This window comes from Acartia tonsa, chromosome 2, assembly GCF_053477335.1.
Source record: "Acartia tonsa isolate MP-2025a chromosome 2, ASM5347733v1, whole genome shotgun sequence".
Taxonomy (NCBI): Eukaryota; Metazoa; Arthropoda; class Copepoda; order Calanoida; family Acartiidae; genus Acartia; species Acartia tonsa.
The window spans coordinates 54,237,669-54,526,026 of record NC_137261.1 but is presented as its reverse complement, the minus strand read 5'-3'; the positions used below and the strand labels follow the sequence as shown (position 1 = coordinate 54,526,026).

Below are 288,358 nucleotides of genomic sequence, written 5' to 3'. Positions count from 1 at the left end.
GTTGTTCCGGTCCAAGGTGGATTATCTGGGTCACACCCTCAGCCGAGAGGGGATAGCCATGCAAGAGGACTATATTGACCGCATCTTGGACTGGCCAGCCCCTAGCACCCCCAAGGATTTGCTGGCGTTGCTGGGCTTCTTTGGATACTACCGCCTGTTCATCCCAGAGTATGCAGACCTCACCTACGAGATGAATCGGCAGAAGACGGCCAAGGCCCTAACCTGGACGCCTGAGATGGAAGCCCAGCTGCTGCAACTCAAGGACAAGTTCCGACAGGCCCCCATCCGAGCGCCGCCCAGGTTTGATTTACCAGCAGTGTTCCAGCTCACCACCGATTTCAGCAGCCGCGCCATCTCTGCCATACTGAGTCAATGCCAGGAGGGCAAGGAGAGGCTGATTGCCGCCGTGGGGCGCAAGACAACCGACCCTGAGACGCGCTACCCGTCCTGGAAGGGAGAGATGGCCGCCATTATCTATGGGATCCGAAAATTCCACGGCATCTTGTCCTACCGCAGCTTCCAGATCAACACTGATTCCTCTGCCCTGCTACAGATGAAATCACTGAACACATCCACAGGGATGGTGGCCCGCTGGCAGGAGGAGCTAGCGGCCTTAGACTTTACCGTCTGCCACCGGCCTGGCACCCAGAATACCAACGCCGACGCTCTCAGCCGCCGGGAAGATGCCAACATGCCAACGGCTAGCGCCGAAGAATTAGCAGAGCAGGCTGAGTATATCCACAACCTGGCCCAGCTAGGGGAGCCCGCAGCTAGCCGGCCTCCTGCCGCCCGACTGGATTCAGCTAGAGTATTGGAAGCCCAGACACAGGACCCCCTCCTGCTCCGTGTCCGCCAATGGGTGGCTGATGGCAAGGCCCCAACCAAGGCTGAGCTGCGTGGCAAGGAACGAGACGAGCAGCAGTACGCCAGCCGCTTCTCAGCCCTGGGGCTTGACGAGCATGGCTGCCTCACCACCACTGACCAGACTCTGACAGGAGAGAGGACAAGATACCTGCTGCCTTCGGCCCTCCAGCAGGATGCGTTCTTTCTAGCCCATGGGACCCCCATGGCTGGGCACTTTGGGATGGACGCAACTATCGCCCGCGTGGCCATGCACTTCTGGTGGCCCAACCTGGCCCGTGACGTCCGCCTGATGGTACAAACCTGCCCTGAGTGTGTCCAGAAGGTTACCAAGGAGAGGTTGAAGCAGGGGATCCACGTGCCCTCCCGCCAGGGGTATCCACAGCAAGTCCTATTCATCGACCTGGTGGGGCCACTGCCAGAGACCCCAGCTGGGAACCGCTACATCCTCACCTGCCAAGATGGATTTAGCCGGTTTGTCAGCCTCTACGCCATCCCCAACAAGCGCACCCTCACGGTGGCTGAAGCCCTGTTGCACCGCCACCTGGCCACGTTCGGATGCCCCCTGAAGATCCATTCCGACAATGGAATGGAATTTACCGGCCAGGTATTCCAGGAACTGGCCTCCCGGCTCGAGATTGGCCTGACACATCCACCACCCTACAATCCGCAGTCCAACCGAGTGGAGAGGTTTCATAGGACGCTCAACACAGGCATGCGCCTGTTCCTAGACAGAGACGATAACAACTGGGAGCCCCACCTGCCTGCCATCGCCTTTGCCTACAACACCAAGGCCTGTAGATCCACTGGTGTGACCCCGTTCCTGGCCTTCTTTGGGAGAGAGGCCAAACTTCCGGTGGACATGGTGCTACGGCTGCCAGAGACCGAATATGCTTCAGTTCCAGCCAACGTCCAAGCTCTGTTGCAGCGCTACTATGCAGTTTATGATGCCATCCAGCAGAAGGAGGAGGGAGCCATCAGGAGGAGCGCGGCAGCTTACGAAGGCACGGCCAAGTATGAGGTTGGAGACTTGGTCTGGTACCTGGCCCCTCGCCTGGTGCCAGGAAAGGCAGCCAAGATTACCAAGAGATGGACTGGCCCCTGGAAAGTAGTGAGGAAAGCTACAGAAGTCCATTATGTCATCAAACCTGCCTCTCCAGTAGCCAGGATCTCAGAAGTTACCGCGCATGTAGGCCGACTGCGCAAATACACTGGAGATGTGACTGCCCACCAGATCCCAGAAGACATCCAAGTTGACGTGGACGGCGACGAGGATGCCACCGAGCTGCCAGTTGGAGCGGCGGCGCCCGCAGCTAGCAACCCAGGAGAGTTCCCAGTGCACCAGCCAGCCGCAGCCGCCCCACAGCCTAGCGGCCAAGATCGTGACCCAGTGGAGGAAAACCTGCAGGAGCAACCCAACGAACCACCGCCGCCGCCGCCCGCCCCAGAGCCACTCAGAGATGCCATCTGGAACCCTGACGCAGACATGGAGAACCTGCCAGCCAGCAGCGGACCTGTAGGAGAAGAGCCAGCCACTGCGATGGAAGAAGCCGCCCCAGAAGAAGAAGAAGAAGCCATGTGCCCCCTGCTGATGACAGCCATCCCCATCCGGGTAGGAGCTAGGAGGCCAAGCAACCTGAATCAAGCAGGCGCCCCCATGGAATTCTATGCGCCCTTTGCCATCACCATTCCACCCTTAGGAACCACCAGAATCTGCCTAGGCCTCCGTGTCCAGCTACCAGCCGAGACAGAACTGATCCTGCAGACGAGGCAAAACTTCCAGCGGCGAGGCCTGGCCGTGGCCAACCCACGCCTAGAAGCCAACCAGGAGCTGACAATGCTGATCACCAACCACAGTCAGACCGAGCAACGAGTGTCCCGAGGAGCCTGTGTAGCCCGAGCTGTCCTCCATCGAGCTGTGCCCCAGGAACTGCCTGTCCGGCGCATGAGCCGGCTGTCGTATCCCCAGGTTCAAGGCCTGGTGGCTCAGGAGCCACGCAACCCTTGAAGGGGAGGTTGTGGTAATACGACACCCATACGGACAGGCCGAATACAGAGTTGCTTCGCTGTGACTTATGATAACAAACCCCCCGCACTAATCCTATTATATCACTATCCATCTCATGACCGCTGTTAACCCCGCACCCGGCGGTCAAACTAAGCCTGCCTAAATGTGGGGAGGGGACTTGAACATGCAACTATCACGAGTCCATCATGCACTTATATAATCGGGAGGCGCTGCCTCCCCTTTTACCACCGCTGCCCCCACAGCCTGTCTACCGTCGGGCGCTAAGCCCTAGCGCCCCACACCCCCTTCAAACCTAACTATTGTCATATTTTTGTTGTATATATATAGTAAACATAACTTGTAAATATTATTCAGTTTAAATATATAATTCTGTATGATTGAATCCTGCTTGTTTGTTTGGTAGAATACTTAAAGGCTAGGGCCCGTTGAATCCGAACTCGTTACCCCGTGGGCCGAGTACGCTCGGCTTACCAGAATATTACTAACTTCTCAATTATTGAGAAAAAAAAATAGGGTTAGCCCTTCCACGAAAAAAGAGTAACCCTAACTTAGGAAATTCATAGGCAACCTTCAAAGCAAATATGGAATTAAAATTTTTGGGTGTTTCCAGCTATGGTTCAAAGCCATTTTAAACATTTAATACACAAAAATGTAGATTTTCACCCACAAAACAAATGTCGGGGGGGGGGGGGTTTGGTTAGATTTTAGTGTATGGGGTATTGCCGAAATATTTATCATACCTTCTATGATTGCAAATTATATTCAGTTCCCTGAGTTTTTCATTTTGTGTATTACAATAGAATAGTTTGATGAACTGTACTGTGACATTAAGGTATTTCCTTAACCATAGGAATTACAAGAAAAGGGTCATTGATTTGTCTAATGACGATTGTTTTCTATTCTTTATAGAGTTACTAGGAGCTGCACCCCTGGCATCTAGGGGCTCTATAATATATAGGATATGGAAGGGTAGAAAAATAGCTTAAAACCATACTCAGCTTATTTACACAAATAAAATAGTCTAAATCCTTCCCGTGATCCAAAAGAAGCTTCACTGTAACGGAGAACCATAATGGTTACAGACAAAATAAGATTACCACTTTAGACAATAGGATACACTGTTGTTTGTCCTCAATCTTCATTATAATTTATAACTTTAATTATAAATTGAATATCAGGAAAAAATAATAATAATTACGGTAATATTAATAATATCCAAATAATTAAAGCTTCAATAGTCTTTTGCAATAATGATTCACAAAATTCCCACTTCTGTAGATTGTAATTATTGGTTGAAACGTTTGGATACTCATCTTGATGAATCAACCAACAAAAATTCATTAGAAGTTACTAAAGTTGTTGAGCCAACGAATGAGAAAACATTATTAATAACTTTAGAAACAAGTGTAATAAACAGCCCATTGTCTCCTTCCTTCCTGAGACAATTGTCTGAAGGGCGAATGTACATAGGCTTCAAAGAAGAGTTTTAAGTCTAGGTTGACCAACTCCAAGGTTAAAGAGCCTAAGAAAAAGGTCTTTGCTATGCATTTTTTGATTGAATAAATTTTAAGTGATCAATTACTAGATTATATAAAAGACGAAAAAAGCAGGTACACAAAATGAATAATTTTATTTCTTGTATTCATTCGAATCCGGTGGATAGGAACCGGTTCTCATCCATGCGAAAAAACTATGTCTAGCATCGTATTATATCCAGCTTTCTACGAATATAAAAATGTACAATCATAAGATTAAAACCAGTTTTTTTAGCCGATGCCTTCGGCATTACGGGGCTAAAAAAACTAGTTTTAATCTCATAATTGTATATTCTATATCCGCGGAAAGCCATTTATAATACGATTAAAGAAATAACTATTCTAATATGGCGTCAGAACAAAAAATGCAAAATTGTGTTGAATTTTAGAGGTTGAACGTATAGCCTAATATAATATAAACCTTTTATTTACCAGCGTCAATTATTTATATTTTTAGTTATTATTGGAAATTTTTATCCTTGTCATGATGTTGTATGCATTTTATTGAATTTGTGCATATTTAGAAACTATGCTCAAGTTTTAAAATGTGTTCAGATCTTACAAACCTTTGATGTCTCAACAGGGAAAAAGGGGAAGATACAATGTTTGAATAGTTATTTATCGCATCGTATTAGAGACAGCCTTCCTCGGATATAAAGATTATAAATTATAAGATTAAAGCCAGTTTTGTTTGCCCAGAGACGCTGAAGGCCCGGGCTAATAAAACTGGCATTAATTTTATGATTTTTTATTTTAATATCAATGAAAAATTGTCTGTATTAGGATGATATACATGATTTTCAGTATTGCTGAGAACTGGTTTTAATCCAGCGGTTATCAATCGGTTTCGAAGCCATACTGGAAAGACTTTTAATATCTCCTTATAATAAAGTAACAGGATGTCTTTGTGTATGTGTGTTTGTTTGTACTGAAGGATCTCGCTAACCGCTGAACCGATCGGGTTCTCCTTAACAAGGTAGCTTTTCATAGGTTCCGGGAAGGTTTAAAACGATTTTCTTAGGGGGGTGGGACACCCCCAAACCCCCCAAAAATGTAAAACACCCCCCCTCCCCAAAATTTTTTTTTTTATATTTTTTTAAAACTAAAATTTAATCTAAAATAAGAAATTGACTCCCCCCTCCACAAGTGTTTTAGAGGCCTCTAGGGGCGTAGCCGCTAGTATAAAATAAAGCAGGGACCTTAAGTATAAGGAACGATGTATTCATGTATGTATATCCCCAATTATGATAAACAAAAGAACTTCTTCTGTAGATTAGATAATTAAATTCCTTCACTTTGTCTGACAAGTTAATGTATATTGTAACAGAATAGAAGCTCTTCTAGTGCCTATAAAAATTATGTAATACTGGCCAACCGTTGGTCAATTAAGATGTAAACTGGCCTTCCATTGGTGAATTAGTCTGTGTATTGGCCTATCATTGGTCATTTGTATTGTATGACGTCATTTTCTTTTCTAGACACTATAAAGTGCTTTGACGGAAAGGCTTGATAATACCTAAGCAAATTTCTTTTAAAAAAGGAGCACAAGAGCTGCCTTTTTCCTGTAAATCATGGGCTGGAAGAGGTTTTTTTAAAAACAGGATCAAGGTATAAAAATTTGTTGATTTGCCTATACATTTATCTTTGTTTTGCTCCTTTCCTCAACACATATGCACACATGGATTAACATTAGATCCAATAACAAAAGATTAAATCAGAAAATAGCATCATACAATACAAATGACCATTGATAAGCCAGTATAATTTTACCACTGGTCAATATAAACGTACACTGGCCTATAATTGGTCATTTGTATTGTATAACGTCATATTTTATTAGGTACTGCTCAATGGCATCCAAGCTTTTTTATTGGGGGGGGGGGGCCGGGGGGGGGGAGGGGTGGTAAATAAATGAAAGTTCTGATTTGTACTTCTTCTCTTTGACGTCCCTGGCACTGCTTCAAAAAGATCTAGATAATCGACATTTGGAAGCCAGTGAAAGGCACCTTAAGGGTATGGCCCCCGCAGTTGGTTAGGCACAGAAAAACGAACTATTTCCTCCCTCCCGGTTTTCCATTTAATTAAAATTTGAAGGGGGGAGAGGTTAATTGATCAATAGGCATTTTAAGAGAAAGCAACGGAATTACTATGTTTACAATCAAAATTTTGCTGTAAAATAATCCAGAAGAATTTTGCAATTTCCATTAATGATAATTGTTTTTGATTCAGAAAATATTTTAAAAATGTAATCTAATTCTCTACAATTTGTAATTAAACCATTTGTATTAAGACCATGAAACATATATCTTCTTATCTGTATAATATTTATTTACATTACCTACATAATCTTCAAACTTGGAATCCTATAATAGTAGAGGGACATAGTGTCAAAAAAAATCAGCTATGTGACGTCATATAAATGAGTGATTATTTATCCCTTTTTTAGGGGTTTTCTTTCCCACTTCTCCTCTTATTTACCTCATTTTAATGACGTCACATGGCTAATCACTTTGTCTTTCTACTTATAATACAGAAGTCATCTTAATATTGTAATCTTATAAAAAGAGCAGACGAGAAAATAATTTATATTGGTCAATGTAATTGATAGTTAAATTGATATATCAGTCCCATGATCTGTTTCCAATTATTAGGTGTTTATTTAAACTATTTGAATTTTACTGTATTAATTAGTATGGGTAGGTCAGGTTAGATTAAGTTACATTGGAGACTGGGTAGCCCCGTAAGGTTATGGCCCCCGCCGAGGTTAGGCATGTGAAAAAATACACTTCCCCCTGTTCTAATCTTCAAACTATTTCAAAAATGAGAGGGTGTTCAGTGTTCAACGTGCACTTTGTGTGAAACACTGACTTATTTGCAGAGATTAAGGTATTTGTCTATACAACTATACTTTTATAGTTCCATGAAAAGAATTTAGACTTATGTAACTTATACGCAGAAATATGAGCTAAAAATAAATATGTTAAAGTTTAAAAAGATTATATAATATCTATAAAAAAAAATTTATATAAATTTAAATAGTGAAGCTTTTCTACATTTACATGGCATGTTAGAATAGTCCTTCATATTTGAAACTTTGAATGATGATTTTTATTTATATTAACAATTATAAAAGAATGACTCGCTTACAACAATGTATTAACCGTCTTAGGAATCAATATTGAAAATCAAGTTAAAAGGATATTTATCCGTTACGGACAAACGGACAGTTTTATCTTAACGTTTTCTTATTCGTTGGCTCAACAACTCTGGTTGGTTGAATTATTACGATGATTGTTCAAACGATTCAACGACTAATTTTAATCTACTGATGAGGTAATATTGTGTATCATCATTGGGGATGTACATCTAATTATCGGCTATTGTCTTATCCTTTTAAATCTCTGGTTGAAACAAGAATGGTGAATTTAGAATTGTGAACTAGATTAAACAATGTCCACAAGTTAAGGTATGGCTTACCTAAACTAATAAATCATCTTTTCTTATATCTCGTAGATACATATCAATTCATTTCAAAATCTAAATTGGTGCACTATTTCATACCAATATATTGTTGTTAAAAGGGTTAAAAAACAACATGTTTTAAATATACGTATAGACTTTCTGGTAACGATTATAGAGTTGATTCGCTTTCTAACTCGTACCTAACTTATATATAAATCATCATGCAAAGTTTGAAATCGATAGAACAATTCTAACATGTCTAAATTAATGAAAAGAGATAACTGTGTAGGACGGACTGACCGACCCTAATAAAAGTAAATCTTTGCTTTTAAAAATTACATAGGATATGCCTACATAAAAAGGATGCTAAACACAAAAATCATAAATGCTGCTTTCAAATTGCTTACTTGTGATATTAACCCCATCTATTTTGTTAGCAAAACCTTTTTTTATTTAGTTTTTTTCGTCGTATTTGTTCCTACCTTAGAAATTAACCTTCCATGCATATAATGCCATAATTTAAAACCCTAATCCTCATCTCCCTTAATTCCTGAGAACGAACTCCCATTAAGATCCATTTCATAAACCTGGAGAGAAATGATAAGAAACCATAAAACTCCAACAAATTCAAACAAAAAAAAAGATAAAGAAAATGCATCTCATAGTGTTTTTAAAACACAAAACTTTTCACAACTAAAAGAACAAAAAAATGTTAATGAAAAATGATTATGATAGAGATGGAGTGTGTTATTTTATATCTTAACTCATAATAGTCTGGCCCCGGCCCCTTCCGGATCTTAGTTTGTTGAAGGGGTCGGGAAGGGGGATATAAAGCGATGAACACCCCTTCCTCTTATGTTATTTCATCTCTTATTAGAGCATGTGGTTATTTTTTTTTTGACATGTCACCTGTTTGATAGAGAATTTTCAACTAGAAGCCAGTCAAAGTCATACAATTTACCCTGTTATATAATTACCTTTTTTTTGGCAGGGCTCGGCAGCCACGCGTCAGCCGCCTGTAATCCTTAGAGAAATTAACTATAAAAAAAATCATCTGGAATACTTAATATGAATTAAATATAACAATTCCTTTTTATTACGTTTTTCAAAGCATACACACTGATTTAAATTTGAGGTTAGTCCCAGACGGTCGGCTGCCGAGCCGTGGTTGTTGTTACTTTTTTACAGTTAAAATTGTAAGTTTTTTAAAATAACGTTTGACTTCCAGACGAGTAACTGAACAATCAAGTATCCCAAAAATTAGCCATGTGACGTCATAAAAATGGGAGAGATAAGAGGAGAAGTGGGAAAGAAAACCCTGAAAAAAGAGATGAATAATCACTCATTTTTATGACGTCACATGGCTGATTTTTGAGACACTTTGTCCAGTTACCCAGACGATAAAAGCTTAATGTAGATAGTGACTGCACTTAGAATTTACAATAAGTAATGAATATTTTCAGAACTCATGTAATTGTATAAAGAAGTAATTTTTCTAGAAACACGCAAAAAAGAATAAAGATTTTTCCATAGATGGTAAACTTATAGACATTAAAATTAATTTGTTGTCTCCTCAAAAAGAAATTAAAGAAATAATTAAAGGATTAAATTGTCGACACCTCTGTTAAAATTGAAATTGGATAGGCTGATGTTCTACTTTTTTCATCTCATATTGCTTCACATCCCCAAAGTGAATCGCTGCGCACGCCACTGGTTAAAAGTTTATTCCACTAGTAAGTTTTGCAGTCCATTCACCATTCGAAATCGCCATTTATTCGCGATAATTGGCGACCATTCGCAATTTTTTCGGCTGGGCCAGTAATAGAAGATGTAATGATTCCACAATTACATCCTTTTTAAGGCAAGTAATTTTTTTAATTACCTCTTGGGGCAAAGCCGCTAGTAGCTTATAAAATTTCAGCTGAAGAAAAGAAAGCTTATATATTGCGCTTGCAGAATAAATAAATTAAAAAAAAGAAAAATGTTAGAGAATAATTATTGAGAAGCTACGTGACTCTAAAAATAAGTGATTACTTTTATTTCCATTTATGTTCATTAACTTGGATTAATGGAGCGATGTATATCTTTATAAATATAATTCTATATCTATTTTCTATTTCCCCCAGAAATGGGTTATGCTTCTTTAGAAAGCCATAAAGATCAGGGTTCTAAAGGGATAAGACAATGGGCAATAAATTGATGTACTTCCCCAACGATGATACACAATATTTACTTTTCTGTAGATTACACTTAGTGGTTGAGACGTTTTGGCACTCAACTTCATGATTCAACCAAGTCAACGAATTAGAAAATGTTATAATAAAACTTTGGGGACTAGTGTAATAATCAGCCCATTGTCCCCTCCCACCCTGTATAAAGATCCTAATATTTGCCAAATATAATGATTTAGATAATAACATCCGCCAGGAAAAGGAATATTTATATGGACATTGTAAACAAATATTATCTTTTTAAAAGCGAATTGTCCTATCGATTTCAAATTTTGCATGGTGATTCCTTTAGTAGTTAGGTACGATTTAAAAGCGTAGCAACTCTATAATCGTTACCAGAAAGTCCGTTCGTCCATTTAAAACATGTTGATTTTGACTTTTTTCACAACAAAATTTAATGTGTTACAAATATCCGATTGATATGATTTTTGAAATACTGATTCCTATGACAATCTAGTACAATAATATGAGCGAAGCATCTCTATAAATTTACTTACTATTTTATTTATAATTATTTTTTTATTTTCTAAATATTTAGTTTTGAAACTCTACAAATGTTAATGTTCGTTTTTATAGATGTTGTCATCCTTGTTATTTCAAGAACCTAGTCAAAGCTCTTCATAATGTCTATAAAAAAGGGGAGAAATTTGAAAACTTTCGGCCAAAATATTCCGAATGACGTCATATTAGAATAATGGATAATAATATAATTTATCCCCTTTTTTAATTATTTAAATCTTAACCCGGTCTGAACTTAGCTGCTCTTAATTTGTGCGAATATTAGGCCATAATGAAATATCTTAGAATATTAGCTAATTATTCTTGATTATCCAACTATACCCCTTTCTTTAGTTCTGTATATAAATATATCAAATGCTTTGATGTAAAATCAATTTGCAAAAAAAACGGAAAATATGATTAAGTATGATATATCTGTGTTGCTTGATAATATCTAAGTAAATATTTAAAGCAAAAATTTTGTAAAATGTTATCCTTATAATTAAAATTAACAGGATTTCTGTCTAATTGTTTGTACTGAAAGATCTCCCTAACCGTTGAAATCATATGGTTCGCCTTTACAGTGTAGCTTCGCATAGTTCCTAGAAGGGTTTATAGCTATTTTGGAGAATTTACAGCCACTCTCCCAAGAGAAATCACCAAAAAATGAGTTAAAATTCCCGCTAAGCAACGCCAATGTATGACTTACTAGGGGCGTAGCCGCAAGTTGAGTTTAAACAATTCTATGTTGGGTAACTTAAGTAATTCTATAATATAAAGTAAGGTTAATTTTGTCTGAAGCTTAAGATCTTGGAAATTACCTCCGAATGGATTGTACTTTTCAGAGAAGCTTTATAAATATCTTAGGGGGGTTTTAGGCCATTTTCTTAACATACCCGTGCTTCCCCAGATCCTAGGGACCCAGTTAATAATCAAGAAATTGCAATGGAAAAAATAACTGCCTTTGAATTAGAAAACTACCAAAGACTATTTTGTCAACAAGGAGCTTCAAAACATCTAACAAAAAACTGTGTAGATAAACTTTGTAGACACTTATTGATTAAAATTTTACCGACAGGCAATGATAATATAGTAGCTTTGTTTTTTAAAGCATATTGAGGTACATTTTAAAGGGTTTTAAGGATAAATGTCATAGTTTAATGCCATTATTAAATAAAAGTAGTAATTTTCTGTCTGTAGTTTAAGATTTCGATAGCTACTGAACCGATTGAGTTCTTCTTTTCAGGAAAACTTCACCTAGGTCCTGGCATGGTTTTTAACTATTTTCTTCTAGATTTAAACCATTGGATGATTTTAGGCTTTTTTTCTACCTTTTCCTACCCCTTCAAATACAGAACCCTAGATGATAGGAGTACAATCGCTAATCCTTATACTAAAGTAACAGGATGTTTGTTTGTGTATCTGTGTGTACCGCAGGATCTCGCTAACCGCTGAACCGATCGGGTTCTCCTTAACAGGGTAGCTTCTCATAGGTCCCAGGAGGGTTTATATCTTATTTCTTGGGGGGTGAGACACCTCCAACCCCCCAAAAAATGAAAAATACCCCCGAAAAAATTTTTTACAATTTTTTTAACTAAAATTAAAAATGATGGGGGGGGGGGGAGTGCAACCCCCTCCAAAAAAAATTACATCCCCCAAAATTTTTTTTTGTTACTTTTTCTTTTAAAATCTAAAATAAGAAATTGGGTTATCAAATTCGACTCCCCCCTCCTCAAGTGCCCCTAGAGGCCTCTAGGGGCGTATCCGCTAGTACATATTAACGTACTACGTCATTAGTAAAAAAAAGAAAGTGTAAAAAGTTTTAGAATGATTTTGTAAAACTTAAAGCATACGTTCTATGAGATTATCCGGTTTTTGTTTTATAGAAAGGAATTATGATAAATTGATAGTGGAAGCCAGGGCTGAGGAGCACAACAGTACAGAGAGGGAGAGGTAATTGGGATGTTTATTACACTTGTTCCCAAAGTTTTGTAAATAATTGTTCGTTTAACAACTTTGGGGACTTTTATTGATTTTTTATTGGTTGTTCCATAAGGATTAAGAAAACGTTATTGTCAAATTTTGGGTACTAGATAAACTAGATAAACAGCCCATTGTCCCATCTCTCTCTCTCTCTCTGGGACAATGATCTGTTTACTATACTAGTCCCCAAAGTTTTATAATAACCTTTTCCTATTTATTGACTTAATAAGTTTGATGACCTATATTGAAATTTGATTGGTTGGTCCATTAAGTTGAGTGTCAACACGTTTCAACCACTAATTGTAATCTACAGAAGGTTTAATTTTGTGTATTGTCATTGGTTGATGTACATCAATTTAATTGTCTTATCCCTTTAGATCCGTGAGAAAAGTATGATTGGACGACAAAGCTTTAGCATGAATATTAATCATCCTATTTTTTTGTTTTAATTGAACTTACATATCTCCTATGTCAATAAATATTTTCCCAGATTTTTTTTCTCTGATATTTGTATCCTTGCTCCACACCTCTGGTTTGGGTGGGGACTTTTTCCACAATTTATTCTTTCCCAACTCTCACATGAAAGTTTCTCAGAGAAATAAGAATTAGTTATCATTATCAAAAATAGTACTCTATAAATATGAAAAAGATATTTTTTCATGAGTTTAATGTCTATACTCCATTGAACTTAATTTGTTTTTTAGTGATTCTCTTGGGAGGGTGGTGGTAACCCCCCCCCCCCCCAAATAGTTATAAACCTTCCCAGGACCTATGAGAAGCTACCCTGTCAAGAAGAACCCGATCGGTTCAGCGGTTAGCGAGATCCTTCGGCCAAACAAACAGACAGACATCCTGTTACTTTAATATAATGATTAAACCACCATTACCACCATTTACCTATCCCCACACCCCAGAAAAAGTTTATAAATTGAAGATCATTTACTGGTATTCAAGAGAATAAAGTGGATTGCATCCTACCAAAGACGTCATGCTTTTTATATTTTGAGCAGTTCAATCAAATTAGGAAAAGTTGAATTAACCGCGACGTTGGCTTGACACATAGAGCATCCGCTTATCGTCGGGGAGATGATGGGATCGAGTCTTGGCTCACCACAACGTAAAAACTAAAGGAATTAAAAATATTTCCTACTGGTGCTAACTCAGATGCGCGAAATTAATAGTTTGAGTAGGTGCAGCATATTACCATGCACAGTTAGGACTTCTAGACTAAGTTCGTGCCATCAAAGAGTTGGTTGTCTATTGAGTGTTACCTCACTTAATACCCTGCGCGATTAAGCACGTCACACTGCAATTCACAACAGAGTATGTTCATGGTGGCGTGGAGAGGACTTGTTCCCGAAGCGTCACCGAGCCCCAAAGATTACATCATCAAGTAGTAATTAAAATAGAGAAAAAAGTAAAAATTTAGCATTACAATTCGTATAGCAATAAATATACAACTACATTATCCTATTATACCTTTTTCGTCTGCTAGCAAATTATTTTCTGCTTTTTTGAAGCGACTTGGCCTGTGTTAATATTTTGCTGATATTCAAAGACCCAAGTCGGTACAGGGACTCTAACCCCTTAAACATACAGTTATACAACTCCTTCTTTTGCTTTAATCTTTTTACATATTACTAACAGAAATGTATTGGCTCAAAATCATACACAACACATTACTACTTTTAATACTAGCAGCTTCGCCTCTACCCGTGGCTGGAAGGGTTCCCACCCCACCTTAAAATGAGTTGTATCAACACTAAGTCTACCATCAACCTAACCATAACATTTTACACGTCAAATCTGAAGTTTGAACAAATAAATATTAATTTAAATTCTATTCAGGAGTTTTTATAAAAAATGTATGCAAGGATTGTTCAATGCAAAGAAGAAATAATAGATATAAAAATATTTAGAGATTGAATTATTGAATTTAATCCTGATGTCCTTTTATCTTTCTCCTTATCACTTCAAATTTAAAATCATAATTATACGAAGATTAATAGTTTTCTACTTTAATGAGAAGAATAATAGGTTATTCAATTTAAAAAAATATACTTAAACAAATTATAAATGACTTGCGCGTACGCCCCTAGGCCTGTAGTGGCACTTAAGGGGGGGGGGGAGACCATTACCCCCATTTTGAATTTAAAAGTAAAGAAAAAGTTGAGGAGGTTTTTTTTCAACTTCTCATGAGAGGGTGGATATAACCTCTTTTAAAAAATAGTTACAAATCATCCCTGAACCTATAAGAAGCTTCACTGCCATATCGATTCAGCGGTTACCGAGAACCTAGCCTCTAGGGGCTTTGCTCCAAGAGGTATAATTCAATCTTTTATTACCTAGAGATCCCCCACTCCACCACTATTTTAAATAATTTTTAAAAATGGCGGGGGAATTTTTTGTTTTTTGGTTATTTGTGTCCCACCCCCCAAAAAATAACCTAAAACCACCACAGGAGCAGTAGGTATATTCCCTTAAGAGTAGAATCCGATCGGTTCAGTGGTTACCGAGATCTTAAGGGACAGACGGACAGACAGACGGACGGTCAGACATCATTCTACTTTGTATTATAGATACCTAATAAAAAAGGATTTTAAACATGTGTTAACCATTTTTAAATTTTATTATAAAAACTGGCTTTATAATGTGGAACATTAAGAATAATTCCTTATCCTAACTAATCTATTTATATCTATTGTGGAAAAGGAATCTATTGATTGTGAAATAGAATATTTATCAACGTTTTTTTGCATTGTATTTTCTCTCACAACAATGCAATCTGCAAAATTTAATGTTTTTGCATTTGTTACTATTTACTATTCTTTAGTTAAATTTGACTCTAGAAATAAAAGTCACAAATTACTTTACAATTTGTTTACACAATTTCTTTGTCATAGTAAAAATCAAATATTCAGATTTTTCCTCATCTATTTTTAGAGGAAAATTGAAACGAAACAAAAATTATTGTAATGCTGAACCTATAGATCGAAAGAGATATTGCATACTGAGTAAAATTAAAAAAAAAAATGGTATCATTTTATATCATAACTAGCGGCTACGCCTCCTAGAAGCCTCTTTTAATTTATATTGAAAAAGGAAAAAATAAATTTATATTTTTTTGGGTGGGGTGATATTTTTTAGGGGCGATTTTTCTTTGAAGGGTGGTGTTACCCTCCCCCAAAATAGTTATAAACCTTCCCGGAACCTATGAGAAGCTACCCTGCAAAGGAAAACCCGATCGATTTAGCAGTTAGCGAGATCTTTCGCTACAAACAAACAAACAATGAGAAGCTACCCTGCAAAGGAGAACCCAATCGGTTCAGCGGTTATTGATATACTTCGGTACAAACATACACATTGACAGACAAACAGACAAATATCCTGTTACTTTATTATAAGGATTTACACTGGAAATATGAACTAGTAGAATCGCCCCTAGCTTCTAAAGCCATGTATTTTTTGGTGTTGTGTCTTTAGGTGTGTACAATAAATTATATAGAAACTCTTTTACTATTCGAATAAAGAAAAAAATCGCTCAAAAAGTCATAAAACTTATCCAACTCTTTTTTAGGGATTTTATAATTTTTTCTCATCTCCCTCATTTTTATGACACCAATGTTGATTTTTTGAGCGACTTTCTTCACGTACAGGTTAATATTCTTATTGGATGATTTTTTTAAATGGATCAAATTATAAATATAAAATTGAGATAAAATACCAAAAAGTATAAATATAAAACTCAGTATATTTGCATGAATATGCCTATTTTGCATATATCTGCTAAATATGTCATAAGCAAATGTTTGAAATGGTGTTCCATAATTTCCCACTAAAACATTTTAAACATTTAATACCATATTAGCAAAAATTACATATAAAATAAGGAAGACAACATCCATAAAAGCAAAGCTATGAAATGGTAGGACAAACGAACATTAACACTTGTAAAGTGTTAGAACTGGAAAGGCAAACTGTTTAAATATACTGTTTAATGACATACTTACACTTTTATGACTTAAATAATAATATAGAGATGGTTCGCTTACAACATTATACCTTGATGTAACAGGAATCAGTATTCAAAAATCATATGAATAGGATAACCATGCAAAAAATGTACGGACAGACCAATCCTAATTATAGAAAGGCTTCGCTTTTATAAATGGAGAGAAAGAAAAAGGAGGGGATGTTTTATCATTTGATTGGCGTTCAGGAGAAATTACTTCTGTGTAAAAATTCATAATATATACTGAACAATGTTTTTTTTATTAAGGTAACTATCTTCCATAACTATCAAAGACAATATTTCACAGTTTAATTGGGATGAATATTTTCATTTTACTTTACAGTATTCTATGGTGTTTTTTTTTGTACCCGCGGGATGGCGTAACACGTTGTCGAGAAGATGACAGGTTTTTATCTCGGCTCGCACGCGTCATAACTACAACTACATACGTTAAAAATGGTTCCTACTGTTGCTATCAGAGTTGCACGACATAAATAGTTAGAGTAGGACGAATACCTTGGCCAAAAACAGGCGCAACTCATTACCATCCACAATCAGGACTTCTAGGACAAAAGTCGTACAATCAAAGGTTTGGTTGTCTGTAGGGCGAATGTACGCTTTACAACGCAATTATAAGACGTGTAGTATGTACAAGGTGCGTGGAAAGGTCTAGAACCCGAAGCGACACCATGCTCCCTGGAGGTTATCCTATGTTTTTTTTTAAATTCTTGCATAAGTGATGGAACACTGTTTGAAAAATCACCTGTAAATGATTTATACTTTCATTTCCAATACAAAATTTATATATAAACTACACAAATATTCATATTTCAGTCTGATACCATTTTTTTAGTTGGCCGTAATCTTATTTTAGAGATATTTGAATTAAAACTAAATAGGTAGATGCCTTGGCTTTTTAAAATAAAAACTCAAAATAAAATATGATTATGCAGTTACCATAGCCCAGCAATAGTCTTTCTTTTTTTTGGGGGGGGGGGGGGGGGTGGTGGAGATTTGAAACAATCCACCGGGATGTGTTATACTAAAGTACTCTGTTTTACTTATTTGAAATTTCCTAAAATTATACACTTCTTCTTTTTTAGACTTACTCAGCGTTTTAAAAGTGATAACGGTCTTAGATATTTCGGTAATATCCTCTTAGAAATTTTTTCTTCAATTTTGAAAACTTGAGTAACCCCCCCCCCCTTCCCCCCAACAACGAACAACTCTGGTCGCAGTGCTCGGCTCCCTAGCCTGCCTAGCCGCAGCGCTCGGCTCCCTTGTCTGTCTAGCCGTAGCGCTCGGCCCCCTTGCCTACCTAGCCGCAGTGCTCCGTTCTCTAGCCTATAACCTAACTGTTGCGTTATTTGTGATTAGTCAAATGTTGTTAACTCCAATAGATTTACCCCTTTAATGATTAAAGAGACAAAATAATATATAGTTATAATACGTTTAAATTTAAATATCTTGCTAAAACATTATAAAAGTAATCGACATTCAATAAGTAATTATTAGTGTCTTATTTTGTAACTTAATTATATATATAAAACCGGTTATAAAAATGTAAACAAAAGTCCAAAGGTTATAAAAGCTTATTTCTGTACGCTTCGTATCCAGTTATTGTTTGTCTGTGAATACGAGCGAGGTGTATTATTTTTACGTACAAAACTAAAATCTCTTTTAGTTATTTTTATAATATAAAACCTTTTTTTTTACAATGGGGAACTTCCACCCATTGTTGTCGATCATCCAACTTACCTAATGGGGATTTTATGCAACCCATTAGTAGGTAGGGAAAGGGCAATTGTTTAATATATATGTTAGGTGTCTAAATTAGTAATTAGTAATTAGGAAGAATTTCTGTTGTGTTGCAAACACAAACATAATCTTCAAAACGCCACAAGTGCATTAAAATACCTACCAGGTTACAAGGAGGGTGATAATATTCAACTCAACCATGTAGAGATCCATCATATTACGGAGTATGAACACAAGGAAGTTGATAATGCATATAATGTTACTGATGGTAGCACCAAACTTGCTGATTCTTCCATTGAAATTCAAGAGCAAGACAGAAACCCAGCCTTGTATATGTTTCAGATGCTTAAGATAGCTGGAAGGCCGTGTCTGACCATGTATGATAGCGGGAGTAGTGGAGAAGCCGTGCAAGGTGATTTTGCATTAGCTGCGGGTTTTACATGTGTAGACAACCGAAACCAAAGAATCAACGTTGCTGGAGGAGGAACAATTGACACTGGGTATGGTATATTCAGATGTGTATTAGGTCCTTTGGAGGATGGAAGATACGTCCGTAAAGTAATGGTTGGTCTAAAGAACATTACCAGAGAGATCCCTGAGTATGATTTAAGTGCAATAAACAATGAAGTACTTGGTATAAGTACAATAGGTAGAGAAGCTTCCACAAGTAATTGGTGGAATGCAAACTAAATTATTGATTGGAATAGATAGCACTGAACTAATACCAGAGAAGATTTGCCAGCTTCCCAATGGTTTAGCAGTGTTCAAGGCAAAGCTTTGAGACATATACGGATCTAGGATCATATATGCTGGTCCTCATGAAACTTTTAAGAAGATAGATTCACAGTATAATAGTTTAGAGTTAAATTCTATGACAATACTGTTCAAAGAATTATGCAATAGTTATCAAAACAGTATAACCTCATCCATGATTGGAGGATATTACTGTAAGGATGAACAAGAAGTTTCTGCAAGCCCACTAATTAAATTTAGGAGCCATGATTCATTCAATTTAGTGAATTTAAATGCAAATGCTATTGAAGAAATACCTTCTGAATCCAGTAAACCGGTGAGTCAATCAATCCACCACACTGATCAGTTTGATGATAGTAATGCACTTTGCAAGGATACAGTGATCTGTAGTTGTTGTGGTGATCCGATGGATGCTAGTAGCAAACCTGAATTAAACTTGACTGTAGAAACAAACAATCAACCTGCAGCAGCAGCTGAACAAGTTGAAATTATCATGTCAAACAATATAGCTATTCATAAGGTACGGAGAACAAGACAACAAACTCAACAATTGAAAGATGATGAAGATCTCTTAGTCTATACATATCGTTGCCCAAAGTGTCAGAACTGTCAACCCTGTTTAGCAGCAGATAAAACACAAATGCTAAGCATAAAAGAAATGGAAGAAGATCATGTAATTACCTCTTCCATAACCTGGGACAAATGTAACAAAAAGATATATTGCAAATATCCATGGATACATGACCCCTATACTACACTGCCAAAACTATGGGGAAATAGTTCAAACAAATCCCAAGCATATGCAATTTTGCGCCAACAAATGCGTAAACCTAAACTTTGGAAGGACGGAGCATTAAGTTTCCATGCTGAGCTCATAAAAAAGGGTTATGTCTGCAAGCTGTCAGAGCTTAAACCTGAACAGCAAAATATCATAAAAAATTCAAAGATCTTGCACTATTTCCCTTGGAGGGTTGTTGCTAAGCCCGACAGTGTAAGTACCCCTTACAGGATTGTCACTGATCCATCTGTTACACACATGAACTCACTTCTAGCAAAAGGATCCAATACTTTAAGCAGTCTGTATGTTATGCTCGTGAAATTCAGATTGAACAAGGTAGCTTACAGCTACGATTTGGCTAAAATGTATAACACATTAAAGCTACATGATACTATGCTACCCTTTTCTTTAAATCTGATGGCTGAAAACCTTGAAGAAAATAGCATTGTTGAAGACTGGGTTTTCCTCACACTAATTTATGGCCTTATAGCTGCAGGTAATCTAGCAATGTTTGCAGTTAGATTGTTAGCTGAGCAGTTCAAAGTACAAGAACCACGTGCCCATGCTGCATTTACTCAAGAACTGTACATGGACGATGGTTTTGGCAGTGACTCTTCAATTGAAGAAGTGAAGGAAACTGTGGAATCTGTATCCAGAGTGCTCCCTGAAGGAGGATTTTCCATCAATTACAATTTCTGGAACCAGTCCCAGTAGCGAAGCATCCAGTGATGGTATCTCTACTGGAGTAGGTGGTTATGTGTGGCATCCCAAGGAAAACTTGCTGAAGATTGGAATGGGTGAGATGAACTTCAACAAAAAGTACAGAGGTTACAGGAAGCCTAATGACAGACCTGTAATTGAAGAAGATGATTTAGATCAAATCATACCAAAAATAATAACAAGAAGATTAGCATTGTCTAAAATAGCTGAAACATGGGATATTTGTGGTATATGGGAATTTGCTAAGGTTAAATTCAAGTTAGACCTTAAGGATCTAACAGTATATGATTGGGATGATAACATCGGTCATAACTTGGCAAAAGTCTGGAGGAATAATTTTCATTTGATGGCGAAGATCCAGAAGATTTTAATTCCCCGAACTGTAGTACCAATTGATGCCATAGATCCCGACAAGTTAGAATTGTTGATAGCCTGTGATGCGTCAGTGAACATGACAGCAGCAGTATGTTATGTACGTTTTAGACTAAAACAAGGAGGCTATTCCTGCTCAATGTTGACGGCAAAAAGTAGAAGTGTCTCGTCAACCGTACCAAGAAACGAGTTGACAAGTAATGTTCTAGCAGCCGAGATGTTGTTCACTTTAGACAAGGCTTTTGGAGACAAGATAGAATCCTACTATGTTTTTACAGACAGTGTTATTGCGCTGACCTGGATATCAAATACTCAAAAGCTACTAAAACCTTTCTGTTTTAACCGTGTCAGACAAATCCATCGTTTGTCTGATGTTACAAGATGGCGATTTGTGCCTGGTACTTTAAATCCTGCTGACCATGCTACAAAGGGTGAAGTCAAAGAAGAACTTTTAAATCCTTGTTCAGTGTGGTTCAAAGGTTATAAATGGATGGAAGAAGATTTGAAAGATCCTATCAAATCTTATGATGAAGTATACAACAGAATTTCTGATGAAGACTTGGATATAATTAACAAAGAAACTGTGGTTGAAAATATACCTATCGATGTCAATGTGATTCAGAAAGAAATCACAAATAAACCTGAAAATCTTGTCAATTTTGTGCATTTAGGTTTCAAAAGAGCCTTTTACAGATTATCTTTGGTAGTTAAGTTTATCAGTAAGCTTAAACACAAAGTACACCAAAAGAAAAAGGATTCAGGATTACAATTTTCAAAATGTTACTATTGTCTCCTGAGGAAGACAACTTTTGACACTCAACCTTTTCTTAAAATGGAAGAAAGGTTCCCTAAACATCACCAAATCAATGCAATTGATAAATTTTCAGCACAAACTATTTCCAGCTCAGATAGATGGATAACCTGGAATTATCTTCATAGATCCTTTTCAGCCAAGGCCAAGTTGAATCTCCCCAATAAGAAACTGAAAGGATTTGTTGAAAAAGACGGAATTTTTTATAGTGGAGGACGACTCTCTACACTTGATCATATCAAAAGTGTTGAAGATTTAGAGAAGCAAATCAAACCTTTCTATGAAGATATCCAGTACCTCAATCCTGTAGCATTGGTCACCAATCCTGTCGTCTATTCGTTGATGGTCCATATTCATACTGCAATGCATCATTGCGGGGTGGAGAGATTGGTAAACAGTACTTTCAAGTTGTTGTATGTTGAAAGATGTCAAACACTTGCACGTAAGATTCGACAGGACTGTATAATGTGTAAGTTGAAACTGTTAAACACATATGAAACTCAAATTGCTGGTCAAAGTGAATACAGCTATACAATTGCTTTCCATTTTATGCATGTCAAATAGATATCATCAGTAAGTTTCAAGCTCATGACATATATGTCAGAACAACCAAAGAGTGTCATGTTCTAATTCTTGTTTGTTGTCTTACTCAAGCAGTCGCATTATATGTAATTGAGACTTATGACACAGCTAGTGTTGTAGCAGCTCTAGTGAGACATTCTGCTCGATATGCATGGCCAAAATTCTTGTTGCCTGATGAAGGAAGTCAACTGCTTAAGCTGAAAGATTTGAAATTTGATTTAAGAGACTTGCAGTCACGTCTGTGGACTGAACAACAAGTTATTCTAGACCCATGTAGCCCTAAGTCTCACTGGGAACATGGGCGAGTTGAATCACGTATTTCATGTGTACGAGATACATTGAAATCTATGCTTGAATTTAAGAATTCAATTCTAGGCTGGGAAACCATAATGGCAAGCATTAGTTCAACCCTAAATAGTATACCAATTACAAGGGGTATTGATGAGAGAGGAGTATCAAATCATGAGTTTGATTTGATTACACCTTTCTCCTGTATTCTTGGCCACAACTCTAACAGAACATTGGATGGTGTTGTTCTGCTGGAAAATATACCCAGTCGCCATTTAGAGAAAGTTAAAGTTACTTTACAAGCTTATTATGAACAACTGATGAACACAATTCACAGACTTATACCTACACCTAACAAGTGGACTGCCAATGATACTGTTAGTATCGGTGATATAGTATTGTTCCTTGCTGATGATGGGATGAAATACAAGTCCTGGAAGTATGGAAAAGTTGTTGATAATGCTGTGAATGGACGCAAGACTAAACTAAAAATCAGCTACAGGAATGCAAGCGAAAAAGCAGCGCGTGAAACCTATCGAAACCCACAAAATTGTGTACCAATTTGGCGAGAGGAAGACATAGACTTCAACACTACTGCACATTTCAGAGCATTTTGTGCTCAGCAAAAATATGAAAAGCCGGAATAAGTTTCGGATAGCCCTAAATAACTGGTTTTTAATATACTATCAGTTATTAAAGATTGAATAGTTTAGGGGATACTACCCTAAACCATCGCTCTGTTAAAATATACTACTCTTATACTTAATTTGTCTTTTGTCATAAGGGATACTACCTTTTGACACTGTATTGAATCTGAAGTTTAGGGGATACTACCCTAAAACCAACTCTCTGTTACGAGTATACTACTCTTATACTTGATTTGTCTGTTGTCATAGGGGATAATACCTTTTGACTCTGTATTGATTCTGTAGTTTAGGGGATACTACCCTAAACCTACACCCTGTTATTGGATACTACTCGTACACTTAATTTTGTCTTTTGACTTAAGGGATACTACCTTTTGACAATGAATTTAGTATGTAAGGGATATTAGCTTATCTTTGTGTGCGGTTTGCAAGGGATACTACCTTGATACATTGTGTTGGGGTATTCTCAGAGCTATTACACATTGGTTTATTCTTGTGTATTATTTAGGGGATACTACCCTAATGTCTAAATCGTACTTTATGTTTTCTGTAGTTGTATCTGAGGATACAACCTATAATTTTTTATGAATAGCTCATTTAGTTTTTTAATTAGGGGATACTACTCTAATTACAAATCTAATACTTGATTTTGTTCTTTGCTTAGGGGATACTACCCTTAGTGTTATCTTATATATTTTATCTGTAGGGGATACAACCCTACAATTACTCTATATTCTTGTTATTCTGTAGGGGATACTACCCTACAGTTACTCTATATTCTCGTTTTTCTGTAGGGGATACTACCCTATAGTTTACTTTATATCATAGTTTATTTAAATTCTAGGGGAAAGCTACCCTATTATTTACTTGTCAAACAGCTCCATGCATGGGATAAAACTTTACAGCACTCCTGATTAGGGAAAATCACCCTTTTAATCTTATGTTGAGACATTCAATACTTATTTTTACTTTGATAGGGGATACTACCCTATGTTTAATATATCGGGATTTGGATGCATGATGTTTATACAATGGGGAGACTACCCAATGTATATTAACATATATTTTTTTTTAGTATCTGGACGAGAGTGTTGGGCAGCTGTGAACGAGACAGATTTTGGATTTACCAACGAGACTTTGAAGAATTACCATGCTTGCATTCACCAACATGATGATGCAAAGGATATGTGTTGTATACAAGCTCACTATGCTAATGCTGTCGGAAATGATATGTACAGTTTCGATTACGACAGTGATTTTCCATCAAGGAATCTAATCCGTGGTGTCCCACTGATAAGTCAAGTGTCAAAGATCCTTTCAAATTTGTTTTGGTACAAGTATCTAAAGCCATCTATTGACAAGATCTTGGGAAGTCGCCAAGCTATTTTAAGTCAAGAAAAGGATTTATCAGTGACTAGCATTTACCTGGATACATCAACTAGCGCTGATGCAGAGAGGTTAGAAAGATTCTATTGCAGGTATAAGAATTCCCAATGTGAGTCATTCCGATCTTTGATGATGCCATGCTACATTTTTAAAGTTAAAGGTGAAGGGCCTTATGCTAAAAATGGTATGATACCTGCCAAAGTGTTGCTGGGAGATGGTGTTGATAGCCTGGTGGAGATTATAATACCTCTGAAAGTTGTAAATGATGATGTTAAAGTGATCGCGAATTTAATTTTTCAAAATGCATTTTCGTTTCCCTTTTTTTATATTTTAAGTAATTTTCAAAGAATTATGCCTTAAAAGTTCAGTTAAGTTAGAAAAAAATCAGTTTAAAATGCGGAGAGTGTTTCCACATGAAAATAATGTTAAAATCTGAGCATCAATTAAACTAAGAGAAAATAAGTTATTTCTTCGCTTGCAGATAAAAACAAAAAAATTGATACTTAGAATATATTTTTGTAATATATCTCTTTTAATATTTATCTTTGAACTTTCTCTAAAATGTAATGAAAAAGTTTGGTTTATTTTAAAAAATCATTAACCAAATACCGCTTTGTTTATGCAGGTATAGTGACAAAAGAAAAATTGATTAAATCTCTAGAATCAATAACATTTAAGAATTCATTTGTTTAAAAACCAAAGATCTATTATATTTGCTATACATTTACAGCATAAAATATAGCAGTCTTTCTATAGTATTTACATAAAAAAAAGCATTTTATAATTGTAAAATAATCTCGTAATGTGTCGAATTTAAATAAATACACACACACACACACACACACACACACACATACCTTACCTATCTTGCCACACACACGCACACACACACTATCGTAGTGTAGCACTAACACACACACGCACACACACACTATCGTAGTGTAGCACTAACACACACACGCACACACACACTATCGTAGTGTAGCACTAACACACACACGCACACACACACTATCGTAGTATAACACACACACACACACACTTAACGCCCCACCCACGAACCCACTTACTACCTAAATAACCAAGGAACTAGAGGCATAAGACAATGGCCGATAAATTAATGGATATTCACAATGAAAATATACACAAATTTACCCATTTTGTAAACAATATTTGGTGGTTTAAACATTTGGACACTCAAAGTAATAAACCAACCAATTAAAATTCTATGAAAGTCCCTAAAGTTAATTAGCCAACTAACAAAATGTCATTAACTTTGGGAACTAATGTAATAAAAAGCCAAATATCCATTTCCTCCCTGCATACAATTACGTACAGAAGGGTTAGTTTTAAATGAAAAGATTTAACAATATCCTAATTTATAAAGTTGTATGCTTTTTTTATCTGTAGAGAAGGGACCGCTGAAACGATATGGTTCACTTTTACAGTGAAGCTTTTTATAGTTTTTGGGAAAGGTTTTAGGCTATTTTATTTTTATCAAAAAAGTCGTTTGTTGGTTTTAAGCTATTTTTCTGCCCTTTTATATCCCTTTGAATATTAGAAAAATATAAATTTAGATTTGGTTTCTTTTTATACATTAAATAATACTAGCGGCTACGCCCCTAGAGGCCTCTAGTGGCACTTTGAATGTTTTTTTTTATTTAAAATATCTAATTACAGAAATAATTGGTTTATGTTTCGTTGGAGTCTCTTTTTCGAGAGGGGTAATTTTTTTCTAGGGGCGATTTCTCCTGATAGGGTGATGGTACCCTCCCCCAAAATAGTTATAAACCTTCCCGGGACTTATGAGAAGCTACCCTGTTAAGGAGAATTCGATCGGTTCAGCGGTTAGCGAGATCCTTAGGTACACACAGACAGACAGACACACAGACAGACAAACATCCTGTTACTTTAGTATAAGGATTTATTTAAAAACTAACCCCCCAGGTAAAAATCTGAATGTGTGAGAAAGAAAAACAGAGAGAGAGGGAGAGAGAGAGAGAGAGAGAGAGAGAGAAGAGAGAGAGAGAGAGAGAGAGAGAGAGAGAGAGCAAGAGAGAGAGAGAGAGAGAGGTTATACTCAACAAATGCCTATCTTAGAAAACGCTTATAATAAAAACTTTGGTTCATGGAAAGAATACAAAGGATACAAATACAACAAAACCTGCAAACTTGTTTCCTTTCCATGACCTAAAACTTATAAATTATTTTGTGTTTTAAAGCTTATTTTGAATATCTACTATAAGTAGCCCTCTTTCTGTTTAAGTTAATAAATTATATTTAAGTAATACACACATCCTAAATATAAATTGTTAGAATAATGTAGCAGGATGTCTGTATGTTTGTCTGTTCTAAAGGATCTTGCTAACAGCCGAACCAGTATGGTTCTCCTTTACAGGGTAGCTCGTCATAAGTTCTTGAAATGTTTATAACTATTTTGGAGGAGAATACCACCACCCTCCAAAACGATTTATACATTATACATTAAAAATTTTAATTTTTAAAATTTTAATTTTTTATGGAAGTTTGAAGCTTTTTTAGCAAGTAGTAAATATTGAGATAGGATGAGGATTCTATGTTACAATCGACAACTATAAATCAGCTGACCTTATATCCATATTTGGTAATATCTTTTCGATTATCGATAAAAATCGTTTAATCTCCCCGTAAAAAGAAATTATAAACCTTTTTGGTTAGTTTGATATGTATGTAACAAAAGAATTTATTCTACTCTAAATTTGCAAGTAAACCTTAACAAAAAGATTGTTATTTGTCGATTTTGATAGGTTTTAAGATATGTATAATAAAACACAAAATACATCAATGTTTTCAAGGGAATAAATTCGTTTTTTTAAAGTTTGATTTATTTTTAAATGGGAAGTAATTAAGACTTAATTCTCAAAATAGTACTCTTAAAAAACATTAATCAGTGACATATATCAACTTTTTCCCAGCTTCGTGAACACTTTAAGAATCCTGTATACAAGTTGGACACTAGTTGCAGAATTAACCATCAGTTAGGAGAGGTTATGTCAGCTCTGCCCTTCTATTTGGTTGGCCAAGCTTCCAATTCTAATATAATGGAGGTCTGGGAAATTTTCAATACTTTATCTAGCGCAAGTATCAAGAAGCCATACACCATTAATCTTCATGAAATGTTTCGTTACTCAGGCATTTGGGTGAAGTATGCTTGGTCAGTTCCGCTAATGAATTGGGTGTTCACCGGTGGTCTAGTCTGCCAGGAGAAAATTCTATCTACCTCAGCTTTCTATCATCTTAGCTTTGATAAGCTTCCAAACGTGTACAGCTTGTACACCCGTGATTTGCTTATTAGCACCAGGGATTGTATCAAGTCATTTTATGTTTTGCTTTTACCTCAAAATTTTCCGGATGTAGACGCAACAAAGGAAGTAGCCAAGCTCAGCATGGAGGATGTTTGCAAATTCATTCCCTCTGCATATGAACAAGCATATGGAGTTATGAACAAGAACCCTCTGTATAAAATATTCAGCACTACTGATCACTACACCAGAATAGAAGCTATAGATGCGGGTATAGGTATTCTGAAAACATTTGATAGAATTTTCTATGCGTATGATCTGTCCCTGTGTTCTCTCATCTGGGACAAGGTTGCTTATGATAAGAAGATGGAGAAGGGAGAAGTTAAGGAGATGTTTGCTGACATTATAGACGAAGATTCAGATGGGGAGAGAGTGGATGTTCCCAATGTAGAAGAAGCTGACTATTACAGTTTTAAACAACTACTCGCATCCTACCCAGTGTTAAAGAACAACAGAGTTCTGGAGCGGTGGATTCTGGCAGAGCCAGAGAAGGCCTGGAGCCTACTGAAGAGATCGATGAAAGAACCTGGTCACCCAGACAAGTTTGCGTTCAGTCGAAGAAAGAGGGCAAAGCTTTTCCAGACAGTGTTAGAGGGAGTGATGGAGATCCCAAATATGACGATTAAACGTCCTAAAAGATCCATTAAAAAATAAAGACACCAATCTTATTCGGGGAATGTTGCGTTATTTGTGATTAGTCAAATGTTGTTAACTCCAATAGATTTACCCCTTTAACGATTAAAGAGACAAAATAATATATAGTTATAATACGTTTAAATTTAAATATCTTGCTAAAACATTATAAAAGTAATCGACATTCAATAAGTAATTATTAGTGTCTTATTTTGTAACTTAATTATATATATAAAACCGGTTATAAAAATGTAAACAAAAGTACGAAGGTTATAAAAGCTTATTTCTGTACTCTTTGTATCCAGTTATTGTTTGTCTGTGAATACGAGCGAGGTGTATTATTTTTACGTACAAAACTAAAATCTCTTTTAGTTATTTTTATAATATAAAACCTTTTTTTTACAATGGGGAACTTCCACCCATTGTTGTCGATCATCCAACTTACTTAATGGGGATTTTATGCAACCCATTAGTAGGTAGGGAAAGGGCAATTGTTTAATATTTATGTTAGGTGTCTAAATTAGTAATTATAATACACCACGTTTAATAGTGTAAGCGTCAGAGTTAACGGGAAAGTTATTGTGTAAAGTTGCTGAAATGGAGAGAATTAAAAGTAAGGTTTCTTTTTATAATTAAATTGTTTATATTGTTTAAAATAATGTTGATATTAATGTATTATAGATTTATGAACCATGAAGTTTAGCCATGATGTTACATAAAACTGTTCTTTTCCAATTCAAAGTATAAATAAATGTAATGTTAAATGACATCCGGGTTTATATTCTCGCCTCGCTTATTTCTCCATCGTAAAAAAAGACAACACTAACCTAACCTGAAATAGTTGTTTGTTGTCTAAGAGAAGAACATAGATACTTCTTTTGATATAAAGACATCCTTATAATAAAGTAACAGGATGTCTGTTTGTCTGTGTGTACCAAAGGATCTCGCTAACCGCTAAACCGATCGGGTTCTCCTCAACAGGGTAGCTTCTCATAGGTCCTGGGAGGTTTATAACTATTTTTGGGGAGGGTACCACCTCCCTCCCAAGAGAAATCACCCATAGAAAAAATTACCCCCCACCCAAAAAAAATATTTTTTTACTTAAAATAAAAATGTTTTGTCTTCTTTAAAAAAAAATATTTAAAATAATAGATTGGTTTATACAATTCGACTCTCCCCTCCTCAAGTACCCCTAGAGGCCTCTTGGGTCGTAGCCAATAGTACATACATAAAGTAAAACAAAAATGAAATACTGTAAACATACAATGCGGAATGTTGTAGATAATCCATATTACAAATAGGTAGATATATTTCATAATTATTTACATATTTGTCAACCTAACTAAGTCATTTAATCCTACACAAATCTGCAACAGTCACACAATGGGCGTTCTTACATTATGGCATACAGAAAAGTTACAATGATTAGGTGAAGTATGAGTTTCCCGACGCATATCGGACATATGAGTTAGAAGATATTAATAATAGTTTGATTTACAATAGTTTGATAACAATGATTTACACGATTTTTTAGTATGGCTGAGAAACGGTTCTAAGCCAGCGGATATCAATCGGTTTCGAAGCCATACTGTATACAAATTTTTCCAAATAGAAAAAGAATTTTATGGTTATTATTTAAGAATTTTAAAAAATGTTTGAAAAAGAATTTATAGTTTCCGATCTACATTAAAACACGGTATAAATGCATAAAATAAGGATTTAACTAATTTTTATATTTTATGTTGGACAAAATAGCGAACATGATCAACAAAAAACATTATTTGAAACAATGTCTAAACACCAGGTGAATAAAGATATGTGTTTATTTATCTTGTGCCATATTGTTCTGATTTGCTTCTCACAAAAAAAACCAAAAAAAACAATGACCAGTTATTTTATACAAGTTGACAGTACAATGGAAATATTAGAGGTATTTGTTTCTTGGCAGAAACTTTGCAGGAAGAAAGGGGACACTGGGCTGTTTATTACACTAGTCGCCAAAGTTTACATTCGTTAGCTTATTCGTTAGCTTAACAACTTTAGGGACTTCTACTTGATTTTGATTGGTTGGTTCATTAAGTTAAGTGTCCAAACGGTTCAACCACGTATTGTAAACTACAGATGTGGGAATTTTGTGTATTATCATCGGGGATGTACGTAGGTTTATAGGCCATTGTCTCATCCCTGGATACCTTGACTAGTGAGAAATCATAAAAGTTTGTGGTGTAAGAATAAGGCAATTTACATGACATGGGAAACATTTGTAAAAAGCTGGTAAACAAGGATAACAACATCCATAAAAGAGAAGCTCTCAAACAGTAAAACAATAAATACATTAAAACTTGTAGAGTGTCAGAACTGATTACTATGAATATGAAAGTTTAAAAGTCGAACCAAATTGTAAGTAAATTTGTTGCAAAACTGCTTAAATACAGGATCATGTTTAAGAACAACCTTACTTTTTTAGAACTTGATTTAAGAAATGCTTTTCTAATAACATTGTATTTTGTTTTGTTGTCGTAGGATTCAGTATTCCAAATATAAGAGCAATCGGATAATTATACCAAATAAAAATTGGTTGTTAAGAAAGTTAAAAATCAACAATTTTAAAATGGATGTACGGACATTTTGGTAACGATTATAGAGTTGCTACGGTTTCTAAATCGTACTTAACTACTACAGGAATGCAAAATTTTACTTTTTTAGAAAACATGAAAATCTGGTGTAAGATACAAGTGATAATAAGTCCAATTGTATAACTGCAAGATGTCTGTCTGTGTCAGTTTGCTAACCACTGAATATCAAGTTCAACTTTTTGTGGATTATATCTATATATTCTTTAAATACAACTTACTTGATTAAATGACTAAACAAACCCTTTAAAAAAACGTCATGACTGTGTACTGTAGTAATGCTGAAAATTAATCTTCTTTTTTTGAAATTTGAAGCAGATATTACTTGAAGGGGGGTTAAGCCCAAACCACTTTCAAGGGTAGAGATTATACCTTTTAGATAGATAATAAGACTAATATTTGTTTGGAATCAGTAAAAAGATAACAGTTTTACTTTTATCAAAACAGTTGTAGTTTAATACAATTTATACCTGCGACTGTGGCTCAACACATAGAGCATCAGCTCGTTGTCGGGGAGGTGATGTTTTTAAATAGTTCTAACTGCTGTTAGGTGTCAGGTGTGCGACATAAATAGTTAGCTTAGTGGAAATACCTTGGTTAATAAACAGGGCCAACTCATTACCATACACAGTTAGGATTCTCAGACAAAGGTGGTGCAATCAAAGGGTTGGTTGGTTGTGGATGTTACTTATCCTAATTTCTTTGGGTGTATCCTATGCCATTACAAGTGGATGATGTTCTGGTATATCTAGATGATCATTTAAACGAGGATGACTACATCCATAAGTAGCGAAGCACAAAACCTATTATAAAATAGACAAACGGACAAAGTGAGTTAAAGAGCAGATTATCTGTTATCATAACAAAGAAAAGAAAGAGAGATAATATGCAAAAACTTAAAATCACATAACCTTAAAAGATATCTCTTTGAAAGTTGTGTATAGAAAAGCAGCTAAAAAGCTGCTTAAAACTAGTCAGACTACCATAGATTTTTATACCTAATTTTGGTGCATTATGAAGGGAATATTTGTAAGAAGTTTCACTCGTGTATCTTTTGTAGGAGTCAAGAAAATTTGTTGTAAAAAGTAAAAGCAGCTAAAAAGCTGCTTAAAAGCAGTCCAATTGCTATGGTTGTTTTATATTTAATTATGCTCCATATTGATTAGAATGTTGACAAGAAGTTTCAGCCTTCAATCTTTTACAGGAGCCGAGAAAATCAGTTATGAAAAACAAAAGCAGTCCGTACGCTAAGAATGTTGTATATTTAATTATGCTCCATATTGATGGGAATGTTGAAAAGAAGTTTCTTTATCTTTCCATCTTTTATAGAATTCATTAATTACGGACAAACGGACTGGCGGAAATTTGGAATTATAGAGTAGCTTCGCTACTAAAAATCGAAGAATCGAGGTAAATATAAAACAGTTTATACTTGACCAAATCATAAATCAGAAGCAAACGTCATCGCTAAGCTAAATTCTAGATTCAGACTGTTAATGATTTTTATATCTTTTCCTAAATCCTATACCTGTCAAAATAAAAAAAATGTAAGGTTTTATAAAAAAAAATCTTTAGAAAATAAAAGTTAAAGTTAATGTTTTTTTCCTGGATTACAAGGGCAGAAATTGGTGTAACCAACGAGCAAGAAATCACAGCAATGAATTAACAAGTGTTGATGTATAACCCACCTGGTTCCAGTGATGGGAACCTTTATCGTCAGCTAGCAAATTGCTTTCTGCTCTTTTGTAGCGACTTGGCTGGCTTAATATTTACGATTCCATTTAAAAAATCTAATTGAAATTCGGCAAAGTGTCCACAAGTAATATTTGAAGTGTTTAAAATGGTAAGATAAAAATTTTATTTAAGAAGATTTTTTATCCAAATATCTTTCCTTCCTCTTTCCAAGGTTATAAAAATAATGGATGTTGTATCTTTTATTTGTTTACGTCATTGCTCTATATTAGAAACATTTTATCATGAATACTATGTTATTATAGTGTTTTTATAACATACTTTCCCACCATTAATCTAAAGGGATAAGACAACGGCAAATAAATGAATGTACTTCCCCAATGATAGTATACAAAATAATTCCTATTGTAGATTACAATTGATGGCTAAAACGTTTGGACACTTAACTTAATGATCAAAACCAATTAAAATTCAATAAAAGTTTCCAAAGTTCATAAGCCAAAGAATAAGAAAATGTAACATTGGGGACTAGTGTAACAAACAGTCCAATGTCCCCTCCCTCCCAGATATTCCAATCAATCTTAACATGTACATCTCTATAAAGATTCAATTCCCTTGATATTCAGGTATCTCTGTATATTATCCAACTAGATCCTTATACTCAAGTAACAGGATGTCTGTTTGTTTGTCTGTGTGTATGTGTGTCCGCGGAACCGATCGAGTTCTAATTCACAGGGTTGCTTCTCATAGGTCCCGGGAAGGTTTAAAACTATTTTCTTAGGGGTGGGACACCCCCAACTAGATCCTTATACTAAAGTCATATTCTTTCAATTTTAAGAAAAACATTTTTTTTTGGTAGAATAGTTATTCATCGCATTGTATTACAGATAGCTTTTTGCAAATCTTAAAATGAAAAAATACAAGCTTAAAATCAATTTTTTTTTAACATAACTGGTATTAATTTCATGATTTCTATTTCACTATTCATTGAAAATTAGATTTAATACGATGATATAAATGAATTTTCATTAGGGCTGAGAACTGGTTCTATTCGGTTCCAACGAAATATTAATTAGTTTGTAAGCCATACTGGTAAGATTGAAATATTTGAAAGATTTTTCTTTTTTATTTGAGGAAAACCTTTATTTAGAAAGGAGAAGGGAGAAAAACCATTTTTCTTAAATTGAAAGCTTACTTTTCTATTTGAAATTCAAGCTAATTTTTGTATTAGGGCATCATTTTTCATACAAACTTTCTCAAGAAAAATCAATCAATCAAATGAAAAGATAAAGAAAGTATTTCCATCTTGAAACTTTTTTTCTGGATGAAATAATGTCTTTCTTGAAAACAATTACCGGGGCTCGGCGGCAGCCGCACTTCAGCCGTGCATAAGATGGATTGTCTGTTTAGTACCAAGTTCAGACATCCGGCTGAATTTTATAGTTGTAACATGACTATTTCAATTAGACTTACGCGCGGCTGCCGAGCCCTGAATTTTATAAGTGAATTCAGGTGTACACGACATCAAAGTACCAACTCCGCAAAGGTGTTTATTTTTCCTAGTACTAGCGGCTCCACCTCTAGAGGCCTTAAGGGGTAAGGGGGAAGTAGACCGCCCCTCCCCCCCCTCCCCCCGACTTTTATTTTTAGTTTTAATAGAAAACACAAAAAATTGGGTAGTGGTAGTTCTTCTTGGTGCAATTTCTTATCTGAGGGTTGAAGTTATCCATACACAAAAAACATAAACCTTCCCAGGACCTATGAGTAGCTATCCTGTCAAAAGAGGAGTTTTTTTCAGTCCACCAAAACTGCTTTTATGTGCCCTGTACTATGTAAATTGTTTTCATAACAAATATCTTTGATACCTGTTTTTTCAATAATATTTTATTTTGTTTGTTCTGACAGGTTATTCGATCGTACTCTATACAATATTTATGTAATTGTCTTCTTATTCGCAAAACTGTACATTTTTTACTACTGGCGACGGCTCCAGTAGTTTCTATTGGAGCATCCTTAATTGTACAACCAATATCTAAAAACCTAACTAATAAGGTATTGTTTAATTTGAATTAAACCTTATTTCTTACTGGTTGTTGAACGTCTTTCGCAAGAGTTTTGAAATAAATCTAGTGCCTTAAAAATCTATGAGAAGCATTATCTGAACCCTATCAGCGTTAGAGGGCCCAACATTTATGTGTATGTCCCCTGTTTGATAAAAAATCAAAGTCATAATTTGCTTCCTTCACCCTTTTATTTAATAACCCTTGGTTTTATGCAGGAATAAGGTATAACCTACAAGTGAAATAAATCTTAAATAATATTTGGGTAGCAAATGGAGAGGTCGTAAATTTTACTATATGACGTTAAAAGAACAAAGTTTTATGGAAATTTTATAGTAAAAATCTCAAAAATTTCTGCGGCAGAAGCTGTACTAAAAAGAGCAATTACCTTGAATAGCTGTCTTTATCCCGGCATCTCGACATCTCGGGACCAAAAAAACTGGTTTTAATGTTATTTATTTTATGTTCGCAAAAAGCTGTTATGCTTCAAAATATAATGGTATATTTTTTATGTTTTAGTATGTCATTATCAAATAATTAAAATGTTATTCATGTTTTAAAGTCTAATTAAATTAACAAAAAAAAAATTGATCTAAAAGCGTTTACCAACAACTTTGAGTATTAACAATTTTTTAAAACAAAATAGGAATTTCGAGTTTGTACAGTTCTAATTGATTTCGTGATTCCTTATTTTTGTGTTGAAATTGATAATTATTATTTTTAAAAGCGAAACTTCTCTATAATTCCGGTCGGTACGTCCGTCTGTAACGGTAAGCTCTTTTGCTTAATTTAAACAGGTTAGAATTGTCACATCGATTTCAAACTTTGCATGGTGATTACTAAAACAGTTAGATACGACTAAAAAAGCGCAGCAACTCTATAATCGTTACCAGAAAGTATGTACGTCCAATTAAAACATGCTGAATATTTAGTTTTTGACAACAAATTTTTGTATGTTAAAATTATCCGATTCGTCTGATTTTTAAAATTCTAATTCCTATTACAGCAAGGTACAATGTTATTAGCGAAGTATCTTTATAATCAAGTCCTAAAATGTAAGTACATCCTTAATCAGTACCATGTATTTAAGCAGTTTTATAAAAAAAATTACGTACAATTTTCTTTAGAATTAAGAATTAATACTTTGCTTTTCAGTTTTGACACTCTACAAGTGCTAATGTTCGTTTGTCCTTTCATTTCAGAGCTTCGCTTTTATGAATGTTTTCATCCTTGTCTATTCATGATAGAGTTAATTAAATATTGTATTATGTAAGTAATTTTTATTAACATTCTAATTCATCACATAAAATTTGTACACTTTTTGTCTTCCGGTCCAACAAGCATTTCTTGAATTTTGGTAACTGGACAAAGTGCCTCAAAAATCAGCCATGGGACGTCATAAAAAACCCATAAAATTATTCCTCTCTTTTTTAGGGGTTTCTTTCTACTTTTCCTCTCATATCTTTCATTTTTATGACGTTACATGGCTGATTTTTTAGTCACTTTGTCCAGTTACTGGATATTGTAGCGAGAAACTAGTTACTATAACCACTTGGCTACAACCAATAAACTTCTAAAAATAACATAATTTGCAGCTTTAACCCTTACAGATCGGGGGGGGGGGGGGTCATATTGACCCCCCGCCTCTAGTTTTTTCAATGTCATTTTTTTTGTAGGTAAGATAGAGAGTTGTGACTTCATGACTTTTTAAGTTTAGTAATTATACGTCGGCAAGAGTTGATCTTATAAGGATAGCTGGTCTGTGTCGGTCGTGGTGTCCGGTCAAAGTCGGTTGGGTAGCAACAAAATTTAAAAAAAATTCTAAATAAATCTTAATTTCTACATTATGACTTTTGTGTATAAGGTAGAAACCTAAAATTTTTTTGGTGAATACTTAGATATCAATGACCTTATGAGAAAAGTGGTGTTATGACCGTTTGACCGCTCCCTGACCGACTTTATGACCGATTTTTGTCCGGCTTTTACTACAGACATATATCATGAATATCGTGGCTTCTATTCACTGCATGATAGACTCGAAATAAAGTATTACCAAACTTTTCCAATAAACTGTAAACAAATATGATAAATATACAAGCAAAATAACAAGTTAATGTTGAGATTCAATTCCTTCTCGTTCCTTCTTAAGCATAAAATGAATTTGAAAATTTTTAACATAAACTTTAATATCCTTATCAGGATGTTGATTTTATATGTCGTCTTTGTGACAGGTGAAGATGTTATGAATATATTTCTTAAATTATGTATATAAAAAAATATTGTACGGTAATATCAAATTAAATTAAAAATAATTTATTATTTTTTGTTTTTTTTGTACCAGAATCATCCCTGCAATGAAAGAAGAAAAAATTTTGTTTTGTTTTACATAGCAGACTAAATGTATTATGATAACATACAACGTCTCTTTGTTAGTTCATATTTATAACATATAATATTGATTTTTATAAATGAATTAATGAAAAAATATTTGTTTGAAATTTGACTAAATGTCATATTGTATAATTTACTTAATTCTTAACAGTTGGGCCCCTTGCCGCATCTTTATCGGTCGGGGGTGAGGTGGTGGTGTTCGACGCCCCCTCCCCTATTATCTGAGCCACTATTAGAGCTAGAGGTCTTAAAATTTCTGTGTATGTCCCCTGTTTGATAATAAATTTCCGACTATAAGTGAGTCAAAGTAAATTTTCGCTTTCTTCATCCTTTTATTTAACAACCTTTGTTTTTAGGTCCTTTTTTACTTAAATATTACTAACGGCTGCCTTTATTTTATTTTTTATTAATATTTTATTTTCTAATGAGAGCTACAATTGAATTTTCATCAGAGCATATTTAAATAAATTTGTATCTACAAATAACTTTCTTCTTTAATTATAGTTAAGTAGTTAAGTGCTGCTACTCTATAATTACAATCTTCTTTAAAAGGACTGTTAATGTTTATGATAATTCATATTAGATTTCAGCAATGTGAAGCTGCTTTGTTTAGGAGTGAGGGGGTGTTTGAGCTAATACTATTCAGAATCAAATCTTTAGTGGTGAAGTTACTCTATAATTCACTTTTTCTGTGTGTTAGTTAGTCCGTAACACTAAGGGGAAAATGTAATTTTCTTAGGTCTTATTGGAGACAGCTGAAATATTCAGTGAAGATTCTTTTGACATTTATTCTTTACAATGCCTTTTTGTCTGTCTGTTGGTCATGCTTCAAAAGACATATTACATATTCTCTCCTCTAATTTGTATTTGTTAAGAAAACTTAACATCTGCTCTCACTTTGTGCATTTGACCATTACAAGATTTTTTGTGCTTTGCTACTAATGGTTGTTGTCATAAATGTTTTATTTTGACAATGATCAAAGTATAACCCAATAAATTTTAGCATGTTAGTTTGTTTTGAAATTTTTGCAAGGGGGTACTTTCATGAATAAAAATATATCACAAATTCAGTTTGTCAAAAATATTAATAAGAAGAATGTTCATAAAAAAATAATACTAAAATTTTTGTTCTGATCCCACAATATAAGTTTCAAGTTAGTGTGAAACTGCATTTTGATACTCCGTGCATCATTTTACCCACAAACCTGTCGCATAACTCTTTTTTTAATTTGAATCCCAAAAAAGCTTGGGTGTCTTTGATTTTTATCCTTATATAACAGTAACATGATGTCTATTTATCTATTTGTCTCAAAGGATCTCGCTAACTGCTAGACAGATATGGTTTTTCTTTACATTAAAGCTTTTTATACATTTGTCCTGGCCATGTTTATAACTATTTTGGGAAAGGGTACCTCCACAATATAAAAATTGCTCCTAATAAAAAATAACCCTCTAAAATTTTTGAAAAACTATGATCTTAAGTGTAGTTGCGACTCTCCACCCCCCCCTCCCTCCCCTTCCTATCCCCAAGTGTCCCTAGAGGATTTAAGGGTACGTAGCCGCTAGTCCTTATATGGAAATAACGGGATGTATGTATATCTGTCTCTAGCAAAGGAACTCGTTATCCGCTGAACAGATGTGGTCCTTGTTTTTTTTTTGTAAAACTTAAATTAAAAAATAGAGGCGATTAAATTCTAGTGCCCATAATGATTGCTGGGGGCGTAGCGTTTTTAGCATGGCAAGCATCGTTTTAGAATTAAAAAGAAAATAAATGTTTCAGTTAATAACAACCCAACAAATAATGTCTATAGCAATTTGATCAGCTGATTGGTTTTAATACTAGATGTTTTTTTAAGTAGCGCAGCTACTCTAAATCTAGGAAATAAATCTAATTTTGCTTAGAATTTACTTTTAGGTGTTTGAAACGTTGTAAATTGAAGATTTTATTTTGATAATTAACATTTTACAACAATACCCTCTATAAACTGTGAGGAAGTTTGATAAAATTACGTTTATTTTGCAAGCTTTTTTAAAAATACTTCATTATTTTTATAATTCTGACAAAATAGAATTTCTGTTTAAGTAAATAACATGGCCACAAAAAGGTTTAAGCAGTTATTGAAATATTTTATTACCATTCTTGCTAATTAAATAGTCGTTAACTATGTTTAATTTGCATTTTTTTTAAAGACAAGAAAAATATTCTACTTAAATGCTACTTTTATGAAGTTATCTTAAACCTTTTCCAAAAGTTTGTTTTATAAAAATATTTTATTTTCCATTGATTTTATTGATTATATAGGTTAAAAATATCAAAAGTATTTTTTAAAGGCTATAGATTAATTTTGATTAATTCCGATTTTAGATTTTTTAAATTTTTTTCAAATCTGAAAGAATATGCCTGTCTTTTTAAAGAATAGATTATAAAAAAAAACTAAATTAAACATATTCAGGCTATCAAAAAGTTAAAAATATTTTTTTTTTACTATTAAATCGCTAATTTTTAAAATCATTAGATTTTAAGCTTATTTTGCATGGAAACACACTTTTTCAGTCATTTCTTCTCAACAATGGATCTTAAATGATTATTACTGAAAACTTTTATGAAAATGTTATTAACCAAAACTCCAAATAAAGGAAATAATTGCCGTTTGCGAAAATATGTGCAAAAAGTTGCCAATATCTCGTTAGAAGGGACTTAATGGATTTTAATTTTTACTGCTTACGACTTAGTGGACTATAAACTATTAGAAAAGTATCACTTCAAGGTGGAATTTTAAGGGTCAACTTTTTTTCTTTTAAAATTCGCAGTGTATATTACAGCTAGAGACCTATATTTTTTTTTGGTAAATCCTTGAGCAACAATAAACAGATAAAAATAATAATTGGCGCCGCCAACCGCCGTTTTACCGCCGTAACCGCCGAAAATGGCGGTTTCCGTTATTTGCCGTTTTTCGGCGATGATCAGAAAAAGTAATTTTTTTGTTATGAAAAATAAAAGTTCGTCCTAAAATTTGGCCATCCTAGCAGCAAAATTGGCCGCTCTACAGCTGTTTTAAAATTTAGCGGCTGGCCGCTTATAAGCGGCTAAGGAGCGGCCTGACTGCTATGACTAGAAAAAGTAATTTTCTCTAAAAATACACATGAACCACCAGAAAAAAAATTTTACGTCTTTATCTGTAACAGAAGCCGAGATAGAGGGGGGGGTCAATATGACCCCCCCCCCCCCCCCCCGATCTATTAAGGTGGGAATAGGGGCCCGATCTGTAAGGGTTAAACTGATGTCCTTTACAAGTATGTTATACAAAATTGGTATTTTATATTTATTATCCTTGAAAATTTTATAAACTTTTTCAACATGAACAGATATTTCAAAGGTTTTAAAATTATTCAACCTTTTTTTTCATTGTATAACTTCAAGTAGCATAATATATTAGCATGCAATCAATCTGTCATTTTTTTGGGGGGGAGGGGTGGGGGGTAAAATTATATACAGAGCTTTGTTTAATATACAGTTCTTACATAAAAGTTTTTCCGTGGAATATTGAAAAAGTTATATAGCTTCTTAGCGCAGTAGTTTAAAAATCAATAAACCCAACATTTTCTGACCATAAAGGAGCCGATAATTGAAAATATAATTGAAATATCCAAAACCTATTCTTATTGATCTAGCCTTCTCTGTTTACTAGGGTATCCACAGATTTGGTCAATGCTAAAATTGAAAAAAAAACCTAAGAAGAAAAGTAAATGAAATTATTTTCGCCTTTTTTTCTGCTTCAAACCTAAAGTAACAATAATAATAAGCTTACAAAAAGTTTATTGGACATCGTAAATGCCGTTCATACCTTTTATTTTTCTACAGTTATCGTTGTATGTAAGGGTGCAACCACCCCCCCCCCCCCCCCGTCCCCCCGTTTTTGTACGCCCCCCGGTATAGAGTTAACTAAACCAAGTGATAGTGGACAAGATAGTGCCACGTGATCCGGTAGTACGCCACCATGCATCAAGTTGGAAGGATGACGCAAATTTCAAATCCCAGATTTCGCAATTTGAAAAAAAACAGCTAATTTAATAATCTTGCAATCATCGCTTTTATCTTAAATCAATAAAAAAAGTAAATCAAATAACGAAAACTGAGATCTGAAAGCTGCGTCACCCCTCCAATATGACGCATGACCGCTGCTATCGCGAGACGTGGCACTATTTTGTCCACTATCAAACCAAGTACATTATTTACAGAGACAAACAAACATAACCAGCCTTATACGCAAAAATTGGTTATGGGAAAAAATAATTTTTTTTTTTAAATAAAAAAAGAGTAAAATCTGTAATAACCTAATAAGAGAAAAAAATGTGATTATAATAAGATATTAATGTGACTCTGTCTAGTGTATTGTAAAATAAGAATAGGATCAAACATTCAAAAAAGAGCATTTCTGTATATCCATTAAAATCTCTTTTACGGCTGGACCAATTATATTACAATTGTCAATGTTAAATTGAAATAATAAAACTTATCAACAATCTAATAATATAATAATGGATGTATTATTACTTGGCTCTTACACCAGATTTTCATATTCTCTAATAAATTTAATCTTAGCAGCGGGCTAAATTAAAGATTCCCTTTTTTTATCCCGTTCACATGCGCATCTACTTTACAAATATATTTAACGGGTAGTCTATCGGTAATGCTCTGAAGTATATGGACATATCTTCCCCTCGCTTGTTTATTTCTTAAAGTTTTTGAAAAGCGAAGCTTTTCTATAATTAGGTTCGATCAGTCCGTCCGTCAGTCAGTCAGTCCGTTCGTCCGGAATGGATAGCATTTTCCGTTGATTAAGGCATGTTAGAATTGTCCTAAAGATTTCAAACTTTGCATGGTGATTCCTTTAGTAGTTAGGTACGATTTAGAAAGCGTAGTAAATCTATAATCATTACCAGAATGTCCGTACGTCCAATTTAAACATGTTGATTTTTTACTTTTTTCAACAAATTTTTATGTGATCTAATTATCCGATTGATGTGATTTTTGGTATACTGATTCCTGGAACAACAAAGTATTAAGTTATATCCTGTATTAAGCAGTTTTTCAACAAATTTACTTACAATTTTGCTTCGACTCTTATACATTTCTATTCTGATTATTCAGTTCTGACAGTATACAAGTGTTCATGTCCGTTTGTCTTACCGTTTCAGTGCTTTGCTTTTATGGATGTTGTCACCCTTGTTCTTTTATATTTAAGAGTTTTAATATTTTTAGATGTAGTTATAGTACATGTTCTTAATGTTTTAACAAACTGTGGTTACAAATCTCCTTTAAATCTAGTTGAACTAAAAATCTTTTCAGGACACAAGTCCCTGTCATTGGTCTAATATACGCCGGAAGAAAAATTGATCCCTTTATTCTATTAAGGTTCATTTGTGGGAATTAATGATATGGTTTCTATATCTTTAATATGTACATACCATTTTATATAAATGTATACAGTAGGGGAACCATGAATTTGTAATGTTAGAAGTAAAAAACCAGACCACCTATTATGGAATTTAGATAAATTTACAAAGTGTCTCAAATTTAGCCATGTGATGTCATAAAAATAAGGGATAATCCATCTCTTTTTAAAGGTTTTTTTTCCCAATATCTCCTCTCATCTCCATCATTTTTATGACGTCACATGGTTGATTTTTAAGACACTTTGTAAAAACAAAACAATACTTTAAACTTGTATTTCTTTGTAAATTGTTCATTAAGATAAAGGCTTGGCATTAAGAAGTATTTCCACTATAAAGCCACTGAAGATGTATTTTTGGGTCTAATTTTGAACCTAGTAAAAGTGTCTGACTCTGATTATGACGTAAAAAAATTAGCCAATGAGAGGCCAGTATACACTGCAATTGACCAATGGTAAAATTTATAGTGGCCTCTCATGGGCTAATTTTTTTACATCATAATCAGAGTCAGTCACTTTTTAGAGGTTTTTCTTGAAAGCCTTTTTTTTATATTGTCTGGAATCTGAAAATCATAGTGAAGATATCGGTGGATCAATAATATATACATAAATGTTCATGTATATTCAATTCATATATACCAATATATACATGTGTGGAGGTAAAAAAAAAATGAGTTATATAACATTTCCAGTTAGGTAAATAAACTACTTATAGTTAGATAACAATTAGAATATTTCAAAATATAGAGTTAAGTTGTCATTTAATTAAGTAGTACTATGAAGTGGTAAACATTTTTTCTCGTATTCATTCGTAACCGATTAATGTCCGGTGGATTACAACCAATTCTCATCCATCATACTATATATTACTTTTCTAATGATATAACAAGGATGACAACATCCATAAAAGCGAAGCTCTGAAACAGTAGGACAAACGGACATTAACACTTGTATAATGTCAGAACTAAATAATCAGAATGCGAATGTATAAGAGTCAAAGCAAAATTGTAAGTAAATTTGTTGAAAAACTGCTTGATGCAGGATAATGATTATGGACATACTTACATTTTTAGGACTTAATTATAGAGTTGCTTCGCTTATAATATTGTACTTTGTTGTCCCAGGAATCAGTATACAAAAAATCAGACCAATCGGATAATTAGGTCACATACAAATTTGTTGTATAATAGAGTTGCTACGCTTTCTAACCCGTACCTAACTATTACAGGAATCACCATGCAAATTTTGAAATTAATAGGACAATTCTAACATGCCTAAATTAACGAAAAAAGCTATTTAAAAAAGTAAAAAATCAACATGTTTAAAATGGACGTATGGACATTTTGGTAATGATTATAGAGTTGCTGCGCTTTCTAAATCGTACCTAAATACTAAAGGAATCACCATGCAAAATTTGAAATCAATAGGACAATTCTAACATGTCAAGATTAACAAAAAAAGCTATCCCTGACAGACGGACGGACGGATTTACAGATGGACTGACCCTAATTATAGAAAAGCTTCGCTTTTAAAAATATAAATCATAAGATTAAAACCAGACTTTTTAGCCCGTGCCTTCGGCACCTCGGGCCAAACAAAACTGGTTTTAGTCTTATAATTGTACATTTTATATTCGCGGAAAGCTGTTTATAATAAGATGCGAGAAATAACTATGAACGGTCAGCTGATGTTTGTTAATTTTATGATTGATGCAAAAATATATGCATAGATAAATACTCCAGACAACTACCTGGCGAAAGTGGTGGGGACCCTTTTCGTCTGCTTGCAAATTTCCTTCTGTTCTTTTGTTCTTGGCTGTGTTTATATTTCCAACGTGAGAGTCAGCACAGAGTGGTAAGAGTTACATATAGGTCATGTCCCCTCTATTCTTTCACATAAACTACATAATACTAATCGAATGCAAATTATCAGAAAAATATTTCAACCCTTTTATGCCCATAATCTTAATTTATCAAGAAATACATCAAACCACTTCCAGTTCATTTACCTCACTAATGTTAGTAAATAATTTCAGGTATAAAAATACAATTATACAATAGGTAGTTTTTTTTATGGATTTGTATTAGATTATCATTCATTAATATTACACTTTTTTTGTGAATGCTTCCCTATAGTTCACTGCGTCTGTTCGTCATAAGAGAAATCTAATCTTACGGCTGCTATTTAGGCTAGAATGCTGATTTTTTGTGAAGATAATCCTCATTAAAGAGCACCCAGTATGCAATTTTCGGGTATAGTCCCTTTCGTGGCAACGCCTCTTAAGGGGTGTTTCGTCGTATTTTCACAGTAGCTTTTCCCCTATTTCTAGCTACTTTGGGGGTCTCTAACCCTGCGGGGCCAATTGTCTAACACTGCTGGGCAATCACCTAACCCAACTTAACATAACCTAACCTAAAGCAACCTATCAAAAGCTACTGTGAAAATACGACAAAACGGCTTTGTCACGAAAGGGACTATACCCAAACTTTCTTCAAATATTATAATTATTATTGATAAATCTCATTCATTTAGTTTGTCTATTCATGAATTTTTTTGGGCTTCAATTCTTGTTGTTATCCTAGTTTATTTGTCATATTTCATTAAATGGATCATGAAATTTCGGGAAAATAAAAGGAATCGCCACGAAAGGGAATATTCCCGAAATTTCTCTTGTTAATACGGTTTTAATAAAATATGTAACAGGAAACTTTAATTCAGTAAAGCTTTCAACAGAAAAGATGAAACGCTTTGCTTTAATAAGTCAGATGTATTATTTAAGCAACATCATTGCTTTAAAAGTTACCTTTAATATGATTGACAAAAAAAAAGTATTTTGAGGAATTGCAATAGAAACTTTTTATGTCCCCTTATTGACAATGTGTATTTTTTATCTTCAACAAAAACATGAGATTTTACTTAGGGCTGATTCTAAAGACGTCTAATCACAAGAGTGTAACATTACAGTTTATGCTTTAAGTAATGTTTTTTTTGTGGTTAGAATTAATAAAAATCTTTTAAGAACCTTTCTTTTTACCTGTGTGCATTTCAAGTATACAAATACACGGTGCACAGCTTAAAAATGGGGTGGCCACCAAAACCTAAGAAGCTCAATATTAAACAAGATTTTTACAGGATGTCAGTATGTTTGTGAGTCTGCATGTTGCTTTAGATCTCGTAAACCGCGGGAGCAACAAATGATGCTTCTTATAAGTCTAGGTAAGGTTTATATATATACTGGGAGGGTTAAGTTAATTGCAAATATCTTTGTCTGAGAAGTCCAAACTGTGCATGGTAATGAGTTGCGCCTGTTTATGTGCCAAGGTATTCCCCTTACTCAAACTTTGCATGTACCCCACCTGACATAGCAGCAGTATAAATCATTGTTAGCGTCTTTAGTTATTACGATGTGTCAGGCCGAGATTCGAACCTATCACTTCCCCGACTATGGGAGGGTACCTCCATCATCTAAAATAAATCGCCACTGGAAAAATATATCTTCATATTTTTTTTACTTTTATTTATTACACGTAAAATGGGGGGTAACCTTGACGGGGGGTCCCCTTCCCCTAAAGTTCTCCTAAAGCTTTTAGGGGCGTAGCAACTAGTATAAGGCAAAGAGAAAGATTTTTTCAATATTAATTAAATTAATTTATAACATGTTTAGTTAATGAATGAACTAAAAAACATAAAAGTTACAATCAAAATCAAAAAGAATATAAAAATTTAGATAGTATTTTTACAATTTTACAGATTACTATTTTGTGGGATATACTGTATAAATATGAACTAGAAATATGCATTTATAATGCACACTTCTTCATATATTTTATATAAGAAATTAATAATACTTTGTCTTGGTTAATTAGCTTTTATTTAGGCTACTTTTGGAGAAAAAAAGTTTTAAATTGGCCATTTTTAAAGTTTATTAAAATAAAGTAACAGGATGTCTATGTGTTTGTATGTTTGTACCAAAGGATCTTGCTAACCGCTGAACCGATCGGTTTCTTCTTAACAGGGTAGGTCCCGGGAAGGTTAACGACAATTTTTGGGGAGGGTACCACCACCCTTCCAATAGAAATCACAAACAAATCCAAAAAATTGCGTACAGACTTGAACAACAGAGACTATTTCTCAAATATGATGTTAGAAATAAAAAAAAAACATTCAAAGTTAAAAAAAAGATTAAATATAACGAATTAGACAAGTTTCTGCTTTACAAATTAAGTCCTTTTTATCACTAGTAGAAAGCCAAAACTGAGTAGCATAACCAGTTCAAGCAAAACTTTTTACTCTATTTTATAATGTAGTAAAGCTTCTTTTGTATGTAGCGAAGGATCTCGCTAACCGCTTGACCGCAATAGTTCTCCTTTAAAGTGAAGCCTCTTATAGGTCCAGATATATAAATATATATAAATCTGGGTATGGTCCTGCCCTATTAAATCCCTTCGAAAATAGAGCCACTACATGCTAGGGGCGCAGCGCTTGTTATTTTAAGAAAGACATACATCAACGTATAATAGATTGTTTAATTTAATAGAAACAATACTTTCAAGTATAAACTCTACATACAGCCCACAACTATTAGAATTGAAATTTTAAACACTTTATGTCCACAAATTGTGGTTATTAATACTTTAATGGCCCTTGAAAGTATTATAGAGGGGAAGGAGGGAGTTATAAACTTTAAGAATCTATGGGTAATATCAGCTTTTTATTTTACAGGACATATTTTCTAATAGAAGATTGAGGTTACTTAAAGAATCCCAGGTAAGGAGGGCACAGTGAGTCTTATAATAACGTTTTCTTATTCGTTTGCCTAACAACATCGGAAACTTTTTTTGAATTTTGATTGGTTCGTTTATTTAGTTGGTTGTCTAATTTTTAACCAGAAGGGTTTAATTTTATGTATCATTATAGGGGGTGTACATCAATTTATCGGTAATTTGCTTAACCCTTTAGATCCTAACATAAGCCTCATCCATACTAAGAGCATGTAATAGTCACCCAGAGCCCTATTAAGCCAAGCCACTATGTGCCCTACAAAGCCAAAGCCAACATCAGCTGGAAGCGCAGCCGCAATAAAAATTTTCTTTAAGAATCTGTCCTTGTATCTGGACAATTTAAAGTCATAATGTCTAGCTTTAGTAAGTGCACTTGTATTACAATCAAATATATTATACATTAAGCATATATGTATGTGTGTATATTTTGTATTTAAGTACATATTAAAGGGAGTGTGAACGTAATAATTTCTTATCTGATTATCAAATCTTAACATTTTCTAAGCACATTTCACTCCACTGATCAACCAAAAACGTCCTATTAACAAAAATATCCAGGAATAATGCCTTGATTTTATGGTATTTTGGGAGGGAAAAAGGAAAAAACAGGGAAAATCTGAACGTTTATGTTTCTTATAATGTTTGTAGGGATATTTAACTTGTCATATATAGTTGAAACAATTTACTTACTGTTAGGGATTTATTTTATGATATAAAATTGCCAATTAGTTTTTTTATAACGTAGTAATTAGGTAATAAAGACCTATTTTAAATTCGTATTATTGACAAAAAAATACCTCACTGTCTACAAAGGGTTGAATCTCATAGGTTATTTAAAATAATAATATCCTTTTTTATTGTGTTGGACAATAAATAACCCACTGTGGAGAATTAGTTTACACTTTTATCAGACTGTTTATAAAGAAATATTGCGCCTTTATTATTTACAAAGAAGTTGTATCAACTTTTTTTTTATAGCTAGCCGGTCCTTTTAGTAAGTAGTAGATGTAAAATTTTTCATAGAATTCAGATATGCAATCGGTTTTTTTGTAGACCTCTTATTTTTTAAGTAATTTAAGTTTAAAAAAAAAAAAATTAAGTCGATTTTAAGGTACTAAAATGCAACAAAAAAAAGAAAGAAAATGGCCATTATGAACAAAAATAGTAAGATCTTTAATTTGACACCTTACTTTTTCAATTCTGTCAGGTAATTATTGAAAAAATCGATTATTTTAAACCCACGAGAATAAAAACTTTGAACTCAATTTTATCATTTCACAAGTAAAAAAATATGGGTTCATATATACTAGGGTGGGTTCATATCGGAATTAGACAAAGCGGGGATATGCAACAGATAAAATTAACCTTAAAAACATTTCTGATCGAAAAAGAATTTTAAAAAATTGAGTTTTAGAACACGACCACTTAAAAATATAATTCATTACTTATTAGTATGCAAAGACGACATTCAAAAAAATTTTTGAATCAGAACTATGGCTTCATGGTGCTCCCTGGAAAGGCCTTGGGGAGCTGAATCAGGAACTTTTGTCCGTTTCAAAATATCTCGTTCCTAGCCTTAGAAATCACTAAAAAACCAAAAAATTTTAAGGTTTATTGAGAATTGTCCAATTTGTAGAGGTTTTTTAGATTTTCTCAGGCTAGGAACGAGATTTTTTGAAACGGACAAAAGTTCCTGACTCAGCTCCTCAAGGCATTTCCAGGGAGCACCATGAAGCCATAGTTCTGATTCAATAAATTTTTGATTCCCATTTACAAATAGCTATACAATTGAATGTCTGGTCGTCAGCGGTTTTAAGACTTAGGATAAATTTTAAATCATCCAGAGGTGTATTATATCTATATAAATTGAGTGCAGATCCCCGCTTTGGCCTCAGAAAAAAAATGTCCAAAATCGACCCACCCTAATATATACCTTCAGAATCAGAAAAATATTACGAATCCATTGTAAGCAAAATTGAAAAAAAAAGTTTACAATATAGTATATAAACTACAATAAAAGGAATTATATGAAAATAGCATATTATATTGTACAGGCAACGTCTTAACTCTTCAATTGAGTATAAAAATGGGAAGGGGGTATAGAGGGGGTAAAGAGGGGGTAAAAAAGGGAAGACGATAGTGTTGCCAGAACAAAAAATACAATTGGCCATTTTTTTAATTTTTAATTTTTTTACTTTTTTTCAATTTTGCTTACAATGGATTCGTAATATTTTTCTGATTCTAAAGGTATATATGAACCCATGTTTTTATGTCTGTTTGAGAAAATATTTAGGTCTAAAGTTTTTATTAAACCGAGGTTAAAAAAATAGATTTTTTCAATAATTACTCAACAGAATTTTAAAAGTAAGGTGTCAAATTAAAGATCTTACTATTTTTGTTCTTACTGGCCATTTTCTTCTTTTATTTTGTTGCGTTTTAGTACCTTAAAACCGACTTAATTATTTTTTTTAAAAACTTAAATTACTTAAAAAATAAGAGGTCTACAAAAAAACCGATTGCATATCTGAATTCTATGAAAAATTTTACATCTACTACTTACTAAAAGAACCGGCTAGCTATAAAAAAAAAAGTTGATACACCTTCTTTGTAATTAAAGGTGGGCGAGAGATGGGCCATCTAAAGTTAATTGGATACTAATAAAAACCTGTTTCTAGATTTGTTATTGTATTTGGTTTTCCATAAAAAAATATTGCTTATTTTATCAATTTCTAAGTAACTATACATCGGTTTAAAGCAATAATTATGTTAAAAGTCAGCTTAACCGTTAGGAAAAATCTATAACTATGTGAAAAAGTTTAATTTTAGCTATAATGGGAGAAAAAAGCAATTTAATGCACATTTTATATAATACGGAAAATTTCTTCCTTTCCGTTTACCTTATAAAAATCGTCGGAAAAAGCCGTTTTTTAAGCAAATAAAAGCGCGTTTTGCTCTATCTGTGAGATATTATGAATGAGATAATGTTAAGATTTGATATTAAGATGAGTAAAATTTACGTTCACAGTCCCTTTAATATTATATTCTAGTTATAGATGCATTGTAGTACAATTTATAGGTATAGGCAACAAGAACATATTAAACTGTTTTTAACCTATTTTTTATCATATATCAAAAATATACTATGACACCAGTAGAATCAGACTGCAGAGCCCAAATTTGAATTAAGTCCCCAATAAACTTTTTTTGGGGGGATTTAAAAATCAATTTTATATGTTGCTGTGATCATTTTGACGGAAGCAAAAGCATTTTTTAGTTTCGGGTTAAATTGTTTCTTACAGAACAATTTGATGTGATTAAGATTATATCAATACAATAATAAAAACTCTACTCTGTTCGATGCAAATAATTTTTTTCTAAAACAATAATTTAGATAGAAGAAATTTAAACTTAAAATAAAACATATTATTCTGAAGTCTGAACCAATTAGAAGTCTTGTTTCATTTCAGTTTTTTACAATTCAAAAAAGAGTGTTTTCACAAAGTGACTTATTTCCAATGTAGTTAAATAATTTTTATTTAATTAAAATGAAAAGAATGAAAACCATACACATAAAAGATACATCCTTTAAAAAATATTTTTAAAAATAAGTTTGAATAATCTTATATTTTATCATATTTGTATATGTGACAAAAAAAAATTTGCTGTATTGCGTAAACGTTTGTTGTCATCATCTTACACTATTTAACCCTTTACAGCCAATTTTTTTGTGTTTTAAATAAGTGATGGAAAATAAGCACGATAATGTTAATTCATTGATATATTGTAAAGAATTAAGTTTTTAATGAATTAATTTAGATGAAATCAAAAGGCCTAATTTTACTCTATACCAGAATACTATATATATGAAAAGCTACGAATTTTACCCAAATAAAAAAAGACCTTTTGCTCTGATCCAAAAGGACCACAGCAACAGTAAAAATTAATATTTAAATCCCCTCAAAAAAGTTTATTGGGGACTTAATTCAAATTTAGGCTCTGCAGTTTAATTCTACTGGTGTCATAGTATATTTTTGATATATGTTTTAAAAATAGGTTAAAAACAGTTTAATGTTAGTGCCTAGTTACATTAGTAATTTTATTTTTACGCCTTAAAATTAAACAATATTTCTAAAAGCGAAGCTTTTCTATAAATAAGGTCGGTCCGTACGTTCGTCCGTACGTCTGGAACGGATAGCTTTTTTCGTTAATTTAGGCATATTAGAATTATCCTATCGATTCCAAACTTTGCATTGTGATTTCTGTAGTACTTAGGTACGATTAAGAAAGCGTAGCAACTTTATAATCGTTACCAGAATGACCGTACGTTCATTTGAATAATGTAGATTTTTAACTTTTTAAAAAACAAATTTTTCTTTTGTTTTATTGGCCGTTTATACATCTAACTAAATGTATTTGACGCTTAGATTTCATAACGAGATATTTTCAAACTGATTGACTGGATGAACCAACTGACCAATACGTGATATCTATGTTAACAACCTAAATTAAAGAAAATTTTTCCTCTGTGATAATATTCACGTATATTCTATATCCATTATTAGCGACTGCGCCCCAAGTATTTAGGTTCATGTATTTGAAGGAGTAAATGTGGGGCGGATATACCCAAAACATAAATATAAAAATACTAAAAAAACAACTCAGGATCTAAAAAAAATAATACTTTATGGAATAAGATTTTAATGTTTTCTGGATAGCCCGAAAATGCGGGATAAAACCAAACTATAGGCTAGCAACGCAACTGCAAATAATGTTACCTCATTGGCATTGAGCTGGGCTGCTCATTCAAGACACAATATTCATATTAAGTCATACACATACACTACAAGATACAAATGGTGAAAGAAACGCGAATAAATGTTTAAAGTATAGATGTGTAACCGGCCAGACAACTACCTGGATCCAGTCTTTCGTCTGCTAACAAATTGCTTTCTGCTCTTTTGTAGCGATGCTATTAGCTGATATTCAAAGATCCAAATGAAAGTCGGCACAGGGTCCACGAGGTGGGGGGGGCATATAGTTATTTAACCCCTTCCTCTCTATTGCTTTACTTTTATGTAAGGCTATATTAGTTTGTAGGTTTGAAAAAAAGGTGGCTCCAAACAGATCCGTCTCCTACTGGCGTTAAATGAGATTAGGTATATAGTCCAATTGTTAGTATAGTACATCAAAAACTTAAACATTTGTAAATCAGAAGTTAAAAGTAAAAATTTTAAATGCTGGTCCTAAAAAGAAATAATATTATGAATTCATAAAATAAATGATCTTTACTTAGATTTTGAAGTAATTATTTAAGAAAAAGTTAGATAAAAAAAATGTTATTTTTCAGTTAAGATCTCGCAACTTTCCTATCCTTTTATTACTATTCTAAAAACGTAAATTATTTTTAAGTGTGGCTTCGAAACTGATAAATAATCGCTGGATTAGAAACAGTTCTGGATCTAAGCCATACTTAAAAATCACGTATCGTATCGTATTTTGTATTATGTCCAGTAAATAAAAATGTACATTCATAAGATTAAAACAAGTTTTATTAGCCCGTGCCTTCGGCCACTCGGGGCTGAAAAAAACTAGTTTTAATCTTATAATTATCCATTTTTATATCCGCGGAAAGCTGTTTAAGGCAAAATTGACTATTACATATCACTCTATTCCTGTACATTAAACTGGGTCATATAGATATTAAATGCATAAGAATTGCAGGTATAGTCATACACTTATACTCTTAAAATCAGAAATATATACATATATAATCATATTTAAATTATTGTTGTTTTTTTAAGTAGCGGAGATACTCTATAATTCCAAATGTCCGTCCGTATTTAATGAATTAGGGGTACGTAATTTTCTCAGCTCCTATGAAAGATAAAAGGCTGAAACTTTTTGTCAACATTCCCATCAATATGAAGCATAATTAAGTGTAAAACATCCATAGCAGTCGGACTGCTTTTAAGCAGCTTTTTAGCAGGTTTTACTTTTTACCACAAATTTTCTCAGCTCCTACAAAAGATACACGGTTTAAATTTTGCTACTAGTATTTAGGAAGGGCAGTAGAGATCAGAAAAAAACTAAAACCACTAGACCAGTAATTTCCGAAAAAAAAATACTTTAAAAATAAAATAGTTTTCTCAAAATCCTTAAAATTTCTGAAAATGCAATGTATCATAAATGTAAATATATAACACATATGATTACTTTAAATGTGAATCAGGAAAATTAAATTTAAACTATTATATTATTACATATTTAAATAAATTGTATTTTTGGAAAGTCTGCATTTAGAGTTTGAAGAGGTTTTGTTGCGTAATTATTTTTTGTTTGGATCAAAACCAAAGCTAAAACGGGCAATTAAGTTATGCTAGGTTTAAAACCATTAGTATCAATAGATTAAAAGATATTTTGCAGCAATTACCAGATAAGGGTATATGATAGTTGCATCGTATTATAGACAGCTGTTTCGCTGATATTAAAATGAAAATTTATAAGATTAGGGGTATTAATTTTATGACCATGCACTTAATATGACAGAAAATTATCTGTAATAATGTGCCATATATGATGTTTCAGGTATGGCTAAGAACCGGTTCTAATCCAGAAGATATTAATCAGTTTCAGAACCACACTGGAAAATATTTTAATAATTTAAACAAACCTCCAAAACTATCGTTGTGGACATTAAGAAACTGAAGCTATGCTATTCTAAAATGTAAAAATCTAAAAGTATGAAATTGAAATGTATAAGAGGCAAAATTAAATTGAAATTTAAAGATTATGTAAATGAGTTATTAAGTAAACAGAAGTGTTCTAATATAGGTTTAGAAGTACATATGAATGGAATATTATTACTTGGATGTTACACCAGATTTTCATGTTTTCTAATGTAGTGAAATTCGAAGCATGCTAAAATTACATACCCAACATCCTACCATCTTACTGGATAAACGAAATGAACAATAAATAAGTTCCATATTAGCAATTGACGACAGTTTTTCTCATGACATACTATCCACTTATAGCCTACATCCATTAGTATAAGTAATTTTGAAAACAAATAAGTTAAAGTTAAACGAAAGAAATTATAATTTTGCTGACGGTTGATATAAATTTTAGACTTCAAATAGCTTAAAAATATAATAATAAAAAGCATTGGTTAATTTCTTTGTTTCAATGAATACTCTGCATCTTCTGCCATTGGTTGTGACTACTATTGCATGTCTTTCATCTTTAAGTACTTAAAAAAATATTTATAAATCAAGGATAATTAACTTGTCTCTAAGATTCATAATTTTTTAAAAATATTCAATACGAGGGACAATTTAGCTTAAACTGCAGATGATCCAAATTTTAAAAAAATATTTAGTTTGAATGACAAAAGCTGGTTGGTGAATAGAGGAAGAGAAAATATTTTGCATTTTTGTTCAGATTTTTCTTTCTACTAAATGAGATATAAAATGAACTCTTGTGTGTTTTACAAGCTAATACAACACTGATCTTTACTTGATATAGTTAGATACAGACATAGACATGTATTCTTAGTTTTACAAGATAATACAACACTATGATCTTTACTTGATATAGTTAGATACAGACATAGACATGTATTCTTAGTTTTACAAGATAATACAAAATTATGATCTTTACTTGATATAGTTAGATACAGACATAGACATGTATTCTTAGTTTTACAAGATAATACAACATTATGATCTTTACTTGATATAGTTAGATAGAGACATAGACATGTATTCTTAGTTTTACAAGATAATACAATAATATGATCTTTACTTGATATAGTTAGATACAGACATAGATATGTATTCTTAGTTTTACAAGATAATACACCATTATGATCTTTACTTGATATAGTTAAATACAGACATGGACATGTATTCTTAGTTTTACAAGATAATACAACATTATGATCTTTACTTGATATAGTTAGATAGAGACATAGACATGTATTCTTAGTTTTACAAGATAATACAATAATATGATCTTTACTTGATATAGTTAGATACAGACATAGACATGTATTCTTAGTTTTACAAGATAATACAACACTATGATCTTTACTTGATATAGTTAGATACAGACATAGACATGTATTCTTAGTTTTACAAGATAATACAAAATTATGATCTTTACTTGATATAGTTAGATACAGACATAGACATGTATTCTTAGTTTTACAAGATAATACAACACTATGATCTTTACTTAACCCATTAGTGCCGAACCGGGTTTTAAAACCCGGTGCCAGAAAATGGAAAAAAAACCGGTTTCCGGCTTCATAATTGCATCATTCTCAGTATGAATCCCCCCTCTACTACCCTGGCTTTCATTTCCCCCTGGAGCAGGCAGTTTAGCTTACTTCCGTTTGCTGGTATAGATCAACAAAGTTTGAAAATCATGACAATTCAAAATACCCCATCTAACTTTTTTGTTTTTATAGTAAAGTCGCTGATTTTTTTCATGAAATCTAATGTTTATTGACAAGTACATCTATATGTGAATTCGTTTTATTCAAATTATTATTTTTTATATGATTTTTTTATCGTTTTTTTACGCCCTATTATGACCCGGTTCGGCTTGGCCATACATACCCGAAAATTTTAAAACCCGGCTCGGTTTCGGTTTTTATTACCCGGTTTTAACTTTTCAACCAATAAAAATAACAATTAACGTCATTAGTAAGGGTTTGAGCCACCATAATAACCCTAGTAATCTCTATAGGTGTCACCCAATAGTTTTATGATCGTTTTCTGATATGTAACACCCAAATTTTATATGTTCTTTTTTTGTAGTGTGTGTCTTTTAAAACTTCGAGCAACGGGTTTTTTTACCCGAAAACGGCGGCACCTATAGCCGAAACACTAAATTTGAAATAAATCGCTTCGTATTATACTTGTAGCTCTTTAGATTACATGAGGTTGTGTAGTTTTCAATTACGGATCGTATCAAAGTTCTAAAAAGTGTTCATCTCACTTTTGGCGTTCAAAAATTACATTTTTCGATTTTTGGTCAAAATAACCGGGTTTATACAGGTCAACCGGGTTTTAAAACTGGGGGAAAGCACCAAAAACGGGTGTTAATGCCTGGTTGGTATTTATGGCCAAGCCGAACCGGGTTTTTTTGCAACTTTCCTGTGCACGCCACTAGAGCAAAACAAAAAAATACGAATTCCGTTTTGACCATTATAAAGCTTCCCTGAAACTTACAGCTCGATCGGCCCATAAAAGTGGCGCTCGGCACTAATGGGTTAATATAGTTAGATACAGACATAGACCTGTATTCTTAGTTTTACAAGCTAATACAACATTATGATCTTTACTTGATATAGTTAGATAGAGACATAGACATGTATTCTTAGTTTTACAAGATAATACAATAATATGATCTTTACTTGATATAGTTAGATACAGACATAGACATGTATTCTTAGTTTTACAAGATAATACAACACTATGATCTTTACTTGATATAGTTAGATACAGACATAGACATGTATTCTTAGTTTTACAAGATAATACAAAATTATGATCTTTACTTGATATAGTTAGATACAGACATAGACATGTATTCTTAGTTTTACAAGCTAATACAACATTATGATCTTTACTTGATATAGTTAGATAGAGACAAAGACCTGTATTCTTAGTTTTACAAGCTAATACAACATTATGATCTTTACTTGATATAGTTAGATAGAGACATAGACATGTATTCTTAGTTTTACAAGATAATACAACACTGATGTTTACTTTATATAGTTAGATACAGACATAGACATGTATTCTTAGTTTTACAAGCTAATACAGCACTGATCTTTACTTGATATAGTTAGATACAGACAAAGACATGTATTCTTAGTTTTACAAGATAATACAATAATATGATCTTTACTTGATATAGTTAGATACAGACATAGACATGTATTCTTAGTTTTACAGGCTAATACAACACTATGATCTTTACTTGATATAGTTAGATACAGACATTGACATGTATTCTTAGTTTTACAAGCTAATACAGCACTGATCTTTACTTGATATAGTTAGATACAGACAAAGACATGTATTCTTAGTTTTACAAGATAATACAATAATATGATCTTTACTTGATATAGTTAGATACAGACATAGATATGTATTCTTAGTTTTACAAGATAATACAACATTATGATCTTTACTTGATATAGTTAGATACAGACATGGACATGTATTCTTAGTTTTACAAGATAATACAACATTATGATCTTTACTTGATATAGTTAGATAGAGACATAGACATGTATTCTTAGTTTTACAAGATAATACAATAATATGATCTTTACTTGATATAGTTAGATACAGACATAGATATGTATTCTTAGTTTTACAAGATAATACAACATTATGATCTTTACTTGATATAGTTAGATACAGACATGGACATGTATTCTTAGTTTTACAAGATAATACAACATTATGATCTTTACTTGATATAGTTAGATAGAGACATAGACATGTATTCTTAGTTTTACAAGATAATACAACACTATGATCTTTACTTGATATAGTTAGATACAGACATAGACATGTATTCTTAGTTTTACAAGATAATACAAAATTATGATCTTTACTTGATATAGTTAGATACAGACATAGACATGTATTCTTAGTTTTACAAGATAATACAACACTATGATCTTTACTTAATATAGTTAGATACAGACATAGACATGTATTCTTAGTTTTACAAGCTAATACAACATTATGATCTTTACTTGATATAGTTAGATAGAGACATAGACATGTATTCTTAGTTTTACAAGATAATACAACACTGATGTTTACTTTATATAGTTAGATACAGACATAGACATGTATTCTTAGTTTTACAAGCTAATACAGCACTGATCTTTACTTGATATAGTTAGATACAGACAAAGACATGTATTCTTAGTTTTACAAGATAATACAATAATATGATCTTTACTTGATATAGTTAGATACAGACATAGACATGTATTCTTAGTTTTACAGGCTAATACAACACTGATCTTTACTTGATATAGTTAGATACAGACATAGACATGTATTCTTAGTTTTACAAGATAATACAACATTATGATCTTTACTTGATATAGTTAGATACAGACATAGACATGTATTCTTAGTTTTACAAGATAATACAACATTATGATCTTTACTTGATATAGTTAGATAGAGACATAGACATGTATTCTTAGTTTTACAAGATAATACAATAATATGATCTTTACTTGATATAGTTAGATACAGACATAGACATGTATTCTTAGTTTTACAAGATAATACAACACTATGATCTTTACTTGATATAGTTAGATACAGACATAGACATGTATTCTTAGTTTTACAAGATAATACAAAATTATGATCTTTACTTGATATAGTTAGATACAGACATAGACATGTATTCTTAGTTTTACAAGCTAATACAACATTATGATCTTTACTTGATATAGTTAGATAGAGACAAAGACCTGTATTCTTAGTTTTACAAGCTAATACAACATTATGATCTTTACTTGATATAGTTAGATAGAGACATAGACATGTATTCTTAGTTTTACAAGATAATACAACACTGATGTTTACTTTATATAGTTAGATACAGACATAGACATGTATTCTTAGTTTTACAAGCTAATACAGCACTGATCTTTACTTGATATAGTTAGATACAGACAAAGACATGTATTCTTAGTTTTACAAGATAATACAATAATATGATCTTTACTTGATATAGTTAGATACAGACATAGACATGTATTCTTAGTTTTACAGGCTAATACAACACTATGATCTTTACTTGATATAGTTAGATACAGACATTGACATGTATTCTTAGTTTTACAAGCTAATACAGCACTGATCTTTACTTGATATAGTTAGATACAGACAAAGACATGTATTCTTAGTTTTACAAGATAATACAATAATATGATCTTTACTTGATATAGTTAGATACAGACATAGATATGTATTCTTAGTTTTACAAGATAATACAACATTATGATCTTTACTTGATATAGTTAGATACAGACATAGACATGTATTCTTAGTTTTACAAGCTAATACAATACAACATTATGATCTTTACTTGATATAGTTAGATACAGACATAGATATGTATTCTTAGTTTTACAAGATAATACAATAATATGATCTTTACTTGATATAGTTAGATACAGACATAGATATGTATTCTTAGTTTTACAAGATAATACAACATTATGATCTTTACTTGATATAGTTAGATACAGACATGGACATGTATTCTTAGTTTTACAAGATAATACAACATTATGATCTTTACTTGATATAGTTAGATAGAGACATAGACATGTATTCTTAGTTTTACAAGATAATACAATAATATGATCTTTACTTGATATAGTTAGATACAGACATAGACATGTATTCTTAGTTTTACAAGATAATACAACACTATGATCTTTACTTGATATAGTTAGTTACAGACATAGACATGTATTCTTAGTTTTACAAGATAATACAAAATTATGATCTTTACTTGATATAGTTAGATACAGACATAGACATGTATTCTTAGTTTTACAAGATAATACAACACTATGATCTTTACTTAATATAGTTAGATACAGACATAGACATGTATTCTTAGTTTTACAAGCTAATACAACATTATGATCTTTACTTGATATAGTTAGATAGAGACATAGACATGTATTCTTAGTTTTACAAGATAATACAATAATATGATCTTTACTTGATATAGTTAGATAGAGACATAGACATGTATTCTTAGTTTTACAAGATAATATAACTCTGATCTTTACTTGATATAGTTAGATAGAGACATAGACATGTATTCTTAGTTTTACAAGATAATATAACTCTGATCTTTACTTGATATAGTTAGATACAGACATAGACATGTATTCTTAGTTTTACAAGATAATACAACACTATGTTATTTACTTGATATAGTTAGATACAGACAAAGACCTGTATTCTTAGTTTTACAAGATAATACAATAATATGATCTTTACTTGATATAGTTAGATACAGACATAGATATGTATTCTTAGTTTTACAAGATAATACAACATTATGATCTTTACTTGATATAGTTAGATACAGACATGGACATGTATTCTTAGTTTTACAAGATAATACAACATTATGATCTTTACTTGATATAGTTAGATAGAGACATAGACATGTATTCTTAGTTTTACAAGATAATACAATAATATGATCTTTACTTGATATAGTTAGATACAGACATAGACATGTATTCTTAGTTTTACAAGATAATACAACACTATGATCTTTACTTGATATAGTTAGATACAGACATAGACATGTATTCTTAGTTTTACAAGATAATACAAAATTATGATCTTTACTTGATATAGTTAGATACAGACATAGACATGTATTCTTAGTTTTACAAGATAATACAACACTATGATCTTTACTTGATATAGTTAGATACAGACATAGACATGTATTCTTAGTTTTACAAGCTAATACAACATTATGATCTTTACTTGATATAGTTAGATAGAGACATAGACATGTATTCTTAGTTTTACAAGATAATACAATAATATGATCTTTACTTGATATAGTTAGATAGAGACATAGACATGTATTCTTAGTTTTACAAGATAATATAACTCTGATCTTTACTTGATATAGTTAGATAGAGACATAGACATGTATTCTTAGTTTTACAAGATAATATAACTCTGATCTTTACTTGATATAGTTAGATACAGACATAGACATGTATTCTTAGTTTTACAAGATAATACAACATTATGATCTTTACTTGATATAGTTAGATACAGACATTGACATGTATTCTTAGTTTTACAAGCTAATACAACACTATGATCTTTACTTGATATAGTTAGATACAGACAAAGACCTGTATTCTTAGTTTTACAAGCTAATACAACATTATGATCTTTACTTGATATAGTTAGATAGAGACATAGACATGTATTCTTAGTTTTACAAGCTAATACAACATTATGATCTTTACTTGATATAGTTAGATACAGACATAGACATGTATTCTTAGTTTTACAGGCTAATACAACACTGATCTTTACTTGATATAGTTAGATACAGACATAGACATGTATTCTTAGTTTTACAAGATAATACAACATTATGATCTTTACTTGATATAGTTAGATACAGACATAGACATGTATTCTTAGTTTTACAAGATATTACAACATTATGATCTTTACTTGATATAGTTAGATACAGTCATAGACATGTATTCTTAGTTTTACAAGATAATACAACATTATGATCTTTACTTGATATAGTTAGATACAGACATAGACATGTATTCTTAGTTTTACAAGATAATACAATAATATGATCTTTACTTGATATAGTTAGATACAGACATAGACATGTATTCTTAGTTTTACAAGATAATACAATAATATGATCTTTACTTGATATAGTTAGATACAGACATAGACATGTATTCTTAGTTTTACAAGATAATACAACACTATGATCTTTACTTAATATAGTTAGATACAGACATAGACATGTATTCTTAGTTTTACAAGATAATACAACACTATGATCTTTACTTGATATAGTTAGATACAGACATAGACATGTATTCTTAGTTTTACAAGATAATACAGCACTATGTTATTTACTTGATATAGTTAGATACAGACATAGACATGTATTCTTAGTTTTACAAGATAATACAACATTATGATCTTTACTTGATATAGTTAGATACAGACATAGACATGTATTCTTAGTTTTACAAGATAATACAACATTATGATCTTTACTTTATATAGTTAGATACAGACATAGACATGTATTCTTAGTTTTACAAGCTAATACAATACAACATTATGATCTTTACTTGATATAGTTAGATACAGACATAGATATGTATTCTTAGTTTTACAAGATAATACAAAATTATGATCTTTACTTGATATAGTTAGATAAAGACATAGACATGTATTCTTAGTTTTACAAGATAATACAACACTATGATCTTTACTTGATATAGTTAGATACAGACATAGATATGTATTCTTAGTTTTACAAGATAATACAAAATTATGATCTTTACTTGATATAGTTAGATACAGACATAGACATTTATTCTTAGTTTTACAAGATAATACAACATTATGATCTTTACTTGATATAGTTAGATACAGACATAGACATGTATTCTTAGTTTTACAAGATAATACAACATTATGATCTTTACTTGATATAGTTAGATACAGACATAGATATGTATTCTTAGTTTTACAAGATAATACAAAATTATGATCTTTACTTGATATCTATAATACAAAGTAGCTTGATGTCTGTCCGTCTGTCTGTCCGTCTGTCTGTCTGTCCCTTAAGATCTCGGTAACCACTGAACCGATCGGATTCTACTCTTCAGGGAATATACCTACTGGTCCTGTGGTGGTTTTAGGCTATTTTCTTGGGGGGTGGGACACCCCCAACCCCCCAAAAAATAAAAAAAATCCAACCCCCAAAATTTTTTTTTTTACATTTTTTGTAAAATCTCAGTAACTGCTGATCAAATTGGGCTCTACCCTTCTGGGAATATACCTACTGGTCCTCTGGTGGTTTTAAGCTATTTTTTTGGGGGGTGGGACACCCCAACCCCCCAAAAAATAAAAAAATCCCCATTTCCAAAATTTTATTTTTTTATTTTTTTAAAACAAAAACCAGTAATTGGGGTGGGGGAACCCCACTGCAACATGGGGCGGGGCGAAGCCCCCATAAATCCCCCCCCCCCAAAAAAAAAATCAAAATATTTTTTTTTTAATTTTAATTTTTGTGTATGCGAACAACCTAGGTCTAATTTTTACGAATTGAAATTTTTGTGTATACAGCAAACAACCTGGGTTTAATTTGTACAAATTAAAATTTTTATGCATAAAGCGCACAACCTGGGTTTAATTTTACCACAGAGTAATTAAACAAAGAATAATTTTTTGAATATTTCTATTAAGGAGGGTTGACTTCCCAAAACTATATAGGGCGAAGCCCCTAGAGGCTAGGGGCGAAGCCGCTAGTAGTTAGATAAAGACATAGACATGTATTCTTAGTTTTACAAGATAATACAACATTATGATCTTTACTTGATATAGTTAGATACAGACATAGACATTTATTCTTAGTTTTACAAGATAATACAAAATTATGATCTTTACTTGATATAGTTAGATACAGACATAGACATGTATTCTTAGTTTTACAAGATAATACAACATTATGATCTTTACTTGATATAGTTAGATACAGACATAGACATTTATTCTTAGTTTTACAAGATAATACAGCACTGATCTTTTCTTTACTTGATATAGTTAGATACAGACATAGATATGTATTCTTAGTTTTACAAGATAATACAATAATATGATCTTTACTTGATATAGTTAGATACAGACATAGACATGTATTCTTAGTTTTACAAGATAATACAACACTGATGTTTACTTTATATAGTTAGATACAGACATAGACATGTATTCTTAGTTTTACAAGCTAATACAGCACTGATCTTTACTTGATATAGTTAGATACAGACATAGACATGTATTCTTAGTTTTACAAGATAATACAATAATATGATCTTTACTTGATATAGTTAGATACAGACATAGACATGTATTCTTAGTTTTACAAGATAATACAATAATATGATCTTTACTTGATATAGTTAGATACAGACATGGACATGTATTCTTAGTTTTACAAGATAATACAACACTGATCTTTACTTGATATAGTTAGATACAGACATAGACATGTATTCTTAGTTTTACAAGATAATACAACACTATGATCTTTACTTAATATAGTTAGATACAGACATAGACATGTATTCTTAGTTTTACAAGCTAATACAACATTATGATCTTTACTTGATATAGTTAGATAGAGACATAGACATGTATTCTTAGTTTTACAAGATAATACAATAATATGATCTTTACTTGATATAGTTAGATAGAGACATAGACATGTATTCTTAGTTTTACAAGATAATATAACTCTGATCTTTACTTGATATAGTTAGATAGAGACATAGACATGTATTCTTAGTTTTACAAGATAATATAACTCTGATCTTTACTTGATATAGTTAGATACAGACATAGACATGTATTCTTAGTTTTACAAGATAATACAGCACTATGTTATTTACTTGATATAGTTAGATACAGACATAGACATGTATTCTTAGTTTTACAAGATAATACAACATTATGATCTTTACTTGATATAGTTAGATACAGACATAGACATGTATTCTTAGTTTTACAAGATAATACAACATTATGATCTTTACTTTATATAGTTAGATACAGACATAGACATGTATTCTTAGTTTTACAAGCTAATACAATACAACATTATGATCTTTACTTGATATAGTTAGATACAGACATAGATATGTATTCTTAGTTTTACAAGATAATACAAAATTATGATCTTTACTTGATATAGTTAGATAAAGACATAGACATGTATTCTTAGTTTTACAAGATAATACAACACTATGATCTTTACTTGATATAGTTAGATACAGACATAGATATGTATTCTTAGTTTTACAAGATAATACAAAATTATGATCTTTACTTGATATAGTTAGATACAGACATAGACATTTATTCTTAGTTTTACAAGATAATACAACATTATGATCTTTACTTGATATAGTTAGATACAGACATAGACATGTATTCTTAGTTTTACAAGATAATACAACATTATGATCTTTACTTGATATAGTTAGATACAGACATAGATATGTATTCTTAGTTTTACAAGATAATACAAAATTATGATCTTTACTTGATATCTATAATACAAAGTAGCTTGATGTCTGTCCGTCTGTCCGTCTGTCCGTCTGTCTGTCCGTCTGTCTGTCTGTCCCTTAAGATCTCGGTAACCACTGAACCGATCGGATTCTACTCTTCAGGGAATATACCTACTGGTCCTGTGGTGGTTTTAGGCTATTTTCTTGGGGGGTGGGACACCCCCAACCCCCCAAAAAATAAAAAAAATCCAACCCCCAAAATTTTTTTTTTTACATTTTTTGTAAAATCTCAGTAACTGCTGATCAAATTGGGCTCTACCCTTCTGGGAATATACCTACTGGTCCTCTGGTGGTTTTAAGCTATTTTTTTGGGGGGTGGGACACCCCAACCCCCCAAAAAATAAAAAAATCCCCATTTCCAAAATTTTATTTTTTTATTTTTTTAAAACAAAAACCAGTAATTGGGGTGGGGGAACCCCACTGCAACATGGGGCGGGGCGAAGCCCCCATAAATCCCCCCCCCCCAAAAAAAAAATCAAAATATTTTTTTTTTAATTTTAATTTTTGTGTATGCGAACAACCTAGGTCTAATTTTTACGAATTGAAATTTTTGTGTATACAGCAAACAACCTGGGTTTAATTTGTACAAATTAAAATTTTTATGCATAAAGCGCACAACCTGGGTTTAATTTTACCACAGAGTAATTAAACAAAGAATAATTTTTTGAATATTTCTATTAAGGAGGGTTGACTTCCCAAAACTATATAGGGCGAAGCCCCTAGAGGCTAGGGGCGAAGCCGCTAGTAGTTAGATAAAGACATAGACATGTATTCTTAGTTTTACAAGATAATACAACATTATGATCTTTACTTGATATAGTTAGATACAGACATAGACATTTATTCTTAGTTTTACAAGATAATACAAAATTATGATCTTTACTTGATATAGTTAGATACAGACATAGACATGTATTCTTAGTTTTACAAGATAATACAACATTATGATCTTTACTTGATATAGTTAGATACAGACATAGACATTTATTCTTAGTTTTACAAGATAATACAGCACTGATCTTTTCTTTACTTGATATAGTTAGATACAGACATAGATATGTATTCTTAGTTTTACAAGATAATACAATAATATGATCTTTACTTGATATAGTTAGATACAGACATAGACATGTATTCTTAGTTTTACAAGATAATACAACACTGATGTTTACTTTATATAGTTAGATACAGACATAGACATGTATTCTTAGTTTTACAAGCTAATACAGCACTGATCTTTACTTGATATAGTTAGATACAGACATAGACATGTATTCTTAGTTTTACAAGATAATACAATAATATGATCTTTACTTGATATAGTTAGATACAGACATAGACATGTATTCTTAGTTTTACAAGATAATACAATAATATGATCTTTACTTGATATAGTTAGATACAGACATGGACATGTATTCTTAGTTTTACAAGATAATACAACACTGATCTTTACTTGATATAGTTAGATACAGACATAGACATGTATTCTTAGTTTTACAAGATAATACAACACTATGATCTTTACTTAATATAGTTAGATACAGACATAGACATGTATTCTTAGTTTTACAAGCTAATACAACATTATGATCTTTACTTGATATAGTTAGATAGAGACATAGACATGTATTCTTAGTTTTACAAGATAATACAATAATATGATCTTTACTTGATATAGTTAGATAGAGACATAGACATGTATTCTTAGTTTTACAAGATAATATAACTCTGATCTTTACTTGATATAGTTAGATAGAGACATAGACATGTATTCTTAGTTTTACAAGATAATATAACTCTGATCTTTACTTGATATAGTTAGATACAGACATAGACATGTATTCTTAGTTTTACAAGATAATACAACATTATGATCTTTACTTGATATAGTTAGATACAGACATTGACATGTATTCTTAGTTTTACAAGATAATACAACACTATGATCTTTACTTGATATAGTTAGATACAGACATAGACATGTATTCTTAGTTTTACAAGATAATACAACATTATGATCTTTACTTGATTAGTTAGATACAGACAAAGACCTGTATTCTTAGTTTTACAAGATAATACAACACTATGATCTTTACTTGATATAGTTAGATACAGACATAGACATGTATTCTTAGTTTTACAAGATAATACAACACTATGATCTTTACTTGATATAGTTAGATACAGACATAGACATGTATTCTTAGTTTTACAAGATAATACAACACTATGATCTTTACTTGATATAGTTAGATACAGACATAAACATGTATTCTTAGTTTTACAAGATAATACAACACTATGATCTTTACTTGATATAGTTAGATACAGACATAGACATGTATTCTTAGTTTTACAAGATAATACAACACTATGATCTTTACTTGATATAGTTAGATACAGACATAGACATGTATTCTTAGTTTTACAAGATAATACAACATTATGATCTTTACTTGATATAGTTAGATACAGACATAGACATGTATTCTTAGTTTTACAAGATAATACAACATTATGATCTTTACTTGATATAGTTAGATACAGACATAGACATGTATTCTTAGTTTTACAAGATAATACAACACTGATCTATACTTGATATAGTTAGATACAGACATAGACATGTATTCTTAGTTTTACAAGATAATACAACATTATGATCTTTACTTGATATAGTTAGATACAGACATATACATGTATTCTTAGTTTTACAAGATAATACAAAATTATCATCTTTACTTGATAAAGTTAGATACAGACATAGACATGTATTCTTAGTTTAACAAGATAATACAACATTATGATCTTTACTTGATATAGTTAGATACAGACATAGACATGTATTCTTAGTTTTACAAGCTAATACAGCACTGATCTTTACTTGATATAGTTAGATACAGACATAGACATGTATTCTTAGTTTTACAAGATAATACAACATTATGATCTTTACTTGATATAGTTAGATACAGACATAGACATTTATTTTTAGTTTTAATTTAAATTAAGTTTATAAAAAAAATGTTTTTTTTTAGAAAACTTAATTCTCTTTCTAAATAAGGTTTAAATTTTGTCTGCCAAAATACTATAATAGTATTAACAAGAATATCAAAATCTATAGCAGTTAATGAAGGAAAGATTTATTTATTATATAAACAATGTCATATAGTTCCATAAGAAAGGCAGTCCAATAGCCCTTAAAGTTAAAAAAAAGTAAAGAAATCAAACATTTCATGTTAAAAACGTTGCCTATTTAAAAGTAGATTTTCTTTTTAAAAAAAGAGTAGGTCAAAAACTCATACTCGATTTATTCTTTAATAGAATCATTGTACTGATTTATCTCTGATAACGAAGGTAGGGATGTTATTCTCTTGGGCTATTCACATATGTATAGGTAAATGGCTAACTGATTTACAAGGCAAGTTGAAAAAAATATAGATATAGTCCCTTTTGTGACAACTTTTCTTAAAGGGCGTTTCGTCGAATTTTCATAGTTGCCTTTCTGCTATTTCTAGCCCCTGCGGGGGGCTCTAACCCTAAGGTACAATCACCAAATATAACCTAAATGATTCCATTTATGTCATCGTGAAAATATGACGAAACGCCCCTTAAGAGGCGTTTTCACAAAAGGGACTATGCACATACATACAGTTAGTATAAAAGTAAATACGATTACAAGGTAATTAATCAAAAAAAGCAAAAAATGTACTACTTTTACAATACACGACAATTATAAAAGTATATTTCATTTCCAGTATAGCTTCAAAACCAATTAATATCTGCTGGATTGGAGTTGTTACTGAGTAACACTGAAAAATGTTCTCAAATTTTCAAAATTAAAAAAAAATATCTAAGAATATAATACCCTAAAGTAGTAAGTTTTATGTCTGTAGCGAAGAATCTCACTAACCGCTGAACCGATATGGTTCTCCTCTTCAGTGAAGCTTTTGATAGGTCCCGGGATGGTTATACTATTTTATTTTTTTATAATAAAAAGTCTTTAGTATGGTTTGAGGCTATTTTCTGCACTCCCATATCCTTTCAAAAATAGAGATCCTAGATGCTAGGGGCGCAGCTGCTAGTAGTTATACAAAGAAAGTACAAAAAAACTAATGATTCAGTCAGAACTAAGATACACCAAACATATTTTTGTTTTAAATACTAGAATCAAAATCCTTTGCAAGCCTACAGCTTAAAACATTTTTTGTAATGTCATAACTATTTTGATATAACTATAGCTTGCTATCTGACTACACGGTAAGAAAACAAAAGTTGCACTTAAGTTGGTGGGGGGATGAATTTGACTCCCACTCCCATTTTTATTTCAGTTTCAAAAAGAAAAAGAACATAAATTAGGAAAACAAAAAAAATGGTACCCTCCTTCAAAACAGCTATAAACCTTCTCAGAACATATGGGAAGCTACATTGTAAAGAGAACCGTATCGGTTCAGTGATGAGCGAGATCCTTAGGTAGACATAGACAGAGATCCTGTTATAGTTAAGTAAGAATACTGTATGCTAACTTTTCAAAATCACTTATTTAAAGCGATCTTTATTATTTTTTAATGTCTTTAAACTATCAACAATAAAAAATTTAACTTTAATCTTTAATTTTTAAAAAAAGCCCAAACTTTTTAAAAGCAAAATAAAAAAAATGTCTAGAACATATTTACCTAACATTTATATTGTTTCCATTGTTAGTTTATATGATAAGATGGTGAAAAAACGGGAATAGTCCCTTTCGTGGCAACGCCCCTTAACCCTTAACGGTCGGGGGGGGGGGGGGGGGGCGTTGAACGCCCCCCCATCCGGTTTTTTCTATCTCATTTTCTGTGTGTGAAAGATAAAGAGCCCAAACTGGTTGACTTTTTAAGTATGGGTATGACACATAACTGAGAATTAGAATTTTTTGAATATCTCCATCCTGGCGGGCACAGGATGCCAGCAAACCTGGCAGGGTCATCCAGGTATAAAGCGAAAATATTTTTTTTGACTAAAACAAAGCATTTTATCATACCAAAATACTAAAAAATCCTCTAGTAGTACATCCTTATATGAAATACAGGTGTTCAAGTCACTTTCAGGTTCCAGGTATGATCCTGCAGGTTCTGATCCTCCAGGTCTCCAGAAATCTTTAAAAGGCTCCTGTGGCCGCAATTTTTGACTTAGAGACTTCATATTTTAAACTTAAGCTTTTCTTACATGTATACATAACGTATTAAAATTTCATGAAGATTCGCCGCCGTTTTCCCGACGACCGCCGACTGCGGCGGCTGGCAGCTGCCAAGTACAGCTGCGGCCGCTGAAATTTATATTTTGATATTTCTAATGTAAAGTTTACATAAAAATAAACATTTTCTGGAAAAAAAATTTTCTTCTAGCTTCAAAAATAAGAAAATTACAGCCGTTTGAAATTTTTAAGTAAAAAAAGACCTAAAAACAAAGGTTGTTAAATAAAAGGGTGAAGGAAGCGAAAATTGACTTAGACTTATAAGAAGTCGGAAATTCATTATCAAACAAGGAACTTGCACAAAAAAATTTAGCCCTCTAGCTCTAATAGGAACTGAGATAATAAGGGGGGGCGTTGAACGCCCCCCCCCCCCCCCCCGACTGATTAAGGTGCGGCAAGGGGCCCGACTGTAAAGGGTTAAGGGGCGGTTTATCGAATTTTTAAAATGGCTTTTTATATGTTATTTTAGATTAGGTTAGATTATATTGGGTTAGGTGATTGCCTTCCAGGGTTAGGCAATTGGCACCGCAGGGTTAGAGCCCCCCGCAGGGGCTATAAATAGGAGAAAAACTGCTGTGAAAAATACGAAGATTCGCTCTTTAAGGTGCGTTGCCACGAAAGGGACTATAACCGAAAAACTCCTTGATTTTTTAGAGTGTAGTCCCTGTGTCCACCATTATTTTCTGCCTCATATATCTTGATGAAAAAAACCTGAACCAACTATGAAAACTATTTCAGGCTAATTCTTTCCCCCTGCAATATCCATCAAAAACACAAAGGTGTTCCATGACGTCCGCTATAAAGGCTAAACCTGCAAATAAAGCTTAAAGTGTGTCAAAAGTGAGATAGGTGACGTCATAAAAAATGAGGAAGATGAGAGGAGTAGAAAAAAACCCTAAAAAAAGAGAGATGGATAGTCCCTCATTTTTATTTTTGACACACTTTGGGCTTTGTCAAATACATCAACGAAACGCTGTCATGAAGGGCTTTATAGTGCCGCTACAAATAACGTCGTACTGGCCTACCAGAGGTCAATTAAGATGTTTACTAGCCTGCCGTTGATAATTTAGTCTGTGTATTGGCCTAGCATTGGTCATATGAAATGTATGATGTATCTTTGTATATGCACTATAAAGAGTATACCAGACAGCTAAAAAATTTGGTGATTTGGTAATTGATCGGCTTAGATATCAGCCTAAAGCTACTGCAGATGCTGAAAATAAATAGTGCACACTAAGGACTGTCAGACAAAGGTCATGCACGCCTTTTGCAAGATTTAGTTTATAGATACACAAGAATAAAATCTACTAATGTATTCTAATGTTTATAGGTTATTACATAGACATATGGAAATATACCAAGATAGCACAAAGCTGATATTCAGCTGTACTCATTTATATATTTGAAGTTGTGAATACTTTTGACAAACAGATCCAACATAATTTGCAAACGTCATTGCACAGAAAAATAACATATACCATGTAGTTTTAAAAATATATGTTTTACCTTTATATCTGGCTGACAGAAAAATGGTTGATAGTAAAGTCAAAGTAATAGCTAAAAATAATCCCCTGCTGCCTTTAAAGTATTATGCTTTTTAGAGAAGGGCAATGGTAGTATAATCTTACACCAGATTTTCATGTTCTATTATAAAGTGAACTCTGTACGGGGCCAAAATAACGATCTCCCCCATCCCCCTCTTTTACCCCATTTTCTTTGCCCCTACTGAATAACCGGTCCTACCGATAAATGGGGGGGAAAATTGCAACCTAAATTGACGACAATTTTTCTCCTGTTATATCATTCACGTTTATTCTACATCCATTAGAAGGGCAAAAATATAGTCATAAATATCCATGTGACAAAATTCTATGCACATGCGTAATCATAAAAACAAAAGGGTATTTTTGCTTATTTTTCATAAAGTTGTGTTTTAGCATTTAGTCCATTGCGCTTATTAGGTCAAACTGTTCTTAATTTTGACCAATTCATATAAACACATTTGGTAAAAAATAAAAACGCTCAAACACATAACTTTACGGAAGATACGCGGAAAAAATTACCCTCTTTTTGAAAGCAAAGTTTTTCGTATAATTATTATGAAGCTTTTTTTATAATTACTATTTATGTCGCGCACCAGACATAGCAGTAGTAGGACCCATTTTTAACGTCTTTAGTTATGACGCGACGTGGGCCCGAGATTTAAACCTATCACCTCCCCGGCGACGAGCGGATGCGTTACGTGTTGAGCCACGATCGCAGGTTTTATTATTACTTAGTTTCTTTTAAACTTTTGAAAACAATAATTGTAAAGCCTTAAATGAAAATAAATTGTTTGCTCTATAATAGAAAAGCTAGAAAAAGTCGCATATTTGAACTGCCTTATTTAGTTGAAAGGGTTGTCTCTATTTAAAACAAATTACATTGCCCATTAAATGTAATTTCATTCTGGACAAACTTGGGCCCAAAAATAAAATGTTTACATTTTTCTCTCTCTTTGTAATACAGAGTACTGTAAAATGCAGGGATCTAAAGGGATAAGACAATGACCGTTACATTTATGTACATCCCCAATGATGTTACACAAAATTACCCCTTCTATAGAATAAGATTAATGGTTGAAACGTTTGAACACTAAAATTAGTGAATTAACCAATCGAAATTCACTAAAGCCCCAAAAGTTGTTAGAACAGCTATCCGTGGATATCAAATGAAAATTTATAAGATTAAGACCAGTTTTGTTAGCCCCGAGGGGCCGAAGGCCTGAACAAACATATTATGTATCAATTTAATGATTTTCATATTAATATTCTTAAAAAATTGTCTTTCATACAAAGCCATACAGAAATAGATGTTAAATAATCATATAATCTTTGTAAAAAATAAATAATTAATAAGGTTTACCTTGTTATCACAACAATACCCTTTCTCTAGCTATAAACATATAAGCTATACGTGCCATGACTGAACCCATCCTCGTTTTAATTATACTTGTTGGGTAGAATTTTCCTCAATGTCAAGTATAGTTTAAAATTTCAAAGGGTAGATCATAGAGGATAGTAAAATCTCTTTTCTTTTCAAATTTGCTGTGAGAACTTTATATTGCTGTGTTGTTTACTGTTATTAATCTTCTATAGAGTAGAGCTACACTAGAGTGGTGTTCACTGTTATCAATCTTCTATAAAGTAGAGTTACACTAGAGTGGTGTTCACTGTTATTAATCTTCTATAAAGTAGAGTTACACTAGAGTGGTGTTCACTGTTATTAATCTTCTATAAAGTAGAGTTACACTAGAGTGGTGTTCGCTGTTAATAATCTTCTATAAAGTAGAGTTAGACTAGAGTGGTGTTCACTGTTATTAATCTTCTATAAAGTAGAGTTTTACTAGAATGGTGTTCACTGTTATTAATCTTCTATAAAGTAGAGTTACACTAGAGTGGTGTTCACTGTTATTAATCTTCTATAAAGCAGAGTTACACTAGAGTGGTGTTCACTGTTATTAATCTTCTATAAAGTAACACTAGAGTAGTGTTCACTGTTATTAATCTTCTATAAAGCAGAGTTACACTAGAGTGGTGTTCACTGTTATTAATCTTCTATAAAGTAGAGATACATTAGAGTGGTGTTCACTGTTATTAATCTTCTAAAAAGTAGAGTTGTACTAGAGTGGTGTTCACTGTTATTAATCTCCTATAAAGTAGAGTTACACGAGAGTGTTGTTCACTGTTATTAATGTTCTATAAAGTAGAGTTACACTAGAGTGGTGTTCACTGTTATTAATTTTCTATAAAGTAGAGTTACACTAGAGTGGTGTTCACTGTTATTAATCTTCTATAAAGCAGAGTTACACTAGAGTAGTGTTCACTGTTATCAATCTTCTATAAAGCAGAGTTACACTAGAGTAGTGTTCACTGTTATTAATCTTCTATAAAGCAGAGTTACACTAGAGTGGTGTTCATTGTTATTAATCTTTTATAAAGTAGAGTTACACTAGAGTAGTGTTCACTGTTATTATTCTTCTATAAAGCAGAGTTACACTAGAGTGGTGTTCACTGTTATTAATCTCCTATAAAGTAGAGTTTCACTTGAGTGGTGTTCTCTGTTATTAATCTTCTATAAAGTAGAGTTATACTAGAGTGGTAACCATGCTATTTCAATTAACACAATGAAAGTCTCTTAATGTTTATTATTCCCTCTTAATTTTCAATTAACATACCAACCACTTTTAACCATGTTTTAATTGGACAATGACATACTAATCTTACTTAATAAAGAGTTCTCTCCAGGGCTCGGCAGCCGCGCGTCAGCCACGACGATGCCTCAAATTTAGACCTAGATGCTTTGAATACTCCTTTTTTTAAAGATGGATTGCCATATTTTTGTAGGTTTTTTACTACCAGCTCATTTCTAATAAAATTGGAAAAGGTTAATTTCCCTGAGGCTTAGAGTCGGCTGAAAGGCGGCTGCTGAGCCCTGATTCTTATTTATATCAAGAAGATATTAATCCCAGCTCTTCTATTTATTCTATATAAATTATACATGACAAATCTATTATGGTGACAAGCGGCAGCAAAATGTGAAAACAAATGAGTTTACAAATTGGTAAATTTTGCTAATGGATTTACCCCATTACAAAATGATTTGTTGCCTTGTATATGGACGTCAAGAATCATTGTGTGATTTGTACTGTTTCTCTTTTTTAGAATTGCTTCAAGGAAGAAAGGGTTGAATAACTGTATATCCTATTCGTAACCGTCTAGTGCAACCTTCCTATTGGCTCATTGAAAATCAACCAATGGTATCGCTTATATTAATACAGCCAAGTAGCAGGAAATAATTTATAAGCAGACGAAAGAATTCTTTGAAAAATGAAGGGAGGTAGTTGTCTGTATATAAAGCTATATTTTACTAAAAACCTATTACATCTTTTTTAACTACTAGCGGCTACGCCCCCTAGATACCTCTAGGGGCACTTAAGGTGGAAGGGGGAAAAGTCGACCTCATCCCATTTTAAATTTGAGTTTTAAAAAAGTACAAAAAAATATATTTTTGGGGGAGGGAGGGTGAATACACCCTCCCCTAAAATATATAAAAAAAACCTTCCCAGGACCTATTAGAAGCTTCACTGTAAAGGAGAACAATATCGGTTCAGCGGTTAGCGAGGTCCTTCGGGACAGACAAAAAAAACGCTTACTACGTTATATAATAGGATAATTAACAAAACAAAACTACTAGTAAAATCTTGTAGTCCTCGTAATATACAAAGGTGCTCTGTCCTATTAACTAATCATGTTTGCTTGGTAGGGAAAAGGTTTAAACATCATAGAATATAAATAGTTAACCCTATTCGGGGTGGCGTCCAAATATTTACTATTCAGAGGGGGGGGGGCATGATATATCGGAAACTTTAAGAGATATTAAGACACATTAAATGCAAATATGTTCAATTTTTAAATTCAATTAGATTAAAATTAATTGAATCGCCATGGCACGGTTATTTACTGTTAAAACGATATAAAACCTGAATAAGGAAAAAGGTGCCTAACTTTATGTATGTTAGCTTAAATTTTCTCAATTAACCAGTAACATACATTTCTGTTGCAATTTCAGAAACAGAAAGTTTTAATGAGTTTCATTTAAAAATGAAGATTTTTTGACCATATAAAGTTTTTTCTTGTGCCAGGTATACCTATCAACGGTCAAGAAAAGGTTCCAATACGCTTATTATCAGTGTTACCTTGTGTAATATAATGCGATTTTTTATTTTTTTTTAGGCAGCTTTAAAAATAAACATGGAATTACCTGGAATTTGGATAGATCATTTGGCCGCAAGGATTGATGAATCCAAACAAATTTTGGATATAGTCCCATTCGTGGCGATTCGTCGTATTTTCAAATTGGCTTTTGATAGGTTATTTTAGGGTTAGTGTTTATTGGGTTAGGTCATTGCCCCGCGGCAACTGGCCCCGCATGGTTAGAGCCTCCCGCAGAGGCTAGAAATAGGAGAAAAGCTGCTGTGAAAATACAAAAAAAAACGTCCCTTAAAAGACGTGCCACGATAAGGACTAAACCCATAATTTCAAGAAAAAGTAAAAAAAATACTTAATACACAATTGGAATGAAAGCTAAAAAAGTTAAGGGGGAGAGGGGCGTTAAACGCTGCCATCATTGGAAAAGGGTTAAGAATATAATAGAAAATTAACACAATATATTTAATAATTTAGTAATTTTATTAAATTGAAAAGGCTTTTTATATTTTATTATAAGCCCTAAAAGAGTACAGGGCAAACAATATAATTTATTTTGTAAAACTTACAAAAAAAGCTCTTTGTTAAATTTAAAACTTTTCCACAAAAAAAGAATTTGTAAGTCACCCTTTTTTACTAAATATAAAATACATTGGTTATCTTATATTTCTTTGCGTATTTCATTTCATTTTTATAACATACTGTATTGATAATTTTTCCAGAAGCATATCCATAATTGTGGTGCGTCGCTACTTATGGATGTTATCATCCTTGTTTTACCATAAAATTTGCTTTAAATTATATAACATTTTGTTTTTTATTAATCAGTAAATTAAAAGGTATATGCTAAAGTAAAAAATCCTAAAATTAATATTCTAGAAGATCTTTTTCTTTTTAACCATCACATTATTGTATGAAATTGTAAACATTGAAGATAAACATTTTCTTGCAGGATTTACATATTTTGCATTCAATAAATCTGTGGTTCGTCTGGAAGAAGGGGGGGGGGGGGCAAGACTAGGGGCGTAACCAAGAAAGGATTAATATAACTCTGGATATAAATATGGTGGACCGCCAGTCGCCACCCTAAATTTTAGTTTATAAGATATGTAAAAGGAGATATTTTAGGAGTGATTTATCCTAAAAAGTTGAGTTATACTTTCTCAAAATAAATAATAGTTATTTCTCGCATCGTATTATGAGCAGCTTTCCGCAGATACAAAGTTTACAATTATTAGATTAAAACCAGTTTTTTAGCCCCGAGATACCGAAGGCACGGGCTAAAAAAAACTGGTTTTAATCTTTAGATTGTACATTTTTATATTCGTAGAAAACTGGATAAAATACGATAATGTTTTCGTATGGATGAGAACCGGTTCTAATCTACCGCATTTTAATCAGTTTCTAATGAATACGAGAGATACCTTTTTTGGACCTATTAACCATGTAAAATAAAGTCATCGGTCATGTCAGTGATATCTTATGTCTATTACTTTAACATAAAATGGTAGAACAAAAAAAATATTTCTTATTTAGAAGGACTTGATGTACTCTTAAGCCTCACTGACTAACAGATACAACAATATAGGTCTAAAGGGATAAGGCAATGACTAGTAAATTGATGTACATCCCCAATGATGACACACAAAATTATCCATTCTGTAGATTACCATTTGTGGTTGTGAAGCTTAGACAGTCAACATTATGAATCAACCAATCATAATTTTATAAAAGCCATCAAAGTTGTTACACCAACGAATAACGTTGAATAATAGATGGATTTTTGTGGTTATCAAACACTACGTTTAAGTTATACTGTCACAAATTAACACAAATATGAATTCTTATAATAAAATAAGAGGATCTTTGTCTGTTTGTTTGTCTGTTAGTACCGAAGGATCTCGCTGAATCGATATGGTTCTTTTTTACATTTTAGGTCCTGAAAAGGTGTATAACTATTTTAGGGGAGGGTACCAACACCATCCCAAGAGAAATCGCCAAAAATATAATGATATAAAGAGCCGCCTAGCGAATATTTTTTGGAAAACAGCGGAACTTGGCATAGATTCAGAAGAAAACATTTTCTACTAGGGGCGTAGCCGATGGTAGATAATCAATTGCTTGTTTTTAATGTGATTAAATAAATTACAAATACTACTTAAAATGCCATTGAATGATATGTTTGTTTTTAAAATTGTTGTCTCTGTATCATATGTAGTAGTATTCATCAGTCAATAAATAAAATATTTTTAAAAATCAGAATCTGAAATATTTATGGGCTGCTTGATTTGCATTCTTTAAAACAAATATTTGGTTGATCAACTTTTCGGACTTTTTTGGATCGTTGAGTTGTGTGTTCAAACGTTTTATCGTTAATTGTAATCTACAGAAGGGGTAGACAAACAGACAGACAAACAAACAAACCAAACAAACCAAACAAACTAAACAAACCAAACAAACCAAACAAACCAAACAAACCAAACAAACCAAACAAACCAAACAAACCAAACAAACCAAACAAACCAAACAAACCAAACAAACCAAACAAACCAAACAAACCAAACAAACCAAACAAACCAAACAAACCAAACAAACCAAACAAACCAAACAAACCAAACAAACCAAACAAACCAAACAAACCAAACAAACCAAACAAACCAAACAAACCAAACAAACCAAACAAACCAAACAAACCAAACAAACCAAACAAACCAAACAAACCAAACAAACCAAACAAACCAAACAAACCAAACAAACCAAACAAACCAAACAAACCAAACAAACCAAACAAACCAAACAAACCAAACAAACCAAACAAACCAAACAAACCAAACAAACCAAACAAACCAAACAAACCAAACAAACCAAACAAACCAAACAAACCAAACAAACCAAACAAACCAAACAAACCAAACAAACCAAACAAACCAAACAAACCAAACAAACCAAACAAACCAAACAAACCAAACAAACCAAACAAACCAAACAAACCAAACAAACCAAACAAACCAAACAAACCAAACAAACCAAACAAACCAAACAAACCAAACAAACCAAACAAACCAAACAAACCAAACAAACCAAACAAACCAAACAAACCAAACAAACCAAACAAACCAAACAAACCAAACAAACCAAACAAACCAAACAAACCAAACAAACCAAACAAACCAAACAAACCAAACAAACCAAACAAACCAAACAAACCAAACAAACCAAACAAACCAAACAAACCAAACAAACCAAACAAACCAAACAAACCAAACAAACCAAACAAACCATACAAACCAAACAAACCAAACAAACCAAACAAACAAAGAGACAGACAGTCACACAGACAGTCACACAGACAGTCACACAGACAGTCACACAGACAGTCACACAGACAGTCACACAGACAGTCACACAGACAGTCACACAGACAGTCACACAGACAGTCACACAGACAGTCACACAGACAGTCACACAGACAGTCACACAGACAGTCACACAGACAGTCACACAGACAGTCACACAGACAGTCACACAGACAGACAGACAGACAAACAAACAATCAAACAGACAGACATCCTAATACTTTATTATAAGAATTTTCTACTAGAATACCTATCACTGACAAATTCATGTTAGACATAGGAGGGGTTAATATCAAAGGCAACCTGAAAAATGAATAAGAATTTTAATATTTACAATTCTATAGGATTGATATATTTGGGGTTTAATTGAACGACAGGGAATATTCGAAATTTTAGTTGAATAATTTGTTATTAAAAGCGAAGCTTTTCTTTTATTAGGTTCGGTCCGTCAGACCGTCACGGTTAGCTCTTTTCGTTAATTTAGACATGTTAGAATTATCCTATCGATTTCATTCCTATACTATTTAGAAAGCGTAGCAGCTGTATAGTTATTACAAAAAATTCCATATGTCCATTTTAAATATGTTGATTTTTTACTTTTTGCCATCAAATTTTTGAATGTTATTTATGTAATTATGATTACTATTAAAATAAGGCACAATTTTATAAGCGAAGCATCTCTATAATAAAGTCCTAAATTAAAGTATGTCCTAAAACAGTATTATGTATTTAGGCAGCTTTGCAACAAATTTACTTACAATTTTATTTAAACTTATGCAATAATAATCTGCTTATTTAGTTATGACACTCTATAAGTGTTAATATTTGTTTGTCCTTTAATTTTAGAGCTTCGCTTTTATGGATGTTGTCATCCTTTTTAATAGTATGTCCTTGTATGGAGTTATTAAAAGCAAAATTAGTGGTTGAAACATTTGAAGATTCAACTTAAGGAACCAACCAATTATAATTCGCTAAAGCCCCCAAAGTTGTTAAACCAACGAATAAAAACTATAAAACTTTTGGAACAATTGTTTTCATTAATCTATAATACAAAGTAGCTTGATGTCTATCCGTCCGTCCGTCCGTCTGAAGCTTAAGATCTTGGTAACCACTGAACCGATTGGATTCTACTCTTCAGGGTATATACCTATCGGTCCTATGGTATTTTCTTGGGGGGTGGGACACCCCAAACCCCCCCCCCAAAAAAATAAAAAATTCCTCCCCCCAAAAAAAATTTTCACATTTTTTTCTAATTTTAATGTTTTTTAAGTTTTTATATAATTTTTTATATGTTTTAAATTTTTTTATATCTTTTTATATTTTTCTATACTTTTTTATATATTAAATTTTTTTTCTTCTTTTTAAATTTCTTTTCTTCTTTTAACTTTGTTTTTTTCAAATTCAAAAAGATTGTGAAACCTCCCTTCTCCTGTAGGGGCGAAGCACCAAAAAGGCTAATGGCAAAGAAATTTTTAAAAACATTAAATAAGAGAAAAAATTCGAAGGGTTTAAAAATTATAAATTGATATAAATAAATAAAAACAAGTTATAAAGAGTTATAAATGTTATAAAGAGTTATGAAAAGTTAAAAAAATACAGAAAATATATAAAAAAATGTAAATATTTTTTTTAAATTCTCCCCTGAACCTTTAGGGAAAAAGCCCCTAGAGGCTAGGGGCGAAGCCGCTAGTAAAAATGTAAAATGAAATCAGATGTTGTTTTCATTTGACCCGTTTCTATTATTGCATTTATGACGATAGAAAAACAGCACTAAAGTCAAATTGTTCTTTTTGATATATTTTAATATTGTTTGCTTTTATTGCTTATTAATACTAAATATATATTACATATTTTGCAAACAAAACTATGATTTTACTATATTCAAATCTAATTAAAAAGTTGAATCAATTGTATTTAAATAAAACTTTGATTGCCTTATGCTCCAAGGATCGTTGGACGCTATAGAAAATTATAAGTATTTTTGAAGGGTGTTTAAGCAGTGATTTTGATACAGGATTAACTAACTAGCGGTTGCGCCCCTAGCGTCTAGGGGCTCTATATTCGAAAGATATATGGAAAAAATAACCTAAAACCATACACAGATTTTTTAACAAAAATGGAATAGCCTAAAACCATCTCTCGTAACCTTCACTGTAAAAGTGAACCATATCGGTTCAGCGGCTAGTAAGATCCTTCTCTACAGACAAAAAATTCTTACTTCTTGTTATAAATGGAAAAATAAGTCTCCTTTTTCGCTTAAATTATCTTTAATTTTTCTTATTAATAAACAAAATTATCATTTATAGTAGTGAAGCTACTTTATAATTAACTTGTCTGTCCATCAGTCCGTTTGCAACGCTGTGGGGAAAACTCAGCTGCTATTTCTGGTAGATAGCTGTTTTTTTTTTGATGATTCCCGGTACCAATCATCCAGAATGTAATTTATATGGTTCTATTATATTATACTTATGCTTATAAGAGTTGCGTGATTTTAATTTATTACATATACTCTCTTTTTTTATTTTATGTAACAACTGAAAATCTGCGCTAGGAATCACTTTTTCCGGTTGTCCGTATATGTTTTTTTTGTGCTTCACAATATAAGAATTTTGTCCTTTTATAAAATGCAAAGTAGAATGATATCTCTCCGTCCGTCTGAAGCTTAAGATCTCAGTAACCACTGAAGCCACTAGTTTCATAAAATGCGGCTGGCTGTGTACTTCCAAAAGTTAATTTTGGTTTGTATTGTGTGAAGATGGCGAAGCAAAGTGCCAAGGTTACAACTGTTCCCGAGATCTTAATATACTACATTAACACAACAGTATTAAAGGTTAAACTATGCATAAAATGAGCTGTGTTTATAATATTTTGGAACTAGTATCTGCCCTGCCCAATACCCAGGATTAGAAACTTTATAACAATTGTTAGGGTTCTTTCTGGTTACAGCTTAAATGTACATTTCATCCCCCTATGATAATAGTTATTTCTCACATCGTATTATAAACAGCTTTCCGCGGATATAAAATGTTCAATTATAAGCCCGTGCCTTCGGCTTCTCGGGACTAAAAAAAACTGTGTTTAATCTTTTGATCGTACACCTTATATTCGTAAAACAACTGGATATAATACAATGCTAGACATATTTTTTCGTATAGATGACAACCGGTTCCAATCCACCGGATATTCATCGGTTTCGCATGAATACGAGAAAGTTGCTTGGCATGTAATATTTCTCTATATTCATGATTTTTTTGGTGGTGGGGGGGGGGTGAAATGGGATATGACATTTTTAATATGTAGCAGGATGTCTCTCAGTTTGTAATTCCACAAAGATCTTGTAAACAACTGAATTAATCCAGGGAGTAAGGGAGGGGACAATGGATCGAATATTCAATCTTTAGGAGTCTCAGACTTTGGAGACTGGCCTAAAGGGAATGTGCAAGAATTTAGCAGTTTCTGACTGAGTTTGGGGACTTGCGCAAGAAATGCCGCTACTCGCTATGTTAGTTTTGAATATATATAGTTTTGCAGACAGAGAGTAGTTCAAATATAAATACACGGCCCCCCTCCCATACTATATTTCACTCCCTTCATCCCCACCTCCTTTTTAAAAGTAGACGAGAAAGGGAAATGGAGAAGGGAGGTGGGGGAAATAAACAGGATAAAAAGGGGCAGGAAGGCGTGCGGGTCATATACTTGCCCATCCAGCTACACGCCTGCCTGCCCCCAAATCTCTTTTCTCTTTCCCTGTCATCTGAAGAGATCCAGGGAGATATTTCTAGTAATTAATCAAAGAATGGTTATGTCAGTCTGTAATACTGGTAATCTTATTTTCAAATGATTGCTTTTTTTCTTGGAACTTTTTTCTTAGTTTATGGTTTTCTAGATTTAATCAACAATCACTTTACAATTTTCAATTTCGGGATTATTCTGGTTTTCATGGCCTTTCTTCAAAAACTCTCAAATTGAATTAATTGCCCATTGTCCCCTCCATTACTCCCTGGAATTAATCATTTTATAATTTCCAGGAGATTTTAGTATTTGTCCAAAGCCAGGTTTTATGCTATTTCGAGTGAAGAGTGAGTGGAGGCCATGATATGTTATTTTAACACTATGCTACAATTCTATCTTCAGAAGCGCAGCAATAACAAGTTTAGAAAAGTTTAGTTTAGTGTTAAAAAGTAGGCTTAGTTTTTGCCAAAAAATTATATTCTTACAATAAAGTAACATGATCTGTATTTATCTGTGTGTGTACTTAAGGCTATTGTAAACCACTGAACCAATATGGTTCTCCTTTACAGGGTAGCTTCTCGGGTCCTTTGAAGGTTTATAACTATTTTGGGGCAGGATATCATTAACCCCCCCCCCTAGATAAATTTGCACATTCAAATGCTCCCAGAGGCCTTTAGTTGCGTAGCTGCTACCTTTAACAACTGTGGAAGGACTACAAATTGAACTAAATTCTGCTAAGACTGTGCTATTGTATTAATGCAATTCGATTGTTCCGTTCTGTTTCACATCACTTATTTATTGATGAATGGCTTGATAGTTTAGATTTACACCATCATATATTTTAAATTATGTAATACAAATGACGTATGTATCATTTATACTATAATCCGTTAAAATATTAGCAAAAGTCTCTTAAAGAACTTGACTGCTTTTAAAAAGCGAAGCTTTTCTATACTTAGGGTCCGTCCGTCTGGAACGGATAGCTTCTTTCGTCAATTTAGGCATGTTAGAGTTGTATTATCGATTTCAAACTTTTCATGGTGATTCCTGTAGTAATAAGGTACGATTTAGAGAGCGTAGCCACTCTATAATCGTTACAAGAATGTCCTTACGTCCTTTTTAAACATGTTGTTTTTTAACAGTTTTAATTATTTTTGGATTACTAATTCCTAGGACAATAATGTACAATGTTATAAGCGAAGCATCTCTATAATCAATTCCCAAAAATGTAAGAATGTCCTGAATTATTATCCTGTATTAACCCTTTACAGTCGGGCCCCTTGCCGCACCTTAATCGGTCGGGGGGGGGGGCGTTCAACGCCCCCCCTAATTATCTCAGTTCCTATTAGAGCTAGAGGGCTAAATTTTTTTGTGCAAGTCCCCTGTTTGATAATGAATTTCCGACCTTTTATAAGTCTAAGTCAATTTTCGCTTCCTTCTCCCTTTTATTTAACAACCTTTGTTTTTAGGTCTTTTTTTATTTAAAAATTTCAAACGGCTGTAATTTTCTTATTTTTTAAGCTGGAAGAAAAATGTTTTCCCAGAAAATGTTTATTTTTATGTAAATTTTACATTAGAAATATCAAAATATAAATTTCAGCGGCCGCAGCTGTACTTGGCAGCTGCCAGCCGCCGCAGCCGGCGGTCGGCGGGAAAACGGCGGCGGATCTTCATGAAATTTTAATACGATATGTAGACATATAAGAAAAGCTTAAGTTTAAAATTTGAAGTCTCTAAGTCAAAAATTGCGGCCACAGGAGCCTTTTAAAGATTTCTGGAGACCTGGAGGATCAGGACCTGCAGGATCATACCTGGAACCTGAAAGTGACTTGAACACCTGTATTTCATATAAGGATGTACTACTAGAGGATTTTTTAGCATTTTAGTATGATAAAATGCTTTGTTTTAGTCAAAAAAATATTTTTGCTCTTTACCTGGATGACCCTGCCAGGTTTGCTGGCATCCTGTGCCCGCCAGGATGGAGATATTCAAAAAATTTCAACTTTCAGTTATGTGTCATACCCATACTTAAAAAGTCAAGCAGTTTGGGCTCTTTATCTTTCACACACAGAAAATGAGATAGAAAAAACCGGATAGGGGGGCGTTCAACGCCCCCCCCCCCCGACCGTTATAATAATAATAATAATAATAAGAACTTTTATTCAATAACTCTTTCAACCCTGTTATGAGATAATCACATAGACATTTTAATTATTACATTATGACATGGCGATTAAATAAATCAATATATTCATATTTATCTAATAATTATACAGTTTTAATTATTACGGGTGAACATTGCAGATTAATTTGGATAAACTAGGTGATTTCTCTTTGGCGGCCCAGGTGAGGCAGAGCCGCTGCTGGCTGGACTGTGGTTGGTGTTGGTACCACTTTAGCCTGCCGGTACCGCCAATTGGCGGATTAAATAAGTTATCCGCTGCGTGGTTCCACTGCTTTAAATCTGCTGCAAGCTCGCCTTCTCCGCTGCTTCTGCTACGCCTCCGCATCCCTGACTCTCCATAACAACCTTTACAACAATGTTAATACGTGGCCGATCAACGAATTGATCGGCTAGCGGTTAGTCGGGCAGAGGATAATCAAGGCTTTAGTGGGCGTCTCAGCTATAATTGTGATCAATGGACATATTGTGTGACTACAAGATAAGAATAAAGAAGAATGAAGTAAAGGAAAAGAACAAAGGAAAATGAGATAATCGGTTTTAAGTTAAAGTTAAGATTTTTTATTTAAATTTTAAGATTCAAGTGAATAATTTAACATTAGTTTCTATATTAAGGGTAAACCCAACAGTTTTTCGAGGAGCTTTCCTCTGCCGGATTAAATAAATTAGACTTTGTTAAGTTAATTTGAAAAAAATTAAGGAATTAAAATATCTAAGAAAAAAAAATTTGTACAAAGAAATCGAAAAAGATATGAGTTTAATTTAAGATTAATTTTGATTAAATAAACAAGTGTCGAAAAAAAGAATTAAAAATTAAGAGAATATTTGCTTTGATTTGATTTTGACGGCAGAGGTCAGCCCCTAGTAAGGAACTTATTTTGACGTAACATCTAATTCCAGGGATGTAGGTACGTGGATTGGACTCTAAGGACACAATGTAATCCCGACAGGAGGCTATGGCTGCAGGGAATCTCGCACTTAGTCCAAACTGATAACAAAAAATACAATCAAAAATTATCATTTAAGGTTTACAGTTAAAAGTATCAAAGAAAAATTTCAAGGAAAAATTTCAAGGAAAAATTTCAAGGAAAAATTTCGTTATATGTCCCCGATTCCCTGTAAAAAGATTTATGTTCCGGACAAGACTTGAGGGCTAGGACAAAAAAAGGCAAAAACTTCCAAGGATGAAGAAACTGATAAAAAACTGATGCCTTGTCAACTATGTGTCAAGGGTTGATGAAAAGCTGTCATGTTTTTAAGATTTGAGATTTAAAATTACTAGGAATACCGTTCCCGCCTCACAAATGAAAAAGAATGAAAAAAGGGATAAGGATAAGAATAATCGAAAAAAAATTGACTTGTTAAACTGCTTTTAGGTGGTGATTATGAATATGAGTATGATGTCATGTGTGTCTTTCTGTAAAATCAATAATATACAAGGTGTTAATATTAATAATAAACATAACTATTGGTCGAACTAGATGGTATTTAAAATATGAAGGAATGCTTTCCTTTTAAACTCTAGGTATGTAGGAATGGTTTTTAAATTTTCTGGTAAAGAATTCCAAATTCTTGGAAAATAATGAAGTGGGGAGTTAAATATAAAATTCCTATTAGTTTGATCTATTGTGAAATCATACCTAAATCTAGTTTCGTAACCATGTATCGAGTTACGGGTGTTCCATGTGTTGTCAAATACTTTTGGTTGGAGATTATTTTTATATTTATACATAAATAAAAGGACATCATAGTCCATTTGCTTTTTAATTGGTAAAATTTCCAACTGTTTGAATAGAATCCTTGATGGAGTCCGGCGTGGTTTTTTTAATATTATGCGACAACATTCTTTTTGAAGTTTTAATATAGGCTCAAGTAAAATGTTTGGAACAGCCGTAAATACTATTAAGCAGTAACCTATTATTGATTTTACATAGGACGAATAAAGCAGTTTAAGATGTCTTGAATCTAATAGATTTTTCATTTGTTTTAGCGAAAACACTATCCTAAGCAACCGTTTATGCATCATGTTAAAATGAATCTTAAAGGACAACTTTTCATCTACCTGGACACCCAGGTGTCTTGCTGCACGTTCACTAGGCTCCTCCCTACTTAATGATATATGATCTAGCTTGCTGATTTTTTCTGGAAGGTTTTCTCCTTCATGATTGGTGTTAATATATACTGGGAACTGAGCAATAAGATTCCTTTCCTCTTCTGTAAAGTTTTGCTTTGGTGATTGAAATAAAACTACCTTGGTTTTTTTGCTGTTGATAATTAAACGATTGCTATTATACCAATCTGTGATCTGGGGAAGAGTAGTTTCAATCTTATTAAACAGTTCCTGTATATTATTTGCAGTTATCAACACAAAAGTGTCATCTGCAAATAAGCTCAGAAGTGCATCCCTAGTGGCAGAGTCTAGATCATTTACCATAAGGAGGAAGAGTAATACGCCAAGTGTCGAGCCCTGGAGAACACCTATAACAATATAAAGAATATCAGAAAATTCTCCCCCAAAAGCCACCTGTTGAGCCCTACCCTCAAAGTAACTCTCAAACCATCGCAAGACCACTCCACGGCAGCCATAATGCTCGAGTTTTTTCAATAAAATTGTACGATCAACTAAGTCAAAACATTTTTTTATATCTATTAATATCCCGGCGCACACTTCCTTTTCAGAAAGTGCGGCCGTGATACGATTGACAAGATCAAGAACATTATGTGCCGTGGAGATATTAGGTCTGAAACCAAACTGCCGTGGGGAAAAAAAAGATCTTTCATCCAGGAAGGTATATAGTGTCCTATACATAATCTTTTCTAAGGGTTTGCTGAACGTATTGATAATTGAAACCCCCCTCCATGCCTCTAAGCTACTTACTGGCCCTGATTTGTAAACAACGACATTTTTGCTTATTTTCATTTCTGAGGGAAAAATTCCCTTTGAAAAACTAAGATTATATATATGGGTAAGCGGCTTACAGATGTTGGCGGCGCATTGGACCAAAAGTTTGCATGATATATCATTCACATCCTTTGCAGTCTTAGGTATGCAACTCGTTATCGCATTAAATACCTGGAGTTCATCCAGGGGAGGAACGAATACACTATCATTTATTGGGGGGGGTAGGTAATCATGAAAATCTTTGGAAGTGTTGGGTATTTCAGGGGTGAGATTCTCACCTAATTTTGCAAAATGCTGGTTAAAGGAATTTGCAATGTCTTTTTTGTTTTGGATTTTTTTCCCATCAATTTCCAAATATTCTATCTCATTTTGAAATCTAGATTTACCCATCACTTCCCTCAAAACTTGCCATATCTGTCGACCATTTTTACCCGCTTTTTCAAGTTCAGATTGATAGTGTAAACGTTTTTTTTCCCTGCATGCTCTCTGGTAATTATTGCGGTAGCGGCTATAGTTATCCCAATTTTCTTCTGTTGGTCTATTTAAGGCTTTTCTATACAACTTATCTCGGAAACGATTACACAGCAGAAGATGTTGATTCATCCACGGCGACTGTGGCATAGTGCGACGGTTATTGCGTATTTTTTCCTTTGGACAACAGCTGTTGTACAAAGAAATAAACACAGAAAAGAATTTCGCATAGGCTAAATCAACATCCTCCGTGTTAAGAACTTCTTCCCAATCTTGTAATGATAGTTCATGGTTTAAATTGTCAATGTTTGCTTCCTCAAGGAATCTTTTTTCAAAATATTGTGGTCTTTTTGCAGGTTTAGGAATGATATGAGAAAATGAACTACTAAGTACAAGATGGTCAGATAGATCTGTTACAACTACATTAGAATCTACAAAGTTGTCTAGAAAATCCCTACAGAAGATCGAATCAATAAGGGAAAATGAAAAATTTTGGATTCTGGTTGCTCTTAATGTTAGAGATAAATAGCCGCTACTTATCATAATATTGAGAAAACGAGAGGCAGGACCTAAGACGTCATAGGATGTGAACATATTAAGATTAAAGTCGCCCATAAAGAATGTTGGAAGATTACAATCATCAATAACGTCCAGGAAGTCAGCAAGAACATTAAAAAAAGTTTCAAGATCCTCTGGGTTTTTGTGTGGGGGCCTATAAACATTTACAATTAGGGCTTTAAAGTTGCCAAATGAAATCTTAACACACATAGTCTCAAATATGTGTGGTATAAAAAAATTCTTGAATAAGACTTTAGTTTGATATTTGTTATCTACATATAACCCAACCCCTCCCCCCCTCCCTTCCGGTCGTGGGGCAGAGATAAAGTTATAATTATTTAATTTTAGACTATCTGTGTTTGACTCCTCCGACAACCATATCTCCTGCAGGGATATAATCGACGGGCCCATCCCCTCTAACGAAGCCTTGTCAATTAAGTTCCTTAGCTGTTGAATTTTACTATTTAAACTCTGAATATTTATAGAAAATATTTTAAATAATTGATTACTTGAAGACTTGAATTTATTAAAAAGAGAATCTATATCAATATAGTCACACTTTATGTTAAAGTCACTAGAGTACTCTCTAAATGTATCATCATAGAGAATACTACAGAGATCATAGTTGATATTCCCATTAAGCCCCTTAATATCATCTACCTGACTAGAACCCGTTGCTTATGGATGCGTCTGGAGGCCAAGGACACGGGGGAGCAGCTTCAGCTTTGGTTCCGACTATGCAGGCAGCATCTCTTGGCATGTGTTCCACTAAAAAAAACATAAATAATAATCGTGATATGTCTCTACGAGTCTTTTCAACAAATGTACTTACAATTTTTTTCGACTTTTATACATTAATGTTTTAATTATTAAGTTCTGACACTCTACAAGTGTTATTGTTCGTCTGTTCTACCGTTTTAGAGCTTCGCTTTTTTAGATGCTGTCATCCCTGTTTGATTTGATTTTAATAAAAATCTTTATTTGGCTTATTTTTACGTCAACTGTTCATATATTTCCTTATTAAGCTCAAATCCTCTAATTTAACATCGCTCTAATTAAAATTTATTTTCAAGTTTTACTTCTGTAAGTAAATTATGATCCTACATAACATTGCATTGCATATATATTTATTAGATGAAAAAAAATATTTATACATAATAATTAGTAATTATATATTTTCATGGATTGAGAGATTTGTTCTTTAAAACAAATTTTTTAAGTTAAAAAATATATATATATAATTTGGCATAAATTTTCACATTTAGAAAGAAGTGAAAGAGGGGTGGGGTTGTTTAAATTTCTTATTTCTTAACCCTGAGAGGCCTCATGGGAAAGTTGAAGTAACACCGCTTTAAGTATTAGTTACAAGAGACATTTAAAATAAAGTGTATACATTTTTTTAGGATAATTTTAAAAAAAGCTTTCCTGGACCTATAATAAGCTTCCCTGTAAAGGAGATCCATATCGGTTTAATCGTTATAAACAGAGACATCCTGTTACTTAAACATATCTTAAATATATCGGATTGTTTTGTGAAGCTTTTTATAGTGCCTTTAAAAAATGACGCCCTACTGGCCATGGACGTCCAAGAGGGGGGGGGGGGTAAAGGGGTGATCCCCCCCCCCCCAAATGAATTTGGCACCCCCCTAAATTTTGGATTTTCAATTTTTACCCCCCCCCCCCCCCAAATAAAAAAATGCCTCTATGAAATAAAGATTATCCCCCCAAAAATTTTTATTTTCAAAATTTTACCCCCCCCCCCCCAAATAAAAAAGCTTGGACGCCCCTGCTACTGGCCTAACATTGGTCATTTGTATTATATTAACTAAAAGATTTTTTTTATCAAGATACTTCTCTCAAACCCGAATATAATACAAATGTACATTAAGAAACTATTATTAATATTCATTAGCGAATGTTCATTACACAATGATTTATAATATGTGTGATTAGTCAGAGAGAGAGAAGGGAAAATGGGTTGTTTATTACACTAGTCCCCAAAGTTGTATAATAATGTTTTATACTCGTTGGCTGAACAAATTGGGAACGTTTCAATCACTAATTTTAATCTACAGAAGGGGTTATTTTTGTGTTTCATCATTGGGGATGCACATCAATTTATCGGTCATTGTACTATACCTTTAGATCCCTGGTGATTAGTTCTTAATCAGAGACAAATATTGAGAGGAAAAAACAGGGATCCTAAAGAAGACAATGGACGATAAATGTATTACCATATCCAATTGTGAAAAAAAATTACAGATATATCGATTAAAATTGATAGATGAAAAACTTTGGACACCAATCCATGAAAAAACTTCTATTGAATTGGAAACCCATTATCCCCTCCCTTCCTGCTTTTAAGATTAACTCTTAACAGTCGGGCCCCTTGCCGCACCTTAATCGGTCGGTGGGGGGGGGGGGGGAATTCAACGCCCCCCTCCCTATTATCTCAGTTTCTATTAGAGCTAAAGGGCTAATTTTTTTTGTGCAAGTCCCCTGTTTGATAATGAATTTCCGACCTAAAGTAAGTCAAAGTCAATTTTCGCTCCCTTCACCCTTTTATTTAACAACCTTTGTTTTTAGGTCCTTTTTTACTTAAAAATTTCAAACGGATGTAATTTTCTTATTTTTGAAGCTAGAAGAAAATTACTTTTGCAGAAAATGTTTATCTTTATGTAAATTTTATATTAGAAATATCAAAATATAAATTTCAGCGGCCGCAGCTGTAATTGGCAGCTGCCAGTCGCCGAAGTCGTTAAGGGTTAAGTAAATTATTTTTTTTTACCCCATCTCAGTGCAAAACTATTCATACATAAGTGAACATATTTCCTTCTGAAAATCTATATTAATAATAGAATTACTTAAAGTAGTGTATAACAAAAAATATAGTTGTAGAAATGACAATGTACATAATGTTTTGATACATCCTTCGGCTGCAGTACAATTATAAGAAAACATATTAGTAGCAAAACTACTCTATAATTGCCTCTGTCTGACCATCCGTCCGAAAGACCAAAACGTTCCGATAAATTGAATTTTTCAGCTGCTATTACAGCTAGAACTCATTTTTTTCTTGCTTACGTTCTTATCATCATTTGTTTTTTTTGGTACTAGCGGCTTCGCCCCTAGCCTCTAGGGGCTTTGCCCAAAGAGGTGATAAAAAAAAATTAGGCGAAATTCGTAAAAGGACCAAGGAAATCTTTTGCATTAAAAAAAAGGACCAAGGAAATCTTCTGCAAAAAGAAAAAAATGGGGGGGATTTTTTATTTTTTGGGGGGTTGGGGGTCTCCCACCCCCCAATAAAATAGCCTAAAACCACCACAGGACCAGTAGGTATATTCCCTGAAGAGTAGAATCAGATCGGTTAAGTGGTTACCGAGATCTTAAGCTTCAGACGGACGGACAGACAGACAGACATCAAGCTACTTTGTATTAGGGATATACCATCTATAGCAGTCCGGATGCTATAAGGCAGATTTTCATACAGTTTTTATGAGAGTATTTAAAACTCTCTAGTTAACTCTATTACATGGAAAGCTCATTGTTAGTAATTGATGTTTAATACTATAATAAATGCTCCAAGTAATAATAATTATCACAACAGGAAATCCTGTGATATCTTTTGAAATCAGACACAGGCTGTATTTTTTTTGTAAAATTAAATATATAAGATTAATCCGATATTTTTTTCAAACAACTAAATTAGGTTTAAGCCTTCATATCAAGAATCAAGGTTTTCTTTGGAGTACAGTAAAACAGGAAATTAAAATAGATTTGAATTGACAAAATATTTTAAGCAAAACCAACAGATCTATAGTATAGATGGATATATGAATAATTACCCCCCCCCCCCCCTCTTTTTTAATGACATTTTTCGTCTACTACTTAATTGTTTTCTGCTACTTGTCTGTGTCAATGTGTTATCTTTGGTTGATTTTCAAAGACCCTATTAACATTCGGCACAACCACCTTGTCATTGGTAAAACATGATATTATATGGGAAGAATTGCCCTCCATTGTTTTCGCTCCCCCAAAGCTTTACACCCCTATGGTGAATCACTGTGCACGCCCCTAAATTGATTCTCAGACAAATTACATTGTAACTAATTTAAGTCAAAGCGTCGGGATTCAAGAGGGGTGACAAATTATTTAATTTCTATGATTTGTTGTACAACTTTGTCTCTACAGGGATAGGGACAGAGAGAATAAATATTTATCAATGTTTAATTTTATGATTTGTTTTTGTGTTAATAATTTGCCAGTCGTAACAACTAGTTCTATGTTCTTTTTGGTGTTATAAGAAAGCTAGACATCTGATAAATAATGAACCAGGACTTACCTGGATTCGGGATGGTGCCTTTAAACGTTTATAAAATTATTTTTCCTTCTAAGAGTTGAATCACAAAAATTGATAAGGTTATATTTTTGGATGAGGGTAGTTACAACCCCCCCCCCCCCCCTCCCCCTCTACTGTCCTATTTTTATAAGTAACATGGAGTGATCAACACAGTCTATTTAAACATGTTATTTTTATTTTTTTTTTTGAAAAGTCCAATATACGGTTGGTTATAAATAAAAAGACATGATATTTGGGTGAGTAAAAAATCTATACCTAATGTTGAACTGAAGTATTGATAAGTATTTTTACCCCAGTTGGGGTGGAGGAGGGGGGGGGGGGGTGGAGTGTGATATTACCTAAGAAGAAAAAGGGGGAAATGGTGAGGTTTTTAAATTTGGGCTTTTAAGTTATGACTAATATTATAAAAAAAATTTAAACACACAAAGGCATCTTTTAGATAATCTGCATTACATTGGTTCCGTGATAGTTTTAGGCTATTTTATTTTCAGATGTAAGTCTTGGGATGTTTTTGATATTTGAAGTATTTTTTTTTGTCTTTATTTCTTGCTTATTTGATCCTCTCTGTGTATATGTCTGTATACTAATGACTCAACACTTAAGTTTGAATTTTCAATTAATCAAAACTTTATATACTACACACATCACACACACAATTTCACACACATATACACTCACACACACACACACACACGAACAAACACACCAAACACACACACACACTAGTAAGATGAATAAATGAAATTAATATGCGTTTTAGCGACAAATTACTGCTCTTTTTTACAAGATTATTTAAATTGTTCTTATCGTAGTTAATTTTTTTTATATGTGGAAAGATTATGTAGTTCATATTTGTATCTGTTTAAAAAGCCAAGATTTGTTAACTATAAGAATTTTAATTCAAAAAGTTTTAATGCTATTTCGTATCCACAAACGTTCTTTCAAAATTAGATTTATTTAAGTCTGTGAAACAAAAACAAGGCTCCAATGTCCTTTAATTAACGATTTATCAGCCCGATGTAAGGCTAGATTTGGTATTAATTCTACTGTGATAATACTTTTCTCAACTTTTTTAGAAATGGTCTAAAGTTGGTTGATTTATTCTTGACTGATAATTATAAATCAATAAATGTTGTGTTGGGTTTAATGTATTACATCTAAAACTTGGCAATTTCTTCGAACAGATAAAAAAACAGTACAAAAACCGCAGAATAAAGTTAAAGGTAACCTTTTTTGTTGTGTAACAGTAGCGTTGAACAGTTGAAACCTCTCACCCCGTTTAGTTAAAATAGAGGGGGTGTGAGATTTAGAGAGTTGTCATACAGACTATAAGGGGGGTTCCAGGATGGTTAATATTACCCTCCAATCATTCATAAAAGTAAAAAATGCCTCCTTTGACTGACCAATGACGCGCAAAGCGCGGATTTATTCCACACACCCCCTTTAATACAGGGAGAGGTTGATTTTTTTGCTTGACACCCCCATCGATGTAACAGTAGTGAAGGGGTTATCCACCCCTTCTGCACGCCACTGGTCTTGAATCACACAATTGCTTTCATAGAAAAACATGGCACCGCAGTTATATGTATTTATGCAACATAATTTAAAAAGGCATCTTTATCTAATTCGTAAATGCTGCTATCAGCCGTAGAAAGCTGTCCTTATAAGCTGCTTATACGCCCTAATTTAGCTGAAGGTTGTCCAAATTATGGCGAGCCATTGTAGTAGCGGCTAGTAGCAAAAACGGCGGCAAAATGCGGTTGCTGAGCTTTGTAAAAAATAAAATACTTCCACATTGTTTGATGTTGTATTATGCAACTCTGAGTGTTGTCATCCTTGTTAAAAATTAAAATCTTGTTTCTTTTGATTTTCAAGTTTTACACGTTTCTATACTTCAACAAATCAAACACAAACAAGAATAAACACATCCATTGAAATAATTTAGTAAATATAAAAAAGTATTTCTCATAGCATTATTTTGATTGTTCTATTACAAAAAAAACTTTGGTTAACTTAAAATGGTTAGCAACAAAATTACAGATACAGAAGCAGAAACGTCCAAGCTTTTTTATTTTAAGGGGGTAAAATAAGGTGTTTCAAATGTTTAAGCGAGGTCATCTAATGTATTTTTCAAAATTTTAAGAGGGTAAAATGAGGGGTTTTAATGTTTGAGGGATGTAAACACTTCTTTACCCCCACCCTTGGACGTAGAATTAAGGTATAAAATCTCTTTAATAAAAAACAAGGATGACAACATCCGTAAAAGTGAAGCTTTGAAACAGTAGGACAAACGAACATCAACACTTGTAGAGTGTCAGAACGGAATAATCAGAATATAAATGTATAAAAGTAAAAAAAAATTGAAAGTAAATTAGTTGAAAACTGTGTAAATACAGAATTTTGTTTAAGGACATACGTACATTTTTAGGACTTGATTATAGAGATGCTTCGCTTATAGCATTATACTTTGTTATCCTAGGAATCAGTATTCCAAAAGTCAGATCAATCAGATAATTTAAATATAAATAAACGAAAATATCTAACCATTCTAGACAAACGGACGTACGGACCGACCCTACTTATAGAAAAGCTTCGCTTTTTAAAATTTGAGCTGCAAACAAGGGAACAAGGTGTATGTATAGAGTAGCTGGGGATGAAAAGGGAACAATAATTTAGGGAGGGGTATATATAAAAATTTCATGGAGAAATTGCTACAAAGAGAGTTGTAAGGTGAGTTCAGTTTTACCCTCGTTGATTGTGGACGAAACGGGAATTCAGCTACCAATCTACCAAAAGAAACCAACAAAGAAATTGGGAGGAAATAGGGGGAATTTTACCCGCCCCTTTCCGTGTATTTGTTGCCTGTTTGTATACCTCATTTCCCCATTTACGCCCAACCTCCGTTAACGGAACAAAAGAGGTAATTCCCCCCCCCCCCCCCAACCCGCTTCCCAGAGAACCAACATTGACGGAGGTTTAGTCAAAGCCAAGCACCAAGTTCAGGCAGAGCATATTTGTGTTAGCTGCGCTCTTTGCGTGATTGTGCGTCGAGTTACTATTGTGTACTGACGCATTCGTTGCGGCTATACAATTTATATTTAACCCCTAAAGGTTGTGTTATAACGTGATTTTTAAATAGTTATTATTTTAAGACAAAATCGAAGATTTGTCCTTTACATCTTGTAAAGTTTTTTATCTAAGGTAAAAAGTTTTAAATTAAACATTTATAAATTCGAATATTTATGACTAAAGTTTGTCTAGGATTTGCGTTTGTTATTAATCATTTATGCACTGATTTTTGAAAATAAGAATTATTAAGAAAAATAATTAAAAAAATTCATAATAAACATTAAACATAATTATTTTTTTAAATGTTAGTTAGAATCCATATGACCTATTAGATGTTATGTATTAGAAGGGGTAGGAAAGAAAAAAAAAGTAGCCTAAAACCATTCCAACATTTAATTTTGGAATGAAAACCCTGGACCAATGTGAAGCTTCTCTTAAATAGATAACTAAATCAAAACTGTAGCTATTGAAATTTTAAGCTACAGACAAAAACACCTTACTACTTTTTATTAAGAATTAAATGCTGATATAAGAACAATTTTGCACGATAATAACATCTTCAATTTTTCCATATTAAAGCATCAAAACTTAGGTTTTAGTATACATCTAAATTTTAACGCTATTTTAATCAGTACATGGTAAAATGATATAGTGATGTGTTAATAGCTTCATTAATATCTAAATAAATTCAAACGGCATATATTGAAAGGATGAAACTTTTCAACATATTCAAAACTATTGTTATTTTTCCAGTAACTAGCAAAGGCAGAATTTCACATATATTTTTGTTTATAGGGAAGTAAGAAATAATTCATCTTTAATTGTTCTATCCTTCTACGTATAAATCTTTAAATGTAGATGTATAACCAGACAACTAATTGGATCCCCATGTTAGGGACCTTTTTCGTCTGCTTAAAATTTACTTTCAGTTCTTTTGTAGTGTCTTTGCTGTGTAATTATTTCCTACGCTATTGCTGATTTTCAAACACCCAATTAAAAGTCTGCACATGTTCCTCAGGGCGGGGACATACAGTTATTTAACCCCCCTCCCACTTTATTGTTTTAGTCTAATCTTCAGCTGGAAGGTCAAATACTTACTTATATATATACCTTTGTTAAAAATGATGATATTTGTGTACATTACTTACTATTTCAAGGAACTAAGTTCAGCAGATTAAATTAATTTCATTCAAGTAAAGTTTCAGGAAAGAGAATGTTCTAAAAAAATATATAAAGACAAAGAATTTTTTGAAAAAAAATGGAAAATGGTGGTTTTTTTCTATCATCTTAAAATACATATCCTTAACAATGTTATACAGCATGACCCTCGAAAAAGTATTTTTAAGCATCTGCAGCCCTTATTTCTCAATGAATTAAAAAAAATGCATATGTCCTTGTTCTCCATAGTATTCCACATAAGTAGATATAAAAATATTTTTTTTACCTCCATTAACATCGGAGATTTTTAGAGCTAAAGTTTTGAAAAAGTGACTGAGAAAAAGAATTTTTTTTGTTTCTCTTATTTTTTGGATGGTTATATTATGTTTTTCTGGCAACTGAATAATGAGACACAAAGAAAAACAAGTTAACTAATTATTTCTTTTTTATTCCACCAAAAAATATAAATTTTTAATGGCAAAAAATACTACTGAATGAATTGATAATTTGCAAATTTTAGATTATTTATTATTATTATTTATTAACCCTTATTTGAGAAAAGGATTAATTATGACAGTTGCTCCGCCTACTTTTCTGACATCTCAATAATTTAATAGGGGGTTAATTAAGCTTTTTAGACAAAAAAATCATTATGTTTTAATTTTATTTTCTTCATAACTTTTTTGTTATTAAAGTTAGGATTGTGAAACAAAAACAATTTTCCTGCTATATTCATAAAGATTTATTTGGTTTTTTAATCTTAAAAAATTTTGCCTAATAAGTAAGTTTTTCAAAATATTATTAAACTAAAAAGACTCAAAAAATATGTGTAAAAAAATGCTTTTTACTCAAAAACTAAATTTTTTATTTAATTTTTGTATAAAGTTTCTGCTAGTAACAAAAATAAAAGGATTTCTACCTTAATTTTGCTAAAAAAGTCGTTTCATGTTAATAGTTACTTTTTCCTCAGTCACTTTTTCAAAACTTTAGCTCTAAAAATCTCCGGTGTTAATGGAGGTAAAAAAAATATTTTTATATCTACTTATGTGGAATACTATGGAGAACAAGGACATATGCATTTTTTTTATAATTCATTGAGAAATAAGGGCTGCAGATGCTTAAAAATACTTTTTCGAGGGTCATGCTGTAGTTTCCAAACAAAAGGCATTATGATATTAGCACGTTACCATGTTTAAAAATCATTATTATTGCAAAGAAGATTAATTGTAGATTAAATCCTTCCTTATTCTTAAATATCATTTAAAAGCGAAACAAAGAAACTCTATAATCGTTACCAAAAAGTCAGTACGTCCATTTTAAACATGTTGATTTTAAATTTTTATAACATCAAACTTTTATGTGATAAAATTATACGATTGGTCTGATTTTTGGAATATTGATTCCTAGGACAACAAAGTACATTGTTATAAGCGAATCATCATTTATAATCAAGTCCTAAAAATGTAAGTATGTCCTTAAACAATATCCTGTATTTAAGCAGTTTTTCATCAGATTTACTTACAATTTTGATTAGTTCGACTTTTATACATTTATATTCTGATTATTCAGTTCTGACACTATACAAATGTGAATGTTCGTTTGTCCTAACGTTTCAGAGCTTCGTTTTTATGGATGTTGTCATCCTTGTTTTGAATATTTTATTAGAAAGCATATCTATGCCTATAATAAAGTTAATCAGTTGAAATTGACAGAACTGTGTAAGATATATAATTAGCCATTCCTTTCATCTCAGATGACAGAGCACTCACTCTCTTCAATTCAAAGTAATATAAAGTTGATAGTATGACAATTTCATTAATTCAATGCAAATTTATAATGTATATTGATAAAAGTTTTTCTAATAAGTAATTACATTTCTAGTTATAAATTAATCTTATTAAGCAAAACCATCAAGAAACTAATTAATATCTTCATCAATTAGCAGCTTGACTTTAATATGACATTTGACAATGAGTTTAGTATTTTTTATCAACTTATTTTAGATTGTCACATAACACCATTTGATAGCCCAAAAATAACTTTATTGATGGTTTTATTTGCGTTCTTTTATTAAATCTTTCTAAAATTTACATCAAAACTATCATTTATGTATTGCCAAAGGCTTGAAATAAAACCAGTTAATTACCCAACAACAAACTTATTTTGCATTAATTTAAAATACAATTTATTTAAAATAATGATATTTAAAATGAAAAAGCTAGCTTGACTTTACCGCAGTCTTATGTAACAAATGAAATTATTATTATTTAATCATTCATCAGTTAAAAATCTGTAATGTAGTTATATATATCTATAGAATATGCAAATGAATTAAACCTACTTTACTTTTATTTCTTATTTACCTATATATGAAGAAAAAATAAGTAAGTTTTTTTTGTCTAAAGCTAAATGTCTCAGTAACTGATCGGCCAAATTAATTGTACTTTTTTAGGGAAGCTTATTATATATGTCTGGGGTTAGTTTTAGGCTATTTGCTTAAATTTATTCGCCCTTCTAGTGGCTAGGGGCGAACAACCAGTTTATAATAAAGTATTGTATAAAGTTAGTAAATATACATTTTATAAAATTTCTAGGACATAAGATTTGATGTAAGAGGAGAGAAAATAGACAGGGAGAAAGTCATAAGTAATTTTTAAAAAGGGCAAAATTTTATCATAAGCATATCAACAAAACATCTTTTGGATTACTCTTCGTGAAAAAAACCTTCATTTTAAAAGTTCCTGTGCATCTCTAACCCTTACTTAACCTAACCTATCCTTAAACATTTTTTGATTAAAAAATTGCTTATGTAGTAAACTTGCAGTTAGAGGATTAATGTAAAAGAATAGAGGGTGCACGAGCTATATGTAAAAATCAAATCAAAATATTTATTTCAGTCAACATATTAAAGCACAATGATATGATCAGAATATTTACAAAGGTATATTGTTTACATAGTTTTTTTTTTTTTTAATACACAAGAAATATCAAATATGTAACACTACCCACTTGGTGGGGTCTTTAAATATCAGCCAATAGCATTGGAAATAAAAACACAGCCAAGTCGCTATGAAAAAGCAGAAAGAAATTTGCTAGCAGACAAAATGGTTCCCAACACTTTGGCCATGGCGTTGTCTGGATTATACGTATACTCTTATTGTTAGAGGGAGGAAATTGCTGTTTTGTTTTCTTAAAAATATTCACTGACCTGTTTTGACCATATATAATTTTAGTACACCACCTCTTTTCCTGAAAACAACTAATCTGAAAAGTAAACATTGAGAATTTGTGAATTGATGGAAACAAAATACTTGAGAAATATTTACACCATGAAATATATGCCAAACCTGATTATTTTATATTTTTATACACATTAATTATCTTACAATTAACATACAACCCTTTAATCATCCTCATATAAAAGTAAAGGGATCTGTGTGTGTATGTGTGTCTGTCTGTATCGAAGGATCTCTGTAACCGCTGAACCGAAATTGTTCTTCTTAACAATGTAGCTTCTTAAAGATCCTAGGAAGGTTTAAGACTATTTTGGGAATGGTTACCACCACCCTCCCAAGGCTTTGCTGAAAACGTCGGTGCAATTCCATAATAAATATCTTATTGGCAAAGTCCCTAGAGGCTAGGGGCGAAGCCGCTAGTATTATATAAAGTAGCAAGTTTTTTTTTGTCTGTAGCGAAGGATCTTGCTAATTACTGACACGATATGGTTCTCCTTGAAGCTTCCTATAGGTCCTAAGGTGGTTTTAGGCTATTTTATTTTATAGATAAAGTCTGGGTATGGTGTTAAGCTATTTTTCAGCCCTTATTTATCCTTTAGAATAGAGCATCTAGATGTTAGGGGCGCAGCCACTTGTAATATAAATAACAATATCCATAATACATAACTCTTGATTATTTTACACAAACAGTTTACTAGAAATTATTTACAAAGATTACATCGATTAAATTGTATTAACATTGATTTTGAAGACATACTGCTTAAAATCCATTAAACTTTAATTTAACATGGCATATTGTTTCAAGCGTCATTCTATATTATTTTCAACTAATAAAAGCAATGTGCGTATTAAAATATGAATTTTAAACACAATATTATTTAATCAAAATGGTATAGAGAGTACTTATAATATTCAATAAAGGCTTTTTGATCTGTATCCTAAGATTGAGTTTTTAATTTTATGGAAAATTTTTTAGGTTCCTGGGTGGTTTAAGGCTATTTAATTGTAATATTTAGGTTTGTTTCTAGACTATTCTCCTATTTTCCTTACTCCTTCGAATACATAGCTCCTAGACGCTAGGAGCCCATCTACGAGTGGTATATATTATATTTATATATCATACATTTATTGTTTTCAAATTTGTAGGGGGTTCGAAAGGGGTGGAGTAAGGATTTTTTTTGGGCAGACTTTAGACCCGTGAATAGTCTAAAACCGGCCCTAAATTGAACGAATACTATTCTTCCTTCCCAACCATTTTCAAGATCTAATACATAGAGATAGACCTCCTATTGCTATGTACTGTTTAATTACAAATTGCTTTTCTGAGAACAACAAGCAAAAATTACTAAAATGAAACCAGTGTTGCGAAAAAAATTGTTAAGATAAGGTCCACTGTGGTTTTGCAAAAAAGTTGCATATTTTTTTTTGCAACTTACACCTTCCTCATTATTAATGATCCAAGATTTTTCATTTACAAAACATTTATTATCTTTTATTAACTTTATTTTTTATATAAATTGTAGTATAACATTTTACCAATATACAATGCATGTAAATAATATATTAGAAACTTTATAGATGCTTCTATTGAAATTACTTAAACAATAAATATAACTTTTTGGGGACTATATTTGATTGCTTAAAATTACTGATCGGTTAAGTATATCGTCCAATTTTATGAAAAAATGTTGATATTTAAGGCTTTTTCTGCACTACTTCAATAAGCTATGCAGCGTAAACGTCGTTTACAGTGATTTATTAATGATAGCTCTTATCCATTTTATTATTTTAATACCCTATTCCTGGAGGTTAGGTTAGATATAGACCCCCTCCCCTTAAGTTTGTGAAAGGTATAGTTACATGGTATTTTTAAATCTTAGTTTTTAAATATAATTTATGACTACATTTAACCTCGAAATTTTTACCTATTTTGGCTTTTTTTGTTGGCCTATTAAAACGATCATAACTTATATTTTTATGATTAATGTAAAGTTTAAAATTAGAAATAAAATAAATGTTACCAAATATAACTTGAATATAATTATATACATATTAGTATATGTTATTTTTGCATTATTTATAACTTTAATGTACAAAAAGTTATACATTTTTATGGAATAAAAATAGTATAATTCTTATAAATACTAACTATTAACTAACAATTAACCCCTTGCATAATTGTTCTAATAGACTAGTTTACGTACAAAGTGAGTTAAAGAGAAGCTGCTCATTTGATGGAATTCTATGCCCACCATCCCCTTTAATATTACAGACTGGAATCCTATTTAATAAAGAAGTAGGATTTTTTTATCTGTAGCAGAGGATCTCGCTAACGAATAAACCGATATGGCTCTCCTTTAAAGTGAAGCTTCTTATAGGTCTATAGAAGGTTTTTATCTATTTTGAGAAAGCGTATCTTATTATCTAAATAAAAATTGGGCTGGATGAACTTTTCCCCTTCTATTAAGGTGCCCCTAGAGGCTTCTTGGTGCGTAGCCGCTAGTATGTTAAAATATAGTAATTGTTGAATCTTTACAAAAAATTTATCTGTAACTAATACATATATACATACAGACATACAGACATACATATGGTCGTGCAGATCTAGTGAATTATAGATTAGCTTTTACAGTTAGGGAGTTGAATCCATTTTTATAGAAGCAGAAATATAATCTTTGATTATGGTTTGGACCCTCTAAAACTGTAATCTACCCTTCCACTTTCCCCTCTCTTGGTGAAGATATCTTCAACGCCGATACGATTTTTGAAATATAAGATTCCACTTTTGTCTCTCTTGTTGAAGATATCTTCACCAAGAGAGGCAAAAGTGGAATCTTAAATTTCAAAAATCGTATAGGCGTTGAAGATATCTTCACCAAGAGAGGGGAAAGTGGAATCTTACATTTCAAAAATCGTATCGGCGTTGAAGATATCTTCACCAAGAGAAGGGAAAGTAGAATCTTACATTTCAAAAATCGTAGCGGCGTTGAAGATATCTTCACCAAGAGAGGGGAAAGTGGAAGGGTAGATTACAGTTTTAGAGGGTCCAAACCATAATCATAGATTATATTTCTGCTTCTATAAAAATGGATTCAACTCCCTAACTGTTTTACACTGTACAATTTTAATAAATATAATAGAATGTTTTTGAATATATACACTAGAAAATGTAGAAATAGAAATAAATGCGCCAACAAGCAAAACTAAACGACGTGTTTGCTACATTCCTATCCAGTGAAACAGGATTGTATGTCATATTATTGGCGTAAATCTAAATTTTTAACAATACATTGGAAACAATTTTCTCGGTTTTATTCGAATCCGGTGGATAGGAACCGGTTCTCATCCATACGAAAAAAAACTATGTCTAGCATCGTAATATATCCAGCTTTCTACGAATATAAAAATGTACAATCATAAGATTAAAACCAGTTTTTTAGCCTGTGTTTTCAGCACCTCGGAACTATCCGCGGAAAGCTGTTTATAATACGATGCGGTGGATTAGAACCGATTCTCATCCATATAAAATCATGCATAGCATCGAAATACAGACAATTTTACACGAATAATAAAATAAAAATCATATATTTAATACCAGTTTTGTTAGACCAGGCATTGGCCCCTCAGAGATGCGATGCAATAAATATCTTATATATTTTACATACAGTATATAGTTTTTAAACACATTTAAAAAGGAAGTAAATCATTTATGTATTCAACTTTTACAAGTAATTTGAAATGAAATATTATAATCAGTGAGAGTATAGGAAAGGGAATATTAAAGAGGTGCTACGCAACTTTTAAAAAATTGGCAATAAATTGATGGTTAACAACAGTTATTTGTGCTATGCAAACAATATGAAAAATAGTGCTAACTCAATACAGCAAAAGTAAAAAATTGTATTCGTAAATTTTAAAATAGTTTAATAACTGATGTCAAAAAGATGATAACGCCGAAAAAATCCCACATTAAAAAAAATAACATTGAAAATGGAGTGTCGACTTATCCCCCCCCCCCCCTTCGTGTATTAATTAATAGCAGAAGTTAAAGAGAAAACAAAAATTGTAGTCACTCAAAAATCAGCCACGTGACGTCAGAAAAATGAGGGATTATCCATCTATTTTTGAGGGTTTTTCTTTCCCAATTCTCCTCTTATTTTTATGACATCAAGTGTCTGTTTTTTAAGTGATTTTCTCCCATTACCAAGAATTAACAATTTATTAAATTACTGATATCGATCCTCTTTTAAAAGTTTAGATTAACGAAATATTTCTACTTTACACAATCAGTTATAATAAAACGCCGTAAGAAAAATACACTTTAAAAATTTAAATTTTATACTTTTTGGCATGCACAGCTATGAAAATGGTGCATAAACTAAATGACTTTTCAAATAGAATTTGAATAAAGCATAACAACAAACCACCTCTGGTAGGGAGGAGGAGGTGAAGCTAAACATGAAGTCATCTTTAATAATAATGTTTACTTCAATCACTATTTATGTTTCAAATTTGATTCCAAGAACTTATAACAAGTAATATTTAAACAAAAGTTTAACTCATTTCTTAAAAGAATAATTTAACAAGGAAGACAACATCCATAAAATCGAACTTTAACACTTGTAGAGTGTTATAACTGAATAAGAAGAATTTTCATGCAGTAATTGAAACAAAATTGTAAATAAATTTGTTGAAAAATCGCATATGTTGATGTACCTTGTTGTAATAGGAATCAGTATTAAAAAAATTTAAATTAATCGGATAATTTTAACCTACAAAAATTTGTTGTCAAAAAAGTAAAAAATAACATGTTTTAAATGGACGTACGGACTTTTTGGTAACGTTTGTAAAGTTGCTGCGTTTTTTAAGTCGTAATTTAAATTATCAAAAAGAGCTAACCGTTACGGACGTATAGACGTACGTACCGACCCTAATTATAGAAAAGCTTAGCTTTTCAAATCAGCATAAAATATGCACCAAATATTTTTGATTTACCATCTTAATTAATAATATGATATATTTTTTGTCATCAACGTTAGCTTGTTACTCTTCACTCGTTCGTCCGATTATCATATCTACGCTTGCAGTAGAAATTCGCTGTCAATCGTCAGAAAATTTACTGTTTATGTCGAAAATGGTACATAATACATATTTTTTGTCCTGTTCTACTACTTAAATTCTTAGAAAACTAGTAACATTTAAACAAATAAGAATGACAATATCCAAATCCACTGTAGCAATTTTAAACAATCAGATGGACAAACGAACATTTCCATTATAACTAAAACTATGTAGAAACTGCGTCTATTGACTCAATATTAAAAAAATAGAGAAAGCAAAAAGACATCCCAAGACTTAAATCTAAAAAATAGCTTAAAACCAACACACAACCTATGTAAAGATTCTTGAGAATGAGGAAATCAATCGGCTCAATAATTTTGAAATATTAAACTACAGACAAAAAAAAACTTATTACTTTATACTAGCCTCTAGGGTCTTTGCACCAAGATGTAATTTAAAAAAAACTCTGGTGCTGCAACTACTACATTTTAAATTAACTACCTAAAAAAATAGGTACTGCTACCTAAAAAACATTTAAGGGGATTTTTTTTTTTTTTTTTTTTGGGGGGGGGGGATTGGGAGTGTCTCACCCCCCAAGAAAATAGCTTAAAACCACCACAGGACCAGTAGATATAATCCCTGAAGAGTAGAATCCGATCGGTTGAGTGGTTACCGAGACCTTAATCTTCAGAAGGATAGACAGACGGACAGACAGACGGACGGACAGACGGACGGACAGACGGACGGACAGACGGACGGACGGACAGACAGACGGACGGACAGACATCAAGCTACTTTGTGTTATAGATATCAGAATAACAGCATATTAAATTTTCAACAATAGCTATAGGAGTCTTATCAAAATTAACTTCTAATTATTTTCCATATTTAATTATAAATTTGCTTTGCTTTCTTGATTGTACCTAATCTTAAATGGAATCATCATGCCAAGTTTGAAATCGATATGACATTTCTAAATAAGCGAAAAGAACTATTCGTTACAGAGGTGAGGACGGACAGACAGACCGACATTAATTATTTAAAAGCATTTAATAATCAAGCATGAATATGTATTTATATGCATAACTAACAAATTCATTCTGGATTCTAAATCAATTATTTATCAGTATTAATTGAAAATATAAACATTGGAAAACAAGGATAACAACTTCCATAAAAAAACAGTATTTGAAGAACGCTTTATTTGGCGTACAAAGTACTTATAACCTAATCTTCGGCACCTCGGGGCTAAAAAAACTTGTTTTAATCTTATAATTATTCTATATCAGCGGAAAGCCGTTTATAATACGATGAAAGAAATAACTATTATTAACTTGCAGTAAACATTAAATTTCAAAGCCATGATTGTATTAAAGTTTCACTCTTTATGAATATTGTACTAACCGTATGTTATCATGCAATCCTCACAGACTGAAAATGATAAAGTTATAGAAAAAAATACTTGCATACATATATGAATATTATAGGATGTTGTCCGAATCATCTTTTAACCACTGACGAATATAGTCTCCCTTACAATGTAACTTTTTAGGGGTCTTTGGGAGATTTATAATTATTTTGGGGAGGGTACTACCAACCTTCCAAGAGAAATAAAACCTAAAAAATAAGTCATTTTATGATTAAGTATGATTCAAAATTGGGTGGTGTTAGAATCGCCTTATTGTTTTTAAAGCCTTTAAAAGCATAGCCTAAGTCTGTTTAGGACGAATGCATAGAATTATTAAATAATGAAAAATTCTTATAACTGTGTGTAAGGCAAATTTATTATATGTACTTTTATTTAATAAATAGATTAATTTTCTGTTAATACATATTTATAAGCTTTTATAAAAGAAATCGTATTAACAATTCATTTTTAATATTTAATTTAAGAATATTCCTTTTTTTTCTTCATTTGCACATTGTAAAAGTTTAGTTTAAGAATTTTGTTTTTAATTTTGATCAATTTAAGAAGATACAAAATTTTAAAGCATTGCATTTTATGTTCTTGATTTTTAAAAGATTTATTTTGACTTTTAAGTACCCTTACCGAAAATAAATTTGGAGTAACGTTTCATTTCAAAGAAATATTAGATTATGGCACATTAAATAATTTAATACATCTTTTGAAATTTGAACATAGTTGAAAAAGTTGTCCCCATAATTCCCTTTCTAATATTGCAGCTACTCTTCAACTATGATTGGAGTAAGTAAGCCCTAGTAAAAGGTAATAAAATTCATATTACATAATATATATGTGTATCTTAAATTTCATTGTATAATTATTTCAAAGATTTTTTTTGTTCTGTTCCTTAACATGTAAAAGGTATAAGGTATAACCAAATAGCGAAATAAATTTAAAAAAAAATTGGGTGCAGAGTAAAAGATCGTTAATTTTACTACATTTGTATTGCCCCAATAGCTGAAAAACACGTATAGGTTTCATGTTTTTAGAAAATTAATAGCGTTGTTGGTATAAGCTGGTAAAAGTTATAATCCTTTATAAAAGTTATATCCTAAAATTGTAATTACTTATATTGCTTCGCTACTGACAGACAATATTGTACTTGTTATAATTTCTTTATGGGGGAATTAATTTTGAATATTTTAATTTAAAACTATTCTTTCAACACGTATGTAGTACACATATGTATTATTTAGCTTTAGGGTAGGATACAATATGTATGGTATTCAGTTGAGAATATTAAACAGAATTTTATTCAATTTGGATTTACTTTACGTTATATATAACTAGTTGCTTCGCCCCTTGCCTTTAAGGGGGGAGGGGGTATGGTAAAGGTTAAGAAAATAGACTAATACCAGCCTAAGATTTTCAAAAGCTTATCTGAAAACAAAAACAAATTTGGAACAGTCTTTTCTGAGATCTTAAGCTTCATACAAATCAGCCCCCCCCCCCCCCTCCAACCTAACATTAAGAATCTCCATATTCAAAGTGAAAGTGATCGGTAGAAAATGGGCAAAAATCTTAACAATCCTTGCATCTAATAAAAATGTTGCCTAAAACCATTAAAGGACCTATGTGAAGTCAATGGTGATTACTAGTTAAATTACTACACCAGATTATATGATATTTATGCTTGATTCTAGCTAAAATGTCTAAAATATTGTACTATGCAATTTCTTGTAATCATTCAGAATTTTACCTAACTGTTAAAGGAATCATCTGGGCCAGTTTTAAATGGATAGGACAATAATCATGTCTAAATAACAGATACGAATAAAACTTAATTTTTAAAAGTATTTTTTTATCACATTTAACCAAAAATACACAATAACAAGTTGTTAAAATGCCTAACTGTTAATTTAATGTATTTATGTAATCCATTTCTTTACATATTCATATAATTTAGAACTTACACAAATTTCATTTCGGGGTTGGGGGGGGGGGGATGGAGGGGAATATGTGAAAAGAGGCTCATATGCCTTAATTTAGAAATAGAATTCAAATTTATTGTGAAATATACATAAAAGTCTGTGCTAAATTTCCCCCCGCAAACTCTGCTTTTAAATTGCTAAATTGTATATGTAATTTAAATGAGATTTGAATGGGTTGGAATGATTATATTTGTACTCTAAATATGGCAAGAATAACAATATATAGGATTAATCGATGTATTGACACAATAGAAAGGGTGTCCCATAGTGTAGTGGTTAGCGCACTACGCTGTGGTTGGTAGAAACTGAGTTCAAGTCCCCACATAGACTGCACTTTGTTGACAAATGCTGTCGCATTTAGTCAGATTATGATCACGCAACCTTCCCTAAGATGCCCTAGGGTTGTGAGGGGGGAGATTTGTAGGAAGTTAGGATTTTACAAATCAAGCAGCTCTAACCATGCTTTCCCTAATGCATGCTCCTCGTATGAGAGTGCAATTAATTAGGGTTGCTTAATATGGAACACCTGCCAACACTCTAGGCCAGGGTGATGTAATAATTGAGTAGCTTCCACGAGAATTGCAGGTCAGCTTGTAATGTAACATAGAATACAATCAGCTGTGCGCATAGCTTACCAATCTAAGATTGGCCAAAGGATTCTCACTTCCAGTCTCTGTGTGCATCTGAGTCCTAACTTCAGAGAATCATGGCTACAACAACAACACAATAAAAATATGTCAGGGGTTAATTAAGACTGAATTAAACCTTTAATTGCAGTAATTAACAAAAACTACAAGTACTTGTGTTTAAGGCTTTTTCTAATAGGGTAATCAATTTATAGTATAGATGTATAACCAGACAACTACCTGAATCCCCCTGTTACGGACCTTTTTCTTCTACTAGCAAATTGCTTTCTACTCTTTGTAGCGACATAGCTGTGTTGATATTTCCGATGCTATTCATTGATTTTCAAAGACCCAATTGAAAGTCGGCACAGGGTTCTTAGAAAGGGGAAATACAGTTGTTTAACCCCTTCCCCCTCTAGTGTTTTACTCTAATACTATGGTACCTATATATATGATAAGAAAATTTAATTTTATAAAATTAAAATTACATAAAAAAATAGCAAGGTTGAAAACATCAGTAATTGCGAAGCTCTAAATTCACACGGTATGACAAATGAACATAAACATTAGTAGAGTGTCAAAATATACTAACCAGAATATTGATTTTTGAGTCTCAACAAAATTGTAAATATATGTAATGAAAAACTTAATTACCTATATTATACTGTTTAAGGACATACTTACACTTTTAAGACTTGATTATGGAGATGCTTCCCATAGAATAGTGTACCTTGTTATTCTAGGAATTAACATTCCAAAAATCAGATTAACAGGATAAAGATATTATACAAAAAATAATTTTGTCTAAAAAGTTAAATACTAGAATTTTTTCAATTTCTGGCAACGATCATAGATTTCCTATGCTTTTCGAAATCTGACCTAACTTCACAGGTTGGAATAATCATGCAAAGTTTGAAGTTGATAGGACAATTCAAACATGCTTAAACCATTACAGACGAACAAACCTTAATTATAGATAAAACATTGCTTTTAAAAATATTTCAACTGAAGCCCAGGAGTTCTCGGTCCGTTTCCTATTATCTTGAATCAAAGTTTGGTGTTCAATCACTTTCACAGAAGGTATTTTTCTACAAATATAGATTATGAAATAAATCTATCCATTTTTAGCCATAAGAACCGTAGTTTTATTGTAACATCATAATTTCTTTTCTCGTAATCATTCGAATCCGGTGGATTAGAACCGGTTCTCATCTATACGGAAAAACTATGTTTAGCATCGTATTATACCCAGTTTTCTATGAATATAAAAATGTACAATCATAAGATTAAAACCAGTTTGTTTTCAGCTCTAGAGGCTACTAAACTAGTTTTAATCTTGTAATCATACATTTTTCTATTCACAGAATAATACGATTCGATAAATAACTATTCTAATAAACCTCTTTCTTGTTTAATTTTTGCTCTGAAGCATTTTGTGGAAGGGATAGGACACCATAAAGTTTGGTGTGGCTGTCAACTTGACTTTACAGTTGGCATTTTATTCTAACTTTGGATTCACAATCTAGAAGGGATTCAGGGATAGGCTAATTGCAAGTTTAAATTATCTAACCACCATTTTTGTTATTTTCATATTAAAAAATCTACCAAAATAATTACTTATATCTAAGCTAAATATGGTCTAAATTATAAAGAAAATATATCTTAAGAGAGATAAAATATTTGTTAACAACTGCTATTAAACGTTTTGTTACAGTCAAAGTAACATTTATATTAAAAAAATTTCTAAATGATTATAAATAATACCTCTTGAAATAGATAGGACAACGTTGCTTTTTGTCATTTGCTACCTGACCCTTCAGTTTCAGGTTGCCAAGCAATACTTTTGTAATATGACTATCATTAGAATACAAATTCATTTTATTTCCATTTCAACTATCAGGTTAATTTTTTTTATTCTACCGTGAAAACTTAAGGAATCTTGTGTTTCATAAAATACAAAAACTAAACTTTCATTTAATCTATAAAACCAAGTAGAACGATGTCTGTCTGTTTATTTGTACAGAAGGATCTCGCTAACCGCTGAACCGATTGGGTTCTCCTTTACAGGGTAACTTATCATAGGTCCCGGGAAGGTTTAAAACTATTTTATTGGGGGGTGGGACAACCCTACCTTTCCTCCCCCCCCCAAAAAAAAAATGAAAAAAACTCCCTCCGCAAATTTTGTTTTCTTTTTAAAAATAAAAATAAATAGTGGGGTCGACTACCTCCCCCCCCCCCCAATAGTATTATAATTGTTATAAAGAAGTTTTGTTGTCCCCCTTCCCCCATTCTCATTTTGTCATGGTTTGTTTGATTACAAGAAACTATTAACTTTCTTTAGGGAATCTATTACTGCTTTGCATGTGAGTATGTGTTTATAATACTTTTGATTAATTTGTATTCAACTGCCATAATTTTTATCTATTGACCATGACCGTCAAGAAATTGTTTAGTACACATTCAAGGAGTTTGTAACTAAAGTTCAGAAAATAAAGACAATTCTTATTTTAGAAAAAATAAAGTCAGCCGGTTAAAATATTCTTTATATGTCTGATAAAATTATAAAAGTTTACAATTAGTGATTATAATCATTGAAATAAGATTGATAGAAGTAATACTAAATGAGAGGGGATAAAAAATAGCTAAAATTCATACAAAATTCAAACCAGGTAATAAGATAGCCTAAAACCATCACAGGACCTAAGTGAAGCTTACTTAAAATAGAGAACCCAATCGGTTAATATGTCATTGAAATCTGAAGCTTCAGACACAAAAAAACCTTACTTTATAAAATAGTAAGCTTTAACTGGCAAATTTTTAATTCTCTTTACAATTTTATTTTGTTTTTAGGTAAGGTTACAGGCTAAAATTTTAGTACTGTTATATGTTATGTTTTTGGCAGGTATATTCACAAATTCATCTACATAGATTTCCAACCTTCAGGTAAAATATTTCTATGGAGGACAGGGTGAAGATGATTTACAGCTAAGGATATAAATAAATACAAGAGACACAGACAAACTTTATAATCCTACAAAAGGAATTTTTTTATTTCATTTTAACTACTTTACCCCCAACTTCATAATTACAGTGGGATGCTTTCAAGGTAACCGAACGCTAAAATCAAATTTTTCCTTTACCGAGTCACCAGGGGAGCTTCAGTAGACCAATCTTGGATGTTAAGGTGTCTTCAGAATGCTATTGGCATAGCAAAGAGGAAACTCACCAGAAAGGGCGAAAGTGACATCGGTACAAGAAAATAGTTCACTTGGAAGTATCCCACTGTATATAGCTTTATCTACATTTGGGTTGGTATGTTAACCCTTAACGGTCGGGGGGGGGGGCGTTGAACGCCCCCCCCATCCGGTTTTTTCTATCTCATTTTCTGTGTGTGAAAGATAAAGAGCCCAAACTGCTTGACTTTTTAAGTATGGGTATGACACACAACTGAGAGTTGGAATTTTTTGAATATCTCCATCCTGGCGGGCACAGGATGCCAGCAAACCTGGCAGGGTCATCCAGGTAAAGAGCAAAAATATTTTTTTGACTAAAACAAAGCATTTCATCATACCAAAATACTAAAAAATCCTCTAGTAGTACATCCTTATATGAAATACAGGTGTTCAAGTCACTTTCAGGTTCCAGGTATGATCCTGCAGGTCTTGATCCTCCAGGTCTCCAGAAATCTTTAAAAGGCTCCTGTGGCCGCAATTTTTGACTTAGAGACTTCAAATTTTAAACTTAAGCTTTTCTTACATGTCTACATAACGTATTAAAATTTCATGAAGATCCGCCGCCGTTTTCCCGCCAACCGCCGACTGCGGCGGCTGGCAGCTGCCAAGTACAGCTGCGGCCGCTGAAATTTATATTTTAATATTTCTAATGTAAAATTTACATAAAAATAAACATTTTCTGGAAAAAAATTTTTCTTCTAGCTTCAAAAATAAGAAAATTACAGCCGTTTGAAATTTTTAAATAAAAAAAGACCTAAAAACAAAGGTTGTTAAATAAAAGGGTGAAGGAAGCGAAAATTGACTTAGACTTATAAAAGGTCGGAAATTCATTATCAAACAGGGGACTTGCACAAAAAAATTTAGCCCTCTAGCTCTAATAGGAACTGAGATAATTAGGGGGGGGCGTTGAACGCCCCCCCCCCCCGACCGATTAAGGTGAGGCAAGGGGCCCGACTGTAAAGGGTTAAATTTTTTTTGATAAAATATCCTTACTTTTACCTTCCCTAAACTATACTTTTGGTTGCCCCGGCCCCTTAGCATTCTAATTTTGTGAGGGGAAAAAGTCGCTCAAAAAATCAGCATGTGGCCTCATAAAAATGAGTTATTATCTATCTCTTTTTTAGGGGTTTGTTTTCCCACTCCTCCTCCTCTCATCTTACTCATTTTTGTGACGTCACTTGTCTGATTTTTGAGTGACTTTCTCCCCCTACGAATCAGGTTTTGTGAGTATTCTAAAACTAATTTTTCTTTTTACCTCCCATAAATACGAAAGTTATACTATTTTTAAAAGCGAAGCTTTTCTATAATTAGGGTCGGTCCGTCCGTCCGTCCGTCCGTCCGTAACGGATAGCTTTTTTCGTTAATTTAGGCATGTTAGAATTGTCCTATTGATTTCAAACTTTGCATGGTGATTCCTGTAGTAGTTAGGAACGATTTAGAAAGCGTAGCAACTCTATAATCATTACCAGAATGTCCGTAAGTCCATTTTCAACATGTTGATTTTTTTACTTTTTTAACAACAAATTTTTATGTGATCTAATAATCCGATTGGTCTGATTTTTGGTATACTGATTCCTGGGACAACAAAGTACAATATTATAAGCAAAGCAACTCTATAATCAAGTCCCAAAAATGTAAGTATGTCCATAAACATTATTCTGTATCAAGAAGTTTTTCAACAAATTTATTTACAATTTTGCTTCAACTCTTATACTTTTATATTATGATTATTCAGTTCTGACACTATACAAGTGTTAATGTCCGTTTGTCTTACCGTTTCAGTGCTTCGCTTTTATGGATGTTGTCATCCTTGTTGTTGTATGATCTATCCTTTCTTTACACATTATATGCTTTTTCTGCGGTTGAGGGTATGACAACATAGAGATCCGGTTAGCGCAATCCTTCGCTATACAGACATACAAACCCAATTAAAGGATACACTATTACTTTTTTAAATAAGGATTAATATTCCACAATTTTTTTGCTTTATTTGGATATTATAATTATTCATTTATTTTACTCATTACGTAATTTTCTGCAAACAATTTTAAATAGACATATATTATGTAAAACAATTAGATGGATTGAAAAGTGTTACGCAAAAAGCGCACGCTGCTTTAGACCAAATACGTTAAAACGTTGTGAATCATTTATGATAGATAAGATAAGAATTAACATTTCTTGTGTAAGCTCTTTTCATTAATTTAAATATGTTAAAATTGACTATTTCAAACTTTGCATGATGATTCAACAATTAGGTAAGATTTCGGAAGTTTAGTAACTCTTAAATCATTACCAGAAAGTCCGCACGTCCATTTAAAACATGCAGATGTTTTACTTTTTTGACGAAATTTTTTTGTATGATATAATCATCATATTCACCTGATTTTTGGAATACTGATTCCTATTACCACAAGGTACAATTTTATAAGCGAAGCATTGCTAGAACCAAGTCCTTAGAATTTTTCAAAGTTTTGCAACAAATTTACTTACAATTTTGTTTGGGCTTATGCGTTACTATTCTGATTATTCTGTTCTGACACTCTACACGTTTTAATGTTCGTTTGTCCTACCGTTTCAGAGCTTCGCTTTTATGGATGTTGTCATTCTTGTTTTGTAAGTATTAATGTGATTGCTATTTTCTGGTAATATTTTTTTTTCATTTGAATACCCAACTATGTTTGAAAACTAAACCAGCAAACCTGAAATGCAGACTAATATTAAAGTTTTGGAATTGTACTATGCTTTTTCAAAATTACTTTTGTATTTATTTTGTTTGAAAACTTTACTGTACTTTTTGTATTACATAAACGTAAAAGTATATTTTATTTCATATGATATTCATTTAAGATAAAATGTTTCTTGTTGTCTTAAGAATCATTATTTAAAAAAAAACAGAAATTCAGATGAATAGAATAATTATATCATACAAAAAATTGGCCAATTTTTTTTAAACGTGATTTAAATGAACGTATGGACTTTCTGGTATCGTTTATAGAGCTGCCACGCTTTCTTAATCGCACTTATTGTTATATGAAACATTAAGAAAATATTGAAAACGATAGGAAAATTAACATGTCTAAATTAACGAAAAGATCTAATCTATACGGATGGAGGGACAGACCGACCCTAATTATTTGCTTTGTTATTAAAAAGTTTGAGTAGCTGTATGAAAAAAAAAATTGTATCTTTTGACTTTGTTAACAAAGATTCTTGGCTTATGATTAAGAATATTTCAAAATACAATTTTACGATAATTTTTACGTTATATTACATGTTTTGCATTATCTTAATGAATTGCATTTTTTCTTAAAATCATTCAAATAATTTTTATCGACCACGACACACATTTATCTTTTCCTACTCGCCAAAACACACACATTCAGACATAGGATTATTCCCAGATTTTTTTAATACAATGCCATCACTGTAGGATTTCAAAAGAGTACAGATATATATTCAATTGTGGTGTTAAGTCATGACAGAACCAAGGAACTGGGCATATATTTGTATGAATGGTTACTGCGACAAACCCCTATCTCACCCATATATCTAATCTCGAATAGGGACGGATATTCACCTTTTAAACAAGGAAGACAACATCCATAAAAGCGAAGCACTGGAACGGTAGGACAAACGGACATTAACACTTGTATCAGAATTGAATAATTAGAAAATAAATGTATAAGTGTCGAAGCAAAATTGTAAGTAAATTGTTGAAAAACTGTTTGTTACAGAATAATGTTTAAGGACACACTTACATTTTTAGGACTTGATTAAAGAGTTGCTTTGCTTATAGCATTATATTTTGTTGTCCCCAGAATCAATATACAAAAAAATAAAAATAAAAAGTAAAACAATCGATATGCTTAAAATGGACGCACGGACATTCTGGTAATGATTATAAAGTTGCTACGCTTTCTAAATCGCACCTAACTACTAAAAGAATCACCATGCAAAGTTTGAAATCGATAAAAACAATTCTAACATGCCTAAACTAACAAAAAAAGCTATCCGTCACAGACGTACGGACTGACGGACGTACGAACGGACCGACCCTAATTATAGAAAAGCTTCGCTTTTGAAAATACATATCAAATAAGGTTTTTTAGGTTATAATTTTCAAAATCAGGAAAAATCAGAGATCCAAAGGGTAAGACAATGGCCTATAAATAGATGTACATCCCCAATGATAAGACACCAAATTATCACTTATGTAATTACATTTTGTGGTTGAAACGTTTTGTCATGAACTAACCAATCTGAATTTATGGAAGTCCCCAAAGTTGTTGAGCCAACGAATAAGAAATTGTTATTAAAAGACTTTGGGAGCTAGTGTACTAAACAGCCCAGTGTCCCCTCCCTACCTAAAAAAGTATGTTTGAAGATTCAAACACTTGTGCTTGTTAAGTCAAAAAAATTTTGTTATTTGGTAACATTTTTAAAAATTTGTTTGATTAAAACTCTTTTTAGTACCTATAAACAATGACGTCATACAATAAATTATAAAAGTGATCAATAATAAGACAATATACAGACTAAATCACCAATGGAAGGCCAGTATACATTTTAATTTACCAATATTGTAAGAACTATAAAAAAAACTTCGATTCTTGTCCTTTAAATTCTTCATTTATTATCCTATCTTTGTATTTATGTGAAAGGAATAAGAAAAATTGGCTTAAGACAGATTCGACTACCATGTCTAAAACTAAAACATCAGGCCGTTATTTTTCTGTAACTTGAACAAGTAAAAGAATATTGTTTGGCTTATCTATAATACAAAGTAGCTTGATGTCTGTCCGTCCGTCCGTCTGTCTGTCCGTCTGAAGCTTATGTTCTCGGTAACCACTGAACCGATCGGATTCTACTCTTCAGGGTATATACCTATTGGTCCTGCGGTGGTTTTAAGCTATTTTCTTGGGGGGTGGGACACACCCAACCCCCCCAAAAACAAAAAAATCCCCCCCCCATTTTTTTTTTTTTTTTTTTTTTTTTTTTTGCAGAAGATTTCGAATCCTTGGTCCTTTGTTCAAAAATATTTTTTATTCCAGCATTTATTTTGAATGCAAGAATAGCAACATTCTCTCACTAAAAACAATAAATATTAATTTTTTACGAATTTCGCCTTAATTTTTTTTATCACCTCTTGGGGCAAAGCCCCTAGAGGCTAGGGGCGAAGCCGCTAGTTGATTATAAGTCAGTCTTTGTCATATTTTAGACATAGAAAATTAACGTACTACCAATCACTTTGATACATAAGGTAAAATGCATGTGAAAGTAAAACTATGAAAATAGGTTAATAATTGTATAATATAAAGTAGTATTTTTTTTTGTCTGAAGCCTAAGATTTCAATCATAACTGAACTAATTAAGTTCATTTTTAAAAGCGAAGCTTTTCTATAATTAGGGTCGGTCAGTACGTCCGTCACACACGGATAGCTTTTTTAGTTAATTTAGGAATGTTAGAATTGTCCTATCGATTTCAAACTTTGCATGGTGATTCCTCTAGTAGTTCGGTACAAATTAGAAAGCGTAGCAACTCTATAATCATTACATCATTTTTGACATGTTGATTCCTGGGACAACAAAGTATAATGTTATAAGCGAAGCAACTCTGTAATCAAGTCATGTAATGTATCAAGTAATGTAATTAGTAATGTATCAAGCAGTTTTTCAACAAATTTACTCTCAATTTTGCTTCGACTCTTATACATTTATATTCTGATTATTCAGTTGTGACACTATATAAGTGTTAATGTCAGGTTGTCCAACCATTTCAGTGCTTCGCTTTTATTGATGTTGTCATCCTTGTTTAGGGTAGCCTTCATAATTTCCCGGGTTGAGTTTATGCTATACTATTTTGAGATATAATGCTTTGGATGTTTTTAGGCTATTTTCTCCTTCCTTCTTACCCATTTAAATACAGAGACCTTAGATTCTAAGGGTGCAAACGCTAGTAACAAAATAAAGAATTACTTAATATTTTTGAAGCTTATTTGAAAATATCTTTTCTTTCCAAAAAAGAATAAGTAACTTTAAATGTCAGAAAAAGTTTAATAGAAGTTTCAGATTTAACTTTTCTTTTAAGAATGCATTTTAGCAGAAAACATACGTTCGTCTATCCGTTTGTTTAAGGTATATAGCTAAAAGTTGACTGTAAAGATTCAGCTGGTGTTTTGTCTTTTCCTTTCTATTTGGAACAGCTTCATAAAATGTTTTTTTCTCGGCTTGTACTAAAGATAAACCTCTAGATTTGAGTTTTAAATTTTGCTGACTTTATTTCTTACTATGGGTTTATCAGTATTTCTGTTTTTTTTTTTTTAAGCGAAGCTTTTCTATAATTAGGGTCGGCCCGTCCGTCCGTACGTTCGTCCGTAACGGATAGCTTTTTTCTTTAATTTAGGCATGTTAGAATTGTCCTATCGATTTCAAACTTTGCATTGTGATTCTTTTAGTAGTTAGGTACGATTTAAAAAGCGTAGCAACTCTATAATCATTACCAGAATGTCCGTACGTTCATTTTAAACATGTCGATTTTTTTACTATTTTAACAACAAATTTTTATGTGATCTAATCATCCGATTTATCTGATTTTTGGTATAAGAATTCCTGGGACAACAAAGTATAATGTTATAAGCGAAGCAACTCTATAATCAAGTCCTAAAAATGTAAGTATGTCCATAAACATTATCCTGTATCCAGCAGTTTTTTGACAAATTTACTTACAATTTTGGTTCAACTCTTATACATTTATATTCTGATTTTTAGTTTCGACACTATACAAGTCTTAATGTCCGTTTGTCCTACCGTTTCAGGGCTTCGCTTTTATGGATGTTGTCATCCTTGTTTTCTCTTTAAATAAATAGCTCAATAGCTTCTTTTATGGATGTTGTCATGCTTGATTGTGCTTGTAATAATAATTATTCAAGTAATTTTAGTAGAGAATATTGTAAAACAACGATATTTATGTAAATATGTATCGCAGCAATAAAAAGCAAAATAATAATGATCAAAATAGATGTTTTTGAAAGTGGGTGACTGCCATTCCCACAACCAGCAAAAGTAAAGTAGTTGTATTTTGGCCAGTGAAAATCAAAAAGAATAGATGCATTCTATTTCAAACTGAATTTTAGCTGTATAAATGACAATAATATTGAAACTTACATCTAACTTATTATTTATACTGTCTTTAACACATCCATAACTCGTAAAAAAAACATATGCCTAATTTTAACACATGTCAAATATACATTCAACACTGGTATTTATTGAGCAGCTTTGATCCTAAGAAAGTTTTATTAGTATCAATTTCCCTCTTTCTTTTGTATAGGTTTATCATACTTGATATTGCCTTTTTCCTCATAAACTTTTTACCCATGCATTCATATTTTTTCCTCGTCTATCTATTTCTCCATCTATGCATATCATTTTAGACCTCTTACTTTTGCATATATGTATAAAATTGAATTATTTCTAGTAAAAAGTATCCCTGTTATAATCTCATTTAGTTTTAAATTATATAGATCTATATTTTTTTTAGAATTAATAATCTATTATATTTTTTTTAAAAAATGTTAGAAATCATAAGAAATATTTCAACGAACCCAATATGTACATACGGAGTAGCATCTACGCCCCTAGAGGCCTCTTGGGCATTTGAGGGAAATGGAGTGGAGAGTCAAAGATTTAGTATGAAAAAAAAATAAATAAACCTAACTTGGACCTATAGGAAGAAATCAAGAACCATATCGGTTTAGTAAGACTTTGTAATACTAACACAAAGACCTATACACAGACATCATGTTTCTTTTATGAATAGATATATAAACTAATTAAAGCTAATTTGTTGAGGACCCTTGTGGGATAGTTTCTCGGCTCATCAAATACAGATTAATTTTCTCTATCACTCCACCCATATATAATATAATAACATACATGTAATATCATATGTAAAGGTTAGCTTAACTAAGGTTTTTGCATAAAATGTAAAAAATCTGCTGGGCGTTTGATATAACTTTCAAAAATAAAGTTATGTATATGATTTGATTACTTTAAAAACTCATTGGTTTTAAGGGATAAGATAATAAACGATAAATTGATTTACCTCAACATTGATTATAATATAAACCAACATAGTCACCCAAAACCAAAATACCTTTGAAAGTGGTTTTGGACGTCTAGAACTGATTCTACGGGCAGTATATTGACAAAAAAAATATAGCGAGAACTCCTTTTGAAATTGTTTTGAAACTCGTCTTTGGGGGGCCACTACATCCTCCCTAGTTGAGATAATGCCTTAAAACTTTAGAATATTATAGTACATGTCCCCAATAGTATCTGTATCAATTTTAAGCACGGCATCTCAACTTTGAATCGATTTCGTCCATTCTTTCAAAGGATAGAAGATTTGTGTATACGAAAAATGCACCAAAACCATATTTAGATATTGACTAAGTTTTGAATTTTAGGTTTTAGTTTTAGATACAAACTAAAATATTTTTTGCTGTTCTATTAATTGTCTTAAAAACGAAGAAAATAAGCCATTATTCATTATATTCTGATAACTATTAGTGGGGTAAAATTGCTTTTAAAAAAAGTTCTCATAAACAAAACATACTGTATAATCATGTAGGTATACAATATTTGTAGATTGTTTGACCTTTTTAAAAAAAATTATGTCATGCCAGGTCTTTTTAGATTTACAATTTTTCTTTTCTTTGATGAAGGCGTAGTGAAAGTGGTAAAAAGAATGTCATTTGTTTTATAAGTATTTTATTAAACAAGATAAATTACACAGTTTGTCTACCAAATTTCTTCACTCTTAAAAATTTTTTACCATTGAATTTTCAAAGTAGAACCGTTAATTTCAGCACCTATTGAAGCTGTTATAGTGCCTATAAAAATTACGTCATACAATACAACTGACCAAAGATAGGTCAATACAAATAATAAATCATCAATGACAGGTAAGTTTACATTTTAATTGACCAATGGTAAGCCAGTATGGCGTCATTTTTTAGCTTCGTACCTATTTCTAAAAGCAATTTTATAACTTACTTTTTTTCTGTCGGTCAGTCTGTCACACAATTGGTCTGTAATTCTATAGAGAAAATATGATTTAAAGGTGTCTATTTCATTTTTATTAAAAATAAGTTGATAAAGATTATTAATACACATTTTTTGACATTTTAAACAATTAAATTATTTTAAACTATCATTTTTTTTAAAAGAAAGAATACTTAGAGCTTTATAAGAAGCTGCACTGTAGAGGAGAATCATATCGGTTCAGAGGTTAGCGAGATCCTTGGGTACAGACAGACAAGCAAAGATCGTGTTAATTTTATAAATGGATGGACATATTTACCTGTTTATGAAAATATTTTTTTAAGAGTGTGTAATGAGACATGTCCACGGGTGATTAATTTTCTTTTATAACAAAACTTTCTGTGTAAAATTTTTTAACAAACATATATATACTTGAGGGCGTGCCCACGCATTTTCTAGACCCCCCCCCCCCCCTCCCACTCTTATACGGATATGTACACAGTTTTTTTTGTTATAGCTAAAGAATTAACATTTTACACCTTTTATTTTTTCCCTATTCAAAATTTAACCGTGCGGGGAAATGTTAAAAGGGTTATACCCCAACCCCTGCCCCATACATGATGCAGAGCACGCTTATAGCATAAACAGATAATAGAAATAAATTTAAACATTCTGATTTTAATGCCTATGAGAAAAAAGTATTATCTTCTTAAATGTCACTAGAGGCTTTCATAATGCTTTTGAGTTGTTCCAGTTCTACACATTTTTAAAAGCGAAGCTTTTCTATAATTAGGGTCGGTCCGTCTGTACGTCCGTCCGTCCGTCCGTCCGTCCGTATCGGATAGCTTTTTTCGTTAATTTAGACATGTCAGAATTGTCCTATCGATTTCAAGTTTTGCATGGTGATTCCTTTAGTAGTTAGGTACAATTTAGAAAGCGTAGCAACTCTATAATCATTACAGAAATGTCCGTACGTCCATTTTAAACATGTTGATTTTTTTACTTTTTTAACAACAAATTTTTATTGATCTAATCATCCGATTGATCTGATTTTTTGTATATTGATTCCTGGGACAACAAAGTATAATGTTATAAGCGAAGCAACTGTATAATCAAGTCCTAAAAATGTAAGTATGTCCATAAACATTACCCTGTATAAAGCAGTTTTTCAACAAATTTACTTAAAATTTTGCATCGATTCTTACACATTTGTATTCTGATTATTCAGTTCTGACACTATGTAAGTGTTAATGTCCGTTTGTCCTACCGTTTTAGTGCTTCGCTTTTATGGATGTTGTCATCCTGGTTTTTTACACTATTATTTTCTCTTGTTTATTGGTGCTGGTTATTCTAACAGACAATTAAAATGTAAACAAATCAACCAAAACCTTTTAGAAAACATATTGCGTGCATAGAACTTGAAAAAACTAAATATCCACACGTTTGCTTTGAAAACAAAGACAAAATATTGTCAGAGTTTGAAAACGAGAGTGGAAACAGGGAAAGGGATAAGTATTTTAAGAAATATATCTTGAAAAATTCGTGTATTACTTAATTTTAGCATATCTTCAATGTTAGTGTTCTAATAAATGTTTAAGCATAAAGCTACCTGCCCCCAAGTGGTGGAGACCCTTGCCATCTCCTAGCATATTGCATTCTTTTGTTTTGTAGGGTGGTGTTTATATTTCCGATGCTATTAGCTGATTTCAAAGACCCAATATAAAGTTAATCCTCTGCACTATTGCTCATTCCCCCTCTCTTCTTTTCTTTTAATAGTTTACTTACCGTCTATCCTAAAGATTGGTATACCCATTTCTAGCCGTAGTCTATAATATAGGCTAGGGTTCATCTGAGTCGAATGCTGTTGATAAAAAGACAAATGACAAATATTATTCCACTAAAGGTTGTTATACTTTATCCAGACAACTACCTGCCCCCAGTAGTGGAGACCCTTGCCATCTCCTAGCATATTGCTTTCTTTTGCATTATAGGGACTAGGATGTGTTTATATTTCCGATGTTATTAGCTGATTTCAAAGACCCAGTATAAAATTAAGCCCAGGCCCTATAGACAGAGCTACATATTGATAATTTCTCATCTCATCTTTTACTTTAATAGTTTACTTACTGTCTATCCTAAAGATTGGTATACCGTAGCCGTAGTCTACACTATAGGATACGGTTCATCTGAGTCGAATGCTGTTGATAAAAAGACAAATGACAAATATTGTTCCACTAAAGGTTGTTACGCTTTATTTATTTTTTAGTATGAATGTCCTTTCTGAAAGTTTGTGTATTTGTTTAATGATCAAAGTTTGACTCAAATATTTACAATGAATTCTCAGGGCCAGGCATGAATATTCTCATTTAACAAGTCAGGATTAATCCAAGTTTAGAACAAATGTAATAGGTTTTCTTCAAGATGTTATTTAAATTTTTAAGTTTTTCATCTTTATGGGTTGGGGTCGTTTGAGTTGGAATGGTGTTTAGGGGTGCCCATGGATTTAGTGTTGTTTTAACAGCAAACAGTTGTTGATTATAAACCAACATAACATAACAGAATTCTAGATTAGATCCAATATTAAAGTAAAAAATTATTAGTTAAAAAGTAGACTGTTTTGATTTTTGATATCATATTCTTTTTGGTGTGTGTGTGTGTGTGTGTAGCCATAGATTCTTATTGTTTGGACCTAAGTAGTCATTGAGAAGGACGAGACACTTTTGTATAGCCACAAGCTCCAAGTACATCATGCCTTGACCTGCTGTCTCACCGAGTATGTCAGGTGTTTCAAATTAAGCATTAAAACCACTCAATAATCTCCCTTCTTACACATCTTGAGTAAGGTGCATGAATGTATTCAACTGTGAGATTCGAGTTGCCACATGGGGACTAGAACTCGAACTCTCACCACAGTAACTCAGTGCATTACTGCTAAGCTGCGACGCCCCTTTTTATGGTCAAAGAGTGAATAAGCCATTTTATTTTTCTGTTCTTCTATTTATCTTTCAGAATTTAATTCCATTTCGGATCATGGAAAGAAAACAAAGTCATTCCTTAATTAGGACAGAAGTCACCTTCCTAGGAAGGACATAAGTAGCTTCCCTTATGTGAGAATTTGTTAGATGAAGGGCATAACTTGTCTCCCTTAACAAAGATTTTGCAAGATGAAGGACATAAGTAGCCTCCCTTCACCACACAAAACCTAGCTTTTTGGTCCTTCACATAGCAAAATCTTGCATAAAATAGTTTATCTGTCCTTCACATAGCAAATTCTTGCAAAACATAGCATTTATGTCCTTCACATAGCAAATTCTTGCAAAACATAGCAAATTCTTGCAAATCATAGCAAATTATTGCAAAACATAGCATTTATGTCCTTCTCATAGCAAATTCTTGCAAAACATAGCAAATTCTTGCAAAACATAGCATTTATGTCCTTCACATAGCAAATTCTTGCAAAACATAGCAAATTCTTGCAAAACATAGCAAATTCTTGCAAAACATAGCATTTATGTCCTTCACATAGCAAATTCTTGCAAAACATAGCAAATTCTTGCAAAACATAGCAAATTCTTGCAAAACATAGCATTTATGTCCTTCACATAGCAAATTCTTGCAAAACATAGCAAATTCTTGCAAAACATAGCAAATTCTTGCAAAACATAGCATTTATGTCCTTCACATAGCAAATTCTTGCAAAACATAGCAAATTCTTGCAAAACATGGCAAATTCTTGCAAAACATAGCATTTATGTCCTTCACATAGCAAATTCTTGCAAAACATAGCAGATTCTTGCAAAACATAGCAAATTCTTGCAAAACATAGCATTTATGTCCTTCACATAGCAAATTCTTGCAAAACATAGCATTTATGTCCTTCACATAGCAAATTCTTGCAAAACATAGCAAATTCTTGCAAAACTTAGCATTTATGTCCTTAACATAGCATTTTGGTCCTTCACATAGCAAAATCTCACAAAACATAGGTTTTTCTGACCTTTTTCTACCAGGAGATCAGAACTAAATCAGAACACACATAACAAGAGTTTTACATAATTTAACTCTGCATAAATTATGATAATTCATTATTATTACCCCTCCCCCCCCCCCTATTTAAAATTTACCCCTGCATAAATTATGATAATTCTTTATTATTACCCCTCCCCCCCCCCTATTTAAAATTTACCACTGCATAAATTATGATAATTTATGCTGAGTTAAATGTACTGTTTGAACTTCTATCTAACAGGATATGAGAACTGGGAGGTTGTGACACAAAAGAGGCCAGCTATGGTGCCATGTAGGAAAAGTGGCATTGCATTCTAGGGTCTAAAAGGCGTCATAGCTGGCCCCTTTTCAGTCCATCATATGACATGGGAAGGAGGTTGAGGAGCATTTTATGCAGTCTAAATTCCCAAGAATGCAATGCCACTTTTCCTACATGGCACCACCTCCCATGTCATATGATGGACACAAAAGAGGCCAGCTGTGACGCCTTTTAAGAAAAGTGGCATAGCATAGTGGAATTTAGGCTGCATAAAATGCTCCTCAACCTCCTTCCCATGTCATATGATGGACTGGAAAGGGGCCAATTGAATAATTGTTAATCTGAATGTACTATGTAAACACTCTTGTTATGTGTGTTCTGATTAAGTTCTCATATCCTGTTAGATAGAAGTTCAAACAGTACATTTAACTCAGCATAAATTATCATAATTTATGCAGGGGTAAATTTTAAATAGGGGGGGGGGAGGGGTAATAATAAAGAATTATCATAATTTATGCAGGGGTAAATTTTAAATAGGGGGGGGGGAGGGGTAATAATAATGAATTATCATAATTTATGCAGAGTTAAATTATGTAAAACTCTTGTTATGTGTGTTCTGATTTAGTTCTGATCTCCTGGTAGAAAAAGGTCAGAAAAACCTATGTTTTGTGAGATTTTGCTATGTGAAGGACCAAAATGCTATGTTAAGGACATAAATGCTAAGTTTTCCAAGAATTTGCTACGTTTTGCAAGAATTTGCTATGTGAAGGACATAAATGCTATGTTTTGCAAGAATTTGCTATGTTTTGCAAGAATTTGCTATGTTTTGCAAGAATTTGCTATGTTTTGCAAGAATTTGCTATGTGAAGGACATAAATGCTATGTTTTGCAAGAATTTGCTATGTTTTGCAAGAATTTGCTATTTTTTGCAAGAATTTGCTATGTGAAGGACATAAATGCTATGTTTTGCAAGAATTTGCTATGTTTTGCAAGAATTTGCTATGTTTTGCAAGAATTTGCTATGTGAAGGACATAAATGCTATGTTTTGCAAGAATTTGCTATGTGAAGGACATAAATGCTATGTTTTGCAAGAATTTGCTATGTGAAGGACATAAATGCTATGTTTTGCAAGAATTTGCTATGTGAATGACAGAAATGCTATGTTTTGTGAGGTTTTGCTATGTGAAGGACATAAATGCTATGTTTTGCAAGAATTTGCTATGTGAAGGACAGAAAAGCTAAGTTTTGCAACTTGAAGGACATAAGCAGCCTTCCTAATGTAAGAATTTGTCAGACAAAGGACATAAGTCACCTCCCTTAAGTTAGATTTTGTTAGATGAAGGACATAAGTAGCCTTCCTTAGACCAATTTTCAGTGACTTCTGTCCTAATTAGGAATGACTTTGTTTTCTTTCCATGATCCTCCATTTCTTTAAAAAATGGTCAAGCAACGCCTGAACAATGTTTTTTTTCTTTCTTTTTACAAAACTTTTTGACATTACTATTAAAACTTTTTTTAAATTTGTTCAATAACAGTCCTTGGATACAATGGCTGTAAAAAAACAGACAAGCAGTCTTCAGTCAGGTCTTGACCTTATTAATCAAGTTTAGTCTTTACTTAAAAGATAGAAAATAACTATATAAATTTGTTTGATTTCTTTTGGCAGTAAACTAAACTTAGACTTAAAGGTTATTTTTATTCATAATCGAAATTTTTTCTTACTTCGAAAATAAGTAAATTCAAAAATTTAGTAGACTGTTTATGATTTTCAGTTAAGAATAACCTCCTAAATGTATATATATGAAATAATCTTTGTTTTAGAACAGTTTGACCTAATAAGAGCATTTGACTATAACCCAACACCTAAATCTACGAAATTACACAAAAAAATGACTCTTTGTTCTAACTTTCAATTAAACAACCCTTGATTAATTACTGGATAAAAACATCAGATTTTCCGGGAATTTTATAAATCAATTATTGAATTATCCTTCAAATTATTTAATTTTTGCAGACCTTTTTTCATTTCAATCTAAATTCAATTTAAATGGCATAACCAATAATACCATACATTTCAGTATCCCGTTTTTTAAAGGAACAGTTTAAAATAACTTTGAAACTAAATTATGAAAAAAACATTCATAAAAGTGAAGCTCTAGAAAAGTTGGAAAAACGAACGTTAATACTTGTAGAGTGTCAAAACTGAGTGAGCATAATATAATTTTTTAGTCTAAAGAAAATTGTGAGTATATTTATTTCAAAACTGCTTAAATAATGGATACTGTTGCAGGACATACTTACTTTGTTAGAACTTGATTATAGATATGCTTCGCTTATATCATTGTACCTTGTTGTAAGGGAATAGTATTCCAAAAATAAGATAAATATAATGATTATATATAATAAAAAAGTTGTTGTCAAAAAAAAGATTTATGATATGATGTATAACCATACAAGTACCTGCCCCATTTTTCCAAGGACCCTTATTGTCTGCTCTAATATCAAAAGGTTAAAAATCAAAATGTTTTAAATGGACGTGCGGATAAAAGGGCAAATGGTTATATTAATTCTTTTTTTACACTGCACTGTTGGAAGAGTTCTGACAAACAGAAAAAGAAAAAAAAGGAGAACAGAAAAGAAGAAAGATAAACAAAAAATTACAAACAATTTTAAAGTGATTTTGCTTCTAGAAATAATGAATACAGATAAGCTGACAATGGGTAAATAGAACAAAATAGTAAACAGTGGTAGAGATAGAAAAGATAACATACACTAAAAGAGTAGCTGCGCTACTTAAAATAACACCTATCCTTGGTAGTACAACCTTGATTTGTGACGCACTGTATTTTGTGTTGCATTGAGAATTGCTTCACCAACAATTAACGTAATTATCAAGTGCACCAAGCGTTTTTTTAAAAGGTAAACAAGGTCAATATTATTCAGTAAGCTCAGCGTTTTATAACTATAAAATGAATCTTTTGAACAAATACATCTATAGTATTAATGTATATACAGATAACTACCTCCCCCCATTCCCAATGCTAGAAAATTGTTTTCTACTACTTGGCTGTGTTAATATTCCCGAAACCATTGGTTGATTTCAAAGACCTAATTGATAGTCAGCACAAGTTCATTGTGATAGGGAAATCATTTATTTAACCTATTCCCCCTCTAGGTTTTTACTCTCGTGTTGAAAATGAATAAGGGAACATGTATTAAGGGAAGGGGGTGGTCGTGGTTTCTTTATAAGTTTACCTATTTGCGTTGGCTAAACTTATTATGCCCTTAAAATCTTAAAAAGAGATTGGGCCTCTTTCTCTCTCCCCCCTTTTCATGAATAGATATATTATTTTGAATATGATAAATATTTGAAGTATTTAAAAGTTGCCTTTGTTAGTTAGCAATTTGTTAATTGTTGTACAAAGTACATAAGTTTAAATAGATGGATTGGAATACTTAAATACTATTAGCATAAATGTTATGATAATCAATAAACAAAACAAAAAGCCTAATTCAATAGGAGATTGGTACACTAATCGTAAAATAAGGGGGAGGAAGTCGTGCCAAAATTCCGTAAATTATGAGTTTTAAGGCTTAAAAAAGAAGTAAATAGAACGATAATATTTATTAAATATTATTGTCTTTAGTTCTTTTCAATCAAGAATACACATATTTAGTTAATATTATTGTTCTACTACTGTTTTTAAGCCTTAAAACTCACACCTCTACGAAATTTTAGCACAAACTACTCCCCCCTTTATCACAAATTTGATATTACAGCAGTATCTAACTACGTATCTTCATTTTAGTCAAGTTAATAACCCCTTAATTGTAGGACTCTTGTCCAGTGGCTTGCACAGGGTTTTGCGAAGACCAAGAACGACTGGGGGAGGGGTGTAAGGGTTATGATTTCTAGGAGTTTGTAATACAGAAAACAAGAGAAGTTCTACTTTATTTTGAGGGATATGGATACAAAAGTAGAAATAAGCTTTTTTTACAAGTAAATTGACGCAAGAAATGCGCAATTATTGCCTCCACTTAGCTGTTTTAAGGATAGTGTATCAGGGGGTGCAGACACTTGTCTAGGGCGTTGTATGAAGAAGGGGGGGGGTGTATCCAACCCATTAATTTTGGCGAATATACATCCATTCTGTACGTCCTACTCTTGTCTATGTATGTCCTCAATAATTATAGCTACGATTTTCAATTTTTGACTTTAATGTCTTTAGTATACCTTAGTTTACATATTGTCTTTTCCAGTATCGCTTCGAAACTGATTAATTTCCGGTGGGTTAGAACCGGTTCTCAGCCATACTAAAAGTTATATAAAGCATCGTAGTAGATCCAGTTTTCTAAAAATATAAAAATGTACAATCATAAGATTGAAAACCAGTTTTTTAGCTCGAGGCTGAAAAACTGGTTTTAATCCTTTAATTGTACATTTTTATATCCGCAGAAAGCTGTTTATAATACAATGCACGAGAAATATCTATTATAATATGTGTCCCAGACCCTGGCATGTATATAAATTATTCAAGGTTAAATTTAACCCCCATGGAATTAGATAGATTAATTATTACCTACAATAGTAGTTTCAAATTATTATCATAGCTTAATGTATTTTATGTTTAGCTATGGCTATCTAGTGTAGAATTAGCTACTAGATATTTGAACAGTACCTTGTGTTTGTCCTGGTAAGGATTTAGGCTATTTTGTCTATAGGAGGGATCTTAATTGATTTCTTAGGAAATACATTTATACCCAATATTTTTTGTAAAGAAGCTACTCTATAATTTACGTTGTCTGTCCGTCCGTCCCCTATGAGGAAATGTAATGTTCTCGGCTGTTATTTAAGATAGTAAGCTTTAATTTACTAAATTACCTGTATCAACGAGATGATTAATATATTTTAAAAGATTACGTAAATGTTTCTGTGATATATCAAAAATTATCTCTATTTGTTTTTATTTTGTAAGACAACTGAATATCTGCTCAATAACTAACTTCGTCCATACATCCTTGATTTTATTGTGCTTCGCTACTTATCTATGTTGTCATCCTTGTTTTTTTTTCTACAACAAAAATTAAACATTTTACCTAAAATTCTATTGACGCCCTTGTTTACAAATAGTTGTTACTTGTATAACTATGTAACTGTGTATATAGTTTGTATGTAAACAGGGATCAAAAGGGATTAGACAATGGCTTTTAAATTGATGTACATTTCCACAAAATAAACCCATCTGTAGATAACAATTAGTGGTTGAAAAGTCTGAACACTAAAAATAAGGAAACATCCAATAAAAATTCGACAAAAGTCCCCAAAAATGTATGGCCAACAAATAAGAAAAAGTTATTTTAAAACTTTGGGGACTAGGAATTCACAGCCCAATGTCCCCTCCCCCTCCCTGACTGAGTGTATATAGTGTGTGTATATGCTTGATGAATATTTGAAAACAGAAAAGAGTAACACAACAATGTTTCTGATGAACAAACTTTTCGGGGGGGGGGGGGGGTGCCTACTAGAATCATTTCACCACTTAATGTGACCTTATGATATCTATGCTATTCTGGGCTACAAACTTTCTGTTATTTAGCTATTTTATTACTGTATGGACTTTACTTTATGTGTATATACATGTTTTACTTCAAGCTAAATGGGAAAGTATGAAAGGTATACATCAGGGCTCGGCAGCCGCGCGTCAGCCTCATGGCAATCAATCTTTTACAATTTTAAAAGTCAGCTGGAATTCTAAAGTTTTAAACATTACCAAATGTGGCTATCCTTTAATTCAAAAATATTTTGCTTACAGATTAAATAAAACAATAAAAATAAGAGAGAATGATTTAGATCTACAATGATAATTACTAACAAAAAATTAAAAGTTACCGTTAAAAAATACGGAGGTCAGAAATTTACACACTATGATGTATGAGTTTGTAAGTTATCTAACTAATCCTTTTAGTCAATTTGTAAAATTTCATTTTTGATAAATTGTTACACAATGTATATTGTATAACTATATTATAGTTTACACTGTTCTATATTTTATGAACAGTATGACCCATAAAAATGCACTAAAAAATATTTTAAGATCTGTGAAAGTAACATATTGTAAAAGCTTTTAAATATAAAGCAAGGCAAAATAAGGTGTTTTGCTCTTATAAAGTAAAAACCTTAAATCCACAATATAAAGTATTTCTTTATTAATCAAAATAAGATTTTTTTAGTTTATATGTTTACTAACGACTTAACGCCCCCTAGAAAGGGAAAAGGCCGCCTCCTAAAGCCTAGGGGCGAGGATGTTTGTGTATTTATTCACTAGATGTATTACATTGTATTTCAAAATGCACCGCTGACTTTGATCTTTGGAGTTATGACTTCATTCTATGTCTGGTTTCTAAATATATAAACACACTATACATTACAGTACATTCTTATCATAGGTAGCTTCATCTTTTTGCTGTAACACTATAATATCTCATTGTTTATTGAACCGAGCTCTGATTTTTTCTGACACAGTTATTACTCATGTAGTAACCTCTTTTTTGTCATGTAGCATAAACAAGGATAACAACATCTATTGGAAGCGTAGTCAAAGTTTAAGCTTTAAGACATATATAAAATTGTAGAATTGCACATAACTAATTAAATAAAATTTTATGTGTTGACATTAGTGGCGTGCACATTGATTAACCAGTGATGTTTGACGACTTAGGGGGTGAACATTTGAGGAAGGTAGCCCGTAATAACATCTTATTTGAGGGAGTGTTGACATCCAGGGATCTAAAGGGATAAGACAATGGCCGATAAAATAATTTATATCCCCAATGATGATACACAAGTTAACTCTTCAGTAAATTAAGATTAGTGGTTGAAACGATTAAACACTAAACTTAATGATCCAACCAATCAAAAGTCAAAAGTCCTTAAAGTTGTTAAGCAAACGAATAAGAAATGTTATCTAAAACTTTGGGGACTAGTGTAATAAACACCCTATTATCCCCTCTCTCTCTCTGTGAAACCATAGTATTTGAAGGAGTTTTGAAATGCCTCTACAAGCCCCTCCGCACGTCACTAATTTTCATAACTTACAACTTCTGTATAAATAAATAGTACTTATTATTTTTGCAGGTGTGTGAATACAAAGTAAAGGATGTCGAGTTCGAGTTCCACCCTGAAACTTTTGATAGTGATCAATATGTTGGCTGGTATAGAACATGGACAAGGTAAATTTTTATTTCATTGTAACATAATCCTTGGTTTTAAAAAATCTTATTTATTTTAATAGTGGATTTTCATCATTTAATTTCTACTAAAATAAAATAAAAATAAATACAATTTTCTGCCTATTTAGTTTTGACACTCTACAAGTCAGTTTGTCCTTCCATTTCATAGCTGCGCTCTTTTGGAAGTGGTCATCCTTGTTTACTATACCAAATCAGACACAGCATACAACTAATTGATCAAATCAACTAGCATGTCTAACATCAATTAACATCAACCAGTTATAAGGAAAAACAGTATAATTCAAATCATTAATCTTTAATGGATTTTCAGTATAAATTATGGTATTTTACTCTGCGTAAAACAAAAAGGATGTAATAATAAAGGAAAGTTGAAAGAAAAAGTGCTTAATCATATAAAATTACTTGGTTTGTAGATAATAAAAGGATGACAACATCCATAAAAGCGAAGCTCTGAAACGGTAGGACAAGCGGACATTATCACTTGTCAGAACTGAATAATCAGAATGTAAATGTAAAAGAGTCAAAGCAAAATTGTAAGTAAATTTGTTGAAAAACTGCTTGATACAGGATAATGTTTATGGACATACTTACATTTTTAGGACTTGATTATAGAGTTGCTTCGCTTTTAATATTGTACTTTGTTGTCCCAGGAATCAGTATACCAAAAAATCAGACCAATCGGATTATTAGGTCACATGCAAATTTGTTGTTAAAAATGTAAAAAAATCAACATGTTTAAAATGAACGGACATTCTGGTAATGAATAAGAGTTGCTACGCTTTCTAACTCGTACCTAACTTCTACAGGAACCACCATGCAAAGTTTGAAATCGATAGGACAATTCTAACATGCCTAAATTAACGAAAAAAGCTATCCGTTACGGCCGGACGGACGTACGGACGGACCGACCCTAATTATAGAAAAGCTTCGCTTTTTAAAAAATAGAATATATCTTTGTTAATTTGAGTTTGGTTATAAATAATTTTAAAACCTGAAGCATGTTTGACTAATAGCTGTGCTTATTAAATATGATTTTTTCCAATGTATGTTAACATCAGCAGTTTACTAAAAAATATCCGCAAGGAGGTGTTTTTTGCGATTTCTCTTGGGAGGGTGGTGGTACCCTCTCCCAAAATAGTTATAAACCTCCCCCAAGACCCATGAACAGGCTACCCCGTTATTGAGAACCTTAATAGTTCAGCGGTTACCGTGATCCTTTGGTACAGACAGCCAGAGGATTTTGTTACTTTTGTATAAGGATTATTTGTTGGTTATTGTTATATGTATGAAAATTTTTATATAAGAGTAGAATGTTTAGAGTACATTTATTTTATGGAACCTAATTATAGAGAGAGTCAGATACAATGTCCAATATTGCAATTGCGGAAATATTGGACCAAAATAGTATGGCAGAGATAAAGGGATAAAAGGGTTAGTATCAGGTTACGAATATTCAGAGGTGAATTCTTAAAACAAAATTAGGGTCACATAGTGAGGCAAAGTTATTTTTGTGAAAAATCCTCCAAAATCGCATAAAAAATCTACAAAAATTAGGTAAATAAAATCATAAAAGGGTTACTAACATAAGATTTTGTTTAATTTTTGTAGATTTGTATGTGATTTTGGAGGATTTTTTTTTCATAAAACAATTTTGCCTAACTAAGCGACCCTGATTTTATAAAGAATCCACCTCAGGTTTATGCTTTCTGAAATATTGTCGTAATAGTTATGGATATTTTGATAAATAAGCGTAATTTAAGTTATCTTACGACTTTGGTATACAATCTTGTGTAAACCTATCCTTGTTAACCTGTGATTTATGTACTAAACTATTTACTGTGTATGTATGTACTTGTAGGATGTACAGTGGGCAAATAATTCAATATTCTTCAAACTTAGTTGCCTGCTGCATAATAGATAAATTAAATTGATACAGATATAATATAGAAATTTGCGTACTATTGCATAAAATTAGCTAATACTATGGATAATTAAAGTTTTGTCTGGGTTTTTAAAGAAGGTTCATTTCATGTAAACTTAAAGTTTGATTGCTATTCTTATTTTTACAAACAGTTAAGGTTTTCATTTATTTTATAAAGGAAGGCAAAAAAAACAGGCTAAAACCATCCCCGAATGGACCAATGTAAAGCAGTAAATATTTAAATACGTAATCTATCATAGTATGTCTTGAGTTAAGGTTTCAGTTCTTCTAAAATGCATATCAAGGAGTACATAACGAAAGTTAAGTAGATTATATCAGAAAAGAAAGATAGAAGTTTTCTCATTTTATTTCAATTACTATTGTTCCTTTCATTTAGATACTTATACAAAATCTTCAATGCTCATTTGCGTTAAATATCTTTATTAAGACAATCTTAGTTATATATACCATGAGTGGTTGAACTACCTACCCAGACTTACTTGAACTGGAAATGCATGTGGGCTAGTTAAATTCAAGAGTATTGACAGAGACTGCTAATAGAAAAAATAAAGAATATAAATAAATCATCAGACTCAAAAGTCATCATTAGAATAGAGTTACATTGAAATTTTATATAGATATATATTTATTTATTGGTATACTTTAAATGTTGGCCACATAAATTAGAAAAGATCTAAATAAGACTAGTTGCTTCACTTTCAGACTCTAGGGGAGGGAGAGAGAGGTCAGAAAAAAAGCCAAACATCACACAAAGACATTTATAAAGCCTCCCTGTAGAATATTACTAATTTGGACCAGCAATTTCAAGATCTTAAGCTTGAGAATAAAGCCTTAATTCTTTAAATTAAAAAATATTTTAACCCCAACTAATAAGAAAGAGATATTCATGATTTAAGATATCTTTGAGTGACGAATCTAAAAAGCTTTAGTAAAAGAATATGTTAATTTTGTTATTGAATAAATGTACATATTTTAGAACAATTTGGCATCGCTAAACAAATAAACTTAAACTTCATTCCATTGAAAAAGTTACAAGGATAAATTGCAAGGAAAATACAGCAGGAAAAGGATACAAAAAAAAATGTTTAATTTATGTAGGTTAGACCTCACCAAAGTGTTTAACGTCTTAAGTAGTTATCCTATTATATAAAGTACTAAGCTTTTTTGACTGTAGTGAAGGATCTCTCTAACCGCAGAACGGATATGGTTCTCCTTTACAGTGAAGTTTCGTGTAGGTCCTAAAATCGTTTTAAACAATTTGTATATATATATATTTTTATATAGTAGGTTAACTCACAAACAAAATATGAATTTTACATATTTATTGAGACATTACAAATTGTTTCGTGCATGTTTGCACTCTTCAGATGTCAATGTAAAACTAAAGTTTAAAATAAATTTAAGTTTAAAGGATTTCTACAAATATTTTAGAAGATTATTTGAACATAATATTTTAAAAAAAAGATATCCATATACAGCAGCACCAGAAGTTCCGTTGAGGCAGGGTAAGAAATGTTTCTTTCTTGAAATTCTTCTTCTTGATCTTGTAAGCCATGAGAGGGACAGTTTTGCCAGGTGCTGCGTGAAGTTGGTCAGGGGGTGGGGGCAGATTCTTCTTCAGGATAGTGGTTGAAGGAAATCATTTTTGTTTCAGAGCGTTGATTCAATTTTGATCAGAGGTCTCAACTATTTTAATAATAGGAGACTAGTTTCATCTTGTAAGTGAAGGTATCAAAATTGTTACCAGAGAGTTCTCAATACATAATGTAGAGAATAATATAGTAGGTTAACTCACAAACAAAATATGAATTTTATATATTTATTGAGACATTACAAATTGTTTCGTGCATGTTTGCACTCTTCAGATGTCAATGTAAAACTAAAGTTTAAAATAAATTTAAGTTTAAAGGATTTCTACAAATATTTTAGAAGATTATTTGAACATAATATTTTTATAGATATGTCTGGGTTTGGATTTAGGCTATATTTCACCCTTTTCATATCCCTTAGAATATAGAGCCCCTAGATGCTAGGGCGCATCTGCTAGTAATGTATATGGGTGGATATTTTGACTGGGGAAAAAGTGTAGTCAATTTAGCTTGATAACATAGAACTCGTTTATAGGTCAGTTAGTTCATCCATTAGGAGGGGAGGGGATGAAGTTAAGGAGGTGTTAGGGGGGAATAGTTTTATGAGTTCGCTGCAAGTTTCACTCTACTTTTTAAGGAACTATATGTTTTATACAAATTGTTCTATGCTTCAATCTAGTAATGAAAAAATCTATATTCTAATTTCAAAATTCGTTAAGACTATTAGATACAAATTTTCATATTGATTTTTTAATTTGAAAATTGATTATTTTATAATTAGCCTTCAATAATTTAGATTTTTTTAGTTTTAAAAGATTTTATTGATGAAATAAATGGTTTAATTTTTTATCTATAAATGTTATTATGTTCAAAATATTATTTTTACACGCAAGAATAAGCTATATCAAATTTGATAATAATATTTTACATATTTGAGTTAACAATTGACTTCATACAGTTTGATTTAAAATACTAATTCTAAGAGTTGCTTTGTTTTCTAAAAATTAGGGGAACATTTCATAATCAGGAAAAGATTTTGTACTCTGAAAATAAAACAGCGAAAATGTCTTTTATGTTTTTTAAAATTATATCTATGTCATTAAGTGACATGTCAACGTTTTTTGGAGACAATATTAACACGTCGATAAGAATTGTAGGTCAACTTCAAATTTAAGTCAATGTTGTAAAGCAAAGTACAGCCCTTAATTATAATTGTTTCTTTGCAAACGTATTAAAATGATATTGTTCTTAGATTTTTGCATTTTTCTACATCTCATAATATAGAAGTCTTGAATTAGTATTAGTTATTTATCGCATCGTATTATAGACATCAATCTGGGGCTATTAAAAACTGGTATTAATATTATGATTTTCATTTTAATATTCGTAGAATTTTTTATTTTATTTTGATGCTATACATTGCATGGATGAGAACCGGTTCTAATCCAGCGGATATTAATCGGCTACGAAGCCACAATGGAAAATAGTTTACTTTAATATTTTCCCTAATCCCATGACACAATGTTATATGTGTATATTCTCATTTTCAGAGTAAAATTCATTACTTGTTAATTAATGAAGTTGATACACTGCCTCCACATGGTAAAGGGATTGACAAACAATAACAAAAAATCGAAGCTCTTCATAGTGCCTTAAAAATGACGTCATACAATTCAAATGACCAATGATAGACTAATACACTAAATTACCAATGGTAGGTCAGTATACATTTTAATTGACCAATGGTAGACCAGTTTGACGTCATTTTTTATAGACACTCTAAAAAGCTTCATCAGAATATTTCAATTAGAAGATAATTTTACAATGTACATAAATTTCCTTTGATTTTTCATAGATTTAGAGGAAAATTATAAAATGACTCATAATCTAAATGATTAAACTATCAAATCTACTAAATGCTTTAAAATTTATCATTACAGGACTATTTAATTACTTATTCCTTACGCCCTGGTGGTTCATATCTCCCCCTCTCTCTGCAATCTTTTCTTATTTCTAAAAATACATTTCTTACTTTCCTAGAAAATTTTACAAAATTTTAACTAACCTTTTTTAGCTTGAGTTCTTGTATTTTTTTTTCCTTCAAAAGTACGTGAATAAGTAATTTTAGGCTTGAAAGGAGCTTTAAAAAATACAAACATTAATGATATAAGTATGCTGAAATGAATAACCGTTTGTAACACCACCCCTAGTTGCCTTATATCAAAACAAAATGTTAAAAACACTATTAATATATGGATTACTTGCGGTTGCTATCTTAGAATCTAGAAGCTTTTTATTGAAAGGTGTCACGAAAGAAATATAATAACCTAAAACCATCTCAGTACCTGCTGATCAAATTGGGCTCTACCCTTCTGAGAATATACCTACTGGTCCTCTGGTGGTTTTAAGCTATTTTCTTGGGGGGTGGGACACCCCAACCTCCCAAAAAATAAAAAAATCCCCACTTACAATTTTTTTATTTTTTTTAAATTTTTGTAAACAATGACCAGTAATTGAGGTGGGGGAACCCCACTGCAACATGGGGCATTAATCCCCCCCCCCAAAAAAAAATTAATGTAACTCATATTGATTAATAAAAGATACCTATGTTAATGCATTTTTAAGTTTATACTTAAACTTTTACTTTCCTTGTTAAGAACAAATTTTTAAAGTTTAACAATTCAAAGGATGCTCCTCTTTGTTACAATGTAGAACAATTAGAGGCCTCTAGGGGCACTTAAGGTGAGAAGGGGAGAAGCCTACCCCATTTTCATTTTTAATTTTAAAAAAGTTTTGGAGGGAGGTCATTTTTACTGGGAGGGTGGAGATACCCAAAATAGTTAAAAACCTTCCCTAAAACTATAAGAAGCTTCACTGTAAAGGATTACCTTTTCAGTTCGGATTGGTTGGTGAGATCCTTCGCTACAGACATAAAAAAAATCACTACTGTATATTAGGATTGAAATAAAATTTAAAATCCATCATTTGTTCTTTTTTTTCATTTTAAAGCAATGCAATATTTTAAAAGGTCTTTTGTGGATGTGTTCACATTAACCTTTCATTATACTTGCATGAAAAAGTAGAAGGACTAACTGTCTCAAAAATCAGCCATGTGACGTCATAAAAATTAGGGATTATATCTTTTTTAGGAGTTTTCTTTCCCACTTCTCCTCTCATCTTATCATTTTTATGACGTTATATGGCTGATTTTTGAGACGCTCTGTCCAGCTATCTGAAAAATATTAATAATTCTATAGTCTAAATACAGGAATGTCTCTTTATGTTGAAGTAAAAGTAAAAGTTAGTATAAAAATGATGTTGTTAATCAACCTGCAAGGTATATCATAATTAATCTCAACAAATGAGGAAAAATTTGGGAAGATGCAACTACCAGTCAACTCAACAGATTAGGAGGCTGTTCCTGAGATCCTAATTTACACAATGAGTACTCCACGCATAAATGGTAATTAGAGCATAAACTTTACTGTGATACAAAAGAATTACATATTTGAAGAAGTCTTGTTGGGCCTGAGATAAAATTGTTGAAAGTTGTATGCCTAGAAGCCTACAGAGAGTAGAATGTCAGGGATTAAAGAATAAGTAAAGGTTCAAAAGGATTATTAACTTCATGGGTATATTCCCTTTCGTGGCATTGCCTTTTACGGGGCGTTTTCGTAATTTCACTGTAGCTTTTCTCCAATGTCTAGCCAATGAGAGGGCTCTAACCCTGAGGAGCCAATCACCTAACCTAAAGCGACTTTGGAAATACGACGAAAAGCCCTAAAGAGGCATTGTCACGAAAGGGACTATACCTAACTAAACTAGTTTAAATCAAAAGATTAAACTATGAAAAATATAATTTAGATTTTATTTCAATTATTGTTTACAAAACATATTAAAAATGATGATGTATACATTTAAAAATCTCATATTTGGATAGAATACTTTCTGATCTTCTTAAATTTTAACTGTGCCCCTAGAGGCCTGAAAGGGTATTAAATAAGAGGGGAGTCGGGGTAAGGTGACCTTCCAATTTTTGAGGTTGTGGTAAACTTCCTCAAAATAGCTATAAACCTTCATAATCTATAGTAAGCTCCACTACGAAGGATAACCTTATCGATATAGCGGGTGCTAGGAAGATTCATCACTGTAGATCTGCAGACAGACAATCATCCAGCTATCTTATTTCCGGATTAACAAAATGACTTATTTTTAACCTTTTGGTCAAAAAATCTCGAAATATTTTATTTTAGAATAATGGACTATCATAATATAACGTCATTTTGGATACTTCGGCCAAAAATTTTAAATATATCCCCTTTAACAGCTTTACAAAGAGCTTCAGCTTATTTACATTTCTCTGTTATCATATATTTAAGGTGAACTCTTAGCAAGTTGCATTTTCTTGAAGCATGTTCTTGAAGGCAGTTATTAATTCTAGACCATGGATACAGGATAATATTTTCAGTATGGTTTTAAACACCGATTAATATCCGCTGGATTAGAACCGGCTTTGATCAATAGATAATTTCCGAGAATAATTATAAAAATCATAATATTAATACCAGTTTTGTTAGCCTGGGTCAACGGCCCTTTGATGCTGATTGATTGATTAGCCATAGTTTCTTAGGGTTTGGGCCTAAGTAGTCATGGAGTAGGCTGAGACACTTTTGTCTAGCCACTAGGGCTATCAAGCTACACGTTCAAGCACATTATGACTTGACCCGCTGTCTCATGAGGCTAACAAAAGGAATTATTCTCATAATTTTTCATTTTGCTAAAAAAATAAATGAATAAGTATAGATATACAATTCAGATAACTATCTGGATCGTGTGTTGGGGACCTCTTTCCGCTTTTGTAACGACTTGGCTGTGTTATTATTTCAGACGCTATTGGCTGACAAAGAACCAATGGAAATTCGGCCCAGGGTCCACGAGTTGGGGATATATATTTAACACTTTTTACTCTACTGTTTTACTTTAATGTCTAGTCTATAATGCGATGAAATAAATAACTTTTCTTCAAGATCCCTTAAATTAATGCTATTAGTGTAAGCTAATTTTCTTCAAACATGTTCTTGAAGGTCGTTTTAATTCAAGACAAGAGATAACTTTATCATGTCTTTAAGCATTTTCTGGAAGATAAGTATTTATTCTAGGTCAGAGATAAGAAAATATAAAAAATATCTTTTATTTTAGAATAAGATATCAATATTACTTTGTAATAAATACCCTTTAATTATACAAAATAAACGATGTACCAAAAACATAGTTATCCAGTTTAGTGACACAAACAGAAAAAAAATAATAGGCCCATTTCTCGTGAAAACAAATAAATTATGCTTTAAACAATAAGTTATTACAGATTAGATACGAGAATATGAGGCTTTTTCTCAATCATACACTTATTTTTAGAGATTTTATAGAGAAAAAAATCATGAAGTAAAATTTTCCTGTTCATATTTATAAAGTAGATGTTCAAATATCTAGGTACTTTTATAAGGGGGGGGGGGGGGGGTTTAATGCAACCATCTCGTAATCAGTGAGCAAATGGCACTTAGAATTCGAATTTCGATCTAAACTTTTGCATGAGTAATCCTTGGTAGGTCTAATTTCCCTAAATCGAACAAAAAGTTGGAAAAGTAACGGCTAGCGGCTCAGCCGTTATTTGCCTATTTTATAAAACATATTTTTGGTTTAATTCATGTTAAATGATAGCAATAACCATTTTTGAAACTTCTAGTACCAACAACTACCGTCTAGAACCGTTTAATAGTGTTTTGGAAGGGCAACGAGTATTATGTGGAGAGAGGTTTTGTGACTAATTAGTATTATAGATATCCAAAAAATGGCAAAACAGCTGAGCCGTTAGCCGTTACTTTTCCAACTTTTTGTTCGATTTAGGGAAAATAGACCTACCAAGGATTATTCATGCAAAATATCAGATGGAAATTCGAATTCTAAGTGGCATTTGCTCACTGATTACGAGATGGTTGCATTAAACCCCCCCCCCCCTTATATTAATAAATCACTTTATTTTCCTCATTTTATAATTAATTTGAATTTCCTTCTCTTAGGTTTCTTACAAAACTTTCAAATTAAACTCTGGGTAAAATGACATAATTGTGCATTCAAAATGATTTATTACATATTTGTGAGGAAAAACTACTCTTAAGTTAATCCCATACGTTGAGGCCCCCTCTCGTACCTTTAGTAGTTGGGAACGGGAGGAGGGAAGGGTGTTGAACGCTCACCCGACCTGTTTTCTCAGCCCCTATTATATAATTAATTTCCGCCCAGAAATCAAAGTAATATTTTACTTCCTTCACCCTTTTATTTCATAACCTTTGTTTTTAGGTTCATTTTGACTTAAAAACATCAAAAAGCTATAATTTTCTTAGTTTTGAAGCTTAAAGGATATTTTTCATTTCAAAAATCTTAACCTTCACTTCCAAAACTTAAACTTGATTTAATTCTGTGCCTGAAATTTAAAATGTTGATAGCATACTTTCATAACCAATGTATTTCCTGAAAATGACAACTAGAATGAAAGACTGAAGAAGAATTCATGACTGTTCCTCGCAATGACAGGACAGTAAAGTTATTACCTTGTAACAGATTATATTATGATGTGATAATACAGATGAAATTAACTCAAGAACCAACCCTGAAAACTTAGTTGACCCTTGGTTATGTACCTAACCTACCTAACTATCTTACAAGAATAATACTCTCCATAACAATTACGATTGTGGATGAGACACAGTCAATAGCATTTTACTAAATCATACTATTAGTGCTTCGCCCCTTGCCTCGCCTCTAGGGGTTCTGCCCCAAGAGCTGCCCCCCCCCCCCCTGTAAATGCCTTTTCGTATAACTCAAACTTTATTCAGACAGACAATTAGCCATTGAAAAGAATTCTTATATAGAATAGCAATGCTTCTAAAAACTCAAACTGAAGTTTTTTTTTCTTGTTGTTTGTGGACCTGTGTGTTTGCGTAGAGGATAACTTGCAATGGACAATTTGCAACAATAGAGTATTAATAATCAGTTTATCAAACAAGAAGGTCTTTAAAGTGCCTATAAAAATGACGTCATACAATACAAATGACCATTGATAGGCCAATACTTTTCTGGCTCTTACTCCATACTAACCCCTTTCCAGTGTATAAAATAAAAAAAATAGAGTTAAATTATTTCAAACACATATTCATGATTCAAAAAATTAATAATACTAAAAATACACGACTATCAGGAAAGATGATTTATTTTATTTTATTGTACGAAGTTGATGATACAATATAATACAATGATAGGCAGTATACATTTAAATTAACCAATGGTAGGCCAGTATGACGTCATTAGTTTCTTATTGTACTTTAATTATGTATATATCTATTACCAAAATCTATTGGATCAATGCAAAATGAAAATGCACTCTGGTTTTCTGAAACAACTCTGCTAACCTACTCAAAACCTGTTGTTATCCTCCTTCTAATAGAAAATCACAGTACAATTAAATTTAAATAAAATATAGTTGTGAGGATTAGGTTATTTGAATAAAATCAATTAGAAGGTGTTTTAAAAATTAAGAATGACAACACCAATATAAAGTGCTTGGCAAAAGTATACAATACATGCATTATATTAAAACTTCTTTTGAAATAATGTCTAACAATTTTAGACTAACATTACCCGACCTTTGAACATGTTAAACAAATATCATAAATGAGAATAGAAATTAAATTTTAAAATTGTTCAGAGAGATCATTTACTTGCAGAAAATTGTTATAAACGTTAGTGCAAATTCTAAAAAAAGTCTAAGCTTATTACATTTTTAAAGGTTTTCCATAATGTTATACTAGTGGCTGAGCCCCTAGCCTCTAGAAATCTTACATTTTAGAGAGAAAATGGATAAAACTATGCTTAGAACTTGTGATATAAATCCTTATTGCTTATGCTTTTTATTAAAGGACTTGTTTTTTCGTCTCTAAGAGGCTAGGAAAATAGACTAAAACCAACATTTATATTGCTTTCCTGAAATTTCGACCTATTCGGACCAACAATTAATGAGACCTTCAGCTTCAGACAAAAAACATTACCTATACTATTAGAAAAATTAGTAAGCTTTTTTGTCTGTAGCGTAGGATCTGGCTAACCGCTAAACTCATAAGGTTCTCCTTTACACAAAAAAAGCCTCTAAGTGCATAGCTGCTAGTACTTTATATTATAGAATAATAATATGATTTTGAAATGTATGTCGAAAACTGATGTAGAAAATTAGGAATTCAGATGGAAAAACCTAATTCTATGTTACAAGCAATAACACGCAGGGGTCTAAAGGGATAAGACAATCAATGCTCAATAATTTGATGAACATTCCCAATGATGATACACAAAATTACTCCTCTGTAGATTTCAATTAGTGGTGGAAACGTTGGGACACTCAACTAAATGAACCATCCAATCAAAATTCAATAAAAGTCCCAAAGCTGTTAGGCAAACAAAAAAGAAAACGTTGATATAAAACTTTTTGTACTAGTGTAATAATTAGCCCAATGTCCCCTCCCTTTTTACTACGTGTTTTAAGTTTTGCTTTGCTTTTTCCACTGCATGGCAAAACTCTTGGCCTATCATTTTATAATTTTTTTTGGCGGGAGGGGGGGGGGGGGAGAGATTGAGGGGGCTGCTGGTTAACCACCCACCATAAAAGGGATTTTATCTCGAATAAAATTTGTATAACAATGTTTTCATTTTATTTTCTGCAATTAAGAATCATGACAATTCTCTGTTATGAATACAAATAACATATTTCCGTCTTCCGTGTTAAACGAGGGAGCCGTAGATTGACATATAATTGCTATAGTTTATTTTGACCTAATGGAAATTTTAAAAAGTGCCGCGAATTATGCTTTTTTAACAGAAAAAAAATTCTTTTTAGGAGCGATTTCTCTTGGGATGGTAGATCTACCACCCCCCTCCCTCTTCTCCCCTCACAAAATAATAATAAACCTTCACTAGAACTATAAGAATCTCCACTGTAAAGGAGATCCATATCGGTCCTACGGTTATCAAAGTCTGTAAAGGCACATAAAAAAGGATGCCAACATCCATAAAAGCGAAGCTCTGAAACGGTATGATGAGTGTCAGAATTTGCGTAAATTTGTTGCAAAAACTGACATTTTTGAGGCTTGATTATAGAGATGCTTCGCTTATAATAGTGTATCTTATCGATAAAAGAATCAGTACTCCAAAATTCAGATCAATCGGACGATTAAATCACATAAAAAAATATTGTTAAAAAAGTTTTAAAAAACAACATGTTTAAATTGGACGTTCGAGCATCGCTATGACAATTTTAACATGCCTAAATTAAAGAAAAAAGCTATCCGTTTCTGACAGACGGACGGACCACCCCTAATTATAGAAAATCTTCGCTTTTAAAAAGACGTATTTCGATATAATTATAGAGCCAGTGTTTATAAGGATATGTTTTGTAACCACATAATCCCTAGCAGCGCAACAATATTTCTTCATAAAAAGTTGAAACATGTTTCCTTTCATGGTTAAATTTGTATGCTAATGCCCCATCAAAATGTGCAATTTATTTTGAGTGCGGAACAAAAATGTAAATTCTTGTGCTCTAATTATTTACAGCTCCGTTTATAGAATGGGTCTGTGCTTCTATATAGGTTGGGTTTTGTTTTATTACATTTACAACAGTATTTAACTCTTAATGGTCCAGGGCAGTGCGTTTACCCCCCCCCCCCCCCCACTCCCGTTTTTTCTATATGATTTTCTGTGTGTGAAATTTTGTTTTAAATGGACGTGCGGACTTTCTGGTAACAATTATAGAGTTGCTGGGCTTTCTAAGTTGTACCTAACTGTTATAGGAATCAGCATGCAATGTACGGATGTACGAACGTTCTGACCGACCCTAATTATAGAAAAGCTTTGCTTTTAACAAGAACCTAAAAGCAAAATATGACAATGACTGACTTATCATTGTGAAATTTTTTATCAAAAATGGGACATTTTAGCTTTCAAGCTCGTATAGGAACTAAAATCAAGGTGCAAAAGGAGGCCCGACTTTTAAGTTAAGGTAAGTTTGTATCAGAGCGTAGCGGTTAGGGTAATGCTTAAGGCCTCCTGCAGTATGCAGTTTTTGGGTGTAGTAATCTATAAGTGGATATCCGATTTAAAGACTTGAATTTACCTCTAGTGGTACTTTTTGTTTTTATTTTAGATGTATAATTTGAGAAGTGATTCGTCTCTGTTTTTTATTCTTGTTTCTACGCTAATGCCGAACTGTGGGAATATTTTAAAACATTTCGTATTTTTAGGCGATTTATCTTGGATCAAAATAGTCATAAACCTTTCCATGACCTATAAGAAGCTACCCTGCAACCACATCGGTTCAGTGGTTAGCGAGATCCCTCAGTACAGACATACAAAATCAAACAAACAGCCAAAAGGATAATATACAATAATCCTAAATAATTATAGCAGTAGAGACATTTGCATTTTATAGTTTACACTATAAATATTAAATACTTAATCATGAATTAATTTTGCAAATAGCTATAATAATGTGTGAAGGCAAAAAGTATGAGTGTTTACGTGTTAGATTGGCTCAACGTATATAAATTCTAATATTAAGGCAATAATTAATCATTCATTGTTCTATCCCTGTGTGCCTTATAATTGGAGTGGATACAAAACCGCGACAAACAAAACCGCGACAGTTACAAAACCGCGACATTACAAAAAAATCTATAATACTAAAAATCTATAATAAAAAAAATCTTAATGCTAGAAGGTCATGGTCGGAGAGCTCGGCCCCCTGGCCTGCCAAGCCGCGGGCGCTCGGCCCTCTTGCTTAAAACCTAACCTAACCTATATGTTTGAATGTGTAATGTACATTAACTTATTTATAGTTTAGAATTTCGTGGATTTTACAAAAAGTGGTTAATAGATTTTTTTCAAATTTTTAATATTTTTTTTACAATATTTAGGTTAGGTTATGGGCAAGGGGGCCGAGCGCCCTCGGCTAGGCAGGCCAGGGGGCCGAGCGCTGCGGCCATGTATTCCTACAAAAATTCCTACATAGTTATATTTTTGTTATTGTCGCGGTTTTGTAATGGGGCGGTTTTGTAACTGTCGCGGTCTTGTTTGTCGCGGTTTTGTATCCACTCCTTATAATTTTGTAGAACCAATAAAGCAATAATTTATCATAGTAAGGCTACCACAATTATAACAAGGAAAAATAAATTGTAACTCAATACAATGACGTAGATTTAGGTTTCTAGTTGTGTTGCTTCAATATATTGTCACATTAATATGTCAATAGCTCAACTTGTGATCGACATGATCCATTACTTAATTGTATTTGATACAAATTTTTAAGTCAAAACAAAATTGTACATAAAAATTTTTTAAAAATACAGGGTACTGGTTGAAGACATACTTACATTTTTAGGACTTGATAATCATACCTTGTTGTTTCATTTCAAAAATCAGATGATTAAGTTAAATTTAGCATACAAAAAATGTTGTTAAAGAGGTTAAAAGTCTGCATGTTTCAAATGGCAAAGTTTTAAGTCTTTAGGACAAGATCTACGACGTATGAACAGACCCTAATAAAAGCTTTACATCAATCCCATTAATACCAGAACAACTGGTCAAGAAACAGACGTACAGACGCACATGCTGTTTAGAGTAGCGACGATACTAAACCAAGTCTATACTATGCATGCAATAACTAATAGTAATGCATTGTAATTCTTCAATATGCTGAACCCATTATTAACTAAAATAACTTTGCTGAACCCTATTATTAGGTACAAATAACTTTGCGAAAACAATAACCTGTTCATACTTATTGGTTGGAAAATATATAAGCCAGCATTAAACATTAAATATAAATATATATTGTTTAATTTTTTATTTTAAAAACTTTTACATGTATATATATAATTAGGGAATTATAAGCAGATTTCTGCCTCTGTTAACTTTGAAATATTTGAAAAAGTGGTGTAGATTAATGTAACAATAATATTTATCTTTTTGTTGATTATCATATAACACTTATGTTAATCTTTTTAAAATAACACAAGAATTTTGTCTGTAATCTAAGATTAGTTTATATGCGTTAAGAGTATAAAAAACCTTAACTTTTAAAGAGCTTATTTTCGAATATTTTTGTAAAAAAAAATCTTGGAATTTAAGAATACAATAAAAGTCTGAAGGTTAAAGCAAAAGAGGAAAAATAAGTCTAGGAAAACCTCAGTAAAAAGAAACATGATTTTTTAAAGGATTCCAAATAATTATTAAAAATTATGTTAATACATCTTTTAGATATAAAAATAACATAAATTTCATGAAGATTTGAAATCTTTGTTTAGAAATAAAGAAAAAAAGGATGACAACATATATATAAAAGCAAAGCTCTAAAATCAGAAGGAAGGACAAACAAATAACTCTTGTAGAGTGTCAGAACTTAATAAGCAGAACATTAATGTTTAAGTCTAAACAAAATTGTACAAAAATTTATTGCAAAACTGTTAAATACAGGATACTGTTAAAGGACATACTTACATTTTAAGTACTTGATTATAGAGATGCTTTGCTTATAATATTATACTTTTTTGTCCTAGGACATTATTTCAAAATTAAGATTTTTAGGAAAAACACTTGTTGCAAAAGAGAAAAACCCAAAAAAGGACCTACCACCTTTTTTACCTCAAAACTATTGATAATTATTTTTTTTAAGGCGTATACCAGCATTTCCACAACACTGAGAGTATCAGCGTGACCAAGCCAGAGTTTGCTGAGAATATGCGGGCAAATGTGACCGCGGTCATCGGGCAAACAACACATTTTCTTTGTACGGTCAACAGCATCGGTGATAGAACGGTAAACATATTATTTTTTCGTTTTTTTTTTCTCAATAATTTGTCTGACTCAAAAACGTTATGTATTACCCCCCAACCCCAAAATTTTGAGGTTTGAATTTTTACACACCCCAAAAATTAAAAAGCTTGGAAGTCCTTGCCTATAAGATAAAAAGAATACACCCCCCCCCCCCCACACACACAAAAAAGTTTAGAAGCCCCTGCATCTATGATTTAAGAGTTTTGGACATAATCATTTCTCCAAAGCTTTAACTAGAAAATTTCACATATTTATGAATAAAATTAAATAACTTCTCTTTTGTACACGTTTATTATACACGTTCTGACTAATAATCTTGTCGGACTGGAATTTAATTGACGATCTAAGCTTATTATATGTTTTGCCTGCCTTTTTTTAAAAATTCCAAAGATAGGCTATGATTGTTTTTAAGTATTATAATTTCGAGGGAAGCTTTGTATTTGTTTTAGGGGGCTTAGAGACACTTCCTACAACTCCCATTACAAGGGTCTAATCCCCTGAAAAACACATTTTACATTTTAAACCCCTTATATTTAAGATGTATTATACCCTTTAAAGCCCCCCCCCCCCCTCCTCAATTACTGTTTAAGAGGGAGGCAAAAATCGTAAGAGGTTGTCAAAATTTTCGTTCGCGTAGCACCCTATCAACACCTTATGCACGCCTCTGCTCCTTACAAAATGTTAAAACTGCGTGGTAAAAACAAAGAGAATGAGATAAATAATAATAATATTAGGTTATATTAATATATATCCGGTTATTGATATTTATACAATTTCCTAGGAATAAATAGATATATAATTGTCTTAGAAGATTTTTGAAATATTTCTTTTTCCTTATAAAAAATCTTTTTGAAAAAATTATTAATAGAAATTTATTAAGTTTATATTCAGATTTAACGTTTCTATAATTCAAAATGTTCATCTGTCCGTCTATAAGAAACCTTTATAAGGAAACGTGAATTTCTCGGCTGATATTTAAGACAGACATCTGGAATTTATGTGAAGATTCCCTGACATTCAGTATATGATTTACTTAATCCGTAGGTCTGTCGGTCATGATACAAAAGACCAATATTTATTTTGTCCAAAAAGGTTTCGTGATTTTTTTTTACATTTTATGATAATCAACACCTGCTCTGTAACTATATTGGTCCATCCACAATTGTGTATTGCTTCGCTACTTATGGATGTTATCATTCTCGTATGGTTGTTATTCATTTTCTCGTATTCATTCGAATCCGGTGGATAGGAACCTGTTCTCATCCATACGAAAAAAACTATGTCTAGCATCGTATTATATCCAGCTTTCTACGAATATAAGAATGTACAATCATAAGATTAAAACCAGTTCTTTTAGCCGGTGCCTTCGGCACCACAGGGCTAAAAAAACTAGTTTTAATCTCATAATTGTACATTCTATATCCGTGGAAAGCCGTTTATAATACGATGCGAGAAATAACTATTAACATTTATTGACAACAAGTTTAATTGAGCACTATCTTTTTTTTTATTTTCATACTAATAAATTTATAGTATAGATGTATAAACCAGACAACTACCGGGGTCATTTTTAGTCTGCTAGCAAATTGATTTCTGATATTTTGTAGCGACTTCGTTGTGTATAACTCCAGACGCTATTGGTTGATTTTCAAAGATCCAATTGAAAGTCGGCATAGGGTCCTCGGGAAGTGAACATTCAGTTATTTACCCCTTTCCCCCTCTATTGTTTTACTCTAATATACCAATGTACTTTTGAACATTTGTTACCTCATTGTCAAACCCCAACAAAAATTATGGATAATACCTCATTTTTACGACGTCACATGGCAAATTTTTGAGACACTTTGTCCCACCACTGCCAATCCATTTATCCCTGCATATTCGTAATCAGTTATGATAATAATATATTCTGTGAGCATAGAATGAGAGAGATCTTTGATTGTAGTCACGCACAATTACGGCCCACACAGAATAATAGATATAGAATATCTTTGATTGTGCAGGTCACGCACAATTACGGCTCACACAGAATAATAAATATAGAATATCTTTGAATGTGGTCACGCACAATTACGGCCCACACAGAATAATAAATATAGAATATCTTTGATTCTAGTCACGCACAATTACGGCTCACACAGAATAATAAATATAGAATATCTTTAAATGTGGTCACGCACAATTACGGCCCACACAGAATAATAAATATAGAATATCTTTGATTGTGGTCACGCACAATTACGGCTCACACAGAATAATAAATATAGAATATCTTACAGGTTTATTGGGAAGCCACACTTTTTTTACAGTGGTTTTTTAATACTCCCCTCCTTTACGCATATTTTTTCAATTTTGACTCCCAGCGTCTTAAGTACCAAAGCCAATATTGTTTTAATTAATTTTGGAGGATCAAATTGGATATAAATTCAATTTTTTAAATACTTAGATAGAAAAGGCAATGAAACACAGGGAGGGGGGGAATGATATCCCCAAAGTTTTATAATAACGATTTATATTTGTTGTCTCAATAATTTTTGTGACTTTGATTTGATTTGTTGGTTCATGAAGTTATGTGTCCAAACGTTTCAACCACTAATTGTAATCTACAAAAGGTGTAATTTTGTCTATTATTATTAGAAATGTACATCAATTTATTGGCAATTGTCTTATCCCTTTAGATCTCTGAATAAAATATCGAATTGAAAATCATCTCCTTAACCTACAATGTTTAACCTTGAGATAAAACCTTAGCTTGATTAGAGCAATCAGACAATTTAGGTGTCTAGATTCTGATATTATTTTGTTAATAGCTAAGCTTTTCTGATGTTAGGGTCAGTCCGTACGCATGCAGGTATCTAAATGGATAAGACAATAATAAATTGATGTACATCTCCAATGACGATACAAACAATTAGCCCTCCTGTAGATTATAATTAGTGTTTGAGACGTTTAGATACTCATCATTATGAGCCAAACAATCAAAATTCACTAAAAGCATCCAAGAATGTTGAGCCAACAAATAAGAAAATTTTATTATAAAACTTAGGACCCTATTTTAATAAACAGTCCAATATCCCCTATTTCCCTAATACGTGTGTTAGATTCAATTGATTGTAGATGGAGAAACAATTGGTACAGTGCTTTTTTTACTTATTTTGAAGTTCATTGCGGAGTTTTTTTACGACCAGGCTGAGAACCTATTTTTTTAGATTTTTTCTTAAAATAAACAAAATGTCTTTCTACTTACTTTATACTTGTTCTCTGACCTTCAAACAAATAATCAATCTAAAATTTAGAGCTCAATGGATACTTTGTGTTTCTATGTATGAATGGATTTATAATTACATGGATATTACACCAGATTATCATGTACTCTAATATAGTAAAACTTGTAGCGGGATAAAAATAACGATCATCGATCTCCCCTTTACAACATCCCCTCACCTCTCCTACTACTGGATAAACGAACTGGCCAATAAATAACAGAGTAATAACAACCTAAATTGACGACAATTTTTCTCGTATCATAACATCCATGTATATATATTCTACATCCATTTATGTGTGTGTGTATTCTTTTTTTTAAGTAAAAAAAGTCTTTTCTAAGATTATTTTGTGAATATTATCAAGAATCCTTTTAGTTTTAATATGGGAAATATTTATTTTATTATAAGACATTTACATAATTGATAAAATGAAAATCTTAGAAAAGAAGGGCATAGTATGCAAAACTGCAAAATGTTGATTTTTTTAGGGAGGGGGGGGGGGGGGCGGAGACGGACAACGAGAAAAACCTTAAATTTTCTTAGTCTAGCTTAAATGTTAAACCCTAACCTAGAATAGTTATTTTTTGCATCGTACTATAAACAGCTTTCCGTGGATATAAATAATTTTAATCTTATAATTGTACATTTTTATATTTGTAGAAAACTAAATATAATGCGATGCTAGACATAATTTTTTCGTATGGATGAGAACAAGTTTTAATCCACTGAATAATAATCGGTTTCGATATAATATACTATCTCTTTAAATACCCTAATTATTTTTGTTAGGGGGCTAAATAGATTATTGAATCTTCAATGTTTATATTTTATATTAAATTGTTAATGGTATTTTGACCTAAACAAGGCAATTGACATGTGTTTCTAGTAGTATCAGGTTTCTGGTCCTTGGTTTATGATACCACTCTTAAGCCATTTTGTCCAAACTAAACATTTTTGCATTAAAGAATATGATCACGATAAAGTTAATATCTCAAATAACATACAAGTTATGAAATTATCTTTCCACTTAGATTCGTGCATTTTACAAACTATAGAAATACATTCGGGTTTACCATAGAGCACAGGTGTTTTAGAATATATACAATAGTTCCTAGGAATATAAAGCTAATGCATCACACCACACTTTAGGCATCTTCTTAGCTGTTAAACTATTGTTACATAACATTTTCAGCAAACCTATGTATAAAACTCAGGGTGGGCCACACTAAACATTTAAAACTATTAAAACACGCTGTTCAAACTTTTTATAAAAATGCATCTTTTCTAAATGCAGATGATTAGGATAGGTATTCTAATAAACAATTAGTATAGAATTTTATACAAAAATACTTATTATTTTCGTATTATGGATGATGATGTTACCATGAAATATGAAATATACAAACACAGTTTGTTAAGGAGTCCTTACTATGCCTAGTAATGTGTTGATACTCAGCTGTAAAAGACAAAGACATTAAAATGCATTAAACTACTATTATTGAAATAGGTAAGAAACAATGGTTTATTTATATTTCTATGTAAATGCCTTAAGATTTGCTCATTATATACATAACTGGCAATTTCGTTCCTAGAACATCTAGGGGCACTTAAGCTGGAAGAGGAAAGGTCCATCCCCCAATTTTAAATAGTTTTTTTTTAATTATGAAGAAAAACATTATTGGATTGGGAGGTCATCTTTTATTGGGTGGGTGAAGATACCCCTCCCCAAGTTAAAAACCCTCCATTTGCCTGTAAGAGGCTTAATGGTAAACGAGAAACATATCAGTTAAGCGGATCTTGGACAAAGTAGCTTCGGACAAAGTAGCTTCAGGAGAAAGTAGCTTCAGGACAAAGTAGCTTCAGGACATTTACTTAAGAAAAGTAGCTTCTTAAGAAAAATAGTCTCCAATAGTAATAAAAGTCATGGCCGCAGCGCTCGGCCCCCTGGCCTGCCTAGCCGCGGGCGCTCGGCCCCCTAGCCTATAACCTTACCTAACCTAACCTATGTTAGCCTCAGGACATTTATTAAAGTAAAATATCCACAAATTTTAATACTTAGGTGGATTGGAATTTCGTGGATTTCACAAAAAGTGGTTGGTAGATTTTTACAATTTTAAATATTGTTTTTACAATTTTTAAAATGATGTTTTTACAATTCTTAGGTTAGGTTAGGTTAGGTTATAGGCTAGGGGGCCGAGCGCCCGCGGCTAGGCAAGCCAGGGGGCCGAGCGCTGCGGCCATGACCTTTATTAACAGTGGAAGCTACTTTGTCCGAAGCTACTTTGTCCTGAAGCTACTTTGTCCTGAAGCTACTTTGTCCTGAAGCTACTTTGTCCGAAGCTACTTTGTCCGAAGCTACTTTGTCCAAGATCCCTGTTAAGCGCTTAGCAAGAACCTTCGTAAGACACAATAATAGCTTACTACTTTATATCTAATGATTATTATAGATTATTTTCTCACTCCAACTAATTGTGGAACAGAAATTTGCTATAATATTCAATCAAATATTTTTTGATGAATTTCAAAGTCAAGATTAATTCTTGTGGTCGGATTATTTGTAATTCATTCTAAAAACAATATAATAGTTATTTCTCGCATCGTATTATAAACAGATTTCCGCGGATATAGAATGTACACTTATAAGATTAAAACCAGTTTTTTTAGCCCCGAGGTGTACATTTTTATATTCGTAGAAAGTTGGATATAATACGATGCTAGGCATAGTTTTTTCGTATGGATGAAAACCGGTTCCTAACCACCGGATTCGAATGAATACGAGAAAAACTATTATATCCCCAATATTTCTAAAGCATTTGTAATTGATATTTGATTTAAAGAAAAAGCATATAAATTTGCATTACATAACCGTTACTTTGAATGTAGAAATAAAGCATACATAGGTAATTAAAATTTCTGAGCATGAAAGAGAGAGTTTTTCTCATTTCCTCACCCAGACAATGAATGGTTGCTAAAGGTATGATCCCAGGCTTATTCACACCACAATATCAGGATGGAAACATATTATATTTGGCTGTAATCCCATGCTATCAAAATAATCACTGTAGGTTCATCTAGCAGACCAGACATTTATATTACAGCGGACATTCAAAACAAAATCTTTTGGACTGCAAAATTTTACAAAAGTATCCTTATGATAAAATTTTCAAAATTGAATACAAAATGTCCAACAGGATATCACCCAATTTTTCATTTCTTTTTTTACCCCCCCCCCCCTTTCTATTTTTAAAAATTATTTTGTTCTATGTACTATTTTTTTGGAGTGGGGATTAAACACCTCCCTTTACCTTTATTAAGACTATATGTAGATTATACGCATTTATTTATACAGTTGCATAATAGAGCAGTAAGGTAGCTGAATTAAAATAAAGTATTTTTAAATGTTAATTAAAATTACGAATCTTTATGAAAGATTAGTACTCATGAAAAAAAGGAATATGTGTATTTTAGACTTTCGAAGCGCGTTTGATATTAATGCTATTTCAATAAAAAATATATGCAAAACGTATGCAGTAAAGTTGATTAAAATGACTGTTTAAGACTACCATTAAAGATTATTTGTAATAATTCATTCCTTCCTTAACAATTTTCAGGCCAGCCCTGCAACTTTTACTGTATAAGAAAATTGGATATTGCTCTTCACTCTGGTAATTGTCTAGATATCTAATCAAGCCCTTCATGACGTACACATTTACTCTTTCTATTTATATTTCAATACAGAAATAGGTACTAACATTTTTAGTAGCAAAGCTACTCTATAACTTTAAATATCCGTCTGTCCGTATGTCCATCAGTCTGAAACATTTTGGGGTAAACGTGCTTTTCTCGGCTCCTTTTCAAGATATTTGGTTGAAGTTTTCAGGGATTAAACAAGTTTACATTCTTCATATTTTCACAAAGGATTTGTTGATTGCTTGGGTTGCTTGATCGATTCCTACATTTTTTCATTAACATAGTTTTATATGATTGCTCTTTTCGGTGAACTATTAGAAGTTTAAAATCTTCTTATATATAAAGGGTGTTAAAAAAACCGATCGCTTCACTCTTTTCAATATAAACCCTACAGTTTTGGTCAGAAACTAACAAAAAATGACCCAAATCATGACCAAGCAATGACAATTAGAAAACATAATTGATTTTGATTTTGATTTCAAGTACTTTAGACAAATAATTATTTTTTTAAAAAAGACAAAACTGTAAAAATTTGTGTGTGTGCGAATGGGGCGTTTGTCCATATTTAGGTATGGAGACCGCTCTTCTATGAGTACTACTAAAACCTAATTTTAATGCAATACACATAGACATTCTCATCGTCGGTTCGCTTGTTTAGAATGCTTAACCCTCTATTCCCACAAGTATAATACGAATTTGGTTGAGCTGGTGGAAGCTCAACAAAAGACCCACGCGAAGTATTATGTTGCTTTAATCTAAGAATAAATGGTTGGTTTTGATATTCGATCAGAATCATATAAGTATATCAAGTATTAAGGAAGGAAAATGTTTTTATAAAGTGTATTTATATCACAAGTGCATAAGTTAAGTATGGAAATATTTACAGGATAAGTGTTAAAGTTATAAGTAGAGTAGGACAGAAATGTGCCCTAAGTCCCAAGCAGTGAATTGTGCTAAGTGTTAGAGTTCTAACATAAGGCCTGAGCTCAATTCATGCTAAGTACTAAGGGGCCTAAATTTAAACTACAATGCATGCCAAACAACTAAGTCATTACCTTTTAAAGCCAGAAAGAGAAGTTGATGGTAGGAGAGTTAGTAAATAACTGAATAAATTCAAGAGGTACATGCTATAACATTAGCTCTGGACCAGGATTTTAGTGTTTGTCTGTGCAATTAAATATCTGTGTGTTAATATGTGACGTAAATCAGGCATGGTTGTAGGCATACATATATGTACTGGTTGTTTATACGATTACATTAACTATAAACATAATATCTTTAATAAACATATACTATTAGCAAATCACATACAGATTACCATGAATAGGCTTTCGTTACCCATATATGGTGTCATATAGGTAGGGACAGGCCTATGAATGCATAAATTGATACAAATAATGCCTTGGGCCTAGCTAAAGTAATTGTGTCTTGCCCCTGAGTGCTACTAGTTAATTGCAGGGCACGTGTCAATCAAAGGTTCATAATATGATCTATATAGTGTTGATTTTATATCAAGCATAGATAGATAGTTGTGGATGCGAAGCATTTCTGTAAAAGTCTCATATGTACGTTCAAAGAATTTGAAAATTGAGGATCGCATCTCCAATGGGGGTAAGTTGTTAAAAAAGAAAAAAAGAGAAAAAGAAAAAGTTTAGTAGTCCCAGTATATAGGCATATATAATAAACTATAAATGTATTCCAAGCTAAGTTAAATACGCTTTCCATTAAGAAAGTATGATTTGCGTATTTTCATAGCTGGGTATACAAGATGATAAACCTCCCAAATAGAATACATTCTTTTCTTGAGGGGTTTAGTTTTATCTAACATTGTCACATCAATAAATGTTTTTGCGTTGGTTGTTCTGGATAGTTCAGCTTCTTCTGATGATGAACTAGGTGGTGAAGTGCTCTCGTTCGAAGTGTAGGTTGAGGTTGGGGGTGAGGTAGATATGTAGCCAAGGGCGTCCACTTGTGCTACCTCGTTTCCATTCTCGTCCAAGGTGATTGAGTAATTTTCCAGGTCATAGTAGAGTTGGTTGAGGTCATTGGTAGAGAGGGACAGTGTGCTGCTGGAGCTAGTGTCACTATCGGTCTCCACTCTACTATCTTCTCTGGTAGTCAGGGCTGTATTTAACAAGAAATTCCTGATGGTGATGGACAGGTTCTCTGAGAATCCATCGTACTCTGGTGTGGTGATGATGTTGTTGTTCTCGTCTATTGTGTCAAGGTGTTGACAGGAACACAACCGCAATCCGTCCAAGGTAGGGTGGTGGTAGGGCTCCAATACTCCATGATCATCTAGGTTATCTCCAGGCTGGTCCATGGTAGATCCTAAAAAGAGTTAGTGCGCGTGCTCCAACCGGTTCCTTGGGGTATCCTGGCTATGGTAATCTAAACAAAAGAAGTTTTAATAATCTTTTATTAATCCTTTTATCCCTGGGATATTCTAGAAATTCTTTCGTTACAGATAGACCTATAATGGATTGGTTAGTTATCTCTATTTCTGTTAAATATAACTGTTTCCTGAATATAAACAATATTTTATATAAAAATGTATAAGTACAATTAGTATTTACATATCGTATTATTTTCTTTTGTTACATTACTCGTATGTATGTAAAAATATAAGATTCTACTAACAATAGTTGGTAACCCTTTGTTTGTATATTTTGTATATATACATATGGTTTATACCATTGTTGGTATTAGCTGTATTTATGTTATTTTTAACATGAATAAATTTTAATCATTTTAAAGACTAATATCTTACATTACGTCGCTATCAAGTGTACCTTTTAGACTTAATATCTATAAAATATATCGTTCGACGTCCGTAATTAAATTTTACGTAACAACAAGTTGTCAACCCTTTGTTTATGTTTGGGCGGTCAAAAGTGATAGGGGTTGGATTTGAGCGAGGTTATAAAAAGCTGGCGGCCCAGTAATTATGCTCATTTATATAATAATTGTCTTTGCGAGCGGAGCTTGCGTTCGAGTGTTTAATTTTACCGCTAAATTCCAAGAGAATTTATATAAAAGTGATAAAATATAGTAACCCGTTTGTTTTATATGAATGTTTCTATGTTATAGATTGTTGATATGCCCATTATTGCATTCGTTAGCCGCTATTTAAGACTCAAGAATCTTATTTTCTTCGTCGATAAGGCCTTTATCACTGTGTTTTTAAACGAAAGTGGGTTAGAAGCAATATGGGTACATCTTCAATATATGACAATTTTATTCTATATAATATTTGTAGTTTTGATAGGACATATCTGAGTCATCAGGTAAATTGACGTACCTTGTTTTGTTTACGTTTTCCGTCTGCAAAAGTTAAATTCGTTCCTCGTAAACAAAACTTATATTGACACAGATATGTTCCATCATTCTATTTGTTTTAACTTTTGATTACAGCGTTCCCTTTTTATAATCAAAACTTATTGAGTCCTGATTCAAATCTTCTAAAACAATTTTACTATAGGTTTAAAAATAAGATTTTCTTTTTAACTTAATTCAATTATAATGACGTTAATTGATAGGTTATTTATGTTACGAGTAACTCAACCATATTTTTAAAAAAAATGGTCGCTTACAAAAATTATATTTAGCTAGCTTTATCGAGAGTGTTTTAAACATCATTGAAGATATTCAGATTTAGCTAGTTTTTTTTTTTTTTATTGCTTGATACATCATAATGAATATGTTTTTGATAGCTCAGCGATAGCTATTTTTAAGCGTTGAATCATGTAAAATTAATTACATATTCTTTAACTTAATTGAGTCTAATAAAACAAAGTTTTAATGTTTGAATAGCTTAACGATAGCTATTTTTAAGCGTTGAATCATGTAAGATTAATTACATATTCTTTAACTTAAGGAATTTTACTTTTAGATGATAAATCAAAGTTTAATGGTTAGGAGGTTCAACCATATTTGCTTAAAATACAAAAAAAAAACATTCGTGTGTACAGTCTTTTTCATAAAATCAACTTTACTATATTGCCTTTCAGAATCACTAGTCCTCTATTTTAAATTTACATTCGCTCATAATGTATGTGCCTGACAGCCTGGACGCGCATCAGAATATTAAGGAAAGATTCGAGGAATCAATGAGGGCGGCTGCGGCCACTCTTGCCAATTCCTCGTTTCTTGAAAACTCCTTAGACGACTCGAGTTCAGTGTACAGCGACCAGTCTGGGATGCCAAGCCTTGCTGATGTCGATGACTATGGGGGTACAAGTACTGTAGAGTCCGAAAGGGATCAAGGGGAGATGTTCGGCAACGAGCATCTCTCACTGATGCTTAGTAGAACGATACAAATCATCTGGTCTCTCCTCAATTCGGTGATGCAGAACTCCTGCGGTGACATTGGTGACGATGTTGCCGGAGGTGATTCTGGGTCTGCCGAGTTGGGGAGAGACCAGAAGACGAGTCTGGACACATTCAACATGGATGGCTTAATTAACATGTTGTTGGGTTTAGGCTTGTTTTCATGTGCTCTTATAGTGGTCTTCTTCGGCGCTGTAGGGCTTGAGACTCTTACACGTATTGACAACACCTCAGACAGGTCGCTGGCTCGCTGGATAAGAGATGTATGTACGCGCCTCCGAAACATAGGCGTCAGGACCATTGAGCTTCTCCACTGCAGTAACAGGACCAACAGGACTAGAGCTGGGGCTATGTCGCCAACTGCGGAGCCGTCGGACACCATGTATGAAGCCGCGTCCTCTGAGATTGATGATATTCTGTCGGATACACAGGTGAGTTTTCTTCTGTTGTATATTTCTTTTTTTTTTTTTCTAGCCACCCGTTTTGTCTAATAAAGCATCATGTTGTTGCAGGGTTGTTCTGTCCTATTCTCACTTCCTCAACGTTGACTTTCGGCTCTTCCATATATATCGCTCACCGTTTGTCGTCGTTTTATGTCGCCAGAGAAATCCGCTCGGTTACCGCAATTAAGTTGAGATACCAGTTAACATTTACTAAAATCTTAAGTAGCAACCTAATATTATTTCCCTCTGGGAAGGTTAAGAGTTTGCTCGTGCCGCACGTTTCTCATTGGGGGTTTAAATGTTAGATCAAGACTTTAATGTTTTTCTTTTGTTTTAGGCTCCCTCTGCTAGTCCATCGACTCCAGCAGAAGTAAGGTCCAGAATTGGCCTGTTTGCCGTACACTGTTTGTCTGCCACTGAGGATCGGGTTACTGGAAGAAATGTGCCTGCGGGCTTGGAAACCTCGACGGGAAGTCCTGGCTTCCGTCCGTTGATCGTTGATCAAACAGAGCGTTTACATGTAAGTATCCATGCTTTAGTTTTCTATTAATTTTTAGAAAGAGGCTGTATATTTGTACACGTATCTAGAGGTATTTGCAACTAAAATTCTTTTATTGGTAGAATATTAATCTTAAAATGTATGGTTGCATAAGCATTTTTGAACCGATCTAAGATTTTGATTCTAGTATAAAGTGGGTTGAATTGCTACCTAATCATATAGCTTTACAGGATTTTAGGCATTCTCATTTCCTGATTTTCCTAGATTCTTTTGTTGGCATTGCGATTAAACTAATAAGATTTATTATATTTTAGGCGACCAACTCAGTCAATCTGGAGGAACACTATACAAACATGCTAAGGTTTAGCCCACCCAGTTCTGGAGGGTCTGCAGAAGGATCCAGCTATAGTTCATCCCTATGCTTGAGTCGAATTGATTCCCCATCTGCAGCGGACCTTTCAGCGGTAAGTTTGCTACATTCGTTTAATATTATTAGTCACCAAAACTACGTGACTTGAGGTAAAGAATCTGGTGACTTTAGCTATGCGTATATACAATAAGTTATTTTAATCATGGTGCTATTCCCGTTCCATTGGTTAGCATCATGACTTTAGCGGATTTAATAAAAATTTTCTAAAAGTATCAAGAATGCTCAATTATCTATATGGGTAAGCATTATTATATTTCTCCCTGATTATTTGTTAAGATTTTCTATTTTAACTAATATTTACTTCCCTATTTTAGGAAGCGGAAAATACCCTTCCTCTGGTGAACGTGTTCGAGATCGATATACCATCCAGCCAGTTCGGTTCCATGGGTAGTGAGATTCGGTTCCCATTGCCAGAGAGAATGGTTGGAGGTTTAGAGCGGCTGCGTCTTACAGTCGAGACTCCCACCCCATCTCTTCCACCAGAGACTGCCTCAGAGACTGCTAGCCTGACCTCAGTTGTGCGTTCGTCGGATAACAGCAGAGAGGAGTCCGATGCTGAAGGTGTCCCTCGGCGACGGGGTTCTGCCGGCCCTAAGCGTACGCGTTGAAGTGGCGAATGTTAGCTTGGTCATAGACATTGTAAATTTTATTAGACAAAGACTGCTCAGACACGTGTGACAAAATTCTTAATTCTATGTAACTAGTCAAAATAGTGATTACTATTCAGTAAAATATTAGACGTTATGACTTTCATACTGTACAAGACCAAATAATTTACACCATTGTTATTTTGTTATATCATTACATGTTAGCTTGTAAGGAACTTAGTATGTAAGGAAATAATGGTATAAGGTTGTATTTTCTTTCCCCTAATTTAAAACTTCGTGTAATCTCAATCACCTTCGTCATAGTTGAACTAAATTTCTTTTCTCAATATTATATTAACAATTTTAATTTCAGCCTTATATCACAATTTATTCATTCTTGTTAGCTTTAAGGGTTATGTATATAGATATTTAATCGAACTTGCGCCTCAGTACCTTTTCTCTGATCTTTCATTTATATCCATCCCTGTGCATTAATCGTGAATTTTAATTGTGCTGTGATATATATAGAGGACCTGTAAATAGCGTATATTTTTTGTAACCAATATCTAAGTAGACTGAAGGACTGACGTTAGACAAAGCTATTCAAATATGCTTATTCAAGTACTTATAAGAGAGATATGTAAAGACTGTTTGTAAATTTTAATATTTGAGCAATTAGAGTAGTTTCATTGATCGGGTAATTTTATTAAGGAAGATTATTTAACTTATTAAGGTTTAGAATATATATCATTCCTCTTCAAAACTATAGAACTTTACATCCCTTTAATTCTTACTACAATAGCCGTAAAACTTAAGTTTCGGGGTAAAATTTTCTTAGGCCTGTCATTAAAGTTAAATCTAAATTTTTATTTCCACCAAATAGAATTTTCCTAATTCAAGTAGAGTCGTTGATAGGCTGTGTGCCTATATATATATATAAGTTTTTGCATTTATTGCTCAATTATTTTTAATGATCTCGGAATTTTTCTTATGTGCCAATATACAGCTTAAGTCCAAAAAAAAAATATTAACTAAATTTGTTAAAACTTGTCAGAAATCTTTCTTATTATCACAATTTTGTTTTCCAACGATTTTTGTTAAATGAAAGTTTATATTCTGTTTTCGAAACTGTCTTAACTTTATAATTTTCACCAAAGAGAAATATTTGTCAAATTTTTATACCTTTTCTAAAGATTATCTACTTTTGTTAAAAATAAATATAGAGATTTTTAAGTAACATACATACTTTGTTAATTATTGGTTTAACATATGTTGTGTAAAATTACGTAGCTTACTCTATAAGCGTTACTTGTTTGTTTGTCACGCTAGTAGTGATAATAATTAAATTAAATTGTTACCTTTATGAAGCGTTTAGCCTAGTTTTAAAGTTTGCTTATTTTATAACAATTAAAATGAGTAATAATATTACCTACTATGTTCTTTTGGTATCATAGTTACTATATATGTGGTTTATTTTCTTACCGTTTCTATCATTACCCTTTTAGATAGCTCATATAATAATAACGTGGAGATTTTTATAAGAAACGTACAAGAATACAAGTACAATATTGTATAGGTAACTACGAGAGTATTATATTTTCCGTTTGGCAAGGTCTTTTATATCATTGGGAATGTCCGTTAGTCTTTCCATCTGGATGCATTAGAAGTTAAGTCATAGGAATCATGTTAACTTGTATATTTATCTAACTATTCTGTTTGAGTTTCTAGGTCGATAACTAGCGGTAGTCGCGGCGGGGTGACCTCTCCTGCCGTAGATTACCGTTAGGTTATGATGATGTGCATCTGGTCGTTGAGGGACAAGCGTTCTACCGCGTATACGCAAACTCCTCTGAAATACTCTTAATATTCTTTTCAAGAGTCTGACTAGGAATGTAGTGATCCTGTCTAATATTATAACCATGATAATTGTTATTGACACGTATATAGCTATTTCTTCTATATGAGCGAAGATAGTTCTAATGGTCAATGGTTCTTTAGGTTTTGGTGGGCACAGTGCTTCTGACGCAAATGGTAAAGTTCGTGCCGTGGTCTGTCGGTCATATCCTAATGCGAACTGTGCGATCGTATCTCCCAATGTGAGATTATATGATCCTCCTGTTATAATAAAAGGAGTGGATGTAATAGTTATTGATGCATTCTCTAAACTGCGATTAGTATTCTCGCTCAAGCTAGTAAAGACAATTCCATCTTGCACATGAGCGTAGGGATAAGTCTGTTTTGCCAAAGGGCAGTGCTTGGTTATCAATGTTTCATTAACGCTAAGTAGTCCCTTAAGGCACTGGTCAGCTTCAACCGGTAGATAAGCGTTATAATAAGATTGTCTGTAAACTCTTTTGGTTTTATCCAAGTAATAAATGGAATCGATATAGCACTCATCAAAAGGAATTGGTGCGTATCTGTAGATTTTTATTGGCTCAGAACTTAATTCCATGGATAGGATAGTGGTGAATGATGTGGTACCACCACTTAAACGACTTTGGACTTCCAATCCAAGATTATGAGTATAGTCCAAGTTAAGTTCTTGCCTTACAAAAGTTTTAATAGAGTCTGTGATGTCTGTCTTTGCAAGATCTTGAATTAGAGTAAGTCTGAAGTTCAAGTCTGCTTTAAGATCTTCTAAGTTCGTGATGGCTAAGTTGCTCAAGCTATCAACATAAGAGTATTCTGCTGTTTGCACAAAGTTAGCTGCTTTGGCATGAAGGATTATACCACTTACAATTTGTGGTACTATCTCCGCAAGCAATAACTGTGTAAAGTCAAACTTATCATGATCTAGCTTATAAGAAAGTTTATTTACGTTATTAGTCACTTCAATGCGGTTAGAACTTATTAAAGGAGTTACTGTTTCAATAGCTTCCTTGATTTTGCGGATAAGTTTTATTACTTCATTAAGCAAGTCCTTAATCTTTTTGGTATATAACTTGCCTATAAGTTTAGTTTGTGCTGAAGTGAATGTGCGTCCATCGTAGCTAATGTCTAATTGAGTCTTCAGGCCATCATAGATTGCTATTTCAGGCGCTGTATTGTCTACAGATATATCAACTTGAATGGATCGAATTGCTACAGCCGTGTAGCCTATATATTCTCCACTTTGATAGTGAGTGGGTATCAAGTCTGTCATTGTGTCTGCTGTTGTACTATAGTAGTACGTACTTAGTATTATTAATATTATCTTAGAATACATTGTTAAACAGTTAAGTTTATTTAATAGATGCTTATATCCACAATCAAAAGTTACTTTTCTGACTGGTACACTTACACTAATAGTTAAGGTCTTCACTGCTTGGAGTTCTATGATAAACTAACTTATTTTTCCAAAATCTATTTATTATCCCACTTTCGCTACTGCTAGATCCTGAGTGGGCGTTTCCGGTTTCTAACTATAATTAAAGTTTTTGACATATTTTTTTTGTATGTAGATTGGTTATAAGCTTAATAACTAATCAAGTTCATCTCAATTCAAGGCATTTATATATAGGTTGTCTAATAATATTTTTATGCTTGTGTGATTTACATAGAAGTATTAGATATTTTAACTTTTAACTCAATTTTGTATATATTGGGTTACGCAGTGACATGCGTATATTTGTACAGTTTGTATTACTCGTTTGACTCTGTTTAGATTATACAGATTCAAAACTTATACATATACAATTTTCCTTTTATATATTTTTGTGTTTAAATATTTTTGAAGGGATCGACTTATTTAGTCGACATGTATTGTATATGGTTGGTCTCCCCCTGTCAAGAGAGAAGACGTAAATTTTACCACTGGATATATAACCTTGAGTGGGAAAATTCTGCATAAATTATGATATCTCTGTTATCAGATTAGAATAACATACTATTACATGTTCCCGAGTTTACAGGGTAAACGGAAATGCAAGTGATTGTTGTTGGATTTGATTTATATCTCTCGAAATCTGATATTATAATTTATGTTTAATGTTTTACAGATATGAATTCTGTACGTGTGCAGAATTATAGGCTTTGTATTAATTAAATTTGCATTTTGTTATAATGATAGTCATTCTGCTGTTTATTTGTGCAAAAGGGATGACTGTGCACATATTTTTAGTCGCAGATTTTGCTTTGGCCAAACTTATAAACGGAAGCGTTTCGTTTAGTTAACTATCTTTAGCCCATGACTTTATTGTAAGACTTTATAATTACTCTTTTGTATTCTCTATGAAAGTGTCAAAATATTAGCCAAATGGTTTGAAACTCTTTGATTTTGAAAGGGTATTTAACTTGTCTGTATTTATATCAGATCTCCTTTCAACCATGTTTATTTTGAACACTTGCAATTTATTAATACTGTGAGAGGGTATGTGTGATATTAGGATTGGTCTCACGTGGAAAGTATTTAGTTAATTCCATGAATTTTCTGTAAGTTTACCTTTATATATATATTTTTTTTTTATGTGATTTTTAGTTGTAATCTTATTTTTAATTAGCAATTAAAACAGGTTTTGGCATCTTTTAAAATAGATATAGGGGAGTTTTATTATTTAAACTTTTAAATATCCCTGTTTCATCAAAAATTGCGTACAACATATAATATTGCGTAAGGAAAGAAGAGCAATAGTGTTCCCTTCTTATAGTATGAGCTATAATTAGTTCATATGGTTTATAACTTAAATATTTTATGGCATCATTATTAGTTGTGTTGTTGTTGTAGCAGTTCAAATCTAATTTGGTTAGAACTGTAATATACTTGTTAATCATTTGTTGACAAGATGCATTGGTATTTGGGTTATATTATAGTTCTGAAGTTTAAAGTTTTAAAGAAGTCTGAGTACAATATGCAAGAAAGAAAACTTAATCTTGTTTGATTGAAGTTTTCTTTGAGGGTAGGCAATGGTTTTTGCTTAATTACTAGATTTTTAAATAAAATCATTGATGGGTGAAATTGTGGCATATCACAATGTATACCGTTGCTGTGTTCTTAAATAAGAGCATTAAAGATATAGTTTTGTTCGTACAGATTCTAATCGATAGTTTTTGTCTGTATCACAATTATATACAAATTAGATGCACTTTTGCCACAGCATGGTTTTGGATACATGTTTCAGGCATTATTAAAGGCTGATGGGTTAAGTATCCGAGATGTGTTTCTTAGACTTAATGTTAACTGCAAGGTTACTTGGGAATTATAATTCATAGGGTTTTCGAGATAATCAAAATTTAAATTCAAGCGATTCAATACTGTTTTCCCTTGCTTGCAAATGCAACGATAAGCTTGGTATCTTATCACCAGGAGTGATATAGTATTGTATGCTTATATAAAGATTAGATCAGGTGGTAAAAGTGGTCTGTGAGTTCTAATAATGCAGTTTATAATAAGACTATTACATAAAAGCTAGAGGTGGTACTAGCTTTATTTGACAGGGTTATTTTACATGTCAATGTGCTAGTTAATTCTACCAAAATTGGTCCAATTGCCAAACTTTCATAGTGTCCTCTAAGTTTCACCGTTGTGCTAGGATTGAGACAAAAGTTCATCCAACCCGAAGGTATAAGTGAGATCGAATGTGCTATTGGTTCATTTATGCCTATTGTTGTGAATATGCGCATAAAAAGTTTTTTTTTGTAAAATCTGTAAATCCATATATCTTTTTGAAAACTGCTATGCTTGTTTTCAATTTACACTGCGATAGACATGTAAACCTAGAACCAAGGAAAAGTTACAACTTTTCAAGGTAAGTGAAATTTTCTCAAACTAAATTTTCTATCTTTTATGTGTGTATTCTCCACAACTTTCTTCAGAATATTCAAAATATATGTTAAGTAGTTCTGACTTCGTTTTTAGATAGTTCAATCAATTTAATGATACTCCCTAAGTATACTGGGCTCCTGGGGTGGAGTGTACTATCCAGGTCATGTCCTTAATATATATTTTTGTTTTACAATTTTGTCTTGTCTGTCTTAGGGTGAGTTTTAGTGTAAAGTTTGCTTCACAAGTAATGATAGTCTTTAGACAAAGTCCCAGTGGAATTTTGGCACTGTTGATTGTTCAGGACTTTTTTTTTTCTACATGTGAATGTATGAAGAGTTTAGAATTATGCCATAAAACATTAGCTATTTTACTATTCAAGTTTCTCTCTCTTTTTTTTTTGAAATAGTAGTGTGTGAAATTTTCAATCTTGATCATATACCTTAACCTAATTTTTACATCATCATCTATGGGTTCAATGAATTTACTGTATTCAGGAGTTGATGAGACTGGAGTTTTATTTAGCATTAAGATGATAATCAGATTAAGATCACTCATGATATGTGAGTGCCCTGTTTGATAGCTGTATGAATTAAAGTGTATCTATCAGCTTAATAAGTTAATCAATGTAATAATTGATTTTGTGTTTCAGATTGGTATAAGAGTATTATTAGGTTGGCTACTAGTAACTAGAGTGATCTAATTAATAGCTGGCGTGTTTCGTGCTATGGCAAGTTGATCCAATTCGTCATCAGATTCGTCTACTTCTGGTAGCATAGGTAGTCCATATATGAATGATCCTGAGAAGTCAAAATCAACGACTACCTCTCTGACAATAGATTGGTCGCTGGACTCTATGTAACCAGTGATAACTGTGTTGGTGATAGTGTGATCGGAGTTGTTGATTATTAAAGCTCTGCCACTGAGTTGTCCATCATCATTGATAATGAGTTGTGTTTGTCCAGGTAAGATTTTGATTCCTGCATTTTCGTTTGAAATATGATCGTCGCTGAGGATTACTTGTGTTCCAGGTGCTAGGTTGAAAAAGTGGTTGATATTCATTACTATCACTTGGGTTTCTTTAGCTTTGATCTTTTTAACTACTCCTGTACAGAGCTGGAGCTCAAGTTCAGAACAGAAGATACTGCTCAGCGGTCCTTCAGGGTGAAGAATAGAATACAAACACGGTGCTAACCGGTATTTGTCTATGACAGGCGTCCATGTTAGCTGTAGGCTTCTAATACCATTTAGTCCAATTATCATAGGTGCGACATCCTCATGGTTTTCAGCTACAATTGAGAAGGGAATTGGGTAATGACGGCTTGAGAATGATGTGGGGCGAATCATGAGAGTTACTTCTCTGGGTTCGGGGATCTTGTGATCTGCACGTGTAACTGGTAGATCATGACTTTCTTCCAGCTGATTTTCATCATCGTTCATTACTATGCCGAACAACTTGCTATAGTACCTGGCTGATATGATGTTTTTATTTGTTGCTGAGTCAAGTAAAGCTGTCATGCGTACATCATAGTCATATTTACAATCTATTTCTTCTGGCATACAACCAGAGCAATGAAGGTACAATTTTCTTTCTTCCTCCTTTGCTGGTGTAATGTTATCTCTTACTTGATCTTTAGGCTCATTGGGGTTTATTTCTGCTGTGGCAGTTGTGATTCCACTGAGGTTACAATCTCTAGATGATTCCTCAGCATTGGCTTTAGCCCAGTCTTCATATGTTTGCCTGAAGACACCACTAGGTTTCACCTTACCACTATGGTATAATTCCATCATGGCTGGCCTCCCAGGACATAAGTGTCGAGAATGGTATAACTCTTTACCATATGTCTTATAACAGTTTGTACAGAATGCTGATGTCAATACAGTTGGGTATAATCGCCCTGTATCATCACATAATAATCTACATCCATCAGATATGTTGTGAGAATATTGTCCACATGCTACACAGTAGCGTCCAGGTGATAACCTATAAGAGGCCTGATAATCCCGTTTGGTATTCCTCTGAAAATGCCTGTCCCTGTTATCCCTGTGATGAGGTTTGGGATTGGGTGACTTTGTAGCCATTTCTTTAACGGTGGATTTTCTTCTATGATAATTTGAGATGGCCTCTATTTTGGCAATTTGTCTGTCTCTGTAGTTAGCTCTTCTCTCTTTAGATTTCGAAGTGTTGGTGGTGTGGATTCTCTTGTGTTCTATACTCGTTGTACAGTTTGTGCAGAGATGCCTTCCAACTTCAAGTGAACCACTCGTGTTAGGTCTACCAAGTTGTATTGTGTTCAGTTTCTGCGAGAGTAGAAGTTCTTCTGCTGGTTCTGCTACTTTTGTCCGCCTGTGGGAAACAGTTTTCCATGAGTCTGATAAGTTAGCTTGTGTTGATAGTGAGACCAGAGATATCGCATTCACTTCAGGGCTCATATTCCTCTTGCCAATTTGTTCTGATTCTTCTAAATTGGATATTTGTATTTCCTCATAAGCATCGGAGTCTCTAATGTCTGTATTAGCTGAAGGGGTGTTTATACCAGGTGTTGTCGAGCGTCCCCGACAAGGAGTGGTTTCCTTACCAGCTTCATCATCCTGCTGGCCTTGCTTGCGGGCAGATGACATGATAATAGTTGTAAAGTCTTAGAACTAATTGTAAGTTCTTTTAGATGCCAGTGGAATGTTGTACTATTTTTATGATAAAAAATAGCGGAAGTTCGAGAGGAGTACAAATAATGGGTATAGTTTAAAACAATCAAGAATCTGTTTAAGTTAACAATTCTTTGCTTTAAATTGTGTTTAGCTATAGATGGGTATGATATATGCTTCACCTATAGTTGTTTCTACGTCGTATATACGTGCGTGTGAGCTTTTGATTGATATTCTAAAGATGTGTGCTAATGCACCCTTATCCTTAATTAGGCTCAACTGTAGAAACACTCCTACTTAACTTTTATATAGTTTTATTTATGGAGTCAATTTGAGCTAGTTAGCTATTCAAATTGGTTATTAAGTTAAGTAATGTTTGCAGCGGAGTTAATTTGGGTATGCTTATATACTATCGCAAATTAACTTTTATTTTGCTCAGGAGTCGACTTTCCTAGCAAATTATGGTTGTCGAGAAAAGAAACAGCAATTTATAATCCTTGTTGAACTCTTACTTCACTCTAAGGATATGTGTTTATAGCCTACGATCTACTTATTCCTGTAAGGCTATTATGAATATAACTTACTAAGGTTCACTCCCAAAGGATCGTCTATATTCTAATAATATTGCAACAATTTTGCCTGAATGTCAAAGATCTCGCCACCTCTTACTTATAGTTGTATTAGGGGTTTCCTTCCAATCCTATAACGTAATTTGCGCAAAATTGGGGCTTCACTTATGACTTCAATTCTTATAACTGTAGTGGGATATACAATTTAGATATACCTATATTCATATATGTAAAGATTGTTTTCAAAATTATCTGACCGGATGTAATCTAATTATAATTAGTAGTAATACAGTATTCAAGTGCAAGTTTACTCTGAGGAAGTGTGAGATCCTACACTAGGTGGCCAACCTATAATGTGGAGGTTGTCAATCAAACTTCAAAGGAACCTATCAACTTTGAATTAAGCAATACTTATACTTTTTTTTTGAAAACTAATCTGACTGATTTTAGTGCACCTTTTTTTTCTTAACTTATCTAAAAGTAATTTGTTAGGTTATAAAAATTCTGGGCTATATGTAGACACACTTTTATGTTACTTGGTTATAGTCTATGTGCTAGTAAGCCTAAGTAAACATACGTTTCTCGATATAAAATTTTATGATTCCGGATATTTAAAGACAGTAGGGTACTTTTCCGTAGTACTTCTGCTACTTCTTTTAGAGACGTCCTACTCTCCCAAGGTAGGCTGCTGCAACCTCCTGCTGCGTTTGGTGTATAGAACTTTGTCTCTTAAAGTGTGCTATTCAGTACATATAGGGCCTATATTGTTGACTATACTTTTATATCACTAATGGTCACTATCACTAGTAATTAACTTGTCTTCACTTTCACTGCTGAATCCTGGTGGTACATGAAATAGAAATGTTAGCATTAGCAAAGCAAGTAAAAATTTAGTTTTCATGTCCTACTTATTGTTGAGTGAACTGCTTATTGTATTTATGTATGTGTTTGTAAGGAACATACAAACAAAAAGATTTTCTAAGTTAAGATTGAATTAAAAACTTTCTAAGTCAAAATAAAATAGAATCACTCTAAGTCCAAAGTTGGAAAATTTTGACTAAGTCCAAAAGTTTCTAATGAAATTATTCTAAGTACAAAATCAATAAATTTTGGCTTAGGAAAAAGAAATCTAAAATTATCTTAAGTACAAAAAGTTAGCAAATGTTGACTAAGTCAAAAAAAATTTTCTTATTGAAATTATACTAAGTACAAAATTAGTGAATTTTGACTAAGTCCAAAATCTTTCATTGAAATTATGCTAAGTACAAAAATAGTGAATTTTTCTTGAGACAAAAGAAATAGAATTACTCTAAGTCCAGACGTGGAATATTTTGTCCGAGAAGAAATTTCCTAACAGTTTAATCACAAAGCTACTTTAAAGATTGCCTATAAGTCAAAAGAAATAGAATCACTCTAAGTCCACTTGTTGGAGTATTTTGACTAAATGCAAATCTCGCTAAGTTAAGGATTTTAAAATTATAAAGAATTAGAGCATTAGAATTATCCTTCACCAAAAGAAATAGAATCTCTCTAAGTCCATAATTGGAATATTTTGGCTAAGACAGAAATACTCTAAGACAAAATTTTCTTTTAAGTGTGGAAAATGAAATTTGTTAATCTAGTTGGAAAAATCGTAATTATTACAAGTCCGAATTTTGGTAAATTTCCAACCAAGTTCACAATTTCATAGAAATTACTATAAGTCCAGCAATTCGAGATTCTCTCTGTAACAAAAGAAATAGAAACGGTGCTAAGTCCAAAAGTGGAATATTTTGCTCAGAGTCTCAGGAAGTCTCTGGAGTTATTTCTCTGATTGCATACAGCAATTTGTCTACACTTATATCATTCCAACCGATCGATGTTGAGAATATCTTTGAGACCTTGAAATATTTTGTTTAACTCAAAATTTTAGAGGCGATAGTTATTTTGATACATCCGCATATAAATCAGAATTGCATTAAGAATATAAGTCCTAGGCATGTATAAGTAAGTGCAAATCTCAGAAAATCGGTTCTAACGGCACCAAAGTATTAGTACAGTTTAACTTGAGTAAAAATGCTACAAGTTTGTAATAATCTTTTGGCCCTTTACTACGACTCAAGAGTACTAACTGCTTTCGGCATATTGTTTCAGAAACATGGCTCCAAAGACAATATGTATCCCAACTAACAGCGTTTCCCGTGTTCTATAGGATTTGCTCCTAAGTTTTCATTTAATAAGGCAGTTCAAAAATGGTCCTTTACAAATAGTATTTTGATAGCTTATAAATGAAAAGTTACTCCATGCTTGATTCTTAATAAGTTCTGGTTTAAGTATCAAAGATTCAAGTATTTCAACACTTAGAGAATTTCCGAATAAGTAAAAATCATACTAAGTCCGAAGATTTATATATATACTCCGCCACCTAGCACAACTCCCAAATTTCAAAATTCTGACTAAGTCCAGAAATCAAAATTTTGCACATAGCTCAATCATAGATTATTCCAAATCAAGTGTTTTACTAAAGAGAGGCGGACATGGAGGTGCCGGTGTGCTGGTATTCTCTAGGGCCTCTAGAGTGTCAACCAGTGCGAGTGTCCTTATAGGGCGGCGACCAATGGCCACAAATATGCTAGCATTCTCTAGGGCCTCTAGAGTGTCAGCTAGTGCAACTGCTCGTACACGAGGCTCTCAATTGCATTTGTGTCGTGCCTTTCAGTCCCTATCTCTTCAAACGCCTCATAGTCCTAACCTTGCTCTCAAATAGTATCACAGGTTTTGGTAAATCCGATTTTGCCATAGCTACAATTATTCGATTTTGGTAAAAATACCTGCCTTAGGCGGTTCGGGTACGGTAAGGAAGAAAAAGAAAAAAAAATTTATGAAGTAAAATTTTTCCAAGATACAACCGGTAAGTTGCACCATTGTGTGTGCGAATGGGGCGTTTGTCCATATTTAGGTATGGAGACCGCTCTTCTATGAGTACTACTAAAACCTAATTTTAATGCAATACACATAGACATTCTCATCGTCGGTTCGCTTGTTTAGAATGCTTAACCCTCTATTCCCACAAGTATAATACGAATTTGGTTGAGCTGGTGGAAGCTCAACAAAAGACCCACGCGAAGTATTATGTTGCTTTAATCTAAGAATAAATGGTTGGTTTTGATATTCGATCAGAATCATATAAGTATATCAAGTATTAAGGAAGGAAAATGTTTTTATAAAGTGTATTTATATCACAAGTGCATAAGTTAAGTATGGAAATATTTACAGGATAAGTGTTAAAGTTATAAGTAGAGTAGGACAGAAATGTGCCCTAAGTCCCAAGCAGTGAATTGTGCTAAGTGTTAGAGTTCTAACATAAGGCCTGAGCTCAATTCATGCTAAGTACTAAGGGGCCTAAATTTAAACTACAATGCATGCCAAACAACTAAGTCATTACCTTTTAAAGCCAGAAAGAGAAGTTGATGGTAGGAGAGTTAGTAAATAACTGAATAAATTCAAGAGGTACATGCTATAACATTAGCTCTGGACCAGGATTTTAGTGTTTGTCTGTGCAATTAAATATCTGTGTGTTAATATGTGACGTAAATCAGGCATGGTTGTAGGCATACATATATGTACTGGTTGTTTATACGATTACATTAACTATAAACATAATATCTTTAATAAACATATACTATTAGCAAATCACATACAGATTACCATGAATAGGCTTTCGTTACCCATATATGGTGTCATATAGGTAGGGACAGGCCTATGAATGCATAAATTGATACAAATAATGCCTTGGGCCTAGCTAAAGTAATTGTGTCTTGCCCCTGAGTGCTACTAGTTAATTGCAGGGCACGTGTCAATCAAAGGTTCATAATATGATCTATATAGTGTTGATTTTATATCAAGCATAGATAGATAGTTGTGGATGCGAAGCATTTCTGTAAAAGTCTCATATGTACGTTCAAAGAATTTGAAAATTGAGGATCGCATCTCCATTTGTAATAAAATATGCACTCTCCATGTAAGGAAAAATTCTCCACAAGTGCTAGGAATCGAGCTGTAGTGCTCAGGAGAGGTGAGTAGAAATCAAAATTCAATAGTGTTTTCTCACTGTCATTGCTTGGACATGAAATAGGTCATTTTTTGTTAGTGTTTGACCAAAATTGTAGGGTTTATATTGAAAAGAGTGAACAATCGGTTTTTTTTAACACCCTTTACTATTGCCTACTCAAAGGTATTATTAAAAGTTATTCACAATTTCTGAAATTTAAACCTTTATCTATAGCCTAGTTTCTATTTTGAAAAGAATATAGCAGAAATATCATTTTGCTGAATTTTGGTATAACCTAAAAAGATTTTTACTAACAAGGAACCACAACCTTAATGAAAGATATAAAAAGTTATTTTTTTTATAATCTGTGTAAAAACAATTTAGATAAGAATTCACCACTAGAAAAAAAAGACCCATCCCATTTTTTTTTCTTTTAAAATGTAAAGGGTTGAATAAATCACCCCAACAGTGCACGTAGAGCCGTCTTTGAGCGTAACCGCTGGTAATAGAATAATATGGTATCTGCAAAAGAACAGAACGAAATATAAAACAAAATTGTATACCAAGTGACTGACGGACATACAGCCCCATAGGAGGTGAATACTATTCCTCTATAAATATGCACGCACACATATATAGGATTTATTTTACAGATGATTGATTATTTCGGATTTCAGTGCAAGCAAAGAAATGCACATGCAGGGATGAACGGGTTGTAGCATAGTTCCTGGTGGACAGGCACCTGTCCAGTGACACATAATTAATACCTTTTTACTTTAGTGATAAACTTGTTTTTAAGTTTCTAATTGGATAAAACAGTTTAATTTCTCTATGATTGTAGTATACAATTTGAAATTCTAATATTTGAAAGGGAGGAGACATTTGGATGTTTATTACACTAGTCCAGAAAGTTTCCTTATTATTTAGCTTAGGAATCTTGGGGATTTTTATTGAAATTTGATTGGTTGGTTAGTTTAGTAGAGTGTCCTAACGTTTCAACCACTAAATGTAATCTACAGAAAGGGTAATTTTGAGTATCATCATTGGGGATAAACATTGTACATCAATTTTTTTAGTCATTGTCTGATCCCTTTGGATCCTTGGTTTTTGTATCTCTTAACCTCTTTAAATGAAAGAGGAGAAGGAATGTGAGAGAAGCAAAGGGCTTGCGGTAAAAGGATCGTTTTTCTTTCTGAGTCCTCTATATTTCATTCATGCAAACTGCAATGGAGTTACAGCTAATCAATGACTTTTGTATTAGCTCTTTATTAAATCACTAGCGGCTATGCTCCTAGAAGAAGCTTTAGTGGTCCTTGAGCTGGAAGTGGACCCCTTTACTTTCAATTGCAGTTTTAAAATGAAAAGTTTTAATTTTATTTTTAGGGGGGTTCTTTTTTTTCTAAGGCGTTTTCTCCTGGAAAGGTGGTGGTAACCTCCTCTAAAATATTTATAAATCCTCCCAGGACCTATGAGAAGCTAAACTGTGAAGAAATTCGCGGTTACAGATATCCTTCGCTACAGACAAATTTAGCAAAATATAATAGGACTGGTTTAAGTCAAATTTGATTTTCTCCTAATGTTTCCATTTTAAAACCAGATATTGTGCAAAAATAGAAGATTAAAGCATTTTAGAATTGTATAAATAATGCAAAACATATGACATACCATAGTTAAAATGTAGATACGCTTATAAAAACAAAATTTAAATTTCCTTTTACTTTTGAACTAGTAGAAATGAATAGGTCAACGGATTTCTAATAAAATAAAACAAATTTGAAATAAAGTATGCATTAGGTTAAGTTCTTTTGAAAGAAAAAGTAAAGATAAAGGTCTTACGTATATAGATCAATAATGGAATTATTTTTAAAAAGTTTCACTTTTTAAAATAAATTAGAATAGGATGCAATAAAAATAAAGTATGTGTTTATATCTCATTAAATAAGATAATTAATAGAAAAAAAATAATTATTTCTCGCATCGTATTATAACCAGCTTTCCGCGGATATAGCACCTCCGGGCTAAAAAAACTGGTTTTAATCTTATAATTGTACATTTTTATATTCGTAGAAAGCTGGATATAATACGATGCTAGACATTCCTATCCACCGGATTCGAATGTATACGAGAAATGTATTTTACAGTTTTAGATAACGAGTCTCTCTTATTTTAAATAAAATTTAAAATAACCTTTGAACCTAAAATTGTTTCTGTGAAATTGTAAATTTTAAATGAAAGTTGTATCTAAAGTAATAAATATTTAATGCATGTCAAAAATCAAATTTTAAACCTACAATTTTTTTTGGAAAGGAACAAACTTTGAGAGAAAATAAGCATTTGAAATTATCAACGCCCAAGCATAGGCCAGTATACATTAAGATTGACCAATAGTAACATATATATCGGCCTATCATTGGTCATTTGAATTGTATGACGTCATTTTAGTCACTAAAAGCTGACTCCTGACTTTTAATAAATTCTCCTTGCAGAACAAGTTTCAAGGTTTGACATTGAATTTGATTAGAATAAAATTTTCATTGACTGCTACCATTTTATTTTGCACGGCTACCTTATAATTAGAAAGTTTTATAGGGCTGCATATGTACTTATAGGTCCTGTATGGATTTATTAAATTAAAAATGACTCAACGAATTAATAGTCAAATTTTATATTTTAATGTTATTTATTTACTTTAGGATAGAATTTATTCTTCAACAATGTTTATTATTTGTATAGATAAACTTCCATTCATAAATAATTCTATAGATTTATAGATTAAATTCCGTCACAAAAATTGTATTTTAACTTTATTCATTTAGTAGGTGAAAAATAATTCTCCAAAAGTAGCGCAAAATATTTACTAACAATATGACAATATCCATAAAAGCGAAGCTCTGAAACGGTAGGAAAAACAAACATTAACACATGTAGAGTGTCAGAACTGAATAGGCATAATATAAATGTATAGGTCCTGCAAAAACTGCCTAAATACAGGATACTGCTTAAAGACGTACTTAAATTTTTAGAGTTGATAGAGATACGTTGTTTATAACAGTTTACTTAGTTGTCCTATGAATTAATATTTTGAGTCGTGCCAAGTTTAGAACAATTCTAAATCCCTAAATTAACGATAATAGCCATCCTCTACGGACGGACCGATACTAATTATAGAAAAGCCTTGCTTTTAAAAAGAAGAATTTAAAAATATTTTAATGTAGAATATAGATAATTTGTTTTCGAGGGCGTCAAACGGGGGGGGGGAGTTATTGGGGGCTAGCATACCCTATACCCCCCCCCCCAAAAAAAAAAAGAGATGCTGTTTCCTTAACATGTCCCTATCAATCCCTACCAAGCAATAAGTTTAGTAAACTAGTTTCTCGTATTCATTCGAATCCGGTGGATAGGAACCGGTTCTCATCCATACGAAAAAACTATGTCGTATTATATCCAGCTTTCTACGAATATAAAAGTGTACAATCGTAAGATTAAAACCAGTTTTTTTAGCCCGTGCCTTCGGCACCTCGGGGCTAAAAAAACTGGTTTTAATCTTATAATTGTACATTCTATATTCGCGGAAAGCCGTTTATAATACGATGCGAGAAATAACTATTATACATAGAAATTGTGTTACTATTTTCATGGAATTCTTATGTATGACAAGCTCTATCTACAAAGCAATCAGCGCAGTAAACTGAGTAAACTAGTCTTTACACACAAACTTTCTGAATCAACTTAGCTGGTTACCAAGATCATTCCACTCTAGCACTTCACAGTCCAGTACATGTTTAGGCTAGTTTAACAACCTGATGTTATAAAGTTTATATCTGAAACCCTAGACACGGCCTACTACCAACTTTTACTAAATTTTCATGCAATTACGTTAGGTAAAAAATTTACTGTTGCTTTAAGGCTTTACATTTCATTCAAATTTAAATTGTTACTAGAGGGGCGTGCATAGGGTAGTGGTATTACTCAAATTTTTTGCACACCCTTTAATCTATAATGCAAAGTAGTTTGATGTCTATCTGTCCGTCCGTCCGTCTATCCCTTAGGATCTCGGTAACCACTGAACCGATTAGATTCTACTCTCCAGTGAATATATCTACTGGTTCTGTAACCCCCTTCAAAAAATATAAAAAAATCCCCCTAAATCTAAAAAAAAATAATTTAAAATTAGTGGTCGCAGAACTAGAGGTACTTATTTTTTGTTTGTTTTTTTACCTCTTGCGGCAAAGTTTCTTAATGTTAGTATAATAGTGAAAGGGTTCTCTTTCGATTTTTCAATACGTGATATAGAGAACCCAAGGACATCATCCGCTTGCAATGCTCTAATGCTCAAAATACAATATAAGGTTACGGGCCAAGGAATTTTCCCTATTACAACTATTAGTGTCATATAATAACTGAGTTTCATATATATATCTTCTAGTTGATTAGCTGAGGGACGAGGGTGGGCAGAAAAATGGCCTAAAACCACCCCAAGAAAAAATTCCCCTAAAGTACAACAAACTAGGACCAGAGCTAAATCTTTAAATCATTTCAATGTTGCGCCAAATCGGGGTGAGCCAACTTTCCATCAATGAGAGCACAGCATTTTACGAAATGCCGCGCTGTGATTGGCTGAAATTCGACGCACCTCGATTTGGCGCACCATTGAAATGATTTAAAGATCCAGCTCAGTATTTTCTGAGATTTTTAGTTTCAGACATAAAAAAACATACTACAATGAATAGATACAAAAAAAATAATTTGTTTTTAGAGAAATATTGAAATATTCATCAAACTTTTTTTATTTATATATAAATTTCACATTTTTTCATAGCAAAAAAAATGTTTCTTTTTTTTCAGGTATCTTGGATCCGAAAAAGTGACCTGCACGTATTAACCAGTGGAAAACATACTTTTACTGGGGACAGGCGAATTTCATCACTGCACCCTCAAAAAACAAATAATTGGAGCCTGCAAATAAAGTAAGATTTTTTCCAGTATGGCTTCGAAACCGAACAATATCCGCTGGATTAGAACCGGTTCTCAGCCATATTAATCATATACAGCACCATATTACTGACAATTTTCCACAATTATTAAAATAAAATCATGAAATTATTACCAGTTCTGGTTGTCCAGGCTTTCGGCACCTCTGAGATAACAAAATTGGTTTTAATCTTCTAATTTTTCTTTAATTTTCCGCGGAAAGCGTGATGCTGTACGTATTGGTGCAAAAAATGGGGACAAATTTCAAATTGTTTTGGCGTGTGACGTCTACCCCCATCTCTTTTCTAGGGGGTTTCTTTCCTCCTTCCTTTTTCTTTCCCCTCACTTGTGACGTAAATAAACAGCCCCGTCAAATCAATTTAAAAATTGTCCCCATTTTTGCACCAATACGTACAGCATCGGAAAGCGTTCTATAATATGATGCGATAAATAACTTACATAACATATCAAGAATGCTTAACTATGTAATATCGAGGCTTTTCTTTGAAATACTTTAACATTTTGATGTTTGTGTTGATACTTTCAAGAACTTCTTTCAAATTGTATCATGATGATTTTTCTTATTAGTCTTAAAAAAAAAATTTAAATATATATATAATGTAGTGATTGCAAGATAATTAGTCGAGTAACATACATTTTAATTGTTTATCAGATGAGTTTACCTTTTTTATTAGTTTAAGTTTGTGTTTGTTCATTCTTAAAGCGAAAACCTGCAGAGTTATTTGTATTATTTGTAGGACAGACATAATAATAATAAAGTATGTGCGCTACTAAACATGTATGCATAACGTTTACACTAAAAAAACAATCTTTAAGGAAAAAAATCTGTTTTCCTAACTTTACCAACTTATATTAATTTGGTAAAAGTTTTTATGAGAAAAGCTTCTTCACTATTAATTCAAATGAATTTATAAACTTTTTATTAAAATTCAAACTTTCTTTGGTTTACAAAATAATTTTACCCCTTGATAAATCGGTGGGGCCGTTGAAGACCTCCCCCCCCCCCTCCCCCTCCCTGTTATAGGAGCTATAAAAATTTATGTATGTACCTTGTTAAATTAAGAATTTTTGATTATAGTCTGTAAGTACATTATTTTTGAAGCTAGAATTTTAGAAATCAGACACTCTTGTAACCTAAAAATGATTATAATTACTTATAGCTTTTATTACAGTATGTCGTCTTTGTTAATCAAAATGAAAAGGTAAAGATATAACTTTCAAATACCAAAGGAAACTTTTTAAAAGCTATATACATATAATACTTATATGTCAAATATAAAAAAAAACAGAGGTTGTTTTTTGTCAACTCTTAATATTCATTATATCTGTTGAATTTTTTTTTTAAATCTGTGTTATTATAACATTCAAAAGATAAAAATGTAGTTGCGATAACAAAATAGAATATTGAATTATGCATTCCCATATAAACAACCCCTTAAATAGTGGATGATTTTTAATTTTTTTTGGAAGATTTTAGAATTTTTATTAATTATTAAAAGAAAGAAAAATTATACCAGGGAAATAAATTAAATTTAAAAACCAAAATTAAACCACATTTTACTAGCATAAAAATGAGTTTTTGTTTAAATGAGAATGATATTCCTGTCCAGTTTTTTGTTTAGGAATGAATATTTCTTACCCTCGTGAATAAATGATGACCTATCGGTCCATCATTTATTCCCTGGACAGGAATACCCCATTTTACATTTACAGTAGGGGAGTGTGAACAAAAGATTATAAGCAATAAAACTACAATTTCTTTAAAATATGCACCAAAAAAGGAATGGTATTGTAAAACAAAATTGGATCATCATGGTATGGGTTTAATATTTTATAACTTGGATATACATTAAAAATTTGTCGTCAATCTATTTCTCATTTATTGGTCAGTTTATTAATCCAGTAAGAGAAGAGGGGATGAGGTGAGGGGGATGGATTGGGGCCTTGGTAATTTTGCCAGCTGGGAGTATCACTTTATAATGTAATTCTGGTACAACATCCAAGTATTTATGCATTTATTACATTTAAGGGAGATTTTTATAGATTTGTGGAAATTTAAACGAATACTGGTTTTAATGTAAGTAGTAAGACTTTTTTGACTGAAGCTAAAGATGTCGGAAATTGCTTGTCCAAATGTTTTGTTTACTTTTAGGAAAGCCTTATAAATTTCCTTGCCCTCCCCTATTGACTCGGTTCTTTGACTAGTACTAATGCCAAGTTAAGGAATTTTTTTAATCCACCAGTGAACAGCACTTTTAAAGTCACCATCACAATGGCATTTCATAACCTGAACCCAAAATAAATCTGATCTAAATTGTTGAATACGTATCCCTGACCCAATTGTGCAAGCGATGTGATCTTTAATACCACTTCCTCCCAAGAAATGTATAAATGTCATAAAAACTTTTCAATCCAAGTTTAATTTACATAATAGTATACTTTCAGCGTTCGTTTTATATACCTATTTGAAAATTCTATATACCTATGAACTCATTTGTGTAAACAGTTTTTTCTCACGTATTATAATTTTTAAATAAAATGTGTTGTTAAAGTCTAGAGTTCATAAATTATCGTAATGTTCCATTTTTATTGAAATAGGATGCAGCTTATGACCAATGATAGGCCAGTATAAACTTTACCATTGGTCAATCACAATGCATACTGCTAATAGTAGCTATAAAACTCTTTTATTTTATTTAACTGTTATGTAAATGATAGATATTTAAGGGAAAACCCGATTTCAAAAGTAAAACTGTTCAAAAATTGAAGAGAACAAAATGTAAGTGTGTATGTTTTCTTGAGTGCAAATGTAAAAATTTTGCAAGATTGAAACAAAAATATATTAAATTTGAAATAAGATTAGAGTGTCATACAAAATTGAGGCAGCATTTATTATTTCTCAAATGGATTACCCATAAACCAACCGGCCAACCTAATTTTAGTTCTTAAGAAAAAAAAGTTTTAGTAAACCCTAGGATAGTAGGATAGATATAAATAAAGGGGCTAGAAAAAACTTTATATGAACTAGAGAGGGATAAAAATAGTACAAGTCCAATCACGGGTGGAAAAAGCAATTTTACAAAACACGCTTTCATTTTCTTTCTGAGGTTTATAATTTAGCTGGGCTGTTTTTGCATCCTATTATGGAAGATTTGTATAGTGCCTATAAAAAGATGACGTCATACTGGTCTACCATTGGTCGATTTGCATTGTAACATTTTAAATATGTAAGAAATAAAAATTCCATAATTACACTTGTCAGAGAACCTACACATTGCAAAAGCAATATAAAATAATCTAATTTTTCATTAGCAATAATTAAAAATATTTCCTTTTCTGCAGAAAAGATGAGTTCAAAAAGAATTAAGTTTCCAACATACCAAGCATTTTTTTTACTTTTGTTAAAAAATTTAATTTTCTTTTAAGAATTATTAGATTTTTTAACTAAACAGAATCTGCATATTGAAATTTCTTTAATTTTTAACTCAAGGTTTATTCTTATAAGCTCTGTTTCACTAAATTTGAAAGTCTATACATATATAAGTATTTGATACTCTTTTTTGATTTTTACATGACATTGATAATTTTTTATATATGTTATCAAGGTGGCATTTTTTTATCAGGGATCTAAAGAGATGAGACAATGGCCGATAAAGCAGGTTATTTTAATTGTTGTTTTTGATGATTATTTCTGTACTATTAAAGGACAACATTGTCCTTGTTATATAGCCCTGAAATATTTTGTCCATCCTAAAATTTCTGAGCTAGTAGCATTAAAGCTTTTCATAGCTTTGACAAAGTTGCAACAAGTTTATGCTGTTCCTAGAGTTTTATCATTTTAGAAATTACATCAAATTATCAGTCTCGGAGAGTCTTTGTTTGTGTTGTAATAAGGTTGTTGAGGAGGGACTTTGATATTGGGCCAAGTTTAGAAATTTAATCACCCCCACTTCTTCTATACAAAATTTAGTAGCCATAGATTTGATTTTAATGACTTGAACAATTTGTAATTTTTTTTCAGTTGAATTTTGTATAATAGGTAAGTTGACAGTAATGTTATAATAAGCAATGCAGAAATAGACATCTAATATTGAAAAAAAGATGTCCCCATAGACATCCAATGGTTAGGGTAAAGGGATGTTTACCCCCCCTCAAATTTTAAAATCTCACATTTTACCCCTTCAAAATTGTAAGCAACATATTAGATTACACCCTCAAACCTTTGAATTCCATAATTTTATCCCACTAAATAAAAAGCTTGGACTTCGTTGTCTGTCACAAATAAAGTGTCTGTGGTTTTTTTCACGATCAACCGCTGTCTGTTGTTGCTCTTGGCTGTAGAAGGTGACAGTTCGGCATCATATCTAACTGGCGGCGTCTTAAAGCATGCATTTTTTAGCAGATAATTATGTTGAGTTCTTGTTAAGGCATGATATTAATTGTAAGTTAAATTGTTGAAAAACTACTTGATACAGAATAATGTTTATGGACATACTTACAACTTTAGGACTTGGTTAAAGAGTTGCTTATAAAATTGTATTTTGTTGTCCCAGGAATCAGTTTACCAAAAATCAGATCAATCGGATTATTATATCACATAAAAATTAGTTGTTAAAAAAGTAGAAAAAAATCAACATGTTTAAAATGGACGTACGGACATTCTGGTAATGATTATAGAGTTACTACGCTTTCTAAATCGTACCTAACTACTACAGGAATCACCATGCAAAGTTTGAAATCAATAGGACAATTCTAAAATGCCTAAATTAACGAAAAAAGCTATCCGTTACAGACGGACCGAACCTAATTTTAGAAAAGCTTCGCTTTAATGAATAGTCAATTCTAGTTATATCAACCAAAAATTTAATCATCGTGCTTCTTCTAAACAAAATCTTTTTCTTTATAAAAAATGTTCTACTTTTTATTATAGATATTTCTTGATGTATCTTTTCCTGTAAAACTATTTAAAAAATGTTTTTTGATACATCTCTTTTGTGTCAAACTATCGTTTCCTTGTAACATTTATAAAATATATTTCTTGACGTATCTTTTCCTTTAAAACTATTTAAAAAATGTTTTTTGATACATCTCTTTTGTGTCAAACTATCGTTTCCTTGTAACATTTATAAAATATATTTCTTGACATATCTTTTCCTTTAAAACTATTTAAAAAATGTTTTTTGATACATCTCTTTTGTGTCAAACTATCGTTTCCTTGTAACATACTGCGCTGTAATCAAAGATTGAAAAAATAGCCTGAAACCATCCAAAGACTTAAATCTTAATATAAAATAGCATCAGATAAAAAATCCTTACTGCTTTATGTCATTACTAGCGGCTACGCCCCTAGAAGCCTCTAGGGGCACTTAAGGTAGGAGAGGGAAAAGATGACCTCATCCCATTTAAAATTTGAGTTTCAAAAGAGTAAAAAAATATTTTTTGGGGGGACGTGGAGACACCCTTCCCAAAAATAGTTTAAAACCTTCCCAGGACCTATAAAAAGCTTCACTGTAAAGGAGAACAATATCGGTTTAGCAGTTAGCGAGATCCTTCGGGACAGACAAAAAACGCTTACTACTTTATATAATAGGATTAGACTTTAGGCTCCTGTATGATAGATTTATAAGTTAATGTAATCTTTCTATAAATAAAACTAGCGGCTAAGCCTCTAGAGGCCTTTAGTAGCGCTTGAAAGGTGTGTGGGGATGGGGGTGGGTATTCGACCCACTCCACTTTATATTTTAGTTTTACATAAATTTTGTATAAAGCTATTTTGAAAAAAGCGGTCTTTTTTTCTGTTCAGCGGTTTTCATACTAATTTACATAAGTTTAATTAAACAAAGTTAAATAAACTGTGCTGCCGTATGCAAAGATAAAACACTATAATTAGTGAAAATTAGTTACAAGACCTAAAAACATCAGTTTAACTTATATAGTGTAATTTCGAAATGATAAAATTATATAACTTTTTAAAAGCAAGACAACTCTATGGTTAACAATGTATGTGCTTTAAAAAGAAAAATGTGGGGACATTCTAGGGGCGATTTCTCTAGGGAGGGTGGCGGTACCCTCACCTCAAATAGTTATAATCATTCTCATTACTTATGAGAAGCTACCCTGTAAAAGAGAAACATATAGGTTCTAATGATATATTTTTCAGGTATATAGAGATGCGAGACGCGGGGGAATATCAATGTCAAGTCAATACTGAGCCCAAAATCAGTTATTCTTTCTATCTAACTGTTGAAGGTAAGATATACATTATTCAATATGATGTAATCACTTTGCACGTGATCAGTTATGTTTTTTAAGCGAAGATTTTCTATAGTTAGAGTTAATCCATCTGGCCTATAATCGTTACTAGAATGTCCGTACGTCCATTAAAAAAATGTTAATTTTTAAGTAAGTGAAAAAAGTCGCTCAAAAAATCAGCATGTGACGTCATAAAAATGAGGGATTGTCCATCTCTTTTTTATGGGTTTTCTTTCCCACTCCTCCTCTCCTCATCTCTCATTTTTAAGACGTCAGAATTTTATTTGAGCGACTTTCATCACTCACATTTTTAACCTTTTTTGGCAATAATTTTACATGTGATTATCCTATTCGTCTAATTTTTGGAATACTGATTTCTATAACAACTAGGTACAATATTATAAAAAAAGCTTTTCTAAAATCAAGTCCTAAAAAAAATAATTTTGTCCTTAGGCAGTATCCAGATTAATTCCGTTTTGCAATAAATTTCATTTCAATTTTGTTTCCACTTATAAATTTGTATTCTGCTTATTCAGTTCTGACACTCTACACGTGTTAATGTTTGTTTGTCCTTCCATTACAGAGCTTCACCTTTGTCATTTTTTCATTATACAGTTGAAGGCGGATTAGATAACCAAATAAAGTAAACGCTGACACTAAAAAAATTTTTAACGCAAAGCTTTTCTACATTAGGGTCTGTATGTCCGTCCGTACGTAACGGTTAGCTCTTTTCGTTAATCTTAACATGTTAGAATTGTTCTCATCTATTCATCATGATTTCGATTGAAAAAAGGGTACATGAAATATTTCTAAATAATTTTGCAATTTGCATTTACAAAGCCAATGAGTCAGTGTTTCGGAGCCGGAGCCGGAGCTGAGAGCCGTGGAGTCGCCATATTTTGCTGGAGCCGGAGCCGTAATTTTCGTAAAAAACGGCTCCGGCTCCGGACTAGATAAATAAAGAGATTTTTTATAAATTATAATTTGGTAACTCTGTTTTGTCATGTGCAAATGCCCTTTTTAAGTACATTTTTATCAAAAATTGAACTCTTTTAAAACCTTCAAAAGTCAAAAATAAAAAATATTTTTTTTATGGGGGAAAAATATGTCGATTTTTTCTTGGTTTTAGGTCGGAGCCGAAGCTGGAGCTGGAGCCACAGCAAAATCAAACGGCTCCGAAACGCTGCTATGAGTCATACTTCTTTATAACATTTATGGTGACATTTCAAAGAAATGAAAGCAATTTTAACATTAATGCTTTGTCAATTATCAATAGATTTGATAAATAAAAACATTTAAAATTTTGAAATATTTATGAGTCTTTTTTATTAAAAGTTTAAGGAACAATTGTGAGATTACATGCTATTTTATGATATATCAGGCAAAGGTTATTTATTACAAATAAATTGTGTGTTTTTTTACATTTTTGTATTTTTGTATTATAAGTCTTTTTTATTAAAAGTTTAAGGAACAATTGTGAGATTCCATGATATTTTATGATATATCAGGCAAAGGTTATTTATTACAAATAAATTGTTTTTTTTTTACATTTTTGTAGCATAACTTCTTTGAAAGTTTTATCATCGTAATGAAGAATTCAAGTTTGACTTTTATATGTCTTTAAACTTTGATATTATTGTACGGAATTGTCCATGTGTTTTATTATATTTTTAAAAATAAAAAAAATAAAAGATGAAATATATAGGCTTCCTTTTGATAAATGATTTTAAATGAAACAACAAGTCATTATTATTTTTACAGAACAAATATATAAATATTGCCTGAAACAATACAAAGTAATCTATTTATATTACTTTTCCTCTAATTGTTCTTAGGAATTAATTTAATAAAATATGACTTTTAAAAAGTTTATAGAAATCAAACATGTTGACAAATATTGCGGATTACAGTATAACTGCATATATGTCTAAACCATCGTCATAACTAAAGACGTTAATATGGTTCCTACTGCTGCTTAGGTGTTATATTTATATAACAATTGTCTTTAAAATAAGCGTTCAAAGTTTTTAGAACGACATAAAAGTAGTTTTAATTCAGCAAAAATTTGGATGTGAAACAGGCTATTTACGGATAATCATTTTAAAAATTAATAATATCTTAATTTTTTCAGAGGCTCGAGCTGAAATCCAGGGTAAAGACAAAGAGGTGATAGTAAAGAAGGGAAGTTCTTTGGAACTTCATTGCCTTGTTAACAAAGGTGAAGGTGTCCACGAGAGCATGGCAGTTTTCTGGTATCTCAATTCAAAGTAAGTTTATATGTATGGTACATATTTTAAATAGTTAATAGAATCTTCAACGCCAAATTGCAAATTTGTAGGTAACTACATTGAAAGCTCTTTATAGAGCCTATAAAAAGGGGCTTTATTCAAAACTTTTGGCTGAAGTATCACAAATGACATAACATTTTATTTTTATATGACGTCATTCGGGATAATTTGGCCAAAAGCTTTAAAATTTGTCCCCTTTTAATAGGCACTATAAAGAGCTTTACTAATTTGTTATTTTCTGAAATAATTCTTTTTGGATATAAGAGAAGTATTGCGACTGATAGATAAAAGGATGCAAGCTAAGTTTTATAGAATACGGCTTGAGTATAAACTTTAAACATCAATGATTATTCTAACAAAATCTTAAGTAGTACAAATCAATTTTCAACTAATATCAATATTTGGATCTAGGCTTTGTTATTATTACCAAGGATATAATTATACAAACGTTAGAAAATAATTAAAACCAAATGATTAAACATAGTAGACCCCGAATTTAGAATTAATATGAACTGTTCTAATAAAAATTTTATTGGAAAAAAGTACTTTCATCCGAAGCAACGTACGTTATTTGAACCTTAACTTTCGAAAGAATTATAATATAAATTTACATGAAGATAAACATTTTCTGAAAAAAATTCTAATTCAAAAATAAGAAAATAATGCCTTTGATTTTTTTTAAAGAAAAAAAGTGACCTAAAAACAAAGGTTGTTAAATAAAAGGGTGAAGAAAGCAAAAATTGACGTTGGAAGTTCATTAACAAAGGAAATGTACAAATTTTTTAACCCTCTAGCTGTAAGAGAAGCCGAGATAACATTGGGGAGGGCGGCGTTCAACGCCCCCCCCCCCGGAAGGGCCCGAACGTTAAGAATTTAAAATTGAGAGAAAAAAATAAATACTAGGAGAGTCAAATTAAAGGGAACTAAAAGTTAGAATTAACCTTAACATAACGCACATATTCTTATTAATTTTGGTCAGGCTAACTAGTACAAAATCTTATTATTTCAATAAATGTATAACCCAGACAACTACCTGGCCCCTGTTTGGGGACCTTTTACGTCTGCCAGAAAACTGCTTTCTGCTCTTTTGTAGCGACTTGGCTTTGTTAATATTTACGATGCTACTGGCTGAAATTCAAAGTTGACACAGGGTCCACGGGGTGGGGTTATACACTAGTTATTTAACACCTTGACCATTCTATTGCTTTACTCTAATACTAGTTTTTCTGTATTCGAAAGGGCATACAGATAGCCTAAAACCATCTCAAGACTTAAATCAAAAAAAGAAAATAGCCTAAAACTATTCCCGAACCCTATGTAAAGCTTTCCTAAAAGGGAGAACTCAATCAGTTCAGTAGTTATCTAAATTTTAAGCTACATACAAAAAAAAACCTTACTACTTTATTTGATAGGATTATTTCCAGGAATTATTGTCCAACCTTAATGTGCAGACTCACCGAGTATCAGTTTTCGATACAATCACTGCACCTTGCCTCAAAGTTTGCGGGAACAGTGCAAATTATGACGAGTCTGATAACTTTTAGTTTTTTTTACTAGTGAAGCTACTCCTTTATCTGTTATACAAAGTATAAAGATGTTTGTCTGGGTAAACATTCAAATACCCCGACTTAGAAAGCCAGTAATACACTTTTTTTCTAAAATTTCAGAAATCCCATAAATCTCAAGGCAAATTATCCGGGTGGATATTTACACTTTACAAAGGATTTTAAGGGGTGGGAAAGGGGTATATGAGGTAAAGGAAATTGATTTAGAACTAATAGATGGAGCAGGGTTGGGGGGGGGGGTGGAGGAAAAAGGTAATAAATGTGTCATATACCCAACTAAGTTTACCAGGTGTCACTTTAGATCTATTTGATAAATAAACTGCAGGGATCTAAAGGGATAAGACAATGGCCTATAAATTAATGTACATTCCCAATGATGATACAAAAAATTACCCCTTCTGTAGATTACACTTAACTTAATGATCAAACCATTAAAAATTCACTTTGGCCCTCAAAGTTGTTGAGCCAACGAATAAGAAAACATTATTACAAAACTTTTGGGACCAGCATAATAAACAGCCCAATGTCCCCTCCTTCCTTGATAAACTGTTTAGGAGTGAGCTATGGATCTGTCTATATGTCTGTCTGTTTGAATCTTAAGATCTCAGTAACTGCTTAACCGATTGGGCTCTACTCTTCAGGGAATATACATACTGGTTCTGTAATGGTTTCAAGCTATTTTTAATTGAGGGTGGGACAACCCCAACCCCTCCCCAAAAAAAAAACAAAAAAAATCCTCCTCCCCTCCTAATTTAAAGAAAATTTAAATTATATTTTTTCTTACATTTTTATTTTTTATGTTTTTTTTCTTATATCTTGGGGAAAAGCCCCTAGAGGCTAAGGGCGAGATCGTTATAGTTAGTATAGTAAAACGCTGAAAATAACGATAGTTCTTTTTCGCAACGTATAATAGACGGCTTTCCGCGGATATTAACACAAGTTATGCGATTAAAACTAGTTTTGTTATACCCGAGGGCCGAATGCCCTGGTGAACCAAAATAGCATTCATTTTATGATCTTATTTTCATTTCGTGGGAAATTGTCTGTTATAAGATGAAATACATAATTCTGGTTTTAATCCAACGTACATTCCGTGTTTTTGATTCATTCATACTGGAATCTAGTTTACTAGAAATAGAAAAAAAATGTAAAGTTTTTAATATTATCAAAAGTTTTATTTTGTTTCCCTTTAAACTGATTTATATGAAGACTTGTCTATGTGTCTTAGTTTGCACATTTCAAAGGAGATCAAATGATTGCAGCTAACCCAGGGATGAACGGAATTTGTTTTTTTTCTGAAAGAAATACAATAGTTGTTGTGTTAGAACTAGATGGGGTCCAGGGTTAAAGCATGCACAATTCCCATTAACAATTAGTACTTTTAGACAGAGGTCGCTTAATCATGGAATCGGTTGTCTTGTAAGTGTTATTTACACATGTGTTGGCTACATGACATCCGTTCTTATGGCTTTTTCATGTTTTTATGGCTTGAGAGGGTCATAAGAAGGAGGGTGGAAGGATATAGACATATCAAGAATAAAGAAATACAATAGTTGTTGTTGTGTTAGAATTAGATGGGGTCCAGGGTTATCTAGTAAGTGTTATTTTACACAGGTATTGGCTACATGACATCCGTTCTTATGGCATTTTCTTGAGAGGGTCATAAGAAGGAGGGTGGAAGGATATAGACATATCAAGAATAACCTGGTTCAAAATCATTATGTGAAAGCAGTTTAATTCAATTTGAAGCTCTTTATAGTACCTACAAAAAAGGGGATAAATTAAAAAAAAATAGACCAAAGTATCCCGAATGACGTCATATTTACTTTTATCTTTTTTCCTGAAATTTGCTACAAGTTTTCACCTCACCTCTTTTCCACCTCAGTATCTTGAATATTTAATCCAGGGGTGAAATCTTTTTTTTTATTTAGGTCAATTTTAGATCCTGGTCTTTTGAGGTTATAGAGCATTTTTTCTTTCTTTTATAATTCTAATAATATTAGAAGTTTGTGAAGACAAGGACGACAATTTTAAATTGAAGCGCAGATAATACAGAAAACAATTCACCAAAATAAAAAGAAAAGACAAAGACGCGTATAGACCAGTGATCGAAAGGGATAGGACAATGACCGATAAATTGATGTACATCTCCAATGATGATACCCAAAATTAACCCTTCTGTAGATCATAATTAGTGGTGAAAACGTTTAAACACTCAACTTTATCAATCGACCAAACAAAATTAACTGAAGTCTTCAATGTTGTTAAATAACTAATTGGAAAACGTTATTATAAAACTTTGGGGACTATTGTAATGAACAGTCCCTCTCACTATTCGTATAGAGAAATTTATTTATTTGTTAAAGAGTTCTAGACTTAAACTTACCAACATCAGAACCTATATCTTTTATAACTGCTGAGATAATCTCAACTTTTGTTTTTTGTCCCAAACTTTTTTTTCAATTTTGAATTTTTGTTTAGCCCCAAATTAATTAATAACCCTTAACCCCCTAACCCCCCCCCCCCCCCACCGGGACATCCCTTTACATAAAGTAATGATTATAAAGTTGCTAAGTACCTTACTGCTACAAAAATCATCTTCCAACATTTAAGATTAATTCTAAAACGCCTGAATTAACAATAAGAGCTAACCATGCACAGTGCCTTCGAAGGTGCTTTGACTTAAGTGTCAGAACCTAAATTGGGACATAGTGCATTTCATTACCCTAGGTTAGGTAACTTCATTTCACTTTTCAAAAAAATCTAAAATGCAGCGGTTTTTGAGAAAATTAGATTTAAAAATTTCTAGTTAAATTTTCACCCACTAGGAGTTACCGCATAATCATGACAAGAAAATCAAAGATTATTTATTTAATATTTTGAACAACTTTGCTTTTATAAAGTCAGTCATAAAACCTCCCTATATATGATTTATTTAAGGCTGAATTTATGTGACCTTAGCAAAGCAATTGATAAAAATAGCCATTAATTACATCACTTCAGGAGTGGTTTTATGAAGAAATTTATTAGAGCAAACTTGTTCAAAATTAAAAATAAATAATCTTTGCTTTTCTTGTTATGATTATACGGTAACTCCTAGTGGGTGAAAATTGAACTTGAAATTTTCAAATTTAATTTTCTCAAAAACCGCTGCATTTTAGATTTTATTGAAAAGTGAAATAAAGTTACCTAACCTAGCACTGCATGATAGACTCGAAATAAAGTATTACCAAACTTTACCAATAAACTGTAAACAAATATGATAAATATACAAGCAAAATAACAAGTTAATGTTGAATTTCAAATCCTTCTCGTCCCTTCTTAAGCATAAAATGAATTTGAAAATTTTGAAAATAGATTTTAATTTCCTTATAAGGATGTTGTTTTTATATGTCGTCTTTATGACAGGTAAATATTTTATAAATATATTTCTTAAATTATATATAAAAAAAAATATTATACAATAATATCAAATTAAATTAAAAGTATTTCAACTTGTTTTATTTTTTTTGGTACTAAACTCATCCCTGACTTGAATAAGAGAAAATTATTGTTTTGAATCAGATTGCAGAAAGAACATAATAATAAAATACACAATAGTCTCTTTGTGAGTTTAAATTTATAACATTATTTTTTGTTAATGAATTAATGAAAATTATTTTGTTTAAAATTTGACTAAATGACATCTCGTATAATATACTTTACATTCCATCTTAAAAATAAATCTGTAAGGTGTATATATATGTTTAGATATCTGTAAACCACCAATTTATGACTATTGATTTTTGATCAGCTGTAGGTTTCAATACTAGATGTTTTTTTAAGTAGCGCAGCTACTCCAAATCTAGAGAATAAATCTAATTTTGCTTAGAATTTACTTTAGGTGTTTTAAACATTGTAAATTAAAGATTTTATTTTAATAATTAATATTTTACAACAATATCTTCTAAAAACTGTGAGGAAGTTTGATAAAATTACGTTTATTTTGCAAGCTTGTTTGAAAATATTTCATTATTTTTATAATTCTGACAAAATAGATTTTCTGTTTAAATAAATAACATAGCCACAAAAAGGTTTAAGTAGTTATTGAAATATTCTATTACTATTCTTGCTAATTAAATATTGGTTAACTATGTTTAATTTGCATTTTTAAAATAGACAAGAAAAATATCCTACTTAAATGCTAATTTTATGAAGTTATCTTAAACCTTTTCCAAAAGTTTGTTTTATAAAACTTTTTTATTTTTCATTGATTTTATTGATTATATAGGTTAAAAATATCAAAAGTATTTTTCAAAGGCTATAGATAAATTTTGATTAATTTCGATTTTTGATTTTTAAATTTTTTTTTTAAATCTGCAAGAATATGCATGTCTATTCAAAGAATAGATTATATAAAAAACAAAATTAAACATATTCAGGCTATCAAAAAGAAAAAAATATTCTTTTTTACCATTAAATCGCAATTATTTAAAATCATTAGATTTTAAGCTTATTTTGCATGGAAACACATTTTTTCAGTTATTTTTTCTCAACAATGGATCTTAAATGATTATTACTGAAAACTTTTATGAAAATGTTATTATCCAAAACTTCTAATAAAGGAAATAATTGCCGTTTGCAAAATGTGTGCAAAAATTTGCCAATATCTCGTTAGAAGGGACTTAATGGATTTGAATTCTTACTGCTTATGAGTTAGTGGACTATAAACTATTAGAAATGTATCACTTTAAGGTGAAATTTTGAGGGTCAACTTTTTTTCTTTTAAAATTCGCAGTGCTAGGGTAATGAAATGCACTATGTCCCAATTTAGGTTCTGACACTAAAGTCAAAGCACCTTAGAAGGCACTGTGCATGGTGTGGATATACACATCCTAATTGTAAAAATGTTTTGCTTTTTAAAATTGTAAATCAATTATTCAGGAATCGTTTTACTTTGTTTGTTTACTAGCAGCTGCGCTCCAAACATCTAGGAGCTCTGTAATTAAAGGAGTAAGGAAATTAGTAAAATAGCCTTATACTTTACCGAAATCTTAAGCTACAGAAAAAAAAGCTTTATATAACATGTATTAATTTGTAAAACTGCAAATGATAAAATATGACCTATTTTTTTCTCTTTAAAAATTCTCTTTAAACACCTCCCCCTTTTTATATAAAGATGCTAATTCCCCCCTAACCCCAAGAGGATATAAGCAGTAAAAACCCCGCAGGTGGCACAATTTTCTAACACTTCTTTCTTATTTAGTCTTTTAAAAGGATTCAAAATGCATTGACATATATATATTTTTTTAACTCTTATTTTATACATCTTAATTGGAACTGATGATCTATTTTTATAGAGAAACATATGTATTCCATCAATAAAAAGTTAAAAAATTAAGTGTGTTTATACATATAATAATTACTATATATAATAGGATAATGAAATGCAGCTGTTTTAAGGGTTGCCAGCTTGATAATACAGACCATTTCAATAATTGTGTTAATATGTTAAGATGTCTAACTTTAAAATGGTGTAATTATAGTTATATTTAGCATAGAAAAATGATAAACATACCTATAGAAGCGTTAAATAATTCTCTTTTTTATAATATAAATTTTTTTTAGAAACAAGAACAAGAACAATGCATAGCAGTGTAAAATATAAATTGATATTTTTTTCCAAAATTCAATTCCCTCTGGTGATGTTATAAATAAAATACCAAAAGTCAAATTTAGGTGGATGTTATATGAATATATAAAGCTTCTTTACAGAACTCAATAGGTACTGTAATTGTCGAAATCTTAAGCTAAAGACAACAAAGATTACTATTTTATATAATAGGATAATGAAATGCAGCTGTTTTAAGAGTTGCCAGCTTAATAATACAGACCGATTCAATAATTGTGTTAATATGTTATGATGTCTAACTTTAAAATGGTGTAATTATAGTTATATTTAGCATAGAAAAATGATAAACATACCTATAGAAGTGTTAAATAATTCTCTTTTTTATAATATAAATTTTTTTTAGAAACAAGAACAAGAACAATGCATAGCAGTGTAAAATATAAATTGATATTTTTTTCCAAAATTCAATTCCCTCTGGTGATGTTATAAATAAAATACCAAAAGTCAAATTTAGGTGGATGTTATATGAATATATAAAGCTTCTTTACAGCCAAAAAAATTGGGAAAAAAAATATCATTTATGGAGCAACAACAAAAGTGGGTTTATCACAAAACCTCGATTTTTTAGTCATCTGTTCTATAAACAACCAAGTCATTACCTGTATATTATAAAGCAATGCCAGGCGATTAAAATGAGGTATTAAGCACTTTCTAACTCCAAAAATTGATTCTTCTAGAGCAAAAATTAGTTTAGCATTTTTGGTGACTCAAATTTGAAATTTGATTTGTTGCAAGAGAAAAATATCAAAAAAACATACTTTTTTTTATCTCAGAGGCAAATTAATGGTACCAATATATTCGCAAATGTCTTATATACAGTTTAACACACTTTTAAGTCCATTATTTTTGGGGCTTTGAGTGAATGTCGAATAAGGTTGATTTCTAGCCTTTTGATCTTATTTTTGTTGGTAAAAATACAATTTATTTTTAGACTTTATTCAGACACAACTTGTACATTTATGTAAATTCGAGAATTTAATAATTTTTGGTGAAAATAATCAAAATTCAATTTAAAACTATTTGCTTTAAAATCTAGGTGGATCTTGTTTTAGGAAATATAATAGAAAGATACAATGCAGGCTCAATATGCGTTTTTAAAAGGGAAACAGCCCGTTTCATTGTTAGAATTGTCCTATCGATTTTAAACTTTGCCTGGTGATTCCTGTTGTATTTAGAAAGCGTAGCAACTTTACCAGAAAGTCCGTACGTCCATTTTAAACAAGATGATCTATAACTTTTATTAAAATAAATTTTTATGTGTATAATAATCCAATTGATCTGATTTTTGAAATACTTATTCCTATGATAACAAAGTACAATGTCATAAGCAAAGCATCTATATAATCAAGTTTAAAAATTGTAAATATGCCCTTAAACGTTATCCTATATTTTATTAGTTTTTCAACAAATTTACTTACAATTTTGTTTAGGCTTCAGAGTTCAGTGTGAATGTTTGTTTGTCTTACCTTTTCGAAGCTTCGCCTATATGGATGTTGTCATCCTTGTTTAGTTTTGTCATTCTATATTAGTTTTTGCCTTACCAAGAGCATTAGCGTTCTTAGTTTCGTGTTGTTTTGTAGTCGATGAGGTGTTTTTTTTATATATCGCAATCTCAAATAAAACGTTTTCAAATGTTTTATAAAAAAGTATTTTTTATGCAAGTATTTTCTAACTTTTTTGCATCAAACACAAATTTTACCTAAATGTTTATAATACTGAAAATAATTATGTCATGCTATGATATATCAGTGTGATGGACATTGATTCTAAAATAATATGACCAAGGAAAGAAAACAAAGTAGCGGATTTTATCGTATTTTCACAATAGCTTTTCTTTTATTTCTGTTCCCTGCAGAGGGCTCTAAACCTGCAGGGCAACAATAACATTTGCCTAACCAAATATAACCTAAAATAAAATAGCAAAGACTACTGTGAAGATACGACGATTATAGAGTTGCTACGCTTTCTAAATCGTACCTAACTACTACAGGAATCATCATTCGAAGTTTGAAATCGATAGGATAACTTTAACGTGCCTAGATTAACGAAATAAGCTATCTGTTAAGGAAGGACGGACGGACCGACCATAAATATAGAAAAGCTTCGCTTTTAACAATTATGTCCCTGTCCTTGAAAAGTACACAAATTACTCTTTTAGTTGTATGCAAATGCCATTTTGTTATTATATTTAATTTTGCTCCCAACAGCGAGGCTTTTCTAAAACTGTCGGTTAACGTAAGGTCTTTGCAAATATAGGGCATTACAGCACAATTTGATGGCTGAAAAAAATTGTTCATATTGTGATTTTCATTTTATATGTATTAAACTGTTTTTAACCTATTTTTAAAACGTATATAAAAAATATGCTATGACACCAGTAGAATGAGACTGCAGAGCCTAAATTTGAATTAAGTCCCCAATAAACTTTTTTAAGGGGATTTAAATATTAATTTTTACTGTTGCCGTGATCAATTTGATCCGAGCAAAAGGTCTTTTTTTTATTTGGGTAAAATTCGTAGCTTTTAGAGTGTTTTGCTTCATAAATATTGTATTCTGGTATAGAGTAAAATTAGGCCTTATGATTTTACTATAAAAATTCACTAAAAAGTTAATTCTTTATAATATATACTAACGAATTAACATTAACATGTTTGTGTTCTCTCACTTATTTTAAAAACATAAAAAATGGCTGTAAAGGGTTAAATGACAACAAATGTTTATGCAATACAACAAATTTATTTTTGTCACATATACAAATGTGTTATTAAATAAGATTATTCAAACTTATCTTTTAAAATAATTTTTAAAAGTATGTATCTTTTATGTGTACGGTTTTCATTCTTTTCATTTTATTTAAATGAAAAATATTTAACTACATTGGAAATAAGTCACTTTGTGAAAACACTCTTTTTTTGAATTGTAAAGAATTATATAAAACAAGGCTTCTTATTGGTTAGATTTCAGAATTATTTGTTTTATTGTAAATGTTAGATTTTTCAATGAAATTAATTGTTTTGGGGAAAAAAATTATTTCCAATGAACAGAGTAATGTTTTTTTATTGTATCAATATAAAGTGAATTATATAAAAATGTTCTGTAAGCCACAATATTACCCGAAGTAAAAAAAAGCTTTTGCTTCGGTCAAAATGATTACAGCAACACTAAAAATTAATTTTTAAATCCCCCCAAAAAAGTTTACTGGGGACTTAATTCAAATTTGGGCTCTGCAGTCTGATCCTATAGGTGTCCTAGTATATTTTGACCCCCCATTCAAAAATAGGTTAAAAACAGTTTAAGAGAAAGTGACTCAAAAATTATCAACGTGACGTTATAAAATTAAGGGATTATCCATTTCTTTTTTAAAGGTTTTCTTTACCACTTCTCCTCTCATCTCCCTTATTTTTATGACGTCACCTGGCTGATTTTTGAGTGACTTTCTCCCTACATCTTATATATATGTTTATATCAAAAGGGTTTCTTACATCAATTTTCATTTTAATTTTTATAGAAGATTATTTTGTTTTATGTATAATAATTTCGATATAAACCTATTTTTTTTATACTAGCTTCTACGCCCCTAGAAGCCTCTCTTGGCCCTTCAGGATTTAAGCTATCCCCTTACTTTCATTTGTAGTTTTTTACAGAAAAAGTTTAAAGATTTTTATGTGTGTAGGTTAATTTTTGTGGGGTATTTATCTTGGGAGGGGGTAGTACCCTATCCAAAAATAGTTATATACCTTCTCAGGACACTGTAAAGGAGATCCATATCGGTTCACAGTTACAGAGATCCTTCGGATAGACAAATACACACACACAGACGGAGCTCTTTTTCTGTAATGGATGTTTTCATCCTCGTTACATTTGATTTTGCCATTATATTTCATAATTAAACTTCATTTCAAACAAAAGTATAATACAAATATTAGAATTGTAGAATTATGTAAATAATTAGGATATTAAACGTTTTTATAAACATTACATATGGCCATATCTATTCCTGTAATTATCAAATAAGCTTCTTAATGGTCCAAAAGTTTCAATTTATAGGATCTACTATTTCATTAGCATAGGGAATTAGCATCTTTTAGCTAGATCATCATCGAATTTTGAATTTTGATTGTTTGATTTGTATAAGAAAAGAAATAATAAATTTGCAAAAGCATATTTTGCTATGTAAATTGAATTTTATGCCGTTAACATGTTACTTTGTGTGCGTGTGTGAGTTTTGGAAGTGTGTGTATGTTAGAGTAATATAAATAGACATCTATTTCTTTTTTTAAAAGAAGATTACAGCTTACATTAATAAATATTTTACTGCAAGAAAATTTGGCTTTTTGGGACATTTTTTGGGTATAGTCCTTTCCATGACATCGCTCCATATGGGGCGATGATTTTCTATAGCTCCTTCAAGGAGCTATAGCATAGCCTCTTATCATATGGAGCGATGTGATAGCCCCTTTTAAGGAGCGTTCATATCGCCTCTTATGATAAGAGGCTATGCTATAGCTCCTTCATGGCCTCTTAATAGCTCCTTTGAAGGGGCGTTAATATCGCCTCTTATGATAAGAGGCTATACTATAGCCCCATGATGGCTCCTTCATAGCCTCTCCATCGCCCCTCCATAGTCCTTTACCTCCAGTGCCCCTTCATCGCTCCTTCATCGCCCCTACATCGCTCCTTCATCTCTCCTTCTTGAAATTTATATTAAATTGTACTTTGATGGCCCCTACATCGCCCCTACATCGCTCCTTCATCTCTAATTCTTGAATTTTATATTACATTGTACTTTGATGGCCCCTACATCGCTCCTCCATCGCCCCTACATCGCTCATACATCGCCCCTACATCGCTCCTTCATCTCTTCTTCTTGAAATTTATATTACATTGTACTTTGATGGCCCCTACATCGCTCCTCCATCGCCCCTTCATCGCTCCTCCATCGCCCCTACATCGCTCCTTCATCTCTCCTTCTTGAAATTTATATTACATTGTACTTTGATGGCCCCTACATCGCTCCTCCATGGCCCCTTCATCGCTCCTACATCGCCCCTACATCGCATCTCTCCTTCTTGAAATTTATATTACATTGTACTTTGATGGCCCCTACATCGCTCCTCCATCGCCCCTTCATCGCTCCTCCATCGCCCCTACATCGCTCCTTCATCTCTCCTTCTTGAAATTTATATTACATTGTACTTTGATGGCCCCTACATCGCTCCTCCATGGCCCCTTCATCGCTCCTACATCGCCCCTACATCGCTCCTTCATCTCTCCTTCTTGAAATTTATATTACATTGTACTTTGATGGCCCCTACATCGCTCCTCCATCGCCCCTTCATCGCTCCTACATCGCCCCTACATCGCTCCTTCATCTCTCCTTCTTGATATTTATATTACATTGTACTTTGATGGCCCCTACATCGCTCCTCCATCGCCCCTACATCGCTCCTCCATGGCCCCTACATCGCTCCTTCATCTCTCCTTCTTGAAATTTATATTACATTGTACTTACTTTGATGGCCCTTACATCGCTCCTCCATCGCCCCTGCATCGCTCCTCCATCGCCCCTACATCGCTCCTCCATCGCCCCTACATCGCTCCTCCATGGCCCCTACATCGCTCCTCCATCCCCTTACATCGCTCCTTCATCTCTCCTTCTTGATATTTATATTACATTGTACTTTGATGGCCCCTACATCGCTCCTCCATCGCCCCTACATCGCTCCTCCATGGCCCCTACATCGCTCCTCCATGGCCCCTACATCGCTCCTCCATCCCCTTACATCGCTCCTTCATCTCTCCTTCTTGATATTTATATTACATTGTACTTTGATGGCCCCTACATCGCTCCTCCATCGCCCCTACATCGCTCCTCCATGGCCCCTACATCGCTCCTTCATCTCTCCTTCTTGAAATTTATATTACATTGTACTTACTTTGATGGCCCTTACATCGCTCCTCCATCGCCCCTTCATCGCTCCTCCATCGCCCCTACATTGCTCCTCCATCGCCCCTACATCGCTCCTCCATGGCCCCTACATCGCTCCTCCATCCCCTTACATCGCTCCTCCATCGCCCCTACATCGCTCCTATATCGCTCCTACATCGCCCCTACATCGCTCCTTCATCTCTCCTTCTTGAAATTTATATTACATTGTACTTACTTTGATGGCCCCTACATCGCTCCTCCATTGCCCCTATATCGCTCCTACATCGCCCCTACATCGCTCCTTCATCTTTCCTTCTTGAAATTTATATTACATTGTACTTACTTTGATGGCCCCTACATCGCTCCTCCATCGCCCCTTCATTGCTCCTCCATCGCCCCTACATCGCTCCTCCATCGCTCCTACATCGCCCCTACATCGCTCCTTCATCTCTCCTTCTTGAAATTTATATTACATTGTACTTTGATGGCCCCTACATCGCTCCTCCATCGCCCCTTCATCGCTCCTACAACGCCCCTACATCGCCCCTATATCGCTCCTATATCGCCCCTAAATCGCTCCTTCATCTCTCCTTCTTGAAATTTATATTACATTGTACTTACTTTGATGGCCCCTACATCGCTCCTCCATCGCCCCTACATCGCTCCTCCATCGCCCCTTCATCGCTCCTACATCGCCCCTACATCGCTCCTCCATCGCTCCTCCATCGCTCCTACATCGCCCCTACATCGCTCCTTCATCTCTCCTTCTTGAAATTTATATTACATTGTACTTTGATGGCCCCTACATCGCTCCTCCATCGCCCCTTCATCGCTCCTACAATGCCCCTACATCGCCCCTATATCGCTCCTATATCGCCCCTACATCGCTCCTTCATCTCTCCTTCTTGAAATTTATATTACATTGTACTTTGATGGCCCCTACATCGCTCCTCCATCGCCCCTTCATCGCTCCTACAATGCCCCTACATCGCCCCTTTATCGCTCCTATATCGCCCCTACATCGCTCCTCCATCGCCCCTACATCGCTCCTCCATCGCCCCTACATCGCTCCTCCATTGCCCCTACATCGCTCCTCCATCGCCCCTATATCGCTCCTACATCGCCCCTACATCGCTCCTTCATCTCTCCTTCTTGAAATTTATATTACATTGTACTTACTTTGATGGCCCCTACATCGCTCCTCCATCGCCCCTACATCGCTCCTCCATCGCCCCTACATCGCTCCTCCATCGCCCCTACATCGCTCCTCCATCGCCCCTACATCGCTCCTCCATCGCCCCTATATTGCTCCTACATCGCCCCTACATCGCTCCTTCATCTCTCCTTCTTGAAATTTATATTGCATTGTACTTACTTTGATGGCCCCTACATCGCTCCTCCATCGCCCCTACATCGCTCCTCCATCGCCCCTACATCGCTCCTCCATCGCCCCTATATCGCTCCTATATCGCCCCTACATCGCTCCTTCATCTCTCCTTCTTGAAATTTATATTACATTGTACTTACTTTGATGGCCCCTACATCGCTCCTCCATCGCTCCTTCATCTCTCCTTCTTGAAATTTATATTACATTGTACTTACTTTGATGGCCCCTACATCGCTCCTCCATCGCCCCTACATCGCTCCTACATCGCTCCTTCATCTCTCCTTCTTGAAATTTATATTACATTGTACTTTGATGGCCCCTACATCGCTCCTCCATCGCTCCTTCATCTCTCCTTCTTGAAATTTATATTACATTGTACATACTTTGATGGCCCCTACATCGCTCCTCCATCGCCCCTACATCGCTCCTTCATCTCTCCTTCTTGAAATTTATATTACATTGTACTTTGATGGCCCCTACATCGCTCCTCCATCGCCCCTTCATCGCTCCTTCATCGCCCCTACATTTTTCCTTCATCTCTCCTTCTTGAAATTTATATTACATTGTACTTTGATGGCCCCTACATCGCTCCTTCATCGAGCTATGAAGGGGCGATGGAGGAGCGATGTAGGAGCGATGTAGGGGCAATGGAGGAGCGATGTAGGGGCCATCAAAGTACAATGTAATATAAATTTCAAGAAGGAGAGATGAAGGAGCGATGTAGGGGCGATGTAGGAGCGATATAGGGGCGATGTAGGAGCGATGTAGGGGCGATGGAGGAGCGATGTAGGGGCGATGGAGGAGCGATGTAGGGGCGATGGAGGAGCGATGTAGGGGCGATGTAGGAGCAATGAAGGGGCGATGGAGGAGCGATGTAGGGGCGATGTAGGAGCGATGAAGGGGCGATGGAGGAGTGATGTAGGGGCCATCAAAGTAAGTACAATGTAATATAAATTTCAAGAAGGAGAGATGAAGGAGCGATGTAGGGGCGATGTAGGAGCGATGAAGGGGCAATGGAGGAGCGATGTAGGGGCCATCAAAGTACAATGTAATATAAATTTCAAGAAGGAGAGATGAAGGAGCGATGTAGGGGCGATGTAGGGGCGATGTAGGAGCGATGTAGGGGCGATGGAGGAGCGATGTAGGGGCCATCAAAGTAAGTACAATGTAATATAAATTATAAGAAGGAGAGATGAAGGAGCGATGTAGGGGCGATGTAGGAGCGATGAAGGGGCGATGTAGGAGCGATGAAGGGGCGATGGAGGAGCAATGAAGGGGTGATGGAGGAGCGATGTAGGGGATGTAGGGGCCATAAAAGTACAATGTAATATAAATTTGGAGAAGGAGCGATGAAGGGGCGATGGAGGAGCGATGGAGGAGCGATGTAGGGGCGATGGAGGAGCGATGTAGGGGTCATCAAAGTACAATGTAATATAAATTTCAAGAAGGAGAGATGAAGGAGCGATGTAGGGGCGATGGAGGAGCGATGAAGGGGCGATGGAGGAGCGATGTAGGGGCCATCAAAGTACAATGTAATATAAATTTCAAGAAGGAGAGATGAAGGAGCGATGTAGGGGCGATGTAGGAGCGATGAAGGGGCGATGGAGGAGCGATGTAGGGGCCATCAAAGTAAGTACAATGTAATATAAATTTCAAGAAGGAGAGATGAAGGAGCGATGTAGGGGCGATGTAGGGGCGATGTAGGAGCGATGTAGGGGCGATGGAGGAGCGATGTAGGGGTCATCAAAGTACAATGTAATATAAATTTCAAGAAGGAGAGATGAAGGAGCGATGTAGGGGCGATGTAGGAGCGATGAAGGGGCGATGGAGGAGCGATGTAGGGGCGATGTAGGAGCGATGAAGGGGCGATGGAGGAGCGATGTAGGGGCGATGTAGGAGCGATGAAGGGGCGACGGAGGAGCGATGTAGGGGCCATCAAAGTAAGTACAATGTAATATAAATTTCAAGAAGGAGAGATGAAGGAGCGATGTAGGGGCGATGTAGGAGCGATGTAGGGGCGATGGAGGAGCGATGAAGGGGCGATGTAGGAGCGATGAAGGGGCGATGGAGGAGCAATGAAGGGGTGATGGAGGAGCGATGTAGGGGATGTAGGGGCCATAAAAGTACAATGTAATATAAATTTGGAGAAGGAGAGATGAAGGAGCGATGTAGGGGCGATGTAGGAGCGATGAAGGGGCGATGGAGGAGCGATGTAGGGGCCATCAAAGTAAGTACAATGTAATATAAATTTCAAGAAGGAGAGATGAAGGAGCGATGTAGGGGCGATGTAGGGGCGATGTAGGAGCGATGTAGGGGCGATGGAGGAGCGATGTAGGGGTCATCAAAGTACAATGTAATATAAATTTCAAGAAGGAGAGATGAAGGAGCGATGTAGGGGCGATGTAGGAGCGATGAAGGGGCGATGGAGGAGTGATGTAGGGGCGATGTAGGAGCGATGAAGGGGCGATGGAGGAGCGATGTAGGGGCGATGTAGGAGCGATGAAGGGGCGATGGAGGAGCGATGTAGGGGCCATCAAAGTAAGTACAATGTAATATAAATTTCAAGAAGGAGAGATGAAGGAGCGATGTAGGGGCGATGTAGGAGCGATGTAGGGGCGATGGAGGAGCGATGTAGGGGTCATCAAAGTACAATGTAATATAAATTTCAAGAAGGAGAGATGAAGGAGCGATGTAGGGGCGATGTAGGAGCGATGAAGGGGCGATGGAGGAGCGATGTAGGGGCCATCAAAGTACAATGTAATATAAATTTCAAGAAGGAGAGATGAAGGAGCGATGTAGGAGCGATGAAGGGGCGATGAAGGAGCGATGTACGGGGCGATGGAGGAGCGATGTAGGGGCGATGGAGGAGCGATGAAGGGGCAATGGAGGAGCGATGTAGGGGCCATCAAAGTACAATGTAATGTAAATTTCAAGAAGGAGAGATGAAGGAGCGATGTAGGGGCGATGGAGGAGCGATGAAGGGGCGATGGAGGAGCGATGTAGGGGCCATCAAAGTACAATGTAATGTAAATTTCAAGAAGGAGAGATGAAGGAGAGATGAAGGAGCGATGTAGGAGCGATGAAGGGGCGATGGAGGAGCGATGGAGGAGCGATGTAGGGGCCATCAAAGTACCATGTAATAAAAATTTCAAGAAGGAGAGATGAAGGAGCGATGTAGGAGCGATGAAGGGGCGATGGAGGAGCGATGTAGGGGCCATCAAAGTACAATGTAGTATAAATTTCAAGATGGAGAGATGAAGGAGCGATGTAGGAGCGATGAAGGGGCGATGGAGGAGCGATGTAGGGGCCATCAAAGTAAGTACAATGTAATATAAATTTCAAGAAGGAGAGATGAAGGAGCGATGTAGGGGCCATCAAGGAACTCAGATATATATATAAAATCGTGAAGGGGCCATGAAGAGGCGATATTTTATTAAATAGCCCCTTGGGATAAGAGGACATATCATTACCTCTTTAGAAGGAGCGATTATGAAGCGATAAAGGATCATTTAATCGCCTCTTAGGGCAAGGGGCTATCAAATCGCTCCTTTCAAGGAGTCATAACATCGCCTCTTGTTATAAGGGGCTATTAAATCGCTCCTTTCAAGGAGCCAATACATCGCCCCTTGTCATAAGAGGCGATCAATTAAAATCATCGCCCCATATGGAGCGATGTCATGGAAAGGACTATACCCCATTTTTGCAATATAATCATTACTAGACAACATGTATTTTATTATTTTTAAAAGCGAAGCTTTTCTATAATTAGGGTTGGTCCGTCCGTACGTACGTCCGTGACGGATAGCTTTTTCGTTAATTTAGGAATGTTAGAATTGTCCTATCCATTTAAAATTTTGCATGGTGATTCCTTTAATAGTTAGGTACGATTTAGAAAGCGTAGCAACTCTATAATCATCACCTAAATGTACGTACGTCCATTTTAAACATGTTGATTTTTTTACTTTTTTTTTCACAGCAAATTTTTATGTGATCTAATCATCCGATTGATCTGATTTTTGATATATTGATTCCTGGGACAACAAAGTATAATGTAATCTTATAATGTAATATAATTGACTCTTATCCATTTATATATTATGATTATTCAGTTCTGACAAGTGTTAATGTCCGTTTGTCCTACCGTTTCAGTGCTTCGCTTTTATGGATGTTGTCATCCTTGTTATTGCTTGAAATAGCTTTTTATTCTGTAGCTCTATTGTATTTACTCAACAAATCCAGAGAAAGGAATCTATTATTTCAAAAGACAAAATAAAGAATTAAAAAAAAATAAAAGTTAAAATTTTAATTTGAAGCTGGTAATAAAGCCTTGTTAAAAGTGGAAAAAACGTTCTGCTAAACTACTCAAAATGACGTCATATTTGCCGAGACACTATGGCCAAAAGTTTTAAAATTAAAATCCCCTTATTACATGACAGCTTGTTTTAACTTTGGTTTCTAATTGTGAAACTAAATTTAGCTTTCCAATATAAAAAAAGTCATAATAAATAATATTTGTTAATGATTGTTTTTTTGTGGTAAAACTGCTTCCCAATCCGTGAGTCTTAAAATTGTGAAATCAGCCTTGAAATTTTGCTTTAAAAGTTCTCTCCACTTGACAATATTCAGACTTCAAGTGCAAACTGAAACCAGTGTCGTTATCGGGGGGGGGGGGGGGGGGAGATCCACCCACCCAACATCTAGGAAGTAAAGACAATATAAAAATTATTAAGAAAAAAAAATGAATAGTTATCAGAAGTCAAAGAAAACCTTTTGGTCTAAGTGTTTTTTTTTTATTTGTGTACAATTCTATTTAGGTAATAATCTAATAAAAGTAAAATGAATAATTTTAATGTGGATTGCGTGGATCCCTACAAATAAAAACAAGGATGACAACATCCATAAGTAGCGAAGCTCAACAATTATAAATATACAACAGGAAATGACATATAGATTATGTAATAAAAAACTTCAATTATAAAAATCACGAAACCTTTTAAAAATGTATATTGTATAATGGTCTTTTGAAGCCTTAAGCTAATAAGAAAAACGTTAAAATCTAAATTCGATTTAGCACCCCAAAAAATAGTAAGTGTTTAAAAAACTTGGTCAAAATATGAAGAATGTTGACTGAATTAATTACTAAAAAATCCAACCGTTTATCTTGAACAGGAGTTGAGAAAATCACAAAAACTTGAAAAACTAGGATTCGATCTAGCACCCTAACCAATAAAGGTATCTTAATAAAAATTAATGGAAATATGCAAAATGTAAACTTATTCAATCCCTGAAAATTTCAACTGTCTAACTTGTATAGGGATTTACAAAATCATGAAAACTTAAAAATCTAGGAATCGATCTAGCACCCCAACCAATAAGGGCATCTAAACAAAACTTTATCAGAATATGTGAAATCTAAATTTATTCAATACCTGAAAATTCCAGCCATTTATCTTGATCAGGAATCGAGAAAATTACAAAAACGTAAAAATCTAGGAATCGATCTAGCACCCCAATTGATAGACTGACGGACAAAACAATGTATATATTAGATGGGCATATGTCATAGGAATCTTCACTAAAAATTTCAGCTGTCTATCTTAAATAGGAGCCGAGAAAATCACGTTTCCCCCATAGCGTTACGGACTGACTGACGGACGGACAGACTGACTGACTGACGGACGGACATAGTGTATTATAGAGTAGCTTCGCTACTAAAAATACACACGCCCTTATTGAAAATTGAACAGTGATTGCAAAGGTTTTTTTTACATAAAAGTTTGAGAATAAAGAAATGTATTATAGTGAAATCAAAATTTAATTGTTAATACCAAAATACATTAATGAAAAATTCATCCTAACATAGTGATTTGGCTGCATTATAACAAGGATGGCAACATCCATAGAAGAAAAACTCTTAATACGGTAGGACAAACGAACTTGTAGATTGTCAGAACTGAATAATCAAATTATAAATGTATAAAAGACGCAACAAAATTTGAAATAGAAAAACCGCTCAAGTACAGGAGAATGTTTAAGTACAAACTTACATTTTTGGGATTATAGAGACGCTTCGCTTGAAACATTTACTTTGATGTCCTAGGAATCAGTATTCTAAAAATTAGACCGATCCGATAATTATATCACATTAAAATTTATTGTTTAAAAAGTTAAAAAAGCAACATATTTAAAATGGACGTACAGACATTTTAGTATCGATTATATAGTTGCTCCACTTTCGAAATCGTACCTAACTACTACATGAATCATCATCTAAAGTTTGAAATGGGAAAATTCTATCATGTCTGAAAAAAAACTATTCGTTCCGGATAGATATTATAGAAATTATAGAAAAGCTTCGCCTTCAAAAAAACGAATTAACATTGATGATATATAGTTCCTAAAACGCTTATTTTCCTAGTTTAAATAAAACAACCCTTGGAAATTCTTGAACACTTGACAAAAGTCTGTTTAAACTTTTTTATTAAAATATTTACAAGAATTTTCAATTTTTCACTCAAGTTATTTTAGCCTTTTTTGGTTTGATAACAAAATTACCCTTTCTGTAAATTACAATTTACAGTTGAAACGTTTGAACACTCAACTTAATGAAACAACCAATAAAAATTCAATAAAAGTCCCCAAAGTTGCTAAACCAACAAATAAAATAACGTTACTATAAAACTTTGGGGACTAGTGTAATAAACAGCCAAATGTCTTCTCCCTCCTTGGTTGTGTTAGGTATTTCTATCATAAGACATCATGCAGCCATCACGTCTTTATTAGAATAACGTTGCATGTACTAATTAGGTTGTAAACTTTTTAATTCTACTGCTTGAAATTGGACAAGGAGATGTTACAACCAAACAATTGCACTTTTTGTAACACCCATACAGAAATTGACATAGAGACGGACGGATATTTGGAATTTGATAGTAGTTTTACTTCTAAAAAAAGTATTCTATTATTAGTCAGAAAAGCAGGTAAATATTAAAGCATATGCATCCAGTCTTGATATGAAAAGATCAAATATGTCTATAGCTTGCACAGCTATTCATCAACAGTTTAGTTTTTACGGTTTTGAACCAAACTAAAAATATACATTTAATGCATGGGGTCGTATTTTCTTTTTTGGGTTTAGGGGGGGGGGGGGGTTAGGGTGTGCCATCCCCCCAAAAATAGCTTAAAACCATCACAGGACTAGTAGGCATATTATCTAAAGATTAATGCCCAATCGGTTCAGTGGTTACTGAGATCTTAAGCTTCAGACAGACAGACATCGTTCTACTTTGTATTGTAAATATAAGAAAATTTTATTTCAAATGTACAAAAATGTATGTCAAAACGTAAGGTATACAGCCATTAATTGCTATTTCTTAACGTGTTGTCTATGACAAATATATGTACATGCATATAGAGCAGGTGCGCTGCCAAAAAAAACATATATAATATATGCTTCTGAATATAACAGTTAGGGAGTTGAATCCATTTTTATAGAAGCAGAAATATAATCTATGACTATGGTTTGGACCCTCTAAAACTGTAATCTACCCTTCCACTTTCCCCTCTCTTGGTGAAGATATCTTCAACGCCGATACGATTTTTAAAATATAAGATTCCACTTTTGTCTCTCTTGTTGAAGATATCTTCACCAAGAGAGGGAAAAGTGGAATCTTAAATTTCAAAAATCGTATCGGCGTTGAAGATATCTTCACCAAGAGAGGGGAAAGTGGAATCTTACATTTCAAAAATCGTATCGGCGTTGAAGATATCTTCACCAAGAGAAAGAAAAGTAGAATCTTACATTTCAAAATCGTATCGTCGTTGAAGATATCTTCACCAAGAGAGGGGAAAGTGGAAAGGTAGATTACAGTTTTAGAGGGTCCAAACCATAATCATAGATTATATTTCTGCTTCGATAAAAATGGATTCAACTCCCTAACTGTATAAATATCTGAGGCAGTGCATCCAATTATGATATGTTCATTCGTATTTGTAAGATAGGATTCAATACTCCATTCATAACTCAGACAGAAAGGCTAAATTTGATTAACTATTATATATATACAGTTTTCTAGAGCTATTATCACCCCTGATTAAATTTTATGATTTTATTATCTATTTTTTTTTATGATTTAATAGTTATTTCTCGCATCTTATTATAAACGGCTTTCCGCGAATATAGAATGTACAATTATGAGATTAAAACTAGTTTTTTTAGCCCCGAGGTGACGAAGTCACCGGCTAAAAAAACTAGTTTTAATCTTATGATTGTACATTTCTATATTCGTAGAAAGCTGGATATAATACGATGCTAGACATAGTTTTTTCGTATGGATGAGAACCGGTTTCTATCCACCGGATTCGAATGAATACGAGAAATAAGTTTAAATACATATTGTCTTTAAAAAGTAAGGAGAAAAATCACTCCCACTAGAACCATTTCCCTTTAGGTTGAAATACCCTCACCCCCCCCCCCCCTATTTTATCATTTAATAAAACCATTTGAAAATTAGAATAATAAGATAGATTAACGGTCAAGTAAACTATTTCTTAAGTACATGGATATTTCTTTTGGAGCTTTCTATTTAACAAATCTGTATTAGCTAATCAAAATATAGCTTGCTCATCTGTCTGAGTCTACGGATAGGATTCAAACAGTTAAGTGTTGGAAATCAATTTTGTAGATTTCCAGGGAGAGAGGGGACATTAGGCTGTTTATTACACTAGTCCCTAAAGTTTTATAATGACTTTCTTAATCGGTAGGTCAACAACTTTAGGTAATTTTATTAGTTTTTGATTTGTTGGTTCATCAAGTTGAGTGTCCAAACGTTTCATTCAACCACTAAATGAAAAAAGAAATCGTTCTTTACAAAAAAAAAACTCTTGTATTAAATATATTTATTTTACTATGAAGTGTGTTTCATGCCCTAACTGTGAAAGGAAAGTGTATATTATATACTGTCTATACTTAACTAACAATACTATACAATATGCACATATTCTTTTGATGGGCAAACCATTTTTAAAGAAACAAATATTTTATTTACGTAAACGGGGGCAATTATCTACGGTAAACCAAAGCTTCACCAATGTACATGATCAAATTAAGATAAAAATAAAAGATTTGCAGATAAATTATGTCGGATCATGAAAAGAAAACAAAGTAGCTTTTCACTTATTTCTAGCCCCTGAGGAGGGCTCTAATCCTGCGGGGCCAATTTCCTAACCCTGTGGAACAATCATTAAGATCTAACTTACTTAACCTAACCTAAAATAACCTATCAAAAGCTACTGTGAAAATACGACGAACCTGCTACTTCGTTTTCTTTCCATGATCCAAAATGTCTGTTACTTGATTCATTTGTCTTTGTTTCTGATGGTTTAATAAACTTTTAAGTTATGGTTTGTTTGTTTTTAATGACATGTTTCCTAGATTTTGTTACCGTATTCATAGAGAATTATCGAATTATTATAGCTGCTACTGAAATTATGATTAGTGGCTACGCCCCTAGAGCCCTCTAGGGGCACTTGTGAAGGGGAGAGTTGATTTCGTTTAACCATTTTTTTAGATTTTAGATTTAAAAAGATAAAGTAAATAACATTTTATGGTGGTTTAATTTTTTTTCTATGGTCGATTTCTCATGGGATATTGGTGGTACCCTCCCCCAAAATAAACTTTCCCAGGACCTATGAGAAGCTACCCTGAAAAGGGAACCATAGCGGTTCTGCGTTTAGCGAGATCCATAAGTACAGACAGACAATCAGACAGACATCCTGTTACTTTAGTCTAAGGATGATAACCATGCAATATAATAAAGATTTTATCTGGTAACAATTCTTATTGTTTTAGAGTTCTGGACTGGATGGGTCAGACAGGACCAGGACAAGGAGCTCAGGTTCATGAGGACAATGGGGTCAAGTTCGAGTCCATTCTCAGGTAAAAAAAAGGGGGGATGCTCTGCATGGAAGTCCAAGCTTTTTATTTGAGGGTGTTTATTAAGGGGCAATATAGTGTATATTTTTTAATTAAAGTTAAAAGGGGTTTAAAGTTTTAGGGGAGTAAACACCCCTTTACCCCTTCCATTGTACGTATAGTTATCTGTCTACCACGTTCTTCTTGACTGTTGTAAAAGAAATCATGACCAAATACTCATAAAAGACTTTGTATAACCCTATACTTTTTAATATAAATCAACCAACCTTTTTATTGTTCTTTGTTTAGATGTCTTAAATGTATATTATAAAGAACTGGGCCTGTTTTAGGGGCAAGAATTTATTGCCTCTTTTTATTTGGGTCACTAGCCTGACATAGCAACTGTATGTATCAATAAAGTCCCCTTGCAGAAAATAATATAAAATCAGAATTAAACAGAGAAGATGTTTTATTTCTATATTTTCTCTTTCTTTATGAGTTTGTTTGTTTGTCTGTAATCTGAATCATAGATTAAGGAAAAGCCAAAGTTAATAAAAAAAATTTGAATTTTTTTCTCGTATTCTTTCGAAACCGGCGGGTTAGAACCGGTTCTCATCAATACAAAAAAAGCTATGTCTAGCATCGAATTATATCCAGGTTTCTACGAATATAAAAATGTACAATCATAAAATTAAAACCAGTTTTTTAGCCCGTGCCTTTGGCATCTCGGGGATAAAAAAAATGATTTTAAACTTATAATTGTACATTTTATATCCACGGAAAGCTGTTTATAATACGATGCGAGAAATAACTATTATTAGTATCACGGCTACTTCAAAACATTACTTTATCCCAGCTGGTTAAATGTTAGCTATTTTTACACTAATCAAGTTCTTATTTAACGAGGTAAATGGGTTCTAAATGGCAGGCAATATTTACACGCCTAGCAAACAAGGTTTTATACAATGGGTTGAGAAGGTGATGTGTTCGAGCCTCTCACAAAACGCTTGACTCAATTAAGATATGACTTATGCCTAAAATTAAATGTTTAAGATTTAAAAAGGAACATATATTTGATACTCCTAGACAAAGGCCCTGTTATAAAAAACATTGTTTTTAATAAGTAAAGAAAACCAGGTTTAATCCTTTAATTATTAAGTTGTTTACCTAATCAGGGGTCTGTATTTAAATTTCCCGTTCATGTATTTGTTTTTCAACAGTATTTGATAAATCCTTGGGTATAGCTGGGTTTTATAGTTTTTCTTTGTCTGTGGGGGCCCATTGACGCACAGATATAAAGCTATATACACTTTTAAACTCAACAAAATTAAATATTTTAGAATTTTATATTTCATTTCTTCTTCTTTCTTATTTTAAATTATTCTGAAACTGGAGAGGGACAGAGTCTCTCAAAAATCAGTTATTATCTCTTTTTTTTGTTTTCTTTTCTACTTTTTGTCTAATCTCCCTAATTTTTATGACGTCATATGGCAGCTGCAACTTAAGGCTCAACAAAGCCGCGCTTCTTCTACAAACCATGCAGTGAGGTGCTGCGGCCGAGCCCTAACTTTTAATCTTTAACTCGATATAAGCAATATAAGGTGTATTTGTTGTATACATAATATTACTCTCAATCAACCAATTACGCAATAACATATTGGCATTTCAATTATATTATTTTTAATAATAAATGGGTTTTTGAAATTCTTTTCAGATTATACTCATATCAAATCAAACGTTATTATAAGGTCAAACTAACATTTAATATCATTTATAATTATCTGAAATTAAGGCTTATAATTTATCAAATTTGCAACCTGCATTGACTAGCATTTAGGATGGGGGGGGGGGGGGTGTACCATGAATGAGTAAGGGGTTACCTACCCCCCTATAAAAATACAGTATGATGCTTTTTAGAAAACTTTTGTACAAACAAATTTTTAATACATCCCCCTCCCTCTAACCCTCTTATCTTTATAAGGGCAAATGGAAAGAAGAGGATGTTCTTTAGTTGTGTGCTCGTCTGTGCCGAATTTTCCTTTAGACTTTTTTAATAATTAATCTAATTTTAGGGCATTTCAACCTATTAAATGATAAATAACAGGAATATTGTCTTATATATATGTTGTTTTTACATTTTTTTCTGAGAATTATAATTTCGTAAATTCGAATATTTCTTGAAACTTGAAAGCATTAAGTGTAAGCTGATTATGTGACATCACTTCAAACTATTTATGAAATATCTCATTTTAAGATTGGATCACCTTTTCCCCCCGTTTCTATAATTAGGATTGGTCCGTCCGTACGTACGTCTGTCGCAGACAGCTAGCTCTTTTTGTTAGCTTAAACAGGATAGAATTGAACTTTCAAACGTTACATGATGAGTCCTATAACAATTGGATACGATTCAGAAAGCGTATCAAATTTATAATCGTTACCAGAAAATCCTTATGTATAATTAAACATGCGGATATTTTTTACTTTTTGACAACAAAGTTTTGTTTGCTATGATTATCATATTCATCTTCTTTTTGGACTACTGATTCTTATTACCACAAGGTACAATGTCAAAAGCGAAGCATCTCTATCTAGTCCTAAAAATGATATAAGTATGTCCTTAAACATTATTCTGTATTTAAGAAGCTTTGATACAAATTTACTTACAATTTTGTTTAGACTTATACATTAATATTTTGCTTATTAAGTTATGACACTCTACAATTTTTACTTATTCCTCCATTTTAGATCTTCGCGTTTATGGATGTTGCCATTCTTGTTTTCTATATAATGGCTATAAAATAGTGTGCCAAATGAAGCTACAGGATAGAAAAATTATTTGATTTCTCCTCCATCAAGTATTCAAATATTAATATCAGCATTGACAAAATGATTACCTTTCCTTAAACCAGCATTAATCTAAGTTCCCCTTCTTTTTCAAAAACAATTCTTCCGTAGCTATCTTAATAGCCCTAGCAAAATGTGGATAGATGTCACCGCGTTTGGCTTACGTGTTCTTTTGACGTCATAATAGAGGGTAAGAGAAAGAGAAGGGACAAAGAAACCCTCTGGAAAAGAGATGGGGTATAGGGTATTTTATTACGTCAATAGAATAGGCAGCCCAAAAGTGGTGACATTTATTCCTATTTTGCTAGGGCACTATAGACAGCTACAATTCTTCCTTGTAGTAGGGATTAGAGAGGTCTTTGTTTTAACGTTATTTAAAGAGATTTTACCAAAAATTATAATCCCAAATCTACTTAAATTTAAAAGATTTAAAATATAACTTTTTGCTGATATTGTAGAATCCATAATTTTCTACATAAAACATTACTTAAATTAATATGCCCCGTTGAATAGATTGATTAACTAACTAATATAAAGGAAAATCGTAGAAATATATTTATAAGATATTATCTAAATTTGACTATAGACAAATCTTTCAAATATGAAAAATCATGTGTAGCAACGTATTTCAGACAATTTTCCATGAATATTAAAATAAAAATCGTAGGTCCTTCGTGGCTAAGAAACTAGTTTTAATCTTATATGTTTTGTTTTAATAAATCTGTCTTTAATACGATTATCTAAATAACAAATAAATTGTTTTTCTAAATAACTAAAATATTTTTTTTTCGTCCTAATAATAATCGTTTTTGTATGTTATCATCATATTAAACCACCTACCAAAAGTAAAAGCTTAATATTTGATAGCTATATGATGTAAATAATTTAATACCATGTTTAATCTCAGGGCTTGTCAGTCGCGCATCAACCGCGTGTTAGCCTCAGTGAAATCGCCATATCATAACTTTAAAATTCAGCTGGAGGTCTTTATTTTATTATTTTTCCAACTAGCGGGTTTTAATTTGAGGCCTATAGGCGATGATGCGCGGATGAATAACAAACAAGTAGGAGTATACACAAAAGTAATCCGCGACCGCGGCTCAACACGTAGCATATCTGCTCGTTGTCAGGGAGGCAATAGGTTCGAATCACGACACCGCGTCATGAATTAGGACGTTAAAATAGTTTCTACTTCTGCTATGTCAGGTGCGCCACATAAATAGTTTGAGAAGGGGAAATGCCTTGGCCCATAAACAGGTGAAATTCATTACCATGCATAGTTAGTACAAAGGTAGTGCAATCAAAGGGTTGTTTGTCTAATGGATGTTACTTAACCTAATATCCACCAGTGGGCGTTAGAGTATTGCATCAAATTGCCAGCATGATGATGCCAGGATGATGCCCTTGGGATCTCTAGATGATGACTTGAAAAACTAAAGCTAAACTTAAGGTTTACTAAGTAAGAGAGCGAAATATTAAGTCATCAAAATATCGAATTTATGAAATATCTTAGAGGTAATTTTTCGTGAACGGTCATTTATAAAGGAGATTCGCTTTAAAACAAATACAATCTAAAGAGAAACATTTTAATGTCATTATTATTTTTTCTACCTACATATTCTACAATTTAATATTTTTTTATGTTAATCCTTGTAAAAATAACAGGATTTTTGTGCTTTTTTGGCTCTCACTTTAAGCGAAGCTATCTATTTGCCCAGTAAAGGGCTTTCTCCATTTTTGGGATCGTATCATCATATTTTAGCGAATTAAGTACTCTTGCAAGTATTGCTTTTATCTTATCTTATAGAGAAAAATAGCAAATCAAATAGCGAAAACTAAAATCTGAAATTTGCGTCAACCTTAAACATGACGCATGACCAGGTAGCAATGATAGTTTAAACGAAACTAAAAGTACCTTGTTTTCAGGGTGAAAAACACGCGCATGGAGCACGATGGAATCTTCACCTGTAGACCAACACTGGGGACTCAGGATACGGTCAGGGTTCATATCATTGATGGTAAGACATTTTTTCTCGTATTCATTCGAATCCGGTGGATAGAAACCGGTTCCCATCCATACGAAAAAACTATGTTTAGCATCGTATTATATCCAGCTTTCTACTAATATAAAAATGTACAATCATAAGAGAAATAACTATTCTTGTATTCATTAAAAACCGATTAATATCCAGTAGATTAAAATCAGTTCTCATCCATACGAAAAAAAATATGTTTAGCATCGTATTATTTCCAGTTTTCTAAGAATATGAAAACTGGTTTTGATAATATAATTGTAAACTTTATAACCGCGGAAATCTGTTTATGATACGATGCGAGAAATAACTAATATAATGATAAGAAAAATCTAAATCTATCCCTAATTATGATAAATAAAGATACACTTTCAGCAGACCAAATTTGTTGGTGGAAAAGTTTGGGCTTTACTAGTTTGGAACCAACCAATCAAAATTCAATAAAAGTATCAAAGTTTTTAAGCCAACAAATAATAGAACGTTACTATAATATTTTCGATTTTTTAGTGTAGACAAAGCCCAAATTGTGTCAAAAATAATCCATTTGACGTCATGAATATGAGGGAGATGAGACGAGAAGTAGGAAAGAAAACCCCTAAAAAAGAGATGGATAATCCTTATTTTTATGACGTCACATCGATGATTTTTGACACAATTTGGGCTTTGTAATCAGTGTAACTTACACCCCCCCCCCCCTCCACATATGACATGTGCCAAATGGATAACATAAAAATCGTCAGAAATTTACAATTTTGCAAAGAATGCTATGGAAAAAAGTTCGCGTTATTAGATGGATACCAAAACTAAAAAGCGAAATGTGGATAGATGGAGAGCTAATTTCATTTCCTTTTTAACATTCACACACCAAAAAAAAAATTATTTTTTTTCCACCCCCAAGAAAACAGTAATCCTAAAATGTTGCACCTATTAAAAGGTTTTTTCAAAAGTCTTTTTAGACATGGGTATCACAGTACGATTTTGATACTATTTGCCTTTAACAATAGTATAACCATAGTGTAACAGAAGAACTTTGAAAATAATCTGTTGCAATTTTAATCTACAGAAAAACAGTTTATGTAACTATTTAAAAGGGAAATTTCTGTTCAATATGTAATCCTTACATAAGATGGTGCAAATCTACTCTAAATAAGTTAAATAAGTCCACCTAATAGTCATAACTGAACGTCAATTTTTGGGCTCAGTACTTATCATAAATACACTTGTCATAAAAGTACAATTCTCATATTATATTTGTCATAAAGGTACGTTTGTCATAAATTACACTTGACAGTCACATAAAGGTATATTTGTCATAAGTTATATGTTAAAAAATGACAAACATAAATTCATGACAAATGTTTATGATACACATCTTTATGACAATTATTTTTATGACAAATGTAATTTATGACAAACGTACCTCTATGAAAAATGCACCTCTGTGACAAATGTTTTTATGACATAAGTATTTATGACAAGTTTATTTATTACATGTGAATTTATGACCAAAATTGTTAAGCCACTGAACGTCCATTTTTAATCTGTATTCAATGCGGATTGTAGACAATTTAAGAAATGTAATAAGAAAACAACATCCATAAAAGCGAAGCTCGGAAATTGAAGGACAAACGAATATTAACGTTTGTATAGTGTCAGAACTGAAAAAACAGATTATTAATAAGTACCTTTTTGTACTAGAAATCAGAATTAAGAAAATCAGATGAATAGAATAATTTTAACATACAAAAATTTGTTGCCAAAAAAAGTAAAAAAAAGCTTGTTTTAAATGGACGTACGAGCTTTCTAATAACAATTATAGAGTTGCTTCGCTTTCTAAGTCGTACTTAACTGTTATAAGAATCATCATGCAAAGTTTGAAATCGATAGGACAATTATTACCTGTTAAAATTAACGAAAAGAGCTAACCCCGACCCTAATTATAGAAAAGCTTCGCTTTTAATAAATATTTTCTCTAATTTTCTTTCTAAGGATGTTATCATTCTTGTTACTTTTGGATACAGTTTTGTTATTTTTGAATTTCTTTGTTTTTAAGTTTTTAAATTTCGTGATTTTATCCAAAAAAATATAGATAAAACGTCAGAATTAATGATTTGAAGGGTGAAGGAACGCTAAATTCATAGATAATACAAACAATATTTTTAAAAGCAAAGCTTTTTTCCAATCAGGGTCGGTACGTCAGATAAAAATAGATTTCAAACTTTGCATGATGATTCTTGTAACAGTTAGGCACGATTTATAGACCTTAAAAATCTTATACGCATTTAAAAAAATGTATGATAAAATTATTCTATTCATCTGATTTTTAAAATAATAATTTTTCGGACTATAAGAATCAATTTTATAAGCGAAGCATCTTTATAATTCATCGTCTAATTACTAGTATGTCTTTAAACATGATGTTTTTATGCAATTGTGCAATTTTGCGAACTTATGAAAAGATATTCGATGATAAAGACTTTTAGTTTTAGGTTAAAGAAAAATCTATTTTCTTTAAATATTTTCTTTAATTTTAAGATATTCCGTGTTTTTAAATATTTTTTAAGAATACTTGCCCCTGTACTTCCTGCTGTCATATTTGGTTAGAATTTTTAAAATCTCGCATAGCAGTGGACAAAAGAATTTTTTTATAGGAATTCGATATTAAGTGGACTCACTGATATGCGTCCACAGTTACAAGATAGGTTTATGGAGAAAAACAAGGATGACAACATTCATAAAAGCGAAGCTCTGAAACGATCGAATAAAAGAACATTAACACTTGAGAGTGTCAAAACTGAATAATTAGAATATAAATCATAAAAGACGAAATAAAATTGTAAGTCAATTTGCTGACAAACTGTTAAAATACAGAATAATGTTTATGGACATACTTACATTTTTAGGACTTGATTAAAGAGATGCTTCTCTTATAACATTGTACTTTGTTGATATATCCAATATATAACGTTGCTCTTATAAAAGTTAAAAATCAACATGTTTTAAATGGACTTACGGATATTATGGTAACGATTATACAGTTACTACGCTTTCTACCTTGTACCTAACCCTTACAGGAATCACCATGCAAATTTTGAAATCGATAGGACAATTCTAACGTGCCTTAATTATTAAAGAAAAAAGCCAACTGTTTCGGTTGGAGGGCCTTACGGACCCTAAAAATAGAGTAGCTTCGCTACTAAAAACAGACATAGTCATAAGGAGGACATGAATGCAAAATTGATATAAGAAATGTATTTTTACAAAACAGTATAGACCAGATTTAATAAAAAAAATATAATTAAAAACTGAAAAGCTAATGAATACATGAAAAATAGTAAATAAATTGGTTGTATTCCTATCCTAAAAACGTCAGTATGTCCTCAAACAATATCCTGTATTTTCAACTTTACTTACAATTTTAGTTTAAACTTTTATACATTTATATTCTGATTGTTTAGTTCTGACTCTATACAAGTGTTAATGTTTCGTTTGTCCTACCGTGTCAGAGCTTCGCTTTTAAGAATGTTGTCATCTTTGTTATTCAACAACTCTTGACCTTTTCAACAACAAAAAAAATTATTTTTATCAAAAAAAAATTACAGTTAATAGTAAATAACTATTTATTCTTTTTAAAAAAAACTTTTGAAAGCAAATAAAAAAAGATAATTGCGAAGTCATTAAACATTAAATTAATTCCTCTTTCCCAACCTAAGTATTAAATCAAGTTTTTGTCTTTGGAAGCTTATCGTTTTTGGGGTTGATAATAGAATTAAAGAACATATTAATATATTATATAATTCAGACAATAACCTGCCCAAAGTGGTGAAGACCCATTTAATCTGCTTGTAATTTGCAAATTGTTTTCTATTCTTTTCGTAGAGACTCGGCTGTGTTTATATTTCCGACGCTATTAGCTGATTTCAAACACAATAGAATCGGGACAGGGTCCTTGTCCTGTGGGCAGAGTTATATATAGCCCATGCCCCCTATATTCTTTTACTTTTTTTATTTTCTAATAAACTTATTTTATTTTTAAGGTGAGCAGCCAGCCGCAATGCAGTCCAACAACTCCACAAATATACAATTCAACACATTTCTAATATTCACCATTATTGCCAGCATCAAACTTTTCTTGTAAAGTTTATTCAAAATAATTATAGTTATAAAGTGAAAATTTAGAATAGTTATTTATTGCATCGTATTATATACAGCTTTCTGCGGATATTGAAACAAAAAATTATAAGATTTAACCAGTTTTGATAGCCCCGATTGGCAGAAGGCCCTTGCTAACAAAGCTGGTTTTAATTCCATGATATTTATTTTATTTTTCGTGGATAATTGTCTATTATACGATGCTAAACAAGATTTTTCAGTATGGCTGAGAACCAGTTCTAATCCAGCAGTTGGTATTCGGTTTTGAAGCCATAATGCAAAGACTATTCAAGGGAATAGGGTAGGTGTTTAAAAAATCAGTAGAACATGACAGACAATAATTTAAGTGTTAATTTATAACGCAAGCTAAATTGTTAAAAAAGCATGGTTTAAAAAAAAAACAAGAATAGTTTATCATCAATTTACATTCCCAAAATTCACAAATTGTTTTCCAGATATGAAAGCCAAAAATTTTCTCAAAGATATTTTGCCCTTTTTTAAAGCTAATCAAAGAATTTAAATTAAAATGTTTTAATTTGTTGATCTTCATTGTCCCAACTGGCTAGCCTGTTCTAGTGATTTTTTAAAGACTACTTCACAATCCCTTTATAAACACTGACTAATGTCATTTAAAAAAACTCAAAATCTTCAATTATTTAACTAGTTTTAAGTAGGTATGATAGTAAATTGTATTGTAAAATTGTATAATTTTATTTAGATCCATATAATATCAATTGATACTTCTGTTAAAATCATCTAAAATTTAATTTCGAATTTTAAAAACTAAACTTATTTTTTTAAAGACTTCTGAAACTATTATGAAACATTTAGCAAATTATGTACAAAAATTTATTTTTAATTGGTTATTCAATATTTTACGCAATAATGAATGGAAATAGTTTTAATAAATTCATAAAAAACATTATTATAAGAAAGTATACTGCATTTTCAGAAAACTATCATAATAAAAATGAAATAGGGATTTTTTATTATTTTATCTTAGAATACTTTTTCTGTTTCCTGTGGGGCTATAGATAATATAATAATTAAACTTAACTAAAAAGCTATACAAATAGACTTATATTTTAGTATTGGGATGGTTGTAGGCTGTTTTCATCTTTTTCATTTCCTTTTGGGAAACCCTTGTTGCTAGAGGTGCATCCGCTAGTCTTAAATATATTAAAATCACTTTACATAATATAGGTTACATCAATATGTTACTTATAAATCTATTAATCTAGACCAAACATCATATGAATAACGAATATCATTTTTTTATGACCTTCAAAGAGCACTAAAAGCGTATAGACATACTTATAAGTACACTAACAAGACCGAAAACATTCACAGTTGTAGGATGATTAAATAGGACAAGTAGGGAGGTGTGAAGATAATGTTTTCCTTTAATTAAAAATATCTATTATTAAGTCTTGATAAATATTGAAGAAAAAGATTTAAGGCATTAGTATTTTTTTATTATGAATAACCCCTGCGTGACCTGTTCTTGCGATGCCCTCATCCTGCAGGGCTGTCCTATACTTAACATAACCTAACCCAAACAGAAAACATTCAAACACCCCTCTTCCCCTCTCCCTCTCCACATCCCACTTAATATTTTTTTACTTTACTTCAAAAGAAGGAGGTGATTCGTTGTTCAAAACTACCATAAATACTACATTAATTTGGAAATGAAAGCAAGAACTTTTAGAGAGGCTATGCACCTAAAAAGAAGCCTACCTATTCATATTTTTTTATGCAAAGGCAATAAGTATGTTGTATAGCTTTCTATATATAGGCAATATGTCTTATTCATCATATTATAGACAAATAAATATAATAACTAAACTGAGGTGGATTCTTAAAAAGGGTCGCTTAGTGAGGCAAATTTTTTTTTCTGAAAAATCCTCCAAAATCGCATATAAAATCTACAAAAATTAAATAAAATCATAAAAGGGTTATTGATTAACGTAAAATTTTGTTGAACTTTTGTAGATTTTTATGTGATATTGGAGGATTTTTTACAAAAATAATTTTGCCTCATTTATAAATTTTGCCTCACTAAGCGACAATATTTTTTTTAAAGAATCCACCTCTGTTATATGTATATATATTTGAAGTGGGGATTATGCGTAATATTACTTTTGAGGATCTTATGTTAAAAGAATATTATATCTATATGGGTGATAAGCATTATTGTTCTATTTTCTTTTTCTTTTAAAATATAAACACAGGGTATTTTGATGGATAAAAAAAGGAAGACATAACAGTTTTTCGCCCAAAAATTTTATTATACTGAAAGCTTAGCAGGACCCTACCTCCATTTATCTTAAATTGTATACCCCTTTGGGGAGAAAACACATAACTAAGCCTCAATTTTTGTTTTGCCAGGGACACAGGAAAAATAAATGGGGACAAAAAGTAATCTTACCCAGGGAGTAAGGGAGGGGACAATGGGCAATTAATTCAATATAAGAGTTATCAAAGAAAGGGCATGAAATCCAGTTTAATCCAATAAATTTGTAGGAAATTATAAAGGGATTGTTAATTGAATAATAGATTTCCATAGCGTCATGTAAAGTGAAATCACAACTTGTTTTTGATGAAATATATTGAGGTTTTTTGGTGTGATTTTTATATTAAAAGATTATTGGACCCGGCCAGCTGCTAGCAAGAATATGACTGCCCCTTTTTATTCTGTTTATTTCCCTTGCCCCTAGCCCCACCATCCTTCTCCCCGTCTGCTACATTCCAAACGAACACAACGAGTATTTATTTCCCATGCCCCCACTTCCCTTATCCCTTCTCCCCGTCTGCAATATTCAAAACATACATAACGAGTAGCGGCATTTCATGCGCAAGTCCCCAAACTCAGTCAGAAACTGCTAAATTCTTGCACATTCCCTTTAAGCCAGTCCCCAAAGTCTGAGACTCCTAAAAATTGAATATTTGATCCATTGTCCCCTCCCTTACTCCCTGAATCTTACCCCCAATTATGATAAACTAAAGTCATTCTTTCGTAGATGACTTATTTTTTGTGTTTTAATTATCTCGTTCAACCTTTTCATCGGATCAATTATAAAGAAAATAGAAAAATATTGGTTTGAACAATTTGAAAGGAAAAGTTGTTTATAGCCCATTTTCTCTCTTTTTTTTTTAAAATCTAATCCTTATAATTGTCAGAAAAGTAAGACAATATCCTTAAGAGCAAAGTTCTGAAATGGTAGGACAGACAAACCAAAATTAACACTTACAGAGTGTCAGAACTGAATAAGCAGAATATAAATGTAGAATTTAAATCAACATTGTAAGTAAATTTGTTACTAAACAACTTAAATACAGTATACTGTTAAAGGACATACTTATACTTTTAAGACTTGATTATAGAGATGCTTCGCTTACAGCATTATAACTTGATGTAATAGGAATCAGTAGTCCAAAATTCAGATGAATAGGGTAATTATAACACATGAAAAAGTGTTATTGAAAAGGTTAAAAATCAACATGTTTGGTAACGATTATAGAGTTGCTACGCTTTCTAATTGAAAAAAAATAATCTTTCTAAATCTTGTCAAACAATATTTGCAGAATGGTTATCCCTGTCCCGGATTCTCTTTTCAAGTTTTACTTTGTAACAAATTTTAGATTAAAGTTAAAATTTTGTCAGTGTTTGAGCAAATACAATTGATCCAATAATCTGCGAGAAATTACAACTTTAATTAAAGAGCGGGAAACAAAAGTATGTGATAGCATCCCATAATTGGTTTAAAGGTATACAAGTAAAACCTCCTTTTTATTTTTAACTTAACCTAATAGACAACCCACAAATTATAAAATTATAACTTTTATTGGGAAAACTATGTTTTCTCCCAGATCTTCTCATGTATGAAAAATGGAGTACAAATAACAACCACTTGATATTTTAAATCTGTGGGGGGGGGGTTGTAGGTTTAAAATATATTGATAAATTCTCTTGCATAACCTGACTTTAGATTTAATTGAAACAGAGATAAGTATTCTTTAAGAAAAATAGTTTATTACAAAAATATTTGATTTTCAAAAGTGTTCAAGGAAATTAAATGTCATGTTAAAATGACTTTTTTCTGACAAATCTTTCGCTCGTAAATTGTTTTCTGATTAGTTTATAATTATTTCAATGATAAGAAGGATTTTGAGTAATTTAAAGAAATTATTTCAGATTTGTTAAACGAAACTATTTCTTATGAATTTGAAATAAAACAAAATTAAGTTGAATTTTGAAGAATATTATTAATATTCATAAAAATGAATATTTTAGTAGTAGTTATTTATTTTATTAGATCTAGCTATAATATTTTCAAAATATCTTTAAAAATAGGATTTTTAAAGTTTTATAAGATGTTTGTTTTACAAAGAATGGAAATAATTTTATCAAAATTTTTTTTTCTATACAAGAAGTAGTACTTATCATTTTATAACACCTATATGTCTTTCTGTGTCTTATGTAATTACATTGGTATGGGTAGGGAGATGTATTCTGAAAATGATAAGAATACCTGACCCTGGCCTATGATAATATTAATCTTGTTTTCACCTTATATCATATGATATGATGATTTATTCATGATGACCAGTTTTTTTTTAAATAAACATTTTCACAAATATATTGTTTTTGAAAGCTTTTCTATAATTATGGTCGGTTCGTCCATCCGTTCATCTGTTACGGTTAGCTCTTTGCGTTAATTTCAAACTTTGCATGATGATTCCTATAACAGTTAGGTACGACTTAGAAAGCAGCAACATGTAATCGTTACCAGAAAGCCCGTACGTCAATTAACATTTTTTTACTTTTTTTGACAACATATTTTTGTATTATAAAATTATCCGATTCATCTGATTTTTGGAATATTGATTCCTATTACAACAAAGTATGTCATTAAACAATACCATGTTTTTAAGCAGTTTTGCAACACATTTACTTACAATATTGTTAAGGCTTCAGTGTTCAGTTTGACACTCTTCAAGTGTTAATGTTCATTTATCCCTCTATTTCAGAGTTTCTCTTTTATTGATGTCGTCATCCTTGTATTAAAAGGTTTATTATTTGCATGAGTAGCGCAGCGATTACAATTACCATTAATGATTATTAAGCCATCTGTGAAATTATTGGACAAATTGGAATATAATGTTTAAGAATCTTATTACAGTGAATGCAAATATTGATTTAGAATTATTAATGTTTTTTTTACAGGAGGGGAAAGGATTTCATTAATCCTTATACTAAAATAACAGGATGTTTGTCTGTGTGTCTGTGTGAACCGAAGGATCTCGCTAACCGCTGAACCGATCGGGTTCTCGATAACATGGTAGATTCTCATATGTCCCGGGAAGGTTCTTAACTATTTTGGGGGAGGGTACCACCACCCTCCCAAGAGAAATCACAAAAAATCAAAAAAAATTTACGTTCTCGATTTTAAAAGAGAGTTCAACGCTAACATAAACGTCAAACGCAACATAGACATATTTTAGATATAAAAAACATTTAAAGCCGCTAGTTTCTGCTAAAGTAGTGTTAAAAAGTACCAAAAGTGGAAAAAATGTGGAGAGTTGGTTAGATTTGGTTTCACCCTTCTCAATCAAAGAGACCGGACAAAATTGGGGTATAGTCCCTTTCGTGGCAACGACTCTTAAAAGGCGTTTCTTCGTATTTTCAATGTAGTGTTTCCCCTATTTCTAGCCCCTGCGGGGTGCGCTAACCCTGTTGGGCAATCACCTAACCTAATATAACCTAAGTCAACTTATATAACCTATAAAATCCATTGTGAAAATACGACGAAACGCCCCTTAACCCCTTACAGTCGGGCCCCTTGCCGCACCTTAATCAGTCGGGGGGGGGGGGGGGGCGTTCAACGCCCCCCCTTATTATCTCAGTTCCTATTAGATATAGAGGGCTAAAGTCCCCTGTGTTATGATGAATTTCCGACCTTAAAAAAGTCAAGGTCAATTTTCGCTTCCTTCACCCTTTTATTTAACAACCTTTGTTTTCAGGTCCTTTTTTACTTAAAAAATTCAAATGGCTGTAATTTTTTTATTTTTGAAGCTAGAATAAAAATTTTTTTTGCAGAAAATGTTTATCTTTAGGTAAATTTTATATTTGAAATATCAAAATGTAAATTTCAGCGGCCGCAGCTGTACTTGGCAGCTGCCAGCCGCCGCAGTCGGCGGTCGGCGGGAAAACGGCGGCGGATTTTTATGAAATTTTTAAACGTTATGTAGACATGTAAGAAAAGCTTAAGTTTAAAATTTGAAGTCTCTAAGTCAAAAATTGCGGCCACAGGAGCCATTTAAAGATTTCTGGAGACCTGAAGGATCAGGACCTGCAGGATCATACCTGGAACCTGAAATTGACTTGAACACCTGTATTTGATATGAGGATGTACTACTAGAGGATATTTTAGTATTTTGGTAAAATAAAATTCTTTGTTTAAGTCAAAAAAATATTTTTGCTCTTTACCTGGATGACCCTGCCAGGTTTGCTGGTATCCTGTGCCCGCCAGGATGGAGATATTCAAAAAATTTCAACTCTCAGTTATATCTCATACCCACACTTAAAAAGTCAAGCAGTTTGATCTCTTTATCTTTCACACACAGAAAATGAGATAGAAAAAACCGGATGGGGGGGGGCGTTCAACGCCCCCCCCCCCCGACCGTTAAGGGTTAAGAGAAGTTGTCATGAAAGAGACTATACCCAAAAACTTCAATGTAGATAGTGGGGTTAAATTTGGTCTCAATCTTCCTCTCAATATCTAATTAATCTTCCCATAGAAAGTGTTCTGCTTTTTGATAGAAAACGTGTTTTGATTTATAAAATATGGAACACAAAACATTTTTGTACCATTGTCATCAATTTAATATTTCTTAGGTTTGATAACATTTTTAGTAGCGAAGCTACTCTATAATTTGAAATGTCCGTCTGTCCGTCTGTCCGTATGTCCGTCTGTCCGTCTGTCCGTATGTCCGTCTTAGTTTGGGGGAAACGTGATTTTCTCGGCTCCTATAAAAGATAAAAGGCTGAAATTTTTTGACAACATTCCCATTATCAAGGAGCACAATTAACTATAAAACATCAATGTCGATAGGACCGCTTTTTAGCAGGTTTTAGGCTATTTTTGTATTTTTCACATTTTTCTCCATATCTTTGGTGTTTATGGTCCGATTTCCAAAATTTTTTCAGTTGTAGAATCAAAATTAAATTTCCTTTCGTTTCAAGAACACATCAATGGCGGTCAGACTGCCTTTTTGCAGGATTTTGGCTATTTTTATATTTTTCACATTTTTCTTCATATCTTTGGTGTTTATGGTCCTTTTTTTTAAATTTTTGTAGTTATAAATATCAAAATTAAATTTCCCGTTGTTTTGAGCATCCAGTATGTAATTTACTTTGACCGTCAGTCTGTTAGTCATAGTACTGAAATATAAATAAATATTAAGAAATTAACAAATGTTGAAAAGGTTTCGTGATTTTTTCCTAATATGCATGCTTTTGTCAACTAATATCTAAATTCTTATTTAATTGTTTATGCTTCGCTACTTATGGATGTTGTCATCCTTGTTCCTTAATATTTTATATTTCTCGCTAGGGAATTGGTTTCAGTTGTTTAAACATATCATTCTTATATAATACACATTTTGATGTGTATATTTTTGCTGTTAATAGTACTTACTATCTATAGATTTTTATTTTAAAAAATATGCAATGTAGCTAATATTTTTATTTCAAATGTGTCAATAACGTTTATCAATAAAATATACTAAAAAACATACTTTACCAAAAAAATTACTCTCTAAAAATACTGTGGTAATCAACACCCAAGTTTATGTATCCTTATCCCTGTTCACATTCCTATACTTCTCTGGCTGAGTCAGACCTCCACTTGTAACCGCCACCATACTCCATCCTGCTGTGTTGAGGGCTAGTTGATTGTTGCAGGCCAAAGAGTGAATACGCTTCCTCCCGTCTGCATTCGGTTAGATACAAGCCTATAAGTCTAGGCTGGCGGTATCTATATTTCCCACGTGTTCAAGTACGTCGTTTCTTACCTAACTAAGAAACAGGACGTCCAAGCCTTTAATATATATCATATTAAATATATCCTATAATAATAATCCCATTAATCTGCCTATTTCTAACCAGTTTTAATTGTTTAATAAATGTGTATTTTTTAGAAATACTTTGTTAGATTATTGATTATTAAATTGTATCGGAGCTACTCTATACTCGTATTCCAGTCTGTCTGTACATCCCCTCATACGTCATTTTGGCGCAGTCTTGTCTACCACTCATTTTTTGAGGGGGGAAGGTTTGGATAATTAGCGTACAGACAAAATTAAATTGTAAAGTAGCTTCGATTGCAAAGTGAAATTAATATTTTCCTGATAACTAAGTTTATTCACGGAAACGGTTTACAGTAACAATTTGTTACAGAATATTTATAATAATTATTTCGTGGCAAACTGCCAAATAAAGATAAAAAGGAACCCGCCTTTTATTTTCACACTAGTATTTAATTTCACACATTTCCATATTTTCTCCTTAAAACAGGAAGAAAGGGATATTCCCAAGTTCTTAAAAAGTTTCGTGGTAGACAAATCAGTGTTAACGAACACTACACTCCAGCACCATGACCGATAAGAAAAATGATGATAAACAAAAACCGCCGCCTCCGCCGGCTCCGGCCGTCTCTGGCACCTCGCAGCAGCAACAGCAGCAGCAGGCTGACCCGCTTTCCCCTGAAAAAATCAAAGATCTCATATCGGAAGCGTTAAATGATAAGTTAAACGAATATTCGTCACATTATAGAGATCTAATAAAACAAGAATCCGAGATTATGCAGCTCGAATTAGAAACAAAATGGGCAGGGTTTAAGGACACAGAATCACATCGCAGATTATTAGCCGACACCGACATTTTAGATCTAAAACGCAGAGTATCAAAACTCCCAGCGGACGGAAATCTTGGCCCATTGTTTGCGGAAAAAACGTTAAACGAAAGTCTTAACATGACTCATTTTAACACCATAGGTGATGATTCAATTAATGCCACTTTTTATGACCGGATATCGGTCCAGCAAAAGATAAATGTGGTTGAATGGGTCGCCAAGGATAGGATGACAGCCCCAGGTTGTATGGCCTATTCAATTGTAGGCTTTATAGGTCCGGCGGATAATGACAATTGGATGAATGTAAGAGAAACTTCTCTAACTGAATATGAAAAAACCTTGCTAGAAAGGATTCCCTTTATCCCTGATAGGATTAAATCGTTAGAACCCCTCCGTAGACCTACAAGGTCTGCACCCAATGTAGCAACAAGACCCTCTACAAGAAATACGCCAAACACAGGCACAGCCGCAACGGCAACAACTAGCGCCGCCGACGATGACTTTATTAAAGAATGCTTTATTAAGGGACAAAAATGGGATTCCGATTTTGCGAGGGATGCCCCAAGGTGGGACGGTAGGGCTGACTTTGATAACTTCTTTTCTAATATGTGGAGGGTTGCAAAGACATACAGAATCTGTGACCCAATTCTTTTTAAGGATATTTTATACCAGCGAATTTATGACTCTAGAGGGGAACGATTAGGAGACTTAATTACGCCTGAAAGAAATCAGGCCTTATCTGCTTTAAGTTATTACCTGATGATTAGGAGGCTGGTCACTCCTTTCTCGGATCCAGAAGTAGCCTCTCAGTACTTCTACAACCTAAAACAGGAGACTAATCAACCCCTTGACACCTATTTTGAAAACAAACTTAGGGTGTTCAAACTCATGAATCCTGGTCTCATACCTAAAAAGAAGTGGAAAGAATTCTATCTTAACGTTAGCAAAAATCTGCTGTATACCAACCTTGCCATAGACATGGCCAATTATGTTGAGAGCATGCAATTTTTGGACGATTACAACGCTTACTTAAATAAACTTATTAATCTCGGACAGAGATACGTTAACTGGGATGGGTCTGGCCATATTAGCAAGGAAAACCTTTCGGCTTGCTATTCTCAAGCCATGGAAATGTTCCTACCTAAAAATTCTGCGGAAACGAAAAAACAACCCATAATCAGTATTATCGAAGATAATATCCCCACTAACACGGCAATGTATAAGGAAAACTTAACCGAAGAACCTGACGAGGTTCCTTCTTGGGTAGACCATGAGGATGATCCTATCGCTTGGGATCAAATCGAGGGCGTTATAGGAGCCTTTAATGGGAGGAGTAAAAACATTAAATGCTGGCATTGTAATATCCCTGGCCATGTAGTGCAGAATTGCAACAAAAAGAAAGCTGGGGAGCCCCCAAATCCTGAGTCCCGCTTTGGTAAAACACGGAGTAAATTCACGCCTAGAAAAGCTCCAAGTAGTAGTAATAAAATACCTGAGCAGTATGCGCGTAAAACTATCAACCAAATGGATCAGGAAGCCAGCGAAGAATCTGAAATAGATAAATATGTACAAGCGATTGTTAAAAATCACGTCCACTAAATGTAAAAGTGGATTTATGCGATATTAATTGTCCCTATCCCAGAAAATAAAAATTTGCTGAATGAGTTTCATATTTTGATATGAAAGATAAACAAAATATCCCATGCCAAGCTAAGCTTGCAAATTCCTTAATATCAAATATCCCTTGCCAAGCAATGCTTTGGCGCGAAAAAATAAAACAAATTATTGTTATTGAGTCTGACTAAGCAACACAAAATAAACTCTCCCCCCCCCCTCCTTTCCCTATCCAAATATAGCTGATACAGGAAATTGGGGGAGATAGGGAAGTAACCTGAGGAGCATTTCACATGCACTTAATATTTCCATTTTTAAAAATCTAATAGTCTTTATCAAGAAGCTAATAAGTGAATACCTATTTTCTATTTAGTAGTATTTATTTTTAATATCGCATGACCTATCTAAAATGTAAATATCGTATATTCTGAATGTATATATAGTAGAACCTAAAACATTCTAGTTCAACTTTTAACCGCTAGGGGAACTTAAGCGAATTATCTGTATATAAACAATGATTTTTGTGTTGAACCCTCAGTATCAATTTTATCTGAGAGTTGCTCACTCTTAGCCTCTGATTTTTGTAGCTGAAATATCTCAGCAATTATGTATAATAACTTATCCATATGGATAAATATTATTGCATTTTGTACAGTGACAATAATAGAACTATATTTAATTTATTATGTATCCGAAAGATGTCGCCTAGAATGTTACCGCGGTCCGTATAAGTAAATGATAAGATTAAGAAGGGGGGGGGTCTATGGAAAATCTGTATAAATACAAGCAAATTTCCAAATCTAATTCAGTTGTCCTTCAGTTCTTTGTTGTTATCATTTACTCATTTTTGAGCTGCAATCAAGCAGCATTTAAAAATTAAAATCTTTAATCACTTAAGATGTGATTAATGAAATCTTAAAACATTTTGATTAAATTATTTTCCGCTAGGATTACTAGCAGAATGAAATAAAGTTAGTTCTATTAGCTTCCGCTAGGATTACCAGTGGAATAAAAAGTCTATATAAAAGTGAATGCACATTATTAATCAAGGCCAGTTACTACCAAAGCAGTTACTACAAACCACATCCTATTTTTTTAAGCTGATTTCAGCATTAATTATACTCTAGTAAATATATAAGCTTGTTCTACCCCATAGGTGGAAAAATTAAGTATAAATACTAACAATATCAGAATAATAAACCAGTCATCATTGACCCTCTTTATTATATTAACCATATCTAATAATTTTTAAGCTATAATTTAGCGCTAACCTTAAATTATTTGTATCGTGAATCAGATACTGACTAATGACACTATATTTTGTATAAATACAGATGTAAGTCAAAAAATAAGTCAGTCTGTTTTTAATGTCTTGTTAGTTGCAAGCTGAACACTTATTTTTAAGCTACTTTGTAGCCCTTCAATCTTTTAAAACTTTTTAGTTCAGTTTTATTCCGATAGGTTTCTATCATATATCCAAGTATATAAATAAGGACCCGTATAAAAATTAAGTAGTTTCTTTAGAACTATTAACATTCTCATGCTTATTGAGACATTTCTGAAGCTGAAAAGCGCTTGATAAAAAACTTAATGAAACCCAGAAAGCTATACAAAATTATTTTAACAATTAACCATATTGTTAAAACATTTCATTATTTAAAAAATTTCGACAGACAACTATACCTGGAACACAGGAAGTCTCTGTGTGAGGATTACCATCGTCTAACCGCTGAGGTGGGGATCTTGGAAAATATGCATCTTAGGCTTCGACTAAAAATATAATTTATTTTATAATGCCTATCTGTGCAAAACTAAAAGTTCTTAATCCCGTGGGGGGGGAATTCCTGCAACACGCTTTAGTGGATACAGGAAACAACTTTAGGTCCCTTATTTCTAGAGAAATCTTAGATGATAACAAAATCACATTCACCCCTGCCAATCTTAGCGCTCTGTCTGTAGATTTAAAACCAGTAAATATCATAGGACATGTAAGTTTAAAATTCAGCTTTGATGGGTCAGATAAAATATTCGAAGAAACGTTTTACATCCCTGAAACGACGTCTAAAATTATAAATCTAGGATATGAATTTCTCAAAGTTAATCGAATTAATTTATTATTAGATAAGTTCTCCTTTGAGCTCCCCACTGGCGAGCAAATCCCCATAGAAAATTCAACAATTAATATAGTTGAAGAAAGTAAAAACATACCCTTAATTCCTACAAATAATGTTCATATGGAACAAAACTCCCTTATCCCGGGAATAAATTGGAGTAACAAGGGGGGTACTGGGACATTAAAACAAAATAAAACATGCGTAAAATTAGCAAAGAAAACAACATTCTTGCCGGGGGGGAATACAACGGTGATAACAATTCCTATTCATCAGAAAAATAGGAAGCTGTATATATCCCCAAATAATTCTAAAATGACAAGCCATAACGGCTTAATGCTTATGGAGGGTATTTATAATGTAAATGAGAAGGGAGAATGTTGGGTAAATTTTGTTAATTTAGCAGGAAAAAATATTACCTTATTGGATAACGTTAAAGTTGGGTATTGCTTTGAATTCGAATCAGATTCCCCAAATTCCTGCAATAAAAGTATTAATCAAATAAATGAATTATCAGGAACTACACTTCTTAAAAGAATTAAATTCATTAAAGAAAAATTAGATTTAGAAAATAGTGATCTTATCAAAAATAACCCAGGGATGAAGGAAAAGGTAGTAAAATTATGCCTTGATCATTTTGATATATTTTCGGCTGACGATGCCGATATCGGTAACTGTGACCTCTTACAGTATAAAATAGACTTGATCCCCGGGGCTAAACCTATTAAGGCTAGAAACATTCAGTTAAACCCATTATACGAAGCCAAATTAAAAGAACAAATTGAAAATTGGCTAAGGGGGGGCGTCATTGAGGAGGGCTACAGCGAGTGGTCCTCCCCAATCTTTGCGGTAAAGAAAAAACCGACGGCTGGGGGGGAAGGCAAGCTTAGGTTCGTTATCGACTTTCGTGCGCTTAATAGTGTAACACGAAAAATTAATTGGCCCCTTCCCCTGATTTCTAGTAATTTAGAAAAATTAGGCACTGGTAATGTATTTACCACCCTCGATTTGACTAGCGCATTCCATGCGCTAGCCATTTCGAAGGAAAGTAAACACTTGACCGCGTTCACAGCCCTTAACAGGCAGTATCTTTTCAAGAAACTGCCGTTTGGACTGTGTAACGCGCCAAGTGTTTTCTGCCACTTGATGGATAAAGTCCTAACCCTTATCCCTGGCTTATATGAATTTATAATATCTTACCTTGATGATCTTATTATATTCTCAAAGAATGTTGAGGAACATCTGAAACATCTCAGAAAACTCTTCGGAGTCCTAAAAATAGCAAAACTTAAGTTAAATCTAGCCAAATGTAAATTTTTCACATCCGAATGTACATATTTAGGTCATATAGTCAGTTCCCAAGGACTTAAAATGAACCCCGAATATTTAGAACAAATTAAAAATTGGAGCAGGCCCAGGACAGGCAAGGAACTCCAGCGTTTCCTGGGCTTCTCCAATTATTATAGGGCCTATTTCCCATCCTATGCGAAAAATTCTTGTACCCTAGATGAACACAGAAACGATAAAATTATCGAATGGACCAATTCCCTATCAAAAGATTGGGAAAATTTCATAAATATGTTCTCAAATTCTATAAGTAAAGGCTACCCCCAGTGGGATAATCCTAACCCCTTTATAGTAGACGTAGATTTTTCTACGAGTTATTTCGCTGGAATTCTCAGCCAAAATCAGGGGGGGGTAGAAAGAATTATTGGAATATGTTCCAAAAAATGTAACGGGGCAGAGAAAAATTACCCAAGTTATAAAGGCGAATTAGCATGTCTAGTATTTGTTCTTAAAACCTTTCTTCATTATTTAAGATTCAGAAACTTTATTGTGCGTACAGATTCGATTTCCTTAGTTCATTACAAAAAATGGCAAAAAGGAACAATAAATGGTGTAACTGTAAGATGGATTTACTTCATCCAAAGTTTTGACTTTACAGTAATTCATCGAAAGGGTAGGGACCATTGTAATGCCGACAATTTATCTAGAGGGCAATTTTTATGCAAAGAACATAAGGAAACCGATTGTGAAAAATGTACTAGCTCATTTACCTTGGATCCTTATGAACAGGATTGCCCATACCAAGACCAGATTTTTGAGTTACATTCGGCTTCGGAAGTCGGTGTGAACAATGTTTGGCAATCTGAAACACAAAAAGATCAAGTATTATCTGAAATTCGTAGGTGGATATTCGAAAAAAAGAAGCTGTCGAGCTTTGAAAAAGCTGAACTAACCGGCCGGAAAGAGGTCCTTTTTAAATTAATAGAACATTTATACGTTATGGAAGGACTTCTAATATTTAGACAACCTCTTAGCAATGGAACATTCATTGAAAGACCCGTCGTACCCATTGGATTATATAATAAAGTTTTTGAATTGGCACATAATAATAGTATAGGTCACAAGGGGGTTAACGAAACAACACGCAAGATAAATGAAAGATTCTTCCTTATAGGAATTAATAAGTTTGTCGAATCACGCATTAAAAATTGTATTACCTGCCTAAGAAAAATAGGACAGGTACCTAAACACAAGCAACCTATCACCCATTCAGCCATTAGTCACGAGATTTTTGGCCAAGTGTCAGTAGACCTTATCGGTCCTTTAACCCCTAACTATTTTCAAGGACAACATGTCCGTTACATATTTATACTGGTTGACCTATTCTCTAGGTATATTATCGCTCACCCCATCAAGGACGCCACCGTGGAAAGCACGGTAAAGGTCATCCTTGAACAGGTGGTACCCATCTACGGCTTATTTCGGTCATTGAGAAGTGACAGGGGAACAAATTTTACTGGGGAAGTTTTCAAAAAGGTTATGGATGAACTAGGTATCGAAACTAAACTTATTCCCCCAAGAAACCCTAATAGTAACCCATGTGAAAGGCATAATCAAAGCATTTATGCAGGTCTAAGATCCGATGACCGATTTGAAAGTAAAGACTGGGCAAGAAAATTAGCCTTGACCACTTTTGTAATTAACTCTAGTACGTCTAGAAGAACGGGGTATACGCCATATTACCTCATGTTCGGCAGGCAACCAACTCTCAATCTCGATTTCTTTTCTCCAATCTTGCAGAAAAGGCAGGACATTGACTGCAGGTCTTACTTGAACTACCTAAAAAATTTGGAAGAAATTATTGCACAGGTTTCCAAAAAATCTAAGATTTATTTAGAGTTTCAAAATAAATCTAGGAAGGCTTCATCTCCCCTTTTCGTTAACGACGTGGTCTTTGCATTTTTTAACCTAGTCAAAATAGGGGTCAGTAAAAAATTGCAATCTTTCTATGGGGGTCCTTTTATTGTAACAAAAAAATTCTCAGAGGCCCTTTTTGAGCTCAGTCCCTTTGGATCAAATCCAATAAAAACTAACCAAGTTGTTAGTAGAGATAAAATACGGAAAATAGATTCTAAAATAGAATTATTGGGGGAAACACTTTCCTTTAACGTCTTTCCTATTGAGGAAATCGTCCCGTCTGAGGAAATAACCTTAAGAATAGATAATACCGGGCAAACCGAAATAAACGATAATAAAGGTATGGAAAATGACGATTTTACCTACCTAGATAACGATGGTGACGATTTTATAGAAGGAAACCCTGAAACTAGTCAGGATTTACCCCAGGGGGAGGTGGATTGTGATGGGGGAGGGGATATAATGGAAAAAAACTCACCATTTGAGTCACAGCCCAAAGACCAAGAACCCCCTGGCGCAGATCGGTCATCCGGTCCTCAAATTCACGTCGAAAATAGTTTCTTGGAAGAAACCGTCCCGTCCGAGGCTTCTTTCTTCGCACAAAGACCCAAACAATCCAGCCCTGAAAAGGTTATTAACGTTAACAAACAAAGCATAGTACCCAAGTATATATTAGAAGAAGAAAGAAAAACTAGGTCACAAGGGGGGGATAACCGCATACATGTCCAAATCGGACTGCATAACCCAATTAAAAGGAAGAAATAAAATGCATATAAATGTATTATATAAAACCAAGGTGGCAAATGTATATAGCTTAATCTACGTATGTATAATAACGAAAATAAACAAAAAAAAAATATATGTTAAAACTAACTAATTAACATATTTCAGAGAAAAACAAGAAGCATAAAAATAAAATGCAGCATCATTTGGCAAAGGCACCAGGAGCTCGAGGTAAATTTATTTTGGGATTCTTGGGGCTTTTTATTATTTTGGCAAAATCAAATGCGTCCGAAATAATACAAATAGATGCGACTCAATGTGTAGCAAACGAAAATCCGCGTTTGAAAATCTCTGAATGCGCTGCGTTTCTTAATATTACTAATATTGAACAAAAACAATTTCACCTGCTGCAAAAGGTTGAAAGAAAAATTATACCTGGAATTCGTTGCCACCTCCGAACCAGTACTCATTACTGGTATTGTGGCAGATATAGCCACATACACCTCGCTGCTCCAGCTCTTGTAGAGATACCGAACCTCGTAACTTATGAAGACTGTTACACCATGTCCAAAACTAAAATATTTAACTTTGAAGGAAAATCAGTCTCAGTGTATGAACACCAGATGTCATACACGCGTTTCCTGGTAAACGGGACACTTACTTACCCCAACAACATCCTTAACGGCATCGACCCCGCCTGCGAGGGGAACGGCGTAAACATTAACGGCATTTTTATCCCTGGGACATTTGAGGAAAAACAAATAGGGGTCCAGGCTGAGCCTGTTGAATTATTACAAACAAAAGCGGGCTGTTACCTGGGCAGTCACTGGGTGGGAAACAATTGTTTAGATCACAATCTGAGATTAGGCTACGATAGAATTATCTCAGATGATAAAACTGATAGCGCACAAAAATTCACTTCTCCTTGGCGAACGGTAGACATCTTTAATATTTCATTGTTTACATTTGAAGGAGAACAGGGTGCCCAAAAATATCTAGTGATCGATCCCCAAATTACTCTAGCACTAGAACTTAAAGATAAAAAACATTTTGAAAGTCTAATTCCCGAATTATTTTATTACAAAACTAATATTGATAACTTAATGGTATGGTTCACAAATTCTATAAAACCATATTTCCCACTCTTAAACGCTAAAGAAAAAGATGATATGTTACCACTAGAGATTTTCTATTCCTACCAACAATATAACAAATTAATTGTCCCCGAAACTCGCTGTTTACAGAACCATTTTCTGTCTAAAAGCAGTATTCAGACTCATCGTAAAAAACTAGTTAGGGCGCTCGGTGAGCTGGATTTAGTAATACAGTGCGACAGTCTTAAAATCAATGTTTCTTTGGGAGAAAATTTACCCTGTTTTGTGGATCATTTTTCGGTTTCAATCAATAATAAGACTATGGGAATATCACCATTTTCACGCAGATTGGTTAATACCACCCATTTAACCCCGACTAAATGTGCCGAAAATCCAATTTTCTTACATTTGTACCAGGGAAAATTCCTTGGTAATCAAGGGCAGGGTATGCAAATACTAAATGTAAATCAATATCTTATGGATAAACCGATTAGCTTATTTCTATATCATTCTTGGCAAAGCCTAGAAAAAACTAATTTCTCAGAAAGTGCCGAGGAATTATACCTCAGCCAACTTGCCGCAGACTCCAATAATTTTGAAGTAAAAATAACTGACTCCTGGTTTATTCAAACGTATCATAAGGTGGTTGATTTTCTATCCAGTACTTGGTATCATATAGTGCTTGTAGTAGCAGCCATCCTTACAGGAATAGGGTCGTTATTATGCGTCGCTTTTATTATCTACATATTAGCCTGCACCAAAATTCACGCGTACAAAGAAGGAGGTACGAGTGAAACACACGAATTGCGGGATTTTACAAATAATGGGGAAAACTAATCCCCTCAAAAACGGACGACCTGTATCAAGCATATATACCTATAAGATTGTCGTCCCTAAAGGTCGTCTTTGTAAAAATATTTCCTTATTCGGTATAAGGAATTAATGACCCTTAATTTTAAGTTTATTATTTTTGTTTTAGGATATCCCAGGCGGAATTTTTCAAGGGGTTTTCACCACTCCCACGGGGCCGGTCACTCTTCATACCGTCGAGAATATGAAGAGGCACCCTTTTACAATGAAGAGGACTATTACTATGATAGCAATCATGGCTATCCCCAGGGCGGCCCTGAGGAAGCCTACTATGAACCTGATGAAAACAGGTATCAACCGCGTGTAAAACCGCCGCGCAACCCTGAAAACCTCAGTGAACTGCAATGTGTCTCAAGGTCAATCCACGTTTACCGCACCGCGAGAAAAGATGTTCCAAAGGAACTCCTAGACTTGCAAGAAAAATTGCGGCAGGCTAAAAACTTAGAAGCCAACGAATATTCCGATAAAGCCAGGCCTAGAACCAGGCCTCTAATGGAACAAAATAGGGGAGGGGAACCGCAAAAAAATCGGGTGGAATCGCCACCAAAACGTAGTGCCTCACCTGAATTGGAGGTAGTCGCCGTAAAATCTGCCCCAAAAGCGGTAGAAAAACGTCCGCCAACACCAACAGGCAGCGGCGGCCCAGTAGCCAAAAAGGCTAAGGTGGAAATTCAACCGCCTCCATTACCCCCTAAAAAGAAAGAGACATTAGCAGAAAACAAAAGTGAGCCTAAGGCTTTTTGGGTGACCGCTGAGGAATGGAAAAAAGTCCTATCCTCCACTGTAAAAGAAGCAATGGAGGAAGCTCTTCTCCCCTTCCAGAGAAGTCTGGAAACTAAAATTGCTAGCAATGCTTCATTTGTTGAGAAAGCATATATACAACATGGCAAGCGCCTTATTGAAATTTCCGCAGAATTACTGCGGAACCGCAAAACTTTGCGCGATAAAATTCGCACCGTCTCTGAGGACTCGACCGTTGAGTTAAAATCACGAATGACCACGGTTATTGAGGCCACTAGTCGACTGTTGGACCAAAACTCTGACAGGGTAATTAAATATATTAATACTCGTTGTAATGTAATGAATGTACCTGGGCAGAATGTGGCACCCATAGAGGCATCTCTTCCCGCTGGGGACGTACCCCGGCCAGATGATGATGGAGTTGAGCTGATCTCCCATTATGGCGGTTCTGAGTGCTCTGATGAGTACAGGCCCACCGATAGAGAAGGCAACCCAGAGGTCCTGGATCCTGCAGAGGAAAACAGTGACACAGAGCTCGATGCTCAAATCAGTGAGCTCTTTCCATCTGGAATTGATCTGCCTGTTAATCCGCAAGCTGGTGCTGCCTCTGAAGATCCAGTAGCCACGGCTCCCTGTGAGGGCATGTTAGCCCTCCAGAATGCTGTTGCTCCAGAGCCTCCAGCAGCTCCAGAAAATCCTACTCCCGCTGAACCCAATCCTGTGGATATCGTAGAGAGGGCTATGGCCGCAATCGAAGAACCTGCGAGTACCACATCAACCCGCAGAAGCCGGCGTGCAGGTCAACTGTGAGGGAATATTTCATATTCCCTCAGAGGGGGCAAGTGTGGTAATCAACACCCAAGTTTATGTATCCTTATCCCTGTTCACATTCCTATACTTCTCTGGCTGAGTCAGACCTCCACTTGTAACCGCCACCATACTCCATCCTGCTGTGTTGAGGGCTAGTTGATTGTTGCAGGCCAAAGAGTGAATACGCTTCCTCCCGTCTGCATTCGGTTAGATACAAGCCTATAAGTCTAGGCTGGCGGTATCTATATTTCCCACGTGTTCAAGTACGTCGTTTCTTACCTAACTAAGAAACAGGACGTCCAAGCCTTTAATATATATCATATTAAATATATCCTATAATAATAATCCCATTAATCTGCCTATTTCTAACCAGTTTTAATTGTTTAATAAATGTGTATTTTTTAGAAATACTTTGTTAGATTATTGATTATTAAATTGTATCGGAGCTACTCTATACTCGTATTCCAGTCTGTCTGTACATCCCCTCATACGTCAATACTCTATAAAATAATACACTATTAATGTAAAAATATACAAAAATATAGACCTACACAAAAAATTAGACTTAATTAAAAAATTCAAGAATACAATAAAAAATTGAAAGTATCAGCAAAAGTAGAACCCAGTAAAAGTGTCGAACTATTACGTCAGAAAAAATTAACAATTAACCAATGAGAGACCGCTATATATTTTACCATTGGTCAATTACAGTGAATACTGGCTTCTCATTGGTTAATTATTATTTTTTTCTGACGTCATAGTTCGACACTTTTACGAGGTTCGCAAAAGTAGGTTTATATCTGCCTTCTTTTACTCATTTCATAGGAAGCCTGTGTGTTTTCTTAAGCTTGGTGTAGCTTTTAAGCACTTCAAATTGTAGCCTTGTAAATTGGAACCGGTCAAACTGTAAGACTGATTGAATTAAATCACAGGAGGGTGTTTGTACCTGGTCTGCTTGTAATATAAATTATGTAATTTATAAATTTCTAAAAAATTGTAAACCTATTTCATGCAGATTCGAAATACATATTCATTCATTCAACTATAGTAAAGCCACAAGCTTCAGAATTAACATGCCTGAATGTCAGTCTGTTTTGAATTGAATGAATCCATGTCTTTCAGTCTATATTTGATTAGACCAGAGGGATTTCATCACATCCGAATATTGCTTTACATTTGTTGTCTAACAAATTGGTGCTTAAAGGGACTGTCCACTACAAAAACAAATTTTGATTTTTCAATATTATTTTATTTTTGTAACATCACGATCTCTATGACTAAACAATAAACATAATTTTCAGAATTTTTCTCTCGCCGCTCCTTATTCATACTCCAAAAATACTTCGGTGCTCGCCGACAACAAATATATGCTTTTTTGCCGCCCTCACCGTTTTCTCCAATGTACTTTACTACTAAAGGAAACAAATAAAGGGACGGAGGAGTTAGTTTTTTTCAGGTCAAAACTTTTAAAGGGCTTCGATCGCGATACTTAAGATATAAAATATGACAAAAATTCAACAGAGAACAATAGTTTTTGGTTAGATTATGAAAAATTTAAATTAATTATTTTGCGGACAGTCCTTTTAAAAGGTTTTAAATGGAAATAAGTGGAATAGGAAATTTGTGATGTTTAAATAATATCTATTTTTGGTAATTTGATAATGTCATAAACGTGAGGAAGGGAATACACATCTTTTATTCAGAGCTTAACTGACACACCAAGATATTGAGTAATGTAAAGTTTGACAAGGCATCCGAGTCTGAAATAATAAGACAAGTGTTCTCATAACAAAAATAAGCTTCATAAAGGGGACTGCGAGAAGTTTCATGCGTGACGTCATGAAAATACGTCTATTATCCATTTTTTAGGGGTTTCATTTCCTATTTGTCCTCTCATCCTTCCTTTTAGACGTATTTTTATGACGTCATGCATGACACTTTCTGCTGTCCTTTCATAAAGCTTTTAAAGTTATTTTTTTAAGTCCTAAATACTTGATTAGTTTTTAATCTATTTATATTTCTTTGACATTATTACATAATTTTAATCTAACAAGGATGACAGCATCCTTAAAAGCGAATATCGGAATTAGAAGGACATACGAACATTAACACTTGTAGAGTGTCAGAACTGAACAAGTAGAATATTAATACATAAGTCTAAAAAAATGTAAGTGAATTCGTTGCAAACTGCTTAAATACATGATACTGTTTAAAGATGTACTTACATTTTTAAGGACTTGATTATAGAGATGCTTTGATTATAACATTGTACTTTGTTGTAATAGGAATCAGTATTCCAAAAAGTAGTTGATTTGTATAATTTAAACGTACAAAAAATTTAGTCAAAAAGTAAAAAAAAACATGTTTTAAAGGGACATACAGAATACAGAATTAACGAAAAGAGCTAACCCTTAAGGACGGGCATTTGGCTAGACGGACCGACCGTAATCATAGAAAAGCTTCGCTTTTAAAAATACAACTGAATAACTATACATGTCCTTCAATATCTATTGTCCTACTAAATGTACGCTATACGCACCCAATATGTTCAAATCATTTCACATTTGACATATTCTATATTATATAGGCACTAGCGGCTTAGCCCTTAGCCTCAAGAGGTAATTTTAAAACAAATAAATAAAAAATTGGATGTGCCCGTATCTTTAAAAAAATTGAGGTGGATTTTCTTGTTTTTTTAGGGGGGATGGGGGTGTCCCACTTCCCAAGAATATAGCTTAAAATCACCACAGGACCAGTAGGTATATTCCCTTAAGAGTAGAATCCAATCGGTTCAGTGGTTACCTAGATCATAAGGGACAGACGGACGGACGGATGTCCGCCTTACAAACATCGTTCTACTTTATTGACAGTGACATCATTGTATATCCTTCATAAGAGCAAAACAATGTTAAAATCAAGGATATAACGAAAACAATGACCAATAAATTGATGCACATTCCCAATGATGGTAGACAAAAGTACTTCATCTGTAAACTACAATTAGTGGTTTAAACTTTTGGATACTCAACCACTGAACCAAACAATTAAAAATTAAAGTCCCCAAAGTTGTTAAGCCAACAATATGAAAACGGCATTTAAAAACTTTGGGGACTGTTTTGTACCTTTTTAGAGTTCCATAGTTTTTAAAATTATAAAAGGTTGAACTTTCTCAGTTGATACGCGGCTGTCGAGCCCCGGTAATGTGAATATAAAGTTTTAGTTTGAATAAATGTAATAATTATCATAAATTTGACATTTGTGCAGTTATACACTTTAAATATTCAGGGATAAAAGATAGATAAAAGAAAATTCATAATGCAAAATATAAGTTTAAGTTCAGAATAACAAACAGTAGAAGGACAAATGGACACTTTAACAATCTTGTTACAATTACGAAATGTTTTTTATGCTGTACACTGTAAAAAAAATTTTTTTTTCATTTAGTATCAATTAATACGCTGGGGTTGTATTAAACCCGGACCCGTAAGTGTGCTTTATTAACAAAATGAATATATAACACATACCGTAATAACTTACTATACAGAGATATTACGTTTTTAGTATCAATTCTTACCCTACATAGTAACAAAAATTATGAACCAGAGTATTAAAAACTTCCTTTTAGCATATTGAATTTTATTCCATAGAGAGTATTAGATAATACTATAAAATGCACATTCTTTATTTAGTAATACATATTACTCCATAGAACACTAAGTAATACTCAATACAGTATTGGAATCTTCCTTATATTGTAATGAGGTTTTTTGCTAGAACGTATGGGATGTTGCTATACAGTAATGGAATGAATATGTAGTATTATCTGATGCTAATTTTTTATTTATTTTTAACAGTGTAGGCATGACTAAATCGTGCAACATGAACAAGTCCCATTGAGCATGCGGATGTTTTAACATTTTCTTTCTTCTGTTACACTTTTAAGTTTTGTAGGTTAACCTTTAAATCTCTGATATTTAGAAAATTTAGGAAATTTTTAAGAATAACTCTTTTAACATAGAAAATTGCAAGCAAACCTAACTTTTTGTCTCTTTACTTATTCTTTCTGCTAGAGATTCTGAGAATATTTGATAAATGATTGTTAGGTAACTAGGCCAAGTCGATATTTTATACAACTTCAAGATGCATCATGGATACAAGGGAGTAGGACAACGATTGATAATCCTACTCCAATACGTATTTTTTCCTAGGAATAGAAAATTTGGGTGACAGGATGATACATAAACTTCTTGTTCTTTTTACAAAAATTAATATTTCATCAAATTTGACTTCTTTTATGATCTTATGAATATTATATAACTAACGGCTACGCCCCTAGAGGCCTCAAGGGGCACTTGAGAAAGGGGGTTTTAAACCAAAAGCACATTTTTTTATTTAGATTTTTCTTTTGTGGGGGGAGGGGAAATTTTTTTCTCTTAGGAGGGTGGTGGTACCCTCTCCAAAATAGTTATAAACTTCTTGTTACCTATGCGAAGTTACCCTGTTAAGAAGAACACGACGGGTTCAGCGGTCAGTGAGATCCTTCGGTAGAGACAAACAAAAAAACAAACAAACATCCTTTAACTTTATTATAAGGATACTCTTTGCTATGAAGTAACTATCCTTAAATCTCTGATTGCTAGAGCACTTTCTATCAAGAAGTAAAATTTTAAGAGCATTTCCAAAGTTGTTTTTTTACATTTACATCACACCTTAGAACCTGGCCACCTTGCACAGAAATTTTAATGTTAAATTATGTTATCAATAACTTTAGATTCCACCAACGAAGTAAACTAAGTCCTTGTCTAATCAAGGCTCTAACGAATTCTAAGAAAATATATTTTTGCTGCAAATGACAATTAATTAAATGAAAGTTGTTCTATAGTTTAAAATATCTAGGTCACCATAAACTCAAGCAAATGTACTTTTTAGCCTTAACTTAAAAGTCCCCCCCCCCCACCACCTCTTACTTTATCTTCAGATTATTATAAAAATCGGGGGAAAAGAGTAGTTTTAAGTTTTAGGGCCCTCCGCCGCTGGTTGCCTAAATAGTACCAGACGATGCTGCGCAAAATGGTACAAAAAAATTGACGTCATATGATAAAATAACCAATGAGAGGCGAGTATATATTTTACCATTGGTCAATTACAATGTATACTGGCCTCTCATTGGACAACTTTATAGTATGACGTCATTTTTTTGTACCATTTTGCGCAGTATCGGATATTGTTATGGCGTAATGTTTACGTAATATATGTGGTGTGCTGTAACTAAATGGAAGTGGGTAAGAGGGAAGAAAAGAAAGTGGGTTGTGAGGAATTTTCCACTTAGAATTATCTGTCAGAATTCTAAGGTGGATTCTTGGGAAAACTTTTTGGCTCACTGGCTTACTAAAATCAGTGGGACTCGATAAAAAATTTTGAGAACAATTCTCCAAATTCGCATAAAAGATTTACAAAAATTAAACAAAATCTTATGTTAAAATCCCTATTATGATTTAATTTATTTTTTTTTTTCGATTTTTTATGCTATTTTAAAGGATTTTCCACAAAAGTTTTTAGCGAGCCTCACTGGTTTTAGTGAGCCATCGAGCCAAAAAGTTTATTTTAAGAATCCACCTCTGGTCCCTTGTTTCTGAATGTACTTAAACTTGAAGATTATTAAATGTATCTTCAATCGTTTTGTTCCCAGTTAAGATTTTCACTTTGTATTGTCATAGATTTGTGACCTCTGCACTGCCCGGAATAAGAAAAAATAGAATAAAAACTGGTATTCATTCTCGTATTTGTCGTATTCATTTGACACCGATTGCTCATTTTATATCCGCAGAAAGCTGTTTTTAATACGGTGCTAGAAATAACTATTATCGCATCGTATTATAGACAGCTTCACACGGATATACTGGAAATTTTATTTCTTTGTCCTATTGAATAGCGTTGACATACAATGAATTGATTTACATCGACTATAAGACAATTAAGAAAAGAGGTCTTATTTTTTATTCTATTAATTTACAATTGAACGAGATTTTTACCTTTAAATTGCTTCAACAAGACCTATATTCAAGATACTAGAGTTGGCTCGATATAACTATCTCACTATTGGCTAGTTTTCTATAAGTACATTTCTATTTTGCCCAGTTCACAAACAACTTTTAGAGGTCGACCGATTTATTCTGTAGGTCCACCTAAACAAGTACAACTAACGAATGCCTTTATAAAATCGGTCAACCTGAAGCTTCTTAAGGTCGACCTAAAGTTTCCAGAGGTCTACCTATGTCTTTTGTGAACTAGGCTTTTATCTATTTCAAGTTTCCTCCCTCACCATTACTATCTAAAAGAAAGAAGTAAATATTTAATATTTTAAATGATTTAAAAAAAGATTTCTTCAATTTATTTTTTATTTACATTGCCATCACCAAAGGGTTAATATGATCTAAATTTTAGTTATAATATTTGAACACTACGAAAGTGTCGCCACAATCGAATTCTTTTAAAACAGAGTTTTCTTAGATTTTCTATATTATGAACGTATATTTTTAGTTTATTAAATCAAGAATAAATACTTCAATGTAATTCAAATATCAACATGAATTGAAAAACTTTATTCATTCCATAAACAAATAGAATAAAGGTCTTATCACCTTGGTCAATGAGAGTTTAATGAGGATTATTGGAGCACTATGAGTTTTAAACATTTATTCCTTGGAAAACTTGAGTTCATTTATAGACATTTATTTCCTATATAGATCTGACATGGATCTTGAAGCAATAAAGCAGGCTGTTTTGTAAATGTTAAAAATTGTAAGAATCGATTAAACAAAAGTTATCGAAAATATACTTAGTAAATAATTTCTGGTACATATTTTCTTAAAAGTCAAACTGTAATTTGTTTTTGATAATATTTATCCCTGTTGTTCCAACCCTGCGCAATTCAGCCATATTTCTTAAAAGAGGAAAATGTCAAGAACTATTAATAAATCTTTCAAAATTTGAAATAATTTCAAAATAAAAAAAAATCTGCAAGTACTGTAAAGTATAATTCTTTCATAACTTGTTGTTTACTATCAAAATCAATTTGCATTTGCATTATAAAGCTGTTAGAATAGATGTATATTGTCTAGAAATATTAAAGTAAAGCAAATAAAAGTTTATTTCCCGGCGTTTTCACTCAAAGTGCCTTGTTAAACACAGATCCCCCCACCCCCATCTTATATATCAAATAAATAAAAAAAATACAAGGTTAGGGGGGGGGGTGTTTTTTGTTTTTGTTATTTTCTTTAGGTCAGGTTTTGATATTCGTTTGTCCTACCATTGCTTTTATAAATGTTGTCATCATTATGTTAAGAATGTTTGGGTATAGTCCTTTCCACGACATCCCTCCATAAGGAGCGATTTTTCGTATTTTTCACAGTAGCTTTTCTCCTATTTCTAGCCCCTGTGGGGGGCTCTAACCCTGCGGGGCCAATTACCTAACCCTGTAAGGCAATCACCTAACACAATATAACCTAACCTAACCTAAAATAACCTATAAAAAGCCATTTTAAAAATACGAAGAATCGCTCCTTATGGAGGTATGTCGTGGAAATAACCTAAATAGGATTTGATAATCTATTTATAATATATTTATTAGTTGGCTGCTAAAAGGCTGAAGTGCTTGTATAAAAAAAGTAAGATTTGATGAAAAAAATGTACATTGCATTTGACAAAATGTTTTGAAATGGCGGCTGTAAAAATGTTGGAATTGTTGACAAAAAATAAATTTGCATAAAGATTGTGTTTACTGTACTCAGATACTTGAAACTCCGCGCTTTGCAGTGAGGAAATTGATAGACCAGTGATTGTTAGAGATAGAAAGATGTATATTAATTTAGAATTGTATCTTTTGTAAGATTTTAGATTCTAGGACAAACGCAAGAGTGACACTTAACCTATCATAACCTGTTTTAAAGCATCTCATAGGTTTTTTAAATGCCTAACCATTGTTAACGGATTATTTCAATATTCATTTCTTAACTTGTATAGAAATACTTCATTAAATTACTATTTTTGACACTACTGCGTTTGTCCTAGAACCAGAATTAGGTCCTGACAGGGGTATGGCAGCTTAGTGTAATGGATAAGTATAATTTAATTTCTCCATTGTTTTTTAAACGACCCGCCCCTAGAGGCCTCCAAGAACATGTAATATGCTTTATTTTTAATCTATGTTATGAAAAACTGTTTATTTAAAATTTCAGCCAGGCGGCGCTTTACATTTTTTGGATTTTTGGTGATTTCTCTTTGAAGAGCTATAAACCTTTCCAGGACCTTTGAGAAACTACATTGTAAAGGAAAATAATATCAGTTCAAAGGTTAGCGAGATCCTACGACACAAACAGACAAACAAACAAACAAACAGGCAGTTTTTAAAAGGAATTTGTAAGTCTACGACACAGACAGACAAACAAAAAGACAGACAGGCAGTTTTTAAAAGGAATTTGTAAGTCCTTGCTAGACAGACAGACAGGCGGAGATACTTTTGATTTTTATAATGATTTTGCAAGTCCTTGCTAGTGTATGTTTACTCAATCTCTTGAAACAAAAGTTGTCACTAGGTACTTGTAGGCAAAACATTATTTTGTTGAAAATCTGAATACAGAAAAAAAGGCTCGTCAAAAACAAAAACTTTACTTTAAATATTTCTCCGCACCAGCATCATTTTAATATATATATTGCCCAGTTCACAAACAACTTTTAGAGGTCGACAGATTTATTCTGTAGGTCAACCTAAACAAGTGCAACTAACAAATGCCTTTATAAAAACGGTCAACATAAAGCTTCTTTAGGTCAACCTAAAATTTCCAGAGGTCGACCTATGTCTTTTGTGAAATAGGCTTATATGTTTCTGTCCTAGGAAATCCTATTTTATAAAACCTCGCAAACGGCAAGACCAATTGTTTCACATTTTTTGCATTTTTTATATTAGTTTAAAGCAGGTTTTAGGCTATTTTGTAAGGGGAGACGACTCCCTTTAGAGAAATGGCTAGGAGAGCAAAATAAAGTACATAATTTTTTATCCCTATTGGGGTTAAACCCCTTCATAGGTAATTAAACAGTCACCAGTGTTAAGTGCTGGAATGAAAAAATACATCTACAAAAAGTAAAACAAATAATCTACCTAAATTGTTTAAACTGTTTAACTTTAAAACTTTAAAAAAGAAAACAAAATAGAACCTAACTCTATCTCCTTTTAGAGGAAGAAACAAATTAATTCCTTAATATTCATTAGTGTATATTGCCTTATCTGTGTTATATAACTATATTTAGTCATATTTAAAAAGCCTAAATTTAAAAACCTCACCACCTTTCCTTTTTTTATTATTCAAAATCACCCAACACTTCTTTCTTACCTCCACCTGTAGAAAAAAAATCATCTTTTGATTTAACAAGCATTATATAATTTTTTTCTCATTCAAGCATCATGTCTTTTTGTTTATAAACCAACTAAAGATTTGTTAAAATTAAACAATGAACACTGTGTATTGGATTTATCAAATAAAAATGACATGTTTAAATAAACTGTGTTGATCACTATATGTTTCCCTTTTGGAGTTTAGTCCCTTTCGTGACGATTCGTCGTATTTTCAAAAGGGCTTTTGATAGTTTATTTTAGGTTAGGTTAGGTAATATTGGATTAGGTTGTTGCCCCGCAAGGTTAGGCAATTGGCCCCACAGGGTTAAGCCCCCCCCCCCCATGGGCTAAAGATAGGAGAAAAGCTACGTCACTATACCCCATTTTTGTATAGAAATATTTCAAAAATAATGGTTTGAGAAAAAGTTATCAATCCCTTTATCCCTAACCGTATGTGGCACAGATTGTATAAATATGAAGAGATAGAACTGTGTCAAGAGTGCAGCGTATATAAACTGATTTAGAGAACCTTAATAATACATAATCACAATAGAATTCAACCTTTGCTGCCAGCCTTTAATGGTAAACAGATAGCACTATTTCATATTCAACCAAGTTTGTAGATTTTTCACATCGTATGACAGCATAATTTGTTTGTTGCTTTTACACTTTAAACATTTATTATTTAAGGAATAATTTACATGTATGGAAATATAACAAGTAATAATTAAGGTTTTTAATTCAAATACCTCTACATTTTTCTAGTATGGCTTCAAGACCGATAAATATCCCCTGGATTAGAACCGGTTAGCGGTTATACTGAAAAAAAATATTTATAGCATCGTATTACAGTAAATTTTTCACAAATATGAAAATAAAAATTAGTACCATTTTTAGAAGCCTTCGGATCCTCGGGGCTAACAAAACGGGTTTTAATAATTTTTTTTTCATTTTACTATATGCGAAAAATTGTCTATAATACGATGCGATAAATAACTTTTCTCTCTGTCTTTTAATTGCATAATTATAACACATATCCCTTTCCATGGATGAAATTTTTGATTTAAGGGAAAGTGATACCAATATAGCGTTCGATAAATATATATAGTGTAAATGTGTTTTAAAATTCATTAATAACTTAGATTTACTTAATTATAGACAGTTTGACTTTTGCATAACATTTGAATATTTATTAGAAGAAATATAGGTGTATGTTGATGAAACTTCGAAGCTCTTATAGTGCATATAAAAAAGGGGACAAATTTGAAAACTTTTGGCCGAAAAATCCTAAATTACGTCTTATTAGAATAGTCTATCATTCATTTGGGATACTTCGGCCAAAAGTTTTTTAAATTATCCCCTTTTTTAGGCACTATAAAGAGCTTCTGAAACTTTTGAAAAAGACATTACTTTCAAACCAGCAGAATGTATTACTCATACTTTTGAATTAGGAAAATGATTAATTTATTTATGGCCCTACCTCAAGGGTTTTTACCTGAAGGACTTGGAATCAAACCCTCCAAATGAAATTTGCGTCATTGATATTCTTCTTTAAAAAAAGATACCATAAAGAAAAAAAGAACCAGAGAAAATCTTGTATAGACTTTTTTTATCAACCTTCAGTATATTAATATTATTGGTGGAAAAGTAAGGACACTTATAGCTTGCACATTCAATTCAAGATTTTATGCAAAACATCCAGATTATACCAATAACGAAATTAATTCTAAAAAAATCACGAAACCTATACATGTTTTCAGCTGCCGTTTGGGGCAACACATCGTAAAATTTACGACCTCTCCATTTGCCCCCTAAATATTATTTTTAACTTATTTCGCTTGTTGGTTATACCTTATTCCTGCAAAACATCAGGGTTTTTGATACACCAATTTTTTATTTCAGATTAAAAAAGAAAAAGTGGAATAAATTGGGGGGGATTGACCCCCCTCATTTTTAATTTTAGTTAAAAAAAATATTAACTTAAATTTATTTTGAGGGGATGTATTTTTCTAGGGGAGAATTCTCTTGGGAGGTTGGTGTTACCCTCCCTCAAAATAGTTATATACCTTCCCAGGACCTATGAGAAGCTACCCTGTTAAGGAGAACCCGATCGGTTCAGCGGTTCACAGACAGAAAAACAAACAGACAAACAGATCCTGTTACTTTACTATAAGGATTTTAAGAAACGTTTCATAATTGATTCCGGCAATCATTATTCTTGAGATTTTAAAAGCTAAACTTTTCTATAATTTGGGTTGGTCCATCCGTCCGTCCATGGACCGTAAGGGATAACTTTTTTCGTTAATTTAGTCATGTTAGAATTGTCCTATCGATGTCAAACTTTGTATGATAAATCCTCAAGTAGTAAGGTACCATTTAGAAAGCGTAGCAACTCTATAATATTTACCAGAATGTCTGTATGTTCATTTTAAACATTTTGTTTTTTTTACTTTTTTAACAACAATTTTTTATGTGATATAATCGTCCGATTGATCTGATTTTTGGAGTACCGATTCCTATATCAATAAGATAAAATATTATAAGCGAAGAGTCTCTATAATCAAGTCCTAAAAATGTCAGTATGTCCTTAAACATTTCCTGCATTTCACCCTTAACGGTCGGGGGAGGGAGGGGGCGTTGAACGCCCCCCCATCCGGTTTTTTCTATCTCATTTTCTGTGTGTGAAAGATAAAGAGCCCAAACTGCTTGACTTTTTAAGTATGGGTATGACACATAACTGAGAGTTTGAATTTTTTAAATATCTCCATCCTGGCGGGCACAGGATGCCAGCAAACCTGGCAGGGTCATCCAGGTAAAGAACAAAAATTTGTTTTTGATTTAAACAAAGCATTTTATCTTACCAAAATACTAAAATATCCTCTAGTAGTACATCCTCATATTAAATACAGGTGTTCAAGTCAATTTCAGGTTCCAGGTATGATCCTGCAGGTCCTGATCCTCCAGGTCTCCAGAAATCTTTAAAATGCTCCTGTGGCCGCAATTTTTGACTTAGAGACTTCAAATTTTAAACTTAAGCTTTTCTTACATGTCTACATAATGTATAAAAATTTCATAAAGATCCGCCGCCGTTTTCCCGCCGACCGCCGACTGCGGCGGCTAACAGCTGCCAAGTACAGCTGCGGCCACTGAAACTTATGTTTTGATATTTCAAATATAAAATTTAAATAAAATAAACATTTTCTGCTTTAAAAATAAAAAAATTGCAGCCGTTTGAAATTTTTAAATAATAAAAAAGGACCTAAAAACAAAGGTTGTTAAATAAAAGGGTGAAGGAAGCGGAAATTGACCTTGACTTACTTAAGGTCGGAAATTTACCATTACACAGGGGACTAGCTCTAATAGGAACTGAGATAATGAGGGGGGGCGTTGAACGCCCCCCCCCCCCCCGACTGATTAAGGTGCGGCAAGGGGCCCGACTGTTAAGGGTTAAGAAGTTTTTAATTAAATTTACGTATAATTTTGTCAAAACTTCTACATTTATATTTGTATATTCAGTACTGACAACATACAAAAGTTAATGATCGTCTGTGATACCGTTTCAGGGCTTCACTTTTATGGATGTTGTTATCCTTGTCACAATTAATTAAAACAGATAATTGAAGATATGAGAGGACAAATGATGAAAGAAAAAGATAATAAGTGTCGACACAATACAATCTTTCCCGATTTTGTATTAATTTTGCGGAACATGATTCCAGTTACGTCATATTTTTCTTTCCCGAAAAAGGGGAGGGGGGAAGAAAAAAGAGATGGGAGAAAAGGGGTTTTTCCCCATCTCTTTTGAAGAGATTTTCTTCCCCCCTTCCCTTTTACGGGAAAGAAAAATATGACGTAACTGGAATCATGTTCCGCAAAATTATTACAAAATCGGGAAAGATTGTATTGTGTCATAAGTGTCTTCTCATTTCTTCTTTTATTTCTAATCAAAAGTATTTTTCTTTCTTTTATATTTACTCATTGGAAAATTATTTATGTCCTTACCCTAGAAACGTTTCAATACATGTTTTTTTCTTAATCCAGTAAACAATCATAGTAACAATGAATGACGAGAAGAAAAAAATATAATAGTTTTTTTTAATAAGTATTTTTTTAATTAATGTTATAAATGTCAAAATTAAATTTTTATAATGTTCAGAATAAAAAGACCAATTTTCCAGAATGTTTTTTTTTTTGCTGAAGTTCGATTTAAAATGATCAAACATTTTCAAATTCATGTTTAAAACTGTACTCCCCTAAAGAAAGTAAATTTCTTGACAAATTACCAAGCATGTTTATGACCAATGCGAACAGGGTAAAACAGACATTGATTTTCTGTAAATGTATTTTTTCTAGAGGGTACATCTACAGTACATTTTGTACAAAGAAAATATTATTTTTGTTGGCAGTAAATTCATCTTTAAAATTTGAATAAGTTATGTCAATGTAAATTGAATCTAAAAATATGGTAAATAAATTATTTATGAAAATAAATTTTCTTCTAACATTTAAAAAATGAATATAAGATAAAATTGTTTTCCCCAAACTATTTGTTTTTTAGAATAATTTTAAGTGTACTGACCAAGGAGGGAGAGGACATTAGGCTGTTTATTACACTAGTCCCCAAAGTTTTATAATATATTTTCTTATTTGTTAACTTATAAATTTTGGGGACTTTTATTGAATTTTAATTTGGTTGGTTTATTAAGTTGAGTGTACTAACGTTTCAACAACCACTAATTGTAATCTACAGAAGGGATAATTTTGTGTATTATCATTGAATCCCTGGTACTAACAGATTTAGAGTGTATTGTTTTTCTTGTATGTGATTTTTGTACACAAGAATGGACAGTAAGAAAACTTCAGAAAAATAAATTATCAAAAATTTACAAAGACCAAAGTGTGCAAAAAATCAGCATGTGACGTCATAAAAATGAGGGATTATTCATCTCTTTTTTAGGGGTTTTCTTTCCCACTTCTCCTCTCATCTCCCTTATTTTTATGACGTCACATGCTAATTTTTTACACACTTTGATCAGTGTCGAAATTTTTAAAACTAACTTTAATACAGTATTTAAACACAATTAAATGTAAAGTTTTAATATTGTTTAGAAGCTCTTAAAAGTATCTCGAATGACGTCATATTAGAATAATTCATTATTTGGATTATTTTAAATTAATATGGCGTCATTTTTGGAAGTTTAGGCTAAAATTTTTCATAATTTATTCACTTTTTTTATAGTCACTATAAAGAGCTTCATTTGTCTACTAAATAGAATGTTTTTCTTATAGTAATTATCCCTCCCAATTGTACAAAAACACATACACACACTTACACAAAAACATACACACACACACACTTACACAAAAACATACCTACACACACAAACACTGAAACAAACATATCTACACACACACACAAACACTGAAACACACTTACCTACACATACACACACACAAACACCTACATACACATACACACACACACAAACAAACACACACATGCACAAATACTGAAACACACTTACCTTCACACACACAAACGCACAAACACTGAAACACACATACCTACACACACACACACAAACACCTACATACACATGGTATTACTGTTTCCTAAATCTGGATGTAACAAGAGGAATATTGAAATCTTGGAATTTCAATTCCTTTTACGAAATAAAGGGATTGTTTTATTAATAGAAAAAAAATATGAAAGATTTACTCAAAATTAGATAAAAGTACTGGAATCTCCTAGCCCCAAATGGAAGGGACTCTTACTGGTCCAAAATTCATGACCAAATGTGAAGAGCTTATGGGACAATGCTGGCAGGATCTAGATTTTTCAAAAGTTTTCCATTTTTTAATTTTGTGGAACTTATGTGGTTTTTTTTCACACATTGACAATCATAGATGTTTGATCTGTATTATAATTTAATATTATTTTTAGCTGCTTCAGTACTTCTACCTATCTATTTAAGTGTCGATGGCCTTGTGCTGTTAGTTACAAGCCTATATAATACTTGTAAAATAAAGACAGAATCACTTCTCTTTTGTCGGCCCCGACGGACCTAAGGCCCATGACTTATTTTAGATAATGTAGAGTAACAATTTCTAAATCTTTTCTCGATTCCTGGATGCCATGCTGCTTCAGATACATATGTAGTACATACTTATAGTACATTCTAGAATCACTTCACATTATTCATCCTATAGGAATTCTTTTATTTACATTTACATTTCTTATAATTTGTTATTTATATTCTGACAAAAATGATAATTATATATCTTACTGACTCAGATTATTACATAGTCCAACCAGTGGATTCGCCCCTAGCCTATAGGGGCGATCCGATGAGGTAATGGGAAGTCAACTATATAGACTTTTTCTTGGAGCTTTAGAAATGTTTTTTAAAGTTATGCTTTGTCAAAATACTCTGAAGCAAAATTAAAACCAGGTTGTTTGCTGTATGCACAAAAATTAAAATTTGAAGTAAAAAATTGGTAACTAACTTTTTTTTTAAATTGGTACCTATATAAAAAAAATAGTTAACTACCTAAAAAAATTGGGGGAGGATTTTTGTTTTGTTTTTTGGGAAAGAAAATAGCCTAAAATCACCACAGGACCAGTACGTATATTCCCTTAAGAGTAAAATACAATCGGTTCAGTGGTTACTGAGATCTTAAGGGACAGACGGGCGGACAGACAGATCGACATAATTCTACTTTGTATTAAAGACTAGTTGATACGCCCTTGGCCTCTAGGGGAGGACGGATATGTCGGTAAAATAGCCTAAAACCAGGACAACAAATATAAAAACCTACCCTGATAAGAATTACCTATACGGATCATTAGTTACAGACAAAAAATACCTTAATACTTTATAAAATACTATTCCTAGGACACCAAAGTACAACGTCATAAGTGTAGAACTCTAAAATTAAGTTCTAAAAATGTGATGATGTCCTTAAACATCATCCTGTATTTAATCAGTTTTTTAGCAGTTTTAAGATTTTATTTCTACTTTTGTACATTTTTATTCTGATTATTCAGTTGTGACACTCAAATGTTCGTTTGTCCTAATATTTCAGAGCTTCACTTTTATGGATGTTGTCATCCTTGTTTGTGTAATTTTTTTAAGGGTATTTTTCAGGGTTGTTTTCTTTTCAAACAAAGGAGAACCATAATGCATATGACAATCTGTCCATTTTTTTAATAATAATATTGATCATCAAAATATTGAAATATACATACTGTACAAGGTTTAGATACAACTATTGATCATCAGGTATTGCACTGTGTGGCCCAAATATCAAAATAAACATTGAAAATTAGGATTGAAGGTTATTGTGAAGCTTCAAAATTAGGTTAAGGATAAATTAAAAACTGCTGAAAATTTAAATATAAACTTGAGTATATTTTTTTCTATTTTTGCATTTTTTATGCATTTTTATTTCGGCAACCAAGAAGGACAACATCCATAAGTAGCGAAGCACATAAAATCATGTGAAATCCAAAAAATTGGGTAGATGGAAAAAAGTAGCTCAAAAAAGACATGTGACGTCATAAAAATAAGTGATTATCCATCCCTTTTTTTAGGGGGTTTCAATCCCACTTCTCCTTTCATCTCCCTCATTTTTATGACGTCACATTGAGCGACTTTCTCCATTCACAAAATTGTGAGTACGGTCAAATAAGAGCTCGCCAATAACCGATTGATTTAGGGAAGGTCCATAAGACAAAAATGGATTTAGAATATTCAATTGTCAAATTTAAGTCTGCCTTTCGATCCCAGAGATGTAAAAGGCGCAGCCGTTATTTTATTTAATAGTTAGGTTTTCTATACTACTAAGAAATAACAGTTTGCGCTTCCCTCAAAAGTGACGAACGAGCACTGGACTGTTTATTAAAATTGATAATAAGGGCAGGGGAATTTGTATTCCTATTTATGAAGCATTTGATTTTCATAACTACTGAACTGATCTAAAGATTGAGGGGGAAGGTTTCAGTGCCCGACTAGATGTTTTGAGGCAAACAACCTTACAGTTTACTTATGTAATATAGAATATTATCTGCTTGTTGCTGAAGTACTTCTTATGAATTTCAATGTCATCATTGTTTTTGGGATTGTTTATTGAAGAATTTATTAAAATTCAGCGTAACTGGACAAAGTGTCTAAAAAATCAACCATGTGACGTCATAAAAATAAAGAAGATGAGAGGAGAAGTGGTAAAGAAAATCCATAAAAAAGAGATGAACAATCTTTCATTTTTATGACGTCACATGGCTGTTTCTTTAGACACCTTGTCTAGTTACATTTTTAGCTTTAAAACAAAACTTTCAAGAATGAGTTTCCTTTTAGATTTGAAATATTATGTTAGCACAAGTGTGTTGTTATATTTAGTTAGTTAGTCTGGACATAGTCCAAGATGTCTAGTCTAGCAACTGGCTCCTCCCAGGGATCTTAAGGGATAAGACAATGGCTGTTAAATCAATGTACATCCCTAATAATAATACACAAAATTACCCTTACTGTATATTAAAATTAGTGGTTAAAACGTTTGAAACACTAAACCTAATGAAGCAACCAATCAAAAGTCCCCAAAGTTGTAAAGCCAATGAATACATAACGTTAATATACTACTTTAGGGACTAGTGTAACAAAAAGCCCATTATCCAATCTGTCTGGGCTCCCCCTGGGTTCCAACAACTTATACAAATCATAATATTACTATACATTTTGTACATGAACTTTTGAATTTCTGTGATACATCTTAAATATAAATACTTTAGAATCATAGGTTTATCTATTCATATGACAGTTTTAAAAGGTATAATTGAAACTATTTAAAAATAGTTTTGTAACACTAAAACAGAATTTTGATTTTTAAGATATTTGACCTTAAATGATGTCTATAATACGAAGTTGAACGATATCCGTCTGTCTGTTTGTAACGAAGGTAATCTCGCTAACCGCTGAACCGATCGGGTTCTTCTTAACAGGGTAGCTTCTCATAGGTCCCGGGAAGGTTTATAACTATTTTGGGGGAGGGTACCACCACCTTCCCAAGATAAATCTCCAATGAAAAAATACCCCCCCCCCCAAAAAAAAATATCTTTCAAAATGTAAATCAAGAAATTGGGTTATCCAATTCGATTCCCCCTCTTCAAGTGCCCCTAGAGGCCTCTAGGGGGTGTTACCGCTTTTATACATTAAAACATTACATACTGCTTTACATTACAAGAAATCAAACTCATTACCAAAAGATGCAGTGAGTTAATGGTCAAGGTCATTGTACTTTAAATTACACTGGTACCCAAAGCAAATAACCACGTTATCTTATTCATTGACTTAAAAACTTTGGGTACTTTTATTTAGTTTTGATTGGTTGATTCACAATCTGTAGTGTGTTAACTTTTAAACCAGTAATTTTAATCTAAGGAACGGTTTATTAATATTAGGTGGATTAAAACCTGTTTTCAGCCATGCTTAAAAATCGTGTATAGCATCATATTACAGACATTTTACCACAAATATCAAAATGTAAATTATAAAATTAGTACCAGATTTGTTAACCCGGGCCTTCGGCCTCTAGGGGCTAACAAAACTGGTTTTTACCTTACATTTTATTCATTTTAATATCCGCGGAAAGCTCTCTATATTACAATGCGATAAATAAATATTCATTTGACTTGCTTGTATATTCCTGATAAACCTCTACTTGCCATAATATTGTATCCGCAGACTTACAATATTACCCAAGTCAAATTTACAAAATCATGTAGCAGACTTTACCCTAGCTTACAACTACACAAATCTAAAATTTGATATCATGTTTTAGATATTTTATTTTATTCTGTATTCTTTATTTTTAATTTTTAAGGAGTAAGGAACCTAGTAATAGTGTCTAACTTTTTATCTTTGTGACGTAACAAAAATTCATCTCTTTTTTAGGGGTTTCCTTTCCCACCTCCCCTCTCATCCTTTGATTTTTGTTACGTCACAAAGATAAAAAGTTAGACACTATTACTAGGTTCGGAGTAAGGGAATAGTAGCTATCACAACATTGCGTAAAGTTGTGAGTTAGATTCCATTCAAAGGCGCTTATTAAGTCTAACTGTTGTTAATGTTGATTATACAAAGTAGTTTAATTAAACGCATATTTAAAAACAGTTTGCCCTAATAAGCGCCTGTGACTGGAATCTTACTCACAACTTTACGCCATATTGTGAAAGCTACTTAGTTGAAAACCATGAAATTCTTAAGATATTAATGAATAATTTTTGACCGGGATAAGATGGTTAGATTAGCCAATACTTTTGATTTGTTTTAGGTTACAAAAAGTTATAATGATCAACATATAAAGAAAACTTGAAATTACCTGTTTTTTAAAACTTACATTGCCACCAATTCTATAAAAGCAAAATTAAACCAATCGTTGTTTGAAGGTACAAATATTTTTTACATATTGCATATTGTCTCTTTTTAAAAAATATGACAACATTTTACTTTTTTCTTTGATTTGGAACAGCTAGAGAAATTTGAGTATGACCTAAATTTGAAGATATGTATGTACTGAGGAATGGTCTAAAGTTACTTGAAATTTACTATAACAGTAAATTTGCATTCCATTGCAAAAAACGCGATCTTTGGTTTGTTTAAATGTCCATTTATTTAGCATTTTTCAAGAATGTCAAGCGTGGGAAAATTTTTAGAATGTGGGAACCATTTATTTTGATTTAAATGGTAAATATGATTTTCATTTAAATTCCTTTTTTGGACCCGTGAGAAAATTTTTTTAACGTGAGAACCATTTAATTTTCATTGAATTTCATTTTTTGGAAGTGTGGGAAAAAATGGGAGAAAAAATATGTTTTAGTATAAAGAAATGTTCTATCAGTTTCAAACCTTTTTCATTCGATAGATCATATTGACTTTGGAAAATCTGTCAGACTGATTTTTAAAATTCAATCTGTGAAAAAAGATATTCAAGTTTTAATTTTTTTGTTTTGAAAATATTATTTTACATGTATTGACGCCATCTTGGAATATGATAATTTTTTTGTTAGAAGATTTTTTTTCTAAAATATTTTTAAAAAATTAACTTTTTACAATAAAAAAATCTTTGAACTTAAATTGACCAATAATTCAAAGATTTTTTCTCTTTGATTTGGAAGATTTTTTATGATTTTTATTTTTAATGTCAAATAAAAACACAACAGTGAAAAAAAATGAAAATTAAATGAAAAAAACGTTTTATGATTTTATTCAAGAAATTATTTGCTAACATCACCTTTTTGTTGCAATAGAATGTTATTTAAGAAAACAAAATTTAGCATAAATGGATATTTAAATATCTCGGTATTAAATGATGAGCTAACGCTCGATCATTTAATACCTTGGGATTTAAATATCCATTTATGCTAAATTTTGTTTGCTTAAATAACTCAGTCAAGGCTTGCCTGATTCTTTTATGTGACAGTAAAACAAGCCATGTTGTGTACACATACAGGGAAGGAGGGCATATTGGACTATTAATTTTTCTGGTACTCAAAGTTTTATTATTCAAAGTTTCTTATTTACTGGGTACTTTTATTAAATCTTGAATGGTTGCTACAAACTTACATTGAACAGACGTTTCAACCAAAAATTTTATTCTAAAAAAGGGGCAATTTTATTTACATTCATTAGGGAAATATAACTATTCATCGTCCATTGTATTATCCCTTAAAAGTCTTGTAACACACCTGTGTGTCGGTCAGCTGAATTTGAGTTGCCGATTGTGTAAACAGTTTCCTCGGTGTTTCCTCATCCTATCTCAATAATTACTACTAGCTAAAAAAATTCAAACTTCAAAAAAAATCAAAATTTGAATGTATAAACAATTTTACATTTAAAATTTTAATTTTTTTGTTGGAAGTTTGAAGCTTTTTTAGCTAGTAGTAAATATTCAGATAGGATGAAGAAACGCCGAGGAAACTGTGTAAACAATCGGCAACTCATATTCAACTGACCTGTGTGTCTTATTCTAAGACCACTGACATAATCATCAGGGCTAAAGGAATAATGATAATATTTATTTAAAATTATTATGTACAAAAATCTTCGAAAATATTTGCAAAAATCCTTTAAATTTAATTTTATTTTAAACTTTAGTTTTACATTGACATCTGAAGAGTGCAAACATGCATGAAACAATTCGTAATGTCTGAATAAATATGTAAAATTCATATTTTGTTTGTGAGTTAACCTCTTATATGATGATATTTGTATGTGATTCGCTGATCAAACTAGACTCTTTTTACAGGTAACTTTGAGTAGGCTTATTGTTAGTTGTTTTAATATGATTTAATATAAAAAAAACTAAATATTATTAATAAAAAGTTCATTTTCGGTTACAGTTGAAGTTTATTGAATAAATTTAAGCTTAAAATTCATCTTTTTATTCTTTCTGAGATTTGGAGAAGCAAAAACAACCAATTCCTAATGAAAATGATAATGGCAATTTTTTTTTATTTTTCTTATATTTTTCTGTTTAATACCATATCCTTTATGGCTGGGTGCCCACACCGCATTGGATTACAGTTTCTTGTTATGTGTCTTCATCTGAATTACCTCACCACATGATATTTCCATGTAACTGTATGTATGAAAGAGACAACTTTTCTGCAAAAATGCAGAAAGAGAGAGAAAGGACAATGAACTGTTTATTACACTAGTCCCCAAAGTTTTATAATAACATTTTCTCGTATTCATTCGAATCCAGTGGATAGGAACCGGTTCTCATCCATACGAAAAAACTATGTCTAGCATCGTATTATATCCAGCTTTCTACGAATATAAAAATGTACAATCATAAGATTAAAACCAGTTTTTTAGCCGGTGACTTCGGCACCTCGGGGCTAAAAATATTAGTTTTAATCTTATAATTGTACATTCTATATCCGCGGAAAGCCGTTTATAATACGATGCGAGAAATAACTATTCTTATTCGTTGGCTTAACAATTTTGGGGACTAGAGTGAATTTTTTGTCTCTTTATGGGAGATTCAAAAATGTATTTTTCGAGATATTTTAGTTCAAACAGACACACATGCATTACATCCATTTGCCTATAAATTTTATTATTTTGAAGACTTGTCTGGCTATTCAAATTACATTTCGAACTAAAGTATATTCGCAAATATATTTTTATATTTTAATAGAAGTAGATTTTAGATAAAAATGTTATTTCGCATTTTTAATATTTGGTTTTTTAATCTTTTTAATAAAACATCCACACTAAGGAAGCTCTAAAGAACCTAAAAAGCAGAACATTGATTTATAAGTCTAAACAAGATTGTAAATAAATTTGATGCAAAATTAAATAAGTTCAGATACTGTTTATGGATATATTTATTTTTTTTTAGGATTTTATTTCAGAGATGCTTTGCCTATACTATTTTACCTTGTTTTCCTAGGAATCATTGTTTCACATGAATAGGGTAATTTTAACATAAAAAAGATAATCAAAAAAGAAAACATACATCTTGTTGAAATGCACGGACTTTCTAATAACATTTAAAGAGTTACTATGCATTTTGAATAATACCTCACTGATACAGAAATCATCATGCTAAGTTTAAATTAAAAACATATTTATAAAATGCCTAAATTAACGATAGGATATATACAGGGTGTTTCAGTTAAAACTGCGTTTTCCGGTTTTGGGAAACAACCAGTAGGAGTATGAAAAAAAATGATATATTCTTATTCTCCATAAAAATATGGATCAATTATATAAGAGGTGTTTTTTTAATACCTCTTAAAACAACAGCGCATTTTAGAGCTCTAAGAATTCAAAAGGTGGGTGTGTTATTGTATTTTTTTTTATTGAAAACAACATTATAACATGAACATCAAAATATTTTAATAATTACATTTAAAATCTAATTTTAAATGCCCTTTTTAAAAACAAAAAATCAATCTTCTTTTTGCTTGAATTTTAGTTCTTAGTATTCAAATTTCTCGTATTCGTTTCTTGCCCCTCCCTATCCTAATTTTGATTGACAGATTTTAAGAGATTATCTCATTAAACATAAGTAATTTAGGAAAACGCACTTTTACTGACAATTTCAAACCAAGATAACTTGCTTATTTTTAAAGATATTGAAATGAAAAATTACTTGTTTTATTTATCAATGTGCTCAGTTTTAAAAGAGTTTTTTTTCTAAAAATGACTTTGCCATAGAGAAATAGAAAAAACTAAATTCTGAAGAACCTAAAAAGGTCTTTGCATGGAGCCAAAAAAGGAAAATAAATAAAAAATCTCAAAAGGGGACATTGATTTAACCTTTTACTACTTTGATATTGTATTTTTGAAATAATATGTTGCAAAATATACAAGTTATTTCAATCTAATTGATATCTCATATTTAACATCAAGCATTTTCCCCCTAATTGTACCTATCAGTACAGCCGCATTTTCAGAGATATTAAAAAACACCTTAAGTAAATCTGATGTACATTTTTACATAGAATATGGACCTATAATCCTTTTTTTCATATTCCTTCTGGTTGTTTCTCAAAACCGGAAAACGCAGTTTTATTTGAAACACCATGTATATTACAGAAGGACGGACGGACGGACGGGCCAACCCTTACTATAGAAAAGCTTCGCTTTTAAATCCATCCATCCAGTTTATATTTACTCACATTGAAAGGAACACAAAACACTGTGAAACAATTGAACCAACGAAATTTAGTTTTGTTGAACATTTTTTGAAAACACATTGACGCATGAAAAGTATTTTTAGTAGCAAAGCTCCTTTGTAATTCATGTTTTCTGTCACTCTTTGACGTCAAACATAAAACATAAACATATTTATTTGGGCATCAAAATTTAAACATACTCATGAAATAAAAAAATATAATATACAAATACAATTGAAATTACTATAACAATAAACAACCTTAATCCTAATCAGTTCTGCACGGGTAACCATGAATAGATCACTATGGATCTGTCTACTTTGCCCAAAATAGATTAAACAAAGGTATCCTGGATCCCTTTAAACTTATAGAACCTAGAAAGTATCGCCAAGATAAAAACTAAAAGAATAAAGATTATGGGGGGAAAGCAAATATCTCGTCTGCTGTTTAATATAGCTGAAAAGCATCAAGTATATAATTTACTTGGTCCGTCGGTCTGTCGGTCAAGCTTTGGGAGACATAGCTACTTTTTAATGCAAGTTCATAATTATGACAACTGGACATCTGTTCTATAACACAATTTGTCCGTTAGTACATTAATAATGTTTCGCTTTATATGGATTTTGTTATCCTTGTTTTCCCTATATTTTTATGGAAAATACAAAAAATATATTTACAAGAAGAGAACAATGAAAATTCTATTTAAGATATATTTCAAGAGCAATAAATTCTGTTTGATAGGATTCTGTTACTAAACTTAACAGTTTGTTAACTGTTTTCCTCTTGTATTATGTATTACTAGTGGCTACGCCCCTAGAGGTCTCTAGGCGCACTTAAGGTTGGAGGGTGTGGTTGGGGTTGTTGTTGTAAACCCTGACCCCTAATTTAAAATTAAAAAGTAAAAGTAGTAAAAAAAAATATTTTCTTGGGGAGAGATTATTATTAAGGAGCGATTTCTCTTTTTAGGGTGGTGCTACCCTCCCAAAAAATTGTTAAGAACCTTCCTAGGATTTATAAGTAGTAGCATAACTGTAAAGGAGACTATATATCTATTCAGGGGTTAGCGAAATCCTACGATACAGACAATAAAAAATCTGACTGCTTTATATAATAGGATTCTCTAAGAAGCGAAGCTTTTCTTTGAATATGTTAGGTATGCACTTTGCATTTTGATAGCACATTACAATATTATTTTTAAACTTTTTAACTCTAATTTCAGATAAAAAATTTATTACTTCTTTCAATATCGGATCACCCGAAAGGAAAATTCTATCCAGGGCTCGGCGGCCGCATATAAGCCTCAGGGAAATCATCCTTTTAACATTTTAAAAATCAGTTGGATGTCTAAACATGACCCAAATATTGTAATCTCTCTTTTAAAAAGATTTTTAAAGCATCCAAACGAGTTTAAATTTGATGTTTAATTGCGGCTGCCGATCTCTGATTTTTTCACATAAAAACCTTTACCGTTTAATTTGCTATATAAAATTAATGAGAAAAAAAATATGAGACTTGCAATAGTACTTACATTCATGCAGTGTTTATTTGGTATAATTAGATAGATGCATATAATGTAATTATAGAAAAGTATAATTATAAAGAAGTATTATTATTTATATCAACCTTCATTCCTTTTCACTAAGTATAGATAATCTATTAAAAAAATAGAGTATAATTCCTTTCGTGGCAACGCCTCTTAAGGGGCGTTTCATCGTTTTTTCACAGTAGCTTTTTATAGTTTATTTTAGGTTAGGTAAGAGCCCCACGAATTGGCTAGAAATAGGAGAAAAGCTACTGTGAAATTACAAAGAAATGCCCCTTAAGAGGCGTTGTCACGAAAAGGGACTATACCCAAAAAATATTAGGCCTTCTAAAACTAACCCATTGAAATAGAATTATGGATAGAGAATACCTACAGGACCTAATCTTATAACCCTTCAATAGGCACGAATTTTATCCCAACCTAACCTAACTAAAAATAACCTCACCTGTCTAATGGTTGAAAGATTCTTTGGTAAGTGGTTTTTTTATGTTTAATCCTAATGAAACCCATTTGAAATTATTCCTATCTACAACAGAAATGCTAAGTACTATTTTTAAAAGCGAAGCTTTGCTATAATGAGGGTTGGTTCGTACATAGATACGTAACGTAACGGATAGCTTTTTTGTTAATTTAGACATGTTATAATTGTCCTATTGATTTAAAACATTGCATGATGATTCCTGTTGTAGTTAGGTAACTATTAAAATAAGGTACAATATTATAAGGGAAGCATCTCTATAATCAAGTTCTTAAAATTGTAAGTATTTCCTTAAACAGAATTCTGTATTTAAGAAGTTTTGCAACAAATTTACGTATAATTTTGTCAAAACTTATATATTTATATGTTGTACATTCAGTTCTTACACTCTACAAGGGTTAATGTTCGTCTGTCATACATTTTCATTTTATGGATGTTGCCATCCTTGTTTCAGATATAACTATTTATATTTTGACTATCTCTACTATGTAATATAATTATCTATACACAAGAGACTTTTATGACGTTTCTTAATGATATTATAGTAATTATCAATGAATATTTTTAAATATAAAAATAATACCTCATTACTAAATCTGATTTAAATTTATTATATTTTAATGTTATTGATTTAGTAGCAACAGTATTATAAGCTAATTTTTGTTAGTTTGACTTTTAAGTAGCATTTGACAATTAGCTTAACCAAGCAAGCAGACTATTTTACGCCAGGGAGGGAGGGTACATTGGGCTGTTAATCATAATAGTTTTAAAGTTTTATAATAATTAGTGGCTCAACAACTTTAGGGACTTTGGTGAAATTTGATTAATTAAGTTGAGCGTTCAAACGTTTCAACCACTAATCTTAATCTAAAGAAGATTTTAGTTTTGGATATCATAATTGAGCATGTACATAAATTTATCGACCATTGTCTTATCACTTTATGATAAACTATGATATTTTAGTAGGTACGCATTTTAAATACATAGATAATTACCATTTGCAAACTTTTTGGTAATATTTAAACTAAACAATCTAACAATACAAATAGAACATTATAATTAGTAATAGATTTGTAGAATAAAGCAATAATTTTACCAATCAGATGTGATATGCACATGACCCGCGGCAATTGCGTAAACAATTGCGGTTTGCTATCAAGAAAAATGGTATGTTCATTAGGGTGGGCCCATTTCCCCCTTTTTTTAGATTTTAATGTTATCATAAGTTGTGGAAGTCATATATATGTATGATAAGCCCCATTCAAGTTTCAAAAGTGACTTGGCTCTTATGGCTGCCGGCGCGCGGGGGGTATAAAAAGTGCCCACCCCCTTATAAAACCAAATATTTAAATTCCTTCAAACACAGGCATGTTGCATATCAAAATGACTGTATTGAAATGCTGATTACGAATCGGAAAACCGTTTTGAAAAATATTGATCATAGTTCGAATAAGATCTCAGTAAGTACCTAAAAACAGCTGATTTAGTCAAAATTGTTCATTTTAGTAGGTTATTTGAAAATAATTTTAGGCTGAATCAGTATTTTTCAAAACGGTTTTCAGATCTGTAATCAGCATTTCAATGCGGTCATTTTGATATGCAACATGCCTGTGTTTGAAGGAATTTCAATTTTTGGTTTTATAAGGGGGCGGGCACATTTTATACCCCCCGCGCGCCCGTTGTTTTTGGATTAAAAAACCTCTTTCAAGTTTCACAGGGTTTTATATTGGCCCAGTAACCCTTGCCAATGTCTACTAATGTGAAATTTCAAAATCGACCCACCCTAATGTTCATTAAGATATATAAGTTTTCCAGAATTTTAAAGTTAGGGGGAGATTTGAAATCTGCATCAAATTTTGAGGATTTTTCATAAAATTTGTTTTTTCTATAATTCTTTATCTAAAAGCGGAAATGCAATTTAAGTTAATTAATTTTGGCATCTGTGATTGGTGGATTAAAAAAATCTGCGCTCTGGTTGGATGGCGTACATCATTCAACCAATTAGAACACAGGTAGTTTAAAATCCACCTATCCTATTGGTCAAAATTAATTAACTTAAAATGCATTTCCGCTTTTAGATAAAGAATTTATAAAAAAAATCCTTAAAATTTGATGCAGATTTCAAATCTCCCCCTAACATTAAAATTCCGGAAAACTTATATATCCTAATGTTCATACAAGAGTTAGATATCTGTTTGGTTTTATTCTACACAATATCCCATATATAAAACTTTTTTTTATCATTTTAACATTTTCATTTTTATATCATACTTTGTTTCAGTGTTAGTTTTGAATAAGAAAGGCCTATAATGTATTAAATCTATAAATTGTCTATTTTAATAATCTTAATTGTATTATGCTTTAGTGTAAATAGATGCAGTAAAAACTAAACAATTCTATCAAAGTCATTGAGTGTAAACAAAAGTTTAAATAAATGTTGATAGAACATAAAAAATTACTGCATATAAAAGCACAAAAACAAACAAAAACATTCAACTTGTTTCAACACTATCATTTATATTATTAATTAATAATTTTGTCTACTTACTTAGCAGTATATTAGCGGTTACGCCTCTATGGGCCTCTAAGGCTAGTTGTCTTGGTGGGGGGTTGGATTTGACCTCTTATTTTTTATTTTAAAATATAAAAGGTGAGGGAAGGTAGAATTTTTTTCTAAGGGTGATTTCTTTTGAGAGGGTGTCAACGCCCTCCCCTAAACTATTTACAAACCTTGTCAGGACCTATGCGAAGATTCAATGAGAACTATATTGGTTCAGCGGTTAGCGAGATCTATCGTTACAGACAAAAAAACTTACTATATTTATAAAACAGGATTGTTCATGCATAATTCAATATGAAGACTTATAATGTGTTGGTTTGATAGACTATTAAAGTTTAGCATTTGTCACGTTATTAGAAATAGGTAGGAAACAAGCAAAAAGGTTTTAAAAACAGTGACAAGAAGTGCAATAATGTTTTAAGAACAGTAAGCTATTATACAGTTTAAACAATACCTATACAAATTATAATTTGCAAGAACAACTTTATAAATTAAATTTTATAAATAAATTCACTTATTTTGGCCCTAAAATATTGATGTCTGCTTTCCAAAAAGCTCCAATGAAAATTAGTCCCCTCCCTTTTTTATATAGACTTTAAAAAGATACAATTAATTATTGCAATCGAATATTCTATTTGTTTACTTATCCGTGTATCTTTATTGTGACATTTTATCTCAATTTGTGTATATATACACACAACAATATGCAGAAAGACATATTTCTAGTAATCCTGCAGTCTTTTATGCAGTCGTAATATGCATGCAGGGGGGGAGGAGGGGGGGGGGGGGTGTCATCCATAAAAACACCTCTTTTTATATGCATCTTATACTGCATTATTGTGTAATAAACAGAATTTTCCTGCAAATAAGTTGTAGAAATAGAACAAAAAGAAACAGCTTATAATGCCTATACAAAAATGATACCATACAAGACAAATGACCAATGGTAGGCCAGTATACATTTTACCATTGATCAATTAAAATATACGTATATTCACTCTAGACTAGTAGTAACATTTAATTTTATTAACTTTGCATTCCCCATGATCTTATTAGTAATGAGACATATTCATTAACGTGTATTTGAAAACAAAATCCAATCAATAAACTTACAAAAAAACAAGTGATACATTAACTAAAAAGCATCTAACCTAATTGATTTTTAACATTTCAAAAACCACTAATATATAATTTTTCTAAAATAGTTTACATTTAATTCATTTAATTCAGAAGAGTTTGTTTACAAGCGGGTAAAAAAAACCATTTTAATAAAATTTATGTTTTGGTCGTGTTTTATGTAAATAATTTATTATGTAATGTGTAATGTAAGTACAGTATATTTAATAAGATGAGACTAAGAGATAGGTATATTAGTTTAAATTTTTTATTTCATTCGAATCTGGTGGATAGGAACCGGTTCTCATCCAAACGAAAAAACTATGTCTAGCATCGTATTATATCCATATCTACGAATATAAAAATGTAAAATCATAAGATTAAAACCAGATTTTTTAGCCCCGAGGTGATAAATTTTAACCTTATAATTGTACATTTTATATCCACGGAAAGCCGTTCATAATACGATGCGAGAAATAACTAATATTTCATTGACAAGTTTTCCAATCATTTTGACATATATAGTTTTAAAGAGCTTTTATTTTTATCACGTGAAATGCTTTACAATATTAAATCTTAACATATTTTAACATTAAAATATTTACAAGTGGCTACGCCCCTATAAAAACTCTAGGAGCAGTTGACAAACAAAAATTGGAGGGGGGTGGTAATTTTATGAGGGACGATTTCTCTTTGGGGGGTGGTGGCACTCTCCCCTTGAATAGTTAAATATCTTTCAAGGACCTATGGGAATATACATAGTAACGGAGAGCCAGCGAAACACACAAAAGCAAATTGATCCTTTTACTTTATGTAAGGACTAGCGGCTACGCCCCTAGAGGCCTCTAGGGGCCCTTGAGGAGTCGAATTTGATTACCCAATTTCTTATTCTAGATTTTAAAAGAAAAAATTTAAAAAAAAATATTTTTGGGGGTGGAATTTTTTTTTTTTTGGGGGGGGGGGGTGCCCCCCCCCCCCCCCCTATCATTTTAAATATAATTTTTTTTTAGGAGGGGGTATTTTAAATTTTTTGGGGGGGTTGGGGGTGTCCCAACCCCCCAGGAAAATAGTTATAAACCTTCCCGGGACCCATGAAAAGCTACCCTGTTAAGGAGAACCCGATCGGTTCAGCGGTTAGCGAGATCCTTTGGGACACACAGACAAACAGACAAACATCCTGTTACTTTAGTATAAGGATTATTTTTCTTTCAATTTTTTTTAGCGATTTCTCTTGGGAGTATATACTTATTTTAATTATATAAACCAATAAAAGCATCATTGTAATGGAGGATCATGTCGGTTTGTTAAAAAGCTACATCCTTAGCTATACATAGTCAGACAGACATACTTTTATATACAGTTTTCTAAACTTTCTTGACAGATGTTAAAATTATCTAATCATATACCCTACTCCTACTTAACTTTAATGTTTAATCACTCCAAAAAATAAATATTTTACTTATCATTTATTCCTGGAATTTTTAACCTTGTAAAGTTATATACCTAGATGTAAGCAGATGAGTCCTTTAACTTAAAAGGGCGACACTGTAATATTCATTCAGAATTTTCTGGTAGAAAAAATTATATATGCTTTACTACAAGTGTCAAAAGTACTTTTTTTTCAATTTTTACGTTCAACGCTGATATCAAAAGAACCCCCCCTCTTTTTAAGGGGTTTTCTTTCCCACTTCTCCTCTTATCTTCCTCATTTTTATGACGTCACATGGCTGATTCTTGAGACACTTTGTCCCGCAATTTTTTTTTCTTAAATCGAAGAATATCCTTTCAATGGGTGTCTGTATTGCTCAGTCAGTTAGGTTTTATTATGTTATACTAAAGTTTTCCATAACCTTAGAACCAGTGTCCATGTAATAGCAGATGTGTCCTTTATGGGGTTAAATTACAAAATGTAGAACATGTTAAATTCACCATTGCTGACTATACTTTATTGTAAAGGGAATAGTAGCTTTTGCAATATTACGTGAAATTGTGAGCAAGCTTCCAGTCAAATGCGCTTATTAAGTCTAACTGTTCTTAATGTTGACCAAACGCATAGTTTAATTAAACGCATATTTAAAAACAGTTTGACCTAAAAAGTGCATTTGATTGGAATCTTACTCGCAACTTGACACAATACAATCTTTCCCGATTTTGTATTAATTTTGCGGAACATGATTCCAGTTACGTCATATTTTTCTTTCCCGAAAAAGGGAAGGGGGGAAGAAAATCTCTTCAAATGAGATGGAGAAAACCCCCTTTTCTCCCATCTCTTTTTTTCTTCCCCCCTTCCCTTTTTCGGGAAAGAAAAATATGACGTAACTGGAATCATGTTCCGCAAAATTAATACAAAATCGGGAAAGATTGTATTGTATCTCGCAACTTTACAGCATTTTGCGAAAGCAACTATTCCCTTTGTTAAGTATAGTAAAATGGGTAGTTTTTGTGACATTTTTGTAAAAGAAAATATTAATAATACATATTTTCATCCTTAAAATTAGTTACCAAATCAAGAATTAATATTGTAAAAAATTTACATACAAAACAAGTTTATAATGATAAATTTTAAAGCTATTTCAAAGTCAAAGGATGATAATAATGCATCAGGGGTCTAAAGAGATAAAACAATGGCAGATAACTTGATGTACATTGTGTACAAGCCCAATGATGACACACAAAATTTCCCCTTTTGAATATTATTTTTGTATCGTTTTAACCTTCAACATAATGTTCCAACCAATCAAAATTCGCCCAAAGTTGTTACGCCAACGAATAAATACCGTTATTATAAAACTTTGGGAACTAGTGTAATAAACAGCCCATTGTCACCTCTCTCTATATGTAAATATTATATACATGCGTTGCATTATACATATTTGATTTGCTTTAGCCTTGATGAAAAATGAGCAGATAACTTCTATATTTCATTTTAAATTGAGCATGGAAAAGGGTATGCCATAATATATGAGAAAAAAATACTTTTTGTTGAGCACTTTGTATTGCAATTAGGGAATCAAACTTATGCACGTGGTGAAAAAACGTATTTTAACCATGGTTGGTATTTCTACTTACATTTTTAGGACTTGATTATAGAGTTGCTTCGCTTATAATATTGTACTTTGTTGTTCCAGAAATCAGTATATCAAAAATCAGACCAATCGGATAATTAGGTCACATACAAATTTGTTGTTAAAAATGTAAAAAAATCAACATGTTTAAAATGGACGTACGGACATTCTGGTAATGATTATAGAGTTGCTACGCTTTCTAACTCGTACCTAACTTCTACAGGATTCACCATGCAAAGTTTGAAATTGATAGGACAATTCTAACATGCCTAAATTAACGAAAAAAACTATCTGTGACGGACGGACGGACCGACCCTAATAATAGAAAAGCTTCGCTTTAAAAAAACAGACATATAAACAATTATAGAGAATTCTTAAAGCAAATAATCAATTTGTTGTACTACAAAGATCTACTGTTAATTACTTAGCTTACTAAATAAGCCATACAACTTTGAATATTATTACTAAATTTGTTATATTAGCAACTGTGCCCCTAGCATATAAATGCTCTGTATTCAAATTGGCAATGAAAGCACAAATATAGCCTAAAACCATCCCAAGACTCTAATCTAAAAATGAAATATCTTAAAACCATCCATGGAGCCATGTTAAGCTTCAATAAAAATGAGAATTAAAGTAGTTACCGAAATCTTAAGCTACAGACAAAACAAATTCTTACTACTTTATATAATAGATATTAATGGATGCAATCATCCTAGTTTTGATAATACCTGTCCCTTTGTCCTGAGTAGTAAAGTGTTTGAGTCATATAAAGTTTGAAGCTCTTTAAGTGCCTCTCAAATACAGAAAAGGGAGATGGACCTTAGATAAATTTTAAAATATTTATTATAATAGTTGGGGAGCTGAATTAAAATTTTATGTAAAGAAAATTGTTTTTTTGTTTAGTCAAAAAGGTTAAACATCTTAGTTGTCATCTCTATTTTACATGCTTTATTAAAAATTAACACAGTTTGCTTTGTAGCTGAACAAAGTGTCTCAAATCAAGCATGTGGCGTCATAAAAATGAGGGAGATGAGAGGAGAAGTGGGAAGAAAACCCTTAAAAAATAGATGAATAACCTCTCATTTTTATAATTTTTTGAGACACTTTATCCAGCTACTCTGCTTTTTGCCTATTAACCCTTAACGGTCGGGGGGGGGGGGCGTTGAACGCCCCCCCCATCCGGTTTTTTCTATCTCATTTTCTGTGTGTGAAAGATAAAGAGCCCAAACTGCGTGACTTTTTAAGTTTGGGTATGACACATAACCGAGAGTTGGAATTTTTAGAATATCTCTATCCTGGCGGGCACAGGATGCCAGCAAACCTGGCAGGGTCATCCAGGTAAAGAGCAAAAATATTTTTTTGACTTAAAAAAACATTTTATCTTACCAAAATACTAATATATCCTCTAGTAGTACATCCTCATATTAAATACAGGTGTTCAAGTCAATTTCAGGTTCCAGGTATGATCCTGCAGGTCCTGATCCTCCAGGTCTCCAGAAATCTTTAAATGGCTCCTGTGGCCGCAATTTTTGACTTAGAGACTTCAAATTTTAAACTTAAGCTTTTCTTATATGTCTTCATAACGTATTAAAATTTCATAAAGATCCGCCGCCGTTTTCCCGCCGACCGCCGACTGCGGCGGCTGGCAGCTGCCAAGTACAGCTGCGGCCGCTGAAATTTATATTTTGATATTTGAAATATAAAATTTACATAAAGAATAACATTTTCTGCAAAAAAAATTTAATTCTAGCTTCAAAAATAAAAAAATTACAGCCGTTTGAAATTTTTAAGTAAAAAAGGACCTAAAAACAAAGGTTGTTAAATAAAAGGGTGAAGGAAGCGAAAATTGACCTTAACTTACTTAAGGTCGGAAATTCATCATAACACAGGGGACTTACACAAAAAAATTTAGCCCTCTAGCTCTAATAGGAACTGAGATAACGCCCCTCCCCCCCCCTTGACTGATTAAGGTGCGGCAAGGGGCCCGACTGTTAAGGGTTAAGTCATCTAAAACAGACCCATGTAATTCTACCGGTTAAGCATAAGTTCCACGACGAGGTAAACCATGCAATAGTCAAAGTTGGGTTACGCAAAGTTTTCTAGTTTCCGCAGGGATAATAGTTTTATCTATTTAGATTATTTATTTACTTAAACAGCCGTATCAAAAGTAGAATTTATTGACGATATGACAGAAAGGTAAAATATTAGGGAGGGACGGAAATTGGGCTGTTTATTACACCAGTCCCCAAAGTCCTATAATAACGTTTATTTATTCGATGGCTTAATAACCTAGGACCTAGAGTGCTTTTAATAAATTTTGATAGTTTGGTTCATTTAGTTGAGTGTCCAAACGTCTCAACCACTAATCATTATTAACAGAAAGAATAATTGTGTGTATCATCATTGGGTATGTACATCTATACATCGGCTATTGTCTTATCACTTTAGTTCCCTGGTAAAATATATTTAAACCTGCAGAAAATTTCCATAAGAGAAACTGAATTTAAGATTGATGTATGTATATTCACTTTATTTTCTATTCTTCCTTCATCATGGCCAGTGTTTGTTTTTAATATCAAATATCAAACAACTGAGCACCAAAAGGATTGCAATTTTATACTTCTCTTTTATAGGAAAAAAAGAACCATGATTTTGCATAAATATAAAAGCTTTAATATTAGCAAGGGATGACAACATCCATAAAAGCGAAGTTCTGAAATGAAGGACAAACAAAAATTAACACTTGAAGATTGTCAGAACTGAATAGGCAGAATATTAATGCATAAGTAAAAACAATATTAAGTAAGTAAATCTGTTGCAAAACTGCATAAATAGATGATACTGTATGAGTACATACTTACATTATTAGAACTTGATTATAGAGATGCTTCGATTATAACATTGTACCTTGTTGTAATAGGAATCAGTATTCAAAATATCAGATGAATCGGATAATTTTAACATAAAAAATTTGTTGTCAAAAAAGTAAAAAAAAACATGTTTAAAATGGACGTACGGACATTCTTGTAATGATTATAGAGTTGCTACGTTTTCTGAATCGTACCTAACTACTAAAGGAATCACCGTGCAAAGTTTGAAATCAATAGGACAAATCTAACATGCCTAAATTAACAGAAAAAAACTATCTTTTTCGGACATACGGACGGACCGACCCTAATTATAGAAAAGCTTCGCTTTAAAAAAATGAAGACTTGATCCAAAAATATATGATCTCAATGAGTTAAGAAAACAAACCGTTTTTATATTTTCTCTATTATGACTATGTAATAGTTATGTAAGTATATATATATTGTTTTCTAATCTAGTTTAATAATTAACTTTTAATTGATTATTTGATATAATAAGTTAAATATATTTGAAGTTAAAACAAAAAACTGTTAGATCCAAGGTTTCAATTAAGTTTTGTTTACTTTTTTCCTTTTTAACCAACAAAATTAAATTTTATAATTATGTTTTAAGTAAAGAATCTTCTTTATAGGCGACCGTGTTTGTTCCTAAGTAACATATTATCCATCTGTATATATATTGCTATATAACTAAATCTTTTTAGCTCTCTCTTCATATTTCTTTCTCTATATTAGTATCCCATCCTATGTATGTGCATACGTTTCCACTAATGTTTATCATTTGAAAAAAATATTATTATTATTAATTTAAAAGCGAATATGTTTTCTTTTTTGTAGGACATATTAGTTATCCTCATATAAAAGTAACAGGATCTCTATGTTTGTGTATGTCTGTACCAAATGATCTCGCTAACCGCTGAACCGATATGGTTCTCCTTTATAATGTAGCTTCTCATAGGTCCTGGAAAGGTTTATAACTATTTTGGGGGAAAGGAACCACCACCCTCACAAATACCCCCCCCCCAAAAAAAAAAAATTTTAGAGGCCTCTAGGAGCGAAGACACTAGTATTTATAAAAGCGAAGATGTTCATTTTTGTTAGACATACTAATTATGACACCTAAAGAAACATTTTTGCCTCTTTCCGATCAAACGACGTATTAATTTTTGCTGGCAGAATAATTGAGGGCAAGAAAGTACTCTTTGGTCAATCAATTTGTTAAATCAAAATTCAATTTGGAAGATTTTTTATCCAAATATAAGAATATTAATTTTATTTTTGAACTTACTTTCTTTAATCTTTCTATTTCTGATAAGGTTGTGTTTGCATATGAAAATGGTTATCTTAGTTTTGCATATCTTTTCTCTAGAGAGATTGGGTCAATAAAACATGGTTTACAATATAAAAATAGATGTAATAATATAGATGATCTATTAAAATAAAACAATAGAGGGGGGAGGGGTTAGATAATTGTATATCCCCACCTTGTGACTACTTTTACTTGAGTCTATCAATATCAGTTAATAGCGTCGGGAATATTAATACAGCCAAGTCGCAACAAAAGAGCAGAATGAAAAAGGTCCCCAACACTGGATCCAGGTAGTTATCTGGATTATATATCTATATTTATATATCAATTTATGAACGAATATTTTTTGTCTATAACTTTTGAATTCAATTAAACTGATTGAGTTCTCCATTTCAAAGAAGCTTCTCAAAGATCCCAAGATGTTTTATGCACTCTGGGTGCTCTAACTTTTTAGCATTTAATTTGCTTCTAGATTAGATTATGCAAAACCCGTTAGGATGCTCTGGATTTTTTTAAAAGAGGGATTGCCATATTAGGGTCAGGTTTAGACTTTGAGCTGATTTTTCAAATTTAAAAAGATAGATTTCCGTAAGGCTTACAGGCGGATGACACAAGGCTTCTGAGTAAGATATATAAGTTGGAAACAATTTTAATGTTAAAGGGAGATTTGAAATCTGCATCAAATTTTAAGAAATTTTAATAAAATTCGTTTTTTGTATAATTCTTTATCTAAAAGCGGAAATACAATTTAAGTTAATTAATTTTGACATCTGTGATAGGTGGAATGAAAATTATCTGCGCTCTGATTAGAGAAGCTTAAGTGTCGCACATTATTCAACCAATTAGAGCGTACCACCTATCCTATTGGTAAAAATTTATACTTAAATTGTATTTTCGCTTTTAGATAAAGTATTATAGAAAAAACGAATTTTATTTAAAAAAATCTTAAAATTTGATGCAGATTTCAAATATCCCTCTAACATTAAAATTCCTTCCAACTTATATATCCTACTGCTGAGCACTGTCCCTAAGTGTTATCTTTAATAAATCCCAATTTAGTTTAAATGAAGCGATATGACTATGTCTTCAAAATTATAAATCAAGAAATCAATTCCTCGTATTTATTCAAAACCAATTAATATCCGGTATATTACAACCAGTTCTCATCCATACGAAAAAATAATGTCTAGCATCGTATTAAATATATCCAGCTCTCTACGAATATCAAAATGTACAAAAATATGATTAAAACCAACTTTTTAGCCCATGACTTTGGCATCTCAGAGCTAAAAAACTGGTTTTAATTTTATAATTGTACATTTTTTATCCGCGGAAAGCTGTTTATAATAAAATGCGAGATATAACTATTATTAAACCTTAATCTAAGAAAATAGTCAATGATGTTTTTGTTATTTGAGAATTGTCGACAGGATATCTAGAAAACTAAGTCTATTGTAAAAAAAATGATGTTTTGTGTAGGAGAATGTTTAAAATAGGTTGTGTCAGGGATTATGTTTCATATTTTAACCCTTACAGATCGGGGGGGGGGGGGGGGTATATTGACCCCCCCCCTCTATTTTTTCAATGTCATTTTTTTTGGGTAAGATAGAGAGTTGTGACTTTATGACAAGTTTAAGTTTAGTAATTATACGTCGGCAAGAGTTGATTTTATTAGGATATCTGGTCTGTGTCGGTCATGGTGTCCGGTCAAAGTCGGTTAGGTAGCACCAAAATTTTAAAAAAAATTCTAAATAAATCTTAATTTCTACATTATGACTTTGTATATAAGGTAGAAACCTAAAATTTTTTTGATGAATACTGAGATATCAATGACCTTATGAGAAAAGTGGTGTTATGACCGTTTGACCGCACCCTGACCGACTTTATAACCGATTTTGTCCGGCTTTTACTACAGACATATATCATGAATATCGTGGCTTCTATTACAGCTAGAGACCTATAATTTTTTTGGTAAATCCTTGAGCAATAATAAACAGATAAAAATATTAATTGGCGCCGCCAACCGCCGTTTTACCGCCGTAACTGCCGAAAATGGCGGTTTCCGTTATTTGCCGTTTTTTGGCGATGATCAGAAAAAGTAATTTTTTTGTTATGAAAAATAAAAGTTCGTCCTAAAATTTGGTCATACTAGCTGCAAAATTGGCCGCTCTACAGCTGTTTTAAAATTTAGCGGCTGGCCGCTAAAAAGTGGCTAAGGAGCGACCTGACCGCTATGACTAGAAAAAGTAATTTTCTCTAAAAATACACATGAACCACCAGAAAAAATTACGTCTTTATCTGTAACAGAAGCCGAGATAGAGGGGGGGGGGTCAATATGACCCCCCCTCCGATCTATTAAGGTGGGAATAGGGGCCCGATCTGTAAGGGTTGTTGGTATATTAAATCTAGTTTCTTATAATAAGCGGCTAAGCTCCTAGAGGCATCAATGCGCACTAAAGGGGGAAGAGGGTTGGATATCGACCCCCCCCCCTCCTCAGCACTTATAATTTTAGTTATCTATAATTCAAAGTAGAATGATGTCTGTATGTCCGTCCCCTAAGATCTCGGTAATCACTGAACCGATCGGATTCTACTCTTTAGGGAATATACCTACTGGTCCTGTGTTGGTTTTAGGCTATTTTCTTCCAAAATCAAAATCCCCCCAATTTTTTATAGCCGCTAGACCTATTATATAAAGTATTATGCTTTTTTTTGTCTGTAACAAAGGATCTCACTAACCGCTGAACCGATTTAGTTCTCCTTATCAAGTAATCTTCAAATATGTCCCAGGATGGTTTTAGGCTATTTTATTCCCGGATTTATGTCTTGGGATCGTTTTTTGGGCCATTTTTTGCCATTTTCTAGCTCTTGAAAAAGAGAGCCCCTAGATGTTAGGGGCGCAGCCGCTAGTAAATATAAAAAAATTAAAATGTCGGATCTACTGCAGTTCACGGTAAAATATTGCTGGTAACGCAATTTTCCAAAAATCTATGAATTTTAAAGTCTGCTAGCTGCCAAACGGCTGAACGTACAGATCATGCCCGCACATTGTTTTAAGCGGCATAAGAAGGCCTCCAAATAATCTGGAATAGCCATAAATCAATAATGCATAATTATCTCGCAGTGCAGAGAAATGCGCGAAAAAGACCTATTTTACGCGTTTTTTTCATCAGTGAAGCTCTCCCTGTTCATCATTGGATCTTGGCTATTCCAGATTATTTGTAGGGCTTCTTATGCCGCTTAAAATGGTGTGCGGGTATGATCTGTACGTTCAGCCGTTTGCTAGCTAGCAGCCTTTAAAATTCATAGATTTTTGGAAAATTGTGTTACCAGCAATATTTTACCGTGAACTGCAGTAGATCCGACATTTTAATTTTTTTATAGTGGTTAGAGCTAACAACCCCCAAAATAGATATAAACCTTCCCAGGATCTATGAGAAGCTTCACTGTACAGGAGAACTATGTATATCCGTCTAGCAGTTAGCGAGATTCTACCGTACACACATTTAGACACACCAGAAACACACATTTTGTTACTTTTATAAAAGGATAGCATACAATGGTGTTTTTCATCCCGTTACAAATGTATAACTACATATCAAAAGTACATATATTTAAAGATTTTTTTTATACCTTTAATCCTTGCGAAGGATGCATCAGGATAATTAAACATCATTTTTAACAAAACTTTTACTTTGGAATAAAGAAAAATTGGGAAATTTTTAAACATAAGAGTTATCAACATTTTAAATTTTTAATCTTAAACTTAACCAAAAGTGCAAAGTGTTCAAAAGTGACACTGCACAGTACATTACAAACATCGGATCTAGTGCAGTTCACGGTAAAATGTTCCTGGTAACGATTATCTCCAAAAATCTATGAATTTTAAAGGCTGCTAGCTGCCAAACATCGTTTTAAACGTTATAAGAAGTCCTAAAAATAATCTGGAATAGCCAAGGTCCAATGATGTACGGGGAAGAAAAAACATGTAAAATATGTCTTTTCGCGCATTTATGTGTACTGCGAGATAATTGTGCATTATTGATTAATTACTCTTCCAGATTAAAAGTCGGTTAAAATATTTTGCAAGCATAATCTATACGTTCCACCGTTTGGCCGTTAGCAGCCTTTAAAGTTCAAAGCTTTTTTGGAGATAATCGTTACCAGGAAAATTTCACCCTAAACTAGAGAAAGCCCAATCTGTCCCGATTTTGTATCACTTTTGAAAAGTGCGATTCCTGTGACATCATATAAAAAGGGAAGGGGAGAAGAAAATCTCTTCCCTTTTCTCCCATCTCTTTTGAAGAGATTTTCTTCCCCCCTTCTCTTTTTCTTTCCCGAAACCCTAAACTGCACAAAATCCAAAACATCTAATGAACTCAGCACATTTTGTTTCTATGTAAAAAAAAGTGTTTACCAAATCAGAGCTGCTTTGAAGATTTTTTGATAATTGACAAAGCAGCCAATAAATTGATCTTATTAGACAAACTACGGTCCTACCCCAAACGTAGGAGTCCCAAACGTCGGAGTGTACAAACGTTGGAGTGGACATTGCTTAAGTAAAACGCAGGAGTGTCCGCTATTGACAATTTTGAAATTTTTGTATACCCCTGTCTACAAAATAATGGTTATGGCCGCAACGCTCGGCGCCCTAGCATGCCTAGCCGCAGCGCTAGGCCCCCTGGCCTATAACCTAACCTAACCTAACTAAGAAAAATAAGGGGACCGAGGGAGGGAGGGGGGAGGTTGTGTAAAAAATTGAAAATTGAAAAAAATTGAAAATTGAAAACAAAATCAAAATTGAAAAAAAAAATTCAAAATTGAAAAAAAAATTGAAAATTGAAAACAAAATCAAAATTGAAAAGAAAAATTAAAAATTGAAAAAAAAATTTGGGACTCCTGCGTTTGTCCACTCCGACGTTTGTCCCAAAAATCCTGCGTTTGTCCACTCCGACGTTTGTCCCACTCCGACGTTTGGGACTCCTGCGTTTGTCCACTCCGATGTTTTTCCACTCCTACGTTTGGGACTCCTACGTTTGTCGTGGAACCCAAACTACAATCTGCTTAATTATATAAAGTATATTGACTGCATAAACTTTAATTGTTATTTTCTTTTTTGTTATAAGTCAAGTCATTTAAAAATTAGGATCATGGAAAGAAAACAAAGTCATTCCTAAATTAGGACAGAAGTCACCTTCCTAGGAAGGACATAAGTAGCCTTCCTTAAGTGAGAATTTGTTAGATGAAGGGCATAACATGCCTCCCTTAACAAAGATTTTGCAAGATTGAGGACATAAGTAGCCTTCCTTCACCTCACAAAACCTAGCTTTTTGATTCTACACATAGCAAAATCTTGCATAAAATTGGTTTTTGGTCCATCACATAGCAAAATATTGGAAAACTTAGCTTTTCTGTCCTTCACATAGCTAATTCTTGCAAAACATATCAAAATTCTTACAAAACATAGCAAATTCTTGCAAAACATAGCAAATTCTTGCAAAACATAGCAAATTCTTGGAAAACTTAGCTTTTCTGTCCTTCACATAGCAAATTCTTGCAAAACATAGCAAATTCTTACAAAACATAGCAAATTCTTGCAAAACATAGCAAATTCTTACAAAACATAGCAAATTCTTGCAAAACATAGCAAATTCTTACAAAACATAGCAAATTCTTAGAAAACTTAGCTTTTCTGTCCTTCACATAGCAAATTCTTGCTAAACACAGCAAATTCTTACAAAACATAGCTAATTCTTGCAAAACATAGCAAATTCTTGCAAAACATAGCAAATTCTTACAAAACATAGCAAATTCTTGCAAATTATAGCAAATTCTTACAAAACATAGCAAATTCTTGCAAATTATAGCAAATTCTTACAAAACAACTTAGCTTTTCTGTCCTTCACATAGCAAATTCTTGCTAAACACAGCAAATTCTTACAAAACATAGCTAATTCTTGCAAAACATAGCAAATTATTGCAAAACATAGCAAATTCTTACAAAACATTGCAAATTCTTGCAAAACATAGCAAATTCTTGCAAAACATAGCAAATTCTTGGAAAACTTAGCTTTTCTGTCCTTCACATAGCTAATTCTTGCAAAACATAGCAAATTCTTACAAAACATAGCAAATTCTTGCAAACATAGCAAATTCTTACAAAACATAGCATATTCTTGCAAAACATAGCAAATTCTTACAAAACATAGCAAATTCTTGCAAAACATAGCAAATTCTTGGAAAACTTAGCTTTTCAGTCCTTCACATAGCTAATTCTTGCAAAACATAGCAAATTCTTACAAAACATAGCAAATTCTTGCAAAACATAGCAAATTCCTACAAAACATAGCATATTCTTGCAAAACATAGCAAATTCAATACGGTGACCTGGTGTCTTTGTTACTGACGGTAAGATTTGGGAAATGGTTCAAATCCTTAGTAAATTTGGCTAAGTCCAAAAATTTTTTGACACTTAGAATATTTTCGACCTGGTGTCCTCTCAGTAGGTACGCTTGGTGTCACCTTGGTATTTTTTCTTCAAAAATTTGACTAAGTGTCAAAATATTTTTGGACTTAGCCAAATTTACTAAGGATTCGAACCATTTCCCAAATCTTACCATCAGTACCAAGGACACCAGGTCACCATATCTCAAGAACCGGTGGTCGGATCGCGCTGAAAATTTGTTTTTGTGTTTGGGACCCCTATTGCAAGAATTTGCTATGTTTTGCAAGAATTTGCTATGTTTTGTAAGAATTTGCTATGTTTTGTAAGAATTTGCTATGTTTTGCAAGAATTTGCTATGTTTTGTAAGAATTTGCTATGTTTTGCAAGAATTTGCTATGTTTTGTAGGAATTTGCTATGTTTTGCAAGAATTTGCTATGTTTTGTAAGAATTTGCTATGTTTTGCAAGAATTAGCTATGTGAAGGACTGAAAAGCTAAGTTTTCCAAGAATTTGCTATGTTTTGCAAGAATTTGCTATGTTTTGTAAGAATTTGCTATGTTTTGCAAG

At 32.7% G+C, this 288,358-nt stretch overlaps 5 protein-coding genes across 5 annotated transcripts; 4 read left to right on the top strand and 1 right to left on the bottom strand.

Moving 5' to 3' along the window:
• Positions 1–20,693: 20,693 nt before the first annotated feature.
• Positions 20,694–23,320, top strand: LOC145312618 (uncharacterized). Its single transcript, XM_080151878.1, has 2 exons — positions 20,694–22,193; positions 22,481–23,320. The coding sequence occupies exons 1-2, from the start codon at positions 20,694–20,696 to the stop codon at positions 23,318–23,320; spliced, it is 2,340 nt and encodes a 779-aa protein (XP_080008004.1).
• A 939-nt stretch (positions 23,321–24,259) lies between these two features.
• LOC145312617 (uncharacterized) lies at positions 24,260–28,701 on the top strand. Its single transcript, XM_080151876.1, has 2 exons — positions 24,260–24,982; positions 27,679–28,701. Exons 1-2 carry the CDS (start codon positions 24,311–24,313, stop codon positions 28,699–28,701), a joined length of 1,695 nt encoding a protein of 564 aa, XP_080008002.1. The 5' UTR covers positions 24,260–24,310.
• Positions 28,702–97,162: 68,461 nt separating this feature from the next.
• LOC145312181 (zwei Ig domain protein zig-8-like) lies at positions 97,163–225,222 on the top strand. The gene is made up of 9 exons (XM_080151369.1): positions 97,163–97,385; positions 134,415–134,509; positions 150,834–150,976; positions 182,066–182,187; positions 188,373–188,461; positions 190,596–190,731; positions 215,155–215,241; positions 219,988–220,079; positions 224,132–225,222. Exons 2-9 carry the CDS (start codon positions 134,437–134,439, stop codon positions 224,230–224,232), a joined length of 843 nt encoding a protein of 280 aa, XP_080007495.1. The 5' UTR covers positions 97,163–97,385; positions 134,415–134,436; the 3' UTR covers positions 224,233–225,222.
• LOC145312337 (uncharacterized) lies at positions 161,910–164,259 on the top strand. Its single transcript, XM_080151581.1, has 4 exons — positions 161,910–162,710; positions 163,060–163,242; positions 163,536–163,685; positions 163,966–164,259. Exons 1-4 carry the CDS (start codon positions 162,000–162,002, stop codon positions 164,257–164,259), a joined length of 1,338 nt encoding a protein of 445 aa, XP_080007707.1. The 5' UTR covers positions 161,910–161,999.
• An 11,804-nt stretch (positions 225,223–237,026) lies between the features above and the next one.
• On the bottom strand, positions 237,027–241,379 carry LOC145312175 (uncharacterized). Its single transcript, XM_080151362.1, has 5 exons — positions 241,249–241,379; positions 240,569–240,712; positions 239,917–240,012; positions 238,944–239,035; positions 237,027–238,158 (listed from the first exon to the last, which is right to left on the bottom strand). Exons 2-5 carry the CDS (start codon positions 240,617–240,619, stop codon positions 238,083–238,085), a joined length of 315 nt encoding a protein of 104 aa, XP_080007488.1. The 5' UTR covers positions 240,620–240,712; positions 241,249–241,379; the 3' UTR covers positions 237,027–238,082.
• Positions 241,380–288,358: the final 46,979 nt, after the last annotated feature.

Excerpts from the sequence above, each read along its gene's own strand:
- LOC145312618 (XM_080151878.1), top strand. The coding sequence starts at position 20,694 with ATGGGTGAGATGAACTTCAACAAAAAGTACAGAGGTTACAGGAAGCCT. Across the intron at positions 22,194-22,480 it reads ATTGCGGGGTGGAGAGATTG|ACTTATGACACAGCTAGTGT; the intron begins GTAAACAGTACT and ends TATGTAATTGAG.
- LOC145312617 (XM_080151876.1), top strand. The coding sequence starts at position 24,311 with ATGTTTAATATATCGGGATTTGGATGCATGATGTTTATACAATGGGGA. Across the intron at positions 24,983-27,678 it reads TTGTAAATGATGATGTTAAA|AATCCTGTATACAAGTTGGA; the intron begins GTGATCGCGAAT and ends GAACACTTTAAG.
- LOC145312181 (XM_080151369.1), top strand. The coding sequence starts at position 134,437 with ATGTCGAGTTCGAGTTCCACCCTGAAACTTTTGATAGTGATCAATATG. Across the intron at positions 150,977-182,065 it reads ACAGCATCGGTGATAGAACG|GTATCTTGGATCCGAAAAAG; the intron begins GTAAACATATTA and ends CTTTTTTTTCAG. Across the intron at positions 220,080-224,131 it reads CAGGGTTCATATCATTGATG|GTGAGCAGCCAGCCGCAATG; the intron begins GTAAGACATTTT and ends TTTATTTTTAAG.
- LOC145312337 (XM_080151581.1), top strand. The coding sequence starts at position 162,000 with ATGTATGTGCCTGACAGCCTGGACGCGCATCAGAATATTAAGGAAAGA. Across the intron at positions 162,711-163,059 it reads ATATTCTGTCGGATACACAG|GCTCCCTCTGCTAGTCCATC; the intron begins GTGAGTTTTCTT and ends CTTTTGTTTTAG. Across the intron at positions 163,686-163,965 it reads CTGCAGCGGACCTTTCAGCG|GAAGCGGAAAATACCCTTCC; the intron begins GTAAGTTTGCTA and ends TCCCTATTTTAG.
- LOC145312175 (XM_080151362.1), bottom strand. The coding sequence starts at position 240,619 with ATGACCGATCTGCGCCAGGGGGTTCTTGGTCTTTGGGCTGTGACTCAA. Across the intron at positions 240,013-240,568 it reads TTTGGGCTGTGACTCAAATG|GTAGTTCAAGTAAGACCTGC; the intron begins GTGAGTTTTTTT and ends CAAATTTTTTAG. Across the intron at positions 239,036-239,916 it reads GGTTGCCTGCCGAACATGAG|ATTGCCAAACATTGTTCACA; the intron begins GTAATATGGCGT and ends TTTGTGTTTCAG.